The following is a 288358-nucleotide window of genomic DNA, read 5'->3' as shown; positions in this document are numbered from 1 at the left end:
TTAAGGTGACTGCTAAACAAGGCTACAATCCTACACCACACCTGCCAGTCAGCTATACCACTGGAAAGATCATGCAAGTAATGCTGATGAGCCCACAGGATGTACAACGTGCCTACAAGAGAGATTTGGGTTTCCTTCCAAGTCCTAGGAAGATCATTCTCCCGAGAAGAGAATTCCGCGGCACTTTGATTTAGCCGGCGGAAAATGTAGTGGCGAGTTGCTTGCAGCAAGCACATACCATCTTCTGCACAGCTGCTTCTTAGACAGATTTTCCGGTTTTGACTATGGCTTGATCAATGGATCATGTTTCTATACTGCCGCCTGCCCTGACCTCTGCTTGTTTAAAGTTATGCATCTACACTGCCGCCTGCCCTAACCTTTGCTTGCTCAATGGATTATGTTTTTGAACTGCCGCCTGCCTTGACCTCTGCTTGCTCAATGGATTATGTTTTTGAACTGCCGCCTACCCTGACCTCTGCTTGCTCAATGGATTATGTTTCTGCACTGCCGCCTGCCTTGACCTCTGCTTGCTCAGTGGATTATGTTTTTGAACTGCCGCCTGCCCTGACCTCTGCTTGCTCAATGGATTATGTTTTTGAACTGACGCCTGCCCTGACCTCTGCTTGCTCAATGGATTATGTTTCTGCACTGCCGCCTGCCTGACCTCTGCTTGCTCAATGGATTATGTTTTTGAACTGCCGCCTGCCCTGACCTCAGCTTGCTCAATGGATTATGTTTCTGCACTGCCGCCTGCCCTGACCTCAGCTTGCTCAATGGATTATGCTTCTGCACTGCCGCCTGCCCTGACCTCTGCTTGTTTCCGGTTATTAATCTGTGATACTAATAAAAATGTATATTATTCTGCACTATATGGACTGTGGGTCGTTTTTTTTCTTTGGTTTTATGGTTGTTTCCGGTTATGTTTTTGCACTGCTGCCTGCCCTGACCTCTGCTTGTTTCCGGTTATGTTTCTGCACTGCTGCCTGCCCTGACCTTTGCTTGTTTCTGACTACTCATTTGCCTGCTGATTTTGTACTTCTTCCTCAATGCCTGCACTTTTAAGACCCCAGTAGAGCTAATTTATATAAATCCTGCATCCTAACAATGAAGCCGGGTTATAGGGCTTCTGATCACAATGGTAGGATGATGCCTCAATGTGAAGAAGGGTAGCACCAGTTCTTCACCTAACAGTATGGAATGCTTATCTAAAAAAATGAAAAAGGAACAGTACAGTATAGACAAAGGTCCCATAAACTCAACAAGAACAAACCATTAAGAACTTTAAGCATAAACATGTGAGACAACAAACCAAGTGGCTCAGAATACCACATCCGACCCAACCAGCAGTTTTGTTGAAGGTATTTTCCTCTGATCTTTCGTTAAGAGGGTACAACATCTCAAATACATTAGACTGGTGTGGGTCTCCAACCATTTAGGAACCCTCAAATCAATAGTACAGGGGTCTTGAATCAGCCACAAAATTGCTTCAGGAAGAATTGGGTGGAGCACTGGTTTCATATGTACCCTGCCGCTCATGTCAAGGTCTATGAAAATAACCAAACACAAGGCTGAGTACTCAGATCTTATAGGAACCTCCCCAATAGTGAATGGCCATCTGTACATTCATAGTTCCCCAGGTCTGTAGACAGATGCGGGTTTCACGTCCGGGACCTCTGCCTATCAGACATTTATAGAATATTTTATGGATAACACATAAATGTATGGGAAAACTCCTCTTGTAAATAGTGCGCCTCAAGTTTCTTCTGCTGTTTGCAGTGGAATGTAGTCATCATAGCTAATATGAGGGAAGGATTCCTGAGAGGGGGTATACATCTACTATATCCATATTCTGTGGATATCTACCCTAATAAAGCTTATGGACGGTGAGTGCAGTGATGAGACCGACCCTTTATCAACATGTTCTGTCCCACAAACTAATGTAGTACACTGCACTGACCGCCGATAGACTTTATTCTCCAAAGACAATTTAAGTTTGTTATATGTATTAAAATACTTTTTTTCCCAGAATTATCTAAGAATTATCGACAAGGAAAATGGACTCAAGATAAAGCTTAGAAACATATATTTCTTTACAGCTCCTGATATAGGTATTGCGGTCTTTAAAAACAGTAGTCCCCAACTTCTGCCTCCTCAGCAAGTTATCCCCTAGCCATTGGTAGATCATAACTTGCTGATTACGGGTGTTTCACTGCCAGGACCCCCACCAATCCTAAGAACAGGGTGTCTGGAACAAGCGGCTGTTAAGAATGCGCAACAACACTTCTTTCATTATGGGACAATGATGGGGCTGATATGCTGATGATGGACTATGATGGGGCTGATGTGCTGATGATGGACTATGATGGGGCTGATGTGCTGATGATGGACTATGATGGGGTTGATGTGCTGATGATGGACTATGATGGGGCTGATGTGCTGATGATGAACTATGATTGGGATGATGAAGTCTGCAATAACAGAGCATAGCAGTACAACCCCTTAGCCTGGAGTGCCCTAACAAATAGCTGGGGAGGGTCCGAGCTCACAGTCAGACCTTAGAAGAAGAGTTAATAGTTTTGTTTCTTCTGTCTTAATGGACAAAAAAGGCTTACAGTATATACTCGCGTATAAGTCGAGATTTTCAGCCCATTTTTTGGGGCTGAAAGTCCCCCTCTCGGCTTATACGCGAGTCATATACCGGGGGTCGGCCAGGGAGGGGGAGCGGGGGGGGGTGTCGGAGATCATACTCACCTCTCCTGGCATGTTTCTGCAGCCCCCCGTGCTTATTCCATCTTCTCGGCGCTGTTCTTCCTGCTTTCAGCGGTCACGTGGTACGCTCATTACCCTCATTAATATGCACATATGTAATGAGCGGCACCACGTGACCGCAGAAAGCAGGAAGAACAGCACTGAGAAGATGGAACAAGCACGGGGGGCTGCAGAGACATGCCAGGAGAGGTGAGTATAACGGGGGGAGCCATATTCACCTGTGCCCCATTCCACCGCTGCGCATCGCTCTGCTGTCTTGCTTCCTCTGGCAGTGACGTTAAGGTCAGAGGGTGCCATGACGTAGTTAGCAGGCGCCCTCTGCCTGAACAGTCACTGCAGAGCCAGCAACGCTGAGGAGCAGCAGCTGCAGCAGTGACAAGGTGAGTATATAGTTTTTTTTTTCATTTTTTTAATTGAGGCTGCGGCAGCAGCATTGTAAGGGGCCACTAATCACTGTGCAGCAATACAAGGGGCCACTCATCACTGTGCAGCATTATAAGGGGCCACTCATCACTGTGCAGCATTATAAGGGGCCACTCATCACTGTGCAGCATTATAAGGGGCCACTCATCACTGTGCAGCATTATAAGGGGCCACTCATCACCTTGCAGCATTATAAGGGGCCACTCATCACCGTGCAGCATAATAAGGGGCCACTAATCACCGTGCAGCATAATAAGGAGCCACTAATCACTGCAGCATTTCAAGGGGCCACTAATCACTGTGCAGCATTATAAGGGGCCACTCATCACTGTGCAGCATTACAAGGGGCCACTCATCACTGTGCAGCATTACAAGGGGCCACTAATAACTGTGCAGCATTACAAGGGGCCACTAATCACTGTGCAGCATTACAAGGGGCCACTAATCACTGTGCAGCATTACAAGGGGCCACTAATCACTGTGCAGCATTATATGGGGCCAGTAATCACTGTGCAGCATTATATAGGGCCAGTAATCACTGTGCAGCATTATATGGGGCCACTCATCACTGTGCTGCATTATAAGAGGCCACTCATCACTGTGCAGCATTATAAGGGGGCCTCTCATCACTGTGCAGCATTATACGGGGCCACTAATCACTGTGCAGCATTACAAAGGGCCACTAATCACCGTGCAGCATAAGGGGCCACTAATCACTGCATTTCAAGGGGCCACTAATCACTGTGCAGCATTATAAGTGGCCACTAATCACCGTGCAGCATTGTAAGGGGCCACTAATCAATGTGCAGCATTATAAGGGGCCACTAATCACTGTGCAGCATTATAAGGGGCCACTAATCACTGTGCAGCATTATAAGGGGCCACTAATCACTGTGCAGCATTATAAGGGGCCACTAATCATTGTGCAGCATTATAAGGGTCCACTCTCCATGCAGCATTATAAGGGGCCACCAATCACTGTGCAGCATTATATGGGGCATATGTTATTATGGACCATGTTATAGGGCTACCATTATTCACTGTGCAGCATTATTAGGCATATTTTTGTATGGAGCATCTTATGGAACCCATCATGAACTTTATGGAGCATTATATGGGGCCATCATGAACTTTATGGAGCATCTTATGGGGCCCATTTTATTTTTGAAATTTACCAGTAGCTTCGGCATTTTCCACCCTAGGTTTATAGGCGAGTCAATAAGTTTTCCCAGTTTTTTGTGACAAAATTAGGGTGGTCGGCTTATACATGGGTCGGCTTATACACGAGTATATACGGACTTCTAAAGAAAATTGCCCCCAAGTTATTTTGAGCGACCCCGCCTGCTGTACCATCCTTGTGATTTACGAGAACGTTTCTCACTTCCTGCTAGGACAGCGGAAACCCAAGGAGTAAAGAGAGAAGGTCCTTATGGCTGCATGGAGTAATGCTGGAAATCTCTAAGTCTGCGGGGACAACAGAGACTTTAGAAGAAGGCAAACCAAGGTTTAGTGCTAGCACTAGTGTGAGAGAAGGTTTATACTACAGGACAGAAGTGCTGTAACAGGAAAGAACCTAACAAATAAAAAAGATTGTAGACAAACCAGATTTTGCTATCTATTCATGTCATTGCCTTCCATATTACAGAGAAATTTCCCTAAATCCGGTATCTGATAATCCACAATGATGTATATTCAGGGTCGAACTGGGGTGTCTGGGGCCCACCAGGGGAATGGACTCTAGGGCCCCATCCTACAGCTATATGCTAATATCTGTCAGTCGTTATCCCCATTATAGTGGAGCATCGGCTGTAAAACACAGGCGGCTCCTGTACATCTACTGTGCATCCCCATAACTGGGATGTATAATTACGGTAGTTTACATTAATGTGGTTCTTTGGTTAAAACAATTTATCACCGATCCATGGGCTCTATAGGATAGCTGATCGCATACGTCCGACCATTAGAAACTGCACCGACCGGAAGAATGAGAAAGTTTTATCGTTGATAGGACACTTATCCCCATTTTAAAATGGAGCAGCAGGTTAGATATCTGACCGAAGCTTCATTCATTCTCTTTGGAGCTTCTATAAAAATACAAGTGCAGCCACTGAGGGAATGAATGGATCAGTGGTCAAGTCGGACATGCCACTCCAGTCTAATGGGGATAAAAAGTTCCACATTTTGCTGAATGGGTCCAAGTAGTTAGACCCCCCCAATCAATACGTTATCACTTGTCCTGTGAATAGGAGATTACGTTTTTCCACAGGAAACCCCTGTAAGTGCATCTCTGCCGCTGTTTACAAAGTATTTAATCTCTAATGGAAATAAAGAATATTCTCCTAATTAATATCAGAGAAGACTAATGACCGTCAAACACAACACAATCCACTGTACCAAGACCAATAATACCACATACAGGGGAGAAATACCACCACACCATGACCAGACCACATAGTACCCGCATCATATCACATAAAAGGCACAAATACAACCACACCATGACCAGACCACATATTACCACCACATAGTGACCGAATAATATGACATATTACCAGCATATAGGGACCAAATAATAATTCATACACGGAGAAATACTTCCACACTGTGAACAGTCCACAAATTACCACCACTTATTGATGGAATACTACAGTACTGATTATGAATACAAACCACAATAATAACAACACTGTTATTACCACCAGTGACATTATACACAGTACCTCTGTATATAGTGTCAGTGTACAGGTAATATAGTGATTACCAGTGACATTATACACAGGAGCTCAGTGATCACTGGCAACATTATTGTCAAGGTTTGCTCAGCTTGTGGGATTAGGTAGTTCAGAGGTTAATGTGGATGGCCTCACTCTGAGATTCTGGGAGGCTTTTTAAAGCCTCATTGTGGGCTCATTCCTCATCGTTTATACTCAGACCCTTGGCCGAGTGTGTGTGACCCTGGTGTGCTTTGTGACTGTAATACTTTATGCTTGTTTGGTTTTGATCTGGTTCTGTCCCTGTTACGAGTTCTGCCTGTCCCTCTTGTACTGCGTTGCTATCTCTGTGTATGACTCATTGCCTATGACCTGACTATTCTCTGATTGCCCCTCTTGTACTGTGCAGCTATCTCCATGTATGACTCATTGCTTACGTTCTGACTACTCTCTGCTCGCCCCTCTGGTATCGCGCCGCCCTCTCCATGTATGACCGCCCGTTTGTCTGACCTGAGTTCCCCTCGCCTCTACTCCAGGATTCCTGTAGTAGAGTCCTACAATCATCTTCAGAAGTGGGACACTAAGCCCCGCCCCCTGTGGTCACATGATCGTAGGTCCTTGTACTTCTTACTACCTTCAGCATCGCAGGTCCCGTCTGCCTCAACTTTCCCTGCAGTATCGGACCCCGGGCCCTCCCGCAGTAGGGGTGAGTCACGCTGCTCAGCCATGGCAGTTCGCCGACGCTGACAGGATCCTGATATTTATACACAGAAGATCTGCATACAGTGTCAGTGTAATACAGTGACCACCAGTGAAATTATACACAGGAGCTTTTGGAAGTGCATTGAGCAGCAGGGTGGTTTGCTGGTGAAGGGAAAAAAAATCTCTTTAAATCTTCTGCCTGAGCGAGTGTAAGCGAGCTGAGTGTGACCTGAGCGTCAGTGCGAACGGTGGTAAGTGTGTGACTTGTGATTCAGTGACTTTGGATTCAGGGAGTTTGCAAAGGAGGTATTACTGAATTGCTGTTATATTTTATTAATACTTTTTATTTATTTTTACTTAGCTTTTCTGTCTGGTGCAATCCCCATTAGGAATGTGCTCCACTATTGCCAATGCCATCCAGTGTACGTCTTGACGCATGTACGCAATCCTTGACCAGCCAGTCGAGGGTGCATACTGCTGTGCGAGATGTGAGCACATTGTGCATTTGGAAGCCCAGATACTGGATTTAAATGTGCAGCTGGCAACACTGAGATCAATAGACAATATGGAAAGGAGACTTCTACTCACTGAGCAGACGCTCAATGAGATAGATGAGGGGGGGATGCTAGGTTGGAGCTGCAGGACAGTGAAGCAGTAAGATGGGTGACAGTTAGAAGGTGGGGTAGACAGAAGAGTGCCAGGGAGGCTAGTCCTGATCTGGCACAACCCAATAAGTTTGCCAAGTTGGCAGATGAGGGGAGTGTCAGTGCAGGGGTAGCACTGCTGCAGCAAGGCATGTCCTCTGAAAGCCAGAGGAGTATATGCTCCAGTAAGGGGAGAAATAGGAGAGCAGGGCAGGCCAGACAGGTGCTGGTAGTGGGGGACTCAATTATTAGGGGAACAGATAGGGCAATCTGTCACAAAGAAAGGGATCGTCGAACGGTGTGCTGCCTATCTGGCGCGCAAGTCTGACACATCGCTGACCGGGTTGACAGATTACTGGGAGGGGCTGGTGAGGATCCAGCGGTCATGGTGCACATTGGTACAAATGACACAGAGGTAGGTGGAAGGTCCTTAAAGATGATTTCAGGGAATTAGGCTGCAATCTTAAGGCAAGGACTTCCAAGGTGGTATTTTTGGAAATATTTCCTGTACCACGTGCCACGCCAGAGAGGAGATTAGGGAAGTTAATAAGTGGTTCAAGAATTAGTGTAGGAAGGAGGGGTTTGGGTTCCTGGAGAACTGGGCCGACTTCTCAGTTGGCTACAGGTTCTACGCTAGGGACGGGCTGCACCTCAATGGGGAGGGTGCAGCTGTGCTGGGGAAAAAAATGGCTAGAAGGGTGGAGGAGTGTTTAAACTTGGAACTAGGGGAGGGTATTCATTTTATAAGAGGGGAAGACTGTGTAGATAGAGACCTGGGCACAAATAATGAAATTGGAGGTGGTAGTGGCATGGGGGGTGAGGTTAGAACAGTTAATAATTTAAGAAATAGAGGTACAGACATACATAAAGTGCATGTATACAAATGCCAGAAGCCTCGCCAACAAAATGGAGGACTTAGAATTAATTTTGTTGGAAGATAAGGTATATTGCACCCCCTCATAGGGTATAAGGCTGCCCCCTCATAGGGTATAATGCTTCTCCCCCCTCATAGGGTATAATGCACCCCCTCATAGGGTATAATGCTGCCCCCTCATAGGGTATAACACTAGATAGATAGATAGATATGTGATAATTAGATGTATAGATAGATAATAGATAGATAGATCTATGGATAGACAGATAGAAATAAAGATATAAAGATAATAGATAGTGAAAGATATAGGTAGCTATAGAGATAGATAGATAGACCTAGATAGATATAGATAGATAAATAGATAGATAGGGGATAAATAGATATATGGATAGATAGATAGATATAAAGATAATAGATAGTGATAGCTATAGATAGGTATATAGATAGATAGATAGGGGATAAATAGATAGATCTATGGATACATGATATATAGATGGATAGATATAAAGATAATAGATAGAGATAGATATAGATAGGTATAGAGATAGATGGATATAGACTATTTATATCTATCTATATCTACCTCTATATCTATCTATCTATCTATCTATCTATCTATCTATATCTATCTCTATATCTAAGATAGAGACAGATAGATATAGAGATAGAGATATAGATATACAGATAGAAATAGATAGATATAGAGATATATAGATATAGAGACAGATAGATATAGAGATAGATATAGATAGATATAGAGATATATAAAAAACAAACCACAATACTCACCTCTCCTCCTGCTCCCACGCTGATGACGGCTTCAGTGTCAGCAGCTGACCCGTCTGCCAGACACACAGCGGGTGCGCGATGAAGTGACGTCATCGCGCATCGGCTGTGAGTCAGGAGCAGAGGGGACTGATGGGAGAGAGATGCTCTCTATTCCACTGAAATTGAGCGCAGCGCCGGCTGCCTAGGTTGGGGAGCGGGGCCCCGGGGTGAGTGGAGGCCGAGAGTGAATGAATATTCATTTCTCTTTAGTAGTGGGGACAGTGGCTCCTGCCTCCTGACACCCGCTGCTGCTCCGCTGGCAGGGCCCCCATAGCAGCTGTGTGGCACTGGCTGGGGGCCCCTGGAGCAGTGGGGGCCCTAGGCAACTGCTGTCCCTGTATACCAGTAGAGGTGCCAGGGCCCACCAGATGCCAGGGCCCACCGGAGAATCAGTCCGACGCTACCTGTCTGTATATATAATGTCAGTGTACAAGTAATAGAATGATCACTGGAGACATACACAGGAGTTCTGTATATAGTGTATAGTGTACAGGTAATACAGTGACTCACCAGTAACATTATACACAGGAGCTCTGCATATAGTCAGCGTACAGGTAATACAAGGATCACCAGTGACATTATACACAGGAGCTCTGTATATACTATATAATGTAAGTGTCCAGGTAAATCACTGACTTACCAGTGACCTCTGTATTTGTAGCGATTCATCTTCGCTTTTCTTCCTCTTCCAGCCAGGACACGTTTGCTGCAGAAAATAACACACTATACTTGATCACTTCTAGACCACATTCCCCACTTTCCCCCCCGACTTCTACACTTTATGTGTAAAGGTCAGCCAGGGCAGTAGTCGTGGCTGAGTATTTCGGGTTCGGGCATTGTATACCCTGACCTCCCTCTACAGGAAAACGGTACCTCTTCTCTTGCATGGTACGGTGAATACTCACCGTGCCGTCAGCGTCCCCTTTGCTACGCCGACTTGATGCTGATCCTTGATCCCAATGAATAGAGACACAGTCCAGGGCAACTCTTAACTGAGCAAATTTATTTTCTTCAGGACACAGCACATCCACATAGTTTCCAGCATTTTCATCACAGTAAAGACAGCACATTACTTCATCTTTCCCTTCACTGTTCCTTGCAGTGTTTCCGTTTGACGAAGCGTCTCAGATGGCTCCTCAGTGTCCTCCCTGTATAGCGTCACCATGGTGAAGCGCTCTCCAGCATGTTTCGCCCCGGACATCAGAGATTCAGCCCACGTAGCTTTCCACCACATTCTGGAGTGACCTGCCCGTACCCTTTTACGGTAACCTTCAATCTTCCTCTGTTTACTTACACTCTTTTCCACTTTATTGCTGATTCTGCAGTACCGTGTTCTTCTCTAGATGGCTGGGCATCAGCTTTAACATCACGGGGTAGTTAGGCAGCTCAGGCATATAGCCCACCCGAGCACAAAGGGGTCAGGCCTCTGACTGCCTGAAACTGGAAGACCATCCTGGCTTATTCTCCAGCTATCCCCTCCTACAGTTAACTCCTATATGTCCTACAGCTACATCTACTGTGCAATGAGCTCAGTGCCCCATCTAGTGACCATAGCCCAGACTGCACTGTCCCTACCAAGTACAAGGTGCAGAAACATAGCTTATGCTATATAAATAATACAGCAACATGAAATATACGATAATGCGCAACAATGGTATAACATATATATAAATATATATACAAGTACAACAGCAACATGGGGGTTTAAAGGGGTAAGACTCTCAACCCCTTACACATGTCTACATATTGATATTAGTCATGTATTATACTACAGCACAGGCACCATTTTGATGAATGCAAACCTTTTTTTTGTAACCCCACAAACACCCGGAGCACCAGAATCTCAATAACTGAAATTTACAAATACAGATTACACAACAACCACAAGATGCATTTCATCACCCAGGTCACCTCATTTTAATCAGTATAACAGCGTAGACCTGACACTGTCTGTACTTTACTGTTCACAATCCTGCTGACAGGATCCCTTTAAATCTAAATTTTAATAAGTTTGTTCTTTTCTGCGCTAAACGTCCCCCAAACCCTGAGGACGGCGAGTATACCTTGGTTGTGTTTTGCTGTATGTGTATACAAAAGTAAAAGAAGAGCACCTATCAGGGGCTCAGAAAAGCTGGGTGGCATGTGTGCTAGTGTGTGACCCAGCGCAGGTGTCTCACTGGCCTATCAAAACAGTGACCGATAGCAGCAAACAGTGTGATGTGGATGTGAGAACTGTCTGCGGGGTGCGCTTAGGTGAGTGGACAAAAGAATATGGGAGGTTCACCTTTATAGTAACATCCCAGGGCAGGTGTGTCGTGAGCAAGTGGTGTTCAAGAAATATTGGTGGCAGTGGTTGTGACTTATCCTGACACACAATGTACAGGGAAATGGGAAAATTGTGAAAAAAAACGCAATTCTGACCTTAATTATGTTTACGGCGTACATTATGTGGTAAAAATGACCATGTAATATGATTCTCCTCATCAGTATGATTACAGAGATACTAAACGTGCCCAGATTTTTAAATTATTTTAGTGGTAGAAAAAAAATCAAGACTTTGAAATAAAAAATATGTTGGAATTTGTGTTGCCATTTTCCGAGACCCGTAGTTTTACTTTTTCGTTCAATAGAGCTATGAGAGGGATTATTTTTTCATAAGGCGAGACGTTATTATGGATATTACTTTGGGATAGATATGACATTTTAGTTGCTTGTTACGTATTTTAAGTGGTATTGCAGCGACCAAAAAATACCGCAATGTTGGCGTTTTTAAATTTTTTGTGTTTACCAATTGGGTTAATTATTTTTATATTTTGATAGCTCGGACTTTGCTGGATGTGGCGATATCACTTGACATTTTTTTTTATGTTCATTTTCAATGGAGGAAAATTGAACTTTTATGAGTTTTTTTTTCAGATTTGTTTAAATCTTTTTTTGTTGTTTTACTTTTCTTTTCACTTCATTTATCGCTCCCTAAGGCCCCTTTCACACTTCAGTTTTTTGCAATCAGTCACAATCCGTCAGGTTTTGACAAAAACGGATCCTCAGTTTTTTTTTGAGGATCCGTTTTTTCCCCATTGACTTGCATTAATGGCGGATTGTGACGGATGGCTGTCCGTTTCATCAGTTTTTTTTTTGAGGATCCGCCAAAAGTTGCTGTCCGTCACCATCCTCAAAGATTTCAAAACGGAGCTTGCAACAAAACTCTCTCTCTCTCTCCTTCCCGACCAGCGTTTCCTTTAAATTTCCTCATTTTCAGGATCCTGTGCCATCCGTTCACATCAGTTCAGAACGGATCCGCTTGTCTGCCTTTTTGGCGGATTTGAACTGATGCAAAAAACTGAAGTGTGAAAGAGGCCTAAGCTGTACTACATACAGGGGCTAATGGTGCAGCAGAAGTGTGAACTTTTTGATGCTTTTGTTTAATATTTTCCACTATAGTATATGGAGAGCATAAAAAACGCATGCAAAATTCCAATGAAGTCTCCAATTGTGGAACTGAAGCATTCCTCTACTAAAAAAAATGCATTCGAAAAAACTGCCACAAAAAAATACAATAAAAAGTTTTGATTGCTTTAGTGCGAATACCTATGGAAACAATGCAGCACTTCTGCACGTGTGAACATGGCCCAGGAGAGACTCTGGACAATTTGTACGTTCTACACCAGGTTCACACTTGGGGTTATTTATTTTTTTATCACTACTTAGAATTACAGACAAATTAAAAAAAGTGATCTGAGCCAATTATATGGAAAAAATACAATATTATTTAACATTTATTCTGAAGCTATATGAAATAATTCTGACTACAGCAATGGTCTGTGCCCATCACGGGTGATCCGTGTTACCGGGAAGAGAGGAGGAGACATTCCTGGAAGAAGCTGACAATAGATACATCACATTATCTCACGTATGAGGATACAGAATTATACAGGTTTGAAAATATCAAATAGAAAGATTTGCCTGTAAACAGGTAAAAAAGCAAAAACAGTAAATAAAGCAATGACTTGCGCTATTGTACCGGTAAGTTTTTATACATCTCATCCCAATCCAGCTAACCCCTATCCGTACAGTGGCAGCTGGTATTGGATGGTCTGCCATGGGTAACATAACTAGTTCTCCTATATTAGACCCATTGCCATGTTCGTCTTTATGACATCACAGAAGCGTTGTCCACGAGTCATGGAATGTTCCGCAAGAACGGTCAGTGCGAGGCAAGCAGAGATAGAGAGGAGAGCTGAACACTAACCCAGAGCGATTGTAAATCACTTTTTACTTGTTTTGTTTATTTTTTTTACTTTTATTTCTTTTTTTTGGGAGTGTTTTCTACCATCCGCACACACTTTTGTGTGTGTGGAGGGGAAGGCAGCCTAATGGCTGCACCCGTAGCTGGAGGAAAGTTCCAACCACGGAGACGTCTCCCACATGCCAGGACATCCCTATACAGTCAGAGGCCTGAACACCACCAAAGGCCAACTGGCTTCACGGGGTATGTGATGGCAGTGCTTTATTATATCGTGTCAATTATTAAATGCCTGTTCAAAACACCAGAAAAGGCAAAGGACCGATATTCCAGACTGAAAAGTCCACCACCATATCCTACAATGCCCGAAATAGGCCGATTCGTACAACCTGCAGCAAACATCAGCGCAGAGCCAGAGGGTATGAAGGAACGCCTGATACTCACCAGAACAGTAGATGAGGAAGAGACAACAGCCACATTGCCCAGGAGCCCATCCCCATGCACCTGGATGGAGCTAACTCCCTCTCAAGCACGTATACTCCTCAGTATGCCTTACGACCATCAACCGCGTATTAAGGTGACTGCTAAACAAGGCTACAATCCTACACCACACCTGCCAGTCAGCTATACCACTGGAAAGATCATGCAAGTAATGCTGATGAGCCCACAGGATGTACAACGTGCCTACAAGAGAGATTTGGGTTTCCTTCCAAGTCCTAGGAAGATCATTCTCCCGAGAAGAGAATTCCGCGGCACTTTGATTTAGCCGGCGGAAAATGTAGTGGCGAGTTGCTTGCAGCAAGCACATACCATCTTCTGCACAGCTGCTTCTTAGACAGATTTTCCGGTTTTGACTATGGCTTGATCAATGGATCATGTTTCTATACTGCCGCCTGCCCTGACCTCTGCTTGTTTAAAGTTATGCATCTACACTGCCGCCTGCCCTAACCTTTGCTTGCTCAATGGATTATGTTTTTGAACTGCCGCCTGCCTTGACCTCTGCTTGCTCAATGGATTATGTTTTTGAACTGCCGCCTACCCTGACCTCTGCTTGCTCAATGGATTATGTTTCTGCACTGCCGCCTGCCTTGACCTCTGCTTGCTCAGTGGATTATGTTTTTGAACTGCCGCCTGCCCTGACCTCTGCTTGCTCAATGGATTATGTTTTTGAACTGACGCCTGCCCTGACCTCTGCTTGCTCAATGGATTATGTTTCTGCACTGCCGCCTGCCTGACCTCTGCTTGCTCAATGGATTATGTTTTTGAACTGCCGCCTGCCCTGACCTCAGCTTGCTCAATGGATTATGTTTCTGCACTGCCGCCTGCCCTGACCTCAGCTTGCTCAATGGATTATGCTTCTGCACTGCCGCCTGCCCTGACCTCTGCTTGTTTCCGGTTATTAATCTGTGATACTAATAAAAATGTATATTATTCTGCACTATATGGACTGTGGGTCGTTTTTTTTCTTTGGTTTTATGGTTGTTTCCGGTTATGTTTTTGCACTGCTGCCTGCCCTGACCTCTGCTTGTTTCCGGTTATGTTTCTGCACTGCTGCCTGCCCTGACCTTTGCTTGTTTCTGACTACTCATTTGCCTGCTGATTTTGTACTTCTTCCTCAATGCCTGCACTTTTAAGACCCCAGTAGAGCTAATTTATATAAATCCTGCATCCTAACAATGAAGCCGGGTTATAGGGCTTCTGATCACAATGGTAGGATGATGCCTCAATGTGAAGAAGGGTAGCACCAGTTCTTCACCTAACAGTATGGAATGCTTATCTAAAAAAATGAAAAAGGAACAGTACAGTATAGACAAAGGTCCCATAAACTCAACAAGAACAAACCATTAAGAACTTTAAGCATAAACATGTGAGACAACAAACCAAGTGGCTCAGAATACCACATCCGACCCAACCAGCAGTTTTGTTGAAGGTATTTTCCTCTGATCTTTCGTTAAGAGGGTACAACATCTCAAATACATTAGACTGGTGTGGGTCTCCAACCATTTAGGAACCCTCAAATCAATAGTACAGGGGTCTTGAATCAGCCACAAAATTGCTTCAGGAAGAATTGGGTGGAGCACTGGTTTCATATGTACCCTGCCGCTCATGTCAAGGTCTATGAAAATAACCAAACACAAGGCTGAGTACTCAGATCTTATAGGAACCTCCCCAATAGTGAATGGCCATCTGTACATTCATAGTTCCCCAGGTCTGTAGACAGATGCGGGTTTCACGTCCGGGACCTCTGCCTATCAGACATTTATAGAATATTTTATGGATAACACATAAATGTATGGGAAAACTCCTCTTGTAAATAGTGCGCCTCAAGTTTCTTCTGCTGTTTGCAGTGGAATGTAGTCATCATAGCTAATATGAGGGAAGGATTCCTGAGAGGGGGTATACATCTACTATATCCATATTCTGTGGATATCTACCCTAATAAAGCTTATGGACGGTGAGTGCAGTGATGAGACCGACCCTTTATCAACATGTTCTGTCCCACAAACTAATGTAGTACACTGCACTGACCGCCGATAGACTTTATTCTCCAAAGACAATTTAAGTTTGTTATATGTATTAAAATACTTTTTTTCCCAGAATTATCTAAGAATTATCGACAAGGAAAATGGACTCAAGATAAAGCTTAGAAACATATATTTCTTTACAGCTCCTGATATAGGTATTGCGGTCTTTAAAAACAGTAGTCCCCAACTTCTGCCTCCTCAGCAAGTTATCCCCTAGCCATTGGTAGATCATAACTTGCTGATTACGGGTGTTTCACTGCCAGGACCCCCACCAATCCTAAGAACAGGGTGTCTGGAACAAGCGGCTGTTAAGAATGCGCAACAACACTTCTTTCATTATGGGACAATGATGGGGCTGATATGCTGATGATGGACTATGATGGGGCTGATGTGCTGATGATGGACTATGATGGGGCTGATGTGCTGATGATGGACTATGATGGGGTTGATGTGCTGATGATGGACTATGATGGGGCTGATGTGCTGATGATGAACTATGATTGGGATGATGAAGTCTGCAATAACAGAGCATAGCAGTACAACCCCTTAGCCTGGAGTGCCCTAACAAATAGCTGGGGAGGGTCCGAGCTCACAGTCAGACCTTAGAAGAAGAGTTAATAGTTTTGTTTCTTCTGTCTTAATGGACAAAAAAGGCTTACAGTATATACTCGCGTATAAGTCGAGATTTTCAGCCCATTTTTTGGGGCTGAAAGTCCCCCTCTCGGCTTATACGCGAGTCATATACCGGGGGTCGGCCAGGGAGGGGGAGCGGGGGGGGGTGTCGGAGATCATACTCACCTCTCCTGGCATGTTTCTGCAGCCCCCCGTGCTTATTCCATCTTCTCGGCGCTGTTCTTCCTGCTTTCAGCGGTCACGTGGTACGCTCATTACCCTCATTAATATGCACATATGTAATGAGCGGCACCACGTGACCGCAGAAAGCAGGAAGAACAGCACTGAGAAGATGGAACAAGCACGGGGGGCTGCAGAGACATGCCAGGAGAGGTGAGTATAACGGGGGGAGCCATATTCACCTGTGCCCCATTCCACCGCTGCGCATCGCTCTGCTGTCTTGCTTCCTCTGGCAGTGACGTTAAGGTCAGAGGGTGCCATGACGTAGTTAGCAGGCGCCCTCTGCCTGAACAGTCACTGCAGAGCCAGCAACGCTGAGGAGCAGCAGCTGCAGCAGTGACAAGGTGAGTATATAGTTTTTTTTTTCATTTTTTTAATTGAGGCTGCGGCAGCAGCATTGTAAGGGGCCACTAATCACTGTGCAGCAATACAAGGGGCCACTCATCACTGTGCAGCATTATAAGGGGCCACTCATCACTGTGCAGCATTATAAGGGGCCACTCATCACTGTGCAGCATTATAAGGGGCCACTCATCACTGTGCAGCATTATAAGGGGCCACTCATCACCTTGCAGCATTATAAGGGGCCACTCATCACCGTGCAGCATAATAAGGGGCCACTAATCACCGTGCAGCATAATAAGGAGCCACTAATCACTGCAGCATTTCAAGGGGCCACTAATCACTGTGCAGCATTATAAGGGGCCACTCATCACTGTGCAGCATTACAAGGGGCCACTCATCACTGTGCAGCATTACAAGGGGCCACTAATAACTGTGCAGCATTACAAGGGGCCACTAATCACTGTGCAGCATTACAAGGGGCCACTAATCACTGTGCAGCATTACAAGGGGCCACTAATCACTGTGCAGCATTATATGGGGCCAGTAATCACTGTGCAGCATTATATAGGGCCAGTAATCACTGTGCAGCATTATATGGGGCCACTCATCACTGTGCTGCATTATAAGAGGCCACTCATCACTGTGCAGCATTATAAGGGGGCCTCTCATCACTGTGCAGCATTATACGGGGCCACTAATCACTGTGCAGCATTACAAAGGGCCACTAATCACCGTGCAGCATAAGGGGCCACTAATCACTGCATTTCAAGGGGCCACTAATCACTGTGCAGCATTATAAGTGGCCACTAATCACCGTGCAGCATTGTAAGGGGCCACTAATCAATGTGCAGCATTATAAGGGGCCACTAATCACTGTGCAGCATTATAAGGGGCCACTAATCACTGTGCAGCATTATAAGGGGCCACTAATCACTGTGCAGCATTATAAGGGGCCACTAATCATTGTGCAGCATTATAAGGGTCCACTCTCCATGCAGCATTATAAGGGGCCACCAATCACTGTGCAGCATTATATGGGGCATATGTTATTATGGACCATGTTATAGGGCTACCATTATTCACTGTGCAGCATTATTAGGCATATTTTTGTATGGAGCATCTTATGGAACCCATCATGAACTTTATGGAGCATTATATGGGGCCATCATGAACTTTATGGAGCATCTTATGGGGCCCATTTTATTTTTGAAATTTACCAGTAGCTTCGGCATTTTCCACCCTAGGTTTATAGGCGAGTCAATAAGTTTTCCCAGTTTTTTGTGACAAAATTAGGGTGGTCGGCTTATACATGGGTCGGCTTATACACGAGTATATACGGACTTCTAAAGAAAATTGCCCCCAAGTTATTTTGAGCGACCCCGCCTGCTGTACCATCCTTGTGATTTACGAGAACGTTTCTCACTTCCTGCTAGGACAGCGGAAACCCAAGGAGTAAAGAGAGAAGGTCCTTATGGCTGCATGGAGTAATGCTGGAAATCTCTAAGTCTGCGGGGACAACAGAGACTTTAGAAGAAGGCAAACCAAGGTTTAGTGCTAGCACTAGTGTGAGAGAAGGTTTATACTACAGGACAGAAGTGCTGTAACAGGAAAGAACCTAACAAATAAAAAAGATTGTAGACAAACCAGATTTTGCTATCTATTCATGTCATTGCCTTCCATATTACAGAGAAATTTCCCTAAATCCGGTATCTGATAATCCACAATGATGTATATTCAGGGTCGAACTGGGGTGTCTGGGGCCCACCAGGGGAATGGACTCTAGGGCCCCATCCTACAGCTATATGCTAATATCTGTCAGTCGTTATCCCCATTATAGTGGAGCATCGGCTGTAAAACACAGGCGGCTCCTGTACATCTACTGTGCATCCCCATAACTGGGATGTATAATTACGGTAGTTTACATTAATGTGGTTCTTTGGTTAAAACAATTTATCACCGATCCATGGGCTCTATAGGATAGCTGATCGCATACGTCCGACCATTAGAAACTGCACCGACCGGAAGAATGAGAAAGTTTTATCGTTGATAGGACACTTATCCCCATTTTAAAATGGAGCAGCAGGTTAGATATCTGACCGAAGCTTCATTCATTCTCTTTGGAGCTTCTATAAAAATACAAGTGCAGCCACTGAGGGAATGAATGGATCAGTGGTCAAGTCGGACATGCCACTCCAGTCTAATGGGGATAAAAAGTTCCACATTTTGCTGAATGGGTCCAAGTAGTTAGACCCCCCCAATCAATACGTTATCACTTGTCCTGTGAATAGGAGATTACGTTTTTCCACAGGAAACCCCTGTAAGTGCATCTCTGCCGCTGTTTACAAAGTATTTAATCTCTAATGGAAATAAAGAATATTCTCCTAATTAATATCAGAGAAGACTAATGACCGTCAAACACAACACAATCCACTGTACCAAGACCAATAATACCACATACAGGGGAGAAATACCACCACACCATGACCAGACCACATAGTACCCGCATCATATCACATAAAAGGCACAAATACAACCACACCATGACCAGACCACATATTACCACCACATAGTGACCGAATAATATGACATATTACCAGCATATAGGGACCAAATAATAATTCATACACGGAGAAATACTTCCACACTGTGAACAGTCCACAAATTACCACCACTTATTGATGGAATACTACAGTACTGATTATGAATACAAACCACAATAATAACAACACTGTTATTACCACCAGTGACATTATACACAGTACCTCTGTATATAGTGTCAGTGTACAGGTAATATAGTGATTACCAGTGACATTATACACAGGAGCTCAGTGATCACTGGCAACATTATTGTCAAGGTTTGCTCAGCTTGTGGGATTAGGTAGTTCAGAGGTTAATGTGGATGGCCTCACTCTGAGATTCTGGGAGGCTTTTTAAAGCCTCATTGTGGGCTCATTCCTCATCGTTTATACTCAGACCCTTGGCCGAGTGTGTGTGACCCTGGTGTGCTTTGTGACTGTAATACTTTATGCTTGTTTGGTTTTGATCTGGTTCTGTCCCTGTTACGAGTTCTGCCTGTCCCTCTTGTACTGCGTTGCTATCTCTGTGTATGACTCATTGCCTATGACCTGACTATTCTCTGATTGCCCCTCTTGTACTGTGCAGCTATCTCCATGTATGACTCATTGCTTACGTTCTGACTACTCTCTGCTCGCCCCTCTGGTATCGCGCCGCCCTCTCCATGTATGACCGCCCGTTTGTCTGACCTGAGTTCCCCTCGCCTCTACTCCAGGATTCCTGTAGTAGAGTCCTACAATCATCTTCAGAAGTGGGACACTAAGCCCCGCCCCCTGTGGTCACATGATCGTAGGTCCTTGTACTTCTTACTACCTTCAGCATCGCAGGTCCCGTCTGCCTCAACTTTCCCTGCAGTATCGGACCCCGGGCCCTCCCGCAGTAGGGGTGAGTCACGCTGCTCAGCCATGGCAGTTCGCCGACGCTGACAGGATCCTGATATTTATACACAGAAGATCTGCATACAGTGTCAGTGTAATACAGTGACCACCAGTGAAATTATACACAGGAGCTTTTGGAAGTGCATTGAGCAGCAGGGTGGTTTGCTGGTGAAGGGAAAAAAAATCTCTTTAAATCTTCTGCCTGAGCGAGTGTAAGCGAGCTGAGTGTGACCTGAGCGTCAGTGCGAACGGTGGTAAGTGTGTGACTTGTGATTCAGTGACTTTGGATTCAGGGAGTTTGCAAAGGAGGTATTACTGAATTGCTGTTATATTTTATTAATACTTTTTATTTATTTTTACTTAGCTTTTCTGTCTGGTGCAATCCCCATTAGGAATGTGCTCCACTATTGCCAATGCCATCCAGTGTACGTCTTGACGCATGTACGCAATCCTTGACCAGCCAGTCGAGGGTGCATACTGCTGTGCGAGATGTGAGCACATTGTGCATTTGGAAGCCCAGATACTGGATTTAAATGTGCAGCTGGCAACACTGAGATCAATAGACAATATGGAAAGGAGACTTCTACTCACTGAGCAGACGCTCAATGAGATAGATGAGGGGGGGATGCTAGGTTGGAGCTGCAGGACAGTGAAGCAGTAAGATGGGTGACAGTTAGAAGGTGGGGTAGACAGAAGAGTGCCAGGGAGGCTAGTCCTGATCTGGCACAACCCAATAAGTTTGCCAAGTTGGCAGATGAGGGGAGTGTCAGTGCAGGGGTAGCACTGCTGCAGCAAGGCATGTCCTCTGAAAGCCAGAGGAGTATATGCTCCAGTAAGGGGAGAAATAGGAGAGCAGGGCAGGCCAGACAGGTGCTGGTAGTGGGGGACTCAATTATTAGGGGAACAGATAGGGCAATCTGTCACAAAGAAAGGGATCGTCGAACGGTGTGCTGCCTATCTGGCGCGCAAGTCTGACACATCGCTGACCGGGTTGACAGATTACTGGGAGGGGCTGGTGAGGATCCAGCGGTCATGGTGCACATTGGTACAAATGACACAGAGGTAGGTGGAAGGTCCTTAAAGATGATTTCAGGGAATTAGGCTGCAATCTTAAGGCAAGGACTTCCAAGGTGGTATTTTTGGAAATATTTCCTGTACCACGTGCCACGCCAGAGAGGAGATTAGGGAAGTTAATAAGTGGTTCAAGAATTAGTGTAGGAAGGAGGGGTTTGGGTTCCTGGAGAACTGGGCCGACTTCTCAGTTGGCTACAGGTTCTACGCTAGGGACGGGCTGCACCTCAATGGGGAGGGTGCAGCTGTGCTGGGGAAAAAAATGGCTAGAAGGGTGGAGGAGTGTTTAAACTTGGAACTAGGGGAGGGTATTCATTTTATAAGAGGGGAAGACTGTGTAGATAGAGACCTGGGCACAAATAATGAAATTGGAGGTGGTAGTGGCATGGGGGGTGAGGTTAGAACAGTTAATAATTTAAGAAATAGAGGTACAGACATACATAAAGTGCATGTATACAAATGCCAGAAGCCTCGCCAACAAAATGGAGGACTTAGAATTAATTTTGTTGGAAGATAAGGTATATTGCACCCCCTCATAGGGTATAAGGCTGCCCCCTCATAGGGTATAATGCTTCTCCCCCCTCATAGGGTATAATGCACCCCCTCATAGGGTATAATGCTGCCCCCTCATAGGGTATAACACTAGATAGATAGATAGATATGTGATAATTAGATGTATAGATAGATAATAGATAGATAGATCTATGGATAGACAGATAGAAATAAAGATATAAAGATAATAGATAGTGAAAGATATAGGTAGCTATAGAGATAGATAGATAGACCTAGATAGATATAGATAGATAAATAGATAGATAGGGGATAAATAGATATATGGATAGATAGATAGATATAAAGATAATAGATAGTGATAGCTATAGATAGGTATATAGATAGATAGATAGGGGATAAATAGATAGATCTATGGATACATGATATATAGATGGATAGATATAAAGATAATAGATAGAGATAGATATAGATAGGTATAGAGATAGATGGATATAGACTATTTATATCTATCTATATCTACCTCTATATCTATCTATCTATCTATCTATCTATCTATATCTATCTCTATATCTAAGATAGAGACAGATAGATATAGAGATAGAGATATAGATATACAGATAGAAATAGATAGATATAGAGATATATAGATATAGAGACAGATAGATATAGAGATAGATATAGATAGATATAGAGATATATAAAAAACAAACCACAATACTCACCTCTCCTCCTGCTCCCACGCTGATGACGGCTTCAGTGTCAGCAGCTGACCCGTCTGCCAGACACACAGCGGGTGCGCGATGAAGTGACGTCATCGCGCATCGGCTGTGAGTCAGGAGCAGAGGGGACTGATGGGAGAGAGATGCTCTCTATTCCACTGAAATTGAGCGCAGCGCCGGCTGCCTAGGTTGGGGAGCGGGGCCCCGGGGTGAGTGGAGGCCGAGAGTGAATGAATATTCATTTCTCTTTAGTAGTGGGGACAGTGGCTCCTGCCTCCTGACACCCGCTGCTGCTCCGCTGGCAGGGCCCCCATAGCAGCTGTGTGGCACTGGCTGGGGGCCCCTGGAGCAGTGGGGGCCCTAGGCAACTGCTGTCCCTGTATACCAGTAGAGGTGCCAGGGCCCACCAGATGCCAGGGCCCACCGGAGAATCAGTCCGACGCTACCTGTCTGTATATATAATGTCAGTGTACAAGTAATAGAATGATCACTGGAGACATACACAGGAGTTCTGTATATAGTGTATAGTGTACAGGTAATACAGTGACTCACCAGTAACATTATACACAGGAGCTCTGCATATAGTCAGCGTACAGGTAATACAAGGATCACCAGTGACATTATACACAGGAGCTCTGTATATACTATATAATGTAAGTGTCCAGGTAAATCACTGACTTACCAGTGACCTCTGTATTTGTAGCGATTCATCTTCGCTTTTCTTCCTCTTCCAGCCAGGACACGTTTGCTGCAGAAAATAACACACTATACTTGATCACTTCTAGACCACATTCCCCACTTTCCCCCCCGACTTCTACACTTTATGTGTAAAGGTCAGCCAGGGCAGTAGTCGTGGCTGAGTATTTCGGGTTCGGGCATTGTATACCCTGACCTCCCTCTACAGGAAAACGGTACCTCTTCTCTTGCATGGTACGGTGAATACTCACCGTGCCGTCAGCGTCCCCTTTGCTACGCCGACTTGATGCTGATCCTTGATCCCAATGAATAGAGACACAGTCCAGGGCAACTCTTAACTGAGCAAATTTATTTTCTTCAGGACACAGCACATCCACATAGTTTCCAGCATTTTCATCACAGTAAAGACAGCACATTACTTCATCTTTCCCTTCACTGTTCCTTGCAGTGTTTCCGTTTGACGAAGCGTCTCAGATGGCTCCTCAGTGTCCTCCCTGTATAGCGTCACCATGGTGAAGCGCTCTCCAGCATGTTTCGCCCCGGACATCAGAGATTCAGCCCACGTAGCTTTCCACCACATTCTGGAGTGACCTGCCCGTACCCTTTTACGGTAACCTTCAATCTTCCTCTGTTTACTTACACTCTTTTCCACTTTATTGCTGATTCTGCAGTACCGTGTTCTTCTCTAGATGGCTGGGCATCAGCTTTAACATCACGGGGTAGTTAGGCAGCTCAGGCATATAGCCCACCCGAGCACAAAGGGGTCAGGCCTCTGACTGCCTGAAACTGGAAGACCATCCTGGCTTATTCTCCAGCTATCCCCTCCTACAGTTAACTCCTATATGTCCTACAGCTACATCTACTGTGCAATGAGCTCAGTGCCCCATCTAGTGACCATAGCCCAGACTGCACTGTCCCTACCAAGTACAAGGTGCAGAAACATAGCTTATGCTATATAAATAATACAGCAACATGAAATATACGATAATGCGCAACAATGGTATAACATATATATAAATATATATACAAGTACAACAGCAACATGGGGGTTTAAAGGGGTAAGACTCTCAACCCCTTACACATGTCTACATATTGATATTAGTCATGTATTATACTACAGCACAGGCACCATTTTGATGAATGCAAACCTTTTTTTTGTAACCCCACAAACACCCGGAGCACCAGAATCTCAATAACTGAAATTTACAAATACAGATTACACAACAGCCACAAGATGCATTTCATCACCCAGGTCACCTCATTTTAATCAGTATAACAGCGTAGACCTGACACTGTCTGTACTTTACTGTTCACAATCCTGCTGACAGGATCCCTTTAAATCTAAATTTTAATAAGTTTGTTCTTTTCTGCGCTAAACGTCCCCCAAACCCTGAGGACGGCGAGTATACCTTGGTTGTGTTTTGCTGTATGTGTATACAAAAGTAAAAGAAGAGCACCTATCAGGGGCTCAGAAAAGCTGGGTGGCATGTGTGCTAGTGTGTGACCCAGCGCAGGTGTCTCACTGGCCTATCAAAACAGTGACCGATAGCAGCAAACAGTGTGATGTGGATGTGAGAACTGTCTGCGGGGTGCGCTTAGGTGAGTGGACAAAAGAATATGGGAGGTTCACCTTTATAGTAACATCCCAGGGCAGGTGTGTCGTGAGCAAGTGGTGTTCAAGAAATATTGGTGGCAGTGGTTGTGACTTATCCTGACACACAATGTACAGGGAAATGGGAAAATTGTGAAAAAAAACGCAATTCTGACCTTAATTATGTTTACGGCGTACATTATGTGGTAAAAATGACCATGTAATATGATTCTCCTCATCAGTATGATTACAGAGATACTAAACGTGCCCAGATTTTTAAATTATTTTAGTGGTAGAAAAAAAATCAAGACTTTGAAATAAAAAATATGTTGGAGTTTGTGTTGCCATTTTCCGAGACCCGTAGTTTTACTTTTTCGTTCAATAGAGCTATGAGAGGGATTATTTTTTTATAAGGCGAGACGTTATTATGGATATTACTTTGGGATACATATGACATTTTAGTTGCTTGTTACGTATTTTAAGTGGTATTGCAGCGACCAAAAAATACCGCAATGTTGGCGTTTTTAAATTTTTTGTGTTTACCAATTGGGTTAATTATTTTTATATTTTGATAGCTCGGACTTTGCTGGATGTGGCGATATCACTTGACATTTTTTTTTATGTTCATTTTCAATGGAGGAAAATTGAACTTTTATGAGTTTTTTTTTCAGATTTGTTTAAATCTTTTTTTGTTGTTTTACTTTTCTTTTCACTTCATTTATCGCTCCCTAAGGCCCCTTTCACACTTCAGTTTTTTGCAATCAGTCACAATCCGCCAGGTTTTGACAAAAACGGATCCTCAGTTTTTTTTTGAGGATCCGTTTTTTCCCCATTGACTTGCATTAATGGCGGATTGTGACGGATGGCTGTCCGTTTCATCAGTTTTTTTTTTGAGGATCCGCCAAAAGTTGCTGTCCGTCACCATCCTCAAAGATTTCAAAACGGAGCTTGCAACAAAACTCTCTCTCTCTCTCTCTCCTTCCCGACCAGCGTTTCCTTTAAATTTCCTCATTTTCAGGATCCTGTGCCATCCGTTCACATCAGTTCAGAACGGATCCGCTTGTCTGCCTTTTTGGCGGATTTGAACTGATGCAAAAAACTGAAGTGTGAAAGAGGCCTAAGCTGTACTACATACAGGGGCTAATGGTGCAGCAGAAGTGTGAACTTTTTGATGCTTTTGTTTAATATTTTCCACTATAGTATATGGAGAGCATAAAAAACGCATGCAAAATTCCAATGAAGTCTCCAATTGTGGAACTGAAGCATTCCTCTACTAAAAAAAATGCATTCGAAAAAACTGCCACAAAAAAATACAATAAAAAGTATTGATTGCTTTAGTGCGAATACCTATGGAAACAATGCAGCACTTCTGCACGTGTGAACATGGCCCAGGAGAGACTCTGGACAATTTGTACGTTCTACACCAGGTTCACACTTGGGGTTATTTATTTTTTTATCACTACTTAGAATTACAGACAAATTAAAAAAAGTGATCTGAGCCAATTATATGGAAAAAATACAATATTATTTAACATTTATTCTGAAGCTATATGAAATAATTCTGACTACAGCAATGGTCTGTGCCCATCACGGGTGATCCGTGTTACCGGGAAGAGAGGAGGAGACATTCCTGGAAGAAGCTGACAATAGATACATCACATTATCTCACGTATGAGGATACAGAATTATACAGGTTTGAAAATATCAAATAGAAAGATTTGCCTGTAAACAGGTAAAAAAGCAAAAACAGTAAATAAAGCAATGACTTGCGCTATTGTACCGGTAAGTTTTTATACATCTCATCCCAATCCAGCTAACCCCTATCCGTACAGTGGCAGCTGGTATTGGATGGTCTGCCATGGGTAACATAACTAGTTCTCCTATATTAGACCCATTGCCATGTTCGTCTTTATGACATCACAGAAGCGTTGTCCACGAGTCATGGAATGTTCCGCAAGAACGGTCAGTGCGAGGCAAGCAGAGATAGAGAGGAGAGCTGAACACTAACCCAGAGCGATTGTAAATCACTTTTTACTTGTTTTGTTTATTTTTTTTACTTTTATTTCTTTTTTTTGGGAGTGTTTTCTACCATCCGCACACACTTTTGTGTGTGTGGAGGGGAAGGCAGCCTAATGGCTGCACCCGTAGCTGGAGGAAAGTTCCAACCACGGAGACGTCTCCCACATGCCAGGACATCCCTATACAGTCAGAGGCCTGAACACCACCAAAGGCCAACTGGCTTCACGGGGTATGTGATGGCAGTGCTTTATTATATCGTGTCAATTATTAAATGCCTGTTCAAAACACCAGAAAAGGCAAAGGACCGATATTCCAGACTGAAAAGTCCACCACCATATCCTACAATGCCCGAAATAGGCCGATTCGTACAACCTGCAGCAAACATCAGCGCAGAGCCAGAGGGTATGAAGGAACGCCTGATACTCACCAGAACAGTAGATGAGGAAGAGACAACAGCCACATTGCCCAGGAGCCCATCCCCATGCACCTGGATGGAGCTAACTCCCTCTCAAGCACGTATACTCCTCAGTATGCCTTACGACCATCAACCGCGTATTAAGGTGACTGCTAAACAAGGCTACAATCCTACACCACACCTGCCAGTCAGCTATACCACTGGAAAGATCATGCAAGTAATGCTGATGAGCCCACAGGATGTACAACGTGCCTACAAGAGAGATTTGGGTTTCCTTCCAAGTCCTAGGAAGATCATTCTCCCGAGAAGAGAATTCCGCGGCACTTTGATTTAGCCGGCGGAAAATGTAGTGGCGAGTTGCTTGCAGCAAGCACATACCATCTTCTGCACAGCTGCTTCTTAGACAGATTTTCCGGTTTTGACTATGGCTTGATCAATGGATCATGTTTCTATACTGCCGCCTGCCCTGACCTCTGCTTGTTTAAAGTTATGCATCTACACTGCCGCCTGCCCTAACCTTTGCTTGCTCAATGGATTATGTTTTTGAACTGCCGCCTGCCTTGACCTCTGCTTGCTCAATGGATTATGTTTTTGAACTGCCGCCTACCCTGACCTCTGCTTGCTCAATGGATTATGTTTCTGCACTGCCGCCTGCCTTGACCTCTGCTTGCTCAGTGGATTATGTTTTTGAACTGCCGCCTGCCCTGACCTCTGCTTGCTCAATGGATTATGTTTTTGAACTGACGCCTGCCCTGACCTCTGCTTGCTCAATGGATTATGTTTCTGCACTGCCGCCTGCCTGACCTCTGCTTGCTCAATGGATTATGTTTTTGAACTGCCGCCTGCCCTGACCTCAGCTTGCTCAATGGATTATGTTTCTGCACTGCCGCCTGCCCTGACCTCAGCTTGCTCAATGGATTATGCTTCTGCACTGCCGCCTGCCCTGACCTCTGCTTGTTTCCGGTTATTAATCTGTGATACTAATAAAAATGTATATTATTCTGCACTATATGGACTGTGGGTCGTTTTTTTTCTTTGGTTTTATGGTTGTTTCCGGTTATGTTTTTGCACTGCTGCCTGCCCTGACCTCTGCTTGTTTCCGGTTATGTTTCTGCACTGCTGCCTGCCCTGACCTTTGCTTGTTTCTGACTACTCATTTGCCTGCTGATTTTGTACTTCTTCCTCAATGCCTGCACTTTTAAGACCCCAGTAGAGCTAATTTATATAAATCCTGCATCCTAACAATGAAGCCGGGTTATAGGGCTTCTGATCACAATGGTAGGATGATGCCTCAATGTGAAGAAGGGTAGCACCAGTTCTTCACCTAACAGTATGGAATGCTTATCTAAAAAAATGAAAAAGGAACAGTACAGTATAGACAAAGGTCCCATAAACTCAACAAGAACAAACCATTAAGAACTTTAAGCATAAACATGTGAGACAACAAACCAAGTGGCTCAGAATACCACATCCGACCCAACCAGCAGTTTTGTTGAAGGTATTTTCCTCTGATCTTTCGTTAAGAGGGTACAACATCTCAAATACATTAGACTGGTGTGGGTCTCCAACCATTTAGGAACCCTCAAATCAATAGTACAGGGGTCTTGAATCAGCCACAAAATTGCTTCAGGAAGAATTGGGTGGAGCACTGGTTTCATATGTACCCTGCCGCTCATGTCAAGGTCTATGAAAATAACCAAACACAAGGCTGAGTACTCAGATCTTATAGGAACCTCCCCAATAGTGAATGGCCATCTGTACATTCATAGTTCCCCAGGTCTGTAGACAGATGCGGGTTTCACGTCCGGGACCTCTGCCTATCAGACATTTATAGAATATTTTATGGATAACACATAAATGTATGGGAAAACTCCTCTTGTAAATAGTGCGCCTCAAGTTTCTTCTGCTGTTTGCAGTGGAATGTAGTCATCATAGCTAATATGAGGGAAGGATTCCTGAGAGGGGGTATACATCTACTATATCCATATTCTGTGGATATCTACCCTAATAAAGCTTATGGACGGTGAGTGCAGTGATGAGACCGACCCTTTATCAACATGTTCTGTCCCACAAACTAATGTAGTACACTGCACTGACCGCCGATAGACTTTATTCTCCAAAGACAATTTAAGTTTGTTATATGTATTAAAATACTTTTTTTCCCAGAATTATCTAAGAATTATCGACAAGGAAAATGGACTCAAGATAAAGCTTAGAAACATATATTTCTTTACAGCTCCTGATATAGGTATTGCGGTCTTTAAAAACAGTAGTCCCCAACTTCTGCCTCCTCAGCAAGTTATCCCCTAGCCATTGGTAGATCATAACTTGCTGATTACGGGTGTTTCACTGCCAGGACCCCCACCAATCCTAAGAACAGGGTGTCTGGAACAAGCGGCTGTTAAGAATGCGCAACAACACTTCTTTCATTATGGGACAATGATGGGGCTGATATGCTGATGATGGACTATGATGGGGCTGATGTGCTGATGATGGACTATGATGGGGCTGATGTGCTGATGATGGACTATGATGGGGTTGATGTGCTGATGATGGACTATGATGGGGCTGATGTGCTGATGATGAACTATGATTGGGATGATGAAGTCTGCAATAACAGAGCATAGCAGTACAACCCCTTAGCCTGGAGTGCCCTAACAAATAGCTGGGGAGGGTCCGAGCTCACAGTCAGACCTTAGAAGAAGAGTTAATAGTTTTGTTTCTTCTGTCTTAATGGACAAAAAAGGCTTACAGTATATACTCGCGTATAAGTCGAGATTTTCAGCCCATTTTTTGGGGCTGAAAGTCCCCCTCTCGGCTTATACGCGAGTCATATACCGGGGGTCGGCCAGGGAGGGGGAGCGGGGGGGGGTGTCGGAGATCATACTCACCTCTCCTGGCATGTTTCTGCAGCCCCCCGTGCTTATTCCATCTTCTCGGCGCTGTTCTTCCTGCTTTCAGCGGTCACGTGGTACGCTCATTACCCTCATTAATATGCACATATGTAATGAGCGGCACCACGTGACCGCAGAAAGCAGGAAGAACAGCACTGAGAAGATGGAACAAGCACGGGGGGCTGCAGAGACATGCCAGGAGAGGTGAGTATAACGGGGGGAGCCATATTCACCTGTGCCCCATTCCACCGCTGCGCATCGCTCTGCTGTCTTGCTTCCTCTGGCAGTGACGTTAAGGTCAGAGGGTGCCATGACGTAGTTAGCAGGCGCCCTCTGCCTGAACAGTCACTGCAGAGCCAGCAACGCTGAGGAGCAGCAGCTGCAGCAGTGACAAGGTGAGTATATAGTTTTTTTTTTCATTTTTTTAATTGAGGCTGCGGCAGCAGCATTGTAAGGGGCCACTAATCACTGTGCAGCAATACAAGGGGCCACTCATCACTGTGCAGCATTATAAGGGGCCACTCATCACTGTGCAGCATTATAAGGGGCCACTCATCACTGTGCAGCATTATAAGGGGCCACTCATCACTGTGCAGCATTATAAGGGGCCACTCATCACCTTGCAGCATTATAAGGGGCCACTCATCACCGTGCAGCATAATAAGGGGCCACTAATCACCGTGCAGCATAATAAGGAGCCACTAATCACTGCAGCATTTCAAGGGGCCACTAATCACTGTGCAGCATTATAAGGGGCCACTCATCACTGTGCAGCATTACAAGGGGCCACTCATCACTGTGCAGCATTACAAGGGGCCACTAATAACTGTGCAGCATTACAAGGGGCCACTAATCACTGTGCAGCATTACAAGGGGCCACTAATCACTGTGCAGCATTACAAGGGGCCACTAATCACTGTGCAGCATTATATGGGGCCAGTAATCACTGTGCAGCATTATATAGGGCCAGTAATCACTGTGCAGCATTATATGGGGCCACTCATCACTGTGCTGCATTATAAGAGGCCACTCATCACTGTGCAGCATTATAAGGGGGCCTCTCATCACTGTGCAGCATTATACGGGGCCACTAATCACTGTGCAGCATTACAAAGGGCCACTAATCACCGTGCAGCATAAGGGGCCACTAATCACTGCATTTCAAGGGGCCACTAATCACTGTGCAGCATTATAAGTGGCCACTAATCACCGTGCAGCATTGTAAGGGGCCACTAATCAATGTGCAGCATTATAAGGGGCCACTAATCACTGTGCAGCATTATAAGGGGCCACTAATCACTGTGCAGCATTATAAGGGGCCACTAATCACTGTGCAGCATTATAAGGGGCCACTAATCATTGTGCAGCATTATAAGGGTCCACTCTCCATGCAGCATTATAAGGGGCCACCAATCACTGTGCAGCATTATATGGGGCATATGTTATTATGGACCATGTTATAGGGCTACCATTATTCACTGTGCAGCATTATTAGGCATATTTTTGTATGGAGCATCTTATGGAACCCATCATGAACTTTATGGAGCATTATATGGGGCCATCATGAACTTTATGGAGCATCTTATGGGGCCCATTTTATTTTTGAAATTTACCAGTAGCTTCGGCATTTTCCACCCTAGGTTTATAGGCGAGTCAATAAGTTTTCCCAGTTTTTTGTGACAAAATTAGGGTGGTCGGCTTATACATGGGTCGGCTTATACACGAGTATATACGGACTTCTAAAGAAAATTGCCCCCAAGTTATTTTGAGCGACCCCGCCTGCTGTACCATCCTTGTGATTTACGAGAACGTTTCTCACTTCCTGCTAGGACAGCGGAAACCCAAGGAGTAAAGAGAGAAGGTCCTTATGGCTGCATGGAGTAATGCTGGAAATCTCTAAGTCTGCGGGGACAACAGAGACTTTAGAAGAAGGCAAACCAAGGTTTAGTGCTAGCACTAGTGTGAGAGAAGGTTTATACTACAGGACAGAAGTGCTGTAACAGGAAAGAACCTAACAAATAAAAAAGATTGTAGACAAACCAGATTTTGCTATCTATTCATGTCATTGCCTTCCATATTACAGAGAAATTTCCCTAAATCCGGTATCTGATAATCCACAATGATGTATATTCAGGGTCGAACTGGGGTGTCTGGGGCCCACCAGGGGAATGGACTCTAGGGCCCCATCCTACAGCTATATGCTAATATCTGTCAGTCGTTATCCCCATTATAGTGGAGCATCGGCTGTAAAACACAGGCGGCTCCTGTACATCTACTGTGCATCCCCATAACTGGGATGTATAATTACGGTAGTTTACATTAATGTGGTTCTTTGGTTAAAACAATTTATCACCGATCCATGGGCTCTATAGGATAGCTGATCGCATACGTCCGACCATTAGAAACTGCACCGACCGGAAGAATGAGAAAGTTTTATCGTTGATAGGACACTTATCCCCATTTTAAAATGGAGCAGCAGGTTAGATATCTGACCGAAGCTTCATTCATTCTCTTTGGAGCTTCTATAAAAATACAAGTGCAGCCACTGAGGGAATGAATGGATCAGTGGTCAAGTCGGACATGCCACTCCAGTCTAATGGGGATAAAAAGTTCCACATTTTGCTGAATGGGTCCAAGTAGTTAGACCCCCCCAATCAATACGTTATCACTTGTCCTGTGAATAGGAGATTACGTTTTTCCACAGGAAACCCCTGTAAGTGCATCTCTGCCGCTGTTTACAAAGTATTTAATCTCTAATGGAAATAAAGAATATTCTCCTAATTAATATCAGAGAAGACTAATGACCGTCAAACACAACACAATCCACTGTACCAAGACCAATAATACCACATACAGGGGAGAAATACCACCACACCATGACCAGACCACATAGTACCCGCATCATATCACATAAAAGGCACAAATACAACCACACCATGACCAGACCACATATTACCACCACATAGTGACCGAATAATATGACATATTACCAGCATATAGGGACCAAATAATAATTCATACACGGAGAAATACTTCCACACTGTGAACAGTCCACAAATTACCACCACTTATTGATGGAATACTACAGTACTGATTATGAATACAAACCACAATAATAACAACACTGTTATTACCACCAGTGACATTATACACAGTACCTCTGTATATAGTGTCAGTGTACAGGTAATATAGTGATTACCAGTGACATTATACACAGGAGCTCAGTGATCACTGGCAACATTATTGTCAAGGTTTGCTCAGCTTGTGGGATTAGGTAGTTCAGAGGTTAATGTGGATGGCCTCACTCTGAGATTCTGGGAGGCTTTTTAAAGCCTCATTGTGGGCTCATTCCTCATCGTTTATACTCAGACCCTTGGCCGAGTGTGTGTGACCCTGGTGTGCTTTGTGACTGTAATACTTTATGCTTGTTTGGTTTTGATCTGGTTCTGTCCCTGTTACGAGTTCTGCCTGTCCCTCTTGTACTGCGTTGCTATCTCTGTGTATGACTCATTGCCTATGACCTGACTATTCTCTGATTGCCCCTCTTGTACTGTGCAGCTATCTCCATGTATGACTCATTGCTTACGTTCTGACTACTCTCTGCTCGCCCCTCTGGTATCGCGCCGCCCTCTCCATGTATGACCGCCCGTTTGTCTGACCTGAGTTCCCCTCGCCTCTACTCCAGGATTCCTGTAGTAGAGTCCTACAATCATCTTCAGAAGTGGGACACTAAGCCCCGCCCCCTGTGGTCACATGATCGTAGGTCCTTGTACTTCTTACTACCTTCAGCATCGCAGGTCCCGTCTGCCTCAACTTTCCCTGCAGTATCGGACCCCGGGCCCTCCCGCAGTAGGGGTGAGTCACGCTGCTCAGCCATGGCAGTTCGCCGACGCTGACAGGATCCTGATATTTATACACAGAAGATCTGCATACAGTGTCAGTGTAATACAGTGACCACCAGTGAAATTATACACAGGAGCTTTTGGAAGTGCATTGAGCAGCAGGGTGGTTTGCTGGTGAAGGGAAAAAAAATCTCTTTAAATCTTCTGCCTGAGCGAGTGTAAGCGAGCTGAGTGTGACCTGAGCGTCAGTGCGAACGGTGGTAAGTGTGTGACTTGTGATTCAGTGACTTTGGATTCAGGGAGTTTGCAAAGGAGGTATTACTGAATTGCTGTTATATTTTATTAATACTTTTTATTTATTTTTACTTAGCTTTTCTGTCTGGTGCAATCCCCATTAGGAATGTGCTCCACTATTGCCAATGCCATCCAGTGTACGTCTTGACGCATGTACGCAATCCTTGACCAGCCAGTCGAGGGTGCATACTGCTGTGCGAGATGTGAGCACATTGTGCATTTGGAAGCCCAGATACTGGATTTAAATGTGCAGCTGGCAACACTGAGATCAATAGACAATATGGAAAGGAGACTTCTACTCACTGAGCAGACGCTCAATGAGATAGATGAGGGGGGGATGCTAGGTTGGAGCTGCAGGACAGTGAAGCAGTAAGATGGGTGACAGTTAGAAGGTGGGGTAGACAGAAGAGTGCCAGGGAGGCTAGTCCTGATCTGGCACAACCCAATAAGTTTGCCAAGTTGGCAGATGAGGGGAGTGTCAGTGCAGGGGTAGCACTGCTGCAGCAAGGCATGTCCTCTGAAAGCCAGAGGAGTATATGCTCCAGTAAGGGGAGAAATAGGAGAGCAGGGCAGGCCAGACAGGTGCTGGTAGTGGGGGACTCAATTATTAGGGGAACAGATAGGGCAATCTGTCACAAAGAAAGGGATCGTCGAACGGTGTGCTGCCTATCTGGCGCGCAAGTCTGACACATCGCTGACCGGGTTGACAGATTACTGGGAGGGGCTGGTGAGGATCCAGCGGTCATGGTGCACATTGGTACAAATGACACAGAGGTAGGTGGAAGGTCCTTAAAGATGATTTCAGGGAATTAGGCTGCAATCTTAAGGCAAGGACTTCCAAGGTGGTATTTTTGGAAATATTTCCTGTACCACGTGCCACGCCAGAGAGGAGATTAGGGAAGTTAATAAGTGGTTCAAGAATTAGTGTAGGAAGGAGGGGTTTGGGTTCCTGGAGAACTGGGCCGACTTCTCAGTTGGCTACAGGTTCTACGCTAGGGACGGGCTGCACCTCAATGGGGAGGGTGCAGCTGTGCTGGGGAAAAAAATGGCTAGAAGGGTGGAGGAGTGTTTAAACTTGGAACTAGGGGAGGGTATTCATTTTATAAGAGGGGAAGACTGTGTAGATAGAGACCTGGGCACAAATAATGAAATTGGAGGTGGTAGTGGCATGGGGGGTGAGGTTAGAACAGTTAATAATTTAAGAAATAGAGGTACAGACATACATAAAGTGCATGTATACAAATGCCAGAAGCCTCGCCAACAAAATGGAGGACTTAGAATTAATTTTGTTGGAAGATAAGGTATATTGCACCCCCTCATAGGGTATAAGGCTGCCCCCTCATAGGGTATAATGCTTCTCCCCCCTCATAGGGTATAATGCACCCCCTCATAGGGTATAATGCTGCCCCCTCATAGGGTATAACACTAGATAGATAGATAGATATGTGATAATTAGATGTATAGATAGATAATAGATAGATAGATCTATGGATAGACAGATAGAAATAAAGATATAAAGATAATAGATAGTGAAAGATATAGGTAGCTATAGAGATAGATAGATAGACCTAGATAGATATAGATAGATAAATAGATAGATAGGGGATAAATAGATATATGGATAGATAGATAGATATAAAGATAATAGATAGTGATAGCTATAGATAGGTATATAGATAGATAGATAGGGGATAAATAGATAGATCTATGGATACATGATATATAGATGGATAGATATAAAGATAATAGATAGAGATAGATATAGATAGGTATAGAGATAGATGGATATAGACTATTTATATCTATCTATATCTACCTCTATATCTATCTATCTATCTATCTATCTATCTATATCTATCTCTATATCTAAGATAGAGACAGATAGATATAGAGATAGAGATATAGATATACAGATAGAAATAGATAGATATAGAGATATATAGATATAGAGACAGATAGATATAGAGATAGATATAGATAGATATAGAGATATATAAAAAACAAACCACAATACTCACCTCTCCTCCTGCTCCCACGCTGATGACGGCTTCAGTGTCAGCAGCTGACCCGTCTGCCAGACACACAGCGGGTGCGCGATGAAGTGACGTCATCGCGCATCGGCTGTGAGTCAGGAGCAGAGGGGACTGATGGGAGAGAGATGCTCTCTATTCCACTGAAATTGAGCGCAGCGCCGGCTGCCTAGGTTGGGGAGCGGGGCCCCGGGGTGAGTGGAGGCCGAGAGTGAATGAATATTCATTTCTCTTTAGTAGTGGGGACAGTGGCTCCTGCCTCCTGACACCCGCTGCTGCTCCGCTGGCAGGGCCCCCATAGCAGCTGTGTGGCACTGGCTGGGGGCCCCTGGAGCAGTGGGGGCCCTAGGCAACTGCTGTCCCTGTATACCAGTAGAGGTGCCAGGGCCCACCAGATGCCAGGGCCCACCGGAGAATCAGTCCGACGCTACCTGTCTGTATATATAATGTCAGTGTACAAGTAATAGAATGATCACTGGAGACATACACAGGAGTTCTGTATATAGTGTATAGTGTACAGGTAATACAGTGACTCACCAGTAACATTATACACAGGAGCTCTGCATATAGTCAGCGTACAGGTAATACAAGGATCACCAGTGACATTATACACAGGAGCTCTGTATATACTATATAATGTAAGTGTCCAGGTAAATCACTGACTTACCAGTGACCTCTGTATTTGTAGCGATTCATCTTCGCTTTTCTTCCTCTTCCAGCCAGGACACGTTTGCTGCAGAAAATAACACACTATACTTGATCACTTCTAGACCACATTCCCCACTTTCCCCCCCGACTTCTACACTTTATGTGTAAAGGTCAGCCAGGGCAGTAGTCGTGGCTGAGTATTTCGGGTTCGGGCATTGTATACCCTGACCTCCCTCTACAGGAAAACGGTACCTCTTCTCTTGCATGGTACGGTGAATACTCACCGTGCCGTCAGCGTCCCCTTTGCTACGCCGACTTGATGCTGATCCTTGATCCCAATGAATAGAGACACAGTCCAGGGCAACTCTTAACTGAGCAAATTTATTTTCTTCAGGACACAGCACATCCACATAGTTTCCAGCATTTTCATCACAGTAAAGACAGCACATTACTTCATCTTTCCCTTCACTGTTCCTTGCAGTGTTTCCGTTTGACGAAGCGTCTCAGATGGCTCCTCAGTGTCCTCCCTGTATAGCGTCACCATGGTGAAGCGCTCTCCAGCATGTTTCGCCCCGGACATCAGAGATTCAGCCCACGTAGCTTTCCACCACATTCTGGAGTGACCTGCCCGTACCCTTTTACGGTAACCTTCAATCTTCCTCTGTTTACTTACACTCTTTTCCACTTTATTGCTGATTCTGCAGTACCGTGTTCTTCTCTAGATGGCTGGGCATCAGCTTTAACATCACGGGGTAGTTAGGCAGCTCAGGCATATAGCCCACCCGAGCACAAAGGGGTCAGGCCTCTGACTGCCTGAAACTGGAAGACCATCCTGGCTTATTCTCCAGCTATCCCCTCCTACAGTTAACTCCTATATGTCCTACAGCTACATCTACTGTGCAATGAGCTCAGTGCCCCATCTAGTGACCATAGCCCAGACTGCACTGTCCCTACCAAGTACAAGGTGCAGAAACATAGCTTATGCTATATAAATAATACAGCAACATGAAATATACGATAATGCGCAACAATGGTATAACATATATATAAATATATATACAAGTACAACAGCAACATGGGGGTTTAAAGGGGTAAGACTCTCAACCCCTTACACATGTCTACATATTGATATTAGTCATGTATTATACTACAGCACAGGCACCATTTTGATGAATGCAAACCTTTTTTTTGTAACCCCACAAACACCCGGAGCACCAGAATCTCAATAACTGAAATTTACAAATACAGATTACACAACAGCCACAAGATGCATTTCATCACCCAGGTCACCTCATTTTAATCAGTATAACAGCGTAGACCTGACACTGTCTGTACTTTACTGTTCACAATCCTGCTGACAGGATCCCTTTAAATCTAAATTTTAATAAGTTTGTTCTTTTCTGCGCTAAACGTCCCCCAAACCCTGAGGACGGCGAGTATACCTTGGTTGTGTTTTGCTGTATGTGTATACAAAAGTAAAAGAAGAGCACCTATCAGGGGCTCAGAAAAGCTGGGTGGCATGTGTGCTAGTGTGTGACCCAGCGCAGGTGTCTCACTGGCCTATCAAAACAGTGACCGATAGCAGCAAACAGTGTGATGTGGATGTGAGAACTGTCTGCGGGGTGCGCTTAGGTGAGTGGACAAAAGAATATGGGAGGTTCACCTTTATAGTAACATCCCAGGGCAGGTGTGTCGTGAGCAAGTGGTGTTCAAGAAATATTGGTGGCAGTGGTTGTGACTTATCCTGACACACAATGTACAGGGAAATGGGAAAATTGTGAAAAAAAACGCAATTCTGACCTTAATTATGTTTACGGCGTACATTATGTGGTAAAAATGACCATGTAATATGATTCTCCTCATCAGTATGATTACAGAGATACTAAACGTGCCCAGATTTTTAAATTATTTTAGTGGTAGAAAAAAAATCAAGACTTTGAAATAAAAAATATGTTGGAGTTTGTGTTGCCATTTTCCGAGACCCGTAGTTTTACTTTTTCGTTCAATAGAGCTATGAGAGGGATTATTTTTTTATAAGGCGAGACGTTATTATGGATATTACTTTGGGATACATATGACATTTTAGTTGCTTGTTACGTATTTTAAGTGGTATTGCAGCGACCAAAAAATACCGCAATGTTGGCGTTTTTAAATTTTTTGTGTTTACCAATTGGGTTAATTATTTTTATATTTTGATAGCTCGGACTTTGCTGGATGTGGCGATATCACTTGACATTTTTTTTTATGTTCATTTTCAATGGAGGAAAATTGAACTTTTATGAGTTTTTTTTTCAGATTTGTTTAAATCTTTTTTTGTTGTTTTACTTTTCTTTTCACTTCATTTATCGCTCCCTAAGGCCCCTTTCACACTTCAGTTTTTTGCAATCAGTCACAATCCGCCAGGTTTTGACAAAAACGGATCCTCAGTTTTTTTTTGAGGATCCGTTTTTTCCCCATTGACTTGCATTAATGGCGGATTGTGACGGATGGCTGTCCGTTTCATCAGTTTTTTTTTTGAGGATCCGCCAAAAGTTGCTGTCCGTCACCATCCTCAAAGATTTCAAAACGGAGCTTGCAACAAAACTCTCTCTCTCTCTCTCTCCTTCCCGACCAGCGTTTCCTTTAAATTTCCTCATTTTCAGGATCCTGTGCCATCCGTTCACATCAGTTCAGAACGGATCCGCTTGTCTGCCTTTTTGGCGGATTTGAACTGATGCAAAAAACTGAAGTGTGAAAGAGGCCTAAGCTGTACTACATACAGGGGCTAATGGTGCAGCAGAAGTGTGAACTTTTTGATGCTTTTGTTTAATATTTTCCACTATAGTATATGGAGAGCATAAAAAACGCATGCAAAATTCCAATGAAGTCTCCAATTGTGGAACTGAAGCATTCCTCTACTAAAAAAAATGCATTCGAAAAAACTGCCACAAAAAAATACAATAAAAAGTATTGATTGCTTTAGTGCGAATACCTATGGAAACAATGCAGCACTTCTGCACGTGTGAACATGGCCCAGGAGAGACTCTGGACAATTTGTACGTTCTACACCAGGTTCACACTTGGGGTTATTTATTTTTTTATCACTACTTAGAATTACAGACAAATTAAAAAAAGTGATCTGAGCCAATTATATGGAAAAAATACAATATTATTTAACATTTATTCTGAAGCTATATGAAATAATTCTGACTACAGCAATGGTCTGTGCCCATCACGGGTGATCCGTGTTACCGGGAAGAGAGGAGGAGACATTCCTGGAAGAAGCTGACAATAGATACATCACATTATCTCACGTATGAGGATACAGAATTATACAGGTTTGAAAATATCAAATAGAAAGATTTGCCTGTAAACAGGTAAAAAAGCAAAAACAGTAAATAAAGCAATGACTTGCGCTATTGTACCGGTAAGTTTTTATACATCTCATCCCAATCCAGCTAACCCCTATCCGTACAGTGGCAGCTGGTATTGGATGGTCTGCCATGGGTAACATAACTAGTTCTCCTATATTAGACCCATTGCCATGTTCGTCTTTATGACATCACAGAAGCGTTGTCCACGAGTCATGGAATGTTCCGCAAGAACGGTCAGTGCGAGGCAAGCAGAGATAGAGAGGAGAGCTGAACACTAACCCAGAGCGACTTGTAAATCACTTTTTACTTGTTTTGTTTATTTTTTTTACTTTTATTTCTTTTTTTTGGGAGTGTTTACTACCATCCGCACACACTTTTGTGTGTGTGGAGGGGAAGGCAGCCTAATGGCTGCACCCGTAGCTGGAGGAAAGTTCCAACCACGGAGACGTCTCCCACATGCCAGGACATCCCTATACAGTCAGAGGCCTGAACACCACCAAAGGCCAACTGGCTTCACGGGGTATGTGATGGCAGTGCTTTATTATATCGTGTCAATTATTAAATGCCTGTTCAAAACACCAGAAAAGGCAAAGGACCGATATTCCAGACTGAAAAGTCCACCACCATATCCTACAATGCCCGAAATAGGCCGATTCGTACAACCTGCAGCAAACATCAGCGCAGAGCCAGAGGGTATGAAGGAACGCCTGATACTCACCAGAACAGTAGATGAGGAAGAGACAACAGCCACATTGCCCAGGAGCCCATCCCCATGCACCTGGATGGAGCTAACTCCCTCTCAAGCACGTATACTCCTCAGTATGCCTTACGACCATCAACCGCGTATTAAGGTGACTGCTAAACAAGGCTACAATCCTACACCACACCTGCCAGTCAGCTATACCACTGGAAAGATCATGCAAGTAATGCTGATGAGCCCACAGGATGTACAACGTGCCTACAAGAGAGATTTGGGTTTCCTTCCAAGTCCTAGGAAGATCATTCTCCCGAGAAGAGAATTCCGCGGCACTTTGATTTAGCCGGCGGAAAATGTAGTGGCGAGTTGCTTGCAGCAAGCACATACCATCTTCTGCACAGCTGCTTCTTAGACAGATTTTCCGGTTTTGACTATGGCTTGATCAATGGATCATGTTTCTATACTGCCGCCTGCCCTGACCTCTGCTTGTTTAAAGTTATGCATCTACACTGCCGCCTGCCCTGACCTTTGCTTGCTCAATGGATTATGTTTTTGAACTGCCGCCTGCCTGACCTCTGCTTGCTCAATGGATTGTTTCTGCACTGCCGCCTGCCTTGACCTCTGCTTGCTCAGTGGATTATGTTTTTGAACTGCCGCCTGCCCTGACCTCTGCTTGCTCAATGGATTATGTTTTTGAACTGACGCCTGCCCTGACCTCTGCTTGCTCAATGGATTATGTTTCTGCACTGCCGCCTGCCTGACCTCTGCTTGCTCAATGGATTATGTTTTTGAACTGCCGCCTGCCCTGACCTCAGCTTGCTCAATGGATTATGTTTCTGCACTGCCGCCTGCCCTGACCTCAGCTTGCTCAATGGATTATGCTTCTGCACTGCCGCCTGCCCTGACCTCTGCTTGTTTCCGGTTATTAATCTGTGATACTAATAAAAATGTATATTATTCTGCACTATATGGACTGTGGGTCGTTTTTTTTCTTTGGTTTTATGGTTGTTTCCGGTTATGTTTTTGCACTGCTGCCTGCCCTGACCTCTGCTTGTTTCCGGTTATGTTTCTGCACTGCTGCCTGCCCTGACCTTTGCTTGTTTCTGACTACTCATTTGCCTGCTGATTTTGTACTTCTTCCTCAATGCCTGCACTTTTAAGACCCCAGTAGAGCTAATTTATATAAATCCTGCATCCTAACAATGAAGCCGGGTTATAGGGCTTCTGATCACAATGGTAGGATGATGCCTCAATGTGAAGAAGGGTAGCACCAGTTCTTCACCTAACAGTATGGAATGCTTATCTAAAAAAATGAAAAAGGAACAGTACAGTATAGACAAAGGTCCCATAAACTCAACAAGAACAAACCATTAAGAACTTTAAGCATAAACATATGAGACAACAAACCAAGTGGCTCAGAATACCACATCCGACCCAACCAGCAGTTTTGTTGAAGGTATTTTCCTCTGATCTTTCGTTAAGAGGGTACAACATCTCAAATACATTAGACTGGTGTGGGTCTCCAACCATTTAGGAACCCTCAAATCAATAGTACAGGGGTCTTGAATCAGCCACAAAATTGCTTCAGGAAGAATTGGGTGGAGCACTGGTTTCATATGTACCCTGCCGCTCATGTCAAGGTCTATGAAAATAACCAAACACAAGGCTGAGTACTCAGATCTTATAGGAACCTCCCCAATAGTGAATGGCCATCTGTATATTCATAGTTCCCCAGGTCTGTAGACAGATGCGGGTTTCACGTCCGGGACCTCTGCCTATCAGACATTTATAGAATATTTTATGGATAACACATAAATGTATGGGAAAACTCCTCTTGTAAATAGTGCGCCTCAAGTTTCTTCTGCTGTTTGCAGTGGAATGTAGTCATCATAGCTAATATGAGGGAAGGATTCCTGAGAGGGGGTATACATCTACTATATCCATATTCTGTGGATATCTACCCTAATAAAGCTTATGGACGGTGAGTGCAGTGATGAGACCGACCCTTTATCAACATGTTCTGTCCCACAAACTAATGTAGTACACTGCACTGACCGCCGATAGACTTTATTCTCCAAAGACAATTTAAGTTTGTTATATGTATTAAAATACTTTTTTTCCCAGAATTATCTAAGAATTATCGACAAGGAAAATGGACTCAAGATAAAGCTTAGAAACATATATTTCTTTACAGCTCCTGATATAGGTATTGCGGTCTTTAAAAACAGTAGTCCCCAACTTCTGCCTCCTCAGCAAGTTATCCCCTAGCCATTGGTAGATCATAACTTGCTGATTACGGGTGTTTCACTGCCAGGACCCCCACCAATCCTAAGAACAGGGTGTCTGGAACAAGCGGCTGTTAAGAATGCGCAACAACACTTCTTTCATTATGGGACAATGATGGGGCTGATATGCTGATGATGGACTATGATGGGGCTGATGTGCTGATGATGGACTATGATGGGGCTGATGTGCTGATGATGGACTATGATGGGGTTGATGTGCTGATGATGGACTATGATGGGGCTGATGTGCTGATGATGAACTATGATTGGGATGATGAAGTCTGCAATAACAGAGCATAGCAGTACAACCCCTTAGCCTGGAGTGCCCTAACAAATAGCTGGGGAGGGTCCGAGCTCACAGTCAGACCTTAGAAGAAGAGTTAATAGTTTTGTTTCTTCTGTCTTAAAGGACAAAAAAGGCTTACAGTATATACTCGCGTATAAGTCGAGATTTTCAGCCCATTTTTTGGGGCTAAAAGTCCCCCTCTCGGCTTATACGCGAGTCATATACCGGGGGTCGGCCAGGGAGGGGGAGCAGGGGGTGTCGGAGATCATACTCACCTCTCCTGACATGTTTCTGCAGCCCCCCGTGCTTATTCCATCTTCTCGGCGCTGTTCTTCCTGCTTTCAGCGGTCACGTGGTACGCTCATTACCCTCATTAATATGCACATATGTAATGAGCGGCACCACGTGACCGCAGAAAGCAGGAAGAACAGCACTGAGAAGATGGAACAAGCACGGGGGGCTGCAGAGACATGCCAGGAGAGGTGAGTATAACGGGGGGAGCCATATTCACCTGTGCCCCATTCCACCGCTGCGCATCGCTCTGCTGTCTTGCTTCCTCTGGCAGTGACGTTAAGGTCAGAGGGTGCCATGACGTAGTTAGCAGGCGCCCTCTGCCTGAACAGTCACTGCAGAGCCAGCAACGCTGAGGAGCAGCAGCTGCAGCAGTGACAAGGTGAGTATATAGTTTTTTTTTTCATTTTTTTAATTGAGGCTGCGGCAGCAGCATTGTAAGGGGCCACTAATCACTGTGCAGCAATACAAGGGGCCACTCATCACTGTGCAGCATTATAAGGGGCCACTCATCACTGTGCAGCATTATAAGGGGCCACTCATCACTGTGCAGCATTATAAGGGGCCACTCATCACTGTGCAGCATTATAAGGGGCCACTCATCACCTTGCAGCATTATAAGGGGCCACTCATCACCGTGCAGCATAATAAGGGGCCACTAATCACCGTGCAGCATAATAAGGAGCCACTAATCACTGCAGCATTTCAAGGGGCCACTAATCACTGTGCAGCATTATAAGGGGCCACTCATCACTGTGCAGCATTACAAGGGGCCACTCATCACTGTGCAGCATTACAAGGGGCCACTAATAACTGTGCAGCATTACAAGGGGCCACTAATCACTGTGCAGCATTACAAGGGGCCACTAATCACTGTGCAGCATTACAAGGGGCCACTAATCACTGTGCAGCATTATATGGGGCCAGTAATCACTGTGCAGCATTATATGGGGCCAGTAATCACTGTGCAGCATTATATGGGGCCACTCATCACTGTGCTGCATTATAAGAGGCCACTCATTACTGTGCAGCATTATAAGGGGGCCTCTCATTACTGTGCAGCATTATACGGGGCCACTAATCACTGTGCAGCATTACAAAGGGCCACTAATCACCGTGCAGCATAAGGGGCCACTAATCACTGCAGCATTTCAAGGGGCCACTAATCACTGTGCAGCATTATAAGTGGCCACTAATCACCGTGCAGCATTGTAAGGGGCCACTAATCAATGTGCAGCATTATAAGGGGCCACTAATCACTGTGCAGCATTATAAGGGGCCACTAATCACTGTGCAGCATTATAAGGGGCCACTAATCACTGTGCAGCATTATAAGGGGCCACTAATCATTGTGCAGCATTATAAGGGGCCACTCTCCATGCAGCATTATAAGGGGCCACCAATCACTGTGAAGCATTATATGGGGCATATGTTATTATGGACCATGTAATAGGGCTACCATTATTCACTGTGCAGCATTATTAGGCATATTTTTGTATGGAGCATCTTATGGAACCCATCATGAACTTTATGGAGCATTATATGGGGCCATCATGAACTTTATGGAGCATCTTATGGGGCCCATTTTATTTTTGAAATTTACCAGTAGCTTCGGCATTTTCCACCCTAGGTTTATAGGCGAGTCAATAAGTTTTCCCAGTTTTTTGTGACAAAATTAGGGTGGTCGGCTTATACATGGGTCGGCTTATACGCGAGTATATACGGACTTCTAAAGAAAATTGCCCCCAAGTTATTTTGAGCGACCCCGCCTGCTGTACCATCCTTGTGATTTACGAGAACGTTTCTCACTTCCTGCTAGGACAGCGGAAACCCAAGGAGTAAAGAGAGAAGGTCCTTATGGCTGCATGGAGTAATGCTGGAAATCTCTAAGTCTGCGGGGACAACAGAGACTTTAGAAGAAGGCAAACCAAGGTTTAGTGCTAGCACTAGTGTGAGAGAAGGTTTATACTACAGGAGAGAAGTGCTGTAACAGGAAAGAACCTAACAAATAAAAAAGATTGTAGACAAACCAGATTTTGCTATCTATTCATGTCATTGCCTTCCATATTACAGAGAAATTTCCCTAAATCCGGTATCTGATAATCCACAATGATGTATATTCAGGGTCGAACTGGGGTGTCTGGGGCCCACCAGGGGAATGGACTCTAGGGCCCCATCCTACAGCTATATGCTAATATCTGTCAGTCGTTATCCCCATTATAGTGGAGCATCGGCTGTAAAACACAGGCGGCTCCTGCACATCTACTGTGCACCCCCATAACTGGGATGTATAATTACGGTAGTTTACATTAATGTGGTTCTTTGGTTAAAACAATTTATCACCGATCCATGGGCTCTATAGGATAGCTGATCGCATACGTCCGACCATTAGAAACTGCACCGACCGGAAGAATGAGAAAGTTTTATCGTTGATAGGACACTTATCCCCATTTTAAAATGGAGCAGCAGGTTAGATATCTGACCGAAGCTTCATTCATTCTCTTTGGAGCTTCTATAAAAATACAAGTGCAGCCACTGAGGGAATGAATGGATCAGTTGTCAAGTCGGACATGCCACTCCAGTCTAATGGGGATAAAAAGTTCCACATTTTGCTGAATGGGTCCAAGTAGTTAGACCCCCCCAATCAATACGTTATCACTTGTCCTGTGAATAGGAGATTACGTTTTTCCACAGGAAACCCCTGTAAGTGCATCTCTGCCGCTGTTTACAAAGTATTTAATCTCTAATGGAAATAAAGAATATTCTCCTAATTAATATCAGAGAAGACTAATGACCGTCAAACACAACACAATCCACTGTACCAAGACCAATAATACCACATACAGGGGAGAAATACCACCACACCATGACCAGACCACATAGTACCCGCATCATATCACATAAAAGGCACAAATACAACCACACCATGACCAGACCACATATTACCACCACATAGTGACCGAATAATATGACATATTACCAGCATATAGGGACCAAATAATAATTCATACACGGAGAAATACTTCCACACTGTGAACAGTCCACAAATTACCACCACTTATTGATGGAATACTACAGTACTGATTATGAATACAAACCACAATAATAACAACACTGTTATTACCACCAGTGACATTATACACAGTACCTCTGTATATAGTGTCAGTGTACAGGTAATACAGTGATTACCAGTGACATTATACACAGGAGCTCAGTGATCACTGGCAACATTATTGTCAAGGTTTGCTCAGCTTGTGGGATTAGGTAGTTCAGAGGTTAATGTGGATGGCCTCACTCTGAGATTCTGGGAGGCTTTTTAAAGCCTCATTGTGGGCTCATTCCTCATCGTTTATACTCAGACCCTTGGCCGAGTGTGTGTGACCCTGGTGTGCTTTGTGACTGTAATACTTTATGCTTGTTTGGTTTTGATCTGGTTCTGTCCCTGTTACGAGTTCTGCCTGTCCCTCTTGTACTGCGTTGCTATCTCTGTGTATGACTCATTGCCTATGACCTGACTATTCTCTGATTGCCCCTCTTGTACTGTGCAGCTATCTCCATGTATGACTCATTGCTTACGTTCTGACTACTCTCTGCTCGCCCCTCTGGTATCGCGCCGCCCTCTCCATGTATGACCGCCCGTTTGTCTGACCTGAGTTCCCCTCGCCTCTACTCCAGGATTCCTGTAGTAGAGTCCTACAATCATCTTCAGAAGTGGGACACTAAGCCCCGCCCCCTGTGGTCACATGATCGTAGGTCCTTGTACTTCTTACTACCTTCAGCATCGCAGGTCCCGTCTGCCTCAACTTTCCCTGCAGTATCGGACCCCGGGCCCTCCCGCAGTAGGGGTGAGTCACGCTGCTCAGCCGTGGCAGTTCGCCGACGCTGACAGGATCCTGATATTTATACACAGAAGATCTGCATACAGTGTCAGTGTAATACAGTGACCACCAGTGAAATTATACACAGGAGCTTTTGGAAGTGCATTGAGCAGCAGGGTGGTTTGCTGGTGAAGGGAAAAAAAATCTCTTTAAATCTTCTGCCTGAGCGAGTGTAAACGAGCTGAGTGTGACCTGAGCGTAAGTGCGAACGGTGGTAAGTGTGTGACTTGTGATTCAGTGACTTTGGATTCAGGGAGTTTGCAAAGGAGGTATTACTGAATTGCTGTTATATTTTATTAATACTTTTTATTCATTTTTACTTATCTTTGCTGTCTGGTGCAATCCCCATTAGGAATGTGCTCCACTATTGCCAATGCCATCCAGTGTACGTCTTGCCGCATGTACGCAATCCTTGACCAGCCAGTCGAGGGTGCATACTGCTGTGCGAGATGTGAGCACATTGTGCATTTGGAAGCCCAGATACTGGATTTAAATGTGCAGCTGGCAACACTGAGATCAATAGACAATATGGAAAGGAGACTTCTACTCACTGAGCAGACGCTCAATGAGATAGATGAGGGGGGGATGCTAGGTTGGAGCTGCAGGACAGTGAAGCAGTAAGATGGGTGACAGTTAGAAGGTGGGGTAGACAGAAGAGTGCCAGGGAGGCTAGTCCTGATCTGGCACAACCCAATAAGTTTGCCAAGTTGGCAGATGAGGGGAGTGTCAGTGCAGGGGTAGCACTGCTGCAGCAAGGCATGTCCTCTGAAAGCCAGAGGAGTATATGCTCCAGTAAGGGGAGAAATAGGAGAGCAGGGCAGGCCAGACAGGTGCTGGTAGTGGGGGACTCAATTATTAGGGGAACAGATAGGGCAATCTGTCACAAAGAAAGGGATCGTCGAACGGTGTGCTGCCTATCTGGCGCGCAAGTCTGACACATCGCTGACCGGGTTGACAGATTACTGGGAGGGGCTGGTGAGGATCCAGCGGTCATGGTGCACATTGGTACAAATGACACAGAGGTAGGTGGAAGGTCCTTAAAGATGATTTCAGGGAATTAGGCTGCAATCTTAAGGCAAGGACCTCCAAGGTGGTATTTTTGGAAATATTTCCTGTACCACGTGCCACGCCAGAGAGGAGATTAGGGAAGTTAATAAGTGGTTCAAGAATTAGTGTAGGAAGGAGGGGTTTGGGTTCCTGGAGAACTGGGCCGACTTCTCAGTTGGCTACAGGTTCTACGCTAGGGACGGGCTGCACCTCAATGGGGAGGGTGCAGCTGTGCTGGGGAAAAAAATGGCTAGAAGGGTGGAGGAGTGTTTAAATTTGGAACTAGGGGAGGGTATTCATTTTATAAGAGGGGAAGACTGTGTAGATAGAGACCTGGGCACAAATAATGAAATTGGGGGTGGTAGTGGCATGGGGGGTGAGGTTAGAACAGTTAATAATTTAAGAAATAGAGGTACAGACATACATAAAGTGCATGTATACAAATGCCAGAAGCCTCGCCAACAAAATGGAGGACTTAGAATTAATTTTGTTGGAAGATAAGGTATATTGCACCCCCTCATAGGGTATAAGGCTGCCCCCTCATAGGGTATAATGCTTCTCCCCCCTCATAGGGTATAATGCACCCCCTCATAGGGTATAATGCTGCCCCCTCATAGGGTATAACACTAGATAGATAGATAGATAGATATGTGATAATTAGATGTATAGATAGATAATAGATAGATAGATCTATGGATAGACAGATAGATATAAAGATATAAAGATAATAGATAGTGAAAGATATAGGTAGCTATAGAGATAGATAGACCTAGATAGATATAGATAGATAAATAGATAGATAGGGGATAAATAGATATATGGATAGATAGATAGAAAGATAGATAGATAGATAGATAGATAGATATAAAGATAATAGATAGTGATAGCTATAGATAGGTATATAGATAGATAGATAGGGGATAAATAGATAGATCTATGGATAGATGATATATAGATGGATAGATATAAAGATAATAGATAGAGATAGATATAGATAGGTATAGAGATAGATGGATATAGACTATTTATATCTATCTATATCTACCTCTATATCTATCTATCTATCTATATCTATCTCTATATCTAAGATAGAGACAGATAGATATAGAGATAGAGATATAGATATACAGATAGAAATAGATAGATATAGAGATATATAGATATAGAGACAGATAGATATAGAGATAGATATAGATAGATATAGAGATATATAAAAAACAAACCACAATACTCACCTCTCCTCCTGCTCCCACGCTGATGACGGCTTCAGTGTCAGCAGCTGACCCGTCTGCCAGACACACAGCGGGTGCGCGATGAAGTGACGTCATCGCGCATCGGCTGTGAGTCAGGAGCAGAGGGGACTGATGGGAGAGAGATGCTCTCTCTTCCACTGCAATTGAGCGCGGCGCCGGCTGCCTAGGTTGGGGAGCGGGGCCCCGGGGTGAGTGAAGGCCGAGAGTGAATGAATATTCATTTCTCTTTAGTAGTGGGGACAGTGGCTCCTGCCTCCTGACACCCGCTGCTGCTCCGCTGGCAGGGCCCCCATAGCAGCTGTGTGGCACTGGCTGGGGGCCCCTGGAGCAGTGGGGGCCCTAGGCAACTGCTGTCCCTGTATACCAGTAGAGGTGCCAGGGCCCACCAGATGCCAGGGCCCACCGGAGAATCAGTTCGACGCTACCTGTCTGTATATATAATGTCAGTGTACAAGTAATAGAATGATCACTGGAGACATACACAGGAGTTCTGTATATAGTGTATAGTGTACAGGTAATACAGTGACTCACCAGTAACATTATACACAGGAGCTCTGCATATAGTCAGCGTACAGGTAATACAAGGATCACCAGTGACATTATACACAGGAGCTCTGTATATACTATATAATGTAAGTGTCCAGGTAAATCACTGACTTACCAGTGACCTCTGTATTTGTAGCGATTCATCTTCGCTTTTCTTCCTCTTCCAGCCAGGACACGTTTGCTGCAGAAAATAACACACTATACTTGATCACTTCTAGACCACATTCCCCACTTTCCCCCCCGACTTCTACACTTTATGTGTAAAGGTCAGCCAGGGCAGTAGTCGTGGCTGAGTATTTCGGGTTCGGGCATTGTATACCCTGACCTCCCTCTACAGGAAAACGGTACCTCTTCTCTTGCATGGTACGGTGAATACTCACCGTGCCGTCAGCGTCCCCTTTGCTACGCCGACTTGATGCTGATCCTTGATCCCAATGAATAGAGACACAGTCCAGGGCAACTCTTAACTGAGCAAATTTATTTTCTTCAGGACACAGCACATCCACATAGTTTCCAGCATTTTCATCACAGTAAAGACAGCACATTACTTCATCTTTCCCTTCACTGTTCCTTGCAGTGTTTCCGTTTGACGAAGCGTCTCAGATGGCTCCTCAGTGTCCTCCCTGTATAGCGTCACCACGGTGAAGCGCTCTCCAGCATGTTTCGCCCCGGACATCAGAGATTCAGCCCACGTAGCTTTCCACCACATTCTGGAGTGACCTGCCCGTACCCTTTTACGGTAACCTTCAATCTTCCTCTGTTTACTTACACTCTTTTCCACTTTATTGCTGATTCTGCAGTACCGTGTTCTTCTCTAGATGGCTGGGCATCAGCTTTAACATCACGGGGTAGTTAGGCAGCTCAGGCATATAGCCCACCCGAGCACAAAGGGGTCAGGCCTCTGACTGCCTGAAACTGGAAGACCATCCTGGCTTATTCTCCAGCTATCCCCTCCTACAGTTAACTCCTATATGTCCTACAGCTACATCTACTGTGCAATGAGCTCAGTGCCCCATCTAGTGACCATAGCCCAGACTGCACTGTCCCTACCAAGTACAAGGTGCAGAAACATAGCTTATGCTATATAAATAATACAGCAACATGAAATATACGATAATGCGCAACAATGGTATAACATATATATAAATATATATACAAGTACAACAGCAACATGGGGGTTTAAAGGGGTAAGACTCTCAACCCCTTACACATGTCTACATATTGATATTAGTCATGTATTATACTACAGCACAGGCACCATTTTGATGAATGCAAACCTTTTTTTTGTAACCCCACAAACACCCGGAGCACCAGAATCTCAATAACTGAAATTTACAAATACAGATTACACAACAACCACAAGATGCATTTCATCACCCAGGTCACCTCATTTTAATCAGTATAACAGCGTAGACCTGACACTGTCTGTACTTTACTGTTCACAATCCTGCTGACAGGATCCCTTTAAATCTAAATTTTAATAAGTTTGTTCTTTTCTGCGCTAAACGTCCCCCAAACCCTGAGGACGGCAAGTATACCTTGGTTGTGTTTTGCTGTATGTGTATACAAAAGTAAAAGAAGAGCACCTATCAGGGGCTCAGAAAAGCTGGGTGGCATGTGTGCTAGTGTGTGACCCAGCGCAGGTGTCTCACTGGCCTATCAAAACAGTGACCGATAGCAGCAAACAGTGTGATGTGGATGTGAGAACTGTCTGCGGGGTGCGCTTAGGTGAGTGGACAAAAGAATATGGGAGGTTCACCTTTATAGTAACATCCCAGGGCAGGTGTGTCGTGAGCAAGTGGTGTTCAAGAAATATTGGTGAAATGGGAAAATTGTGAAAAAAAACGCAATTCTGACCTTAATTATGTTTACGGCGTACATTATGTGGTAAAAATGACCATGTAATATGATTCTCCTCATCAGTATGATTACAGAGATACTAAACGTGCCCAGATTTTTCAATTATTTTAGTGGTAGAAAAAAAATCAAGACTTTGAAATAAAAAATATGTTGGAGTTTGTGTTGCCATTTTCCGAGACCCGTAGTTTTACTTTTTCGTTCAATAGAGCTATGAGAGGGATTATTTTTTCATAAGGCGAGACGTTATTATGGATATTACTTTGGGATACATATGACATTTTAGTTGCTTGTTACGTATTTTAAGTGGTATTGCAGCGACCAAAAAATACCGCAATGTTGGCGTTTTTAAATTTTTTGTGTTTACCAATTGGGTTAATTATTTTTATATTTTGATAGCTCGGACTTTGCTGGATGTGGCGATATCACTTGACATTTTTTTTTATGTTCATTTTCAATGGAGGAAAATTGAACTTTTATGAGTTTTTTTTCAGATTTGTTTAAATCTTTTTTTGTTGTTTTACTTTTCTTTTCACTTCATTTATCGCTCCCTAAGGCCCCTTTCACACTTCAGTTTTTTGCAATCAGTCACAATCCGTCAGGTTTTGACAAAAACGGATCCTCAATTTTTTTTGGAGGATCCGTTTTTTCCCCATTGACTTGCATTAATGGCGGATTGTGACGGATGGCTGTCCGTTTCATCCGTTTTTTTTTTGAGGATCCGCCAAAAGTTGCTGTCCGTCACCATCCTCAAAGATTTCAAAACGGAGCTTGCAACAAAACTCTCTCTCTCTCTCCTTCCCGACCAGCATTTCCTTTAAATTTCCTCATTTTCAGGATCCTGTGCCATCCGTTCACATCAGTTCAGAACGGATCCGCTTGTCTGCCTTTTTGGCGGATTTGAACTGATGCAAAAAACTGAAGTGTGAAAGAGGCCTAAGCTGTACTACATACAGGGGCTAATGGTGCAGCAGAAGTGTGAACTTTTTGATGCTTTTGTTTAATATTTTCCACTATATTATATGGAGAGCATAAAAAACGCATGCAAAATTCCAATGAAGTCTCCAATTGTGGAACTGAAGCATTCCTCTACTAAAAAAAATGCATTCGAAAAAACTGCCACAAAAAAATACAATAAAAAGTTTTGATTGCTTTAGTGCGAATACCTATGGAAACAATGCAGCACTTCTGCACGTGTGAACATGGCCCAGGAGAGACTCTGGACAATTTGTACGTTCTACACCAGGTTCACACTTGGGGTTATTTATTTTTTTATCACTACTTAGAATTACAGACAAATTAAAAAAAGTGATCTGAGCCAATTATATGGAAAAAATACAATATTATTTAACATTTATTCTGAAGCTATATGAAATAATTCCGACTACAGCAATGGTCTGTGCCCATCACGGGTGATCCGTGTTACCGGGAAGAGAGGAGGAGACATTCCTACAAGGAGCTGACAATAGATACATCACATTATCTCACGTATGAGGATACAGAATTATACAGGTTTGAAAATATCAAATAGAAAGATTTGCCTGTAAACAGGTAAAAAAGCAAAAACAGTAAATAAAGCAATGACTTGCGCTATTGTACCGGTAAGTTTTTATACATCTCATCCCAATCCAGCTAACCCCTATCCGTACAGTGGCAGCTGGTATTGGATGGTCTGCCATGGGTAACATAACTAGTTCTCCTATATTAGACCCATTGCCATGTTCGTCTTTATGACATCACAGAAGCGTTGTCCACGAGTCATGGAATGTTCCGCAAGAACGGTCAGTGCGAGGCAAGCAGAGATAGAGAGGAGAGCTGAACACTAACCCAGAGCGACTTGTAAATCACTTTTTACTTGTTTTGTTTATTTTTTTTACTTTTATTTCTTTTTTTTGGGAGTGTTTTCTACCATCCGCACACACTTTTGTGTGTGTGGAGGGGAAGGCAGCCTAATGGCTGCACCCGTAGCTGGAGGAAAGTTCCAACCACGGAGACGTCTCCCACATGCCAGGACATCCCTATACAGTCAGAGGCCTGAACACCACCAAAGGCCAACTGGCTTCACGGGGTATGTGATGGCAGTGCTTTATTATATCGTGTCAATTATTAAATGCCTGTTCAAAACACCAGAAAAGGCAAAGGACCGATATTCCAGACTGAAAAGTCCACCACCATATCCTACAATGCCCGAAATAGGCCGATTCGTACAACCTGCAGCAAACATCAGCGCAGAGCCAGAGGGTATGAAGGAACGCCTGATACTCACCAGAACAGTAGATGAGGAAGAGACAACAGCCACATTGCCCAGGAGCCCATCCCCATGCACCTGGATGGAGCTAACTCCCTCTCAAGCACGTATACTCCTCAGTATGCCTTACGACCATCAACCGCGTATTAAGGTGACTGCTAAACAAGGCTACAATCCTACACCACACCTGCCAGTCAGCTATACCACTGGAAAGATCATGCAAGTAATGCTGATGAGCCCACAGGATGTACAACGTGCCTACAAGAGAGATTTGGGTTTCCTTCCAAGTCCTAGGAAGATCATTCTCCCGAGAAGAGAATTCCGCGGCACTTTGATTTAGCCGGCGGAAAATGTAGTGGCGAGTTGCTTGCAGCAAGCACATACCATCTTCTGCACAGCTGCTTCTTAGACAGATTTTCCGGTTTTGACTATGGCTTGATCAATGGATCATGTTTCTATACTGCCGCCTGCCCTGACCTCTGCTTGTTTAAAGTTATGCATCTACACTGCCGCCTGCCCTGACCTTTGCTTGCTCAATGGATTATGTTTTTGAACTGCCGCCTGCCTGACCTCTGCTTGCTCAATGGATTGTTTCTGCACTGCCGCCTGCCTTCACCTCTGCTTGCTCAATGGATTATGTTTTTGAACTGCCGCCTACCCTGACCTCTGCTTGCTCAATGGATTATGTTTCTGCACTGCCGCCTGCCTTGACCTCTGCTTGCTCAGTGGATTATGTTTTTGAACTGCCGCCTGCCCTGACCTCTGCTTGCTCAATGGATTATGTTTTTGAACTGACGCCTGCCCTGACCTCTGCTTGCTCAATGGATTATGTTTCTGCACTGCCGCCTGCCTGACCTCTGCTTGCTCAATGGATTATGTTTTTGAACTGCCGCCTGCCCTGACCTCAGCTTGCTCAATGGATTATGTTTCTGCACTGCCGCCTGCCCTGACCTCAGCTTGCTCAATGGATTATGCTTCTGCACTGCCGCCTGCCCTGACCTCTGCTTGTTTCCGGTTATTAATCTGTGATACTAATAAAAATGTATATTATTCTGCACTATATGGACTGTGGGTCGTTTTTTTTCTTTGGTTTTATGGTTGTTTCCGGTTATGTTTTTGCACTGCTGCCTGCCCTGACCTCTGCTTGTTTCCGGTTATGTTTCTGCACTGCTGCCTGCCCTGACCTTTGCTTGTTTCTGACTACTCATTTGCCTGCTGATTTTGTACTTCTTCCTCAATGCCTGCACTTTTAAGACCCCAGTAGAGCTAATTTATATAAATCCTGCATCCTAACAATGAAGCCGGGTTATAGGGCTTCTGATCACAATGGTAGGATGATGCCTCAATGTGAAGAAGGGTAGCACCAGTTCTTCACCTAACAGTATGGAATGCTTATCTAAAAAAATGAAAAAGGAACAGTACAGTATAGACAAAGGTCCCATAAACTCAACAAGAACAAACCATTAAGAACTTTAAGCATAAACATGTGAGACAACAAACCAAGTGGCTCAGAATACCACATCCGACCCAACCAGCAGTTTTGTTGAAGGTATTTTCCTCTGATCTTTCGTTAAGAGGGTACAACATCTCAAATACATTAGACTGGTGTGGGTCTCCAACCATTTAGGAACCCTCAAATCAATAGTACAGGGGTCTTGAATCAGCCACAAAATTGCTTCAGGAAGAATTGGGTGGAGCACTGGTTTCATATGTACCCTGCCGCTCATGTCAAGGTCTATGAAAATAACCAAACACAAGGCTGAGTACTCAGATCTTATAGGAACCTCCCCAATAGTGAATGGCCATCTGTACATTCATAGTTCCCCAGGTCTGTAGACAGATGCGGGTTTCACGTCCGGGACCTCTGCCTATCAGACATTTATAGAATATTTTATGGATAACACATAAATGTATGGGAAAACTCCTCTTGTAAATAGTGCGCCTCAAGTTTCTTCTGCTGTTTGCAGTGGAATGTAGTCATCATAGCTAATATGAGGGAAGGATTCCTGAGAGGGGGTATACATCTACTATATCCATATTCTGTGGATATCTACCCTAATAAAGCTTATGGACGGTGAGTGCAGTGATGAGACCGACCCTTTATCAACATGTTCTGTCCCACAAACTAATGTAGTACACTGCACTGACCGCCGATAGACTTTATTCTCCAAAGACAATTTAAGTTTGTTATATGTATTAAAATACTTTTTTTCCCAGAATTATCTAAGAATTATCTACAAGGAAAATGGACTCAAGATAAAGCTTAGAAACATATATTTCTTTACAGCTCCTGATATAGGTATTGCGGTCTTTAAAAACAGTAGTCCCCAACTTCTGCCTCCTCAGCAAGTTATCCCCTAGCCATTGGTAGATCATAACTTGCTGATTACGGGTGTTTCACTGCCAGGACCCCCACCAATCCTAAGAACAGGGTGTCTGGAACAAGCGGCTGTTAAGAATGCGCAACAACACTTCTTTCATTATGGGACAATGATGGGGCTGATATGCTGATGATGGACTATGATGGGGCTGATGATGGACTATGATGGGGCTGATGTGCTGATGATGGACTATGATGGGGTTGATGTGCTGATGATGGACTATGATGGGGCTGATGTGCTGATGATGAACTATGATTGGGATGATGAAGTCTGCAATAACAGAGCATAGCAGTACAACCCCTTAGCCTGGAGTGCCCTAACAAATAGCTGGGGAGGGTCCGAGCTCACAGTCAGACCTTAGAAGAAGAGTTAATAGTTTTGTTTCTTCTGTCTTAAAGGACAAAAAAGGCTTACAGTATATACTCGCGTATAAGTCGAGATTTTCAGCCCATTTTTTGGGGCTGAAAGTCCCCCTCTCGGCTTATACGCGAGTCATATACCGGGGGTCGGCCAGGGAGGGGGAGCGGGGGGGGGTGTCGGAGATCATACTCACCTCTCCTGGCATGTTTCTGCAGCCCCCCGTGCTTATTCCATCTTCTCGGCGCTGTTCTTCCTGCTTTCAGCGGTCACGTGGTACGCTCATTACCCTCATTAATATGCACATATGTAATGAGCGGCACCACGTGACCGCAGAAAGCAGGAAGAACAGCACTGAGAAGATGGAACAAGCACGGGGGGCTGCAGAGACATGCCAGGAGAGGTGAGTATAACGGGGGGGAGCCATATTCACCTGTGCCCCATTCCACCGCTGCGCATCGCTCTGCTGTCTTGCTTCCTCTGGCAGTGACGTTAAGGTCAGAGGGTGCCATGACGTAGTTAGCAGGCGCCCTCTGCCTGAACAGTCACTGCAGAGCCAGCAACGCTGAGGAGCAGCAGCTGCAGCAGTGACAAGGTGAGTATATAGTTTTTTTTTTCATTTTTTTAATTGAGGCTGCGGCAGCAGCATTGTAAGGGGCCACTAATCACTGTGCAGCAATACAAGGGGCCACTCATCACTGTGCAGCATTATAAGGGGCCACTCATCACTGTGCAGCATTATAAGGGGCCACTCATCACTGTGCAGCATTATAAGGGGCCACTCATCACTGTGCAGCATTATAAGGGGCCACTCATCACCTTGCAGCATTATAAGGGGCCACTCATCACCGTGCAGCATAATAAGAGGCCACTAATCACCGTGCAGCATAATAAGGAGCCACTAATCACTGCAGCATTTCAAGGGGCCACTAATCACTGTGCAGCATTATAAGGGGCCACTCATCACTGTGCAGCATTACAAGGGGCCACTCATCACTGTGCAGCATTACAAGGGGCCACTAATAACTGTGCAGCATTACAAGGGGCCACTAATCACTGTGCAGCATTACAAGGGGCCACTAATCACTGTGCAGCATTACAAGGGGCCACTAATCACTGTGCAGCATTATATGGGGCCAGTAATCACTGTGCAGCATTATATAGGGCCAGTAATCACTGTGCAGCATTATATGGGGCCACTCATCACTGTGCTGCATTATAAGAGGCCACTCATCACTGTGCAGCATTATAAGGGGGCCTCTCATCACTGTGCAGCATTATACGGGGCCACTAATCACTGTGCAGCATTACAAAGGGCCACTAATCACCGTGCAGCATAAGGGGCCACTAATCACTGCATTTCAAGGGGCCACTAATCACTGTGCAGCATTATAAGTGGCCACTAATCACCGTGCAGCATTGTAAGGGGCCACTAATCAATGTGCAGCATTATAAGGGGCCACTAATCACTGTGCAGCATTATAAGGGGCCACTAATCACTGTGCAGCATTATAAGGGGCCACTAATCATTGTGCAGCATTATAAGGGTCCACTCTCCATGCAGCATTATAAGGGGCCACCAATCACTGTGCAGCATTATATGGGGCATATGTTATTATGGACCATGTTATAGGGCTACCATTATTCACTGTGCAGCATTATTAGGCATATTTTTGTATGGAGCATCTTATGGAACCCATCATGAACTTTATGGAGCATTATATGGGGCCATCATGAACTTTATGGAGCATCTTATGGGGCCCATTTTATTTTTGAAATTTACCAGTAGCTTCGGCATTTTCCACCCTAGGTTTATAGGCGAGTCAATAAGTTTTCCCAGTTTTTTGTGACAAAATTAGGGTGGTCGGCTTATACATGGGTCGGCTTATACACGAGTATATACGGACTTCTAAAGAAAATTGCCCCCAAGTTATTTTGAGCGACCCCGCCTGCTGTACCATCCTTGTGATTTACGAGAACGTTTCTCACTTCCTGCTAGGACAGCGGAAACCCAAGGAGTAAAGAGAGAAGGTCCTTATGGCTGCATGGAGTAATGCTGGAAATCTCTAAGTCTGCGGGGACAACAGAGACTTTAGAAGAAGGCAAACCAAGGTTTAGTGCTAGCACTAGTGTGACAGAAGGTTTATACTACAGGACAGAAGTGCTGTAACAGGAAAGAACCTAACAAATAAAAAAGATTGTAGACAAACCAGATTTTGCTATCTATTCATGTCATTGCCTTCCATATTACAGAGAAATTTCCCTAAATCCGGTATCTGATAATCCACAATGATGTATATTCAGGGTTGAACTGGGGTGTCTGGGGCCCACCAGGGGAATGGACTCTAGGGCCCCATCCTACAGCTATATGCTAATATCTGTCAGTCGTTATCCCCATTATAGTGGAGCATCGGCTGTAAAACACAGGCGGCTCCTGTACATCTACTGTGCATCCCCATAACTGGGATGTATAATTACGGTAGTTTACATTAATGTGGTTCTTTGGTTAAAACAATTTATCACCGATCCATGGGCTCTATAGGATAGCTGATCGCATACGTCCGACCATTAGAAACTGCACCGACCGGAAGAATGAGAAAGTTTTATCGTTGATAGGACACTTATCCCCATTTTAAAATGGAGCAGCAGGTTAGATATCTGACCGAAGCTTCATTCATTCTCTTTGGAGCTTCTATAAAAATACAAGTGCAGCCACTGAGGGAATGAATGGATCAGTGGTCAAGTCGGACATGCCACTCCAGTCTAATGGGGATAAAAAGTTCCACATTTTGCTGAATGGGTCCAAGTAGTTAGACCCCCCCAATCAATACGTTATCACTTGTCCTGTGAATAGGAGATTACGTTTTTCCACAGGAAACCCCTGTAAGTGCATCTCTGCCGCTGTTTACAAAGTATTTAATCTCTAATGGAAATAAAGAATATTCTCCTAATTAATATCAGAGAAGACTAATGACCGTCAAACACAACACAATCCACTGTACCAAGACCAATAATACCACATACAGGGGAGAAATACCACCACACCATGACCAGACCACATAGTACCCGCATCATATCACATAAAAGGCACAAATACAACCACACCATGACCAGACCACATATTACCACCACATAGTGACCGAATAATATGACATATTACCAGCATATAGGGACCAAATAATAATTCATACACGGAGAAATACTTCCACACTGTGAACAGTCCACAAATTACCACCACTTATTGATGGAATACTACAGTACTGATTATGAATACAAACCACAATAATAACAACACTGTTATTACCACCAGTGACATTATACACAGTACCTCTGTATATAGTGTCAGTGTACAGGTAATATAGTGATTACCAGTGACATTATACACAGGAGCTCAGTGATCACTGGCAACATTATTGTCAAGGTTTGCTCAGCTTGTGGGATTAGGTAGTTCAGAGGTTAATGTGGATGGCCTCACTCTGAGATTCTGGGAGGCTTTTTAAAGCCTCATTGTGGGCTCATTCCTCATCGTTTATACTCAGACCCTTGGCCGAGTGTGTGTGACCCTGGTGTGCTTTGTGACTGTAATACTTTATGCTTGTTTGGTTTTGATCTGGTTCTGTCCCTGTTACGAGTTCTGCCTGTCCCTCTTGTACTGCGTTGCTATCTCTGTGTATGACTCATTGCCTATGACCTGACTATTCTCTGATTGCCCCTCTTGTACTGTGCAGCTATCTCCATGTATGACTCATTGCTTACGTTCTGACTACTCTCTGCTCGCCCCTCTGGTATCGCGCCGACCTCTCCATGTATGACCGCCCGTTTGTCTGACCTGAGTTCCCCTCGCCTCTACTCCAGGATTCCTGTAGTAGAGTCCTACAATCATCTTCAGAAGTGGGACACTAAGCCCCGCCCCCTGTGGTCACATGATCGTAGGTCCTTGTACTTCTTACTACCTTCAGCATCGCAGGTCCCGTCTGCCTCAACTTTCCCTGCAGTATCGGACCCCGGGCCCTCCCGCAGTAGGGGTGAGTCACGCTGCTCAGCCATGGCAGTTCGCCGACGCTGACAGGATCCTGATATTTATACACAGAAGATCTGCATACAGTGTCAGTGTAATACAGTGACCACCAGTGAAATTATACACAGGAGCTTTTGGAAGTGCATTGAGCAGCAGGGTGGTTTGCTGGTGAAGGGAAAAAAAATCTCTTTAAATCTTCTGCCTGAGCGAGTGTAAGCGAGCTGAGTGTGACCTGAGCGTCAGTGCGAACGGTGGTAAGTGTGTGACTTGTGATTCAGTGACTTTGGATTCAGGGAGTTTGCAAAGGAGGTATTACTGAATTGCTGTTATATTTTATTTATTTTTACTTAGCTTTTCTGTCTGGTGCAATCCCCATTAGGAATGTGCTCCACTATTGCCAATGCCATCCAGTGTACGTCTTGACGCATGTACGCAATCCTTGACCAGCCAGTCGAGGGTGCATACTGCTGTGCGAGATGTGAGCACATTGTGCATTTGGAAGCCCAGATACTGGATTTAAATGTGCAGCTGGCAACACTGAGATCAATAGACAATATGGAAAGGAGACTTCTACTCACTGAGCAGACGCTCAATGAGATAGATGAGGGGGGGATGCTAGGTTGGAGCTGCAGGACAGTGAAGCAGTAAGATGGGTGACAGTTAGAAGGTGGGGTAGACAGAAGAGTGCCAGGGAGGCTAGTCCTGATCTGGCACAACCCAATAAGTTTGCCAAGTTGGCAGATGAGGGGAGTGTCAGTGCAGGGGTAGCACTGCTGCAGCAAGGCATGTCCTCTGAAAGCCAGAGGAGTATATGCTCCAGTAAGGGGAGAAATAGGAGAGCAGGGCAGGCCAGACAGGTGCTGGTAGTGGGGGACTCAATTATTAGGGGAACAGATAGGGCAATCTGTCACAAAGAAAGGGATCGTCGAACGGTGTGCTGCCTATCTGGCGCGCAAGTCTGACACATCGCTGACCGGGTTGACAGATTACTGGGAGGGGCTGGTGAGGATCCAGCGGTCATGGTGCACATTGGTACAAATGACACAGAGGTAGGTGGAAGGTCCTTAAAGATGATTTCAGGGAATTAGGCTGCAATCTTAAGGCAAGGACTTCCAAGGTGGTATTTTTGGAAATATTTCCTGTACCACGTGCCACGCCAGAGAGGAGATTAGGGAAGTTAATAAGTGGTTCAAGAATTAGTGTAGGAAGGAGGGGTTTGGGTTCCTGGAGAACTGGGCCGACTTCTCAGTTGGCTACAGGTTCTACGCTAGGGACGGGCTGCACCTCAATGGGGAGGGTGCAGCTGTGCTGGGGAAAAAAATGGCTAGAAGGGTGGAGGAGTGTTTAAACTTGGAACTAGGGGAGGGTATTCATTTTATAAGAGGGGAAGACTGTGTAGATAGAAACCTGGGCACAAATAATGAAATTGGAGGTGGTAGTGGCATGGGGGGTGAGGTTAGAACAGTTAATAATTTAAGAAATAGAGGTACAGACATACATAAAGTGCATGTATACAAATGCCAGAAGCCTCGCCAACAAAATGGAGGACTTAGAATTAATTTTGTTGGAAGATAAGGTATATTGCACCCCCTCATAGGGTATAAGGCTGCCCCCTCATAGGGTATAATGCTTCTCCCCCCTCATAGGGTATAATGCACCCCCTCATAGGGTATAATGCTGCCCCCTCATAGGGTATAACACTAGATAGATAGATAGATATGTGATAATTAGATGTATAGATAGATAATAGATAGATAGATCTATGGATAGACAGATAGAAATAAAGATATAAAGATAATAGATAGTGAAAGATATAGGTAGCTATAGAGATAGATAGATAGACCTAGATAGATATAGATAGATAAATAGATAGATAGGGGATAAATAGATATATGGATAGATAGATAGATAGATATAAAGATAATAGATAGTGATAGCTATAGATAGGTATATAGATAGATAGATAGGGGATAAATAGATAGATCTATGGATACATGATATATAGATGGATAGATATAAAGATAATAGATAGAGATAGATATAGATAGGTATAGAGATAGATGGATATAGACTATTTATATCTATCTATATCTACCTCTATATCTATCTATCTATCTATCTATCTATCTATATCTATCTCTATATCTAAGATAGAGACAGATAGATATAGAGATAGAGATATAGATATACAGATAGAAATAGATAGATATAGAGATATATAGATATAGAGACAGATAGATATAGAGATAGATATAGATAGATATAGAGATATATAAAAAACAAACCACAATACTCACCTCTCCTCCTGCTCCCACGCTGATGACGGCTTCAGTGTCAGCAGCTGACCCGTCTGCCAGACACACAGCGGGTGCGCGATGAAGTGACGTCATCGCGCATCGGCTGTGAGTCAGGAGCAGAGGGGACTGATGGGAGAGAGATGCTCTCTATTCCACTGAAATTGAGCGCAGCGCCGGCTGCCTAGGTTGGGGAGCGGGGCCCCGGGGTGAGTGGAGGCCGAGAGTGAATGAATATTCATTTCTCTTTAGTAGTGGGGACAGTGGCTCCTGCCTCCTGACACCCGCTGCTGCTCCGCTGGCAGGGCCCCCATAGCAGCTGTGTGGCACTGGCTGGGGGCCCCTGGAGCAGTGGGGGCCCTAGGCAACTGCTGTCCCTGTATACCAGTAGAGGTGCCAGGGCCCACCAGATGCCAGGGCCCACCGGAGAATCAGTCCGACGCTACCTGTCTGTATATATAATGTCAGTGTACAAGTAATAGAATGATCACTGGAGACATACACAGGAGTTCTGTATATAGTGTATAGTGTACAGGTAATACAGTGACTCACCAGTAACATTATACACAGGAGCTCTGCATATAGTCAGCGTACAGGTAATACAAGGATCACCAGTGACATTATACACAGGAGCTCTGTATATACTATATAATGTAAGTGTCCAGGTAAATCACTGACTTACCAGTGACCTCTGTATTTGTAGCGATTCATCTTCGCTTTTCTTCCTCTTCCAGCCAGGACACGTTTGCTGCAGAAAATAACACACTATACTTGATCACTTCTAGACCACATTCCCCACTTTCCCCCCCGACTTCTACACTTTATGTGTAAAGGTCAGCCAGGGCAGTAGTCGTGGCTGAGTATTTCGGGTTCGGGCATTGTATACCCTGACCTCCCTCTACAGGAAAACGGTACCTCTTCTCTTGCATGGTACGGTGAATACTCACCGTGCCGTCAGCGTCCCCTTTGCTACGCCGACTTGATGCTGATCCTTGATCCCAATGAATAGAGACACAGTCCAGGGCAACTCTTAACTGAGCAAATTTATTTTCTTCAGGACACAGCACATCCACATAGTTTCCAGCATTTTCATCACAGTAAAGACAGCACATTACTTCATCTTTCCCTTCACTGTTCCTTGCAGTGTTTCCGTTTGACGAAGCGTCTCAGATGGCTCCTCAGTGTCCTCCCTGTATAGCGTCACCATGGTGAAGCGCTCTCCAGCATGTTTCGCCCCGGACATCAGAGATTCAGCCCACGTAGCTTTCCACCACATTCTGGAGTGACCTGCCCGTACCCTTTTACGGTAACCTTCAATCTTCCTCTGTTTACTTACACTCTTTTCCACTTTATTGCTGATTCTGCAGTACCGTGTTCTTCTCTAGATGGCTGGGCATCAGCTTTAACATCACGGGGTAGTTAGGCAGCTCAGGCATATAGCCCACCCGAGCACAAAGGGGTCAGGCCTCTGACTGCCTGAAACTGGAAGACCATCCTGGCTTATTCTCCAGCTATCCCCTCCTACAGTTAACTCCTATATGTCCTACAGCTACATCTACTGTGCAATGAGCTCAGTGCCCCATCTAGTGACCATAGCCCAGACTGCACTGTCCCTACCAAGTACAAGGTGCAGAAACATAGCTTATGCTATATAAATAATACAGCAACATGAAATATACGATAATGCGCAACAATGGTATAACATATATATAAATATATATACAAGTACAACAGCAACATGGGGGTTTAAAGGGGTAAGACTCTCAACCCCTTACACATGTCTACATATTGATATTAGTCATGTATTATACTACAGCACAGGCACCATTTTGATGAATGCAAACCTTTTTTTTGTAACCCCACAAACACCCGGAGCACCAGAATCTCAATAACTGAAATTTACAAATACAGATTACACAACAACCACAAGATGCATTTCATCACCCAGGTCACCTCATTTTAATCAGTATAACAGCGTAGACCTGACACTGTCTGTACTTTACTGTTCACAATCCTGCTGACAGGATCCCTTTAAATCTAAATTTTAATAAGTTTGTTCTTTTCTGCGCTAAACGTCCCCCAAACCCTGAGGACGGCGAGTATACCTTGGTTGTGTTTTGCTGTATGTGTATACAAAAGTAAAAGAAGAGCACCTATCAGGGGCTCAGAAAAGCTGGGTGGCATGTGTGCTAGTGTGTGACCCAGCGCAGGTGTCTCACTGGCCTATCAAAACAGTGACCGATAGCAGCAAACAGTGTGATGTGGATGTGAGAACTGTCTGCGGGGTGCGCTTAGGTGAGTGGACAAAAGAATATGGGAGGTTCACCTTTATAGTAACATCCCAGGGCAGGTGTGTCGTGAGCAAGTGGTGTTCAAGAAATATTGGTGGCAGTGGTTGTGACTTATCCTGACACACAATGTACAGGGAAATGGGAAAATTGTGAAAAAAAACGCAATTCTGACCTTAATTATGTTTACGGCGTACATTATGTGGTAAAAATGACCATGTAATATGATTCTCCTCATCAGTATGATTACAGAGATACTAAACGTGCCCAGATTTTTACATTATTTTAGTGGTAGAAAAAAAATCAAGACTTTGAAATAAAAAATATGTTGGAGTTTGTGTTGCCATTTTCCGAGACCCGTAGTTTTACTTTTTCGTTCAATAGAGCTATGAGAGGGATTATTTTTTTATAAGGCGAGACGTTATTATGGATATTACTTTGGGATAGATATGACATTTTAGTTGCTTGTTACGTATTTTAAGTGGTATTGCAGCGACCAAAAAATACCGCAATGTTGGCGTTTTTAAATTTTTTGTGTTTACCAATTGGGTTAATTATTTTTATATTTTGATAGCTCGGACTTTGCTGGATGTGGCGATATCACTTGACATTTTTTTTTATGTTCATTTTCAATGGAGGAAAATTGAACTTTTATGAGTTTTTTTTTCAGATTTGTTTAAATCTTTTTTTGTTGTTTTACTTTTCTTTTCACTTCATTTATCGCTCCCTAAGGCCCCTTTCACACTTCAGTTTTTGGCAATCAGTCACAATCCGTCAGGTTTTGACAAAAACGGATCCTCAGTTTTTTTTTGAGGATCCGTTTTTTCCCCATTGACTTGCATTAATGGCGGATTGTGACGGATGGCTGTCCGTTTCATCAGTTTTTTTTTTGAGGATCCGCCAAAAGTTGCTGTCCGTCACCATCCTCAAAGATTTCAAAACGGAGCTTGCAACAAAACTCTCTCTCTCTCTCTCTCCTTCCCGACCAGCGTTTCCTTTAAATTTCCTCATTTTCAGGATCCTGTGCCATCCGTTCACATCAGTTCAGAACGGATCCGCTTGTCTGCCTTTTTGGCGGATTTGAACTGATGCAAAAAACTGAAGTGTGAAAGAGGCCTAAGCTGTACTACATACAGGGGCTAATGGTGCAGCAGAAGTGTGAACTTTTTGATGCTTTTGTTTAATATTTTCCACTATAGTATATGGAGAGCATAAAAAACGCATGCAAAATTCCAATGAAGTCTCCAATTGTGGAACTGAAGCATTCCTCTACTAAAAAAAATGCATTCGAAAAAACTGCCACAAAAAAATACAATAAAAAGTTTTGATTGCTTTAGTGCGAATACCTATGGAAACAATGCAGCACTTCTGCACGTGTGAACATGGCCCAGGAGAGACTCTGGACAATTTGTACGTTCTACACCAGGTTCACACTTGGGGTTATTTATTTTTTTATCACTACTTAGAATTACAGACAAATTAAAAAAAGTGATCTGAGCCAATTATATGGAAAAAATACAATATTATTTAACATTTATTCTGAAGCTATATGAAATAATTCTGACTACAGCAATGGTCTGTGCCCATCACGGGTGATCCGTGTTACCGGGAAGAGAGGAGGAGACATTCCTGGAAGAAGCTGACAATAGATACATCACGTTATCTCACGTATGAGGATACAGAATTATACAGGTTTGAAAATATCAAATAGAAAGATTTGCCTGTAAACAGGTAAAAAAGCAAAAACAGTAAATAAAGCAATGACTTGCGCTATTGTACCGGTAAGTTTTTATACATCTCATCCCAATCCAGCTAACCCCTATCCGTACAGTGGCAGCTGGTATTGGATGGTCTGCCATGGGTAACATAACTAGTTCTCCTATATTAGACCCATTGCCATGTTCGTCTTTATGACATCACAGAAGCGTTGTCCACGAGTCATGGAATGTTCCGCAAGAACGGTCAGTGCGAGGCAAGCAGAGATAGAGAGGAGAGCTGAACACTAACCCAGAGCGACTTGTAAATCACTTTTTACTTGTTTTGTTTATTTTTTTTACTTTTATTTCTTTTTTTTGGGAGTGTTTTCTACCATCCGCACACACTTTTGTGTGTGTGGAGGGGAAGGCAGCCTAATGGCTGCACCCGTAGCTGGAGGAAAGTTCCAACCACGGAGACGTCTCCCACATGCCAGGACATCCCTATACAGTCAGAGGCCTGAACACCACCAAAGGCCAACTGGCTTCACGGGGTATGTGATGGCAGTGCTTTATTATATCGTGTCAATTATTAAATGCCTGTTCAAAACACCAGAAAAGGCAAAGGACCGATATTCCAGACTGAAAAGTCCACCACCATATCCTACAATGCCCGAAATAGGCCGATTCGTACAACCTGCAGCAAACATCAGCGCAGAGCCAGAGGGTATGAAGGAACGCCTGATACTCACCAGAACAGTAGATGAGGAAGAGACAACAGCCACATTGCCCAGGAGCCCATCCCCATGCACCTGGATGGAGCTAACTCCCTCTCAAGCACGTATACTCCTCAGTATGCCTTACGACCATCAACCGCGTATTAAGGTGACTGCTAAACAAGGCTACAATCCTACACCACACCTGCCAGTCAGCTATACCACTGGAAAGATCATGCAAGTAATGCTGATGAGCCCACAGGATGTACAACGTGCCTACAAGAGAGATTTGGGTTTCCTTCCAAGTCCTAGGAAGATCATTCTCCCGAGAAGAGAATTCCGCGGCACTTTGATTTAGCCGGCGGAAAATGTAGTGGCGAGTTGCTTGCAGCAAGCACATACCATCTTCTGCACAGCTGCTTCTTAGACAGATTTTCCGGTTTTGACTATGGCTTGATCAATGGATCATGTTTCTATACTGCCTCCTGCCCTGACCTCTGCTTGTTTAAAGTTATGCATCTACACTGCCGCCTGCCCTGACCTTTGCTTGCTCAATGGATTATGTTTTTGAACTGCCGCCTGCCTGACCTCTGCTTGCTCAATGGATTGTTTCTGCACTGCCGCCTGCCTTGACCTCTGCTTGCTCAGTGGATTATGTTTTTGAACTGCCGCCTGCCCTGACCTCTGCTTGCTCAATGGATTATGTTTTTGAACTGACGCCTGCCCTGACCTCTGCTTGCTCAATGGATTATGTTTCTGCACTGCCGCCTGCCTGACCTCTGCTTGCTCAATGGATTATGTTTTTGAACTGCCGCCTGCCCTGACCTCAGCTTGCTCAATGGATTATGTTTCTGCACTGCCGCCTGCCCTGACCTCAGCTTGCTCAATGGATTATGCTTCTGCACTGCCGCCTGCCCTGACCTCTGCTTGTTTCCGGTTATTAATCTGTGATACTAATAAAAATGTATATTATTCTGCACTATATGGACTGTGGGTCGTTTTTTTTCTTTGGTTTTATGGTTGTTTCCGGTTATGTTTTTGCACTGCTGCCTGCCCTGACCTCTGCTTGTTTCCGGTTATGTTTCTGCACTGCTGCCTGCCCTGACCTTTGCTTGTTTCTGACTACTCATTTGCCTGCTGATTTTGTACTTCTTCCTCAATGCCTGCACTTTTAAGACCCCAGTAGAGCTAATTTATATAAATCCTGCATCCTAACAATGAAGCCGGGTTATAGGGCTTCTGATCACAATGGTAGGATGATGCCTCAATGTGAAGAAGGGTAGCACCAGTTCTTCACCTAACAGTATGGAATGCTTATCTAAAAAAATGAAAAAGGAACAGTACAGTATAGACAAAGGTCCCATAAACTCAACAAGAACAAACCATTAAGAACTTTAAGCATAAACATATGAGACAACAAACCAAGTGGCTCAGAATACCACATCCGACCCAACCAGCAGTTTTGTTGAAGGTATTTTCCTCTGATCTTTCGTTAAGAGGGTACAACATCTCAAATACATTAGACTGGTGTGGGTCTCCAACCATTTAGGAACCCTCAAATCAATAGTACAGGGGTCTTGAATCAGCCACAAAATTGCTTCAGGAAGAATTGGGTGGAGCACTGGTTTCATATGTACCCTGCCGCTCATGTCAAGGTCTATGAAAATAACCAAACACAAGGCTGAGTACTCAGATCTTATAGGAACCTCCCCAATAGTGAATGGCCATCTGTATATTCATAGTTCCCCAGGTCTGTAGACAGATGCGGGTTTCACGTCCGGGACCTCTGCCTATCAGACATTTATAGAATATTTTATGGATAACACATAAATGTATGGGAAAACTCCTCTTGTAAATAGTGCGCCTCAAGTTTCTTCTGCTGTTTGCAGTGGAATGTAGTCATCATAGCTAATATGAGGGAAGGATTCCTGAGAGGGGGTATACATCTACTATATCCATATTCTGCGGATATCTACCCTAATAAAGCTTATGGACGGTGAGTGCAGTGATGAGACCGACCCTTTATCAACATGTTCTGTCCCACAAACTAATGTAGTACACTGCACTGACCGCCGATAGACTTTATTCTCCAAAGACAATTTAAGTTTGTTATATGTATTAAAATACTTTTTTTCCCAGAATTATCTAAGAATTATCGACAAGGAAAATGGACTCAAGATAAAGCTTAGAAACATATATTTCTTTACAGCTCCTGATATAGGTATTGCGGTCTTTAAAAACAGTAGTCCCCAACTTCTGCCTCCTCAGCAAGTTATCCCCTAGCCATTGGTAGATCATAACTTGCTGATTACGGGTGTTTCACTGCCAGGACCCCCACCAATCCTAAGAACAGGGTGTCTGGAACAAGCGGCTGTTAAGAATGCGCAACAACACTTCTTTCATTATGGGACAATGATGGGGCTGATATGCTGATGATGGACTATGATGGGGCTGATGTGCTGATGATGGACTATGATGGGGCTGATGTGCTGATGATGGACTATGATGGGGTTGATGTGCTGATGATGGACTATGATGGGGCTGATGTGCTGATGATGAACTATGATTGGGATGATGAAGTCTGCAATAACAGAGCATAGCAGTACAACCCCTTAGCCTGGAGTGCCCTAACAAATAGCTGGGGAGGGTCCGAGTTCACAGTCAGACCTTAGAAGAAGAGTTAATAGTTTTGTTTCTTCTGTCTTAAAGGACAAAAAAGGCTTACAGTATATACTCGCGTATAAGTCGAGATTTTCAGCCCATTTTTTGGGGCTGAAAGTCCCCCTCTCGGCTTATACGCGAGTCATATACCGGGGGTCGGCCAGGGAGGGGGAGCGGGGGGTGTCGGAGATCATACTCACCTCTCCTGGCATGTTTCTGCAGCCCCCCGTGCTTATTCCATCTTCTCGGCGCTGTTCTTCCTGCTTTCAGCGGTCACGTGGTACGCTCATTACCCTCATTAATATGCACATATGTAATGAGCGGCACCACGTGACCGCAGAAAGCAGGAAGAACAGCACTGAGAAGATGGAACAAGCACGGGGGGCTGCAGAGACATGCCAGGAGAGGTGAGTATAACGGGGGGAGCCATATTCACCTGTGCCCCATTCCACCGCTGCGCATCGCTCTGCTGTCTTGCTTCCTCTGGCAGTGACGTTAAGGTCAGAGGGTGCCATGACGTAGTTAGCAGGCGCCCTCTGCCTGAACAGTCACTGCAGAGCCAGCAACGCTGAGGAGCAGCAGCTGCAGCAGTGACAAGGTGAGTATATAGTTTTTTTTTTCATTTTTTTAATTGAGGCTGCGGCAGCAGCATTGTAAGGGGCCACTAATCACTGTGCAGCAATACAAGGGGCCACTCATCACTGTGCAGCATTATAAGGGGCCACTCATCACTGTGCAGCATTATAAGGGGCCACTCATCACTGTGCAGCATTATAAGGGGCCACTCATTACTGTGCAGCATTATAAGGGGCCACTCATCACCTTGCAGCATTATAAGGGGCCACTCATCACCGTGCAGCATAATAAGGGGCCACTAATCACCGTGCAGCATAATAAGGAGCCACTAATCACTGCAGCATTTCAAGGGGCCACTAATCACTGTGCAGCATTATAAGGGGCCACTCATCACTGTGCAGCATTACAAGGGGCCACTCATCACTGTGCAGCATTACAAGGGGCCACTAATAACTGTGCAGCATTACAAGGGGCCACTAATCACTGTGCAGCATTACAAGGGGCCACTAATCACTGTGCAGCATTACAAGGGGCCACTAATCACTGTGCAGCATTATATGGGGCCAGTAATCACTGTGCAGCATTATATGGGGCCAGTAATCACTGTGCAGCATTATATGGGGCCACTCATCACTGTGCTGCATTATAAGAGGCCACTCATTACTGTGCAGCATTATAAGGGGGCCTCTCATTACTGTGCAGCATTATACGGGGCCACTAATCACTGTGCAGCATTACAAAGGGCCACTAATCACCGTGCAGCATAAGGGGCCACTAATCACTGCAGCATTTCAAGGGGCCACTAATCACTGTGCAGCATTATAAGTGGCCACTAATCACCGTGCAGCATTGTAAGGGGCCACTAATCAATGTGCAGCATTATAAGGGGCCACTAATCACTGTGCAGCATTATAAGGGGCCACTAATCACTGTGCAGCATTATAAGGGGCCACTAATCACTGTGCAGCATTATAAGGGGCCACTAATCATTGTGCAGCATTATAAGGGGCCACTCTCCATGCAGCATTATAAGGGGCCACCAATCACTGTGAAGCATTATATGGGGCATATGTTATTATGGACCATGTAATAGGGCTACCATTATTCACTGTGCAGCATTATTAGGCATATTTTTGTATGGAGCATCTTATGGAACCCATCATGAACTTTATGGAGCATTATATGGGGCCATCATGAACTTTATGGAGCATCTTATGGGGCCCATTTTATTTTTGAAATTTACCAGTAGCTTCGGCATTTTCCACCCTAGGTTTATAGGCGAGTCAATAAGTTTTCCCAGTTTTTTGTGACAAAATTAGGGTGGTCGGCTTATACATGGGTCGGCTTATACGCGAGTATATACGGACTTCTAAAGAAAATTGCCCCCAAGTTATTTTGAGCGACCCCGCCTGCTGTACCATCCTTGTGATTTACGAGAACGTTTCTCACTTCCTGCTAGGACAGCGGAAACCCAAGGAGTAAAGAGAGAAGGTCCTTATGGCTGCATGGAGTAATGCTGGAAATCTCTAAGTCTGCGGGGACAACAGAGACTTTAGAAGAAGGCAAACCAAGGTTTAGTGCTAGCACTAGTGTGAGAGAAGGTTTATACTACAGGAGAGAAGTGCTGTAACAGGAAAGAACCTAACAAATAAAAAAGATTGTAGACAAACCAGATTTTGCTATCTATTCATGTCATTGCCTTCCATATTACAGAGAAATTTCCCTAAATCCGGTATCTGATAATCCACAATGATGTATATTCAGGGTCGAACTGGGGTGTCTGGGGCCCACCAGGGGAATGGACTCTAGGGCCCCATCCTACAGCTATATGCTAATATCTGTCAGTCGTTATCCCCATTATAGTGGAGCATCGGCTGTAAAACACAGGCGGCTCCTGCACATCTACTGTGCACCCCCATAACTGGGATGTATAATTACGGTAGTTTACATTAATGTGGTTCTTTGGTTAAAACAATTTATCACCGATCCATGGGCTCTATAGGATAGCTGATCGCATACGTCCGACCATTAGAAACTGCACCGACCGGAAGAATGAGAAAGTTTTATCGTTGATAGGACACTTATCCCCATTTTAAAATGGAGCAGCAGGTTAGATATCTGACCGAAGCTTCATTCATTCTCTTTGGAGCTTCTATAAAAATACAAGTGCAGCCACTGAGGGAATGAATGGATCAGTTGTCAAGTCGGACATGCCACTCCAGTCTAATGGGGATAAAAAGTTCCACATTTTGCTGAATGGGTCCAAGTAGTTAGACCCCCCCAATCAATACGTTATCACTTGTCCTGTGAATAGGAGATTACGTTTTTCCACAGGAAACCCCTGTAAGTGCATCTCTGCCGCTGTTTACAAAGTATTTAATCTCTAATGGAAATAAAGAATATTCTCCTAATTAATATCAGAGAAGACTAATGACCGTCAAACACAACACAATCCACTGTACCAAGACCAATAATACCACATACAGGGGAGAAATACCACCACACCATGACCAGACCACATAGTACCCGCATCATATCACATAAAAGGCACAAATACAACCACACCATGACCAGACCACATATTACCACCACATAGTGACCGAATAATATGACATATTACCAGCATATAGGGACCAAATAATAATTCATACACGGAGAAATACTTCCACACTGTGAACAGTCCACAAATTACCACCACTTATTGATGGAATACTACAGTACTGATTATGAATACAAACCACAATAATAACAACACTGTTATTACCACCAGTGACATTATACACAGTACCTCTGTATATAGTGTCAGTGTACAGGTAATACAGTGATTACCAGTGACATTATACACAGGAGCTCAGTGATCACTGGCAACATTATTGTCAAGGTTTGCTCAGCTTGTGGGATTAGGTAGTTCAGAGGTTAATGTGGATGGCCTCACTCTGAGATTCTGGGAGGCTTTTTAAAGCCTCATTGTGGGCTCATTCCTCATCGTTTATACTCAGACCCTTGGCCGAGTGTGTGTGACCCTGGTGTGCTTTGTGACTGTAATACTTTATGCTTGTTTGGTTTTGATCTGGTTCTGTCCCTGTTACGAGTTCTGCCTGTCCCTCTTGTACTGCGTTGCTATCTCTGTGTATGACTCATTGCCTATGACCTGACTATTCTCTGATTGCCCCTCTTGTACTGTGCAGCTATCTCCATGTATGACTCATTGCTTACGTTCTGACTACTCTCTGCTCGCCCCTCTGGTATCGCGCCGCCCTCTCCATGTATGACCGCCCGTTTGTCTGACCTGAGTTCCCCTCGCCTCTACTCCAGGATTCCTGTAGTAGAGTCCTACAATCATCTTCAGAAGTGGGACACTAAGCCCCGCCCCCTGTGGTCACATGATCGTAGGTCCTTGTACTTCTTACTACCTTCAGCATCGCAGGTCCCGTCTGCCTCAACTTTCCCTGCAGTATCGGACCCCGGGCCCTCCCGCAGTAGGGGTGAGTCACGCTGCTCAGCCGTGGCAGTTCGCCGACGCTGACAGGATCCTGATATTTATACACAGAAGATCTGCATACAGTGTCAGTGTAATACAGTGACCACCAGTGAAATTATACACAGGAGCTTTTGGAAGTGCATTGAGCAGCAGGGTGGTTTGCTGGTGAAGGGAAAAAAAATCTCTTTAAATCTTCTGCCTGAGCGAGTGTAAACGAGCTGAGTGTGACCTGAGCGTAAGTGCGAACGGTGGTAAGTGTGTGACTTGTGATTCAGTGACTTTGGATTCAGGGAGTTTGCAAAGGAGGTATTACTGAATTGCTGTTATATTTTATTAATACTTTTTATTTATTTTTACTTATCTTTTCTGTCTGGTGCAATCCCCATTAGGAATGTGCTCCACTATTGCCAATGCCATCCAGTGTACGTCTTGCCGCATGTACGCAATCCTTGACCAGCCAGTCGAGGGTGCATACTGCTGTGCGAGATGTGAGCACATTGTGCATTTGGAAGCCCAGATACTGGATTTAAATGTGCAGCTGGCAACACTGAGATCAATAGACAATATGGAAAGGAGGCTTCTACTCACTGAGCAGACGCTCAATGAGATAGATGAGGGGGGGATGCTAGGTTGGAGCTGCAGGACAGTGAAGCAGTAAGATGGGTGACAGTTAGAAGGTGGGGTAGACAGAAGAGTGCCAGGGAGGCTAGTCCTGATCTGGCACAACCCAATAAGTTTGCCAAGTTGGCAGATGAGGGGAGTGTCAGTGCAGGGGTAGCACTGCTGCAGCAAGGCATGTCCTCTGAAAGCCAGAGGAGTATATGCTCCAGTAAGGGGAGAAATAGGAGAGCAGGGCAGGCCAGACAGGTGCTGGTAGTGGGGGACTCAATTATTAGGGGAACAGATAGGGCAATCTGTCACAAAGAAAGGGATCGTCGAACGGTGTGCTGCCTATCTGGCGCGCAAGTCTGACACATCGCTGACCGGGTTGACAGATTACTGGGAGGGGCTGGTGAGGATCCAGCGGTCATGGTGCACATTGGTACAAATGACACAGAGGTAGGTGGAAGGTCCTTAAAGATGATTTCAGGGAATTAGGCTGCAATCTTAAGGCAAGGACCTCCAAGGTGGTATTTTTGGAAATATTTCCTGTACCACGTGCCACGCCAGAGAGGAGATTAGGGAAGTTAATAAGTGGTTCAAGAATTAGTGTAGGAAGGAGGGGTTTGGGTTCCTGGAGAACTGGGCCGACTTCTCAGTTGGCTACAGGTTCTACGCTAGGGACGGGCTGCACCTCAATGGGGAGGGTGCAGCTGTGCTGGGGAAAAAAATGGCTAGAAGGGTGGAGGAGTGTTTAAATTTGGAACTAGGGGAGGGTATTCATTTTATAAGAGGGGAAGACTGTGTAGATAGAGACCTGGGCACAAATAATGAAATTGGGGGTGGTAGTGGCATGGGGGGTGAGGTTAGAACAGTTAATAATTTAAGAAATAGAGGTACAGACATACATAAAGTGCATGTATACAAATGCCAGAAGCCTCGCCAACAAAATGGAGGACTTAGAATTAATTTTGTTGGAAGATAAGGTATATTGCACCCCCTCATAGGGTATAAGGCTGCCCCCTCATAGGGTATAATGCTTCTCCCCCCTCATAGGGTATAATGCACCCCCTCATAGGGTATAATGCTGCCCCCTCATAGGGTATAACACTAGATAGATAGATAGATAGATATGTGATAATTAGATGTATAGATAGATAATAGATAGATAGATCTATGGATAGACAGATAGATATAAAGATATAAAGATAATAGATAGTGAAAGATATAGGTAGCTATAGAGATAGATAGACCTAGATAGATATAGATAGATAAATAGATAGATAGGGGATAAATAGATATATGGATAGATAGATAGAAAGATAGATAGATAGATAGATATAAAGATAATAGATAGTGATAGCTATAGATAGGTATATAGATAGATAGATAGGGGATAAATAGATAGATCTATGGATAGATGATATATAGATGGATAGATATAAAGATAATAGATAGAGATAGATATAGATAGGTATAGAGATAGATGGATATAGACTATTTATATCTATCTATATCTACCTCTATATCTATCTATCTATCTATATCTATCTCTATATCTAAGATAGAGACAGATAGATATAGAGATAGAGATATAGATATACAGATAGAAATAGATAGATATAGAGATATATAGATATAGAGACAGATAGATATAGAGATAGATATAGATAGATATAGAGATATATAAAAAACAAACCACAATACTCACCTCTCCTCCTGCTCCCACGCTGATGACGGCTTCAGTGTCAGCAGCTGACCCGTCTGCCAGATACACAGCGGGTGCGCGATGAAGTGACGTCATCGCGCATCGGCTGTGAGTCAGGAGCAGAGGGGACTGATGGGAGAGAGATGCTCTCTCTTCCACTGCAATTGAGCGCAGCGCCGGCTGCCTAGGTTGGGGAGCGGGGCCCCGGGGTGAGTGAAGGCCGAGAGTGAATGAATATTCATTTCTCTTTAGTAGTGGGGACAGTGGCTCCTGCCTCCTGACACCCGCTGCTGCTCCGCTGGCAGGGCCCCCATAGCAGCTGTGTGGCACTGGCTGGGGGCCCCTGGAGCAGTGGGGGCCCTAGGCAACTGCTGTCCCTGTATACCAGTAGAGGTGCCAGGGCCCACCAGATGCCAGGGCCCACCGGAGAATCAGTCCGACGCTACCTGTCTGTATATATAATGTCAGTGTACAAGTAATAGAATGATCACTGGAGACATACACAGGAGTTCTGTATATAGTGTATAGTGTACAGGTAATACAGTGACTCACCAGTAACATTATACACAGGAGCTCTGCATATAGTCAGCGTACAGGTAATACAAGGATCACCAGTGACATTATACACAGGAGCTCTGTATATACTATATAATGTAAGTGTCCAGGTAAATCACTGACTTACCAGTGACCTCTGTATTTGTAGCGATTCATCTTCGCTTTTCTTCCTCTTCCAGCCAGGACACGTTTGCTGCAGAAAATAACACACAATACTTGATCACTTCTAGACCACATTCCCCACTTTCCCCCCCGACTTCTACACTTTATGTGTAAAGGTCAGCCAGGGCAGTAGTCGTGGCTGAGTATTTCGGGTTCGGGCATTGTATACCCTGACCTCCCTCTACAGGAAAACGGTACCTCTTCTCTTGCATGGTACGGTGAATACTCACCGTGCCGTCAGCGTCCCCTTTGCTACGCCGACTTGATGCTGATCCTTGATCCCAATGAATAGAGACACAGTCCAGGGCAACTCTTAACTGAGCAAATTTATTTTCTTCAGGACACAGCACATCCACATAGTTTCCAGCATTTTCATCACAGTAAAGACAGCACATTACTTCATCTTTCCCTTCACTGTTCCTTGCAGTGTTTCCGTTTGACGAAGCGTCTCAGATGGCTCCTCAGTGTCCTCCCTGTATAGCGTCACCACGGTGAAGCGCTCTCCAGCATGTTTCGCCCCGGACATCAGAGATTCAGCCCACGTAGCTTTCCACCACATTCTGGAGTGACCTGCCCGTACCCTTTTACGGTAACCTTCAATCTTCCTCTGTTTACTTACACTCTTTTCCACTTTATTGCTGATTCTGCAGTACCGTGTTCTTCTCTAGATGGCTGGGCATCAGCTTTAACATCACGGGGTAGTTAGGCAGCTCAGGCATATAGCCCACCCGAGCACAAAGGGGTCAGGCCTCTGACTGCCTGAAACTGGAAGACCATCCTGGCTTATTCTCCAGCTATCCCCTCCTACAGTTAACTCCTATATGTCCTACAGCTACATCTACTGTGCAATGAGCTCAGTGCCCCATCTAGTGACCATAGCCCAGACTGCACTGTCCCTACCAAGTACAAGGTGCAGAAACATAGCTTATGCTATATAAATAATACAGCAACATGAAATATACGATAATGCGCAACAATGGTATAACATATATATAAATATATATACAAGTACAACAGCAACATGGGGGTTTAAAGGGGTAAGACTCTCAACCCCTTACACATGTCTACATATTGATATTAGTCATGTATTATACTACAGCACAGGCACCATTTTGATGAATGCAAACCTTTTTTTTGTAACCCCACAAACACCCGGAGCACCAGAATCTCAATAACTGAAATTTACAAATACAGATTACACAACAACCACAAGATGCATTTCATCACCCAGGTCACCTCATTTTAATCAGTATAACAGCGTAGACCTGACACTGTCTGTACTTTACTGTTCACAATCCTGCTGACAGGATCCCTTTAAATCTAAATTTTAATAAGTTTGTTCTTTTCTGCGCTAAACGTCCCCCAAACCCTGAGGACGGCGAGTATACCTTGGTTGTGTTTTGCTGTATGTGTATACAAAAGTAAAAGAAGAGCACCTATCAGGGGCTCAGAAAAGCTGGGTGGCATGTGTGCTAGTGTGTGACCCAGCGCAGGTGTCTCACTGGCCTATCAAAACAGTGACCGATAGCAGCAAACAGTGTGATGTGGATGTGAGAACTGTCTGCGGGGTGCGCTTAGGTGAGTGGACAAAAGAATATGGGAGGTTCACCTTTATAGTAACATCCCAGGGCAGGTGTGTCGTGAGCAAGTGGTGTTCAAGAAATATTGGTGGCAGTGGTTGTGACTTATCCTGACACACAATGTACAGGGAAATGGGAAAATTGTGAAAAAAAACGCAATTCTGACCTTAATTATGTTTACGGCGTACATTATGTGGTAAAAATGACCATGTAATATGATTCTCCTCATCAGTATGATTACAGAGATACTAAACGTGCCCAGATTTTTAAATTATTTTAGTGGTAGAAAAAAAATCAAGACTTTGAAATAAAAAATATGTTGGAGTTTGTGTTGCCATTTTCCGAGACCCGTAGTTTTACTTTTTCGTTCAATAGAGCTATGAGAGGGATTATTTTTTCATAAGGCGAGACGTTATTATGGATATTACTTTGGGATACATATGACATTTTAGTTGCTTGTTACGTATTTTAAGTGGTATTGCAGCGACCAAAAAATACCGCAATGTTGGCGTTTTTAAATTTTTTGTGTTTACCAATTGGGTTAATTATTTTTATATTTTGATAGCTCGGACTTTGCTGGATGTGGCGATATCACTTGACATTTTTTTTTATGTTCATTTTCAATGGAGGAAAATTGAACTTTTATGAGTTTTTTTTCAGATTTGTTTAAATCTTTTTTTGTTGTTTTACTTTTCTTTTCACTTCATTTATCGCTCCCTAAGGCCCCTTTCACACTTCAGTTTTTTGCAATCAGTCACAATCCGTCAGGTTTTGACAAAAACGGATCCTCAATTTTTTTTGGAGGATCCGTTTTTTCCCCATTGACTTGCATTAATGGCGGATTGTGACGGATGGCTGTCCGTTTCATCCGTTTTTTTTTGAGGATCCGCCAAAAGTTGCTGTCCGTCACCATCCTCAAAGATTTCAAAACGGAGCTTGCAACAAAACTCTCTCTCTCTCTCCTTCCCGACCAGCGTTTCCTTTAAATTTCCTCATTTTCAGGATCCTGTGCCATCCGTTCACATCAGTTCAGAACGGATCCGCTTGTCTGCCTTTTTGGCGGATTTGAACTGATGCAAAAAACTGAAGTGTGAAAGAGGCCTAAGCTGTACTACATACAGGGGCTAATGGTGCAGCAGAAGTGTGAACTTTTTGATGCTTTTGTTTAATATTTTCCACTATATTATATGGAGAGCATAAAAAACGCATGCAAAATTCCAATGAAGTCTCCAATTGTGGAACTGAAGCATTCCTCTACTAAAAAAAATGCATTCGAAAAAACTGCCACAAAAAAATACAATAAAAAGTTTTGATTGCTTTAGTGCGAATACCTATGGAAACAATGCAGCACTTCTGCACGTGTGAACATGGCCCAGGAGAGACTCTGGACAATTTGTACGTTCTACACCAGGTTCACACTTGGGGTTATTTATTTTTTTATCACTACTTAGAATTACAGACAAATTAAAAAAAGTGATCTGAGCCAATTATATGGAAAAAATACAATATTATTTAACATTTATTCTGAAGCTATATGAAATAATTCCGACTACAGCAATGGTCTGTGCCCATCACGGGTGATCCGTGTTACCGGGAAGAGAGGAGGAGACATTCCTACAAGGAGCTGACAATAGATACATCACATTATCTCACATATGAGGATACAGAATTATACAGGTTTGAAAATATCAAATAGAAAGATTTGCCTGTAAACAGGTAAAAAAGCAAAAACAGTAAATAAAGCAATGACTTGCGCTATTGTACCGGTAAGTTTTTATACATCTCATCCCAATCCAGCTAACCCCTATCCGTACAGTGGCAGCTGGTATTGGATGGTCTGCCATGGGTAACATAACTAGTTCTCCTATATTAGACCCATTGCCATGTTCGTCTTTATGACATCACAGAAGCGTTGTCCACGAGTCATGGAATGTTCCGCAAGAACGGTCAGTGCGAGGCAAGCAGAGATAGAGAGGAGAGCTGAACACTAACCCAGAGCGACTTGTAAATCACTTTTTACTTGTTTTGTTTATTTTTTTTACTTTTATTTCTTTTTTTTGGGAGTGTTTTCTACCATCCGCACACACTTTTGTGTGTGTGGAGGGGAAGGCAGCCTAATGGCTGCACCCGTAGCTGGAGGAAAGTTCCAACCACGGAGACGTCTCCCACATGCCAGGACATCCCTATACAGTCAGAGGCCTGAACACCACCAAAGGCCAACTGGCTTCACGGGGTATGTGATGGCAGTGCTTTATTATATCGTGTCAATTATTAAATGCCTGTTCAAAACACCAGAAAAGGCAAAGGACCGATATTCCAGACTGAAAAGTCCACCACCATATCCTACAATGCCCGAAATAGGCCGATTCGTACAACCTGCAGCAAACATCAGCGCAGAGCCAGAGGGTATGAAGGAACGCCTGATACTCACCAGAACAGTAGATGAGGAAGAGACAACAGCCACATTGCCCAGGAGCCCATCCCCATGCACCTGGATGGAGCTAACTCCCTCTCAAGCACGTATACTCCTCAGTATGCCTTACGACCATCAACCGCGTATTAAGGTGACTGCTAAACAAGGCTACAATCCTACACCACACCTGCCAGTCAGCTATACCACTGGAAAGATCATGCAAGTAATGCTGATGAGCCCACAGGATGTACAACGTGCCTACAAGAGAGATTTGGGTTTCCTTCCAAGTCCTAGGAAGATCATTCTCCCGAGAAGAGAATTCCGCGGCACTTTGATTTAGCCGGCGGAAAATGTAGTGGCGAGTTGCTTGCAGCAAGCACATACCATCTTCTGCACAGCTGCTTCTTAGACAGATTTTCCGGTTTTGACTATGGCTTGATCAATGGATCATGTTTCTATACTGCCGCCTGCCCTGACCTCTGCTTGTTTAAAGTTATGCATCTACACTGCCGCCTGCCCTGACCTTTGCTTGCTCAATGGATTATGTTTTTGAACTGCCGCCTGCCTGACCTCTGCTTGCTCAATGGATTGTTTCTGCACTGCCGCCTGCCTTGACCTCTGCTTGCTCAATGGATTATGTTTTTGAACTGCCGCCTACCCTGACCTCTGCTTGCTCAATGGATTATGTTTCTGCACTGCCGCCTGCCTTGACCTCTGCTTGCTCAGTGGATTATGTTTTTAAACTGCCGCCTGCCCTGACCTCTGCTTGCTCAATGGATTATGTTTTTGAACTGACGCCTGCCCTGACCTCTGCTTGCTCAATGGATTATGTTTCTGCACTGCCGCCTGCCTGACCTCTGCTTGCTCAATGGATTATGTTTTTGAACTGCCGCCTGCCCTGACCTCAGCTTGCTCAATGGATTATGTTTCTGCACTGCCGCCTGCCCTGACCTCAGCTTGCTCAATGGATTATGCTTCTGCACTGCCGCCTGCCCTGACCTCTGGTTGTTTCCGGTTATTAATCTGTGATACTAATAAAAATGTATATTATTCTGCACTATATGGAATGTGGGTCGTTTTTTTTCTTTGGTTTTATGGTTGTTTCCGGTTATGTTTTTGCACTGCTGCCTGCCCTGACCTCTGCTTGTTTCCGGTTATGTTTCTGCACTGCTGCCTGCCCTGACCTTTGCTTGTTTCTGACTACTCATTTGCCTGCTGATTTTGTACTTCTTCCTCAATGCCTGCACTTTTAAGACCCCAGTAGAGCTAATTTATATAAATCCTGCATCCTAACAATGAAGCCGGGTTATAGGGCTTCTGATCACAATGGTAGGATGATGCCTCAATGTGAAGAAGGGTAGCACCAGTTCTTCACCTAACAGTATGGAATGCTTATCTAAAAAAATGAAAAAGGAACAGTACAGTATAGACAAAGGTCCCATAAACTCAACAAGAACAAACCATTAAGAACTTTAAGCATAAACATGTGAGACAACAAACCAAGTGGCTCAGAATACCACATCCGACCCAACCAGCAGTTTTGTTGAAGGTATTTTCCTCTGATCTTTCGTTAAGAGGGTACAACATCTCAAATACATTAGACTGGTGTGGGTCTCCAACCATTTAGGAACCCTCAAATCAATAGTACAGGGGTCTTGAATCAGCCACAAAATTGCTTCAGGAAGAATTGGGTGGAGCACTGGTTTCATATGTACCCTGCCGCTCATGTCAAGGTCTATGAAAATAACCAAACACAAGGCTGAGTACTCAGATCTTATAGGAACCTCCCCAATAGTGAATGGCCATCTGTACATTCATAGTTCCCCAGGTCTGTAGACAGATGCGGGTTTCACGTCCGGGACCTCTGCCTATCAGACATTTATAGAATATTTTATGGATAACACATAAATGTATGGGAAAACTCCTCTTGTAAATAGTGCGCCTCAAGTTTCTTCTGCTGTTTGCAGTGGAATGTAGTCATCATAGCTAATATGAGGGAAGGATTCCTGAGAGGGGGTATACATCTACTATATCCATATTCTGTGGATATCTACCCTAATAAAGCTTATGGACGGTGAGTGCAGTGATGAGACCGACCCTTTATCAACATGTTCTGTCCCACAAACTAATGTAGTACACTGCACTGACCGCCGATAGACTTTATTCTCCAAAGACAATTTAAGTTTGTTATATGTATTAAAATACTTTTTTTCCCAGAATTATCTAAGAATTATCGACAAGGAAAATGGACTCAAGATAAAGCTTAGAAACATATATTTCTTTACAGCTCCTGATATAGGTATTGCGGTCTTTAAAAACAGTAGTCCCCAACTTCTGCCTCCTCAGCAAGTTATCCCCTAGCCATTGGTAGATCATAACTTGCTGATTACGGGTGTTTCACTGCCAGGACCCCCACCAATCCTAAGAACAGGGTGTCTGGAACAAGCGGCTGTTAAGAATGCGCAACAACACTTCTTTCATTATGGGACAATGATGGGGCTGATATGCTGATGATGGACTATGATGGGGCTGATGTGCTGATGATGGACTATGATGGGGCTGATGTGCTGATGATGGACTATGATGGGGTTGATGTGCTGATGATGGACTATGATGGGGCTGATGTGCTGATGATGAACTATGATTGGGATGATGAAGTCTGCAATAACAGAGCATAGCAGTACAACCCCTTAGCCTGGAGTGCCCTAACAAATAGCTGGGGAGGGTCCGAGCTCACAGTCAGACCTTAGAAGAAGAGTTAATAGTTTTGTTTCTTCTGTCTTAAAGGACAAAAAAGGCTTACAGTATATACTCGCGTATAAGTCGAGATTTTCAGCCCATTTTTTGGGGCTGAAAGTCCCCCTCTCGGCTTATACGCGAGTCATATACCGGGGGTCGGCCAGGGAGGGGGAGCGGGGGGGGGTGACGGAGATCATACTCACCTCTCCTGGCATGTTTCTGCAGCCCCCCGTGCTTATTCCATCTTCTCGGCGCTGTTCTTCCTGCTTTCAGCGGTCACGTGGTACGCTCATTACCCTCATTAATATGCACATATGTAATGAGCGGCACCACGTGACCGCAGAAAGCAGGAAGAACAGCACTGAGAAGATGGAACAAGCACGGGGGGCTGCAGAGACATGCCAGGAGAGGTGAGTATAACGGGGGGGAGCCATATTCACCTGTGCCCCATTCCACCGCTGCGCATCGCTCTGCTGTCTTGCTTCCTCTGGCAGTGACGTTAAGGTCAGAGGGTGCCATGACGTAGTTAGCAGGCGCCCTCTGCCTGAACAGTCACTGCAGAGCCAGCAACGCTGAGGAGCAGCAGCTGCAGCAGTGACAAGGTGAGTATATAGTTTTTTTTTTCATTTTTTTAATTGAGGCTGCGGCAGCAGCATTGTAAGGGGCCACTAATCACTGTGCAGCAATACAAGGGGCCACTCATCACTGTGCAGCATTATAAGGGGCCACTCATCACTGTGCAGCATTATAAGGGGCCACTCATCACTGTGCAGCATTATAAGGGGCCACTCATCACTGTGCAGCATTATAAGGGGCCACTCATCACCTTGCAGCATTATAAGGGGCCACTCATCACCGTGCAGCATAATAAGGGGCCACTAATCACCGTGCAGCATAATAAGGAGCCACTAATCACTGCAGCATTTCAAGGGGCCACTAATCACTGTGCAGCATTATAAGGGGCCACTCATCACTGTGCAGCATTACAAGGGGCCACTCATCACTGTGCAGCATTACAAGGGGCCACTAATAACTGTGCAGCATTACAAGGGGCCACTAATCACTGTGCAGCATTACAAGGGGCCACTAATCACTGTGCAGCATTACAAGGGGCCACTAATCACTGTGCAGCATTATATGGGGCCAGTAATCACTGTGCAGCATTATATAGGGCCAGTAATCACTGTGCAGCATTATATGGGGCCACTCATCACTGTGCTGCATTATAAGAGGCCACTCATCACTGTGCAGCATTATAAGGGGGCCTCTCATCACTGTGCAGCATTATACGGGGCCACTAATCACTGTGCAGCATTACAAAGGGCCACTAATCACCGTGCAGCATAAGGGGCCACTAATCACTGCATTTCAAGGGGCCACTAATCACTGTGCAGCATTATAAGTGGCCACTAATCACCGTGCAGCATTGTAAGGGGCCAGTAATCAATGTGCAGCATTATAAGGGGCCACTAATCACTGTGCAGCATTATAAGGGGCCACTAATCACTGTGCAGCATTATAAGGGGCCACTAATCATTGTGCAGCATTATAAGGGTCCACTCTCCATGCAGCATTATAAGGGGCCACCAATCACTGTGCAGCATTATATGGGGCATATGTTATTATGGACCATGTTATAGGGCTACCATTATTCACTGTGCAGCATTATTAGGCATATTTTTGTATGGAGCATCTTATGGAACCCATCATGAACTTTATGGAGCATTATATGGGGCCATCATGAACTTTATGGAGCATCTTATGGGGCCCATTTTATTTTTGAAATTTACCAGTAGCTTCGGCATTTTCCACCCTAGGTTTATAGGCGAGTCAATAAGTTTTCCCAGTTTTTTGTGACAAAATTAGGGTGGTCGACTTATACATGGGTCGGCTTATACACGAGTATATACGGACTTCTAAAGAAAATTGCCCCCAAGTTATTTTGAGCGACCCCGCCTGCTGTACCATCCTTGTGATTTACGAGAACGTTTCTCACTTCCTGCTAGGACAGCGGAAACCCAAGGAGTAAAGAGAGAAGGTCCTTATGGCTGCATGGAGTAATGCTGGAAATCTCTAAGTCTGCGGGGACAACAGAGACTTTAGAAGAAGGCAAACCAAGGTTTAGTGCTAGCACTAGTGTGAGAGAAGGTTTATACTACAGGACAGAAGTGCTGTAACAGGAAAGAACCTAACAAATAAAAAAGATTGTAGACAAACCAGATTTTGTTATCTATTCATGTCATTGCCTTCCATATTACAGAGAAATTTCCCTAAATCCGGTATCTGATAATCCACAATGATGTATATTCAGGGTCGAACTGGGGTGTCTGGGGCCCACCAGGGGAATGGACTCTAGGGCCCCATCCTACAGCTATATGCTAATATCTGTCAGTCGTTATCCCCATTATAGTGGAGCATCGGCTGTAAAACACAGGCGGCTCCTGTACATCTACTGTGCATCCCCATAACTGGGATGTATAATTACGGTAGTTTACATTAATGTGGTTCTTTGGTTAAAACAATTTATCACCGATCCATGGGCTCTATAGGATAGCTGATCGCATACGTCCGACCATTAGAAACTGCACCGACCGGAAGAATGAGAAAGTTTTATCGTTGATAGGACACTTATCCCCATTTTAAAATGGAGCAGCAGGTTAGATATCTGACCGAAGCTTCATTCATTCTCTTTGGAGCTTCTATAAAAATACAAGTGCAGCCACTGAGGGAATGAATGGATCAGTGGTCAAGTCGGACATGCCACTCCAGTCTAATGGGGATAAAAAGTTCCACATTTTGCTGAATGGGTCCAAGTAGTTAGACCCCCCCAATCAATACGTTATCACTTGTCCTGTGAATAGGAGATTACGTTTTTCCACAGGAAACCCCTGTAAGTGCATCTCTGCCGCTGTTTACAAAGTATTTAATCTCTAATGGAAATAAAGAATATTCTCCTAATTAATATCAGAGAAGACTAATGACCGTCAAATACAACACAATCCACTGTACCAAGACCAATAATACCACATACAGGGGAGAAATACCACCACACCATGACCAGACCACATAGTACCCGCATCATATCACATAAAAGGCACAAATACAACCACACCATGACCAGACCACATATTACCACCACATAGTGACCGAATAATATGACATATTACCAGCATATAGGGACCAAATAATAATTCATACACGGAGAAATACTTCCACACTGTGAACAGTCCACAAATTACCACCACTTATTGATGGAATACTACAGTACTGATTATGAATACAAACCACAATAATAACAACACTGTTATTACCACCAGTGACATTATACACAGTACCTCTGTATATAGTGTCAGTGTACAGGTAATATAGTGATTACCAGTGACATTATACACAGGAGCTCAGTGATCACTGGCAACATTATTGTCAAGGTTTGCTCAGCTTGTGGGATTAGGTAGTTCAGAGGTTAATGTGGATGGCCTCACTCTGAGATTCCGGGAGGCTTTTTAAAGCCTCATTGTGGGCTCATTCCTCATCGTTTATACTCAGACCCTTGGCCGAGTGTGTGTGACCCTGGTGTGCTTTGTGACTGTAATACTTTATGCTTGTTTGGTTTTGATCTGGTTCTGTCCCTGTTACGAGTTCTGCCTGTCCCTCTTGTACTGCGTTGCTATCTCTGTGTATGACTCATTGCCTATGACCTGACTATTCTCTGATTGCCCCTCTTGTACTGTGCAGCTATCTCCATGTATGACTCATTGCTTACGTTCTGACTACTCTCTGCTCGCCCCTCTGGTATCGCGCCGCCCTCTCCATGTATGACCGCCCGTTTGTCTGACCTGAGTTCCCCTCGCCTCTACTCCAGGATTCCTGTAGTAGAGTCCTACAATCATCTTCAGAAGTGGGACACTAAGCCCCGCCCCCTGTGGTCACATGATCGTAGGTCCTTGTACTTCTTACTACCTTCAGCATCGCAGGTCCCGTCTGTCTCAACTTTCCCTGCAGTATCGGACCCCGGGTCCTCCCGCAGTAGGGGTGAGTCACGCTGCTCAGCCATGGCAGTTCGCCGACGCTGACAGGATCCTGATATTTATACACAGAAGATCTGCATACAGTGTCAGTGTAATACAGTGACCACCAGTGAAATTATACACAGGAGCTTTTGGAAGTGCATTGAGCAGCAGGGTGGTTTGCTGGTGAAGGGAAAAAAAATCTCTTTAAATCTTCTGCCTGAGCGAGTGTAAGCGAGCTGAGTGTGACCTGAGCGTCAGTGCGAACGGTGGTAAGTGTGTGACTTGTGATTCAGTGACTTTGGATTCAGGGAGTTTGCAAAGGAGGTATTACTGAATTGCTGTTATATTTTATTAATACTTTTTATTTATTTTTACTTAGCTTTTCTGTCTGGTGCAATCCCCATTAGGAATGTGCTCCACTATTGCCAATGCCATCCAGTGTACGTCTTGACGCATGTACGCAATCCTTGACCAGCCAGTCGAGGGTGCATACTGCTGTACGAGATGTGAGCACATTGTGCATTTGGAAGCCCAGATACTGGATTTAAATGTGCAGCTGGCAACACTGAGATCAATAGACAATATGGAAAGGAGACTTCTACTCACTGAGCAGACGCTCAATGAGATAGATGAGGGGGGGATGCTAGGTTGGAGCTGCAGGACAGTGAAGCAGTAAGATGGGTGACAGTTAGAAGGTGGGGTAGACAGAAGAGTGCCAGGGAGGCTAGTCCTGATCTGGCACAACCCAATAAGTTTGCCAAGTTGGCAGATGAGGGGAGTGTCAGTGCAGGGGTAGCACTGCTGCAGCAAGGCATGTCCTCTGAAAGCCAGAGGAGTATATGCTCCAGTAAGGGGAGAAATAGGAGAGCAGGGCAGGCCAGACAGGTGCTGGTAGTGGGGGACTCAATTATTAGGGGAACAGATAGGGCAATCTGTCACAAAGAAAGGGATCGTCGAACGGTGTGCTGCCTATCTGGCGCGCAAGTCTGACACATCGCTGACCGGGTTGACAGATTACTGGGAGGGGCTGGTGAGGATCCAGCGGTCATGGTGCACATTGGTACAAATGACACAGAGGTAGGTGGAAGGTCCTTAAAGATGATTTCAGGGAATTAGGCTGCAATCTTAAGGCAAGGACTTCCAAGGTGGTATTTTTGGAAATATTTCCTGTACCACGTGCCACGCCAGAGAGGAGATTAGGGAAGTTAATAAGTGGTTCAAGAATTAGTGTAGGAAGGAGGGGTTTGGGTTCCTGGAGAACTGGGCCGACTTCTCAGTTGGCTACAGGTTCTACGCTAGGGACGGGCTGCACCTCAATGGGGAGGGTGCAGCTGTGCTGGGGAAAAAAATGGCTAGAAGGGTGGAGGAGTGTTTAAACTTGGAACTAGGGGAGGGTATTCATTTTATAAGAGGGGAAGACTGTGTAGATAGAGACCTGGGCACAAATAATGAAATTGGAGGTGGTAGTGGCATGGGGGGTGAGGTTAGAACAGTTAATAATTTAAGAAATAGAGGTACAGACATACATAAAGTGCATGTATACAAATGCCAGAAGCCTCGCCAACAAAATGGAGGACTTAGAATTAATTTTGTTGGAAGATAAGGTATATTGCACCCCCTCATAGGGTATAAGGCTGCCCCCTCATAGGGTATAATGCTTCTCCCCCCTCATAGGGTATAATGCACCCCCTCATAGGGTATAATGCTGCCCCCTCATAGGGTATAACACTAGATAGATAGATAGATATGTGATAATTAGATGTATAGATAGATAATAGATAGATAGATCTATGGATAGACAGATAGAAATAAAGATATAAAGATAATAGATAGTGAAAGATATAGGTAGCTATAGAGATAGATAGATAGACCTAGATAGATATAGATAGATAAATAGATAGATAGGGGATAAATAGATATATGGATAGATAGATAGATAGATATAAAGATAATAGATAGTGATAGCTATAGATAGGTATATAGATAGATAGATAGGGGATAAATAGATAGATCTATGGATACATGATATATAGATGGATAGATATAAAGATAATAGATAGAGATAGATATAGATAGGTATAGAGATAGATGGATATAGACTATTTATATCTATCTATATCTACCTCTATATCTATCTATCTATCTATCTATATCTATCTCTATATCTAAGATAGAGACAGATAGATATAGAGATAGAGATATAGATATACAGATAGAAATAGATAGATATAGAGATATATAGATATAGAGACAGATAGATATAGAGATAGATATAGATAGATATAGAGATATATAAAAAACAAACCACAATACTCACCTCTCCTCCTGCTCCCACGCTGATGACGGCTTCAGTGTCAGCAGCTGACCCGTCTGCCAGATACACAGCGGGTGCGCGATGAAGTGACGTCATCGCGCATCGGCTGTGAGTCAGGAGCAGAGGGGACTGATGGGAGAGAGATGCTCTCTATTCCACTGAAATTGAGCGCAGCGCCGGCTGCCTAGGTTGGGGAGCGGGGCCCCGGGGTGAGTGGAGGCCGAGAGTGAATGAATATTCATTTCTCTTTAGTAGTGGGGACAGTGGCTCCTGCCTCCTGACACCCGCTGCTGCTCCGCTGGCAGGGCCCCCATAGCAGCTGTGTGGCACTGGCTGGGGGCCCCTGGAGCAGTGGGGGCCCTAGGAAACTGCTGTCCCTGTATACCAGTAGAGGTGCCAGGGCCCACCAGATGCCAGGGCCCACCGGAGAATCAGTCCGACGCTACCTGTCTGTATATATAATGTCAGTGTACAAGTAATAGAATGATCACTGGAGACATACACAGGAGTTCTGTATATAGTGTATAGTGTACAGGTAATACAGTGACTCACCAGTAACATTATACACAGGAGCTCTGCATATAGTCAGCGTACAGGTAATACAAGGATCACCAGTGACATTATACACAGGAGCTCTGTATATACTATATAATGTAAGTGTCCAGGTAAATCACTGACTTACCAGTGACCTCTGTATTTGTAGCGATTCATCTTCGCTTTTCTTCCTCTTCCAGCCAGGACACGTTTGCTGCAGAAAATAACACACTATACTTGATCACTTCTAGACCACATTCCCCACTTTCCCCCCCGACTTCTACACTTTATGTGTAAAGGTCAGCCAGGGCAGTAGTCGTGGCTGAGTATTTCGGGTTCGGGCATTGTATACCCTGACCTCCCTCTACAGGAAAACGGTACCTCTTCTCTTGCATGGTACGGTGAATACTCACCGTGCCGTCAGCGTCCCCTTTGCTACGCCGACTTGATGCTGATCCTTGATCCCAATGAATAGAGACACAGTCCAGGGCAACTATTAACTGAGCAAATTTATTTTCTTCAGGACACAGCACATCCACATAGTTTCCAGCATTTTCATCACAGTAAAGACAGCACATTACTTCATCTTTCCCTTCACTGTTCCTTGCAGTGTTTCCGTTTGACGAAGCGTCTCAGATGGCTCCTCAGTGTCCTCCCTGTATAGCGTCACCATGGTGAAGCGCTCTCCAGCATGTTTCGCCCCGGACATCAGAGATTCAGCCCACGTAGCTTTCCACCACATTCTGGAGTGACCTGCCCGTACCCTTTTACGGTAACCTTCAATCTTCCTCTGTTTACTTACACTCTTTTCCACTTTATTGCTGATTCTGCAGTACCGTGTTCTTCTCTAGATGGCTGGGCATCAGCTTTAACATCACGGGGTAGTTAGGCAGCTCAGGCATATAGCCCACCCGAGCACAAAGGGGTCAGGCCTCTGACTGCCTGAAACTGGAAGACCATCCTGGCTTATTCTCCAGCTATCCCCTCCTACAGTTAACTCCTATATATCCTACAGCTACATCTACTGTGCAATGAGCTCAGTGCCCCATCTAGTGACCATAGCCCAGACTGCACTGTCCCTACCAAGTACAAGGTGCAGAAACATAGCTTATGCTATATAAATAATACAGCAACATGAAATATACGATAATGCGCAACAATGGTATAACATATATATAAATATATATACAAGTACAACAGCAACATGGGGGTTTAAAGGGGTAAGACTCTCAACCCCTTACACATGTCTACATATTGATATTAGTCATGTATTATACTACAGCACAGGCACCATTTTGATGAATGCAAACCTTTTTTTTGTAACCCCACAAACACCCGGAGCACCAGAATCTCAATAACTGAAATTTACAAATACAGATTACACAACAACCACAAGATGCATTTCATCACCCAGGTCACCTCATTTTAATCAGTATAACAGCGTAGACCTGACACTGTCTGTACTTTACTCTTCACAATCCTGCTGACAGGATCCCTTTAAATCTAAATTTTAATAAGTTTGTTCTTTTCTGCGCTAAACGTCCCCCAAACCCTGAGGACGGCGAGTATACCTTGGTTGTGTTTTGCTGTATGTGTATACAAAAGTAAAAGAAGAGCACCTATCAGGGGCTCAGAAAAGCTGGGTGGCATGTGTGCTAGTGTGTGACCCAGCGCAGGTGTCTCACTGGCCTATCAAAACAGTGACCGATAGCAGCAAACAGTGTGATGTGGATGTGAGAACTGTCTGCGGGGTGCGCTTAGGTGAGTGGACAAAAGAATATGGGAGGTTCACCTTTATAGTAACATCCCAGGGCAGGTGTGTCGTGAGCAAGTGGTGTTCAAGAAATATTGGTGGCAGTGGTTGTGACTTATCCTGACACACAATGTACAGGGAAATGGGAAAATTGTGAAAAAAAACGCAATTCTGACCTTAATTATGTTTACGGCGTACATTATGTGGTAAAAATGACCATGTAATATGATTCTCCTCATCAGTATGATTACAGAGATACTAAACGTGCCCAGATTTTTAAATTATTTTAGTGGTAGAAAAAAAATCAAGACTTTGAAATAAAAAATATGTTGGAGTTTGTGTTGCCATTTTCCGAGACCCGTAGTTTTACTTTTTCGTTCAATAGAGCTATGAGAGGGATTATTTTTTTATAAGGCGAGACGTTATTATGGATATTACTTTGGGATAGATATGACATTTTAGTTGCTTGTTACGTATTTTAAGTGGTATTGCAGCGACCAAAAAATACCGCAATGTTGGCGTTTTTAAATTTTTTGTGTTTACCAATTGGGTTAATTATTTTTATATTTTGATAGCTCGGACTTTGCTGGATGTGGCGATATCACTTGACATTTTTTTTTATGTTCATTTTCAATGGAGGAAAATTGAACTTTTATGAGTTTTTTTTTCAGATTTGTTTAAATCTTTTTTTGTTGTTTTACTTTTCTTTTCACTTCATTTATCGCTCCCTAAGGCCCCTTTCACACTTCAGTTTTTTGCAATCAGTCACAATCCGTCAGGTTTTGACAAAAACGGATCCTCAGTTTTTTTTTGAGGATCCGTTTTTTCCCCATTGACTTGCATTAATGGCGGATTGTGACGGATGGCTGTCCGTTTCATCAGTTTTTTTTTTGAGGATCCGCCAAAAGTTGCTGTCCGTCACCATCCTCAAAGATTTCAAAACGGAGCTTGCAACAAAACTCTCTCTCTCTCTCTCTCCTTCCCGACCAGCGTTTCCTTTAAATTTCCTCATTTTCAGGATCCTGTGCCATCCGTTCACATCAGTTCAGAACGGATCCGCTTGTCTGCCTTTTTGGCGGATTTGAACTGATGCAAAAAACTGAAGTGTGAAAGAGGCCTAAGCTGTACTACATACAGGGGCTAATGGTGCAGCAGAAGTGTGAACTTTTTGATGCTTTTGTTTAATATTTTCCACTATAGTATATGGAGAGCATAAAAAACGCATGCAAAATTCCAATGAAGTCTCCAATTGTGGAACTGAAGCATTCCTCTACTAAAAAAAATGCATTCGAAAAAACTGCCACAAAAAAATACAATAAAAAGTTTTGATTGCTTTAGTGCGAATACCTATGGAAACAATGCAGCACTTCTGCACGTGTGAACATGGCCCAGGAGAGACTCTGGACAATTTGTACGTTCTACACCAGGTTCACACTTGGGGTTATTTATTTTTTTATCACTACTTAGAATTACAGACAAATTAAAAAAAGTGATCTGAGCCAATTATATGGAAAAAATACAATATTATTTAACATTTATTCTGAAGCTATATGAAATAATTCTGACTACAGCAATGGTCTGTGCCCATCACGGGTGATCCGTGTTACCGGGAAGAGAGGAGGAGACATTCCTGGAAGAAGCTGACAATAGATACATCACATTATCTCACGTATGAGGATACAGAATTATACAGGTTTGAAAATATCAAATAGAAAGATTTGCCTGTAAACAGGTAAAAAAGCAAAAACAGTAAATAAAGCAATGACTTGCGCTATTGTACCGGTAAGTTTTTATACATCTCATCCCAATCCAGCTAACCCCTATCCGTACAGTGGCAGCTGGTATTGGATGGTCTGCCATGGGTAACATAACTAGTTCTCCTATATTAGACCCATTGCCATGTTCGTCTTTATGACATCACAGAAGCGTTGTCCACGAGTCATGGAATGTTCCGCAAGAACGGTCAGTGCGAGGCAAGCAGAGATAGAGAGGAGAGCTGAACACTAACCCAGAGCGATTGTAAATCACTTTTTACTTGTTTTGTTTATTTTTTTTACTTTTATTTCTTTTTTTTGGGAGTGTTTTCTACCATCCGCACACACTTTTGTGTGTGTGGAGGGGAAGGCAGCCTAATGGCTGCACCCGTAGCTGGAGGAAAGTTCCAACCACGGAGACGTCTCCCACATGCCAGGACATCCCTATACAGTCAGAGGCCTGAACACCACCAAAGGCCAACTGGCTTCACGGGGTATGTGATGGCAGTGCTTTATTATATCGTGTCAATTATTAAATGCCTGTTCAAAACACCAGAAAAGGCAAAGGACCGATATTCCAGACTGAAAAGTCCACCACCATATCCTACAATGCCCGAAATAGGCCGATTCGTACAACCTGCAGCAAACATCAGCGCAGAGCCAGAGGGTATGAAGGAACGCCTGATACTCACCAGAACAGTAGATGAGGAAGAGACAACAGCCACATTGCCCAGGAGCCCATCCCCATGCACCTGGATGGAGCTAACTCCCTCTCAAGCACGTATACTCCTCAGTATGCCTTACGACCATCAACCGCGTATTAAGGTGACTGCTAAACAAGGCTACAATCCTACACCACACCTGCCAGTCAGCTATACCACTGGAAAGATCATGCAAGTAATGCTGATGAGCCCACAGGATGTACAACGTGCCTACAAGAGAGATTTGGGTTTCCTTCCAAGTCCTAGGAAGATCATTCTCCCGAGAAGAGAATTCCGCGGCACTTTGATTTAGCCGGCGGAAAATGTAGTGGCGAGTTGCTTGCAGCAAGCACATACCATCTTCTGCACAGCTGCTTCTTAGACAGATTTTCCGGTTTTGACTATGGCTTGATCAATGGATCATGTTTCTATACTGCCGCCTGCCCTGACCTCTGCTTGTTTAAAGTTATGCATCTACACTGCCGCCTGCCCTGACCTTTGCTTGCTCAATGGATTATGTTTTTGAACTGCCGCCTGCCTGACCTCTGCTTGCTCAATGGATTGTTTCTGCACTGCCGCCTGCCTTGACCTCTGCTTGCTCAATGGATTATGTTTTTGAACTGCCGCCTACCCTGACCTCTGCTTGCTCAATGGATTATGTTTCTGCACTGCCGCCTGCCTTGACCTCTGCTTGCTCAGTGGATTATGTTTTTGAACTGCCGCCTGCCCTGACCTCTGCTTGCTCAATGGATTATGTTTTTGAACTGACGCCTGCCCTGACCTCTGCTTGCTCAATGGATTATGTTTCTGCACTGCCGCCTGCCTGACCTCTGCTTGCTCAATGGATTATGTTTTTGAACTGCCGCCTGCCCTGACCTCAGCTTGCTCAATGGATTATGTTTCTGCACTGCCGCCTGCCCTGACCTCAGCTTGCTCAATGGATTATGCTTCTGCACTGCCGCCTGCCCTGACCTCTGCTTGTTTCCGGTTATTAATCTGTGATACTAATAAAAATGTATATTATTCTGCACTATATGGACTGTGGGTCGTTTTTTTTCTTTGGTTTTATGGTTGTTTCCGGTTATGTTTTTGCACTGCTGCCTGCCCTGACCTCTGCTTGTTTCCGGTTATGTTTCTGCACTGCTGCCTGCCCTGACCTTTGCTTGTTTCTGACTACTCATTTGCCTGCTGATTTTGTACTTCTTCCTCAATGCCTGCACTTTTAAGACCCCAGTAGAGCTAATTTATATAAATCCTGCATCCTAACAATGAAGCCGGGTTATAGGGCTTCTGATCACAATGGTAGGATGATGCCTCAATGTGAAGAAGGGTAGCACCAGTTCTTCACCTAACAGTATGGAATGCTTATCTAAAAAAATGAAAAAGGAACAGTACAGTATAGACAAAGGTCCCATAAACTCAACAAGAACAAACCATTAAGAACTTTAAGCATAAACATATGAGACAACAAACCAAGTGGCTCAGAATACCACATCCGACCCAACCAGCAGTTTTGTTGAAGGTATTTTCCTCTGATCTTTCGTTAAGAGGGTACAACATCTCAAATACATTAGACTGGTGTGGGTCTCCAACCATTTAGGAACCCTCAAATCAATAGTACAGGGGTCTTGAATCAGCCACAAAATTGCTTCAGGAAGAATTGGGTGGAGCACTGGTTTCATATGTACCCTGCCGCTCATGTCAAGGTCTATGAAAATAACCAAACACAAGGCTGAGTACTCAGATCTTATAGGAACCTCCCCAATAGTGAATGGCCATCTGTATATTCATAGTTCCCCAGGTCTGTAGACAGATGCGGGTTTCACGTCCGGGACCTCTGCCTATCAGACATTTATAGAATATTTTATGGATAACACATAAATGTATGGGAAAACTCCTCTTGTAAATAGTGCGCCTCAAGTTTCTTCTGCTGTTTGCAGTGGAATGTAGTCATCATAGCTAATATGAGGGAAGGATTCCTGAGAGGGGGTATACATCTACTATATCCATATTCTGTGGATATCTACCCTAATAAAGCTTATGGACGGTGAGTGCAGTGATGAGACCGACCCTTTATCAACATGTTCTGTCCCACAAACTAATGTAGTACACTGCACTGACCGCCGATAGACTTTATTCTCCAAAGACAATTTAAGTTTGTTATATGTATTAAAATACTTTTTTTCCCAGAATTATCTAAGAATTATCGACAAGGAAAATGGACTCAAGATAAAGCTTAGAAACATATATTTCTTTACAGCTCCTGATATAGGTATTGCGGTCTTTAAAAACAGTAGTCCCCAACTTCTGCCTCCTCAGCAAGTTATCCCCTAGCCATTGGTAGATCATAACTTGCTGATTACGGGTGTTTCACTGCCAGGACCCCCACCAATCCTAAGAACAGGGTGTCTGGAACAAGCGGCTGTTAAGAATGCGCAACAACACTTCTTTCATTATGGGACAATGATGGGGCTGATATGCTGATGATGGACTATGATGGGGCTGATGTGCTGATGATGGACTATGATGGGGCTGATGTGCTGATGATGGACTATGATGGGGTTGATGTGCTGATGATGGACTATGATGGGGCTGATGTGCTGATGATGAACTATGATTGGGATGATGAAGTCTGCAATAACAGAGCATAGCAGTACAACCCCTTAGCCTGGAGTGCCCTAACAAATAGCTGGGGAGGGTCCGAGCTCACAGTCAGACCTTAGAAGAAGAGTTAATAGTTTTGTTTCTTCTGTCTTAAAGGACAAAAAAGGCTTACAGTATATACTCGCGTATAAGTCGAGATTTTCAGCCCATTTTTTGGGGCTGAAAGTCCCCCTCTCGGCTTATACGCGAGTCATATACCGGGGGTCGGCCAGGGAGGGGGAGCGGGGGGTGTCGGAGATCATACTCACCTCTCCTGGCATGTTTCTGCAGCCCCCCGTGCTTATTCCATCTTCTCGGCGCTGTTCTTCCTGCTTTCAGCGGTCACGTGGTACGCTCATTACCCTCATTAATATGCACATATGTAATGAGCGGCACCACGTGACCACAGAAAGCAGGAAGAACAGCACTGAGAAGATGGAACAAGCACGGGGGGCTGCAGAGACATGCCAGGAGAGGTGAGTATAACGGGGGGAGCCATATTCACCTGTGCCCCATTCCACCGCTGCGCATCGCTCTGCTGTCTTGCTTCCTCTGGCAGTGACGTTAAGGTCAGAGGGTGCCATGACGTAGTTAGCAGGCGCCCTCTGCCTGAACAGTCACTGCAGAGCCAGCAACGCTGAGGAGCAGCAGCTGCAGCAGTGACAAGGTGAGTATATAGTTTTTTTTTTCATTTTTTTAATTGAGGCTGCGGCAGCAGCATTGTAAGGGGCCACTAATCACTGTGCAGCAATACAAGGGGCCACTCATCACTGTGCAGCATTATAAGGGGCCACTCATCACTGTGCAGCATTATAAGGGGCCACTCATCACTGTGCAGCATTATAAGGGGCCACTCATCACTGTGCAGCATTATAAGGGGCCACTCATCACCTTGCAGCATTATAAGGGGCCACTCATCACCGTGCAGCATAATAAGGGGCCACTAATCACCGTGCAGCATAATAAGGAGCCACTAATCACTGCAGCATTTCAAGGGGCCACTAATCACTGTGCAGCATTATAAGGGGCCACTCATCACTGTGCAGCATTACAAGGGGCCACTCATCACTGTGCAGCATTACAAGGGGCCACTAATAACTGTGCAGCATTACAAGGGGCCACTAATCACTGTGCAGCATTACAAGGGGCCACTAATCACTGTGCAGCATTACAAGGGGCCACTAATCACTGTGCAGCATTATATGGGGCCAGTAATCACTGTGCAGCATTATATGGGGCCAGTAATCACTGTGCAGCATTATATGGGGCCACTCATCACTGTGCTGCATTATAAGAGGCCACTCATTACTGTGCAGCATTATAAGGGGGCCTCTCATTACTGTGCAGCATTATACGGGGCCACTAATCACTGTGCAGCATTACAAAGGGCCACTAATCACCGTGCAGCATAAGGGGCCACTAATCACTGCAGCATTTCAAGGGGCCACTAATCACTGTGCAGCATTATAAGTGGCCACTAATCACCGTGCAGCATTGTAAGGGGCCACTAATCAATGTGCAGCATTATAAGGGGCCACTAATCACTGTGCAGCATTATAAGGGGCCACTAATCACTGTGCAGCATTATAAGGGGCCACTAATCACTGTGCAGCATTATAAGGGGCCACTAATCATTGTGCAGCATTATAAGGGGCCACTCTCCATGCAGCATTATAAGGGGCCACCAATCACTGTGAAGCATTATATGGGGCATATGTTATTATGGACCATGTAATAGGGCTACCATTATTCACTGTGCAGCATTATTAGGCATATTTTTGTATGGAGCATCTTATGGAACCCATCATGAACTTTATGGAGCATTATATGGGGCCATCATGAACTTTATGGAGCATCTTATGGGGCCCATTTTATTTTTGAAATTTACCAGTAGCTTCGGCATTTTCCACCCTAGGTTTATAGGCGAGTCAATAAGTTTTCCCAGTTTTTTGTGACAAAATTAGGGTGGTCGGCTTATACATGGGTCGGCTTATACGCGAGTATATACGGACTTCTAAAGAAAATTGCCCCCAAGTTATTTTGAGCGACCCCGCCTGCTGTACCATCCTTGTGATTTACGAGAACGTTTCTCACTTCCTGCTAGGACAGCGGAAACCCAAGGAGTAAAGAGAGAAGGTCCTTATGGCTGCATGGAGTAATGCTGGAAATCTCTAAGTCTGCGGGGACAACAGAGACTTTAGAAGAAGGCAAACCAAGGTTTAGTGCTAGCACTAGTGTGAGAGAAGGTTTATACTACAGGAGAGAAGTGCTGTAACAGGAAAGAACCTAACAAATAAAAAAGATTGTAGACAAACCAGATTTTGCTATCTATTCATGTCATTGCCTTCCATATTACAGAGAAATTTCCCTAAATCCGGTATCTGATAATCCACAATGATGTATATTCAGGGTCGAACTGGGGTGTCTGGGGCCCACCAGGGGAATGGACTCTAGGGCCCCATCCTACAGCTATATGCTAATATCTGTCAGTCGTTATCCCCATTATAGTGGAGCATCGGCTGTAAAACACAGGCGGCTCCTGCACATCTACTGTGCACCCCCATAACTGGGATGTATAATTACGGTAGTTTACATTAATGTGGTTCTTTGGTTAAAACAATTTATCACCGATCCATGGGCTCTATAGGATAGCTGATCGCATACGTCCGACCATTAGAAACTGCACCGACCGGAAGAATGAGAAAGTTTTATCGTTGATAGGACACTTATCCCCATTTTAAAATGGAGCAGCAGGTTAGATATCTGACCGAAGCTTCATTCATTCTCTTTGGAGCTTCTATAAAAATACAAGTGCAGCCACTGAGGGAATGAATGGATCAGTTGTCAAGTCGGACATGCCACTCCAGTCTAATGGGGATAAAAAGTTCCACATTTTGCTGAATGGGTCCAAGTAGTTAGACCCCCCCAATCAATACGTTATCACTTGTCCTGTGAATAGGAGATTACGTTTTTCCACAGGAAACCCCTGTAAGTGCATCTCTGCCACTGTTTACAAAGTATTTAATCTCTAATGGAAATAAAGAATATTCTCCTAATTAATATCAGAGAAGACTAATGACCGTCAAACACAACACAATCCACTGTACCAAGACCAATAATACCACATACAGGGGAGAAATACCACCACACCATGACCAGACCACATAGTACCCGCATCATATCACATAAAAGGCACAAATACAACCACACCATGACCAGACCACATATTACCACCACATAGTGACCGAATAATATGACATATTACCAGCATATAGGGACCAAATAATAATTCATACACGGAGAAATACTTCCACACTGTGAACAGTCCACAAATTACCACCACTTATTGATGGAATACTACAGTACTGATTATGAATACAAACCACAATAATAACAACACTGTTATTACCACCAGTGACATTATACACAGTACCTCTGTATATAGTGTCAGTGTACAGGTAATACAGTGATTACCAGTGACATTATACACAGGAGCTCAGTGATCACTGGCAACATTATTGTCAAGGTTTGCTCAGCTTGTGGGATTAGGTAGTTCAGAGGTTAATGTGGATGGCCTCACTCTGAGATTCTGGGAGGCTTTTTAAAGCCTCATTGTGGGCTCATTCCTCATCGTTTATACTCAGACCCTTGGCCGAGTGTGTGTGACCCTGGTGTGCTTTGTGACTGTAATACTTTATGCTTGTTTGGTTTTGATCTGGTTCTGTCCCTGTTACGAGTTCTGCCTGTCCCTCTTGTACTGCGTTGCTATCTCTGTGTATGACTCATTGCCTATGACCTGACTATTCTCTGATTGCCCCTCTTGTACTGTGCAGCTATCTCCATGTATGACTCATTGCTTACGTTCTGACTACTCTCTGCTCGCCCCTCTGGTATCGCGCCGCCCTCTCCATGTATGACCGCCCGTTTGTCTGACCTGAGTTCCCCTCGCCTCTACTCCAGGATTCCTGTAGTAGAGTCCTACAATCATCTTCAGAAGTGGGACACTAAGCCCCGCCCCCTGTGGTCACATGATCGTAGGTCCTTGTACTTCTTACTACCTTCAGCATCGCAGGTCCCGTCTGCCTCAACTTTCCCTGCAGTATCGGACCCCGGGCCCTCCCGCAGTAGGGGTGAGTCACGCTGCTCAGCCGTGGCAGTTCGCCGACGCTGACAGGATCCTGATATTTATACACAGAAGATCTGCATACAGTGTCAGTGTAATACAGTGACCACCAGTGAAATTATACACAGGAGCTTTTGGAAGTGCATTGAGCAGCAGGGTGGTTTGCTGGTGAAGGGAAAAAAAATCTCTTTAAATCTTCTGCCTGAGCGAGTGTAAACGAGCTGAGTGTGACCTGAGCGTAAGTGCGAACGGTGGTAAGTGTGTGACTTGTGATTCAGTGACTTTGGATTCAGGGAGTTTGCAAAGGAGGTATTACTGAATTGCTGTTATATTTTATTAATACTTTTTATTTATTTTTACTTATCTTTTCTGTCTGGTGCAATCCCCATTAGGAATGTGCTCCACTATTGCCAATGCCATCCAGTGTACGTCTTGCCGCATGTACGCAATCCTTGACCAGCCAGTCGAGGGTGCATACTGCTGTGCGAGATGTGAGCACATTGTGCATTTGGAAGCCCAGATACTGGATTTAAATGTGCAGCTGGCAACACTGAGATCAATAGACAATATGGAAAGGAGACTTCTACTCACTGAGCAGACGCTCAATGAGATAGATGAGGGGGGGATGCTAGGTTGGAGCTGCAGGACAGTGAAGCAGTAAGATGGGTGACAGTTAGAAGGTGGGGTAGACAGAAGAGTGCCAGGGAGGCTAGTCCTGATCTGGCACAACCCAATAAGTTTGCCAAGTTGGCAGATGAGGGGAGTGTCAGTGCAGGGGTAGCACTGCTGCAGCAAGGCATGTCCTCTGAAAGCCAGAGGAGTATATGCTCCAGTAAGGGGAGAAATAGGAGAGCAGGGCAGGCCAGACAGGTGCTGGTAGTGGGGGACTCAATTATTAGGGGAACAGATAGGGCAATCTGTCACAAAGAAAGGGATCGTCGAACGGTGTGCTGCCTATCTGGCGCGCAAGTCTGACACATCGCTGACCGGGTTGACAGATTACTGGGAGGGGCTGGTGAGGATCCAGCGGTCATGGTGCACATTGGTACAAATGACACAGAGGTAGGTGGAAGGTCCTTAAAGATGATTTCAGGGAATTAGGCTGCAATCTTAAGGCAAGGACCTCCAAGGTGGTATTTTTGGAAATATTTCCTGTACCACGTGCCACGCCAGAGAGGAGATTAGGGAAGTTAATAAGTGGTTCAAGAATTAGTGTAGGAAGGAGGGGTTTGGGTTCCTGGAGAACTGGGCCGACTTCTCAGTTGGCTACAGGTTCTACGCTAGGGACGGGCTGCACCTCAATGGGGAGGGTGCAGCTGTGCTGGGGAAAAAAATGGCTAGAAGGGTGGAGGAGTGTTTAAATTTGGAACTAGGGGAGGGTATTCATTTTATAAGAGGGGAAGACTGTGTAGATAGAGACCTGGGCACAAATAATGAAATTGGGGGTGGTAGTGGCATGGGGGGTGAGGTTAGAACAGTTAATAATTTAAGAAATAGAGGTACAGACATACATAAAGTGCATGTATACAAATGCCAGAAGCCTCGCCAACAAAATGGAGGACTTAGAATTAATTTTGTTGGAAGATAAGGTATATTGCACCCCCTCATAGGGTATAAGGCTGCCCCCTCATAGGGTATAATGCTTCTCCCCCCTCATAGGGTATAATGCACCCCCTCATAGGGTATAATGCTGCCCCCTCATAGGGTATAACACTAGATAGATAGATAGATAGATAGATATGTGATAATTAGATGTATAGATAGATAATAGATAGATAGATCTATGGATAGACAGATAGATATAAAGATATAAAGATAATAGATAGTGAAAGATATAGGTAGCTATAGAGATAGATAGACCTAGATAGATATAGATAGATAAATAGATAGATAGGGGATAAATAGATATATGGATAGATAGATAGATAGATAGATAGATAGATAGATATAAAGATAATAGATAGTGATAGCTATAGATAGGTATATAGATAGATAGATAGGGGATAAATAGATAGATCTATGGATAGATGATATATAGATGGATAGATATAAAGATAATAGATAGAGATAGATATAGATAGGTATAGAGATAGATGGATATAGACTATTTATATCTATCTATATCTACCTCTATATCTATCTATCTATCTATCTATCTATCTATATCTATCTCTATATCTAAGATAGAGACAGATAGATATAGAGATAGAGATATAGATATACAGATAGAAATAGATAGATATAGAGATATATAGATATAGAGACAGATAGATATAGAGATAGATATAGATAGATATAGAGATATATAAAAAACAAACCACAATACTCACCTCTCCTCCTGCTCCCACGCTGATGACGGCTTCAGTGTCAGCAGCTGACCCGTCTGCCAGACACACAGCGGGTGCGCGATGAAGTGACGTCATCGCGCATCGGCTGTGAGTCAGGAGCAGAGGGGACTGATGGGAGAGAGATGCTCTCTCTTCCACTGCAATTGAGCGCGGCGCCGGCTGCCTAGGTTGGGGAGCGGGGCCCCGGGGTGAGTGAAGGCCGAGAGTGAATGAATATTCATTTCTCTTTAGTAGTGGGGACAGTGGCTCCTGCCTCCTGACACCCGCTGCTGCTCCGCTGGCAGGGCCCCCATAGCAGCTGTGTGGCACTGGCTGGGGGCCCCTGGAGCAGTGGGGGCCCTAGGCAACTGCTGTCCCTGTATACCAGTAGAGGTGCCAGGGCCCACCAGATGCCAGGGCCCACCGGAGAATCAGTCCGACGCTACCTGTCTGTATATATAATGTCAGTGTACAAGTAATAGAATGATCACTGGAGACATACACAGGAGTTCTGTATATAGTGTATAGTGTACAGGTAATACAGTGACTCACCAGTAACATTATACACAGGAGCTCTGCATATAGTCAGCGTACAGGTAATACAAGGATCACCAGTGACATTATACACAGGAGCTCTGTATATACTATATAATGTAAGTGTCCAGGTAAATCACTGACTTACCAGTGACCTCTGTATTTGTAGCGATTCATCTTCGCTTTTCTTCCTCTTCCAGCCAGGACACGTTTGCTGCAGAAAATAACACACTATACTTGATCACTTCTAGACCACATTCCCCACTTTCCCCCCCGACTTCTACACTTTATGTGTAAAGGTCAGCCAGGGCAGTAGTCGTGGCTGAGTATTTCGGGTTCGGGCATTGTATACCCTGACCTCCCTCTACAGGAAAACGGTACCTCTTCTCTTGCATGGTACGGTGAATACTCACCGTGCCGTCAGCGTCCCCTTTGCTACGCCGACTTGATGCTGATCCTTGATCCCAATGAATAGAGACACAGTCCAGGGCAACTCTTAACTGAGCAAATTTATTTTCTTCAGGACACAGCACATCCACATAGTTTCCAGCATTTTCATCACAGTAAAGACAGCACATTACTTCATCTTTCCCTTCACTGTTCCTTGCAGTGTTTCCGTTTGACGAAGCGTCTCAGATGGCTCCTCAGTGTCCTCCCTGTATAGCGTCACCACGGTGAAGCGCTCTCCAGCATGTTTCGCCCCGGACATCAGAGATTCAGCCCACGTAGCTTTCCACCACATTCTGGAGTGACCTGCCCGTACCCTTTTACGGTAACCTTCAATCTTCCTCTGTTTACTTACACTCTTTTCCACTTTATTGCTGATTCTGCAGTACCGTGTTCTTCTCTAGATGGCTGGGCATCAGCTTTAACATCACGGGGTAGTTAGGCAGCTCAGGCATATAGCCCACCCGAGCACAAAGGGGTCAGGCCTCTGACTGCCTGAAACTGGAAGACCATCCTGGCTTATTCTCCAGCTATCCCCTCCTACAGTTAACTCCTATATGTCCTACAGCTACATCTACTGTGCAATGAGCTCAGTGCCCCATCTAGTGACCATAGCCCAGACTGCACTGTCCCTACCAAGTACAAGGTGCAGAAACATAGCTTATGCTATATAAATAATACAGCAACATGAAATATACGATAATGCGCAACAATGGTATAACATATATATAAATATATATACAAGTACAACAGCAACATGGGGGTTTAAAGGGGTAAGACTCTCAACCCCTTACACATGTCTACATATTGATATTAGTCATGTATTATACTACAGCACAGGCACCATTTTGATGAATGCAAACCTTTTTTTTGTAACCCCACAAACACCCGGAGCACCAGAATCTCAATAACTGAAATTTACAAATACAGATTACACAACAACCACAAGATGCATTTCATCACCCAGGTCACCTCATTTTAATCAGTATAACAGCGTAGACCTGACACTGTCTGTACTTTACTGTTCACAATCCTGCTGACAGGATCCCTTTAAATCTAAATTTTAATAAGTTTGTTCTTTTCTGCGCTAAACGTCCCCCAAACCCTGAGGACGGCGAGTATACCTTGGTTGTGTTTTGCTGTATGTGTATACAAAAGTAAAAGAAGAGCACCTATCAGGGGCTCAGAAAAGCTGGGTGGCATGTGTGCTAGTGTGTGACCCAGCGCAGGTGTCTCACTGGCCTATCAAAACAGTGACCGATAGCAGCAAACAGTGTGATGTGGATGTGAGAACTGTCTGCGGGGTGCGCTTAGGTGAGTGGACAAAAGAATATGGGAGGTTCACCTTTATAGTAACATCCCAGGGCAGGTGTGTCGTGAGCAAGTGGTGTTCAAGAAATATTGGTGGCAGTGGTTGTGACTTATCCTGACACACAATGTACAGGGAAATGGGAAAATTGTGAAAAAAAACGCAATTCTGACCTTAATTATGTTTACGGCGTACATTATGTGGTAAAAATGACCATGTAATATGATTCTCCTCATCAGTATGATTACAGAGATACTAAACGTGCCCAGATTTTTAAATTATTTTAGTGGTAGAAAAAAAATCAAGACTTTGAAATAAAAAATATGTTGGAGTTTGTGTTGCCATTTTCCGAGACCCGTAGTTTTACTTTTTCGTTCAATAGAGCTATGAGAGGGATTATTTTTTCATAAGGCGAGACGTTATTATGGATATTACTTTGGGATACATATGACATTTTAGTTGCTTGTTACGTATTTTAAGTGGTATTGCAGCGACCAAAAAATACCGCAATGTTGGCGTTTTTAAATTTTTTGTGTTTACCAATTGGGTTAATTATTTTTATATTTTGATAGCTCGGACTTTGCTGGATGTGGCGATATCACTTGACATTTTTTTTTATGTTCATTTTCAATGGAGGAAAATTGAACTTTTATGAGTTTTTTTTCAGATTTGTTTAAATCTTTTTTTGTTGTTTTACTTTTCTTTTCACTTCATTTATCGCTCCCTAAGGCCCCTTTCACACTTCAGTTTTTTGCAATCAGTCACAATCCGTCAGGTTTTGACAAAAACGGATCCTCAATTTTTTTTGGAGGATCCGTTTTTTCCCCATTGACTTGCATTAATGGCGGATTGTGACGGATGGCTGTCCGTTTCATCCGTTTTTTTTTTGAGGATCCGCCAAAAGTTGCTGTCCGTCACCATCCTCAAAGATTTCAAAACGGAGCTTGCAACAAAACTCTCTCTCTCTCTCCTTCCCGACCAGCATTTCCTTTAAATTTCCTCATTTTCAGGATCCTGTGCCATCCGTTCACATCAGTTCAGAACGGATCCGCTTGTCTGCCTTTTTGGCGGATTTGAACTGATGCAAAAAACTGAAGTGTGAAAGAGGCCTAAGCTGTACTACATACAGGGGCTAATGGTGCAGCAGAAGTGTGAACTTTTTGATGCTTTTGTTTAATATTTTCCACTATAGTATATGGAGAGCATAAAAAACGCATGCAAAATTCCAATGAAGTCTCCAATTGTGGAACTGAAGCATTCCTCTACTAAAAAAAATGCATTCGAAAAAACTGCCACAAAAAAATACAATAAAAAGTTTTGATTGCTTTAGTGCGAATACCTATGGAAACAATGCAGCACTTCTGCACGTGTGAACATGGCCCAGGAGAGACTCTGGACAATTTGTACGTTCTACACCAGGTTCACACTTGGGGTTATTTATTTTTTTATCACTACTTAGAATTACAGACAAATTAAAAAAAGTGATCTGAGCCAATTATATGGAAAAAATACAATATTATTTAACATTTATTCTGAAGCTATATGAAATAATTCTGACTACAGCAATGGTCTGTGCCCATCACGGGTGATCCGTGTTACCGGGAAGAGAGGAGGAGACATTCCTACAAGGAGCTGACAATAGATACATCACATTATCTCACATATGAGGATACAGAATTATACAGGTTTGAAAATATCAAATAGAAAGATTTGCCTGTAAACAGGTAAAAAAGCAAAAACAGTAAATAAAGCAATGACTTGCGCTATTGTACCGGTAAGTTTTTATACATCTCATCCCAATCCAGCTAACCCCTATCCGTACAGTGGCAGCTGGTATTGGATGGTCTGCCATGGGTAACATAACTAGTTCTCCTATATTAGACCCATTGCCATGTTCGTCTTTATGACATCACAGAAGCGTTGTCCACGAGTCATGGAATGTTCCGCAAGAACGGTCAGTGCGAGGCAAGCAGAGATAGAGAGGAGAGCTGAACACTAACCCAGAGCGACTTGTAAATCACTTTTTACTTGTTTTGTTTATTTTTTTTACTTTTATTTCTTTTTTTTGGGAGTGTTTTCTACCATCCGCACACACTTTTGTGTGTGTGGAGGGGAAGGCAGCCTAATGGCTGCACCCGTAGCTGGAGGAAAGTTCCAACCACGGAGACGTCTCCCACATGCCAGGACATCCCTATACAGTCAGAGGCCTGAACACCACCAAAGGCCAACTGGCTTCACGGGGTATGTGATGGCAGTGCTTTATTATATCGTGTCAATTATTAAATGCCTGTTCAAAACACCAGAAAAGGCAAAGGACCGATATTCCAGACTGAAAAGTCCACCACCATATCCTACAATGCCCGAAATAGGCCGATTCGTACAACCTGCAGCAAACATCAGCGCAGAGCCAGAGGGTATGAAGGAACGCCTGATACTCACCAGAACAGTAGATGAGGAAGAGACAACAGCCACATTGCCCAGGAGCCCATCCCCATGCACCTGGATGGAGCTAACTCCCTCTCAAGCACGTATACTCCTCAGTATGCCTTACGACCATCAACCGCGTATTAAGGTGACTGCTAAACAAGGCTACAATCCTACACCACACCTGCCAGTCAGCTATACCACTGGAAAGATCATGCAAGTAATGCTGATGAGCCCACAGGATGTACAACGTGCCTACAAGAGAGATTTGGGTTTCCTTCCAAGTCCTAGGAAGATCATTCTCCCGAGAAGAGAATTCCGCGGCACTTTGATTTAGCCGGCGGAAAATGTAGTGGCGAGTTGCTTGCAGCAAGCACATACCATCTTCTGCACAGCTGCTTCTTAGACAGATTTTCCGGTTTTGACTATGGCTTGATCAATGGATCATGTTTCTATACTGCCGCCTGCCCTGACCTCTGCTTGTTTAAAGTTATGCATCTACACTGCCGCCTGCCCTGACCTTTGCTTGCTCAATGGATTATGTTTTTGAACTGCCGCCTGCCTGACCTCTGCTTGCTCAATGGATTGTTTCTGCACTGCCGCCTGCCTTCACCTCTGCTTGCTCAATGGATTATGTTTTTGAACTGCCGCCTACCCTGACCTCTGCTTGCTCAATGGATTATGTTTCTGCACTGCCGCCTGCCTTGACCTCTGCTTGCTCAGTGGATTATGTTTTTGAACTGCCGCCTGCCCTGACCTCTGCTTGCTCAATGGATTATGTTTTTGAACTGACGCCTGCCCTGACCTCTGCTTGCTCAATGGATTATGTTTCTGCACTGCCGCCTGCCTGACCTCTGCTTGCTCAATGGATTATGTTTTTGAACTGCCGCCTGCCCTGACCTCAGCTTGCTCAATGGATTATGTTTCTGCACTGCCGCCTGCCCTGACCTCAGCTTGCTCAATGGATTATGCTTCTGCACTGCCGCCTGCCCTGACCTCTGCTTGTTTCCGGTTATTAATCTGTGATACTAATAAAAATGTATATTATTCTGCACTATATGGACTGTGGGTCGTTTTTTTTCTTTGGTTTTATGGTTGTTTCCGGTTATGTTTTTGCACTGCTGCCTGCCCTGACCTCTGCTTGTTTCCGGTTATGTTTCTGCACTGCTGCCTGCCCTGACCTTTGCTTGTTTCTGACTACTCATTTGCCTGCTGATTTTGTACTTCTTCCTCAATGCCTGCACTTTTAAGACCCCAGTAGAGCTAATTTATATAAATCCTGCATCCTAACAATGAAGCCGGGTTATAGGGCTTCTGATCACAATGGTAGGATGATGCCTCAATGTGAAGAAGGGTAGCACCAGTTCTTCACCTAACAGTATGGAATGCTTATCTAAAAAAATGAAAAAGGAACAGTACAGTATAGACAAAGGTCCCATAAACTCAACAAGAACAAACCATTAAGAACTTTAAGCATAAACATGTGAGACAACAAACCAAGTGGCTCAGAATACCACATCCGACCCAACCAGCAGTTTTGTTGAAGGTATTTTCCTCTGATCTTTCGTTAAGAGGGTACAACATCTCAAATACATTAGACTGGTGTGGGTCTCCAACCATTTAGGAACCCTCAAATCAATAGTACAGGGGTCTTGAATCAGCCACAAAATTGCTTCAGGAAGAATTGGGTGGAGCACTGGTTTCATATGTACCCTGCCGCTCATGTCAAGGTCTATGAAAATAACCAAACACAAGGCTGAGTACTCAGATCTTATAGGAACCTCCCCAATAGTGAATGGCCATCTGTACATTCATAGTTCCCCAGGTCTGTAGACAGATGCGGGTTTCACGTCCGGGACCTCTGCCTATCAGACATTTATAGAATATTTTATGGATAACACATAAATGTATGGGAAAACTCCTCTTGTAAATAGTGCGCCTCAAGTTTCTTCTGCTGTTTGCAGTGGAATGTAGTCATCATAGCTAATATGAGGGAAGGATTCCTGAGAGGGGGTATACATCTACTATATCCATATTCTGTGGATATCTACCCTAATAAAGCTTATGGACGGTGAGTGCAGTGATGAGACCGACCCTTTATCAACATGTTCTGTCCCACAAACTAATGTAGTACACTGCACTGACCGCCGATAGACTTTATTCTCCAAAGACAATTTAAGTTTGTTATATGTATTAAAATACTTTTTTTCCCAGAATTATCTAAGAATTATCGACAAGGAAAATGGACTCAAGATAAAGCTTAGAAACATATATTTCTTTACAGCTCCTGATATAGGTATTGCGGTCTTTAAAAACAGTAGTCCCCAACTTCTGCCTCCTCAGCAAGTTATCCCCTAGCCATTGGTAGATCATAACTTGCTGATTACGGGTGTTTCACTGCCAGGACCCCCACCAATCCTAAGAACAGGGTGTCTGGAACAAGCGGCTGTTAAGAATGCGCAACAACACTTCTTTCATTATGGGACAATGATGGGGCTGATATGCTGATGATGGACTATGATGGGGCTGATGTGCTGATGATGGACTATGATGGGGCTGATGTGCTGATGATGGACTATGATGGGGTTGATGTGCTGATGATGGACTATGATGGGGCTGATGTGCTGATGATGAACTATGATTGGGATGATGAAGTCTGCAATAACAGAGCATAGCAGTACAACCCCTTAGCCTGGAGTGCCCTAACAAATAGCTGGGGAGGGTCCGAGCTCACAGTCAGACCTTAGAAGAAGAGTTAATAGTTTTGTTTCTTCTGTCTTAAAGGACAAAAAAGGCTTACAGTATATACTCGCGTATAAGTCGAGATTTTCAGCCCATTTTTTGGGGCTGAAAGTCCCCCTCTCGGCTTATACGCGAGTCATATACCGGGGGTCGGCCAGGGAGGGGGAGCGGGGGGGGGTGTCGGAGATCATACTCACCTCTCCTGGCATGTTTCTGCAGCCCCCCGTGCTTATTCCATCTTCTCGGCGCTGTTCTTCCTGCTTTCAGCGGTCACGTGGTACGCTCATTACCCTCATTAATATGCACATATGTAATGAGCGGCACCACGTGACCGCAGAAAGCAGGAAGAACAGCACTGAGAAGATGGAACAAGCACGGGGGGCTGCAGAGACATGCCAGGAGAGGTGAGTATAACGGGGGGAGCCATATTCACCTGTGCCCCATTCCACCGCTGCGCATCGCTCTGCTGTCTTGCTTCCTCTGGCAGTGACGTTAAGGTCAGAGGGTGCCATGACGTAGTTAGCAGGCGCCCTCTGCCTGAACAGTCACTGCAGAGCCAGCAACGCTGAGGAGCAGCAGCTGCAGCAGTGACAAGGTGAGTATATAGTTTTTTTTTTCATTTTTTTAATTGAGGCTGCGGCAGCAGCATTGTAAGGGGCCACTAATCACTGTGCAGCAATACAAGGGGCCACTCATCACTGTGCAGCATTATAAGGGGCCACTCATCACTGTGCAGCATTATAAGGGGCCACTCATCACTGTGCAGCATTATAAGGGGCCACTCATCACTGTGCAGCATTATAAGGGGCCACTCATCACCTTGCAGCATTATAAGGGGCCACTCATCACCGTGCAGCATAATAAGGGGCCACTAATCACCGTGCAGCATAATAAGGAGCCACTAATCACTGCAGCATTTCAAGGGGCCACTAATCACTGTGCAGCATTATAAGGGGCCACTCATCACTGTGCAGCATTACAAGGGGCCACTCATCACTGTGCAGCATTACAAGGGGCCACTAATAACTGTGCAGCATTACAAGGGGCCACTAATCACTGTGCAGCATTACAAGGGGCCACTAATCACTGTGCAGCATTACAAGGGGCCACTAATCACTGTGCAGCATTATATGGGGCCAGTAATCACTGTGCAGCATTATATAGGGCCAGTAATCACTGTGCAGCATTATATGGGGCCACTCATCACTGTGCTGCATTATAAGAGGCCACTCATCACTGTGCAGCATTATAAGGGGGCCTCTCATCACTGTGCAGCATTATACGGGGCCACTAATCACTGTGCAGCATTACAAAGGGCCACTAATCACCGTGCAGCATAAGGGGCCACTAATCACTGCATTTCAAGGGGCCACTAATCACTGTGCAGCATTATAAGTGGCCACTAATCACCGTGCAGCATTGTAAGGGGCCACTAATCAATGTGCAGCATTATAAGGGGCCACTAATCACTGTGCAGCATTATAAGGGGCCACTAATCACTGTGCAGCATTATAAGGGGCCACTAATCATTGTGCAGCATTATAAGGGTCCACTCTCCATGCAGCATTATAAGGGGCCACCAATCACTGTGCAGCATTATATGGGGCATATGTTATTATGGACCATGTTATAGGGCTACCATTATTCACTGTGCAGCATTATTAGGCATATTTTTGTATGGAGCATCTTATGGAACCCATCATGAACTTTATGGAGCATTATATGGGGCCATCATGAACTTTATGGAGCATCTTATGGGGCCCATTTTATTTTTGAAATTTACCAGTAGCTTCGGCATTTTCCACCCTAGGTTTATAGGCGAGTCAATAAGTTTTCCCAGTTTTTTGTGACAAAATTAGGGTGGTCGGCTTATACATGGGTCGGCTTATACGCGAGTATATACGGACTTCTAAAGAAAATTGCCCCCAAGTTATTTTGAGCGACCCCGCCTGCTGTACCATCCTTGTGATTTACGAGAACGTTTCTCACTTCCTGCTAGGACAGCGGAAACCCAAGGAGTAAAGAGAGAAGGTCCTTATGGCTGCATGGAGTAATGCTGGAAATCTCTAAGTCTGCGGGGACAACAGAGACTTTAGAAGAAGGCAAACCAAGGTTTAGTGCTAGCACTAGTGTGAGAGAAGGTTTATACTACAGGACAGAAGTGCTGTAACAGGAAAGAACCTAACAAATAAAAAAGATTGTAGACAAACCAGATTTTGCTATCTATTCATGTCATTGCCTTCCATATTACAGAGAAATTTCCCTAAATCCGGTATCTGATAATCCACAATGATGTATATTCAGGGTCGAACTGGGGTGTCTGGGGCCCACCAGGGGAATGGACTCTAGGGCCCCATCCTACAGCTATATGCTAATATCTGTCAGTCGTTATCCCCATTATAGTGGAGCATCGGCTGTAAAACACAGGCGGCTCCTGTACATCTACTGTGCACCCCCATAACTGGGATGTATAATTACGGTAGTTTACATTAATGTGGTTCTTTGGTTAAAACAATTTATCACCGATCCATGGGCTCTATAGGATAGCTGATCGCATACGTCCGACCATTAGAAACTGCACCGACCGGAAGAATGAGAAAGTTTTATCGTTGATAGGACACTTATCCCCATTTTAAAATGGAGCAGCAGGTTAGATATCTGACCGAAGCTTCATTCATTCTCTTTGGAGCTTCTATAAAAATACAAGTGCAGCCACTGAGGGAATGAATGGATCAGTGGTCAAGTCGGACATGCCACTCCAGTCTAATGGGGATAAAAAGTTCCACATTTTGCTGAATGGGTCCAAGTAGTTAGACCCCCCCAATCAATACGTTATCACTTGTCCTGTGAATAGGAGATTACGTTTTTCCACAGGAAACCCCTGTAAGTGCATCTCTGCCGCTGTTTACAAAGTATTTAATCTCTAATGGAAATAAAGAATATTCTCCTAATTAATATCAGAGAAGACTAATGACCGTCAAATACAACACAATCCACTGTACCAAGACCAATAATACCACATACAGGGGAGAAATACCACCACACCATGACCAGACCACATAGTACCCGCATCATATCACATAAAAGGCACAAATACAACCACACCATGACCAGACCACATATTACCACCACATAGTGACCGAATAATATGACATATTACCAGCATATAGGGACCAAATAATAATTCATACACGGAGAAATACTTCCACACTGTGAACAGTCCACAAATTACCACCACTTATTGATGGAATACTACAGTACTGATTATGAATACAAACCACAATAATAACAACACTGTTATTACCACCAGTGACATTATACACAGTACCTCTGTATATAGTGTCAGTGTACAGGTAATATAGTGATTACCAGTGACATTATACACAGGAGCTCAGTGATCACTGGCAACATTATTGTCAAGGTTTGCTCAGCTTGTGGGATTAGGTAGTTCAGAGGTTAATGTGGATGGCCTCACTCTGAGATTCCGGGAGGCTTTTTAAAGCCTCATTGTGGGCTCATTCCTCATCGTTTATACTCAGACCCTTGGCCGAGTGTGTGTGACCCTGGTGTGCTTTGTGACTGTAATACTTTATGCTTGTTTGGTTTTGATCTGGTTCTGTCCCTGTTACGAGTTCTGCCTGTCCCTCTTGTACTGCGTTGCTATCTCTGTGTATGACTCATTGCCTATGACCTGACTATTCTCTGATTGCCCCTCTTGTACTGTGCAGCTATCTCCATGTATGACTCATTGCTTACGTTCTGACTACTCTCTGCTCGCCCCTCTGGTATCGCGCCGCCCTCTCCATGTATGACCGCCCGTTTGTCTGACCTGAGTTCCCCTCGCCTCTACTCCAGGATTCCTGTAGTAGAGTCCTACAATCATCTTCAGAAGTGGGACACTAAGCCCCGCCCCCTGTGGTCACATGATCGTAGGTCCTTGTACTTCTTACTACCTTCAGCATCGCAGGTCCCGTCTGTCTCAACTTTCCCTGCAGTATCGGACCCCGGGTCCTCCCGCAGTAGGGGTGAGTCACGCTGCTCAGCCATGGCAGTTCGCCGACGCTGACAGGATCCTGATATTTATACACAGAAGATCTGCATACAGTGTCAGTGTAATACAGTGACCACCAGTGAAATTATACACAGGAGCTTTTGGAAGTGCATTGAGCAGCAGGGTGGTTTGCTGGTGAAGGGAAAAAAAATCTCTTTAAATCTTCTGCCTGAGCGAGTGTAAGCGAGCTGAGTGTGACCTGAGCGTCAGTGCGAACGGTGGTAAGTGTGTGACTTGTGATTCAGTGACTTTGGATTCAGGGAGTTTGCAAAGGAGGTATTACTGAATTGCTGTTATATTTTATTAATACTTTTTATTTATTTTTACTTAGCTTTTCTGTCTGGTGCAATCCCCATTAGGAATGTGCTCCACTATTGCCAATGCCATCCAGTGTACGTCTTGACGCATGTACGCAATCCTTGACCAGCCAGTCGAGGGTGCATACTGCTGTACGAGATGTGAGCACATTGTGCATTTGGAAGCCCAGATACTGGATTTAAATGTGCAGCTGGCAACACTGAGATCAATAGACAATATGGAAAGGAGACTTCTACTCACTGAGCAGACGCTCAATGAGATAGATGAGGGGGGGATGCTAGGTTGGAGCTGCAGGACAGTGAAGCAGTAAGATGGGTGACAGTTAGAAGGTGGGGTAGACAGAAGAGTGCCAGGGAGGCTAGTCCTGATCTGGCACAACCCAATAAGTTTGCCAAGTTGGCAGATGAGGGGAGTGTCAGTGCAGGGGTAGCACTGCTGCAGCAAGGCATGTCCTCTGAAAGCCAGAGGAGTATATGCTCCAGTAAGGGGAGAAATAGGAGAGCAGGGCAGGCCAGACAGGTGCTGGTAGTGGGGGACTCAATTATTAGGGGAACAGATAGGGCAATCTGTCACAAAGAAAGGGATCGTCGAACGGTGTGCTGCCTATCTGGCGCGCAAGTCTGACACATCGCTGACCGGGTTGACAGATTACTGGGAGGGGCTGGTGAGGATCCAGCGGTCATGGTGCACATTGGTACAAATGACACAGAGGTAGGTGGAAGGTCCTTAAAGATGATTTCAGGGAATTAGGCTGCAATCTTAAGGCAAGGACTTCCAAGGTGGTATTTTTGGAAATATTTCCTGTACCACGTGCCACGCCAGAGAGGAGATTAGGGAAGTTAATAAGTGGTTCAAGAATTAGTGTAGGAAGGAGGGGTTTGGGTTCCTGGAGAACTGGGCCGACTTCTCAGTTGGCTACAGGTTCTACGCTAGGGACGGGCTGCACCTCAATGGGGAGGGTGCAGCTGTGCTGGGGAAAAAAATGGCTAGAAGGGTGGAGGAGTGTTTAAACTTGGAACTAGGGGAGGGTATTCATTTTATAAGAGGGGAAGACTGTGTAGATAGAGACCTGGGCACAAATAATGAAATTGGAGGTGGTAGTGGCATGGGGGGTGAGGTTAGAACAGTTAATAATTTAAGAAATAGAGGTACAGACATACATAAAGTGCATGTATACAAATGCCAGAAGCCTCGCCAACAAAATGGAGGACTTAGAATTAATTTTGTTGGAAGATAAGGTATATTGCACCCCCTCATAGGGTATAAGGCTGCCCCCTCATAGGGTATAATGCTTCTCCCCCCTCATAGGGTATAATGCACCCCCTCATAGGGTATAATGCTGCCCCCTCATAGGGTATAACACTAGATAGATAGATAGATATGTGATAATTAGATGTATAGATAGATAATAGATAGATAGATCTATGGATAGACAGATAGAAATAAAGATATAAAGATAATAGATAGTGAAAGATATAGGTAGCTATAGAGATAGATAGATAGACCTAGATAGATATAGATAGATAAATAGATAGATAGGGGATAAATAGATATATGGATAGATAGATAGATAGATATAAAGATAATAGATAGTGATAGCTATAGATAGGTATATAGATAGATAGATAGGGGATAAATAGATAGATCTATGGATACATGATATATAGATGGATAGATATAAAGATAATAGATAGAGATAGATATAGATAGGTATAGAGATAGATGGATATAGACTATTTATATCTATCTATATCTACCTCTATATCTATCTATCTATCTATCTATATCTATCTCTATATCTAAGATAGAGACAGATAGATATAGAGATAGAGATATAGATATACAGATAGAAATAGATAGATATAGAGATATATAGATATAGAGACAGATAGATATAGAGATAGATATAGATAGATATAGAGATATATAAAAAACAAACCACAATACTCACCTCTCCTCCTGCTCCCACGCTGATGACGGCTTCAGTGTCAGCAGCTGACCCGTCTGCCAGATACACAGCGGGTGCGCGATGAAGTGACGTCATCGCGCATCGGCTGTGAGTCAGGAGCAGAGGGGACTGATGGGAGAGAGATGCTCTCTATTCCACTGAAATTGAGCGCAGCGCCGGCTGCCTAGGTTGGGGAGCGGGGCCCCGGGGTGAGTGGAGGCCGAGAGTGAATGAATATTCATTTCTCTTTAGTAGTGGGGACAGTGGCTCCTGCCTCCTGACACCCGCTGCTGCTCCGCTGGCAGGGCCCCCATAGCAGCTGTGTGGCACTGGCTGGGGGCCCCTGGAGCAGTGGGGGCCCTAGGAAACTGCTGTCCCTGTATACCAGTAGAGGTGCCAGGGCCCACCAGATGCCAGGGCCCACCGGAGAATCAGTCCGACGCTACCTGTCTGTATATATAATGTCAGTGTACAAGTAATAGAATGATCACTGGAGACATACACAGGAGTTCTGTATATAGTGTATAGTGTACAGGTAATACAGTGACTCACCAGTAACATTATACACAGGAGCTCTGCATATAGTCAGCGTACAGGTAATACAAGGATCACCAGTGACATTATACACAGGAGCTCTGTATATACTATATAATGTAAGTGTCCAGGTAAATCACTGACTTACCAGTGACCTCTGTATTTGTAGCGATTCATCTTCGCTTTTCTTCCTCTTCCAGCCAGGACACGTTTGCTGCAGAAAATAACACACTATACTTGATCACTTCTAGACCACATTCCCCACTTTCCCCCCCGACTTCTACACTTTATGTGTAAAGGTCAGCCAGGGCAGTAGTCGTGGCTGAGTATTTCGGGTTCGGGCATTGTATACCCTGACCTCCCTCTACAGGAAAACGGTACCTCTTCTCTTGCATGGTACGGTGAATACTCACCGTGCCGTCAGCGTCCCCTTTGCTACGCCGACTTGATGCTGATCCTTGATCCCAATGAATAGAGACACAGTCCAGGGCAACTATTAACTGAGCAAATTTATTTTCTTCAGGACACAGCACATCCACATAGTTTCCAGCATTTTCATCACAGTAAAGACAGCACATTACTTCATCTTTCCCTTCACTGTTCCTTGCAGTGTTTCCGTTTGACGAAGCGTCTCAGATGGCTCCTCAGTGTCCTCCCTGTATAGCGTCACCATGGTGAAGCGCTCTCCAGCATGTTTCGCCCCGGACATCAGAGATTCAGCCCACGTAGCTTTCCACCACATTCTGGAGTGACCTGCCCGTACCCTTTTACGGTAACCTTCAATCTTCCTCTGTTTACTTACACTCTTTTCCACTTTATTGCTGATTCTGCAGTACCGTGTTCTTCTCTAGATGGCTGGGCATCAGCTTTAACATCACGGGGTAGTTAGGCAGCTCAGGCATATAGCCCACCCGAGCACAAAGGGGTCAGGCCTCTGACTGCCTGAAACTGGAAGACCATCCTGGCTTATTCTCCAGCTATCCCCTCCTACAGTTAACTCCTATATATCCTACAGCTACATCTACTGTGCAATGAGCTCAGTGCCCCATCTAGTGACCATAGCCCAGACTGCACTGTCCCTACCAAGTACAAGGTGCAGAAACATAGCTTATGCTATATAAATAATACAGCAACATGAAATATACGATAATGCGCAACAATGGTATAACATATATATAAATATATATACAAGTACAACAGCAACATGGGGGTTTAAAGGGGTAAGACTCTCAACCCCTTACACATGTCTACATATTGATATTAGTCATGTATTATACTACAGCACAGGCACCATTTTGATGAATGCAAACCTTTTTTTTGTAACCCCACAAACACCCGGAGCACCAGAATCTCAATAACTGAAATTTACAAATACAGATTACACAACAACCACAAGATGCATTTCATCACCCAGGTCACCTCATTTTAATCAGTATAACAGCGTAGACCTGACACTGTCTGTACTTTACTCTTCACAATCCTGCTGACAGGATCCCTTTAAATCTAAATTTTAATAAGTTTGTTCTTTTCTGCGCTAAACGTCCCCCAAACCCTGAGGACGGCGAGTATACCTTGGTTGTGTTTTGCTGTATGTGTATACAAAAGTAAAAGAAGAGCACCTATCAGGGGCTCAGAAAAGCTGGGTGGCATGTGTGCTAGTGTGTGACCCAGCGCAGGTGTCTCACTGGCCTATCAAAACAGTGACCGATAGCAGCAAACAGTGTGATGTGGATGTGAGAACTGTCTGCGGGGTGCGCTTAGGTGAGTGGACAAAAGAATATGGGAGGTTCACCTTTATAGTAACATCCCAGGGCAGGTGTGTCGTGAGCAAGTGGTGTTCAAGAAATATTGGTGGCAGTGGTTGTGACTTATCCTGACACACAATGTACAGGGAAATGGGAAAATTGTGAAAAAAAACGCAATTCTGACCTTAATTATGTTTACGGCGTACATTATGTGGTAAAAATGACCATGTAATATGATTCTCCTCATCAGTATGATTACAGAGATACTAAACGTGCCCAGATTTTTAAATTATTTTAGTGGTAGAAAAAAAATCAAGACTTTGAAATAAAAAATATGTTGGAGTTTGTGTTGCCATTTTCCGAGACCCGTAGTTTTACTTTTTCGTTCAATAGAGCTATGAGAGGGATTATTTTTTTATAAGGCGAGACGTTATTATGGATATTACTTTGGGATAGATATGACATTTTAGTTGCTTGTTACGTATTTTAAGTGGTATTGCAGCGACCAAAAAATACCGCAATGTTGGCGTTTTTAAATTTTTTGTGTTTACCAATTGGGTTAATTATTTTTATATTTTGATAGCTCGGACTTTGCTGGATGTGGCGATATCACTTGACATTTTTTTTTATGTTCATTTTCAATGGAGGAAAATTGAACTTTTATGAGTTTTTTTTTCAGATTTGTTTAAATCTTTTTTTGTTGTTTTACTTTTCTTTTCACTTCATTTATCGCTCCCTAAGGCCCCTTTCACACTTCAGTTTTTTGCAATCAGTCAAATCCGCCTAAAGGTAGACAAACGGATCCTTCTGATCTTATGTGAACGGATGCACAGGTTCCTTACAATGACTTGAAATTAACTGGACGGATTGTGAAGGATAGAGATGTAGAGTTTTTCAAGCTCCGTTTTGAAATTCTTTGAGGATCGTCACCATCCTCAAAGATTTCAAAACGGAGCTTGCAACAAAACTCTCTCTCTCTCTCTCTCCTTCCCGACCAGCGTTTCCTTTAAATTTCCTCATTTTCAGGATCCTGTGCCATCCGTTCACATCAGTTCAGAACGGATCCGCTTGTCTGCCTTTTTGGCGGATTTGAACTGATGCAAAAAACTGAAGTGTGAAAGAGGCCTAAGCTGTACTACATACAGGGGCTAATGGTGCAGCAGAAGTGTGAACTTTTTGATGCTTTTGTTTAATATTTTCCACTATAGTATATGGAGAGCATAAAAAACGCATGCAAAATTCCAATGAAGTCTCCAATTGTGGAACTGAAGCATTCCTCTACTAAAAAAAATGCATTCGAAAAAACTGCCACAAAAAAATACAATAAAAAGTTTTGATTGCTTTAGTGCGAATACCTATGGAAACAATGCAGCACTTCTGCACGTGTGAACATGGCCCAGGAGAGACTCTGGACAATTTGTACGTTCTACACCAGGTTCACACTTGGGGTTATTTATTTTTTTATCACTACTTAGAATTACAGACAAATTAAAAAAAGTGATCTGAGCCAATTATATGGAAAAAATACAATATTATTTAACATTTATTCTGAAGCTATATGAAATAATTCTGACTACAGCAATGGTCTGTGCCCATCACGGGTGATCCGTGTTACCGGGAAGAGAGGAGGAGACATTCCTGGAAGAAGCTGACAATAGATACATCACATTATCTCACGTATGAGGATACAGAATTATACAGGTTTGAAAATATCAAATAGAAAGATTTGCCTGTAAACAGGTAAAAAAGCAAAAACAGTAAATAAAGCAATGACTTGCGCTATTGTACCGGTAAGTTTTTATACATCTCATCCCAATCCAGCTAACCCCTATCCGTACAGTGGCAGCTGGTATTGGATGGTCTGCCATGGGTAACATAACTAGTTCTCCTATATTAGACCCATTGCCATGTTCGTCTTTATGACATCACAGAAGCGTTGTCCACGAGTCATGGAATGTTCCGCAAGAACGGTCAGTGCGAGGCAAGCAGAGATAGAGAGGAGAGCTGAACACTAACCCAGAGCGATTGTAAATCACTTTTTACTTGTTTTGTTTATTTTTTTTACTTTTATTTCTTTTTTTTGGGAGTGTTTTCTACCATCCGCACACACTTTTGTGTGTGTGGAGGGGAAGGCAGCCTAATGGCTGCACCCGTAGCTGGAGGAAAGTTCCAACCACGGAGACGTCTCCCACATGCCAGGACATCCCTATACAGTCAGAGGCCTGAACACCACCAAAGGCCAACTGGCTTCACGGGGTATGTGATGGCAGTGCTTTATTATATCGTGTCAATTATTAAATGCCTGTTCAAAACACCAGAAAAGGCAAAGGACCGATATTCCAGACTGAAAAGTCCACCACCATATCCTACAATGCCCGAAATAGGCCGATTCGTACAACCTGCAGCAAACATCAGCGCAGAGCCAGAGGGTATGAAGGAACGCCTGATACTCACCAGAACAGTAGATGAGGAAGAGACAACAGCCACATTGCCCAGGAGCCCATCCCCATGCACCTGGATGGAGCTAACTCCCTCTCAAGCACGTATACTCCTCAGTATGCCTTACGACCATCAACCGCGTATTAAGGTGACTGCTAAACAAGGCTACAATCCTACACCACACCTGCCAGTCAGCTATACCACTGGAAAGATCATGCAAGTAATGCTGATGAGCCCACAGGATGTACAACGTGCCTACAAGAGAGATTTGGGTTTCCTTCCAAGTCCTAGGAAGATCATTCTCCCGAGAAGAGAATTCCGCGGCACTTTGATTTAGCCGGCGGAAAATGTAGTGGCGAGTTGCTTGCAGCAAGCACATACCATCTTCTGCACAGCTGCTTCTTAGACAGATTTTCCGGTTTTGACTATGGCTTGATCAATGGATCATGTTTCTATACTGCCGCCTGCCCTGACCTCTGCTTGTTTAAAGTTATGCATCTACACTGCCGCCTGCCCTGACCTTTGCTTGCTCAATGGATTATGTTTTTGAACTGCCGCCTGCCTGACCTCTGCTTGCTCAATGGATTGTTTCTGCACTGCCGCCTGCCTTGACCTCTGCTTGCTCAATGGATTATGTTTTTGAACTGCCGCCTACCCTGACCTCTGCTTGCTCAATGGATTATGTTTCTGCACTGCCGCCTGCCTTGACCTCTGCTTGCTCAGTGGATTATGTTTTTGAACTGCCGCCTGCCCTGACCTCTGCTTGCTCAATGGATTATGTTTTTGAACTGACGCCTGCCCTGACCTCTGCTTGCTCAATGGATTATGTTTCTGCACTGCCGCCTGCCTGACCTCTGCTTGCTCAATGGATTATGTTTTTGAACTGCCGCCTGCCCTGACCTCAGCTTGCTCAATGGATTATGTTTCTGCACTGCCGCCTGCCCTGACCTCAGCTTGCTCAATGGATTATGCTTCTGCACTGCCGCCTGCCCTGACCTCTGCTTGTTTCCGGTTATTAATCTGTGATACTAATAAAAATGTATATTATTCTGCACTATATGGACTGTGGGTCGTTTTTTTTCTTTGGTTTTATGGTTGTTTCCGGTTATGTTTTTGCACTGCTGCCTGCCCTGACCTCTGCTTGTTTCCGGTTATGTTTCTGCACTGCTGCCTGCCCTGACCTTTGCTTGTTTCTGACTACTCATTTGCCTGCTGATTTTGTACTTCTTCCTCAATGCCTGCACTTTTAAGACCCCAGTAGAGCTAATTTATATAAATCCTGCATCCTAACAATGAAGCCGGGTTATAGGGCTTCTGATCACAATGGTAGGATGATGCCTCAATGTGAAGAAGGGTAGCACCAGTTCTTCACCTAACAGTATGGAATGCTTATCTAAAAAAATGAAAAAGGAACAGTACAGTATAGACAAAGGTCCCATAAACTCAACAAGAACAAACCATTAAGAACTTTAAGCATAAACATATGAGACAACAAACCAAGTGGCTCAGAATACCACATCCGACCCAACCAGCAGTTTTGTTGAAGGTATTTTCCTCTGATCTTTCGTTAAGAGGGTACAACATCTCAAATACATTAGACTGGTGTGGGTCTCCAACCATTTAGGAACCCTCAAATCAATAGTACAGGGGTCTTGAATCAGCCACAAAATTGCTTCAGGAAGAATTGGGTGGAGCACTGGTTTCATATGTACCCTGCCGCTCATGTCAAGGTCTATGAAAATAACCAAACACAAGGCTGAGTACTCAGATCTTATAGGAACCTCCCCAATAGTGAATGGCCATCTGTATATTCATAGTTCCCCAGGTCTGTAGACAGATGCGGGTTTCACGTCCGGGACCTCTGCCTATCAGACATTTATAGAATATTTTATGGATAACACATAAATGTATGGGAAAACTCCTCTTGTAAATAGTGCGCCTCAAGTTTCTTCTGCTGTTTGCAGTGGAATGTAGTCATCATAGCTAATATGAGGGAAGGATTCCTGAGAGGGGGTATACATCTACTATATCCATATTCTGTGGATATCTACCCTAATAAAGCTTATGGACGGTGAGTGCAGTGATGAGACCGACCCTTTATCAACATGTTCTGTCCCACAAACTAATGTAGTACACTGCACTGACCGCCGATAGACTTTATTCTCCAAAGACAATTTAAGTTTGTTATATGTATTAAAATACTTTTTTTCCCAGAATTATCTAAGAATTATCGACAAGGAAAATGGACTCAAGATAAAGCTTAGAAACATATATTTCTTTACAGCTCCTGATATAGGTATTGCGGTCTTTAAAAACAGTAGTCCCCAACTTCTGCCTCCTCAGCAAGTTATCCCCTAGCCATTGGTAGATCATAACTTGCTGATTACGGGTGTTTCACTGCCAGGACCCCCACCAATCCTAAGAACAGGGTGTCTGGAACAAGCGGCTGTTAAGAATGCGCAACAACACTTCTTTCATTATGGGACAATGATGGGGCTGATATGCTGATGATGGACTATGATGGGGCTGATGTGCTGATGATGGACTATGATGGGGCTGATGTGCTGATGATGGACTATGATGGGGTTGATGTGCTGATGATGGACTATGATGGGGCTGATGTGCTGATGATGAACTATGATTGGGATGATGAAGTCTGCAATAACAGAGCATAGCAGTACAACCCCTTAGCCTGGAGTGCCCTAACAAATAGCTGGGGAGGGTCCGAGCTCACAGTCAGACCTTAGAAGAAGAGTTAATAGTTTTGTTTCTTCTGTCTTAAAGGACAAAAAAGGCTTACAGTATATACTCGCGTATAAGTCGAGATTTTCAGCCCATTTTTTGGGGCTGAAAGTCCCCCTCTCGGCTTATACGCGAGTCATATACCGGGGGTCGGCCAGGGAGGGGGAGCGGGGGGTGTCGGAGATCATACTCACCTCTCCTGGCATGTTTCTGCAGCCCCCCGTGCTTATTCCATCTTCTCGGCGCTGTTCTTCCTGCTTTCAGCGGTCACGTGGTACGCTCATTACCCTCATTAATATGCACATATGTAATGAGCGGCACCACGTGACCACAGAAAGCAGGAAGAACAGCACTGAGAAGATGGAACAAGCACGGGGGGCTGCAGAGACATGCCAGGAGAGGTGAGTATAACGGGGGGAGCCATATTCACCTGTGCCCCATTCCACCGCTGCGCATCGCTCTGCTGTCTTGCTTCCTCTGGCAGTGACGTTAAGGTCAGAGGGTGCCATGACGTAGTTAGCAGGCGCCCTCTGCCTGAACAGTCACTGCAGAGCCAGCAACGCTGAGGAGCAGCAGCTGCAGCAGTGACAAGGTGAGTATATAGTTTTTTTTTTCATTTTTTTAATTGAGGCTGCGGCAGCAGCATTGTAAGGGGCCACTAATCACTGTGCAGCAATACAAGGGGCCACTCATCACTGTGCAGCATTATAAGGGGCCACTCATCACTGTGCAGCATTATAAGGGGCCACTCATCACTGTGCAGCATTATAAGGGGCCACTCATCACTGTGCAGCATTATAAGGGGCCACTCATCACCTTGCAGCATTATAAGGGGCCACTCATCACCGTGCAGCATAATAAGGGGCCACTAATCACCGTGCAGCATAATAAGGAGCCACTAATCACTGCAGCATTTCAAGGGGCCACTAATCACTGTGCAGCATTATAAGGGGCCACTCATCACTGTGCAGCATTACAAGGGGCCACTCATCACTGTGCAGCATTACAAGGGGCCACTAATAACTGTGCAGCATTACAAGGGGCCACTAATCACTGTGCAGCATTACAAGGGGCCACTAATCACTGTGCAGCATTACAAGGGGCCACTAATCACTGTGCAGCATTATATGGGGCCAGTAATCACTGTGCAGCATTATATGGGGCCAGTAATCACTGTGCAGCATTATATGGGGCCACTCATCACTGTGCTGCATTATAAGAGGCCACTCATTACTGTGCAGCATTATAAGGGGGCCTCTCATTACTGTGCAGCATTATACGGGGCCACTAATCACTGTGCAGCATTACAAAGGGCCACTAATCACCGTGCAGCATAAGGGGCCACTAATCACTGCAGCATTTCAAGGGGCCACTAATCACTGTGCAGCATTATAAGTGGCCACTAATCACCGTGCAGCATTGTAAGGGGCCACTAATCAATGTGCAGCATTATAAGGGGCCACTAATCACTGTGCAGCATTATAAGGGGCCACTAATCACTGTGCAGCATTATAAGGGGCCACTAATCACTGTGCAGCATTATAAGGGGCCACTAATCATTGTGCAGCATTATAAGGGGCCACTCTCCATGCAGCATTATAAGGGGCCACCAATCACTGTGAAGCATTATATGGGGCATATGTTATTATGGACCATGTAATAGGGCTACCATTATTCACTGTGCAGCATTATTAGGCATATTTTTGTATGGAGCATCTTATGGAACCCATCATGAACTTTATGGAGCATTATATGGGGCCATCATGAACTTTATGGAGCATCTTATGGGGCCCATTTTATTTTTGAAATTTACCAGTAGCTTCGGCATTTTCCACCCTAGGTTTATAGGCGAGTCAATAAGTTTTCCCAGTTTTTTGTGACAAAATTAGGGTGGTCGGCTTATACATGGGTCGGCTTATACGCGAGTATATACGGACTTCTAAAGAAAATTGCCCCCAAGTTATTTTGAGCGACCCCGCCTGCTGTACCATCCTTGTGATTTACGAGAACGTTTCTCACTTCCTGCTAGGACAGCGGAAACCCAAGGAGTAAAGAGAGAAGGTCCTTATGGCTGCATGGAGTAATGCTGGAAATCTCTAAGTCTGCGGGGACAACAGAGACTTTAGAAGAAGGCAAACCAAGGTTTAGTGCTAGCACTAGTGTGAGAGAAGGTTTATACTACAGGAGAGAAGTGCTGTAACAGGAAAGAACCTAACAAATAAAAAAGATTGTAGACAAACCAGATTTTGCTATCTATTCATGTCATTGCCTTCCATATTACAGAGAAATTTCCCTAAATCCGGTATCTGATAATCCACAATGATGTATATTCAGGGTCGAACTGGGGTGTCTGGGGCCCACCAGGGGAATGGACTCTAGGGCCCCATCCTACAGCTATATGCTAATATCTGTCAGTCGTTATCCCCATTATAGTGGAGCATCGGCTGTAAAACACAGGCGGCTCCTGCACATCTACTGTGCACCCCCATAACTGGGATGTATAATTACGGTAGTTTACATTAATGTGGTTCTTTGGTTAAAACAATTTATCACCGATCCATGGGCTCTATAGGATAGCTGATCGCATACGTCCGACCATTAGAAACTGCACCGACCGGAAGAATGAGAAAGTTTTATCGTTGATAGGACACTTATCCCCATTTTAAAATGGAGCAGCAGGTTAGATATCTGACCGAAGCTTCATTCATTCTCTTTGGAGCTTCTATAAAAATACAAGTGCAGCCACTGAGGGAATGAATGGATCAGTTGTCAAGTCGGACATGCCACTCCAGTCTAATGGGGATAAAAAGTTCCACATTTTGCTGAATGGGTCCAAGTAGTTAGACCCCCCCAATCAATACGTTATCACTTGTCCTGTGAATAGGAGATTACGTTTTTCCACAGGAAACCCCTGTAAGTGCATCTCTGCCACTGTTTACAAAGTATTTAATCTCTAATGGAAATAAAGAATATTCTCCTAATTAATATCAGAGAAGACTAATGACCGTCAAACACAACACAATCCACTGTACCAAGACCAATAATACCACATACAGGGGAGAAATACCACCACACCATGACCAGACCACATAGTACCCGCATCATATCACATAAAAGGCACAAATACAACCACACCATGACCAGACCACATATTACCACCACATAGTGACCGAATAATATGACATATTACCAGCATATAGGGACCAAATAATAATTCATACACGGAGAAATACTTCCACACTGTGAACAGTCCACAAATTACCACCACTTATTGATGGAATACTACAGTACTGATTATGAATACAAACCACAATAATAACAACACTGTTATTACCACCAGTGACATTATACACAGTACCTCTGTATATAGTGTCAGTGTACAGGTAATACAGTGATTACCAGTGACATTATACACAGGAGCTCAGTGATCACTGGCAACATTATTGTCAAGGTTTGCTCAGCTTGTGGGATTAGGTAGTTCAGAGGTTAATGTGGATGGCCTCACTCTGAGATTCTGGGAGGCTTTTTAAAGCCTCATTGTGGGCTCATTCCTCATCGTTTATACTCAGACCCTTGGCCGAGTGTGTGTGACCCTGGTGTGCTTTGTGACTGTAATACTTTATGCTTGTTTGGTTTTGATCTGGTTCTGTCCCTGTTACGAGTTCTGCCTGTCCCTCTTGTACTGCGTTGCTATCTCTGTGTATGACTCATTGCCTATGACCTGACTATTCTCTGATTGCCCCTCTTGTACTGTGCAGCTATCTCCATGTATGACTCATTGCTTACGTTCTGACTACTCTCTGCTCGCCCCTCTGGTATCGCGCCGCCCTCTCCATGTATGACCGCCCGTTTGTCTGACCTGAGTTCCCCTCGCCTCTACTCCAGGATTCCTGTAGTAGAGTCCTACAATCATCTTCAGAAGTGGGACACTAAGCCCCGCCCCCTGTGGTCACATGATCGTAGGTCCTTGTACTTCTTACTACCTTCAGCATCGCAGGTCCCGTCTGCCTCAACTTTCCCTGCAGTATCGGACCCCGGGCCCTCCCGCAGTAGGGGTGAGTCACGCTGCTCAGCCGTGGCAGTTCGCCGACGCTGACAGGATCCTGATATTTATACACAGAAGATCTGCATACAGTGTCAGTGTAATACAGTGACCACCAGTGAAATTATACACAGGAGCTTTTGGAAGTGCATTGAGCAGCAGGGTGGTTTGCTGGTGAAGGGAAAAAAAATCTCTTTAAATCTTCTGCCTGAGCGAGTGTAAACGAGCTGAGTGTGACCTGAGCGTAAGTGCGAACGGTGGTAAGTGTGTGACTTGTGATTCAGTGACTTTGGATTCAGGGAGTTTGCAAAGGAGGTATTACTGAATTGCTGTTATATTTTATTAATACTTTTTATTTATTTTTACTTATCTTTTCTGTCTGGTGCAATCCCCATTAGGAATGTGCTCCACTATTGCCAATGCCATCCAGTGTACGTCTTGCCGCATGTACGCAATCCTTGACCAGCCAGTCGAGGGTGCATACTGCTGTGCGAGATGTGAGCACATTGTGCATTTGGAAGCCCAGATACTGGATTTAAATGTGCAGCTGGCAACACTGAGATCAATAGACAATATGGAAAGGAGACTTCTACTCACTGAGCAGACGCTCAATGAGATAGATGAGGGGGGGATGCTAGGTTGGAGCTGCAGGACAGTGAAGCAGTAAGATGGGTGACAGTTAGAAGGTGGGGTAGACAGAAGAGTGCCAGGGAGGCTAGTCCTGATCTGGCACAACCCAATAAGTTTGCCAAGTTGGCAGATGAGGGGAGTGTCAGTGCAGGGGTAGCACTGCTGCAGCAAGGCATGTCCTCTGAAAGCCAGAGGAGTATATGCTCCAGTAAGGGGAGAAATAGGAGAGCAGGGCAGGCCAGACAGGTGCTGGTAGTGGGGGACTCAATTATTAGGGGAACAGATAGGGCAATCTGTCACAAAGAAAGGGATCGTCGAACGGTGTGCTGCCTATCTGGCGCGCAAGTCTGACACATCGCTGACCGGGTTGACAGATTACTGGGAGGGGCTGGTGAGGATCCAGCGGTCATGGTGCACATTGGTACAAATGACACAGAGGTAGGTGGAAGGTCCTTAAAGATGATTTCAGGGAATTAGGCTGCAATCTTAAGGCAAGGACCTCCAAGGTGGTATTTTTGGAAATATTTCCTGTACCACGTGCCACGCCAGAGAGGAGATTAGGGAAGTTAATAAGTGGTTCAAGAATTAGTGTAGGAAGGAGGGGTTTGGGTTCCTGGAGAACTGGGCCGACTTCTCAGTTGGCTACAGGTTCTACGCTAGGGACGGGCTGCACCTCAATGGGGAGGGTGCAGCTGTGCTGGGGAAAAAAATGGCTAGAAGGGTGGAGGAGTGTTTAAATTTGGAACTAGGGGAGGGTATTCATTTTATAAGAGGGGAAGACTGTGTAGATAGAGACCTGGGCACAAATAATGAAATTGGGGGTGGTAGTGGCATGGGGGGTGAGGTTAGAACAGTTAATAATTTAAGAAATAGAGGTACAGACATACATAAAGTGCATGTATACAAATGCCAGAAGCCTCGCCAACAAAATGGAGGACTTAGAATTAATTTTGTTGGAAGATAAGGTATATTGCACCCCCTCATAGGGTATAAGGCTGCCCCCTCATAGGGTATAATGCTTCTCCCCCCTCATAGGGTATAATGCACCCCCTCATAGGGTATAATGCTGCCCCCTCATAGGGTATAACACTAGATAGATAGATAGATAGATAGATATGTGATAATTAGATGTATAGATAGATAATAGATAGATAGATCTATGGATAGACAGATAGATATAAAGATATAAAGATAATAGATAGTGAAAGATATAGGTAGCTATAGAGATAGATAGACCTAGATAGATATAGATAGATAAATAGATAGATAGGGGATAAATAGATATATGGATAGATAGATAGATAGATAGATAGATAGATAGATATAAAGATAATAGATAGTGATAGCTATAGATAGGTATATAGATAGATAGATAGGGGATAAATAGATAGATCTATGGATAGATGATATATAGATGGATAGATATAAAGATAATAGATAGAGATAGATATAGATAGGTATAGAGATAGATGGATATAGACTATTTATATCTATCTATATCTACCTCTATATCTATCTATCTATCTATCTATCTATCTATATCTATCTCTATATCTAAGATAGAGACAGATAGATATAGAGATAGAGATATAGATATACAGATAGAAATAGATAGATATAGAGATATATAGATATAGAGACAGATAGATATAGAGATAGATATAGATAGATATAGAGATATATAAAAAACAAACCACAATACTCACCTCTCCTCCTGCTCCCACGCTGATGACGGCTTCAGTGTCAGCAGCTGACCCGTCTGCCAGACACACAGCGGGTGCGCGATGAAGTGACGTCATCGCGCATCGGCTGTGAGTCAGGAGCAGAGGGGACTGATGGGAGAGAGATGCTCTCTCTTCCACTGCAATTGAGCGCGGCGCCGGCTGCCTAGGTTGGGGAGCGGGGCCCCGGGGTGAGTGAAGGCCGAGAGTGAATGAATATTCATTTCTCTTTAGTAGTGGGGACAGTGGCTCCTGCCTCCTGACACCCGCTGCTGCTCCGCTGGCAGGGCCCCCATAGCAGCTGTGTGGCACTGGCTGGGGGCCCCTGGAGCAGTGGGGGCCCTAGGCAACTGCTGTCCCTGTATACCAGTAGAGGTGCCAGGGCCCACCAGATGCCAGGGCCCACCGGAGAATCAGTCCGACGCTACCTGTCTGTATATATAATGTCAGTGTACAAGTAATAGAATGATCACTGGAGACATACACAGGAGTTCTGTATATAGTGTATAGTGTACAGGTAATACAGTGACTCACCAGTAACATTATACACAGGAGCTCTGCATATAGTCAGCGTACAGGTAATACAAGGATCACCAGTGACATTATACACAGGAGCTCTGTATATACTATATAATGTAAGTGTCCAGGTAAATCACTGACTTACCAGTGACCTCTGTATTTGTAGCGATTCATCTTCGCTTTTCTTCCTCTTCCAGCCAGGACACGTTTGCTGCAGAAAATAACACACTATACTTGATCACTTCTAGACCACATTCCCCACTTTCCCCCCCGACTTCTACACTTTATGTGTAAAGGTCAGCCAGGGCAGTAGTCGTGGCTGAGTATTTCGGGTTCGGGCATTGTATACCCTGACCTCCCTCTACAGGAAAACGGTACCTCTTCTCTTGCATGGTACGGTGAATACTCACCGTGCCGTCAGCGTCCCCTTTGCTACGCCGACTTGATGCTGATCCTTGATCCCAATGAATAGAGACACAGTCCAGGGCAACTCTTAACTGAGCAAATTTATTTTCTTCAGGACACAGCACATCCACATAGTTTCCAGCATTTTCATCACAGTAAAGACAGCACATTACTTCATCTTTCCCTTCACTGTTCCTTGCAGTGTTTCCGTTTGACGAAGCGTCTCAGATGGCTCCTCAGTGTCCTCCCTGTATAGCGTCACCACGGTGAAGCGCTCTCCAGCATGTTTCGCCCCGGACATCAGAGATTCAGCCCACGTAGCTTTCCACCACATTCTGGAGTGACCTGCCCGTACCCTTTTACGGTAACCTTCAATCTTCCTCTGTTTACTTACACTCTTTTCCACTTTATTGCTGATTCTGCAGTACCGTGTTCTTCTCTAGATGGCTGGGCATCAGCTTTAACATCACGGGGTAGTTAGGCAGCTCAGGCATATAGCCCACCCGAGCACAAAGGGGTCAGGCCTCTGACTGCCTGAAACTGGAAGACCATCCTGGCTTATTCTCCAGCTATCCCCTCCTACAGTTAACTCCTATATGTCCTACAGCTACATCTACTGTGCAATGAGCTCAGTGCCCCATCTAGTGACCATAGCCCAGACTGCACTGTCCCTACCAAGTACAAGGTGCAGAAACATAGCTTATGCTATATAAATAATACAGCAACATGAAATATACGATAATGCGCAACAATGGTATAACATATATATAAATATATATACAAGTACAACAGCAACATGGGGGTTTAAAGGGGTAAGACTCTCAACCCCTTACACATGTCTACATATTGATATTAGTCATGTATTATACTACAGCACAGGCACCATTTTGATGAATGCAAACCTTTTTTTTGTAACCCCACAAACACCCGGAGCACCAGAATCTCAATAACTGAAATTTACAAATACAGATTACACAACAACCACAAGATGCATTTCATCACCCAGGTCACCTCATTTTAATCAGTATAACAGCGTAGACCTGACACTGTCTGTACTTTACTGTTCACAATCCTGCTGACAGGATCCCTTTAAATCTAAATTTTAATAAGTTTGTTCTTTTCTGCGCTAAACGTCCCCCAAACCCTGAGGACGGCGAGTATACCTTGGTTGTGTTTTGCTGTATGTGTATACAAAAGTAAAAGAAGAGCACCTATCAGGGGCTCAGAAAAGCTGGGTGGCATGTGTGCTAGTGTGTGACCCAGCGCAGGTGTCTCACTGGCCTATCAAAACAGTGACCGATAGCAGCAAACAGTGTGATGTGGATGTGAGAACTGTCTGCGGGGTGCGCTTAGGTGAGTGGACAAAAGAATATGGGAGGTTCACCTTTATAGTAACATCCCAGGGCAGGTGTGTCGTGAGCAAGTGGTGTTCAAGAAATATTGGTGGCAGTGGTTGTGACTTATCCTGACACACAATGTACAGGGAAATGGGAAAATTGTGAAAAAAAACGCAATTCTGACCTTAATTATGTTTACGGCGTACATTATGTGGTAAAAATGACCATGTAATATGATTCTCCTCATCAGTATGATTACAGAGATACTAAACGTGCCCAGATTTTTAAATTATTTTAGTGGTAGAAAAAAAATCAAGACTTTGAAATAAAAAATATGTTGGAGTTTGTGTTGCCATTTTCCGAGACCCGTAGTTTTACTTTTTCGTTCAATAGAGCTATGAGAGGGATTATTTTTTCATAAGGCGAGACGTTATTATGGATATTACTTTGGGATACATATGACATTTTAGTTGCTTGTTACGTATTTTAAGTGGTATTGCAGCGACCAAAAAATACCGCAATGTTGGCGTTTTTAAATTTTTTGTGTTTACCAATTGGGTTAATTATTTTTATATTTTGATAGCTCGGACTTTGCTGGATGTGGCGATATCACTTGACATTTTTTTTTATGTTCATTTTCAATGGAGGAAAATTGAACTTTTATGAGTTTTTTTTCAGATTTGTTTAAATCTTTTTTTGTTGTTTTACTTTTCTTTTCACTTCATTTATCGCTCCCTAAGGCCCCTTTCACACTTCAGTTTTTTGCAATCAGTCACAATCCGTCAGGTTTTGACAAAAACGGATCCTCAATTTTTTTTGGAGGATCCGTTTTTTCCCCATTGACTTGCATTAATGGCGGATTGTGACGGATGGCTGTCCGTTTCATCCGTTTTTTTTTTGAGGATCCGCCAAAAGTTGCTGTCCGTCACCATCCTCAAAGATTTCAAAACGGAGCTTGCAACAAAACTCTCTCTCTCTCTCCTTCCCGACCAGCATTTCCTTTAAATTTCCTCATTTTCAGGATCCTGTGCCATCCGTTCACATCAGTTCAGAACGGATCCGCTTGTCTGCCTTTTTGGCGGATTTGAACTGATGCAAAAAACTGAAGTGTGAAAGAGGCCTAAGCTGTACTACATACAGGGGCTAATGGTGCAGCAGAAGTGTGAACTTTTTGATGCTTTTGTTTAATATTTTCCACTATAGTATATGGAGAGCATAAAAAACGCATGCAAAATTCCAATGAAGTCTCCAATTGTGGAACTGAAGCATTCCTCTACTAAAAAAAATGCATTCGAAAAAACTGCCACAAAAAAATACAATAAAAAGTTTTGATTGCTTTAGTGCGAATACCTATGGAAACAATGCAGCACTTCTGCACGTGTGAACATGGCCCAGGAGAGACTCTGGACAATTTGTACGTTCTACACCAGGTTCACACTTGGGGTTATTTATTTTTTTATCACTACTTAGAATTACAGACAAATTAAAAAAAGTGATCTGAGCCAATTATATGGAAAAAATACAATATTATTTAACATTTATTCTGAAGCTATATGAAATAATTCTGACTACAGCAATGGTCTGTGCCCATCACGGGTGATCCGTGTTACCGGGAAGAGAGGAGGAGACATTCCTACAAGGAGCTGACAATAGATACATCACATTATCTCACATATGAGGATACAGAATTATACAGGTTTGAAAATATCAAATAGAAAGATTTGCCTGTAAACAGGTAAAAAAGCAAAAACAGTAAATAAAGCAATGACTTGCGCTATTGTACCGGTAAGTTTTTATACATCTCATCCCAATCCAGCTAACCCCTATCCGTACAGTGGCAGCTGGTATTGGATGGTCTGCCATGGGTAACATAACTAGTTCTCCTATATTAGACCCATTGCCATGTTCGTCTTTATGACATCACAGAAGCGTTGTCCACGAGTCATGGAATGTTCCGCAAGAACGGTCAGTGCGAGGCAAGCAGAGATAGAGAGGAGAGCTGAACACTAACCCAGAGCGACTTGTAAATCACTTTTTACTTGTTTTGTTTATTTTTTTTACTTTTATTTCTTTTTTTTGGGAGTGTTTTCTACCATCCGCACACACTTTTGTGTGTGTGGAGGGGAAGGCAGCCTAATGGCTGCACCCGTAGCTGGAGGAAAGTTCCAACCACGGAGACGTCTCCCACATGCCAGGACATCCCTATACAGTCAGAGGCCTGAACACCACCAAAGGCCAACTGGCTTCACGGGGTATGTGATGGCAGTGCTTTATTATATCGTGTCAATTATTAAATGCCTGTTCAAAACACCAGAAAAGGCAAAGGACCGATATTCCAGACTGAAAAGTCCACCACCATATCCTACAATGCCCGAAATAGGCCGATTCGTACAACCTGCAGCAAACATCAGCGCAGAGCCAGAGGGTATGAAGGAACGCCTGATACTCACCAGAACAGTAGATGAGGAAGAGACAACAGCCACATTGCCCAGGAGCCCATCCCCATGCACCTGGATGGAGCTAACTCCCTCTCAAGCACGTATACTCCTCAGTATGCCTTACGACCATCAACCGCGTATTAAGGTGACTGCTAAACAAGGCTACAATCCTACACCACACCTGCCAGTCAGCTATACCACTGGAAAGATCATGCAAGTAATGCTGATGAGCCCACAGGATGTACAACGTGCCTACAAGAGAGATTTGGGTTTCCTTCCAAGTCCTAGGAAGATCATTCTCCCGAGAAGAGAATTCCGCGGCACTTTGATTTAGCCGGCGGAAAATGTAGTGGCGAGTTGCTTGCAGCAAGCACATACCATCTTCTGCACAGCTGCTTCTTAGACAGATTTTCCGGTTTTGACTATGGCTTGATCAATGGATCATGTTTCTATACTGCCGCCTGCCCTGACCTCTGCTTGTTTAAAGTTATGCATCTACACTGCCGCCTGCCCTGACCTTTGCTTGCTCAATGGATTATGTTTTTGAACTGCCGCCTGCCTGACCTCTGCTTGCTCAATGGATTGTTTCTGCACTGCCGCCTGCCTTCACCTCTGCTTGCTCAATGGATTATGTTTTTGAACTGCCGCCTACCCTGACCTCTGCTTGCTCAATGGATTATGTTTCTGCACTGCCGCCTGCCTTGACCTCTGCTTGCTCAGTGGATTATGTTTTTGAACTGCCGCCTGCCCTGACCTCTGCTTGCTCAATGGATTATGTTTTTGAACTGACGCCTGCCCTGACCTCTGCTTGCTCAATGGATTATGTTTCTGCACTGCCGCCTGCCTGACCTCTGCTTGCTCAATGGATTATGTTTTTGAACTGCCGCCTGCCCTGACCTCAGCTTGCTCAATGGATTATGTTTCTGCACTGCCGCCTGCCCTGACCTCAGCTTGCTCAATGGATTATGCTTCTGCACTGCCGCCTGCCCTGACCTCTGCTTGTTTCCGGTTATTAATCTGTGATACTAATAAAAATGTATATTATTCTGCACTATATGGACTGTGGGTCGTTTTTTTTCTTTGGTTTTATGGTTGTTTCCGGTTATGTTTTTGCACTGCTGCCTGCCCTGACCTCTGCTTGTTTCCGGTTATGTTTCTGCACTGCTGCCTGCCCTGACCTTTGCTTGTTTCTGACTACTCATTTGCCTGCTGATTTTGTACTTCTTCCTCAATGCCTGCACTTTTAAGACCCCAGTAGAGCTAATTTATATAAATCCTGCATCCTAACAATGAAGCCGGGTTATAGGGCTTCTGATCACAATGGTAGGATGATGCCTCAATGTGAAGAAGGGTAGCACCAGTTCTTCACCTAACAGTATGGAATGCTTATCTAAAAAAATGAAAAAGGAACAGTACAGTATAGACAAAGGTCCCATAAACTCAACAAGAACAAACCATTAAGAACTTTAAGCATAAACATGTGAGACAACAAACCAAGTGGCTCAGAATACCACATCCGACCCAACCAGCAGTTTTGTTGAAGGTATTTTCCTCTGATCTTTCGTTAAGAGGGTACAACATCTCAAATACATTAGACTGGTGTGGGTCTCCAACCATTTAGGAACCCTCAAATCAATAGTACAGGGGTCTTGAATCAGCCACAAAATTGCTTCAGGAAGAATTGGGTGGAGCACTGGTTTCATATGTACCCTGCCGCTCATGTCAAGGTCTATGAAAATAACCAAACACAAGGCTGAGTACTCAGATCTTATAGGAACCTCCCCAATAGTGAATGGCCATCTGTACATTCATAGTTCCCCAGGTCTGTAGACAGATGCGGGTTTCACGTCCGGGACCTCTGCCTATCAGACATTTATAGAATATTTTATGGATAACACATAAATGTATGGGAAAACTCCTCTTGTAAATAGTGCGCCTCAAGTTTCTTCTGCTGTTTGCAGTGGAATGTAGTCATCATAGCTAATATGAGGGAAGGATTCCTGAGAGGGGGTATACATCTACTATATCCATATTCTGTGGATATCTACCCTAATAAAGCTTATGGACGGTGAGTGCAGTGATGAGACCGACCCTTTATCAACATGTTCTGTCCCACAAACTAATGTAGTACACTGCACTGACCGCCGATAGACTTTATTCTCCAAAGACAATTTAAGTTTGTTATATGTATTAAAATACTTTTTTTCCCAGAATTATCTAAGAATTATCGACAAGGAAAATGGACTCAAGATAAAGCTTAGAAACATATATTTCTTTACAGCTCCTGATATAGGTATTGCGGTCTTTAAAAACAGTAGTCCCCAACTTCTGCCTCCTCAGCAAGTTATCCCCTAGCCATTGGTAGATCATAACTTGCTGATTACGGGTGTTTCACTGCCAGGACCCCCACCAATCCTAAGAACAGGGTGTCTGGAACAAGCGGCTGTTAAGAATGCGCAACAACACTTCTTTCATTATGGGACAATGATGGGGCTGATATGCTGATGATGGACTATGATGGGGCTGATGTGCTGATGATGGACTATGATGGGGCTGATGTGCTGATGATGGACTATGATGGGGTTGATGTGCTGATGATGGACTATGATGGGGCTGATGTGCTGATGATGAACTATGATTGGGATGATGAAGTCTGCAATAACAGAGCATAGCAGTACAACCCCTTAGCCTGGAGTGCCCTAACAAATAGCTGGGGAGGGTCCGAGCTCACAGTCAGACCTTAGAAGAAGAGTTAATAGTTTTGTTTCTTCTGTCTTAAAGGACAAAAAAGGCTTACAGTATATACTCGCGTATAAGTCGAGATTTTCAGCCCATTTTTTGGGGCTGAAAGTCCCCCTCTCGGCTTATACGCGAGTCATATACCGGGGGTCGGCCAGGGAGGGGGAGCGGGGGGGGGTGTCGGAGATCATACTCACCTCTCCTGGCATGTTTCTGCAGCCCCCCGTGCTTATTCCATCTTCTCGGCGCTGTTCTTCCTGCTTTCAGCGGTCACGTGGTACGCTCATTACCCTCATTAATATGCACATATGTAATGAGCGGCACCACGTGACCGCAGAAAGCAGGAAGAACAGCACTGAGAAGATGGAACAAGCACGGGGGGCTGCAGAGACATGCCAGGAGAGGTGAGTATAACGGGGGGAGCCATATTCACCTGTGCCCCATTCCACCGCTGCGCATCGCTCTGCTGTCTTGCTTCCTCTGGCAGTGACGTTAAGGTCAGAGGGTGCCATGACGTAGTTAGCAGGCGCCCTCTGCCTGAACAGTCACTGCAGAGCCAGCAACGCTGAGGAGCAGCAGCTGCAGCAGTGACAAGGTGAGTATATAGTTTTTTTTTTCATTTTTTTAATTGAGGCTGCGGCAGCAGCATTGTAAGGGGCCACTAATCACTGTGCAGCAATACAAGGGGCCACTCATCACTGTGCAGCATTATAAGGGGCCACTCATCACTGTGCAGCATTATAAGGGGCCACTCATCACTGTGCAGCATTATAAGGGGCCACTCATCACTGTGCAGCATTATAAGGGGCCACTCATCACCTTGCAGCATTATAAGGGGCCACTCATCACCGTGCAGCATAATAAGGGGCCACTAATCACCGTGCAGCATAATAAGGAGCCACTAATCACTGCAGCATTTCAAGGGGCCACTAATCACTGTGCAGCATTATAAGGGGCCACTCATCACTGTGCAGCATTACAAGGGGCCACTCATCACTGTGCAGCATTACAAGGGGCCACTAATAACTGTGCAGCATTACAAGGGGCCACTAATCACTGTGCAGCATTACAAGGGGCCACTAATCACTGTGCAGCATTACAAGGGGCCACTAATCACTGTGCAGCATTATATGGGGCCAGTAATCACTGTGCAGCATTATATAGGGCCAGTAATCACTGTGCAGCATTATATGGGGCCACTCATCACTGTGCTGCATTATAAGAGGCCACTCATCACTGTGCAGCATTATAAGGGGGCCTCTCATCACTGTGCAGCATTATACGGGGCCACTAATCACTGTGCAGCATTACAAAGGGCCACTAATCACCGTGCAGCATAAGGGGCCACTAATCACTGCATTTCAAGGGGCCACTAATCACTGTGCAGCATTATAAGTGGCCACTAATCACCGTGCAGCATTGTAAGGGGCCACTAATCAATGTGCAGCATTATAAGGGGCCACTAATCACTGTGCAGCATTATAAGGGGCCACTAATCACTGTGCAGCATTATAAGGGGCCACTAATCATTGTGCAGCATTATAAGGGTCCACTCTCCATGCAGCATTATAAGGGGCCACCAATCACTGTGCAGCATTATATGGGGCATATGTTATTATGGACCATGTTATAGGGCTACCATTATTCACTGTGCAGCATTATTAGGCATATTTTTGTATGGAGCATCTTATGGAACCCATCATGAACTTTATGGAGCATTATATGGGGCCATCATGAACTTTATGGAGCATCTTATGGGGCCCATTTTATTTTTGAAATTTACCAGTAGCTTCGGCATTTTCCACCCTAGGTTTATAGGCGAGTCAATAAGTTTTCCCAGTTTTTTGTGACAAAATTAGGGTGGTCGGCTTATACATGGGTCGGCTTATACGCGAGTATATACGGACTTCTAAAGAAAATTGCCCCCAAGTTATTTTGAGCGACCCCGCCTGCTGTACCATCCTTGTGATTTACGAGAACGTTTCTCACTTCCTGCTAGGACAGCGGAAACCCAAGGAGTAAAGAGAGAAGGTCCTTATGGCTGCATGGAGTAATGCTGGAAATCTCTAAGTCTGCGGGGACAACAGAGACTTTAGAAGAAGGCAAACCAAGGTTTAGTGCTAGCACTAGTGTGAGAGAAGGTTTATACTACAGGACAGAAGTGCTGTAACAGGAAAGAACCTAACAAATAAAAAAGATTGTAGACAAACCAGATTTTGCTATCTATTCATGTCATTGCCTTCCATATTACAGAGAAATTTCCCTAAATCCGGTATCTGATAATCCACAATGATGTATATTCAGGGTCGAACTGGGGTGTCTGGGGCCCACCAGGGGAATGGACTCTAGGGCCCCATCCTACAGCTATATGCTAATATCTGTCAGTCGTTATCCCCATTATAGTGGAGCATCGGCTGTAAAACACAGGCGGCTCCTGTACATCTACTGTGCACCCCCATAACTGGGATGTATAATTACGGTAGTTTACATTAATGTGGTTCTTTGGTTAAAACAATTTATCACCGATCCATGGGCTCTATAGGATAGCTGATCGCATACGTCCGACCATTAGAAACTGCACCGACCGGAAGAATGAGAAAGTTTTATCGTTGATAGGACACTTATCCCCATTTTAAAATGGAGCAGCAGGTTAGATATCTGACCGAAGCTTCATTCATTCTCTTTGGAGCTTCTATAAAAATACAAGTGCAGCCACTGAGGGAATGAATGGATCAGTGGTCAAGTCGGACATGCCACTCCAGTCTAATGGGGATAAAAAGTTCCACATTTTGCTGAATGGGTCCAAGTAGTTAGACCCCCCCAATCAATACGTTATCACTTGTCCTGTGAATAGGAGATTACGTTTTTCCACAGGAAACCCCTGTAAGTGCATCTCTGCCGCTGTTTACAAAGTATTTAATCTCTAATGGAAATAAAGAATATTCTCCTAATTAATATCAGAGAAGACTAATGACCGTCAAACACAACACAATCCACTGTACCAAGACCAATAATACCACATACAGGGGAGAAATACCACCACACCATGACCAGACCACATAGTACCCGCATCATATCACATAAAAGGCACAAATACAACCACACCATGACCAGACCACATATTACCACCACATAGTGACCGAATAATATGACATATTACCAGCATATAGGGACCAAATAATAATTCATACACAGAGAAATACTTCCACACTGTGAACAGTCCACAAATTACCACCACTTATTGATGGAATACTACAGTACTGATTATGAATACAAACCACAATAATAACAACACTGTTATTACCACCAGTGACATTATACACAGTACCTCTGTATATAGTGTCAGTGTACAGGTAATATAGTGATTACCAGTGACATTATACACAGGAGCTCAGTGATCACTGGCAACATTATTGTCAAGGTTTGCTCAGCTTGTGGGATTAGGTAGTTCAGAGGTTAATGTGGATGGCCTCACTCTGAGATTCTGGGAGGCTTTTTAAAGCCTCATTGTGGGCTCATTCCTCATCGTTTATACTCAGACCCTTGGCCGAGTGTGTGTGACCCTGGTGTGCTTTGTGACTGTAATACTTTATGCTTGTTTGGTTTTGATCTGGTTCTGTCCCTGTTACGAGTTCTGCCTGTCCCTCTTGTACTGCGTTGCTATCTCTGTGTATGACTCATTGCCTATGACCTGACTATTCTCTGATTGCCCCTCTTGTACTGTGCAGCTATCTCCATGTATGACTCATTGCTTACGTTCTGACTACTCTCTGCTCGCCCCTCTGGTATCGCGCCGCCCTCTCCATGTATGACCGCCCGTTTGTCTGACCTGAGTTCCCCTCGCCTCTACTCCAGGATTCCTGTAGTAGAGTCCTACAATCATCTTCAGAAGTGGGACACTAAGCCCCGCCCCCTGTGGTCACATGATCGTAGGTCCTTGTACTTCTTACTACCTTCAGCATCGCAGGTCCCGTCTGCCTCAACTTTCCCTGCAGTATCGGACCCCGGGCCCTCCCGCAGTAGGGGTGAGTCACGCTGCTCAGCCATGGCAGTTCGCCGACGCTGACAGGATCCTGATATTTATACACAGAAGATCTGCATACAGTGTCAGTGTAATACAGTGACCACCAGTGAAATTATACACAGGAGCTTTTGGAAGTGCATTGAGCAGCAGGGTGGTTTGCTGGTGAAGGGAAAAAAAATCTCTTTAAATCTTCTGCCTGAGCGAGTGTAAGCGAGCTGAGTGTGACCTGAGCGTCAGTGCGAACGGTGGTAAGTGTGTGACTTGTGATTCAGTGACTTTGGATTCAGGGAGTTTGCAAAGGAGGTATTACTGAATTGCTGTTATATTTTATTAATACTTTTTATTTATTTTTACTTAGCTTTTCTGTCTGGTGCAATCCCCATTAGGAATGTGCTCCACTATTGCCAATGCCATCCAGTGTACGTCTTGACGCATGTACGCAATCCTTGACCAGCCAGTCGAGGGTGCATACTGCTGTGCGAGATGTGAGCACATTGTGCATTTGGAAGCCCAGATACTGAATTTAAATGTGCAGCTGGCAACACTGAGATCAATAGACAATATGGAAAGGAGACTTCTACTCACTGAGCAGACGCTCAATGAGATAGATGAGGGGGGGATGCTAGGTTGGAGCTGCAGGACAGTGAAGCAGTAAGATGGGTGACAGTTAGAAGGTGGGGTAGACAGAAGAGTGCCAGGGAGGCTAGTCCTGATCTGGCACAACCCAATAAGTTTGCCAAGTTGGCAGATGAGGGGAGTGTCAGTGCAGGGGTAGCACTGCTGCAGCAAGGCATGTCCTCTGAAAGCCAGAGGAGTATATGCTCCAGTAAGGGGAGAAATAGGAGAGCAGGGCAGGCCAGACAGGTGCTGGTAGTGGGGGACTCAATTATTAGGGGAACAGATAGGGCAATCTGTCACAAAGAAAGGGATCGTCGAACGGTGTGCTGCCTATCTGGCGCGCAAGTCTGACACATCGCTGACCGGGTTGACAGATTACTGGGAGGGGCTGGTGAGGATCCAGCGGTCATGGTGCACATTGGTACAAATGACACAGAGGTAGGTGGAAGGTCCTTAAAGATGATTTCAGGGAATTAGGCTGCAATCTTAAGGCAAGGACTTCCAAGGTGGTATTTTTGGAAATATTTCCTGTACCACGTGCCACGCCAGAGAGGAGATTAGGGAAGTTAATAAGTGGTTCAAGAATTAGTGTAGGAAGGAGGGGTTTGGGTTCCTGGAGAACTGGGCCGACTTCTCAGTTGGCTACAGGTTCTACGCTAGGGACGGGCTGCACCTCAATGGGGAGGGTGCAGCTGTGCTGGGGAAAAAAATGGCTAGAAGGGTGGAGGAGTGTTTAAACTTGGAACTAGGGGAGGGTATTCATTTTATAAGAGGGGAAGACTGTGTAGATAGAGACCTGGGCACAAATAATGAAATTGGAGGTGGTAGTGGCATGGGGGGTGAGGTTAGAACAGTTAATAATTTAAGAAATAGAGGTACAGACATACATAAAGTGCATGTATACAAATGCCAGAAGCCTCGCCAACAAAATGGAGGACTTAGAATTAATTTTGTTGGAAGATAAGGTATATTGCACCCCCTCATAGGGTATAAGGCTGCCCCCTCATAGGGTATAATGCTTCTCCCCCCTCATAGGGTATAATGCACCCCCTCATAGGGTATAATGCTGCCCCCTCATAGGGTATAACACTAGATAGATAGATAGATATGTGATAATTAGATGTATAGATAGATAATAGATAGATAGATCTATGGATAGACAGATAGAAATAAAGATATAAAGATAATAGATAGTGAAAGATATAGGTAGCTATAGAGATAGATAGATAGACCTAGATAGATATAGATAGATAAATAGATAGATAGGGGATAAATAGATATATGGATAGATAGATAGATAGATATAAAGATAATAGATAGTGATAGCTATAGATAGGTATATAGATAGATAGATAGGGGATAAATAGATAGATCTATGGATACATGATATATAGATGGATAGATATAAAGATAATAGATAGAGATAGATATAGATAGGTATAGAGATAGATGGATATAGACTATTTATATCTATCTATATCTACCTCTATATCTATCTATCTATCTATCTATCTATATCTATCTCTATATCTAAGATAGAGACAGATAGATATAGAGATAGAGATATAGATATACAGATAGAAATAGATAGATATAGAGATATATAGATATAGAGACAGATAGATATAGAGATAGATATAGATAGATATAGAGATATATAAAAAACAAACCACAATACTCACCTCTCCTCCTGCTCCCACGCTGATGACGGCTTCAGTGTCAGCAGCTGACCCGTCTGCCAGACACACAGCGGGTGCGCGATGAAGTGACGTCATCGCGCATCGGCTGTGAGTCAGGAGCAGAGGGGACTGATGGGAGAGAGATGCTCTCTATTCCACTGAAATTGAGCGCAGCGCCGGCTGCCTAGGTTGGGGAGCGGGGCCCCGGGGTGAGTGGAGGCCGAGAGTGAATGAATATTCATTTCTCTTTAGTAGTGGGGACAGTGGCTCCTGCCTTCTGACACCCGCTGCTGCTCCGCTGGCAGGGCCCCCATAGCAGCTGTGTGGCACTGGCTGGGGGCCCCTGGAGCAGTGGGGGCCCTAGGCAACTGCTGTCCCTGTATACCAGTAGAGGTGCCAGGGCCCACCAGATGCCAGGGCCCACCGGAGAATCAGTCCGACGCTACCTGTCTGTATATATAATGTCAGTGTACAAGTAATAGAATGATCACTGGAGACATACACAGGAGTTCTGTATATAGTGTATAGTGTACAGGTAATACAGTGACTCACCAGTAACATTATACACAGGAGCTCTGCATATAGTCAGCGTACAGGTAATACAAGGATCACCAGTGACATTATACACAGGAGCTCTGTATATACTATATAATGTAAGTGTCCAGGTAAATCACTGACTTACCAGTGACCTCTGTATTTGTAGCGATTCATCTTCGCTTTTCTTCCTCTTCCAGCCAGGACACGTTTGCTGCAGAAAATAACACACTATACTTGATCACTTCTAGACCACATTCCCCACTTTCCCCCCCGACTTCTACACTTTATGTGTAAAGGTCAGCCAGGGCAGTAGTCGTGGCTGAGTATTTCGGGTTCGGGCATTGTATACCCTGACCTCCCTCTACAGGAAAACGGTACCTCTTCTCTTGCATGGTACGGTGAATACTCACCGTGCCGTCAGCGTCCCCTTTGCTACGCCGACTTGATGCTGATCCTTGATCCCAATGAATAGAGACACAGTCCAGGGCAACTCTTAACTGAGCAAATTTATTTTCTTCAGGACACAGCACATCCACATAGTTTCCAGCATTTTCATCACAGTAAAGACAGCACATTACTTCATCTTTCCCTTCACTGTTCCTTGCAGTGTTTCCGTTTGACGAAGCGTCTCAGATGGCTCCTCAGTGTCCTCCCTGTATAGCGTCACCATGGTGAAGCGCTCTCCAGCATGTTTCGCCCCGGACATCAGAGATTCAGCCCACGTAGCTTTCCACCACATTCTGGAGTGACCTGCCCGTACCCTTTTACGGTAACCTTCAATCTTCCTCTGTTTACTTACACTCTTTTCCACTTTATTGCTGATTCTGCAGTACCGTGTTCTTCTCTAGATGGCTGGGCATCAGCTTTAACATCACGGGGTAGTTAGGCAGCTCAGGCATATAGCCCACCCGAGCACAAAGGGGTCAGGCCTCTGACTGCCTGAAACTGGAAGACCATCCTGGCTTATTCTCCAGCTATCCCCTCCTACAGTTAACTCCTATATATCCTACAGCTACATCTACTGTGCAATGAGCTCAGTGCCCCATCTAGTGACCATAGCCCAGACTGCACTGTCCCTACCAAGTACAAGGTGCAGAAACATAGCTTATGCTATATAAATAATACAGCAACATGAAATATACGATAATGCGCAACAATGGTATAACATATATATAAATATATATACAAGTACAACAGCAACATGGGGGTTTAAAGGGGTAAGACTCTCAACCCCTTACACATGTCTACATATTGATATTAGTCATGTATTATACTACAGCACAGGCACCATTTTGATGAATGCAAACCTTTTTTTTGTAACCCCACAAACACCCGGAGCACCAGAATCTCAATAACTGAAATTTACAAATACAGATTACACAACAACCACAAGATGCATTTCATCACCCAGGTCACCTCATTTTAATCAGTATAACAGCGTAGACCTGACACTGTCTGTACTTTACTGTTCACAATCCTGCTGACAGGATCCCTTTAAATCTAAATTTTAATAAGTTTGTTCTTTTCTGCGCTAAACGTCCCCCAAACCCTGAGGACGGCGAGTATACCTTGGTTGTGTTTTGCTGTATGTGTATACAAAAGTAAAAGAGCACCTATCAGGGGCTCAGAAAAGCTGGGTGGCATGTGTGCTAGTGTGTGACCCAGCGCAGGTGTCTCACTGGCCTATCAAAACAGTGACCGATAGCAGCAAACAGTGTGATGTGGATGTGAGAACTGTCTGCGGGGTGCGCTTAGGTGAGTGGACAAAAGAATATGGGAGGTTCACCTTTATAGTAACATCCCAGGGCAGGTGTGTCGTGAGCAAGTGGTGTTCAAGAAATATTGGTGGCAGTGGTTGTGACTTATCCTGACACACAATGTACAGGGAAATGGGAAAATTGTGAAAAAAAACGCAATTCTGACCTTAATTATGTTTACGGCGTACATTATGTGGTAAAAATGACCATGTAATATGATTCTCCTCATCAGTATGATTACAGAGATACTAAACGTGCCCAGATTTTTAAATTATTTTAGTGGTAGAAAAAAAATCAAGACTTTGAAATAAAAAATATGTTGGAGTTTGTGTTGCCATTTTCCGAGACCCGTAGTTTTACTTTTTCGTTCAATAGAGCTATGAGAGGGATTATTTTTTCATAAGGCGAGACGTTATTATGGATATTACTTTGGGGTAGATATGACATTTTAGTTGCTTGTTACGTATTTTAAGTGGTATTGCAGCGACCAAAAAATACCGCAATGTTGGCGTTTTTAAATTTTTTGTGTTTACCAATTGGGTTAATTATTTTTATATTTTGATAGCTCGGACTTTGCTGGATGTGGCGATATCACTTGACATTTTTTTTTATGTTCATTTTCAATGGAGGAAAATTGAACTTTTATGAGTTTTTTTTTCAGATTTGTTTAAATCTTTTTTTGTTGTTTTACTTTTCTTTTCACTTCATTTATCGCTCCCTAAGGCCCCTTTCACACTTCAGTTTTTTGCAATCAGTCACAATCCGTCAGGTTTTGACAAAAACGGATCCTCAGTTTTTTTTTGAGGATCCGTTTTTTCCCCATTGACTTGCATTAATGGCGGATTGTGACGGATGGCTGTCCGTTTCATCAGTTTTTTTTTTGAGGATCCGCCAAAAGTTGCTGTCCGTCACCATCCTCAAAGATTTCAAAACGGAGCTTGCAACAAAACTCTCTCTCTCTCTCTCTCCTTCCCGACCAGCGTTTCCTTTAAATTTCCTCATTTTCAGGATCCTGTGCCATCCGTTCACATCAGTTCAGAACGGATCCGCTTGTCTGCCTTTTTGGCGGATTTGAACTGATGCAAAAAACTGAAGTGTGAAAGAGGCCTAAGCTGTACTACATACAGGGGCTAATGGTGCAGCAGAAGTGTGAACTTTTTGATGCTTTTGTTTAATATTTTCCACTATAGTATATGGAGAGCATAAAAAACGCATGCAAAATTCCAATGAAGTCTCCAATTGTGGAACTGAAGCATTCCTCTACTAAAAAAAATGCATTCGAAAAAACTGCCACAAAAAAATACAATAAAAAGTTTTGATTGCTTTAGTGCGAATACCTATGGAAACAATGCAGCATTTCTGCACGTGTGAACATGGCCCAGGAGAGACTCTGGACAATTTGTACGTTCTACACCAGGTTCACACTTGGGGTTATTTATTTTTTTATCACTACTTAGAATTACAGACAAATTAAAAAAAGTGATCTGAGCCAATTATATGGAAAAAATACAATATTATTTAACATTTATTCTGAAGCTATATGAAATAATTCCGACTACAGCAATGGTCTGTGCCCATCACGGGTGATCCGTGTTACCGGGAAGAGAGGAGGAGACATTCCTACAAGGAGCTGACAATAGATACATCACATTATCTCACGTATGAGGATACAGAATTATACAGGTTTGAAAATATCAAATAGAAAGATTTGCCTGTAAACAGGTAAAAAAGCAAAAACAGTAAATAAAGCAATGACTTGCGCTATTGTACCGGTAAGTTTTTATACATCTCATCCCAATCCAGCTAACCCCTATCCGTACAGTGGCAGCTGGTATTGGATGGTCTGCCATGGGTAACATAACTAGTTCTCCTATATTAGACCCATTGCCATGTTCGTCTTTATGACATCACAGAAGCGTTGTCCACGAGTCATGGAATGTTCCGCAAGAACGGTCAGTGCGAGGCAAGCAGAGATAGAGAGGAGAGCTGAACACTAACCCAGAGCGATTGTAAATCACTTTTTACTTGTTTTGTTTATTTTTTTTACTTTTATTTCTTTTTTTTGGGAGTGTTTTCTACCATCCGCACACACTTTTGTGTGTGTGGAGGGGAAGGCAGCCTAATGGCTGCACCCGTAGCTGGAGGAAAGTTCCAACCACGGAGACGTCTCCCACATGCCAGGACATCCCTATACAGTCAGAGGCCTGAACACCACCAAAGGCCAACTGGCTTCACGGGGTATGTGATGGCAGTGCTTTATTATATCGTGTCAATTATTAAATGCCTGTTCAAAACACCAGAAAAGGCAAAGGACCGATATTCCAGACTGAAAAGTCCACCACCATATCCTACAATGCCCGAAATAGGCCGATTCGTACAACCTGCAGCAAACATCAGCGCAGAGCCAGAGGGTATGAAGGAACGCCTGATACTCACCAGAACAGTAGATGAGGAAGAGACAACAGCCACATTGCCCAGGAGCCCATCCCCATGCACCTGGATGGAGCTAACTCCCTCTCAAGCACGTATACTCCTCAGTATGCCTTACGACCATCAACCGCGTATTAAGGTGACTGCTAAACAAGGCTACAATCCTACACCACACCTGCCAGTCAGCTATACCACTGGAAAGATCATGCAAGTAATGCTGATGAGCCCACAGGATGTACAACGTGCCTACAAGAGAGATTTGGGTTTCCTTCCAAGTCCTAGGAAGATCATTCTCCCGAGAAGAGAATTCCGCGGCACTTTGATTTAGCCGGCGGAAAATGTAGTGGCGAGTTGCTTGCAGCAAGCACATACCATCTTCTGCACAGCTGCTTCTTAGACAGATTTTCCGGTTTTGACTATGGCTTGATCAATGGATCATGTTTCTATACTGCCGCCTGCCCTGACCTCTGCTTGTTTAAAGTTATGCATCTACACTGCCGCCTGCCCTGACCTTTGCTTGCTCAATGGATTATGTTTTTGAACTGCCGCCTGCCTGACCTCTGCTTGCTCAATGGATTGTTTCTGCACTGCCGCCTGCCTTGACCTCTGCTTGCTCAATGGATTATGTTTTTGAACTGCCGCCTACCCTGACCTCTGCTTGCTCAATGGATTATGTTTCTGCACTGCCGCCTGCCTTGACCTCTGCTTGCTCAGTGGATTATGTTTTTGAACTGCCGCCTGCCCTGACCTCTGCTTGCTCAATGGATTATGTTTTTGAACTGACGCCTGCCCTGACCTCTGCTTGCTCAATGGATTATGTTTCTGCACTGCCGCCTGCCTGACCTCTGCTTGCTCAATGGATTATGTTTTTGAACTGCCGCCTGCCCTGACCTCAGCTTGCTCAATGGATTATGTTTCTGCACTGCCGCCTGCCCTGACCTCAGCTTGCTCAATGGATTATGCTTCTGCACTGCCGCCTGCCCTGACCTCTGCTTGTTTCCGGTTATTAATCTGTGATACTAATAAAAATGTATATTATTCTGCACTATATGGACTGTGGGTCGTTTTTTTTCTTTGGTTTTATGGTTGTTTCCGGTTATGTTTTTGCACTGCTGCCTGCCCTGACCTCTGCTTGTTTCCGGTTATGTTTCTGCACTGCTGCCTGCCCTGACCTTTGCTTGTTTCTGACTACTCATTTGCCTGCTGATTTTGTACTTCTTCCTCAATGCCTGCACTTTTAAGACCCCAGTAGAGCTAATTTATATAAATCCTGCATCCTAACAATGAAGCCGGGTTATAGGGCTTCTGATCACAATGGTAGGATGATGCCTCAATGTGAAGAAGGGTAGCACCAGTTCTTCACCTAACAGTATGGAATGCTTATCTAAAAAAATGAAAAAGGAACAGTACAGTATAGACAAAGGTCCCATAAACTCAACAAGAACAAACCATTAAGAACTTTAAGCATAAACATATGAGACAACAAACCAAGTGGCTCAGAATACCACATCCGACCCAACCAGCAGTTTTGTTGAAGGTATTTTCCTCTGATCTTTCGTTAAGAGGGTACAACATCTCAAATACATTAGACTGGTGTGGGTCTCCAACCATTTAGGAACCCTCAAATCAATAGTACAGGGGTCTTGAATCAGCCACAAAATTGCTTCAGGAAGAATTGGGTGGAGCACTGGTTTCATATGTACCCTGCCGCTCATGTCAAGGTCTATGAAAATAACCAAACACAAGGCTGAGTACTCAGATCTTATAGGAACCTCCCCAATAGTGAATGGCCATCTGTATATTCATAGTTCCCCAGGTCTGTAGACAGATGCGGGTTTCACGTCCGGGACCTCTGCCTATCAGACATTTATAGAATATTTTATGGATAACACATAAATGTATGGGAAAACTCCTCTTGTAAATAGTGCGCCTCAAGTTTCTTCTGCTGTTTGCAGTGGAATGTAGTCATCATAGCTAATATGAGGGAAGGATTCCTGAGAGGGGGTATACATCTACTATATCCATATTCTGTGGATATCTACCCTAATAAAGCTTATGGACGGTGAGTGCAGTGATGAGACCGACCCTTTATCAACATGTTCTGTCCCACAAACTAATGTAGTACACTGCACTGACCGCCGATAGACTTTATTCTCCAAAGACAATTTAAGTTTGTTATATGTATTAAAATACTTTTTTTCCCAGAATTATCTAAGAATTATCGACAAGGAAAATGGACTCAAGATAAAGCTTAGAAACATATATTTCTTTACAGCTCCTGATATAGGTATTGCGGTCTTTAAAAACAGTAGTCCCCAACTTCTGCCTCCTCAGCAAGTTATCCCCTAGCCATTGGTAGATCATAACTTGCTGATTACGGGTGTTTCACTGCCAGGACCCCCACCAATCCTAAGAACAGGGTGTCTGGAACAAGCGGCTGTTAAGAATGCGCAACAACACTTCTTTCATTATGGGACAATGATGGGGCTGATATGCTGATGATGGACTATGATGGGGCTGATGTGCTGATGATGGACTATGATGGGGCTGATGTGCTGATGATGGACTATGATGGGGTTGATGTGCTGATGATGGACTATGATGGGGCTGATGTGCTGATGATGAACTATGATTGGGATGATGAAGTCTGCAATAACAGAGCATAGCAGTACAACCCCTTAGCCTGGAGTGCCCTAACAAATAGCTGGGGAGGGTCCGAGCTCACAGTCAGACCTTAGAAGAAGAGTTAATAGTTTTGTTTCTTCTGTCTTAAAGGACAAAAAAGGCTTACAGTATATACTCGCGTATAAGTCGAGATTTTCAGCCCATTTTTTGGGGCTGAAAGTCCCCCTCTCGGCTTATACGCGAGTCATATACCGGGGGTCGGCCAGGGAGGGGGAGCGGGGGGGGTGTCGGAGATCATACTCACCTCTCCTGGCATGTTTCTGCAGCCCCCCGTGCTTATTCCATCTTCTCGGCGCTGTTCTTCCTGCTTTCAGCGGTCACGTGGTACGCTCATTACCCTCATTAATATGCACATATGTAATGAGCGGCACCACGTGACCGCAGAAAGCAGGAAGAACAGCACTGAGAAGATGGAACAAGCACGGGGGGCTGCAGAGACATGCCAGGAGAGGTGAGTATAACGGGGGGAGCCATATTCACCTGTGCCCCATTCCACCGCTGCGCATCGCTCTGCTGTCTTGCTTCCTCTGGCAGTGACGTTAAGGTCAGAGGGTGCCATGACGTAGTTAGCAGGCGCCCTCTGCCTGAACAGTCACTGCAGAGCCAGCAACGCTGAGGAGCAGCAGCTGCAGCAGTGACAAGGTGAGTATATAGTTTTTTTTTTCATTTTTTTAATTGAGGCTGCGGCAGCAGCATTGTAAGGGGCCACTAATCACTGTGCAGCAATACAAGGGGCCACTCATCACTGTGCAGCATTATAAGGGGCCACTCATCACTGTGCAGCATTATAAGGGGCCACTCATCACTGTGCAGCATTATAAGGGGCCACTCATCACTGTGCAGCATTATAAGGGGCCACTCATCACCTTGCAGCATTATAAGGGGCCACTCATCACCGTGCAGCATAATAAGGGGCCACTAATCACCATGCAGCATAATAAGGAGCCACTAATCACTGCAGCATTTCAAGGGGCCACTAATCACTGTGCAGCATTATAAGGGGCCACTCATCACTGTGCAGCATTACAAGGGGCCACTCATCACTGTGCAGCATTACAAGGGGCCACTAATAACTGTGCAGCATTACAAGGGGCCACTAATCACTGTGCAGCATTACAAGGGGCCACTAATCACTGTGCAGCATTACAAGGGGCCACTAATCACTGTGCAGCATTATATGGGGCCAGTAATCACTGTGCAGCATTATATGGGGCCAGTAATCACTGTGCAGCATTATATGGGGCCACTCATCACTGTGCTGCATTATAAGAGGCCACTCATTACTGTGCAGCATTATAAGGGGGCCTCTCATTACTGTGCAGCATTATACGGGGCCACTAATCACTGTGCAGCATTACAAAGGGCCACTAATCACCGTGCAGCATAAGGGGCCACTAATCACTGCAGCATTTCAAGGGGCCACTAATCACTGTGCAGCATTATAAGTGGCCACTAATCACCGTGCAGCATTGTAAGGGGCCACTAATCAATGTGCAGCATTATAAGGGGCCACTAATCACTGTGCAGCATTATAAGGGGCCACTAATCACTGTGCAGCATTATAAGGGGCCACTAATCACTGTGCAGCATTATAAGGGGCCACTAATCATTGTGCAGCATTATAAGGGGCCACTCTCCATGCAGCATTATAAGGGGCCACCAATCACTGTGAAGCATTATATGGGGCATATGTTATTATGGACCATGTAATAGGGCTACCATTATTCACTGTGCAGCATTATTAGGCATATTTTTGTATGGAGCATCTTATGGAACCCATCATGAACTTTATGGAGCATTATATGGGGCCATCATGAACTTTATGGAGCATCTTATGGGGCCCATTTTATTTTTGAAATTTACCAGTAGCTTCGGCATTTTCCACCCTAGGTTTATAGGCGAGTCAATAAGTTTTCCCAGTTTTTTGTGACAAAATTAGGGTGGTCGGCTTATACATGGGTCGGCTTATACGCGAGTATATACGGACTTCTAAAGAAAATTGCCCCCAAGTTATTTTGAGCGACCCCGCCTGCTGTACCATCCTTGTGATTTACGAGAACGTTTCTCACTTCCTGCTAGGACAGCGGAAACCCAAGGAGTAAAGAGAGAAGGTCCTTATGGCTGCATGGAGTAATGCTGGAAATCTCTAAGTCTGCGGGGACAACAGAGACTTTAGAAGAAGGCAAACCAAGGTTTAGTGCTAGCACTAGTGTGAGAGAAGGTTTATACTACAGGAGAGAAGTGCTGTAACAGGAAAGAACCTAACAAATAAAAAAGATTGTAGACAAACCAGATTTTGCTATCTATTCATGTCATTGCCTTCCATATTACAGAGAAATTTCCCTAAATCCGGTATCTGATAATCCACAATGATGTATATTCAGGGTCGAACTGGGGTGTCTGGGGCCCACCAGGGGAATGGACTCTAGGGCCCCATCCTACAGCTATATGCTAATATCTGTCAGTCGTTATCCCCATTATAGTGGAGCATCGGCTGTAAAACACAGGCGGCTCCTGCACATCTACTGTGCACCCCCATAACTGGGATGTATAATTACGGTAGTTTACATTAATGTGGTTCTTTGGTTAAAACAATTTATCACCGATCCATGGGCTCTATAGGATAGCTGATCGCATACGTCCGACCATTAGAAACTGCACCGACCGGAAGAATGAGAAAGTTTTATCGTTGATAGGACACTTATCCCCATTTTAAAATGGAGCAGCAGGTTAGATATCTGACCGAAGCTTCATTCATTCTCTTTGGAGCTTCTATAAAAATACAAGTGCAGCCACTGAGGGAATGAATGGATCAGTTGTCAAGTCGGACATGCCACTCCAGTCTAATGGGGATAAAAAGTTCCACATTTTGCTGAATGGGTCCAAGTAGTTAGACCCCCCCAATCAATACGTTATCACTTGTCCTGTGAATAGGAGATTACGTTTTTCCACAGGAAACCCCTGTAAGTGCATCTCTGCCGCTGTTTACAAAGTATTTAATCTCTAATGGAAATAAAGAATATTCTCCTAATTAATATCAGAGAAGACTAATGACCGTCAAACACAACACAATCCACTGTACCAAGACCAATAATACCACATACAGGGGAGAAATACCACCACACCATGACCAGACCACATAGTACCCGCATCATATCACATAAAAGGCACAAATACAACCACACCATGACCAGACCACATATTACCACCACATAGTGACCGAATAATATGACATATTACCAGCATATAGGGACCAAATAATAATTCATACACGGAGAAATACTTCCACACTGTGAACAGTCCACAAATTACCACCACTTATTGATGGAATACTACAGTACTGATTATGAATACAAACCACAATAATAACAACACTGTTATTACCACCAGTGACATTATACACAGTACCTCTGTATATAGTGTCAGTGTACAGGTAATACAGTGATTACCAGTGACATTATACACAGGAGCTCAGTGATCACTGGCAACATTATTGTCAAGGTTTGCTCAGCTTGTGGGATTAGGTAGTTCAGAGGTTAATGTGGATGGCCTCACTCTGAGATTCTGGGAGGCTTTTTAAAGCCTCATTGTGGGCTCATTCCTCATCGTTTATACTCAGACCCTTGGCCGAGTGTGTGTGACCCTGGTGTGCTTTGTGACTGTAATACTTTATGCTTGTTTGGTTTTGATCTGGTTCTGTCCCTGTTACGAGTTCTGCCTGTCCCTCTTGTACTGCGTTGCTATCTCTGTGTATGACTCATTGCCTATGACCTGACTATTCTCTGATTGCCCCTCTTGTACTGTGCAGCTATCTCCATGTATGACTCATTGCTTACGTTCTGACTACTCTCTGCTCGCCCCTCTGGTATCGCGCCGCCCTCTCCATGTATGACCGCCCGTTTGTCTGACCTGAGTTCCCCTCGCCTCTACTCCAGGATTCCTGTAGTAGAGTCCTACAATCATCTTCAGAAGTGGGACACTAAGCCCCGCCCCCTGTGGTCACATGATCGTAGGTCCTTGTACTTCTTACTACCTTCAGCATCGCAGGTCCCGTCTGCCTCAACTTTCCCTGCAGTATCGGACCCCGGGCCCTCCCGCAGTAGGGGTGAGTCACGCTGCTCAGCCGTGGCAGTTCGCCGACGCTGACAGGATCCTGATATTTATACACAGAAGATCTGCATACAGTGTCAGTGTAATACAGTGACCACCAGTGAAATTATACACAGGAGCTTTTGGAAGTGCATTGAGCAGCAGGGTGGTTTGCTGGTGAAGGGAAAAAAAATCTCTTTAAATCTTCTGCCTGAGCGAGTGTAAACGAGCTGAGTGTGACCTGAGCGTAAGTGCGAACGGTGGTAAGTGTGTGACTTGTGATTCAGTGACTTTGGATTCAGGGAGTTTGCAAAGGAGGTATTACTGAATTGCTGTTATATTTTATTAATACTTTTTATTTATTTTTACTTATCTTTTCTGTCTGGTGCAATCCCCATTAGGAATGTGCTCCACTATTGCCAATGCCATCCAGTGTACGTCTTGCCGCATGTACGCAATCCTTGACCAGCCAGTCGAGGGTGCATACTGCTGTGCGAGATGTGAGCACATTGTGCATTTGGAAGCCCAGATACTGGATTTAAATGTGCAGCTGGCAACACTGAGATCAATAGACAATATGGAAAGGAGACTTCTACTCACTGAGCAGACGCTCAATGAGATAGATGAGGGGGGGATGCTAGGTTGGAGCTGCAGGACAGTGAAGCAGTAAGATGGGTGACAGTTAGAAGGTGGGGTAGACAGAAGAGTGCCAGGGAGGCTAGTCCTGATCTGGCACAACCCAATAAGTTTGCCAAGTTGGCAGATGAGGGGAGTGTCAGTGCAGGGGTAGCACTGCTGCAGCAAGGCATGTCCTCTGAAAGCCAGAGGAGTATATGCTCCAGTAAGGGGAGAAATAGGAGAGCAGGGCAGGCCAGACAGGTGCTGGTAGTGGGGGACTCAATTATTAGGGGAACAGATAGGGCAATCTGTCACAAAGAAAGGGATCGTCGAACGGTGTGCTGCCTATCTGGCGCGCAAGTCTGACACATCGCTGACCGGGTTGACAGATTACTGGGAGGGGCTGGTGAGGATCCAGCGGTCATGGTGCACATTGGTACAAATGACACAGAGGTAGGTGGAAGGTCCTTAAAGATGATTTCAGGGAATTAGGCTGCAATCTTAAGGCAAGGACTTCCAAGGTGGTATTTTTGGAAATATTTCCTGTACCACGTGCCACGCCAGAGAGGAGATTAGGGAAGTTAATAAGTGGTTCAAGAATTAGTGTAGGAAGGAGGGGTTTGGGTTCCTGGAGAACTGGGCCGACTTCTCAGTTGGCTACAGGTTCTACGCTAGGGACGGGCTGCACCTCAATGGGGAGGGTGCAGCTGTGCTGGGGAAAAAAATGGCTAGAAGGGTGGAGGAGTGTTTAAATTTGGAACTAGGGGAGGGTATTCATTTTATAAGAGGGGAAGACTGTGTAGATAGAGACCTGGGCACAAATAATGAAATTGGGGGTGGTAGTGGCATGGGGGGTGAGGTTAGAACAGTTAATAATTTAAGAAATAGAGGTACAGACATACATAAAGTGCATGTATACAAATGCCAGAAGCCTCGCCAACAAAATGGAGGACTTAGAATTAATTTTGTTGGAAGATAAGGTATATTGCACCCCCTCATAGGGTATAAGGCTGCCCCCTCATAGGGTATAATGCTTCTCCCCCCTCATAGGGTATAATGCACCCCCTCATAGGGTATAATGCTGCCCCCTCATAGGGTATAACACTAGATAGATAGATAGATATGTGATAATTAGATGTATAGATAGATAATAGATAGATAGATCTATGGATAGACAGATAGAAATAAAGATATAAAGATAATAGATAGTGAAAGATATAGGTAGCTATAGAGATAGATAGATAGACCTAGATAGATATAGATAGATAAATAGATAGATAGGGGATAAATAGATATATGGATAGATAGATAGATAGATATAAAGATAATAGATAGTGATAGCTATAGATAGGTATATAGATAGATAGATAGGGGATAAATAGATAGATCTATGGATACATGATATATAGATGGATAGATATAAAGATAATAGATAGAGATAGATATAGATAGGTATAGAGATAGATGGATATAGACTATTTATATCTATCTATATCTACCTCTATATCTATCTATCTATCTATCTATCTATCTATATCTATCTCTATATCTAAGATAGAGACAGATAGATATAGAGATAGAGATATAGATATACAGATAGAAATAGATAGATATAGAGATATATAGATATAGAGACAGATAGATATAGAGATAGATATAGATAGATATAGAGATATATAAAAAACAAACCACAATACTCACCTCTCCTCCTGCTCCCACGCTGATGACGGCTTCAGTGTCAGCAGCTGACCCGTCTGCCAGACACACAGCGGGTGCGCGATGAAGTGACGTCATCGCGCATCGGCTGTGAGTCAGGAGCAGAGGGGACTGATGGGAGAGAGATGCTCTCTATTCCACTGAAATTGAGCGCAGCGCCGGCTGCCTAGGTTGGGGAGCGGGGCCCCGGGGTGAGTGGAGGCCGAGAGTGAATGAATATTCATTTCTCTTTAGTAGTGGGGACAGTGGCTCCTGCCTCCTGACACCCGCTGCTGCTCCGCTGGCAGGGCCCCCATAGCAGCTGTGTGGCACTGGCTGGGGGCCCCTGGAGCAGTGGGGGCCCTAGGCAACTGCTGTCCCTGTATACCAGTAGAGGTGCCAGGGCCCACCAGATGCCAGGGCCCACCGGAGAATCAGTCCGACGCTACCTGTCTGTATATATAATGTCAGTGTACAAGTAATAGAATGATCACTGGAGACATACACAGGAGTTCTGTATATAGTGTATAGTGTACAGGTAATACAGTGACTCACCAGTAACATTATACACAGGAGCTCTGCATATAGTCAGCGTACAGGTAATACAAGGATCACCAGTGACATTATACACAGGAGCTCTGTATATACTATATAATGTAAGTGTCCAGGTAAATCACTGACTTACCAGTGACCTCTGTATTTGTAGCGATTCATCTTCGCTTTTCTTCCTCTTCCAGCCAGGACACGTTTGCTGCAGAAAATAACACACTATACTTGATCACTTCTAGACCACATTCCCCACTTTCCCCCCCGACTTCTACACTTTATGTGTAAAGGTCAGCCAGGGCAGTAGTCGTGGCTGAGTATTTCGGGTTCGGGCATTGTATACCCTGACCTCCCTCTACAGGAAAACGGTACCTCTTCTCTTGCATGGTACGGTGAATACTCACCGTGCCGTCAGCGTCCCCTTTGCTACGCCGACTTGATGCTGATCCTTGATCCCAATGAATAGAGACACAGTCCAGGGCAACTCTTAACTGAGCAAATTTATTTTCTTCAGGACACAGCACATCCACATAGTTTCCAGCATTTTCATCACAGTAAAGACAGCACATTACTTCATCTTTCCCTTCACTGTTCCTTGCAGTGTTTCCGTTTGACGAAGCGTCTCAGATGGCTCCTCAGTGTCCTCCCTGTATAGCGTCACCATGGTGAAGCGCTCTCCAGCATGTTTCGCCCCGGACATCAGAGATTCAGCCCACGTAGCTTTCCACCACATTCTGGAGTGACCTGCCCGTACCCTTTTACGGTAACCTTCAATCTTCCTCTGTTTACTTACACTCTTTTCCACTTTATTGCTGATTCTGCAGTACCGTGTTCTTCTCTAGATGGCTGGGCATCAGCTTTAACATCACGGGGTAGTTAGGCAGCTCAGGCATATAGCCCACCCGAGCACAAAGGGGTCAGGCCTCTGACTGCCTGAAACTGGAAGACCATCCTGGCTTATTCTCCAGCTATCCCCTCCTACAGTTAACTCCTATATGTCCTACAGCTACATCTACTGTGCAATGAGCTCAGTGCCCCATCTAGTGACCATAGCCCAGACTGCACTGTCCCTACCAAGTACAAGGTGCAGAAACATAGCTTATGCTATATAAATAATACAGCAACATGAAATATACGATAATGCGCAACAATGGTATAACATATATATAAATATATATACAAGTACAACAGCAACATGGGGGTTTAAAGGGGTAAGACTCTCAACCCCTTACACATGTCTACATATTGATATTAGTCATGTATTATACTACAGCACAGGCACCATTTTGATGAATGCAAACCTTTTTTTTGTAACCCCACAAACACCCGGAGCACCAGAATCTCAATAACTGAAATTTACAAATACAGATTACACAACAACCACAAGATGCATTTCATCACCCAGGTCACCTCATTTTAATCAGTATAACAGCGTAGACCTGACACTGTCTGTACTTTACTGTTCACAATCCTGCTGACAGGATCCCTTTAAATCTAAATTTTAATAAGTTTGTTCTTTTCTGCGCTAAACGTCCCCCAAACCCTGAGGACGGCGAGTATACCTTGGTTGTGTTTTGCAGTATGTGTATACAAAAGTAAAAGAAGAGCACCTATCAGGGGCTCAGAAAAGCTGGGTGGCATGTGTGCTAGTGTGTGACCCAGCGCAGGTGTCTCACTGGCCTATCAAAACAGTGACCGATAGCAGCAAACAGTGTGATGTGGATGTGAGAACTGTCTGCGGGGTGCGCTTAGGTGAGTGGACAAAAGAATATGGGAGGTTCACCTTTATAGTAACATCCCAGGGCAGGTGTGTCGTGAGCAAGTGGTGTTCAAGAAATATTGGTGGCAGTGGTTGTGACTTATCCTGACACACAATGTACAGGGAAATGGGAAAATTGTGAAAAAAAACGCAATTCTGACCTTAATTATGTTTACGGCGTACATTATGTGGTAAAAATGACCATGTAATATGATTCTCCTCATCAGTATGATTACAGAGATACTAAACGTGCCCAGATTTTTAAATTATTTTAGTGGTAGAAAAAAAATCAAGACTTTGAAATAAAAAATATGTTGGAGTTTGTGTTGCCATTTTCCGAGACCCGTAGTTTTACTTTTTCGTTCAATAGAGCTATGAGAGGGATTATTTTTTTATAAGGCGAGACGTTATTATGGATATTACTTTGGGATACATATGACATTTTAGTTGCTTGTTACGTATTTTAAGTGGTATTGCAGCGACCAAAAAATACCGCAATGTTGGCGTTTTTAAATTTTTTGTGTTTACCAATTGGGTTAATTATTTTTATATTTTGATAGCTCGGACTTTGCTGGATGTGGCGATATCACTTGACATTTTTTTTTATGTTCATTTTCAATGGAGGAAAATTGAACTTTTATGAGTTTTTTTTTCAGATTTGTTTAAATCTTTTTTTGTTGTTTTACTTTTCTTTTCACTTCATTTATCGCTCCCTAAGGCCCCTTTCACACTTCAGTTTTTTGCAATCAGTCACAATCCGTCAGGTTTTGACAAAAACGGATCCTCAGTTTTTTTTTGAGGATCCGTTTTTTCCCCATTGACTTGCATTAATGGCGGATTGTGACGGATGGCTGTCCGTTTCATCAGTTTTTTTTTTGAGGATCCGCCAAAAGTTGCTGTCCGTCACCATCCTCAAAGATTTCAAAACGGAGCTTGCAACAAAACTCTCTCTCTCTCTCTCTCCTTCCCGACCAGCGTTTCCTTTAAATTTCCTCATTTTCAGGATCCTGTGCCATCCGTTCACATCAGTTCAGAACGGATCCGCTTGTCTGCCTTTTTGGCGGATTTGAACTGATGCAAAAAACTGAAGTGTGAAAGAGGCCTAAGCTGTACTACATACAGGGGCTAATGGTGCAGCAGAAGTGTGAACTTTTTGATGCTTTTGTTTAATATTTTCCACTATAGTATATGGAGAGCATAAAAAACGCATGCAAAATTCCAATGAAGTCTCCAATTGTGGAACTGAAGCATTCCTCTACTAAAAAAAATGCATTCGAAAAAACTGCCACAAAAAAATACAATAAAAAGTTTTGATTGCTTTAGTGCGAATACCTATGGAAACAATGCAGCACTTCTGCACGTGTGAACATGGCCCAGGAGAGACTCTGGACAATTTGTACGTTCTACACCAGGTTCACACTTGGGGTTATTTATTTTTTTATCACTACTTAGAATTACAGACAAATTAAAACAAGTGATCTGAGCCAATTATATGGAAAAAATACAATATTATTTAACATTTATTCTGAAGCTATATGAAATAATTCTGACTACAGCAATGGTCTGTGCCCATCACGGGTGATCCGTGTTACCGGGAAGAGAGGAGGAGACATTCCTGGAAGAAGCTGACAATAGATACATCACATTATCTCACGTATGAGGATACAGAATTATACAGGTTTGAAAATATCAAATAGAAAGATTTGCCTGTAAACAGGTAAAAAAGCAAAAACAGTAAATAAAGCAATGACTTGCGCTATTGTACCGGTAAGTTTTTATACATCTCATCCCAATCCAGCTAACCCCTATCCGTACAGTGGCAGCTGGTATTGGATGGTCTGCCATGGGTAACATAACTAGTTCTCCTATATTAGACCCATTGCCATGTTCGTCTTTATGACATCACAGAAGCGTTGTCCACGAGTCATGGAATGTTCCGCAAGAACGGTCAGTGCGAGGCAAGCAGAGATAGAGAGGAGAGCTGAACACTAACCCAGAGCGATTGTAAATCACTTTTTACTTGTTTTGTTTATTTTTTTTACTTTTATTTCTTTTTTTTGGGAGTGTTTTCTACCATCCGCACACACTTTTGTGTGTGTGGAGGGGAAGGCAGCCTAATGGCTGCACCCGTAGCTGGAGGAAAGTTCCAACCACGGAGACGTCTCCCACATGCCAGGACATCCCTATACAGTCAGAGGCCTGAACACCACCAAAGGCCAACTGGCTTCACGGGGTATGTGATGGCAGTGCTTTATTATATCGTGTCAATTATTAAATGCCTGTTCAAAACACCAGAAAAGGCAAAGGACCGATATTCCAGACTGAAAAGTCCACCACCATATCCTACAATGCCCGAAATAGGCCGATTCGTACAACCTGCAGCAAACATCAGCGCAGAGCCAGAGGGTATGAAGGAACGCCTGATACTCACCAGAACAGTAGATGAGGAAGAGACAACAGCCACATTGCCCAGGAGCCCATCCCCATGCACCTGGATGGAGCTAACTCCCTCTCAAGCACGTATACTCCTCAGTATGCCTTACGACCATCAACCGCGTATTAAGGTGACTGCTAAACAAGGCTACAATCCTACACCACACCTGCCAGTCAGCTATACCACTGGAAAGATCATGCAAGTAATGCTGATGAGCCCACAGGATGTACAACGTGCCTACAAGAGAGATTTGGGTTTCCTTCCAAGTCCTAGGAAGATCATTCTCCCGAGAAGAGAATTCCGCGGCACTTTGATTTAGCCGGCGGAAAATGTAGTGGCGAGTTGCTTGCAGCAAGCACATACCATCTTCTGCACAGCTGCTTCTTAGACAGATTTTCCGGTTTTGACTATGGCTTGATCAATGGATCATGTTTCTATACTGCCGCCTGCCCTGACCTCTGCTTGTTTAAAGTTATGCATCTACACTGCCGCCTGCCCTGACCTTTGCTTGCTCAATGGATTATGTTTTTGAACTGCCGCCTGCCTGACCTCTGCTTGCTCAATGGATTGTTTCTGCACTGCCGCCTGCCTTGACCTCTGCTTGCTCAATGGATTATGTTTTTGAACTGCCGCCTACCCTGACCTCTGCTTGCTCAATGGATTATGTTTCTGCACTGCCGCCTGCCTTGACCTCTGCTTGCTCAGTGGATTATGTTTTTGAACTGCCGCCTGCCCTGACCTCTGCTTGCTCAATGGATTATGTTTTTGAACTGACGCCTGCCCTGACCTCTGCTTGCTCAATGGATTATGTTTCTGCACTGCCGCCTGCCTGACCTCTGCTTGCTCAATGGATTATGTTTTTGAACTGCCGCCTGCCCTGACCTCAGCTTGCTCAATGGATTATGTTTCTGCACTGCCGCCTGCCCTGACCTCAGCTTGCTCAATGGATTATGCTTCTGCACTGCCGCCTGCCCTGACCTCTGCTTGTTTCCGGTTATTAATCTGAGATACTAATAAAAATGTATATTATTCTGCACTATATGGACTGTGGGTCGTTTTTTTTCTTTGGTTTTATGGTTGTTTCCGGTTATGTTTTTGCACTGCTGCCTGCCCTGACCTCTGCTTGTTTCCGGTTATGTTTCTGCACTGCTGCCTGCCCTGACCTTTGCTTGTTTCTGACTACTCATTTGCCTGCTGATTTTGTACTTCTTCCTCAATGCCTGCACTTTTAAGACCCCAGTAGAGCTAATTTATATAAATCCTGCATCCTAACAATGAAGCGGGGTTATAGGGCTTCTGATCACAATGGTAGGATGATGCCTCAATGTGAAGAAGGGTAGCACCAGTTCTTCACCTAACAGTATGGAATGCTTATCTAAAAAAATGAAAAAGGAACAGTACAGTATAGACAAAGGTCCCATAAACTCAACAAGAACAAACCATTAAGAACTTTAAGCATAAACATGTGAGACAACAAACCAAGTGGCTCAGAATACCACATCCGACCCAACCAGCAGTTTTGTTGAAGGTATTTTCCTCTGATCTTTCGTTAAGAGGGTACAACATCTCAAATACATTAGACTGGTGTGGGTCTCCAACCATTTAGGAACCCTCAAATCAATAGTACAGGGGTCTTGAATCAGCCACAAAATTGCTTCAGGAAGAATTGGGTGGAGCACTGGTTTCATATGTACCCTGCCGCTCATGTCAAGGTCTATGAAAATAACCAAACACAAGGCTGAGTACTCAGATCTTATAGGAACCTCCCCAATAGTGAATGGCCATCTGTACATTCATAGTTCCCCAGGTCTGTAGACAGATGCGGGTTTCACGTCCGGGACCTCTGCCTATCAGACATTTATAGAATATTTTATGGATAACACATAAATGTATGGGAAAACTCCTCTTGTAAATAGTGCGCCTCAAGTTTCTTCTGCTGTTTGCAGTGGAATGTAGTCATCATAGCTAATATGAGGGAAGGATTCCTGAGAGGGGGTATACATCTACTATATCCATATTCTGTGGATATCTACCCTAATAAAGCTTATGGACGGTGAGTGCAGTGATGAGACCGACCCTTTATCAACATGTTCTGTCCCACAAACTAATGTAGTACACTGCACTGACCGCCGATAGACTTTATTCTCCAAAGACAATTTAAGTTTGTTACATGTATTAAAATACTTTTTTTCCCAGAATTATCTAAGAATTATCGACAAGGAAAATGGACTCAAGATAAAGCTTAGAAACATATATTTCTTTACAGCTCCTGATATAGGTATTGCGGTCTTTAAAAACAGTAGTCCCCAACTTCTGCCTCCTCAGCAAGTTATCCCCTAGCCATTGGTAGATCATAACTTGCTGATTACGGGTGTTTCACTGCCAGGACCCCCACCAATCCTAAGAACAGGGTGTCTGGAACAAGCGGCTGTTAAGAATGCGCAACAACACTTCTTTCATTATGGGACAATGATGGGGCTGATATGCTGATGATGGACTATGATGGGGCTGATGTGCTGATGATGGACTATGATGGGGCTGATGTGCTGATGATGGACTATGATGGGGTTGATGTGCTGATGATGGACTATGATGGGGTTGATGTGCTGATGATGAACTATGATTGGGATGATGAAGTCTGCAATAACAGAGCATAGCAGTACAACCCCTTAGCCTGGAGTGCCCTAACAAATAGCTGGGGAGGGTCCGAGCTCACAGTCAGACCTTAGAAGAAGAGTTAATAGTTTTGTTTCTTCTGTCTTAATGGACAAAAAAGGCTTACAGTATATACTCGCGTATAAGTCGAGATTTTCAGCCCATTTTTTGGGGCTGAAAGTCCCCCTCTCGGCTTATACGCGAGTCATATACCGGGGGTCGGCCAGGGAGGGGGAGCGGGGGGGGTGTCGGAGATCATACTCACCTCTCCTGGCATGTTTCTGCAGCCCCCCGTGCTTATTCCATCTTCTCGGCGCTGTTCTTCCTGCTTTCAGCGGTCACGTGGTACGCTCATTACCCTCATTAATATGCACATATGTAATGAGCGGCACCACGTGACCGCAGAAAGCAGGAAGAACAGCACTGAGAAGATGGAACAAGCACGGGGGGCTGCAGAGACATGCCAGGAGAGGTGAGTATAACGGGGGGAGCCATATTCACCTGTGCCCCATTCCACCGCTGCGCATCGCTCTGCTGTCTTGCTTCCTCTGGCAGTGACGTTAAGGTCAGAGGGTGCCATGACGTAGTTAGCAGGCGCCCTCTGCCTGAACAGTCACTGCAGAGCCAGCAACGCTGAGGAGCAGCAGCTGCAGCAGTGACAAGGTGAGTATATAGTTTTTTTTTTCATTTTTTTAATTGAGGCTGCGGCAGCAGCATTGTAAGGGGCCACTAATCACTGTGCAGCAATACAAGGGGCCACTCATCACTGTGCAGCATTATAAGGGGCCACTCATCACTGTGCAGCATTATAAGGGGCCACTCATCACTGTGCAGCATTATAAGGGGCCACTCATCACTGTGCAGCATTATAAGGGGCCACTCATCACCTTGCAGCATTATAAGGGGCCACTCATCACCGTGCAGCATAATAAGGGGCCACTAATCACCGTGCAGCATAATAAGGAGCCACTAATCACTGCAGCATTTCAAGGGGCCACTAATCACTGTGCAGCATTATAAGGGGCCACTCATCACTGTGCAGCATTACAAGGGGCCACTCATCACTGTGCAGCATTACAAGGGGCCACTAATAACTGTGCAGCATTACAAGGGGCCACTAATCACTGTGCAGCATTACAAGGGGCCACTAATCACTGTGCAGCATTACAAGGGGCCACTAATCACTGTGCAGCATTATATGGGGCCAGTAATCACTGTGCAGCATTATATAGGGCCAGTAATCACTGTGCAGCATTATATGGGGCCACTCATCACTGTGCTGCATTATAAGAGGCCACTCATCACTGTGCAGCATTATAAGGGGGCCTCTCATCACTGTGCAGCATTATACGGGGCCACTAATCACTGTGCAGCATTACAAAGGGCCACTAATCACCGTGCAGCATAAGGGGCCACTAATCACTGCATTTCAAGGGGCCACTAATCACTGTGCAGCATTATAAGTGGCCACTAATCACCGTGCAGCATTGTAAGGGGCCACTAATCAATGTGCAGCATTATAAGGGGCCACTAATCACTGTGCAGCATTATAAGGGGCCACTAATCACTGTGCAGCATTATAAGGGGCCACTAATCACTGTGCAGCATTATAAGGGGCCACTAATCATTGTGCAGCATTATAAGGGTCCACTCTCCATGCAGCATTATAAGGGGCCACCAATCACTGTGCAGCATTATATGGGGCATATGTTATTATGGACCATGTTATAGGGCTACCATTATTCACTGTGCAGCATTATTAGGCATATTTTTGTATGGAGCATCTTATGGAACCCATCATGAACTTTATGGAGCATTATATGGGGCCATCATGAACTTTATGGAGCATCTTATGGGGCCCATTTTATTTTTGAAATTTACCAGTAGCTTCGGCATTTTCCACCCTAGGTTTATAGGCGAGTCAATAAGTTTTCCCAGTTTTTTGTGACAAAATTAGGGTGGTCGGCTCATACATGGGTCGGCTTATACACGAGTATATACGGACTTCTAAAGAAAATTGCCCCCAAGTTATTTTGAGCGACCCCGCCTGCTGTACCATCCTTGTGATTTACAAGAACGTTTCTCACTTCCTGCTAGGACAGCGGAAACCCAAGGAGTAAAGAGAGAAGGTCCTTATGGCTGCATGGAGTAATGCTGGAAATCTCTAAGTCTGCGGGGACAACAGAGACTTTAGAAGAAGGCAAACCAAGGTTTAGTGCTAGCACTAGTGTGAGAGAAGGTTTATACTACAGGACAGAAGTGCTGTAACAGGAAAGAACCTAACAAATAAAAAAGATTGTAGACAAACCAGATTTTGCTATCTATTCATGTCATTGCCTTCCATATTACAGAGAAATTTCCCTAAATCCGGTATCTGATAATCCACAATGATGTATATTCAGGGTCGAACTGGGGTGTCTGGGGCCCACCAGGGGAATGGACTCTAGGGCCCCATCCTACAGCTATATGCTAATATCTGTCAGTCGTTATCCCCATTATAGTGGAGCATCGGCTGTAAAACACAGGCGGCTCCTGTACATCTACTGTGCATCCCCATAACTGGGATGTATAATTACGGTAGTTTACATTAATGTGGTTCTTTGGTTAAAACAATTTATCACCGATCCATGGGCTCTATAGGATAGCTGATCGCATACGTCCGACCATTAGAAACTGCACCGACCGGAAGAATGAGAAAGTTTTATCGTTGATAGGACACTTATCCCCATTTTAAAATGGAGCAGCAGGTTAGATATCTGACCGAAGCTTCATTCATTCTCTTTGGAGCTTCTATAAAAATACAAGTGCAGCCACTGAGGGAATGAATGGATCAGTGGTCAAGTCGGACATGCCACTCCAGTCTAATGGGGATAAAAAGTTCCACATTTTGCTGAATGGGTCCAAGTAGTTAGACCCCCCCAATCAATACGTTATCACTTGTCCTGTGAATAGGAGATTACGTTTTTCCACAGGAAACCCCTGTAAGTGCATCTCTGCCGCTGTTTACAAAGTATTTAATCTCTAATGGAAATAAAGAATATTCTCCTAATTAATATCAGAGAAGACTAATGACCGTCAAACACAACACAATCCACTGTACCAAGACCAATAATACCACATACAGGGGAGAAATACCACCACACCATGACCAGACCACATAGTACCCGCATCATATCACATAAAAGGCACAAATACAACCACACCATGACCAGACCACATATTACCACCACATAGTGACCGAATAATATGACATATTACCAGCATATAGGGACCAAATAATAATTCATACACGGAGAAATACTTCCACACTGTGAACAGTCCACAAATTACCACCACTTATTGATGGAATACTACAGTACTGATTATGAATACAAACCACAATAATAACAACACTGTTATTACCACCAGTGACATTATACACAGTACCTCTGTATATAGTGTCAGTGTACAGGTAATATAGTGATTACCAGTGACATTATACACAGGAGCTCAGTGATCACTGGCAACATTATTGTCAAGGTTTGCTCAGCTTGTGGGATTAGGTAGTTCAGAGGTTAATGTGGATGGCCTCACTCTGAGATTCTGGGAGGCTTTTTAAAGCCTCATTGTGGGCTCATTCCTCATCGTTTATACTCAGACCCTTGGCCGAGTGTGTGTGACCCTGGTGTGCTTTGTGACTGTAATACTTTATGCTTGTTTGGTTTTGATCTGGTTCTGTCCCTGTTACGAGTTCTGCCTGTCCCTCTTGTACTGCGTTGCTATCTCTGTGTATGACTCATTGCCTATGACCTGACTATTCTCTGATTGCCCCTCTTGTACTGTGCAGCTATCTCCATGTATGACTCATTGCTTACGTTCTGACTACTCTCTGCTCGCCCCTCTGGTATCGCGCCGCCCTCTCCATGTATGACCGCCCGTTTGTCTGACCTGAGTTCCCCTCGCCTCTACTCCAGGATTCCTGTAGTAGAGTCCTACAATCATCTTCAGAAGTGGGACACTAAGCCCCGCCCCCTGTGGTCACATGATCGTAGGTCCTTGTACTTCTTACTACCTTCAGCATCGCAGGTCCCGTCTGCCTCAACTTTCCCTGCAGTATCGGACCCCGGGCCCTCCCGCAGTAGGGGTGAGTCACGCTGCTCAGCCATGGCAGTTCGCCGACGCTGACAGGATCCTGATATTTATACACAGAAGATCTGCATACAGTGTCAGTGTAATACAGTGACCACCAGTGAAATTATACACAGGAGCTTTTGGAAGTGCATTGAGCAGCAGGGTGGTTTGCTGGTGAAGGGAAAAAAAATCTCTTTAAATCTTCTGCCTGAGCGAGTGTAAGCGAGCTGAGTGTGACCTGAGCGTCAGTGCGAACGGTGGTAAGTGTGTGACTTGTGATTCAGTGACTTTGGATTCAGGGAGTTTGCAAAGGAGGTATTACTGAATTGCTGTTATATTTTATTAATACTTTTTATTTATTTTTACTTAGCTTTTCTGTCTGGTGCAATCCCCATTAGGAATGTGCTCCACTATTGCCAATGCCATCCAGTGTACGTCTTGACGCATGTACGCAATCCTTGACCAGCCAGTCGAGGGTGCATACTGCTGTGCGAGATGTGAGCACATTGTGCATTTGGAAGCCCAGATACTGGATTTAAATGTGCAGCTGGCAACACTGAGATCAATAGACAATATGGAAAGGAGACTTCTACTCACTGAGCAGACGCTCAATGAGATAGATGAGGGGGGGATGCTAGGTTGGAGCTGCAGGACAGTGAAGCAGTAAGATGGGTGACAGTTAGAAGGTGGGGTAGACAGAAGAGTGCCAGGGAGGCTAGTCCTGATCTGGCACAACCCAATAAGTTTGCCAAGTTGGCAGATGAGGGGAGTGTCAGTGCAGGGGTAGCACTGCTGCAGCAAGGCATGTCCTCTGAAAGCCAGAGGAGTATATGCTCCAGTAAGGGGAGAAATAGGAGAGCAGGGCAGGCCAGACAGGTGCTGGTAGTGGGGGACTCAATTATTAGGGGAACAGATAGGGCAATCTGTCACAAAGAAAGGGATCGTCGAACGGTGTGCTGCCTATCTGGCGCGCAAGTCTGACACATCGCTGACCGGGTTGACAGATTACTGGGAGGGGCTGGTGAGGATCCAGCGGTCATGGTGCACATTGGTACAAATGACACAGAGGTAGGTGGAAGGTCCTTAAAGATGATTTCAGGGAATTAGGCTGCAATCTTAAGGCAAGGACTTCCAAGGTGGTATTTTTGGAAATATTTCCTGTACCACGTGCCACGCCAGAGAGGAGATTAGGGAAGTTAATAAGTGGTTCAAGAATTAGTGTAGGAAGGAGGGGTTTGGGTTCCTGGAGAACTGGGCCGACTTCTCAGTTGGCTACAGGTTCTACGCTAGGGACGGGCTGCACCTCAATGGGGAGGGTGCAGCTGTGCTGGGGAAAAAAATGGCTAGAAGGGTGGAGGAGTGTTTAAACTTGGAACTAGGGGAGGGTATTCATTTTATAAGAGGGGAAGACTGTGTAGATAGAGACCTGGGCACAAATAATGAAATTGGAGGTGGTAGTGGCATGGGGGGTGAGGTTAGAACAGTTAATAATTTAAGAAATAGAGGTACAGACATACATAAAGTGCATGTATACAAATGCCAGAAGCCTCGCCAACAAAATGGAGGACTTAGAATTAATTTTGTTGGAAGATAAGGTATATTGCACCCCCTCATAGGGTATAAGGCTGCCCCCTCATAGGGTATAATGCTTCTCCCCCCTCATAGGGTATAATGCACCCCCTCATAGGGTATAATGCTGCCCCCTCATAGGGTATAACACTAGATAGATAGATAGATATGTGATAATTAGATGTATAGATAGATAATAGATAGATAGATCTATGGATAGACAGATAGAAATAAAGATATAAAGATAATAGATAGTGAAAGATATAGGTAGCTATAGAGATAGATAGATAGACCTAGATAGATATAGATAGATAAATAGATAGATAGGGGATAAATAGATATATGGATAGATAGATAGATAGATATAAAGATAATAGATAGTGATAGCTATAGATAGGTATATAGATAGATAGATAGATAGGGGATAAATAGATAGATCTATGGATACATGATATATAGATGGATAGATATAAAGATAATAGATAGAGATAGATATAGATAGGTATAGAGATAGATGGATATAGACTATTTATATCTATCTATATCTACCTCTATATCTATCTATCTATCTATCTATATCTATCTCTATATCTAAGATAGAGACAGATAGATATAGAGATAGAGATATAGATATACAGATAGAAATAGATAGATATAGAGATATATAGATATAGAGACAGATAGATATAGAGATAGATATAGATAGATATAGAGATATATAAAAAACAAACCACAATACTCACCTCTCCTCCTGCTCCCACGCTGATGACGGCTTCAGTGTCAGCAGCTGACCCGTCTGCCAGACACACAGCGGGTGCGCGATGAAGTGACGTCATCGCGCATCGGCTGTGAGTCAGGAGCAGAGGGGACTGATGGGAGAGAGATGCTCTCTATTCCACTGAAATTGAGCGCAGCGCCGGCTGCCTAGGTTGGAGAGCGGGGCCCCGGGGTGAGTGGAGGCCGAGAGTGAATGAATATTCATTTCTCTTTAGTAGTGGGGACAGTGGCTCCTGCCTCCTGACACCCGCTGCTGCTCCGCTGGCAGGGCCCCCATAGCAGCTGTGTGGCACTGGCTGGGGGCCCCTGGAGCAGTGGGGGCCCTAGGCAACTGCTGTCCCTGTATACCAGTAGAGGTGCCAGGGCCCACCAGATGCCAGGGCCCACCGGAGAATCAGTCCGACGCTACCTGTCTGTATATATAATGTCAGTGTACAAGTAATAGAATGATCACTGGAGACATACACAGGAGTTCTGTATATAGTGTATAGTGTACAGGTAATACAGTGACTCACCAGTAACATTATACACAGGAGCTCTGCATATAGTCAGCGTACAGGTAATACAAGGATCACCAGTGACATTATACACAGGAGCTCTGTATATACTATATAATGTAAGTGTCCAGGTAAATCACTGACTTACCAGTGACCTCTGTATTTGTAGCGATTCATCTTCGCTTTTCTTCCTCTTCCAGCCAGGACACGTTTGCTGCAGAAAATAACACACTATACTTGATCACTTCTAGACCACATTCCCCACTTTCCCCTCCGACTTCTACACTTTATGTGTAAAGGTCAGCCAGGGCAGTAGTCGTGGCTGAGTATTTCGGGTTCGGGCATTGTATACCCTGACCTCCCTCTACAGGAAAACGGTACCTCTTCTCTTGCATGGTACGGTGAATACTCACCGTGCCGTCAGCGTCCCCTTTGCTACGCCGACTTGATGCTGATCCTTGATCCCAATGAATAGAGACACAGTCCAGGGCAACTCTTAACTGAGCAAATTTATTTTCTTCAGGACACAGCACATCCACATAGTTTCCAGCATTTTCATCACAGTAAAGACAGCACATTACTTCATCTTTCCCTTCACTGTTCCTTGCAGTGTTTCCGTTTGACGAAGCGTCTCAGATGGCTCCTCAGTGTCCTCCCTGTATAGCGTCACCATGGTGAAGCGCTCTCCAGCATGTTTCGCCCCGGACATCAGAGATTCAGCCCACGTAGCTTTCCACCACATTCTGGAGTGACCTGCCCGTACCCTTTTACGGTAACCTTCAATCTTCCTCTGTTTACTTACACTCTTTTCCACTTTATTGCTGATTCTGCAGTACCGTGTTCTTCTCTAGATGGCTGGGCATCAGCTTTAACATCACGGGGTAGTTAGGCAGCTCAGGCATATAGCCCACCCGAGCACAAAGGGGTCAGGCCTCTGACTGCCTGAAACTGGAAGACCATCCTGGCTTATTCTCCAGCTATCCCCTCCTACAGTTAACTCCTATATGTCCTACAGCTACATCTACTGTGCAATGAGCTCAGTGCCCCATCTAGTGACCATAGCCCAGACTGCACTGTCCCTACCAAGTACAAGGTGCAGAAACATAGCTTATGCTATATAAATAATACAGCAACATGAAATATACGATAATGCGCAACAATGGTATAACATATATATAAATATATATACAAGTACAACAGCAACATGGGGGTTTAAAGGGGTAAGACTCTCAACCCCTTACACATGTCTACATATTGATATTAGTCATGTATTATACTACAGCACAGGCACCATTTTGATGAATGCAAACCTTTTTTTTGTAACCCCACAAACACCCGGAGCACCAGAATCTCAATAACTGAAATTTACAAATACAGATTACACAACAACCACAAGATGCATTTCATCACCCAGGTCACCTCATTTTAATCAGTATAACAGCGTAGACCTGACACTGTCTGTACTTTACTGTTCACAATCCTGCTGACAGGATCCCTTTAAATCTAAATTTTAATAAGTTTGTTCTTTTCTGCGCTAAACGTCCCCCAAACCCTGAGGACGGCGAGTATACCTTGGTTGTGTTTTGCTGTATATGTATACAAAAGTAAAAGAAGAGCACCTATCAGGGGCTCAGAAAAGCTGGGTGGCATGTGTGCTAGTGTGTGACCCAGCGCAGGTGTCTCACTGGCCTATCAAAACAGTGACCGATAGCAGCAAACAGTGTGATGTGGATGTGAGAACTGTCTGCGGGGTGCGCTTAGGTGAGTGGACAAAAGAATATGGGAGGTTCACCTTTATAGTAACATCCCAGGGCAGGTGTGTCGTGAGCAAGTGGTGTTCAAGAAATATTGGTGGCAGTGGTTGTGACTTATCCTGACACACAATGTACAGGGAAATGGGAAAATTGTGAAAAAAAACGCAATTCTGACCTTAATTATGTTTACGGCGTACATTATGTGGTAAAAATGACCATGTAATATGATTCTCCTCATCAGTATGATTACAGAGATACTAAACGTGCCCAGATTTTTAAATTATTTTAGTGGTAGAAAAAAAATCAAGACTTTGAAATAAAAAATATGTTGGAGTTTGTGTTGCCATTTTCCGAGACCCGTAGTTTTACTTTTTCGTTCAATAGAGCTATGAGAGGGATTATTTTTTCATAAGGCGAGACGTTATTATGGATATTACTTTGGGATACATATGACATTTTAGTTGCTTGTTACGTATTTTAAGTGGTATTGCAGCGACCAAAAAATACCGCAATGTTGGCGTTTTTAAATTTTTTGTGTTTACCAATTGGGTTAATTATTTTTATATTTTGATAGCTCGGACTTTGCTGGATGTGGCGATATCACTTGACATTTTTTTTTATGTTCATTTTCAATGGAGGAAAATTGAACTTTTATGAGTTTTTTTTTCAGATTTGTTTAAATCTTTTTTTGTTGTTTTACTTTTCTTTTCACTTCATTTATCGCTCCCTAAGGCCCCTTTCACACTTCAGTTTTTTGCAATCAGTCACAATCCGTCAGGTTTTGACAAAAACGGATCCTCAGTTTTTTTTTGAGGATCCGTTTTTTCCCCATTGACTTGCATTAATGGCGGATTGTGACGGATGGCTGTCCGTTTCATCAGTTTTTTTTTTGAGGATCCGCCAAAAGTTGCTGTCCGTCACCATCCTCAAAGATTTCAAAACGGAGCTTGCAACAAAACTCTCTCTCTCTCTCTCTCCTTCCCGACCAGCGTTTCCTTTAAATTTCCTCATTTTCAGGATCCTGTGCCATCCGTTCACATCAGTTCAGAACGGATCCGCTTGTCTGCCTTTTTGGCGGATTTGAACTGATGCAAAAAACTGAAGTGTGAAAGAGGCCTAAGCTGTACTACATACAGGGGCTAATGGTGCAGCAGAAGTGTGAACTTTTTGATGCTTTTGTTTAATATTTTCCACTATAGTATATGGAGAGCATAAAAAACGCATGCAAAATTCCAATGAAGTCTCCAATTGTGGAACTGAAGCATTCCTCTACTAAAAAAAATGCATTCGAAAAAACTGCCACAAAAAAATACAATAAAAAGTTTTGATTGCTTTAGTGCGAATACCTATGGAAACAATGCAGCACTTCTGCACGTGTGAACATGGCCCAGGAGAGACTCTGGACAATTTGTACGTTCTACACCAGGTTCACCCTTGGGGTTATTTATTTTTTTATCACTACTTAGAATTACAGACAAATTAAAAAAAGTGATCTGAGCCAATTATATGGAAAAAATACAATATTATTTAACATTTATTCTGAAGCTATATGAAATAATTCCGACTACAGCAATGGTCTGTGCCCATCACGGGTGATCCGTGTTACCGGGAAGAGAGGAGGAGACATTCCTGGAAGAAGCTGACAATAGATACATCACATTATCTCACGTATGAGGATACAGAATTATACAGGTTTGAAAATATCAAATAGAAAGATTTGCCTGTAAACAGGTAAAAAAGCAAAAACAGTAAATAAAGCAATGACTTGCGCTATTGTACCGGTAAGTTTTTATACATCTCATCCCAATCCAGCTAACCCCTATCCGTACAGTGGCAGCTGGTATTGGATGGTCTGCCATGGGTAACATAACTAGTTCTCCTATATTAGACCCATTGCCATGTTCGTCTTTATGACATCACAGAAGCGTTGTCCACGAGTCATGGAATGTTCCGCAAGAACGGTCAGTGCGAGGCAAGCAGAGATAGAGAGGAGAGCTGAACACTAACCCAGAGCGACTTGTAAATCACTTTTTACTTGTTTTGTTTATTTTTTTTACTTTTATTTCTTTTTTTTGGGAGTGTTTTCTACCATCCGCACACACTTTTGTGTGTGTGGAGGGGAAGGCAGCCTAATGGCTGCACCCGTAGCTGGAGGAAAGTTCCAACCACGGAGACGTCTCCCACATGCCAGGACATCCCTATACAGTCAGAGGCCTGAACACCACCAAAGGCCAACTGGCTTCACGGGGTATGTGATGGCAGTGCTTTATTATATCGTGTCAATTATTAAATGCCTGTTCAAAACACCAGAAAAGGCAAAGGACCGATATTCCAGACTGAAAAGTCCACCACCATATCCTACAATGCCCGAAATAGGCCGATTCGTACAACCTGCAGCAAACATCAGCGCAGAGCCAGAGGGTATGAAGGAACGCCTGATACTCACCAGAACAGTAGATGAGGAAGAGACAACAGCCACATTGCCCAGGAGCCCATCCCCATGCACCTGGATGGAGCTAACTCCCTCTCAAGCACGTATACTCCTCAGTATGCCTTACGACCATCAACCGCGTATTAAGGTGACTGCTAAACAAGGCTACAATCCTACACCACACCTGCCAGTCAGCTATACCACTGGAAAGATCATGCAAGTAATGCTGATGAGCCCACAGGATGTACAACGTGCCTACAAGAGAGATTTGGGTTTCCTTCCAAGTCCTAGGAAGATCATTCTCCCGAGAAGAGAATTCCGCGGCACTTTGATTTAGCCGGCGGAAAATGTAGTGGCGAGTTGCTTGCAGCAAGCACATACCATCTTCTGCACAGCTGCTTCTTAGACAGATTTTCCGGTTTTGACTATGGCTTGATCAATGGATCATGTTTCTATACTGCCGCCTGCCCTGACCTCTGCTTGTTTAAAGTTATGCATCTACACTGCCGCCTGCCCTGACCTTTGCTTGCTCAATGGATTATGTTTTTGAACTGCCGCCTGCCTGACCTCTGCTTGCTCAATGGATTGTTTCTGCACTGCCGCCTGCCTTGACCTCTGCTTGCTCAATGGATTATGTTTTTGAACTGCCGCCTACCCTGACCTCTGCTTGCTCAATGGATTATGTTTCTGCACTGCCGCCTGCCTTGACCTCTGCTTGCTCAGTGGATTATGTTTTTGAACTGCCGCCTGCCCTGACCTCTGCTTGCTCAATGGATTATGTTTTTGAACTGACGCCTGCCCTGACCTCTGCTTGCTCAATGGATTATGTTTCTGCACTGCCGCCTGCCTGACCTCTGCTTGCTCAATGGATTATGTTTTTGAACTGCCGCCTGCCCTGACCTCAGCTTGCTCAATGGATTATGTTTCTGCACTGCCGCCTGCCCTGACCTCAGCTTGCACAATGGATTATGCTTCTGCACTGCCGCCTGCCCTGACCTCTGCTTGTTTCCGGTTATTAATCTGTGATACTAATAAAAATGTATATTATTCTGCACTATATGGACTGTGGGTCGTTTTTTTTCTTTGGTTTTATGGTTGTTTCCGGTTATGTTTTTGCACTGCTGCCTGCGCTGACCTCTGCTTGTTTCCGGTTATGTTTCTGCACTGCTGCCTGCCCTGACCTTTGCTTGTTTCTGACTACTCATTTGCCTGCTGATTTTGTACTTCTTCCTCAATGCCTGCACTTTTAAGACCCCAGTAGAGCTAATTTATATAAATCCTGCATCCTAACAATGAAGCCGGGTTATAGGGCTTCTGATCACAATGGTAGGATGATGCCTCAATGTGAAGAAGGGTAGCACCAGTTCTTCACCTAACAGTATGGAATGCTTATCTAAAAAAATGAAAAAGGAACAGTACAGTATAGACAAAGGTCCCATAAACTCAACAAGAACAAACCATTAAGAACTTTAAGCATAAACATATGAGACAACAAACCAAGTGGCTCAGAATACCACATCCGACCCAACCAGCAGTTTTGTTGAAGGTATTTTCCTCTGATCTTTCGTTAAGAGGGTACAACATCTCAAATACATTAGACTGGTGTGGGTCTCCAACCATTTAGGAACCCTCAAATCAATAGTACAGGGGTCTTGAATCAGCCACAAAATTGCTTCAGGAAGAATTGGGTGGAGCACTGGTTTCATATGTACCCTGCCGCTCATGTCAAGGTCTATGAAAATAACCAAACACAAGGCTGAGTACTCAGATCTTATAGGAACCTCCCCAATAGTGAATGGCCATCTGTATATTCATAGTTCCCCAGGTCTGTAGACAGATGCGGGTTTCACGTCCGGGACCTCTGCCTATCAGACATTTATAGAATATTTTATGGATAACACATAAATGTATGGGAAAACTCCTCTTGTAAATAGTGCGCCTCAAGTTTCTTCTGCTGTTTGCAGTGGAATGTAGTCATCATAGCTAATATGAGGGAAGGATTCCTGAGAGGGGGTATACATCTACTATATCCATATTCTGTGGATATCTACCCTAATAAAGCTTATGGACGGTGAGTGCAGTGATGAGACCGACCCTTTATCAACATGTTCTGTCCCACAAACTAATGTAGTACACTGCACTGACCGCCGATAGACTTTATTCTCCAAAGACAATTTAAGTTTGTTATATGTATTAAAATACTTTTTTTCCCAGAATTATCTAAGAATTATCGACAAGGAAAATGGACTCAAGATAAAGCTTAGAAACATATATTTCTTTACAGCTCCTGATATAGGTATTGCGGTCTTTAAAAACAGTAGTCCCCAACTTCTGCCTCCTCAGCAAGTTATCCCCTAGCCATTGGTAGATCATAACTTGCTGATTACGGGTGTTTCACTGCCAGGACCCCCACCAATCCTAAGAACAGGGTGTCTGGAACAAGCGGCTGTTAAGAATGCGCAACAACACTTCTTTCATTATGGGACAATGATGGGGCTGATATGCTGATGATGGACTATGATGGGGCTGATGTGCTGATGATGGACTATGATGGGGCTGATGTGCTGATGATGGACTATGATGGGGTTGATGTGCTGATGATGGACTATGATGGGGCTGATGTGCTGATGATGGACTATGATGGGGCTGATATGCTGATGATGGACTATGATGGGGTTGATGTGCTGATGATGGACTATGATGGGGCTGATGTGCTGATGATGGACTATGATGGGGCTGATATGCTGATGATGGACTATGATGGGGTTGATGTGCTGATGATGGACTATGATGGGGCTGATGTGCTGATGATGAACTATGATTGGGATGATGAAGTCTGCAATAACAGAGCATAGCAGTACAACCCCTTAGCCTGGAGTGCCCTAACAAATAGCTGGGGAGGGTCCGAGCTCACAGTCAGACCTTAGAAGAAGAGTTAATAGTTTTGTTTCTTCTGTCTTAAAGGACAAAAAAGGCTTACAGTATATACTCGCGTATAAGTCGAGATTTTCAGCCCATTTTTTGGGGCTGAAAGTCCCCCTCTCGGCTTATACGCGAGTCATATACCGGGGGTCGGCCAGGGAGGGGGAGCGGGGGGGGGTGTCGGAGATCATACTCACCTCTCCTGGCATGTTTCTGCAGCCCCCCGTGCTTATTCCATCTTCTCGGCGCTGTTCTTCCTGCTTTCAGCGGTCACGTGGTACGCTCATTACCCTCATTAATATGCACATATGTAATGAGCGGCACCACGTGACCGCAGAAAGCAGGAAGAACAGCACTGAGAAGATGGAACAAGCACGGGGGGCTGCAGAGACATGCCAGGAGAGGTGAGTATAACGGGGGGAGCCATATTCACCTGTGCCCCATTCCACCGCTGCGCATCGCTCTGCTGTCTTGCATCCTCTGGCAGTGACGTTAAGGTCAGAGGGTGCCATGACGTAGTTAGCAGGCGCCCTCTGCCTGAACAGTCACTGCAGAGCCAGCAACGCTGAGGAGCAGCAGCTGCAGCAGTGACAAGGTGAGTATATAGTTTTTTTTTTCATTTTTTTAATTGAGGCTGCGGCAGCAGCATTGTAAGGGGCCACTAATCACTGTGCAGCAATACAAGGGGCCACTCATCACTGTGCAGCATTATAAGGGGCCACTCATCACTGTGCAGCATTATAAGGGGCCACTCATCACTGTGCAGCATTATAAGGGGCCACTCATCACTGTGCAGCATTATAAGGGGCCACTCATCACCTTGCAGCATTATAAGGGGCCACTCATCACCGTGCAGCATAATAAGGGGCCACTAATCACCGTGCAGCATAATAAGGAGCCACTAATCACTGCAGCATTTCAAGGGGCCACTAATCACTGTGCAGCATTATAAGGGGCCACTCATCACTGTGCAGCATTACAAGGGGCCACTCATCACTGTGCAGCATTACAAGGGGCCACTAATAACTGTGCAGCATTACAAGGGGCCACTAATCACTGTGCAGCATTACAAGGGGCCACTAATCACTGTGCAGCATTACAAGGGGCCACTAATCACTGTGCAGCATTATATGGGGCCAGTAATCACTGTGCAGCATTATATGGGGCCAGTAATCACTGTGCAGCATTATATGGGGCCACTCATCACTGTGCTGCATTATAAGAGGCCACTCATTACTGTGCAGCATTATAAGGGGGCCTCTCATTACTGTGCAGCATTATACGGGGCCACTAATCACTGTGCAGCATTACAAAGGGCCACTAATCACCGTGCAGCATAAGGGGCCACTAATCACTGCAGCATTTCAAGGGGCCACTAATCACTGTGCAGCATTATAAGTGGCCACTAATCACCGTGCAGCATTGTAAGGGGCCACTAATCAATGTGCAGCATTATAAGGGGCCACTAATCACTGTGCAGCATTATAAGGGGCCACTAATCACTGTGCAGCATTATAAGGGGCCACTAATCACTGTGCAGCATTATAAGGGGCCACTAATCATTGTGCAGCATTATAAGGGGCCACTCTCCATGCAGCATTATAAGGGGCCACCAATCACTGTGAAGCATTATATGGGGCATATGTTATTATGGACCATGTAATAGGGCTACCATTATTCACTGTGCAGCATTATTAGGCATATTTTTGTATGGAGCATCTTATGGAACCCATCATGAACTTTATGGAGCATTATATGGGGCCATCATGAACTTTATGGAGCATCTTATGGGGCCCATTTTATTTTTGAAATTTACCAGTAGCTTCGGCATTTTCCACCCTAGGTTTATAGGCGAGTCAATAAGTTTTCCCAGTTTTTTGTGACAAAATTAGGGTGGTCGGCTTATACATGGGTCGGCTTATACGCGAGTATATACGGACTTCTAAAGAAAATTGCCCCCAAGTTATTTTGAGCGACCCCGCCTGCTGTACCATCCTTGTGATTTACGAGAACGTTTCTCACTTCCTGCTAGGACAGCGGAAACCCAAGGAGTAAAGAGAGAAGGTCCTTATGGCTGCATGGAGTAATGCTGGAAATCTCTAAGTCTGCGGGGACAACAGAGACTTTAGAAGAAGGCAAACCAAGGTTTAGTGCTAGCACTAGTGTGAGAGAAGGTTTATACTACAGGAGAGAAGTGCTGTAACAGGAAAGAACCTAACAAATAAAAAAGATTGTAGACAAACCAGATTTTGCTATCTATTCATGTCATTGCCTTCCATATTACAGAGAAATTTCCCTAAATCCGGTATCTGATAATCCACAATGATGTATATTCAGGGTCGAACTGGGGTGTCTGGGGCCCACCAGGGGAATGGACTCTAGGGCCCCATCCTACAGCTATATGCTAATATCTGTCAGTCGTTATCCCCATTATAGTGGAGCATCGGCTGTAAAACACAGGCGGCTCCTGCACATCTACTGTGCACCCCCATAACTGGGATGTATAATTACGGTAGTTTACATTAATGTGGTTCTTTGGTTAAAACAATTTATCACCGATCCATGGGCTCTATAGGATAGCTGATCGCATACGTCCGACCATTAGAAACTGCACCGACCGGAAGAATGAGAAAGTTTTATCGTTGATAGGACACTTATCCCCATTTTAAAATGGAGCAGCAGGTTAGATATCTGACCGAAGCTTCATTCATTCTCTTTGGAGCTTCTATAAAAATACAAGTGCAGCCACTGAGGGAATGAATGGATCAGTTGTCAAGTCGGACATGCCACTCCAGTCTAATGGGGATAAAAAGTTCCACATTTTGCTGAATGGGTCCAAGTAGTTAGACCCCCCCAATCAATACGTTATCACTTGTCCTGTGAATAGGAGATTACGTTTTTCCACAGGAAACCCCTGTAAGTGCATCTCTGCCGCTGTTTACAAAGTATTTAATCTCTAATGGAAATAAAGAATATTCTCCTAATTAATATCAGAGAAGACTAATGACCGTCAAACACAACACAATCCACTGTACCAAGACCAATAATACCACATACAGGGGAGAAATACCACCACACCATGACCAGACCACATAGTACCCGCATCATATCACATAAAAGGCACAAATACAACCACACCATGACCAGACCACATATTACCACCACATAGTGACCGAATAATATGACATATTACCAGCATATAGGGACCAAATAATAATTCATACACGGAGAAATACTTCCACACTGTGAACAGTCCACAAATTACCACCACTTATTGATGGAATACTACAGTACTGATTATGAATACAAACCACAATAATAACAACACTGTTATTACCACCAGTGACATTATACACAGTACCTCTGTATATAGTGTCAGTGTACAGGTAATACAGTGATTACCAGTGACATTATACACAGGAGCTCAGTGATCACTGGCAACATTATTGTCAAGGTTTGCTCAGCTTGTGGGATTAGGTAGTTCAGAGGTTAATGTGGATGGCCTCACTCTGAGATTCTGGGAGGCTTTTTAAAGCCTCATTGTGGGCTCATTCCTCATCGTTTATACTCAGACCCTTGACCGAGTGTGTGTGACCCTGGTGTGCTTTGTGACTGTAATACTTTATGCTTGTTTGGTTTTGATCTGGTTCTGTCCCTGTTACGAGTTCTGCCTGTCCCTCTTGTACTGCGTTGCTATCTCTGTGTATGACTCATTGCCTATGACCTGACTATTCTCTGATTGCCCCTCTTGTACTGTGCAGCTATCTCCATGTATGACTCATTGCTTACGTTCTGACTACTCTCTGCTCGCCCCTCTGGTATCGCGCCGCCCTCTCCATGTATGACCGCCCGTTTGTCTGACCTGAGTTCCCCTCGCCTCTACTCCAGGATTCCTGTAGTAGAGTCCTACAATCATCTTCAGAAGTGGGACACTAAGCCCCGCCCCCTGTGGTCACATGATCGTAGGTCCTTGTACTTCTTACTACCTTCAGCATCGCAGGTCCCGTCTGCCTCAACTTTCCCTGCAGTATCGGACCCCGGGCCCTCCCGCAGTAGGGGTGAGTCACGCTGCTCAGCCGTGGCAGTTCGCCGACGCTGACAGGATCCTGATATTTATACACAGAAGATCTGCATACAGTGTCAGTGTAATACAGTGACCACCAGTGAAATTATACACAGGAGCTTTTGGAAGTGCATTGAGCAGCAGGGTGGTTTGCTGGTGAAGGGAAAAAAAATCTCTTTAAATCTTCTGCCTGAGCGAGTGTAAACGAGCTGAGTGTGACCTGAGCGTAAGTGCGAACGGTGGTAAGTGTGTGACTTGTGATTCAGTGACTTTGGATTCAGGGAGTTTGCAAAGGAGGTATTACTGAATTGCTGTTATATTTTATTAATACTTTTTATTTATTTTTACTTATCTTTTCTGTCTGGTGCAATCCCCATTAGGAATGTGCTCCACTATTGCCAATGCCATCCAGTGTACGTCTTGCCGCATGTACGCAATCCTTGACCAGCCAGTCGAGGGTGCATACTGCTGTGCGAGATGTGAGCACATTGTGCATTTGGAAGCCCAGATACTGGATTTAAATGTGCAGCTGGCAACACTGAGATCAATAGACAATATGGAAAGGAGACTTCTACTCACTGAGCAGACGCTCAATGAGATAGATGAGGGGGGGGATGCTAGGTTGGAGCTGCAGGACAGTGAAGCAGTAAGATGGGTGACAGTTAGAAGGTGGGGTAGACAGAAGAGTGCCAGGGAGGCTAGTCCTGATCTGGCACAACCCAATAAGTTTGCCAAGTTGGCAGATGAGGGGAGTGTCAGTGCAGGGGTAGCACTGCTGCAGCAAGGCATGTCCTCTGAAAGCCAGAGGAGTATATGCTCCAGTAAGGGGAGAAATAGGAGAGCAGGGCAGGCCAGACAGGTGCTGGTAGTGGGGGACTCAATTATTAGGGGAACAGATAGGGCAATCTGTCACAAAGAAAGGGATCGTCGAACGGTGTGCTGCCTATCTGGCGCGCAAGTCTGACACATCGCTGACCGGGTTGACAGATTAGTGGGAGGGGCTGGTGAGGATCCAGCGGTCATGGTGCACATTGGTACAAATGACACAGAGGTAGGTGGAAGGTCCTTAAAGATGATTTCAGGGAATTAGGCTGCAATCTTAAGGCAAGGACCTCCAAGGTGGTATTTTTGGAAATATTTCCTGTACCACGTGCCACGCCAGAGAGGAGATTAGGGAAGTTAATAAGTGGTTCAAGAATTAGTGTAGGAAGGAGGGGTTTGGGTTCCTGGAGAACTGGGCCGACTTCTCAGTTGGCTACAGGTTCTACGCTAGGGACGGGCTGCACCTCAATGGGGAGGGTGCAGCTGTGCTGGGGAAAAAAATGGCTAGAAGGGTGGAGGAGTGTTTAAACTTGGAACTAGGGGAGGGTATTCATTTTATAAGAGGGGAAGACTGTGTAGATAGAGACCTGGGCACAAATAATGAAATTGGGGGTGGTAGTGGCATGGGGGGTGAGGTTAGAACAGTTAATAATTTAAGAAATAGAGGTACAGACATACATAAAGTGCATGTATACAAATGCCAGAAGCCTCGCCAACAAAATGGAGGACTTAGAATTAATTTTGTTGGAAGATAAGGTATATTGCACCCCCTCATAGGGTATAAGGCTGCCCCCTCATAGGGTATAATGCTTCTCCCCCCTCATAGGGTATAATGCACCCCCTCATAGGGTATAATGCTGCCCCCTCATAGGGTATAACACTAGATAGATAGATAGATAGATATGTGATAATTAGATGTATAGATAGATAATAGATAGATAGATCTATGGATAGACAGATAGATATAAAGATATAAAGATAATAGATAGTGAAAGATATAGGTAGCTATAGAGATAGATAGACCTAGATAGATATAGATAGATAAATAGATAGATAGGGGATAAATAGATATATGGATAGATAGATAGAAAGATAGATAGATAGATAGATAGATAGATAGATATAAAGATAATAGATAGTGATAGCTATAGATAGGTATATAGATAGATAGATAGGGGATAAATAGATAGATCTATGGATAGATGATATATAGATGGATAGATATAAAGATAATAGATAGAGATAGATATAGATAGGTATAGAGATAGATGGATATAGACTATTTATATCTATCTATATCTACCTCTATATCTATCTATATCTATCTCTATATCTAAGATAGAGACAGATAGATATAGAGATAGAGATAGAGATATACAGATAGAAATAGATAGATATAGAGATATATAGATATAGAGACAGATAGATATAGAGATAGATATAGATAGATATAGAGATATATAAAAAACAAACCACAATACTCACCTCTCCTCCTGCTCCCACGCTGATGACGGCTTCAGTGTCAGCAGCTGACCCGTCTGCCAGACACACAGCGGGTGCGCGATGAAGTGACGTCATCGCGCATCGGCTGTGAGTCAGGAGCAGAGGGGACTGATGGGAGAGAGATGCTCTCTCTTCCACTGCAATTGAGCGCGGCGCCGGCTGCCTAGGTTGGGGAGCGGGGCCCCGGGGTGAGTGAAGGCCGAGAGTGAATGAATATTCATTTCTCTTTAGTAGTGGGGACAGTGGCTCCTGCCTCCTGACACCCGCTGCTGCTCCGCTGGCAGGGCCCCCATAGCAGCTGTGTGGCACTGGCTGGGGGCCCCTGGAGCAGTGGGGGCCCTAGGCAACTGCTGTCCCTGTATACCAGTAGAGGTGCCAGGGCCCACCAGATGCCAGGGCCCACCGGAGAATCAGTCCGACGCTACCTGTCTGTATATATAATGTCAGTGTACAAGTAATAGAATGATCACTGGAGACATACACAGGAGTTCTGTATATAGTGTATAGTGTACAGGTAATACAGTGACTCACCAGTAACATTATACACAGGAGCTCTGCATATAGTCAGCGTACAGGTAATACAAGGATCACCAGTGACATTATACACAGGAGCTCTGTATATACTATATAATGTAAGTGTCCAGGTAAATCACTGACTTACCAGTGACCTCTGTATTTGTAGCGATTCATCTTCGCTTTTCTTCCTCTTCCAGCCAGGACACGTTTGCTGCAGAAAATAACACACTATACTTGATCACTTCTAGACCACATTCCCCACTTTCCCCCCCGACTTCTACACTTTATGTGTAAAGGTCAGCCAGGGCAGTAGTCGTGGCTGAGTATTTCGGGTTCGGGCATTGTATACCCTGACCTCCCTCTACAGGAAAACGGTACCTCTTCTCTTGCATGGTACGGTGAATACTCACCGTGCCGTCAGCGTCCCCTTTGCTACGCCGACTTGATGCTGATCCTTGATCCCAATGAATAGAGACACAGTCCAGGGCAACTCTTAACTGAGCAAATTTATTTTCTTCAGGACACAGCACATCCACATAGTTTCCAGCATTTTCATCACAGTAAAGACAGCACATTACTTCATCTTTCCCTTCACTGTTCCTTGCAGTGTTTCCGTTTGACGAAGCGTCTCAGATGGCTCCTCAGTGTCCTCCCTGTATAGCGTCACCACGGTGAAGCGCTCTCCAGCATGTTTCGCCCCGGACATCAGAGATTCAGCCCACGTAGCTTTCCACCACATTCTGGAGTGACCTGCCCGTACCCTTTTACGGTAACCTTCAATCTTCCTCTGTTTACTTACACTCTTTTCCACTTTATTGCTGATTCTGCAGTACCGTGTTCTTCTCTAGATGGCTGGGCATCAGCTTTAACATCACGGGGTAGTTAGGCAGCTCAGGCATATAGCCCACCCGAGCACAAAGGGGTCAGGCCTCTGACTGCCTGAAACTGGAAGACCATCCTGGCTTATTCTCCAGCTATCCCCTCCTACAGTTAACTCCTATATGTCCTACAGCTACATCTACTGTGCAATGAGCTCAGTGCCCCATCTAGTGACCATAGCCCAGACTGCACTGTCCCTACCAAGTACAAGGTGCAGAAACATAGCTTATGCTATATAAATAATACAGCAACATGAAATATACGATAATGCGCAACAATGGTATAACATATATATAAATATATATACAAGTACAACAGCAACATGGGGGTTTAAAGGGGTAAGACTCTCAACCCCTTACACATGTCTACATATTGATATTAGTCATGTATTATACTACAGCACAGGCACCATTTTGATGAATGCAAACCTTTTTTTTGTAACCCCACAAACACCCGGAGCACCAGAATCTCAATAACTGAAATTTACAAATACAGATTACACAACAACCACAAGATGCATTTCATCACCCAGGTCACCTCATTTTAATCAGTATAACAGCGTAGACCTGACACTGTCTGTACTTTACTGTTCACAATCCTGCTGACAGGATCCCTTTAAATCTAAATTTTAATAAGTTTGTTCTTTTCTGCGCTAAACGTCCCCCAAACCCTGAGGACGGCGAGTATACCTTGGTTGTGTTTTGCTGTATGTGTATACAAAAGTAAAAGAAGAGCACCTATCAGGGGCTCAGAAAAGCTGGGTGGCATGTGTGCTAGTGTGTGACCCAGCGCAGGTGTCTCACTGGCCTATCAAAACAGTGACCGATAGCAGCAAACAGTGTGATGTGGATGTGAGAACTGTCTGCGGGGTGCGCTTAGGTGAGTGGACAAAAGAATATGGGAGGTTCACCTTTATAGTAACATCCCAGGGCAGGTGTGTCGTGAGCAAGTGGTGTTCAAGAAATATTGGTGGCAGTGGTTGTGACTTATCCTGACACACAATGTACAGGGAAATGGGAAAATTGTGAAAAAAAACGCAATTCTGACCTTAATTATGTTTACGGCGTACATTATGTGGTAAAAATGACCATGTAATATGATTCTCCTCATCAGTATGATTACAGAGATACTAAACGTGCCCAGATTTTTAAATTATTTTAGTGGTAGAAAAAAAATCAAGACTTTGAAATAAAAAATATGTTGGAGTTTGTGTTGCCATTTTCCGAGACCCGTAGTTTTACTTTTTCGTTCAATAGAGCTATGAGAGGGATTATTTTTTTATAAGGCGAGACGTTATTATGGATATTACTTTGGGATAGATATGACATTTTAGTTGCTTGTTACGTATTTTAAGTGGTATTGCAGCGACCAAAAAATACCGCAATGTTGGCGTTTTTAAATTTTTTGTGTTTACCAATTGGGTTAATTATTTTTATATTTTGATAGCTCGGACTTTGCTGGATGTGGCGATATCACTTGACATTTTTTTTTATGTTCATTTTCAATGGAGGAAAATTGAACTTTTATGAGTTTTTTTTTCAGATTTGTTTAAATCTTTTTTTGTTGTTTTACTTTTCTTTTCACTTCATTTATCGCTCCCTAAGGCCCCTTTCACACTTCAGTTTTTTGCAATCAGTCACAATCCGTCAGGTTTTGACAAAAACGGATCCTCAGTTTTTTTTTGAGGATCCGTTTTTTCCCCATTGACTTGCATTAATGGCGGATTGTGACGGATGGCTGTCCGTTTCATCAGTTTTTTTTTTGAGGATCCGCCAAAAGTTGCTGTCCGTCACCATCCTCAAAGATTTCAAAACGGAGCTTGCAACAAAACTCTCTCTCTCTCTCCTTCCCGACCAGCGTTTCCTTTAAATTTCCTCATTTTCAGGATCCTGTGCCATCCGTTCACATCAGTTCAGAACGGATCCGCTTGTCTGCCTTTTTGGCGGATTTGAACTGATGCAAAAAACTGAAGTGTGAAAGAGGCCTAAGCTGTACTACATACAGGGGCTAATGGTGCAGCAGAAGTGTGAACTTTTTGATGCTTTTGTTTAATATTTTCCACTATATTATATGGAGAGCATAAAAAACGCATGCAAAATTCCAATGAAGTCTCCAATTGTGGAACTGAAGCATTCCTCTACTAAAAAAAATGCATTCGAAAAAACTGCCACAAAAAAATACAATAAAAAGTTTTGATTGCTTTAGTGCGAATACCTATGGAAACAATGCAGCACTTCTGCACGTGTGAACATGGCCCAGGAGAGACTCTGGACAATTTGTATGTTCTACACCAGGTTCACACTTGGGGTTATTTATTTTTTTATCACTACTTAGAATTACAGACAAATTAAAAAAAGTGATCTGAGCCAATTATATGGAAAAAATACAATATTATTTAACATTTATTCTGAAGCTATATGAAATAATTCCGACTACAGCAATGGTCTGTGCCCATCACGGGTGATCCGTGTTACCGGGAAGAGAGGAGGAGACATTCCTGGAAGAAGCTGACAATAGATACATCACATTATCTCACATATGAGGATACAGAATTATACAGGTTTGAAAATATCAAATAGAAAGATTTGCCTGTAAACAGGTAAAAAAGCAAAAACAGTAAATAAAGCAATGACTTGCGCTATTGTACCGGTAAGTTTTTATACATCTCATCCCAATCCAGCTAACCCCTATCCGTACAGTGGCAGCTGGTATTGGATGGTCTGCCATGGGTAACATAACTAGTTCTCCTATATTAGACCCATTGCCATGTTCGTCTTTATGACATCACAGAAGCGTTGTCCACGAGTCATGGAATGTTCCGCAAGAACGGTCAGTGCGAGGCAAGCAGAGATAGAGAGGAGAGCTGAACACTAACCCAGAGCGACTTGTAAATCACTTTTTACTTGTTTTGTTTATTTTTTTTACTTTTATTTCTTTTTTTTGGGAGTGTTTTCTACCATCCGCACACACTTTTGTGTGTGTGGAGGGGAAGGCAGCCTAATGGCTGCACCCGTAGCTGGAGGAAAGTTCCAACCACGGAGACGTCTCCCACATGCCAGGACATCCCTATACAGTCAGAGGCCTGAACACCACCAAAGGCCAACTGGCTTCACGGGGTATGTGATGGCAGTGCTTTATTATATCGTGTCAATTATTAAATGCCTGTTCAAAACACCAGAAAAGGCAAAGGACCGATATTCCAGACTGAAAAGTCCACCACCATATCCTACAATGCCCGAAATAGGCCGATTCGTACAACCTGCAGCAAACATCAGCGCAGAGCCAGAGGGTATGAAGGAACGCCTGATACTCACCAGAACAGTAGATGAGGAAGAGACAACAGCCACATTGCCCAGGAGCCCATCCCCATGCACCTGGATGGAGCTAACTCCCTCTCAAGCACGTATACTCCTCAGTATGCCTTACGACCATCAACCGCGTATTAAGGTGACTGCTAAACAAGGCTACAATCCTACACCACACCTGCCAGTCAGCTATACCACTGGAAAGATCATGCAAGTAATGCTGATGAGCCCACAGGATGTACAACGTGCCTACAAGAGAGATTTGGGTTTCCTTCCAAGTCCTAGGAAGATCATTCTCCCGAGAAGAGAATTCCGCGGCACTTTGATTTAGCCGGCGGAAAATGTAGTGGCGAGTTGCTTGCAGCAAGCACATACCATCTTCTGCACAGCTGCTTCTTAGACAGATTTTCCGGTTTTGACTATGGCTTGATCAATGGATCATGTTTCTATACTGCCGCCTGCCCTGACCTCTGCTTGTTTAAAGTTATGCATCTACACTGCCGCCTGCCCTGACCTTTGCTTGCTCAATGGATTATGTTTTTGAACTGCCGCCTGCCTGACCTCTGCTTGCTCAATGGATTGTTTCTGCACTGCCGCCTGCCTTCACCTCTGCTTGCTCAATGGATTATGTTTTTGAACTGCCGCCTACCCTGACCTCTGCTTGCTCAATGGATTATGTTTCTGCACTGCCGCCTGCCTTGACCTCTGCTTGCTCAGTGGATTATGTTTTTGAACTGCCGCCTGCCCTGACCTCTGCTTGCTCAATGGATTATGTTTTTGAACTGACGCCTGCCCTGACCTCTGCTTGCTCAATGGATTATGTTTCTGCACTGCCGCCTGCCTGACCTCTGCTTGCTCAATGGATTATGTTTTTGAACTGCCGCCTGCCCTGACCTCAGCTTGCTCAATGGATTATGTTTCTGCACTGCCGCCTGCCCTGACCTCAGCTTGCTCAATGGATTATGCTTCTGCACTGCCGCCTGCCCTGACCTCTGCTTGTTTCCGGTTATTAATCTGTGATACTAATAAAAATGTATATTATTCTGCACTATATGGACTGTGGGTCGTTTTTTTTCTTTGGTTTTATGGTTGTTTCCGGTTATGTTTTTGCACTGCTGCCTGCCCTGACCTCTGCTTGTTTCCGGTTATGTTTCTGCACTGCTGCCTGCCCTGACCTTTGCTTGTTTCTGACTACTCATTTGCCTGCTGATTTTGTACTTCTTCCTCAATGCCTGCACTTTTAAGACCCCAGTAGAGCTAATTTATATAAATCCTGCATCCTAACAATGAAGCCGGGTTATAGGGCTTCTGATCACAATGGTAGGATGATGCCTCAATGTGAAGAAGGGTAGCACCAGTTCTTCACCTAACAGTATGGAATGCTTATCTAAAAAAATGAAAAAGGAACAGTACAGTATAGACAAAGGTCCCATAAACTCAACAAGAACAAACCATTAAGAACTTTAAGCATAAACATATGAGACAACAAACCAAGTGGCTCAGAATACCACATCCGACCCAACCAGCAGTTTTGTTGAAGGTATTTTCCTCTGATCTTTCGTTAAGAGGGTACAACATCTCAAATACATTAGACTGGTGTGGGTCTCCAACCATTTAGGAACCCTCAAATCAATAATACAGGGGTCTTGAATCAGCCACAAAATTGCTTCAGGAAGAATTGGGTGGAGCACTGGTTTCATATGTACCCTGCCGCTCATGTCAAGGTCTATGAAAATAACCAAACACAAGGCTGAGTACTCAGATCTTATAGGAACCTCCCCAATAGTGAATGGCCATCTGTACATTCATAGTTCCCCAGGTCTGTAGACAGATGCGGGTTTCACGTCCGGGACCTCTGCCTATCAGACATTTATAGAATATTTTATGGATAACACATAAATGTATGGGAAAACTCCTCTTGTAAATAGTGCGCCTCAAGTTTCTTCTGCTGTTTGCAGTGGAATGTAGTCATCATAGCTAATATGAGGGAAGGATTCCTGAGAGGGGGTATACATCTACTATATCCATATTCTGTGGATATCTACCCTAATAAAGCTTATGGACGGTGAGTGCAGTGATGAGACCGACCCTTTATCAACATGTTCTGTCCCACAAACTAATGTAGTACACTGCACTGACCGCCGATAGACTTTATTCTCCAAAGACAATTTAAGTTTGTTATATGTATTAAAATACTTTTTTTCCCAGAATTATCTAAGAATTATCGACAAGGAAAATGGACTCAAGATAAAGCTTAGAAACATATATTTCTTTACAGCTCCTGATATAGGTATTGCGGTCTTTAAAAACAGTAGTCCCCAACTTCTGCCTCCTCAGCAAGTTATCCCCTAGCCATTGGTAGATCATAACTTGCTGATTACGGGTGTTTCACTGCCAGGACCCCCACCAATCCTAAGAACAGGGTGTCTGGAACAAGCGGCTGTTAAGAATGCGCAACAACACTTCTTTCATTATGGGACAATGATGGGGCTGATATGCTGATGATGGACTATGATGGGGCTGATGTGCTGATGATGGACTATGATGGGGCTGATGTGCTGATGATGGACTATGATGGGGTTGATGTGCTGATGATGGACTATGATGGGGCTGATGTGCTGATGATGAACTATGATTGGGATGATGAAGTCTGCAATAACAGAGCATAGCAGTACAACCCCTTAGCCTGGAGTGCCCTAACAAATAGCTGGGGAGGGTCCGAGCTCACAGTCAGACCTTAGAAGAAGAGTTAATAGTTTTGTTTCTTCTGTCTTAAAGGACAAAAAAGGCTTACAGTATATACTCGCGTATAAGTCGAGATTTTCAGCCCATTTTTTGGGGCTGAAAGTCCCCCTCTCGGCTTATACGCGAGTCATATACCGGGGGTCGGCCAGGGAGGGGGAGCGGGGGGTGTCGGAGATCATACTCACCTCTCCTGGCATGTTTCTGCAGCCCCCCGTGCTTATTCCATCTTCTCGGCGCTGTTCTTCCTGCTTTCAGCGGTCACGTGGTACGCTCATTACCCTCATTAATATGCACATATGTAATGAGCGGCACCACGTGACCGCAGAAAGCAGGAAGAACAGCACTGAGAAGATGGAACAAGCACGGGGGGCTGCAGAGACATGCCAGGAGAGGTGAGTATAACGGGGGGAGCCATATTCACCTGTGCCCCATTCCACCGCTGCGCATCGCTCTGCTGTCTTGCTTCCTCTGGCAGTGACGTTAAGGTCAGAGGGTGCCATGACGTAGTTAGCAGGCGCCCTCTGCCTGAACAGTCACTGCAGAGCCAGCAACGCTGAGGAGCAGCAGCTGCAGCAGTGACAAGGTGAGTATATAGTTTTTTTTTCATTTTTTTAATTGAGGCTGCGGCAGCAGCATTGTAAGGGGCCACTAATCACTGTGCAGCAATACAAGGGGCCACTCATCACTGTGCAGCATTATAAGGGGCCACTCATCACTGTGCAGCATTATAAGGGGCCACTCATCACTGTGCAGCATTATAAGGGGCCACTCATCACTGTGCAGCATTATAAGGGGCCACTCATCACCTTGCAGCATTATAAGGGGCCACTCATCACCGTGCAGCATAATAAGGGGCCACTAATCACCGTGCAGCATAATAAGGAGCCACTAATCACTGCAGCATTTCAAGGGGCCACTAATCACTGTGCAGCATTATAAGGGGCCACTCATCACTGTGCAGCATTACAAGGGGCCACTCATCACTGTGCAGCATTACAAGGGGCCACTAATAACTGTGCAGCATTACAAGGGGCCACTAATCACTGTGCAGCATTACAAGGGGCCACTAATCACTGTGCAGCATTACAAGGGGCCACTAATCACTGTGCAGCATTATATGGGGCCAGTAATCACTGTGCAGCATTATATGGGGCCAGTAATCACTGTGCAGCATTATATGGGGCCACTCATCACTGTGCTGCATTATAAGAGGCCACTCATTACTGTGCAGCATTATAAGGGGGCCTCTCATTACTGTGCAGCATTATACGGGGCCACTAATCACTGTGCAGCATTACAAAGGGCCACTAATCACCGTGCAGCATAAGGGGCCACTAATCACTGCAGCATTTCAAGGGGCCACTAATCACTGTGCAGCATTATAAGTGGCCACTAATCACCGTGCAGCATTGTAAGGGGCCACTAATCAATGTGCAGCATTATAAGGGGCCACTAATCACTGTGCAGCATTATAAGGGGCCACTAATCATTGTGCAGCATTATAAGGGGCCACTCTCCATGCAGCATTATAAGGGGCCACCAATCACTGTGAAGCATTATATGGGGCATATGTTATTATGGACCATGTAATAGGGCTACCATTATTCACTGTGCAGCATTATTAGGCATATTTTTGTATGGAGCATCTTATGGAACCCATCATGAACTTTATGGAGCATTATATGGGGCCATTATGAACTTTATGGAGCATCTTATGGGGCCCATTTTATTTTTGAAATTTACCAGTAGCTTCGGCATTTTCCACCCTAGGTTTATAGGCGAGTCAATAAGTTTTCCCAGTTTTTTGTGACAAAATTAGGGTGGTCGGCTTATACATGGGTCGGCTTATACGCGAGTATATACGGACTTCTAAAGAAAATTGCCCCCAAGTTATTTTGAGCGACCCCGCCTGCTGTACCATCCTTGTGATTTACGAGAACGTTTCTCACTTCCTGCTAGGACAGCGGAAACCCAAGGAGTAAAGAGAGAAGGTCCTTATGGCTGCATGGAGTAATGCTGGAGTAATTGCGGGGACAACAGAGACTTTAGAAGAAGGCAAACCAAGGTTTAGTGCTAGCACTAGTGTGAGAGAAGGTTTATACTACAGGAGAGAAGTGCTGTAACAGGAAAGAACCTAACAAATAAAAAAGATTGTAGACAAACCAGATTTTGCTATCTATTCATGTCATTGCCTTCCATATTACAGAGAAATTTCCCTAAATCCGGTATCTGATAATCCACAATGATGTATATTCAGGGTCGAACTGGGGTGTCTGGGGCCCACCAGGGGAATGGACTCTAGGGCCCCATCCTACAGCTATATGCTAATATCTGTCAGTCGTTATCCCCATTATAGTGGAGCATCGGCTGTAAAACACAGGCGGCTCCTGCACATCTACTGTGCACCCCCATAACTGGGATGTATAATTACGGTAGTTTACATTAATGTGGTTCTTTGGTTAAAACAATTTATCACCGATCCATGGGCTCTATAGGATAGCTGATCGCATACGTCCGACCATTAGAAACTGCACCGACCGGAAGAATGAGAAAGTTTTATCGTTGATAGGACACTTATCCCCATTTTAAAATGGAGCAGCAGGTTAGATATCTGACCGAAGCTTCATTCATTCTCTTTGGAGCTTCTATAAAAATACAAGTGCAGCCACTGAGGGAATGAATGGATCAGTTGTCAAGTCGGACATGCCACTCCAGTCTAATGGGGATAAAAAGTTCCACATTTTGCTGAATGGGTCCAAGTAGTTAGACCCCCCCAATCAATACGTTATCACTTGTCCTGTGAATAGGAGATTACGTTTTTCCACAGGAAACCCCTGTAAGTGCATCTCTGCCGCTGTTTACAAAGTATTTAATCTCTAATGGAAATAAAGAATATTCTCCTAATTAATATCAGAGAAGACTAATGACCGTCAAACACAACACAATCCACTGTACCAAGACCAATAATACCACATACAGGGGAGAAATACCACCACACCATGACCAGACCACATAGTACCCGCATCATATCACATAAAAGGCACAAATACAACCACACCATGACCAGACCACATATTACCACCACATAGTGACCGAATAATATGACATATTACCAGCATATAGGGACCAAATAATAATTCATACACGGAGAAATACTTCCACACTGTGAACAGTCCACAAATTACCACCACTTATTGATGGAATACTACAGTACTGATTATGAATACAAACCACAATAATAACAACACTGTTATTACCACCAGTGACATTATACACAGTACCTCTGTATATAGTGTCAGTGTACAGGTAATACAGTGATTACCAGTGACATTATACACAGGAGCTCAGTGATCACTGGCAACATTATTGTCAAGGTTTGCTCAGCTTGTGGGATTAGGTAGTTCAGAGGTTAATGTGGATGGCCTCACTCTGAGATTCTGGGAGGCTTTTTAAAGCCTCATTGTGGGCTCATTCCTCATCGTTTATACTCAGACCCTTGGCCGAGTGTGTGTGACCCTGGTGTGCTTTGTGACTGTAATACTTTATGCTTGTTTGGTTTTGATCTGGTTCTGTCCCTGTTACGAGTTCTGCCTGTCCCTCTTGTACTGCGTTGCTATCTCTGTGTATGACTCATTGCCTATGACCTGACTATTCTCTGATTGCCCCTCTTGTACTGTGCAGCTATCTCCATGTATGACTCATTGCTTACGTTCTGACTACTCTCTGCTCGCCCCTCTGGTATCGCGCCGCCCTCTCCATGTATGACCGCCCGTTTGTCTGACCTGAGTTCCCCTCGCCTCTACTCCAGGATTCCTGTAGTAGAGTCCTACAATCATCTTCAGAAGTGGGACACTAAGCCCCGCCCCCTGTGGTCACATGATCGTAGGTCCTTGTACTTCTTACTACCTTCAGCATCGCAGGTCCCGTCTGCCTCAACTTTCCCTGCAGTATCGGACCCCGGGCCCTCCCGCAGTAGGGGTGAGTCACGCTGCTCAGCCGTGGCAGTTCGCCGACGCTGACAGGATCCTGATATTTATACACAGAAGATCTGCATACAGTGTCAGTGTAATACAGTGACCACCAGTGAAATTATACACAGGAGCTTTTGGAAGTGCATTGAGCAGCAGGGTGGTTTGCTGGTGAAGGGAAAAAAAATCTCTTTAAATCTTCTGCCTGAGCGAGTGTAAACGAGCTGAGTGTGACCTGAGCGTAAGTGCGAACGGTGGTAAGTGTGTGACTTGTGATTCAGTGACTTTGGATTCAGGGAGTTTGCAAAGGAGGTATTACTGAATTGCTGTTATATTTTATTAATACTTTTTATTTATTTTTACTTATCTTTTCTGTCTGGTGCAATCCCCATTAGGAATGTGCTCCACTATTGCCAATGCCATCCAGTGTACGTCTTGCCGCATGTACGCAATCCTTGACCAGCCAGTCGAGGGTGCATACTGCTGTGCGAGATGTGAGCACATTGTGCATTTGGAAGCCCAGATACTGGATTTAAATGTGCAGCTGGCAACACTGAGATCAATAGACAATATGGAAAGGAGACTTCTACTCACTGAGCAGACGCTCAATGAGATAGATGAGGGGGGGATGCTAGGTTGGAGCTGCAGGACAGTGAAGCAGTAAGATGGGTGACAGTTAGAAGGTGGGGTAGACAGAAGAGTGCCAGGGAGGCTAGTCCTGATCTGGCACAACCCAATAAGTTTGCCAAGTTGGCAGATGAGGGGAGTGTCAGTGCAGGGGTAGCACTGCTGCAGCAAGGCATGTCCTCTGAAAGCCAGAGGAGTATATGCTCCAGTAAGGGGAGAAATAGGAGAGCAGGGCAGGCCAGACAGGTGCTGGTAGTGGGGGACTCAATTATTAGGGGAACAGATAGGGCAATCTGTCACAAAGAAAGGGATCGTCGAACGGTGTGCTGCCTATCTGGCGCCCAAGTCTGACACATCGCTGACCGGGTTGACAGATTACTGGGAGGGGCTGGTGAGGATCCAGCGGTCATGGTGCACATTGGTACAAATGACACAGAGGTAGGTGGAAGGTCCTTAAAGATGATTTCAGGGAATTAGGCTGCAATCTTAAGGCAAGGACCTCCAAGGTGGTATTTTTGGAAATATTTCCTGTACCACGTGCCACGCCAGAGAGGAGATTAGGGAAGTTAATAAGTGGTTCAAGAATTAGTGTAGGAAGGAGGGGTTTGGGTTCCTGGAGAACTGGGCCGACTTCTCAGTTGGCTACAGGTTCTACGCTAGGGACGGGCTGCACCTCAATGGGGAGGGTGCAGCTGTGCTGGGGAAAAAAATGGCTAGAAGGGTGGAGGAGTGTTTAAACTTGGAACTAGGGGAGGGTATTCATTTTATAAGAGGGGAAGACTGTGTAGATAGAGACCTGGGCACAAATAATGAAATTGGGGGTGGTAGTGGCATGGGGGGTGAGGTTAGAACAGTTAATAATTTAAGAAATAGAGGTACAGACATACATAAAGTGCATGTATACAAATGCCAGAAGCCTCGCCAACAAAATGGAGGACTTAGAATTAATTTTGTTGGAAGATAAGGTATATTGCACCCCCTCATAGGGTATAAGGCTGCCCCCTCATAGGGTATAATGCTTCTCCCCCCTCATAGGGTATAATGCACCCCCTCATAGGGTATAATGCTGCCCCCTCATAGGGTATAACACTAGATAGATAGATAGATAGATATGTGATAATTAGATGTATAGATAGATAATAGATAGATAGATCTATGGATAGACAGATAGATATAAAGATATAAAGATAATAGATAGTGAAAGATATAGGTAGCTATAGAGATAGATAGACCTAGATAGATATAGATAGATAAATAGATAGATAGGGGATAAATAGATATATGGATAGATAGATAGAAAGATAGATAGATAGATAGATATAAAGATAATAGATAGTGATAGCTATAGATAGGTATATAGATAGATAGATAGGGGATAAATAGATAGATCTATGGATAGATGATATATAGATGGATAGATATAAAGATAATAGATAGAGATAGATATAGATAGGTATAGAGATAGATGGATATAGACTATTTATATCTATCTATATCTACCTCTATATCTATCTATCTATCTATATCTATCTCTATATCTAAGATAGAGACAGATAGATATAGAGATAGAGATATAGATATACAGATAGAAATAGATAGATATAGAGATATATAGATATAGAGACAGATAGATATAGAGATAGATATAGATAGATATAGAGATATATAAAAAACAAACCACAATACTCACCTCTCCTCCTGCTCCCACGCTGATGACGGCTTCAGTGTCAGCAGCTGACCCGTCTGCCAGACACACAGCGGGTGCGCGATGAAGTGACGTCATCGCGCATCGGCTGTGAGTCAGGAGCAGAGGGGACTGATGGGAGAGAGATGCTCTCTCTTCCACTGCAATTGAGCGCGGCGCCGGCTGCCTAGGTTGGGGAGCGGGGCCCCGGGGTGAGTGAAGGCCGAGAGTGAATGAATATTCATTTCTCTTTAGTAGTGGGGACAGTGGCTCCTGCCTCCTGACACCCGCTGCTGCTCCGCTGGCAGGGCCCCCATAGCAGCTGTGTGGCACTGGCTGGGGGCCCCTGGAGCAGTGGGGGCCCTAGGCAACTGCTGTCCCTGTATACCAGTAGAGGTGCCAGGGCCCACCAGATGCCAGGGCCCACCGGAGAATCAGTCCGACGCTACCTGTCTGTATATATAATGTCAGTGTACAAGTAATAGAATGATCACTGGAGACATACACAGGAGTTCTGTATATAGTGTATAGTGTACAGGTAATACAGTGACTCACCAGTAACATTATACACAGGAGCTCTGCATATAGTCAGCGTACAGGTAATACAAGGATCACCAGTGACATTATACACAGGAGCTCTGTATATACTATATAATGTAAGTGTCCAGGTAAATCACTGACTTACCAGTGACCTCTGTATTTGTAGCGATTCATCTTCGCTTTTCTTCCTCTTCCAGCCAGGACACGTTTGCTGCAGAAAATAACACACTATACTTGATCACTTCTAGACCACATTCCCCACTTTCCCCCCCGACTTCTACACTTTATGTGTAAAGGTCAGCCAGGGCAGTAGTCGTGGCTGAGTATTTCGGGTTCGGGCATTGTATACCCTGACCTCCCTCTACAGGAAAACGGTACCTCTTCTCTTGCATGGTACGGTGAATACTCACCGTGCCGTCAGCGTCCCCTTTGCTACGCCGACTTGATGCTGATCCTTGATCCCAATGAATAGAGACACAGTCCAGGGCAACTCTTAACTGAGCAAATTTATTTTCTTCAGGACACAGCACATCCACATAGTTTCCAGCATTTTCATCACAGTAAAGACAGCACATTACTTCATCTTTCCCTTCACTGTTCCTTGCAGTGTTTCCGTTTGACGAAGCGTCTCAGATGGCTCCTCAGTGTCCTCCCTGTATAGCGTCACCACGGTGAAGCGCTCTCCAGCATGTTTCGCCCCGGACATCAGAGATTCAGCCCACGTAGCTTTCCACCACATTCTGGAGTGACCTGCCCGTACCCTTTTACGGTAACCTTCAATCTTCCTCTGTTTACTTACACTCTTTTCCACTTTATTGCTGATTCTGCAGTACCGTGTTCTTCTCTAGATGGCTGGGCATCAGCTTTAACATCACGGGGTAGTTAGGCAGCTCAGGCATATAGCCCACCCGAGCACAAAGGGGTCAGGCCTCTGACTGCCTGAAACTGGAAGACCATCCTGGCTTATTCTCCAGCTATCCCCTCCTACAGTTAACTCCTATATGTCCTACAGCTACATCTACTGTGCAATGAGCTCAGTGCCCCATCTAGTGACCATAGCCCAGACTGCACTGTCCCTACCAAGTACAAGGTGCAGAAACATAGCTTATGCTATATAAATAATACAGCAACATGAAATATACGATAATGCGCAACAATGGTATAACATATATATAAATATATATACAAGTACAACAGCAACATGGGGGTTTAAAGGGGTAAGACTCTCAACCCCTTACACATGTCTACATATTGATATTAGTCATGTATTATACTACAGCACAGGCACCATTTTGATGAATGCAAACCTTTTTTTTGTAACCCCACAAACACCCGGAGCACCAGAATCTCAATAACTGAAATTTACAAATACAGATTACACAACAACCACAAGATGCATTTCATCACCCAGGTCACCTCATTTTAATCAGTATAACAGCGTAGACCTGACACTGTCTGTACTTTACTGTTCACAATCCTGCTGACAGGATCCCTTTAAATCTAAATTTTAATAAGTTTGTTCTTTTCTGCGCTAAACGTCCCCCAAACCCTGAGGACGGCGAGTATACCTTGGTTGTGTTTTGCTGTATGTGTATACAAAAGTAAAAGAAGAGCACCTATCAGGGGCTCAGAAAAGCTGGGTGGCATGTGTGCTAGTGTGTGACCCAGCGCAGGTGTCTCACTGGCCTATCAAAACAGTGACCGATAGCAGCAAACAGTGTGATGTGGATGTGAGAACTGTCTGCGGGGTGCGCTTAGGTGAGTGGACAAAAGAATATGGGAGGTTCACCTTTATAGTAACATCCCAGGGCAGGTGTGTCGTGAGCAAGTGGTGTTCAAGAAATATTGGTGGCAGTGGTTGTGACTTATCCTGACACACAATGTACAGGGAAATGGGAAAATTGTGAAAAAAAACGCAATTCTGACCTTAATTATGTTTACGGCGTACATTATGTGGTAAAAATGACCATGTAATATGATTCTCCTCATCAGTATGATTACAGAGATACTAAACGTGCCCAGATTTTTAAATTATTTTAGTGGTAGAAAAAAAATCAAGACTTTGAAATAAAAAATATGTTGGAGTTTGTGTTGCCATTTTCCGAGACCCGTAGTTTTACTTTTTCGTTCAATAGAGCTATGAGAGGGATTATTTTTTCATAAGGCGAGACGTTATTATGGATATTACTTTGGGATAGATATGACATTTTAGTTGCTTGTTACGTATTTTAAGTGGTATTGCAGCGACCAAAAAATACCGCAATGTTGGCGTTTTTAAATTTTTTGTGTTTACCAATTGGGTTAATTATTTTTATATTTTGATAGCTCGGACTTTGCTGGATGTGGCGATATCACTTGACATTTTTTTTTATGTTCATTTTCAATGGAGGAAAATTGAACTTTTATGAGTTTTTTTTCAGATTTGTTTAAATCTTTTTTTGTTGTTTTACTTTTCTTTTCACTTCATTTATCGCTCCCTAAGGCCCCTTTCACACTTCAGTTTTTTGCAATCAGTCACAATCCGTCAGGTTTTGACAAAAACGGATCCTCAATTTTTTTTGGAGGATCCGTTTTTTCCCCATTGACTTGCATTAATGGCGGATTGTGACGGATGGCTGTCCGTTTCATCCGTTTTTTTTTTGAGGATCCGCCAAAAGTTGCTGTCCGTCACCATCCTCAAAGATTTCAAAACGGAGCTTGCAACAAAACTCTCTCTCTCTCTCCTTCCCGACCAGCATTTCCTTTAAATTTCCTCATTTTCAGGATCCTGTGCCATCCGTTCACATCAGTTCAGAACGGATCCGCTTGTCTGCCTTTTTGGCGGATTTGAACTGATGCAAAAAACTGAAGTGTGAAAGAGGCCTAAGCTGTACTACATACAGGGGCTAATGGTGCAGCAGAAGTGTGAACTTTTTGATGCTTTTGTTTAATATTTTCCACTATATTATATGGAGAGCATAAAAAACGCATGCAAAATTCCAATGAAGTCTCCAATTGTGGAACTGAAGCATTCCTCTACTAAAAAAAATGCATTCGAAAAAACTGCCACAAAAAAATACAATAAAAAGTTTTGATTGCTTTAGTGCGAATACCTATGGAAACAATGCAGCACTTCTGCACGTGTGAACATGGCCCAGGAGAGACTCTGGACAATTTGTACGTTCTACACCAGGTTCACACTTGGGGTTATTTATTTTTTTATCACTACTTAGAATTACAGACAAATTAAAAAAAGTGATCTGAGCCAATTATATGGAAAAAATACAATATTATTTAACATTTATTCTGAAGCTATATGAAATAATTCCGACTACAGCAATGGTCTGTGCCCATCACGGGTGATCCGTGTTACCGGGAAGAGAGGAGGAGACATTCCTGGAAGAAGCTGACAATAGATACATCACATTATCTCACGTATGAGGATACAGAATTATACAGGTTTGAAAATATCAAATAGAAAGATTTGCCTGTAAACAGGTAAAAAAGCAAAAACAGTAAATAAAGCAATGACTTGCGCTATTGTACCGGTAAGTTTTTATACATCTCATCCCAATCCAGCTAACCCCTATCCGTACAGTGGCAGCTGGTATTGGATGGTCTGCCATGGGTAACATAACTAGTTCTCCTATATTAGACCCATTGCCATGTTCGTCTTTATGACATCACAGAAGCGTTGTCCACGAGTCATGGAATGTTCCGCAAGAACGGTCAGTGCGAGGCAAGCAGAGATAGAGAGGAGAGCTGAACACTAACCCAGAGCGACTTGTAAATCACTTTTTACTTGTTTTGTTTATTTTTTTTACTTTTATTTCTTTTTTTTGGGAGTGTTTTCTACCATCCGCACACACTTTTGTGTGTGTGGAGGGGAAGGCAGCCTAATGGCTGCACCCGTAGCTGGAGGAAAGTTCCAACCACGGAGACGTCTCCCACATGCCAGGACATCCCTATACAGTCAGAGGCCTGAACACCACCAAAGGCCAACTGGCTTCACGGGGTATGTGATGGCAGTGCTTTATTATATCGTGTCAATTATTAAATGCCTGTTCAAAACACCAGAAAAGGCAAAGGACCGATATTCCAGACTGAAAAGTCCACCACCATATCCTACAATGCCCGAAATAGGCCGATTCGTACAACCTGCAGCAAACATCAGCGCAGAGCCAGAGGGTATGAAGGAACGCCTGATACTCACCAGAACAGTAGATGAGGAAGAGACAACAGCCACATTGCCCAGGAGCCCATCCCCATGCACCTGGATGGAGCTAACTCCCTCTCAAGCACGTATACTCCTCAGTATGCCTTACGACCATCAACCGCGTATTAAGGTGACTGCTAAACAAGGCTACAATCCTACACCACACCTGCCAGTCAGCTATACCACTGGAAAGATCATGCAAGTAATGCTGATGAGCCCACAGGATGTACAACGTGCCTACAAGAGAGATTTGGGTTTCCTTCCAAGTCCTAGGAAGATCATTCTCCCGAGAAGAGAATTCCGCGGCACTTTGATTTAGCCGGCGGAAAATGTAGTGGCGAGTTGCTTGCAGCAAGCACATACCATCTTCTGCACAGCTGCTTCTTAGACAGATTTTCCGGTTTTGACTATGGCTTGATCAATGGATCATGTTTCTATACTGCCGCCTGCCCTGACCTCTGCTTGTTTAAAGTTATGCATCTACACTGCCGCCTGCCCTGACCTTTGCTTGCTCAATGGATTATGTTTTTGAACTGCCGCCTGCCTGACCTCTGCTTGCTCAATGGATTGTTTCTGCACTGCCGCCTGCCTTCACCTCTGCTTGCTCAATGGATTATGTTTTTGAACTGCCGCCTACCCTGACCTCTGCTTGCTCAATGGATTATGTTTCTGCACTGCCGCCTGCCTTGACCTCTGCTTGCTCAGTGGATTATGTTTTTGAACTGCCGCCTGCCCTGACCTCTGCTTGCTCAATGGATTATGTTTTTGAACTGACGCCTGCCCTGACCTCTGCTTGCTCAATGGATTATGTTTCTGCACTGCCGCCTGCCTGACCTCTGCTTGCTCAATGGATTATGTTTTTGAACTGCCGCCTGCCCTGACCTCAGCTTGCTCAATGGATTATGTTTCTGCACTGCCGCCTGCCCTGACCTCAGCTTGCTCAATGGATTATGCTTCTGCACTGCCGCATGCCCTGACCTCTGCTTGTTTCCGGTTATTAATCTGTGATACTAATAAAAATGTATATTATTCTGCACTATATGGACTGTGGGTCATTTTTTTTCTTTGGTTTTATGGTTGTTTCCGGTTATGTTTTTGCACTGCTGCCTGCCCTGACCTCTGCTTGTTTCCGGTTATGTTTCTGCACTGCTGCCTGCCCTGACCTTTGCTTGTTTCTGACTACTCATTTGCCTGCTGATTTTGTACTTCTTCCTCAATGCCTGCACTTTTAAGACCCCAGTAGAGCTAATTTATATAAATCCTGCATCCTAACAATGAAGCCGGGTTATAGGGCTTCTGATCACAATGGTAGGATGATGCCTCAATGTGAAGAAGGGTAGCACCAGTTCTTCACCTAACAGTATGGAATGCTTATCTAAAAAAATGAAAAAGGAACAGTACAGTATAGACAAAGGTCCCATAAACTCAACAAGAACAAACCATTAAGAACTTTAAGCATAAACATGTGAGACAACAAACCAAGTGGCTCAGAATACCACATCCGACCCAACCAGCAGTTTTGTTGAAGGTATTTTCCTCTGATCTTTCGTTAAGAGGGTACAACATCTCAAATACATTAGACTGGTGTGGGTCTCCAACCATTTAGGAACCCTCAAATCAATAGTACAGGGGTCTTGAATCAGCCACAAAATTGCTTCAGGAAGAATTGGGTGGAGCACTGGTTTCATATGTACCCTGCCGCTCATGTCAAGGTCTATGAAAATAACCAAACACAAGGCTGAGTACTCAGATCTTATAGGAACCTCCCCAATAGTGAATGGCCATCTGTATATTCATAGTTCCCCAGGTCTGTAGACAGATGCGGGTTTCACGTCCGGGACCTCTGCCTATCAGACATTTATAGAATATTTTATGGATAACACATAAATGTATGGGAAAACTCCTCTTGTAAATAGTGCGCCTCAAGTTTCTTCTGCTGTTTGCAGTGGAATGTAGTCATCATAGCTAATATGAGGGAAGGATTCCTGAGAGGGGGTATACATCTACTATATCCATATTCTGTGGATATCTACCCTAATAAAGCTTATGGACGGTGAGTGCAGTGATGAGACCGACCCTTTATCAACATGTTCTGTCCCACAAACTAATGTAGTACACTGCACTGACCGCCGATAGACTTTATTCTCCAAAGACAATTTAAGTTTGTTATATGTATTAAAATACTTTTTTTCCCAGAATTATCTAAGAATTATCGACAAGGAAAATGGACTCAAGATAAAGCTTAGAAACATATATTTCTTTACAGCTCCTGATATAGGTATTGCGGTCTTTAAAAACAGTAGTCCCCAACTTCTGCCTCCTCAGCAAGTTATCCCCTAGCCATTGGTAGATCATAACTTGCTGATTACGGGTGTTTCACTGCCAGGACCCCCACCAATCCTAAGAACAGGGTGTCTGGAACAAGCGGCTGTTAAGAATGCGCAACAACACTTCTTTCATTATGGGACAATGATGGGGCTGATATGCTGATGATGGACTATGATGGGGCTGATGTGCTGATGATGGACTATGATGGGGCTGATGTGCTGATGATGGACTATGATGGGGTTGATGTGCTGATGATGGACTATGATGGGGCTGATGTGCTGATGATGAACTATGATTGGGATGATGAAGTCTGCAATAACAGAGCATAGCAGTACAACCCCTTAGCCTGGAGTGCCCTAACAAATAGCTGGGGAGGGTCCGAGCTCACAGTCAGACCTTAGAAGAAGAGTTAATAGTTTTGTTTCTTCTGTCTTAAAGGACAAAAAAGGCTTACAGTATATACTCGCGTATAAGTCGAGATTTTCAGCCCATTTTTTGGGGCTGAAAGTCCCCCTCTCGGCTTATACGCGAGTCATATACCGGGGGTCGGCCAGGGAGGGGGAGCGGGGGGTGTCGGAGATCATACTCACCTCTCCTGGCATGTTTCTGCAGCCCCCCGTGCTTATTCCATCTTCTCGGCGCTGTTCTTCCTGCTTTCAGCGGTCACGTGGTACGCTCATTACCCTCATTAATATGCACATATGTAATGAGCGGCACCACGTGACCGCAGAAAGCAGGAAGAACAGCACTGAGAAGATGGAACAAGCACGGGGGGCTGCAGAGACATGCCAGGAGAGGTGAGTATAACGGGGGGAGCCATATTCACCTGTGCCCCATTCCACCGCTGCGCATCACTCTGCTGTCTTGCTTCCTCTGGCAGTGACGTTAAGGTCAGAGGGTGCCATGACGTAGTTAGCAGGCGCCCTCTGCCTGAACAGTCACTGCAGAGCCAGCAACGCTGAGGAGCAGCAGCTGCAGCAGTGACAAGGTGAGTATATAGTTTTTTTTTTCATTTTTTTAATTGAGGCTGCGGCAGCAGCATTGTAAGGGGCCACTAATCACTGTGCAGCAATACAAGGGGCCACTCATCACTGTGCAGCATTATAAGGGGCCACTCATCACTGTGCAGCATTATAAGGGGCCACTCATCACTGTGCAGCATTATAAGGGGCCACTCATCACTGTGCAGCATTATAAGGGGCCACTCATCACCTTGCAGCATTATAAGGGGCCACTCATCACCGTGCAGCATAATAAGGGGCCACTAATCACCGTGCAGCATAATAAGGAGCCACTAATCACTGCAGCATTTCAAGGGGCCACTAATCACTGTGCAGCATTATAAGGGGCCACTCATCACTGTGCAGCATTACAAGGGGCCACTCATCACTGTGCAGCATTACAAGGGGCCACTAATAACTGTGCAGCATTACAAGGGGCCACTAATCACTGTGCAGCATTACAAGGGGCCACTAATCACTGTGCAGCATTACAAGGGGCCACTAATCACTGTGCAGCATTATATGGGGCCAGTAATCACTGTGCAGCATTATATGGGGCCAGTAATCACTGTGCAGCATTATATGGGGCCACTCATCACTGTGCTGCATTATAAGAGGCCACTCATTACTGTGCAGCATTATAAGGGGGCCTCTCATTACTGTGCAGCATTATACGGGGCCACTAATCACTGTGCAGCATTACAAAGGGCCACTAATCACCGTGCAGCATAAGGGGCCACTAATCACTGCAGCATTTCAAGGGGCCACTAATCACTGTGCAGCATTATAAGTGGCCACTAATCACCGTGCAGCATTGTAAGGGGCCACTAATCAATGTGCAGCATTATAAGGGGCCACTAATCACTGTGCAGCATTATAAGGGGCCACTAATCACTGTGCAGCATTATAAGGGGCCACTAATCACTGTGCAGCATTATAAGGGGCCACTAATCATTGTGCAGCATTATAAGGGGCCACTCTCCATGCAGCATTATAAGGGGCCACCAATCACTGTGAAGCATTATATGGGGCATATGTTATTATGGACCATGTAATAGGGCTACCATTATTCACTGTGCAGCATTATTAGGCATATTTTTGTATGGAGCATCTTATGGAACCCATCATGAACTTTATGGAGCATTATATGGGGCCATCATGAACTTTATGGAGCATCTTATGGGGCCCATTTTATTTTTGAAATTTACCAGTAGCTTCGGCATTTTCCACCCTAGGTTTATAGGCGAGTCAATAAGTTTTCCCAGTTTTTTGTGACAAAATTAGGGTGGTCGGCTTATACATGGGTCGGCTTATACGCGAGTATATACGGACTTCTAAAGAAAATTGCCCCCAAGTTATTTTGAGCGACCCCGCCTGCTGTACCATCCTTGTGATTTACGAGAACGTTTCTCACTTCCTGCTAGGACAGCGGAAACCCAAGGAGTAAAGAGTAGAGTTGAGCGATACCATCCGATACTTCAAAGTCTATGGGACTATGGGACTTCCGGTATCGGAATAAGAAAAACCCTTTCCTGCCCTTGTACAGCCTCTCTGGGGTCTGTACGGGCCTTTCGGGGGGCTGTGCCGGCCTGCCAGGGGGTCTGTGCAGGCTCCGGTGGTCTGTGCCGGCCTGCCGGTGGTCTGTGCAGGCTCCGGGGGGCTGTGCCGGCCTGCCGGGGGGCTGTGCCGGCCTGCCGGGGGGCTGTGCCGGCCTGCCGGGGGACTGTGCAGGCTCCGGGGGGCTGTGCCGGCCTGCCGGGGGGCTGTGCCGGCCTGCCGGTGGTCTGTGCAGGCTCCGGGGGTCTGTGCAGGCATCGTCCGATGGGACTACAAGTCCCATCGGGCGATGCCTGCTACCATGACAGTGATTGACACATTAGCCAATGATGGGACAGTAGTAGTCCCATCATCCGGCTAATGTGTTAAATGTAAAAAAAAAAAAAAAATTACATGCTACATACATACAACATGCATACTACATACATGCTACATTCATACTACATACTACATACATGCTACATTCATACTACATGCAACATACATACTACATATATACTACATGCATGCTACATACATACTGCATACTACATGCTACATACATACTACATATATACTACATGCATGCTACATACATACTACATGCTACATACATACCACATACATACTACATGCTACATACATACTACATATATACTACATGCATGCTACATACATGCTACATACATACTACATACATATATACTACATACATGCTACATACATACTACATGCATGCTACATACATACTACATGCTACATACATACCACATACATGCTACATATATACTACATGCATGCTACATACATACTACATATATACTACATGCATGCTACATACATACTGCATGCTACATACATACTGCATGCTACATGCATGCTACATACATACTACATACATACTACATGCTACATACATATCACATATATACTACATACATACAATACATTCATACAATACATACATAGACATACAGTACATATAACATAGAGTAACATACTTACCAATACTTGTCACATTGTTCCCCGAAGCCATTGTCGTCTACGGAATAAATATTAACATAACAAACCACAAAAATACTCACCCACGATCCGAAGCAGTCCACGAGTGTGTCCCACGACGATCTTGGGTAGAGAACGGCAGCATCAGCTGTTGCTGCCGTTCTCTACGGGCTGCAGGAATCCAATGACGGAAGGTAGGTATCCTTCCGCACTGTATTCCTCCGCCACTTAAAAAAAAAAAAAGTCCCTAGTCTCACTTTATGCCATTGCTGTGTGGGAATTTCCCACACAGCAATGGCATAAAGTGAGACTAGGGACTTTTTTTTTTTTAAGTGGCGGAGGAATACAGTGCGGAAGGATACCTACCTTCCGTCATTGGATTCCTGCAGCCCGTAGAGAACGGCAGCAACAGCTGATGCTGCCGTTCTCTACCCAAGATCGTCGTGGGACACACTCGTGGACTGCTTCGGATCGTGGGTGAGTATTTTTGTGGTTTGTTATGTTAATATTTATTCCGGAAAGACAATGGCTTCGGGGAACAATGTGACAAGTATTGGTAAGTATGTTACTCTATGTTATATGTACTGTATGTCTATGTATGTATTGTATGAATGTATTGTATGTATGTAGTATATATGTGGTATGTATGTAGCATGTAGTATGTATGTAGTATGTATGTAGCATGCATGTAGCATGTAGTATGTATGTAGCATGCATGTAGTATATATGTAGTATGTATGTAGCATGCATGTAGTATATATGTAGCATGTATGTAGTATGTATGTGGTATGTATGTAGCATGTAGTATGTATGTAGCATGCATGTAGTATGTATGTAGTATATATGTGGTATGTATGTAGTATGTATGTAGTATATATGTAGTATGTATGTAGTATATATGTAGTATGTATGTAGCATGTAGTATGTATGTAGCATGTATGTAGCATGCATGTAGTATGTATGTAGCATGCATGTAGTATGTATGTAGTATGTATGTAGCATGCATGTAGTATGTATGTAGTATGTATGTAGCATGTATGTAGTATGTATGTGGTATGTATGTAGCATGTAGTATATATGTAGCATGTATGTAGTATGTATGTGGTATGTATGTAGCATGTAGTATATATGTAGCATGTATGTAGTATGTATGTGGTATGTATGTAGCATGTAGTATATATGTAGCATGCATGTAGTATGTATGTGGTATGTATGTAGCATGTAGTATATATGTAGCATGCATGTAGTATGTATGTAGTATGTATGTAGTATGTATGTAGCATGCAGTATGTATGTAGTATGTATGTAGTATATATGTAGTATGTATGTAGCATGCATGTAGTATGTATGTAGCATGTATGTAGTATGTATGTAGTATATATGTAGTATGTATGTAGCATGTAGTATGTATGTAGTATTTTTTTTTTTTTTTTTTTTTAACATTTAACACATTAGCCGGATGATGGGACTACTACTGTCCCATCATTGGCTAATGTGTCAATCACTGTCATGGTAGCAGGCATCGCCCGATGGGACTTGTAGTCCCATCGGACGATGCTTGCACAGACCCCCGGACATCAGCACAGCCCCCCGGCAGGCCGGCACAGCCCCCCGGCAGGCCGGTACAGACCCCCACAGGGTGCACAGACCACCGGCAGGCCGGCACAGCCCCCCGGCAGGCCGGTACAGACCCCGGGCAGTCCACACAGCCCCCCGGCAGGCCGGCACAGCCCCCCGGCAGGCCGGCAGAGACCCCCGGAAGGCCCGAAATGACGGCGCATCATGATGCGCACACACCGCGCATCATGATGACGTCAGGCCGTCAATCAACTGAACTTCCGATTCCGATGCCGAATTCCGATATTGAAAAAATATCGGAAGTCGGTATCGGAATTCCGATACAGCAAGTATCGGCCGATACCCGATACTTGCGGTATCGGAATGCTCAACACTAGTAAAGAGAGAAGGTCCTTATGGCTGCATGGAGTAATGCTGGAAATCTCTAAGTCTGCGGGGACAACAGAGACTTTAGAAGAAGGCAAACCAAGGTTTAGTGCTAGCACTAGTGTGAGAGAAGGTTTATACTACAGGACAGAAGTGCTGTAACAGGAAAGAACCTAACAAATAAAAAAGATTGTAGACAAACCAGATTTTGCTATCTATTCATGTCATTGCCTTCCATATTACAGAGAAATTTCCCTAAATCCGGTATCTGATAATCCACAATGATGTATATTCAGGGTCGAACTGGGGTGTCTGGGGCCCACCAGGGGAATGGACTCTAGGGCCCCATCCTACAGCTATATGCTAATATCTGTCAGTCGTTATCCCCATTATAGTGGAGCATCGGCTGTAAAACACAGGCGGCTCCTGTACATCTACTGTGCATCCCCATAACTGGGATGTATAATTACGGTAGTTTACATTAATGTGGTTCTTTGGTTAAAACAATTTATCACCGATCCATGGGCTCTATAGGATAGCTGATCGCATACGTCCGACCATTAGAAACTGCACCGACCGGAAGAATGAGAAAGTTTTATCGTTGATAGGACACTTATCCCCATTTTAAAATGGAGCAGCAGGTTAGATATCTGACCGAAGCTTCATTCATTCTCTTTGGAGCTTCTATAAAAATACAAGTGCAGCCACTGAGGGAATGAATGGATCAGTGGTCAAGTCGGACATGCCACTCCAGTCTAATGGGGATAAAAAGTTCCACATTTTGCTGAATGGGTCCAAGTAGTTAGACCCCCCCAATCAATACGTTATCACTTGTCCTGTGAATAGGAGATTACGTTTTTCCACAGGAAACCCCTGTAAGTGCATCTCTGCCGCTGTTTACAAAGTATTTAATCTCTAATGGAAATAAAGAATATTCTCCTAATTAATATCAGAGAAGACTAATGACCGTCAAACACAACACAATCCACTGTACCAAGACCAATAATACCACATACAGGGGAGAAATACCACCACACCATGACCAGACCACATAGTACCCGCATCATATCACATAAAAGGCACAAATACAACCACACCATGACCAGACCACATATTACCACCACATAGTGACCGAATAATATGACATATTACCAGCATATAGGGACCAAATAATAATTCATACACGGAGAAATACTTCCACACTGTGAACAGTCCACAAATTACCACCACTTATTGATGGAATACTACAGTACTGATTATGAATACAAACCACAATAATAACAACACTGTTATTACCACCAGTGACATTATACACAGTACCTCTGTATATAGTGTCAGTGTACAGGTAATATAGTGATTACCAGTGACATTATACACAGGAGCTCAGTGATCACTGGCAACATTATTGTCAAGGTTTGCTCAGCTTGTGGGATTAGGTAGTTCAGAGGTTAATGTGGATGGCCTCACTCTGAGATTCTGGGAGGCTTTTTAAAGCCTCATTGTGGGCTCATTCCTCATCGTTTATACTCAGACCCTTGGCCGAGTGTGTGTGACCCTGGTGTGCTTTGTGACTGTAATACTTTATGCTTGTTTGGTTTTGATCTGGTTCTGTCCCTGTTACGAGTTCTGCCTGTCCCTCTTGTACTGCGTTGCTATCTCTGTGTATGACTCATTGCCTATGACCTGACTATTCTCTGATTGCCCCTCTTGTACTGTGCAGCTATCTCCATGTATGACTCATTGCTTACGTTCTGACTACTCTCTGCTCGCCCCTCTGGTATCGCGCCGCCCTCTCCATGTATGACCGCCCGTTTGTCTGACCTGAGTTCCCCTCGCCTCTACTCCAGGATTCCTGTAGTAGAGTCCTACAATCATCTTCAGAAGTGGGACACTAAGCCCCGCCCCCTGTGGTCACATGATCGTAGGTCCTTGTACTTCTTACTACCTTCAGCATCGCAGGTCCCGTCTGCCTCAACTTTCCCTGCAGTATCGGACCCCGGGCCCTCCCGCAGTAGGGGTGAGTCACGCTGCTCAGCCATGGCAGTTCGCCGACGCTGACAGGATCCTGATATTTATACACAGAAGATCTGCATACAGTGTCAGTGTAATACAGTGACCACCAGTGAAATTATACACAGGAGCTTTTGGAAGTGCATTGAGCAGCAGGGTGGTTTGCTGGTGAAGGGAAAAAAAATCTCTTTAAATCTTCTGCCTGAGCGAGTGTAAGCGAGCTGAGTGTGACCTGAGCGTCAGTGCGAACGGTGGTAAGTGTGTGACTTGTGATTCAGTGACTTTGGATTCAGGGAGTTTGCAAAGGAGGTATTACTGAATTGCTGTTATATTTTATTAATACTTTTTATTTATTTTTACTTAGCTTTTCTGTCTGGTGCAATCCCCATTAGGAATGTGCTCCACTATTGCCAATGCCATCCAGTGTACGTCTTGACGCATGTACGCAATCCTTGACCAGCCAGTCGAGGGTGCATACTGCTGTGCGAGATGTGAGCACATTGTGCATTTGGAAGCCCAGATACTGGATTTAAATGTGCAGCTGGCAACACTGAGATCAATAGACAATATGGAAAGGAGACTTCTACTCACTGAGCAGACGCTCAATGAGATAGATGAGGGGGGGATGCTAGGTTGGAGCTGCAGGACAGTGAAGCAGTAAGATGGGTGACAGTTAGAAGGTGGGGTAGACAGAAGAGTGCCAGGGAGGCTAGTCCTGATCTGGCACAACCCAATAAGTTTGCCAAGTTGGCAGATGAGGGGAGTGTCAGTGCAGGGGTAGCACTGCTGCAGCAAGGCATGTCCTCTGAAAGCCAGAGGAGTATATGCTCCAGTAAGGGGAGAAATAGGAGAGCAGGGCAGGCCAGACAGGTGCTGGTAGTGGGGGACTCAATTATTAGGGGAACAGATAGGGCAATCTGTCACAAAGAAAGGGATCGTCGAACGGTGTGCTGCCTATCTGGCGCGCAAGTCTGACACATCGCTGACCGGGTTGACAGATTACTGGGAGGGGCTGGTGAGGATCCAGCGGTCATGGTGCACATTGGTACAAATGACACAGAGGTAGGTGGAAGGTCCTTAAAGATGATTTCAGGGAATTAGGCTGCAATCTTAAGGCAAGGACTTCCAAGGTGGTATTTTTGGAAATATTTCCTGTACCACGTGCCACGCCAGAGAGGAGATTAGGGAAGTTAATAAGTGGTTCAAGAATTAGTGTAGGAAGGAGGGGTTTGGGTTCCTGGAGAACTGGGCCGACTTCTCAGTTGGCTACAGGTTCTACGCTAGGGACGGGCTGCACCTCAATGGGGAGGGTGCAGCTGTGCTGGGGAAAAAAATGGCTAGAAGGGTGGAGGAGTGTTTAAACTTGGAACTAGGGGAGGGTATTCATTTTATAAGAGGGGAAGACTGTGTAGATAGAGACCTGGGCACAAATAATGAAATTGGAGGTGGTAGTGGCATGGGGGGTGAGGTTAGAACAGTTAATAATTTAAGAAATAGAGGTACAGACATACATAAAGTGCATGTATACAAATGCCAGAAGCCTCGCCAACAAAATGGAGGACTTAGAATTAATTTTGTTGGAAGATAAGGTATATTGCACCCCCTCATAGGGTATAAGGCTGCCCCCTCATAGGGTATAATGCTTCTCCCCCCTCATAGGGTATAATGCACCCCCTCATAGGGTATAATGCTGCCCCCTCATAGGGTATAACACTAGATAGATAGATAGATATGTGATAATTAGATGTATAGATAGATAATAGATAGATAGATCTATGGATAGACAGATAGAAATAAAGATATAAAGATAATAGATAGTGAAAGATATAGGTAGCTATAGAGATAGATAGATAGACCTAGATAGATATAGATAGATAAATAGATAGATAGGGGATAAATAGATATATGGATAGATAGATAGATAGATATAAAGATAATAGATAGTGATAGCTATAGATAGGTATATAGATAGATAGATAGATAGGGGATAAATAGATAGATCTATGGATACATGATATATAGATGGATAGATATAAAGATAATAGATAGAGATAGATATAGATAGGTATAGAGATAGATGGATATAGACTATTTATATCTATCTATATCTACCTCTATATCTATCTATCTATCTATCTATCTATATCTATCTCTATATCTAAGATAGAGACAGATAGATATAGAGATAGAGATATAGATATACAGATAGAAATAGATAGATATAGAGATATATAGATATAGAGACAGATAGATATAGAGATAGATATAGATAGATATAGAGATATATAAAAAACAAACCACAATACTCACCTCTCCTCCTGCTCCCACGCTGATGACGGCTTCAGTGTCAGCAGCTGACCCGTCTGCCAGACACACAGCGGGTGCGCGATGAAGTGACGTCATCGCGCATCGGCTGTGAGTCAGGAGCAGAGGGGACTGATGGGAGAGAGATGCTCTCTATTCCACTGAAATTGAGCGCAGCGCCGGCTGCCTAGGTTGGGGAGCGGGGCCCCGGGGTGAGTGGAGGCCGAGAGTGAATGAATATTCATTTCTCTTTAGTAGTGGGGACAGTGGCTCCTGCCTCCTGACACCCGCTGCTGCTCCGCTGGCAGGGCCCCCATAGCAGCTGTGTGGCACTGGCTGGGGGCCCCTGGAGCAGTGGGGGCCCTAGGCAACTGCTGTCCCTGTATACCAGTAGAGGTGCCAGGGCCCACCAGATGCCAGGGCCCACCGGAGAATCAGTCCGACGCTACCTGTCTGTATATATAATGTCAGTGTACAAGTAATAGAATGATCACTGGAGACATACACAGGAGTTCTGTATATAGTGTATAGTGTACAGGTAATACAGTGACTCACCAGTAACATTATACACAGGAGCTCTGCATATAGTCAGCGTACAGGTAATACAAGGATCACCAGTGACATTATACACAGGAGCTCTGTATATACTATATAATGTAAGTGTCCAGGTAAATCACTGACTTACCAGTGACCTCTGTATTTGTAGCGATTCATCTTCGCTTTTCTTCCTCTTCCAGCCAGGACACGTTTGCTGCAGAAAATAACACACTATACTTGATCACTTCTAGACCACATTCCCCACTTTCCCCCCCGACTTCTACACTTTATGTGTAAAGGTCAGCCAGGGCAGTAGTCGTGGCTGAGTATTTCGGGTTCGGGCATTGTATACCCTGACCTCCCTCTACAGGAAAACGGTACCTCTTCTCTTGCATGGTACGGTGAATACTCACCGTGCCGTCAGCGTCCCCTTTGCTACGCCGACTTGATGCTGATCCTTGATCCCAATGAATAGAGACACAGTCCAGGGCAACTCTTAACTGAGCAAATTTATTTTCTTCAGGACACAGCACATCCACATAGTTTCCAGCATTTTCATCACAGTAAAGACAGCACATTACTTCATCTTTCCCTTCACTGTTCCTTGCAGTGTTTCCGTTTGACGAAGCGTCTCAGATGGCTCCTCAGTGTCCTCCCTGTATAGCGTCACCATGGTGAAGCGCTCTCCAGCATGTTTCGCCCCGGACATCAGAGATTCAGCCCACGTAGCTTTCCACCACATTCTGGAGTGACCTGCCCGTACCCTTTTACGGTAACCTTCAATCTTCCTCTGTTTACTTACACTCTTTTCCACTTTATTGCTGATTCTGCAGTACCGTGTTCTTCTCTAGATGGCTGGGCATCAGCTTTAACATCACGGGGTAGTTAGGCAGCTCAGGCATATAGCCCACCCGAGCACAAAGGGGTCAGGCCTCTGACTGCCTGAAACTGGAAGACCATCCTGGCTTATTCTCCAGCTATCCCCTCCTACAGTTAACTCCTATATGTCCTACAGCTACATCTACTGTGCAATGAGCTCAGTGCCCCATCTAGTGACCATAGCCCAGACTGCACTGTCCCTACCAAGTACAAGGTGCAGAAACATAGCTTATGCTATATAAATAATACAGCAACATGAAATATACGATAATGCGCAACAATGGTATAACATATATATAAATATATATACAAGTACAACAGCAACATGGGGGTTTAAAGGGGTAAGACTCTCAACCCCTTACACATGTCTACATATTGATATTAGTCATGTATTATACTACAGCACAGGCACCATTTTGATGAATGCAAACCTTTTTTTTGTAACCCCACAAACACCCGGAGCACCAGAATCTCAATAACTGAAATTTACAAATACAGATTACACAACAACCACAAGATGCATTTCATCACCCAGGTCACCTCATTTTAATCAGTATAACAGCGTAGACCTGACACTGTCTGTACTTTACTGTTCACAATCCTGCTGACAGGATCCCTTTAAATCTAAATTTTAATAAGTTTGTTCTTTTCTGCGCTAAACGTCCCCCAAACCCTGAGGACGGCGAGTATACCTTGGTTGTGTTTTGCTGTATGTGTATACAAAAGTAAAAGAAGAGCACCTATCAGGGGCTCAGAAAAGCTGGGTGGCATGTGTGCTAGTGTGTGACCCAGCGCAGGTGTCTCACTGGCCTATCAAAACAGTGACCGATAGCAGCAAACAGTGTGATGTGGATGTGAGAACTGTCTGCGGGGTGCGCTTAGGTGAGTGGACAAAAGAATATGGGAGGTTCACCTTTATAGTAACATCCCAGGGCAGGTGTGTCGTGAGCAAGTGGTGTTCAAGAAATATTGGTGGCAGTGGTTGTGACTTATCCTGACACACAATGTACAGGGAAATGGGAAAATTGTGAAAAAAAACGCAATTCTGACCTTAATTATGTTTACGGCGTACATTATGTGGTAAAAATGACCATGTAATATGATTCTCCTCATCAGTATGATTACAGAGATACTAAACGTGCCCAGATTTTTAAATTATTTTAGTGGTAGAAAAAAAATCAAGACTTTGAAATAAAAAATATGTTGGAGTTTGTGTTGCCATTTTCCGAGACCCGTAGTTTTACTTTTTCGTTCAATAGAGCTATGAGAGGGATTATTTTTTTATAAGGCGAGACGTTATTATGGATATTACTTTGGGATACATATGACATTTTAGTTGCTTGTTACGTATTTTAAGTGGTATTGCAGCGACCAAAAAATACCGCAATGTTGGCGTTTTTAAATTTTTTGTGTTTACCAATTGGGTTAATTATTTTTATATTTTGATAGCTCGGACTTTGCTGGATGTGGCGATATCACTTGACATTTTTTTTTATGTTCATTTTCAATGGAGGAAAATTGAACTTTTATGAGTTTTTTTTTCAGATTTGTTTAAATCTTTTTTTGTTGTTTTACTTTTCTTTTCACTTCATTTACCGCTCCCTAAGGCCCCTTTCACACTTCAGTTTTTTGCAATCAGTCACAATCCGTCAGGTTTTGACAAAAACGGATCCTCAGTTTTTTTTTGAGGATCCGTTTTTTCCCCATTGACTTGCATTAATGGCGGATTGTGACGGATGGCTGTCCGTTTCATCAGTTTTTTTTTTGAGGATCCGCCAAAAGTTGCTGTCCGTCACCATCCTCAAAGATTTCAAAACGGAGCTTGCAACAAAACTCTCTCTCTCTCTCTCTCCTTCCCGACCAGCGTTTCCTTTAAATTTCCTCATTTTCAGGATCCTGTGCCATCCGTTCACATCAGTTCAGAACGGATCCGCTTGTCTGCCTTTTTGGCGGATTTGAACTGATGCAAAAAACTGAAGTGTGAAAGAGGCCTAAGCTGTACTACATACAGGGGCTAATGGTGCAGCAGAAGTGTGAACTTTTTGATGCTTTTGTTTAATATTTTCCACTATAGTATATGGAGAGCATAAAAAACGCATGCAAAATTCCAATGAAGTCTCCAATTGTGGAACTGAAGCATTCCTCTACTAAAAAAAATGCATTCGAAAAAACTGCCACAAAAAAATACAATAAAAAGTTTTGATTGCTTTAGTGCGAATACCTATGGAAACAATGCAGCACTTCTGCACGTGTGAACATGGCCCAGGAGAGACTCTGGACAATTTGTACGTTCTACACCAGGTTCACACTTGGGGTTATTTATTTTTTTATCACTACTTAGAATTACAGACAAATTAAAAAAAGTGATCTGAGCCAATTATATGGAAAAAATACAATATTATTTAACATTTATTCTGAAGCTATATGAAATAATTCTGACTACAGCAATGGTCTGTGCCCATCACGGGTGATCCGTGTTACCGGGAAGAGAGGAGGAGACATTCCTACAAGGAGCTGACAATAGATACATCACATTATCTCACATATGAGGATACAGAATTATACAGGTTTGAAAATATCAAATAGAAAGATTTGCCTGTAAACAGGTAAAAAAGCAAAAACAGTAAATAAAGCAATGACTTGCGCTATTGTACCGGTAAGTTTTTATACATCTCATCCCAATCCAGCTAACCCCTATCCGTACAGTGGCAGCTGGTATTGGATGGTCTGCCATGGGTAACATAACTAGTTCTCCTATATTAGACCCATTGCCATGTTCGTCTTTATGACATCACAGAAGCGTTGTCCACGAGTCATGGAATGTTCCGCAAGAACGGTCAGTGCGAGGCAAGCAGAGATAGAGAGGAGAGCTGAACACTAACCCAGAGCGATTGTAAATCACTTTTTACTTGTTTTGTTTATTTTTTTTACTTTTATTTCTTTTTTTTGGGAGTGTTTTCTACCATCCGCACACACTTTTGTGTGTGTGGAGGGGAAGGCAGCCTAATGGCTGCACCCGTAGCTGGAGGAAATTTCCAACCACGGAGACGTCTCCCACATGCCAGGACATCCCTATACAGTCAGAGGCCTGAACACCACCAAAGGCCAACTGGCTTCACGGGGTATGTGATGGCAGTGCTTTATTATATCGTGTCAATTATTAAATGCCTGTTCAAAACACCAGAAAAGGCAAAGGACCGATATTCCAGACTGAAAAGTCCACCACCATATCCTACAATGCCCGAAATAGGCCGATTCGTACAACCTGCAGCAAACATCAGCGCAGAGCCAGAGGGTATGAAGGAACGCCTGATACTCACCAGAACAGTAGATGAGGAAGAGACAACAGCCACATTGCCCAGGAGCCCATCCCCATGCACCTGGATGGAGCTAACTCCCTCTCAAGCACGTATACTCCTCAGTATGCCTTACGACCATCAACCGCGTATTAAGGTGACTGCTAAACAAGGCTACAATCCTACACCACACCTGCCAGTCAGCTATACCACTGGAAAGATCATGCAAGTAATGCTGATGAGCCCACAGGATGTACAACGTGCCTACAAGAGAGATTTGGGTTTCCTTCCAAGTCCTAGGAAGATCATTCTCCCGAGAAGAGAATTCCGCGGCACTTTGATTTAGCCGGCGGAAAATGTAGTGGCGAGTTGCTTGCAGCAAGCACATACCATCTTCTGCACAGCTGCTTCTTAGACAGATTTTCCGGTTTTGACTATGGCTTGATCAATGGATCATGTTTCTATACTGCCGCCTGCCCTGACCTCTGCTTGTTTAAAGTTATGCATCTACACTGCCGCCTGCCCTGACCTTTGCTTGCTCAATGGATTATGTTTTTGAACTGCCGCCTGCCTGACCTCTGCTTGCTCAATGGATTGTTTCTGCACTGCCGCCTGCCTTCACCTCTGCTTGCTCAATGGATTATGTTTTTGAACTGCCGCCTACCCTGACCTCTGCTTGCTCAATGGATTATGTTTCTGCACTGCCGCCTGCCTTGACCTCTGCTTGCTCAGTGGATTATGTTTTTGAACTGCCGCCTGCCCTGACCTCTGCTTGCTCAATGGATTATGTTTTTGAACTGACGCCTGCCCTGACCTCTGCTTGCTCAATGGATTATGTTTCTGCACTGCCGCCTGCCTGACCTCTGCTTGCTCAATGGATTATGTTTTTGAACTGCCGCCTGCCCTGACCTCAGCTTGCTCAATGGATTATGTTTCTGCACTGCCGCCTGCCCTGACCTCAGCTTGCTCAATGGATTATGCTTCTGCACTGCCGCCTGCCCTGACCTCTGCTTGTTTCCGGTTATTAATCTGTGATACTAATAAAAATGTATATTATTCTGCACTATATGGACTGTGGGTCGTTTTTTTTCTTTGGTTTTATGGTTGTTTCCGGTTATGTTTTTGCACTGCTGCCTGCCCTGACCTCTGCTTGTTTCCGGTTATGTTTCTGCACTGCTGCCTGCCCTGACCACTCATTTGCCTGCTGATTTTGTACTTCTTCCTCAATGCCTGCACTTTTAAGACCCCAGTAGAGCTAATTTATATAAATCCTGCATCCTAACAATGAAGCCGGGTTATAGGGCTTCTGATCACAATGGTAGGATGATGCCTCAATGTGAAGAAGGGTAGCACCAGTTCTTCACCTAACAGTATGGAATGCTTATCTAAAAAAATGAAAAAGGAACAGTACAGTATAGACAAAGGTCCCATAAACTCAACAAGAACAAACCATTAAGAACTTTAAGCATAAACATATGAGACAACAAACCAAGTGGCTCAGAATACCACATCCGACCCAACCAGCAGTTTTGTTGAAGGTATTTTCCTCTGATCTTTCGTTAAGAGGGTACAACATCTCAAATACATTAGACTGGTGTGGGTCTCCAACCATTTAGGAACCCTCAAATCAATAGTACAGGGGTCTTGAATCAGCCACAAAATTGCTTCAGGAAGAATTGGGTGGAGCACTGGTTTCATATGTACCCTGCCGCTCATGTCAAGGTCTATGAAAATAACCAAACACAAGGCTGAGTACTCAGATCTTATAGGAACCTCCCCAATAGTGAATGGCCATCTGTATATTCATAGTTCCCCAGGTCTGTAGACAGATGCGGGTTTCACGTCCGGGACCTCTGCCTATCAGACATTTATAGAATATTTTATGGATAACACATAAATGTATGGGAAAACTCCTCTTGTAAATAGTGCGCCTCAAGTTTCTTCTGCTGTTTGCAGTGGAATGTAGTCATCATAGCTAATATGAGGGAAGGATTCCTGAGAGGGGGTATACATCTACTATATCCATATTCTGTGGATATCTACCCTAATAAAGCTTATGGACGGTGAGTGCAGTGATGAGACCGACCCTTTATCAACATGTTCTGTCCCACAAACTAATGTAGTACACTGCACTGACCGCCGATAGACTTTATTCTCCAAAGACAATTTAAGTTTGTTATATGTATTAAAATACTTTTTTTCCCAGAATTATCTAAGAATTATCGACAAGGAAAATGGACTCAAGATAAAGCTTAGAAACATATATTTCTTTACAGCTCCTGATATAGGTATTGCGGTCTTTAAAAACAGTAGTCCCCAACTTCTGCCTCCTCAGCAAGTTATCCCCTAGCCATTGGTAGATCATAACTTGCTGATTACGGGTGTTTCACTGCCAGGACCCCCACCAATCCTAAGAACAGGGTGTCTGGAACAAGCGGCTGTTAAGAATGCGCAACAACACTTCTTTCATTATGGGACAATGATGGGGCTGATATGCTGATGATGGACTATGATGGGGCTGATGTGCTGATGATGGACTATGATGGGGCTGATGTGCTGATGATGGACTATGATGGGGTTGATGTGCTGATGATGGACTATGATGGGGCTGATGTGCTGATGATGAACTATGATTGGGATGATGAAGTCTGCAATAACAGAGCATAGCAGTACAACCCCTTAGCCTGGAGTGCCCTAACAAATAGCTGGGGAGGGTCCGAGCTCACAGTCAGACCTTAGAAGAAGAGTTAATAGTTTTGTTTCTTCTGTCTTAAAGGACAAAAAAGGCTTACAGTATATACTCGCGTATAAGTCGAGATTTTCAGCCCATTTTTTGGGGCTGAAAGTCCCCCTCTCGGCTTATACGCGAGTCATATACCGGGGGTCGGCCAGGGAGGGGGAGCGGGGGGGGGTGTCGGAGATCATACTCACCTCTCCTGGCATGTTTCTGCAGCCCCCCGTGCTTATTCCATCTTCTCGGCGCTGTTCTTCCTGCTTTCAGCGGTCACGTGGTATGCTCATTACCCTCATTAATATGCACATATGTAATGAGCGGCACCACGTGACCGCAGAAAGCAGGAAGAACAGCACTGAGAAGATGGAACAAGCACGGGGGGCTGCAGAGACATGCCAGGAGAGGTGAGTATAACGGGGGGAGCCATATTCACCTGTGCCCCATTCCACCGCTGCGCATCGCTCTGCTGTCTTGCTTCCTCTGGCAGTGACGTTAAGGTCAGAGGGTGCCATGACGTAGTTAGCAGGCGCCCTCTGCCTGAACAGTCACTGCAGAGCCAGCAACGCTGAGGAGCAGCAGCTGCAGCAGTGACAAGGTGAGTATATAGTTTTTTTTTTCATTTTTTTAATTGAGGCTGCGGCAGCAGCATTGTAAGGGGCCACTAATCACTGTGCAGCAATACAAGGGGCCACTCATCACTGTGCAGCATTATAAGGGGCCACTCATCACTGTGCAGCATTATAAGGGGCCACTCATCACTGTGCAGCATTATAAGGGGCCACTCATCACTGTGCAGCATTATAAGGGGCCACTCATCACCTTGCAGCATTATAAGGGGCCACTCATCACCGTGCAGCATAATAAGGGGCCACTAATCACCGTGCAGCATAATAAGGAGCCACTAATCACTGCAGCATTTCAAGGGGCCACTAATCACTGTGCAGCATTATAAGGGGCCACTCATCACTGTGCAGCATTACAAGGGGCCACTCATCACTGTGCAGCATTACAAGGGGCCACTAATAACTGTGCAGCATTACAAGGGGCCACTAATCACTGTGCAGCATTACAAGGGGCCACTAATCACTGTGCAGCATTACAAGGGGCCACTAATCACTGTGCAGCATTATATGGGGCCAGTAATCACTGTGCAGCATTATATGGGGCCAGTAATCACTGTGCAGCATTATATGGGGCCACTCATCACTGTGCTGCATTATAAGAGGCCACTCATTACTGTGCAGCATTATAAGGGGGCCTCTCATTACTGTGCAGCATTATACGGGGCCACTAATCACTGTGCAGCATTACAAAGGGCCACTAATCACCGTGCAGCATAAGGGGCCACTAATCACTGCAGCATTTCAAGGGGCCACTAATCACTGTGCAGCATTATAAGTGGCCACTAATCACCGTGCAGCATTGTAAGGGGCCACTAATCAATGTGCAGCATTATAAGGGGCCACTAATCACTGTGCAGCATTATAAGGGGCCACTAATCACTGTGCAGCATTATAAGGGGCCACTAATCACTGTGCAGCATTATAAGGGGCCACTAATCATTGTGCAGCATTATAAGGGGCCACTCTCCGTGCAGCATTATAAGGGGCCACCAATCACTGTGAAGCATTATATGGGGCATATGTTATTATGGACCATGTAATAGGGCTACCATTATTCACTGTGCAGCATTATTAGGCATATTTTTGTATGGAGCATCTTATGGAACCCATCATGAACTTTATGGAGCATTATATGGGGCCATCATGAACTTTATGGAGCATCTTATGGGGCCCATTTTATTTTTGAAATTTACCAGTAGCTTCGGCATTTTCCACCCTAGGTTTATAGGCGAGTCAATAAGTTTTCCCAGTTTTTTGTGACAAAATTAGGGTGGTCGGCTTATACATGGGTCGGCTTATACGCGAGTATATACGGACTTCTAAAGAAAATTGCCCCCAAGTTATTTTGAGCGACCCCGCCTGCTGTACCATCCTTGTGATTTACGAGAACGTTTCTCACTTCCTGCTAGGACAGCGGAAACCCAAGGAGTAAAGAGAGAAGGTCCTTATGGCTGCATGGAGTAATGCTGGAAATCTCTAAGTCTGCGGGGACAACAGAGACTTTAGAAGAAGGCAAACCAAGGTTTAGTGCTAGCACTAGTGTGAGAGAAGGTTTATACTACAGGAGAGAAGTGCTGTAACAGGAAAGAACCTAACAAATAAAAAAGATTGTAGACAAACCAGATTTTGCTATCTATTCATGTCATTGCCTTCCATATTACAGAGAAATTTCCCTAAATCCGGTATCTGATAATCCACAATGATGTATATTCAGGGTCGAACTGGGGTGTCTGGGGCCCACCAGGGGAATGGACTCTAGGGCCCCATCCTACAGCTATATGCTAATATCTGTCAGTCGTTATCCCCATTATAGTGGAGCATCGGCTGTAAAACACAGGCGGCTCCTGCACATCTACTGTGCACCCCCATAACTGGGATGTATAATTACGGTAGTTTACATTAATGTGGTTCTTTGGTTAAAACAATTTATCACCGATCCATGGGCTCTATAGGATAGCTGATCGCATACGTCCGACCATTAGAAACTGCACCGACCGGAAGAATGAGAAAGTTTTATCGTTGATAGGACACTTATCCCCATTTTAAAATGGAGCAGCAGGTTAGATATCTGACAGAAGCTTCATTCATTCTCTTTGGAGCTTCTATAAAAATACAAGTGCAGCCACTGAGGGAATGAATGGATCAGTTGTCAAGTCGGACATGCCACTCCAGTCTAATGGGGATAAAAAGTTCCACATTTTGCTGAATGGGTCCAAGTAGTTAGACCCCCCCAATCAATACGTTATCACTTGTCCTGTGAATAGGAGATTACGTTTTTCCACAGGAAACCCCTGTAAGTGCATCTCTGCCGCTGTTTACAAAGTATTTAATCTCTAATGGAAATAAAGAATATTCTCCTAATTAATATCAGAGAAGACTAATGACCGTCAAACACAACACAATCCACTGTACCAAGACCAATAATACCACATACAGGGGAGAAATACCACCACACCATGACCAGACCACATAGTACCCGCATCATATCACATAAAAGGCACAAATACAACCACACCATGACCAGACCACATATTACCACCACATAGTGACCGAATAATATGACATATTACCAGCATATAGGGACCAAATAATAATTCATACACGGAGAAATACTTCCACACTGTGAACAGTCCACAAATTACCACCACTTATTGATGGAATACTACAGTACTGATTATGAATACAAACCACAATAATAACAACACTGTTATTACCACCAGTGACATTATACACAGTACCTCTGTATATAGTGTCAGTGTACAGGTAATACAGTGATTACCAGTGACATTATACACAGGAGCTCAGTGATCACTGGCAACATTATTGTCAAGGTTTGCTCAGCTTGTGGGATTAGGTAGTTCAGAGGTTAATGTGGATGGCCTCACTCTGAGATTCTGGGAGGCTTTTTAAAGCCTCATTGTGGGCTCATTCCTCATCGTTTATACTCAGACCCTTGGCCGAGTGTGTGTGACCCTGGTGTGCTTTGTGACTGTAATACTTTATGCTTGTTTGGTTTTGATCTGGTTCTGTCCCTGTTACGAGTTCTGCCTGTCCCTCTTGTACTGCGTTGCTATCTCTGTGTATGACTCATTGCCTATGACCTGACTATTCTCTGATTGCCCCTCTTGTACTGTGCAGCTATCTCCATGTATGACTCATTGCTTACGTTCTGACTACTCTCTGCTCGCCCCTCTGGTATCGCGCCGCCCTCTCCATGTATGACCGCCCGTTTGTCTGACCTGAGTTCCCCTCGCCTCTACTCCAGGATTCCTGTAGTAGAGTCCTACAATCATCTTCAGAAGTGGGACACTAAGCCCCGCCCCCTGTGGTCACATGATCGTAGGTCCTTGTACTTCTTACTACCTTCAGCATCGCAGGTCCCGTCTGCCTCAACTTTCCCTGCAGTATCGGACCCCGGGCCCTCCCGCAGTAGGGGTGAGTCACGCTGCTCAGCCGTGGCAGTTCGCCGACGCTGACAGGATCCTGATATTTATACACAGAAGATCTGCATACAGTGTCAGTGTAATACAGTGACCACCAGTGAAATTATACACAGGAGCTTTTGGAAGTGCATTGAGCAGCAGGGTGGTTTGCTGGTGAAGGGAAAAAAAATCTCTTTAAATCTTCTGCCTGAGCGAGTGTAAACGAGCTGAGTGTGACCTGAGCGTAAGTGCGAACGGTGGTAAGTGTGTGACTTGTGATTCAGTGACTTTGGATTCAGGGAGTTTGCAAAGGAGGTATTACTGAATTGCTGTTATATTTTATTAATACTTTTTATTTATTTTTACTTATCTTTTCTGTCTGGTGCAATCCCCATTAGGAATGTGCTCCACTATTGCCAATGCCATCCAGTGTACGTCTTGCCGCATGTACGCAATCCTTGACCAGCCAGTCGAGGGTGCATACTGCTGTGCGAGATGTGAGCACATTGTGCATTTGGAAGCCCAGATACTGGATTTAAATGTGCAGCTGGCAACACTGAGATCAATAGACAATATGGAAAGGAGACTTCTACTCACTGAGCAGACGCTCAATGAGATAGATGAGGGGGGGATGCTAGGTTGGAGCTGCAGGACAGTGAAGCAGTAAGATGGGTGACAGTTAGAAGGTGGGGTAGACAGAAGAGTGCCAGGGAGGCTAGTCCTGATCTGGCACAACCCAATAAGTTTGCCAAGTTGGCAGATGAGGGGAGTGTCAGTGCAGGGGTAGCACTGCTGCAGCAAGGCATGTCCTCTGAAAGCCAGAGGAGTATATGCTCCAGTAAGGGGAGAAATAGGAGAGCAGGGCAGGCCAGACAGGTGCTGGTAGTGGGGGACTCAATTATTAGGGGAACAGATAGGGCAATCTGTCACAAAGAAAGGGATCGTCGAACGGTGTGCTGCCTATCTGGCGCGCAAGTCTGACACATCGCTGACCGGGTTGACAGATTACTGGGAGGGGCTGGTGAGGATCCAGCGGTCATGGTGCACATTGGTACAAATGACACAGAGGTAGGTGGAAGGTCCTTAAAGATGATTTCAGGGAATTAGGCTGCAATCTTAAGGCAAGGACCTCCAAGGTGGTATTTTTGGAAATATTTCCTGTACCACGTGCCACGCCAGAGAGGAGATTAGGGAAGTTAATAAGTGGTTCAAGAATTAGTGTAGGAAGGAGGGGTTTGGGTTCCTGGAGAACTGGGCCGACTTCTCAGTTGGCTACAGGTTCTACGCTAGGGACGGGCTGCACCTCAATGGGGAGGGTGCAGCTGTGCTGGGGAAAAAAATGGCTAGAAGGGTGGAGGAGTGTTTAAATTTGGAACTAGGGGAGGGTATTCATTTTATAAGAGGGGAAGACTGTGTAGATAGAGACCTGGGCACAAATAATGAAATTGGGGGTGGTAGTGGCATGGGGGGTGAGGTTAGAACAGTTAATAATTTAAGAAATAGAGGTACAGACATACATAAAGTGCATGTATACAAATGCCAGAAGCCTCGCCAACAAAATGGAGGACTTAGAATTAATTTTGTTGGAAGATAAGGTATATTGCACCCCCTCATAGGGTATAAGGCTGCCCCCTCATAGGGTATAATGCTTCTCCCCCCTCATAGGGTATAATGCACCCCCTCATAGGGTATAATGCTGCCCCCTCATAGGGTATAACACTAGATAGATAGATAGATATGTGATAATTAGATGTATAGATAGATAATAGATAGATAGATCTATGGATAGACAGATAGATATAAAGATATAAAGATAATAGATAGTGAAAGATATAGGTAGCTATAGAGATAGATAGACCTAGATAGATATAGATAGATAAATAGATAGATAGGGGATAAATAGATATATGGATAGATAGATAGAAAGATAGATAGATAGATAGATAGATATAAAGATAATAGATAGTGATAGCTATAGATAGGTATATAGATAGATAGATAGGGGATAAATAGATAGATCTATGGATAGATGATATATAGATGGATAGATATAAAGATAATAGATATAGATATAGATAGGTATAGAGATAGATGGATATAGACTATTTATATCTATCTATATCTACCTCTATATCTATCTATCTATCTATATCTATCTCTATATCTAAGATAGAGACAGATAGATATAGAGATAGAGATATAGATATACAGATAGAAATAGATAGATATAGAGATATATAGATATAGAGACAGATAGATATAGAGATAGATATAGATAGATATAGAGATATATAAAAAACAAACCACAATACTCACCTCTCCTCCTGCTCCCACGCTGATGACGGCTTCAGTGTCAGCAGCTGACCCGTCTGCCAGACACACAGCGGGTGCGCGATGAAGTGACGTCATCGCGCATCGGCTGTGAGTCAGGAGCAGAGGGGACTGATGGGAGAGAGATGCTCTCTCCTCCACTGCAATTGAGCGCGGCGCCGGCTGCCTAGGTTGGGGAGCGGGGCCCCGGGGTGAGTGAAGGCCGAGAGTGAATGAATATTCATTTCTCTTTAGTAGTGGGGACAGTGGCTCCTGCCTCCTGACACCCGCTGCTGCTCCGCTGGCAGGGCCCCCATAGCAGCTGTGTGGCACTGGCTGGGGGCCCCTGGAGCAGTGGGGGCCCTAGGCAACTGCTGTCCCTGTATACCAGTAGAGGTGCCAGGGCCCACCAGATGCCAGGGCCCACCGGAGAATCAGTCCGACGCTACCTGTCTGTATATATAATGTCAGTGTACAAGTAATAGAATGATCACTGGAGACATACACAGGAGTTCTGTATATAGTGTATAGTGTACAGGTAATACAGTGACTCACCAGTAACATTATACACAGGAGCTCTGCATATAGTCAGCGTACAGGTAATACAAGGATCACCAGTGACATTATACACAGGAGCTCTGTATATACTATATAATGTAAGTGTCCAGGTAAATCACTGACTTACCAGTGACCTCTGTATTTGTAGCGATTCATCTTCGCTTTTCTTCCTCTTCCAGCCAGGACACGTTTGCTGCAGAAAATAACACACTATACTTGATCACTTCTAGACCACATTCCCCACTTTCCCCCCCGACTTCTACACTTTATGTGTAAAGGTCAGCCAGGGCAGTAGTCGTGGCTGAGTATTTCGGGTTCGGGCATTGTATACCCTGACCTCCCTCTACAGGAAAACGGTACCTCTTCTCTTGCATGGTACGGTGAATACTCACCGTGCCGTCAGCGTCCCCTTTGCTACGCCGACTTGATGCTGATCCTTGATCCCAATGAATAGAGACACAGTCCAGGGCAACTCTTAACTGAGCAAATTTATTTTCTTCAGGACACAGCACATCCACATAGTTTCCAGCATTTTCATCACAGTAAAGACAGCACATTACTTCATCTTTCCCTTCACTGTTCCTTGCAGTGTTTCCGTTTGACGAAGCGTCTCAGATGGCTCCTCAGTGTCCTCCCTGTATAGCGTCACCACGGTGAAGCGCTCTCCAGCATGTTTCGCCCCGGACATCAGAGATTCAGCCCACGTAGCTTTCCACCACATTCTGGAGTGACCTGCCCGTACCCTTTTACGGTAACCTTCAATCTTCCTCTGTTTACTTACACTCTTTTCCACTTTATTGCTGATTCTGCAGTACCGTGTTCTTCTCTAGATGGCTGGGCATCAGCTTTAACATCACGGGGTAGTTAGGCAGCTCAGGCATATAGCCCACCCGAGCACAAAGGGGTCAGGCCTCTGACTGCCTGAAACTGGAAGACCATCCTGGCTTATTCTCCAGCTATCCCCTCCTACAGTTAACTCCTATATGTCCTACAGCTACATCTACTGTGCAATGAGCTCAGTGCCCCATCTAGTGACCATAGCCCAGACTGCACTGTCCCTACCAAGTACAAGGTGCAGAAACATAGCTTATGCTATATAAATAATACAGCAACATGAAATATACGATAATGCGCAACAATGGTATAACATATATATAAATATATATACAAGTACAACAGCAACATGGGGGTTTAAAGGGGTAAGACTCTCAACCCCTTACACATGTCTACATATTGATATTAGTCATGTATTATACTACAGCACAGGCACCATTTTGATGAATGCAAACCTTTTTTTTGTAACCCCACAAACACCCGGAGCACCAGAATCTCAATAACTGAAATTTACAAATACAGATTACACAACAACCACAAGATGCATTTCATCACCCAGGTCACCTCATTTTAATCAGTATAACAGCGTAGACCTGACACTGTCTGTACTTTACTGTTCACAATCCTGCTGACAGGATCCCTTTAAATCTAAATTTTAATAAGTTTGTTCTTTTCTGCGCTAAACGTCCCCCAAACCCTGAGGACGGCGAGTATACCTTGGTTGTGTTTTGCTGTATGTGTATACAAAAGTAAAAGAAGAGCACCTATCAGGGGCTCAGAAAAGCTGGGTGGCATGTGTGCTAGTGTGTGACCCAGCGCAGGTGTCTCACTGGCCTATCAAAACAGTGACCGATAGCAGCAAACAGTGTGATGTGGATGTGAGAACTGTCTGCGGGGTGCGCTTAGGTGAGTGGACAAAAGAATATGGGAGGTTCACCTTTATAGTAACATCCCAGGGCAGGTGTGTCGTGAGCAAGTGGTGTTCAAGAAATATTGGTGGCAGTGGTTGTGACTTATCCTGACACACAATGTACAGGGAAATGGGAAAATTGTGAAAAAAAACGCAATTCTGACCTTAATTATGTTTACGGCGTACATTATGTGGTAAAAATGACCATGTAATATGATTCTCCTCATCAGTATGATTACAGAGATACTAAACGTGCCCAGATTTTTAAATTATTTTAGTGGTAGAAAAAAAATCAAGACTTTGAAATAAAAAATATGTTGGAGTTTGTGTTGCCATTTTCCGAGACCCGTAGTTTTACTTTTTCGTTCAATAGAGCTATGAGAGGGATTATTTTTTCATAAGGCGAGACGTTATTATGGATATTACTTTGGGATACATATGACATTTTAGTTGCTTGTTACGTATTTTAAGTGGTATTGCAGCGACCAAAAAATACCGCAATGTTGGCGTTTTTAAATTTTTTGTGTTTACCAATTGGGTTAATTATTTTTATATTTTGATAGCTCGGACTTTGCTGGATGTGGCGATATCACTTGACATTTTTTTTTATGTTCATTTTCAATGGAGGAAAATTGAACTTTTATGAGTTTTTTTTCAGATTTGTTTAAATCTTTTTTTGTTGTTTTACTTTTCTTTTCACTTCATTTATCGCTCCCTAAGGCCCCTTTCACACTTCAGTTTTTTGCAATCAGTCACAATCCGTCAGGTTTTGACAAAAACGGATCCTCAATTTTTTTTGGAGGATCCGTTTTTTCCCCATTGACTTGCATTAATGGCGGATTGTGACGGATGGCTGTCCGTTTCATCCGTTTTTTTTTTGAGGATCCGCCAAAAGTTGCTGTCCGTCACCATCCTCAAAGATTTCAAAACGGAGCTTGCAACAAAACTCTCTCTCTCTCTCCTTCCCGACCAGCATTTCCTTTAAATTTCCTCATTTTCAGGATCCTGTGCCATCCGTTCACATCAGTTCAGAACGGATCCGCTTGTCTGCCTTTTTGGCGGATTTGAACTGATGCAAAAAACTGAAGTGTGAAAGAGGCCTAAGCTGTACTACATACAGGGGCTAATGGTGCAGCAGAAGTGTGAACTTTTTGATGCTTTTGTTTAATATTTTCCACTATATTATATGGAGAGCATAAAAAACGCATGCAAAATTCCAATGAAGTCTCCAATTGTGGAACTGAAGCATTCCTCTACTAAAAAAATGCATTCGAAAAAACTGCCACAAAAAAATACAATAAAAAGTTTTGATTGCTTTAGTGCGAATACCTATGGAAACAATGCAGCACTTCTGCACGTGTGAACATGGCCCAGGAGAGACTCTGGACAATTTGTACGTTCTACACCAGGTTCACACTTGGGGTTATTTATTTTTTTATCACTACTTAGAATTACAGACAAATTAAAAAAAGTGATCTGAGCCAATTATATGGAAAAAATACAATATTATTTAACATTTATTCTGAAGCTATATGAAATAATTCCGACTACAGCAATGGTCTGTGCCCATCACGGGTGATCCGTGTTACCGGGAAGAGAGGAGGAGACATTCCTACAAGGAGCTGACAATAGATACATCACATTATCTCACGTATGAGGATACAGAATTATACAGGTTTGAAAATATCAAATAGAAAGATTTGCCTGTAAACAGGTAAAAAAGCAAAAACAGTAAATAAAGCAATGACTTGCGCTATTGTACCAGTAAGTTTTTATACATCTCATCCCAATCCAGCTAACCCCTATCCGTACAGTGGCAGCTGGTATTGGATGGTCTGCCATGGGTAACATAACTAGTTCTCCTATATTAGACCCATTGCCATGTTCGTCTTTATGACATCACAGAAGCGTTGTCCACGAGTCATGGAATGTTCCGCAAGAACGGTCAGTGCGAGGCAAGCAGAGATAGAGAGGAGAGCTGAACACTAACCCAGAGCGACTTGTAAATCACTTTTTACTTGTTTTGTTTATTTTTTTTACTTTTATTTCTTTTTTTTGGGAGTGTTTTCTACCATCCGCACACACTTTTGTGTGTGTGGAGGGGAAGGCAGCCTAATGGCTGCACCCGTAGCTGGAGGAAAGTTCCAACCACGGAGACGTCTCCCACATGCCAGGACATCCCTATACAGTCAGAGGCCTGAACACCACCAAAGGCCAACTGGCTTCACGGGGTATGTGATGGCAGTGCTTTATTATATCGTGTCAATTATTAAATGCCTGTTCAAAACACCAGAAAAGGCAAAGGACCGATATTCCAGACTGAAAAGTCCACCACCATATCCTACAATGCCCGAAATAGGCCGATTCGTACAACCTGCAGCAAACATCAGCGCAGAGCCAGAGGGTATGAAGGAACGCCTGATACTCACCAGAACAGTAGATGAGGAAGAGACAACAGCCACATTGCCCAGGAGCCCATCCCCATGCACCTGGATGGAGCTAACTCCCTCTCAAGCACGTATACTCCTCAGTATGCCTTACGACCATCAACCGCGTATTAAGGTGACTGCTAAACAAGGCTACAATCCTACACCACACCTGCCAGTCAGCTATACCACTGGAAAGATCATGCAAGTAATGCTGATGAGCCCACAGGATGTACAACGTGCCTACAAGAGAGATTTGGGTTTCCTTCCAAGTCCTAGGAAGATCATTCTCCCGAGAAGAGAATTCCGCGGCACTTTGATTTAGCCGGCGGAAAATGTAGTGGCGAGTTGCTTGCAGCAAGCACATACCATCTTCTGCACAGCTGCTTCTTAGACAGATTTTCCGGTTTTGACTATGGCTTGATCAATGGATCATGTTTCTATACTGCCGCCTGCCCTGACCTCTGCTTGTTTAAAGTTATGCATCTACACTGCCGCCTGCCCTGACCTTTGCTTGCTCAATGGATTATGTTTTTGAACTGCCGCCTGCCTGACCTCTGCTTGCTCAATGGATTGTTTCTGCACTGCCACCTGCCTTCACCTCTGCTTGCTCAATGGATTATGTTTTTGAACTGCCGCCTACCCTGACCTCTGCTTGCTCAATGGATTATGTTTCTGCACTGCCGCCTGCCTTGACCTCTGCTTGCTCAGTGGATTATGTTTTTGAACTGCCGCCTGCCCTGACCTCTGCTTGCTCAATGGATTATGTTTTTGAACTGACGCCTGCCCTGACCTCTGCTTGCTCAATGGATTATGTTTCTGCACTGCCGCCTGCCTGACCTCTGCTTGCTCAATGGATTATGTTTTTGAACTGCCGCCTGCCCTGACCTCAGCTTGCTCAATGGATTATGTTTCTGCACTGCCGCCTGCCCTGACCTCAGCTTGCTCAATGGATTATGCTTCTGCACTGCCGCCTGCCCTGACCTCTGCTTGTTTCCGGTTATTAATCTGTGATACTAATAAAAATGTATATTATTCTGCACTATATGGACTGTGGGTCGTTTTTTTTCTTTGGTTTTATGGTTGTTTCCGGTTATGTTTTTGCACTGCTGCCTGCCCTGACCTCTGCTTGTTTCCGGTTATGTTTCTGCACTGCTGCCTGCCCTGACCTTTGCTTGTTTCTGACTACTCATTTGCCTGCTGATTTTGTACTTCTTCCTCAATGCCTGCACTTTTAAGACCCCAGTAGAGCTAATTTATATAAATCCTGCATCCTAACAATGAAGCCGGGTTATAGGGCTTCTGATCACAATGGTAGGATGATGCCTCAATGTGAAGAAGGGTAGCACCAGTTCTTCACCTAACAGTATGGAATGCTTATCTAAAAAAATGAAAAAGGAACAGTACAGTATAGACAAAGGTCCCATAAACTCAACAAGAACAAACCATTAAGAACTTTAAGCATAAACATGTGAGACAACAAACCAAGTGGCTCAGAATACCACATCCGACCCAACCAGCAGTTTTGTTGAAGGTATTTTCCTCTGATCTTTCGTTAAGAGGGTACAACATCTCAAATACATTAGACTGGTGTGGGTCTCCAACCATTTAGGAACCCTCAAATCAATAGTACAGGGGTCTTGAATCAGCCACAAAATTGCTTCAGGAAGAATTGGGTGGAGCACTGGTTTCATATGTACCCTGCCGCTCATGTCAAGGTCTATGAAAATAACCAAACACAAGGCTGAGTACTCAGATCTTATAGGAACCTCCCCAATAGTGAATGGCCATCTGTACATTCATAGTTCCCCAGGTCTGTAGACAGATGCGGGTTTCACGTCCGGGACCTCTGCCTATCAGACATTTATAGAATATTTTATGGATAACACATAAATGTATGGGAAAACTCCTCTTGTAAATAGTGCGCCTCAAGTTTCTTCTGCTGTTTGCAGTGGAATGTAGTCATCATAGCTAATATGAGGGAAGGATTCCTGAGAGGGGGTATACATCTACTATATCCATATTCTGTGGATATCTACCCTAATAAAGCTTATGGACGGTGAGTGCAGTGATGAGACCGACCCTTTATCAACATGTTCTGTCCCACAAACTAATGTAGTACACTGCACTGACCGCCGATAGACTTTATTCTCCAAAGACAATTTAAGTTTGTTATATGTATTAAAATACTTTTTTTCCCAGAATTATCTAAGAATTATCGACAAGGAAAATGGACTCAAGATAAAGCTTAGAAACATATATTTCTTTACAGCTCCTGATATAGGTATTGCGGTCTTTAAAAACAGTAGTCCCCAACTTCTGCCTCCTCAGCAAGTTATCCCCTAGCCATTGGTAGATCATAACTTGCTGATTACGGGTGTTTCACTGCCAGGACCCCCACCAATCCTAAGAACAGGGTGTCTGGAACAAGCGGCTGTTAAGAATGCGCAACAACACTTCTTTCATTATGGGACAATGATGGGGCTGATATGCTGATGATGGACTATGATGGGGCTGATGTGCTGATGATGGACTATGATGGGGCTGATGTGCTGATGATGGACTATGATGGGGTTGATGTGCTGATGATGGACTATGATGGGGCTGATGTGCTGATGATGAACTATGATTGGGATGATGAAGTCTGCAATAACAGAGCATAGCAGTACAACCCCTTAGCCTGGAGTGCCCTAACAAATAGCTGGGGAGGGTCCGAGCTCACAGTCAGACCTTAGAAGAAGAGTTAATAGTTTTGTTTCTTCTGTCTTAAAGGACAAAAAAGGCTTACAGTATATACTCGCGTATAAGTCGAGATTTTCAGCCCATTTTTTGGGGCTGAAAGTCCCCCTCTCGGCTTATACGCGAGTCATATACCGGGGGTCGGCCAGGGAGGGGGAGCGGGGGGGGTGTCGGAGATCATACTCACCTCTCCTGGCATGTTTCTGCAGCCCCCCGTGCTTATTCCATCTTCTCGGCGCTGTTCTTCCTGCTTTCAGCGGTCACGTGGTACGCTCATTACCCTCATTAATATGCACATATGTAATGAGCGGCACCACGTGACCGCAGAAAGCAGGAAGAACAGCACTGAGAAGATGGAACAAGCACGGGGGGCTGCAGAGACATGCCAGGAGAGGTGAGTATAACGGGGGGAGCCATATTCACCTGTGCCCCATTCCACCGCTGCGCATCGCTCTGCTGTCTTGCTTCCTCTGGCAGTGACGTTAAGGTCAGAGGGTGCCATGACGTAGTTAGCAGGCGCCCTCTGCCTGAACAGTCACTGCAGAGCCAGCAACGCTGAGGAGCAGCAGCTGCAGCAGTGACAAGGTGAGTATATAGTTTTTTTTTTCATTTTTTTAATTGAGGCTGCGGCAGCAGCATTGTAAGGGGCCACTAATCACTGTGCAGCAATACAAGGGGCCACTCATCACTGTGCAGCATTATAAGGGGCCACTCATCACTGTGCAGCATTATAAGGGGCCACTCATCACTGTGCAGCATTATAAGGGGCCACTCATCACTGTGCAGCATTATAAGGGGCCACTCATCACCTTGCAGCATTATAAGGGGCCACTCATCACCGTGCAGCATAATAAGGGGCCACTAATCACCGTGCAGCATAATAAGGAGCCACTAATCACTGCAGCATTTCAAGGGGCCACTAATCACTGTGCAGCATTATAAGGGGCCACTCATCACTGTGCAGCATTACAAGGGGCCACTCATCACTGTGCAGCATTACAAGGGGCCACTAATAACTGTGCAGCATTACAAGGGGCCACTAATCACTGTGCAGCATTACAAGGGGCCACTAATCACTGTGCAGCATTACAAGGGGCCACTAATCACTGTGCAGCATTATATGGGGCCAGTAATCACTGTGCAGCATTATATGGGGCCAGTAATCACTGTGCAGCATTATATGGGGCCACTCATCACTGTGCTGCATTATAAGAGGCCACTCATTACTGTGCAGCATTATAAGGGGGCCTCTCATTACTGTGCAGCATTATACGGGGCCACTAATCACTGTGCAGCATTACAAAGGGCCACTAATCACCGTGCAGCATAAGGGGCCACTAATCACTGCAGCATTTCAAGGGGCCACTAATCACTGTGCAGCATTATAAGTGGCCACTAATCACCGTGCAGCATTGTAAGGGGCCACTAATCAATGTGCAGCATTATAAGGGGCCACTAATCACTGTGCAGCATTATAAGGGGCCACTAATCACTGTGCAGCATTATAAGGGGCCACTAATCACTGTGCAGCATTATAAGGGGCCACTAATCATTGTGCAGCATTATAAGGGGCCACTCTCCATGCAGCATTATAAGGGGCCACCAATCACTGTGAAGCATTATATGGGGCATATGTTATTATGGACCATGTAATAGGGCTACCATTATTCACTGTGCAGCATTATTAGGCATATTTTTGTATGGAGCATCTTATGGAACCCATCATGAACTTTATGGAGCATTATATGGGGCCATCATGAACTTTATGGAGCATCTTATGGGGCCCATTTTATTTTTGAAATTTACCAGTAGCTTCGGCATTTTCCACCCTAGGTTTATAGGCGAGTCAATAAGTTTTCCCAGTTTTTTGTGACAAAATTAGGGTGGTCGGCTTATACATGGGTCGGCTTATACGCGAGTATATACGGACTTCTAAAGAAAATTGCCCCCAAGTTATTTTGAGCGACCCCGCCTGCTGTACCATCCTTGTGATTTACGAGAACGTTTCTCACTTCCTGCTAGGACAGCGGAAACCCAAGGAGTAAAGAGAGAAGGTCCTTATGGCTGCATGGAGTAATGCTGGAAATCTCTAAGTCTGCGGGGACAACAGAGACTTTAGAAGAAGGCAAACCAAGGTTTAGTGCTAGCACTAGTGTGAGAGAAGGTTTATACTACAGGAGAGAAGTGCTGTAACAGGAAAGAACCTAACAAATAAAAAAGATTGTAGACAAACCAGATTTTGCTATCTATTCATGTCATTGCCTTCCATATTACAGAGAAATTTCCCTAAATCCGGTATCTGATAATCCACAATGATGTATATTCAGGGTCGAACTGGGGTGTCTGGGGCCCACCAGGGGAATGGACTCTAGGGCCCCATCCTACAGCTATATGCTAATATCTGTCAGTCGTTATCCCCATTATAGTGGAGCATCGGCTGTAAAACACAGGCGGCTCCTGCACATCTACTGTGCACCCCCATAACTGGGATGTATAATTACGGTAGTTTACATTAATGTGGTTCTTTGGTTAAAACAATTTATCACCGATCCATGGGCTCTATAGGATAGCTGATCGCATACGTCCGACCATTAGAAACTGCACCGACCGGAAGAATGAGAAAGTTTTATCGTTGATAGGACACTTATCCCCATTTTAAAATGGAGCAGCAGGTTAGATATCTGACCGAAGCTTCATTCATTCTCTTTGGAGCTTCTATAAAAATACAAGTGCAGCCACTGAGGGAATGAATGGATCAGTTGTCAAGTCGGACATGCCACTCCAGTCTAATGGGGATAAAAAGTTCCACATTTTGCTGAATGGGTCCAAGTAGTTAGACCCCCCCAATCAATACGTTATCACTTGTCCTGTGAATAGGAGATTACGTTTTTCCACAGGAAACCCCTGTAAGTGCATCTCTGCCGCTGTTTACAAAGTATTTAATCTCTAATGGAAATAAAGAATATTCTCCTAATTAATATCAGAGAAGACTAATGACCGTCAAACACAACACAATCCACTGTACCAAGACCAATAATACCACATACAGGGGAGAAATACCACCACACCATGACCAGACCACATAGTACCCGCATCATATCACATAAAAGGCACAAATACAACCACACCATGACCAGACCACATATTACCACCACATAGTGACCGAATAATATGACATATTACCAGCATATAGGGACCAAATAATAATTCATACACGGAGAAATACTTCCACACTGTGAACAGTCCACAAATTACCACCACTTATTGATGGAATACTACAGTACTGATTATGAATACAAACCACAATAATAACAACACTGTTATTACCACCAGTGACATTATACACAGTACCTCTGTATATAGTGTCAGTGTACAGGTAATACAGTGATTACCAGTGACATTATACACAGGAGCTCAGTGATCACTGGCAACATTATTGTCAAGGTTTGCTCAGCTTGTGGGATTAGGTAGTTCAGAGGTTAATGTGGATGGCCTCACTCTGAGATTCTGGGAGGCTTTTTAAAGCCTCATTGTGGGCTCATTCCTCATCGTTTATACTCAGACCCTTGGCCGAGTGTGTGTGACCCTGGTGTGCTTTGTGACTGTAATACTTTATGCTTGTTTGGTTTTGATCTGGTTCTGTCCCTGTTACGAGTTCTGCCTGTCCCTCTTGTACTGCGTTGCTATCTCTGTGTATGACTCATTGCCTATGACCTGACTATTCTCTGATTGCCCCTCTTGTACTGTGCAGCTATCTCCATGTATGACTCATTGCTTACGTTCTGACTACTCTCTGCTCGCCCCTCTGGTATCGCGCCGCCCTCTCCATGTATGACCGCCCGTTTGTCTGACCTGAGTTCCCCTCGCCTCTACTCCAGGATTCCTGTAGTAGAGTCCTACAATCATCTTCAGAAGTGGGACACTAAGCCCCGCCCCCTGTGGTCACATGATCGTAGGTCCTTGTACTTCTTACTACCTTCAGCATCGCAGGTCCCGTCTGCCTCAACTTTCCCTGCAGTATCGGACCCCGGGCCCTCCCGCAGTAGGGGTGAGTCACGCTGCTCAGCCGTGGCAGTTCGCCGACGCTGACAGGATCCTGATATTTATACACAGAAGATCTGCATACAGTGTCAGTGTAATACAGTGACCACCAGTGAAATTATACACAGGAGCTTTTGGAAGTGCATTGAGCAGCAGGGTGGTTTGCTGGTGAAGGGAAAAAAAATCTCTTTAAATCTTCTGCCTGAGCGAGTGTAAACGAGCTGAGTGTGACCTGAGCGTAAGTGCGAACGGTGGTAAGTGTGTGACTTGTGATTCAGTGACTTTGGATTCAGGGAGTTTGCAAAGGAGGTATTACTGAATTGCTGTTATATTTTATTAATACTTTTTATTTATTTTTACTTATCTTTTCTGTCTGGTGCAATCCCCATTAGGAATGTGCTCCACTATTGCCAATGCCATCCAGTGTACGTCTTGCCGCATGTACGCAATCCTTGACCAGCCAGTCGAGGGTGCATACTGCTGTGCGAGATGTGAGCACATTGTGCATTTGGAAGCCCAGATACTGGATTTAAATGTGCAGCTGGCAACACTGAGATCAATAGACAATATGGAAAGGAGACTTCTACTCACTGAGCAGACGCTCAATGAGATAGATGAGGGGGGGATGCTAGGTTGGAGCTGCAGGACAGTGAAGCAGTAAGATGGGTGACAGTTAGAAGGTGGGGTAGACAGAAGAGTGCCAGGGAGGCTAGTCCTGATCTGGCACAACCCAATAAGTTTGCCAAGTTGGCAGATGAGGGGAGTGTCAGTGCAGGGGTAGCACTGCTGCAGCAAGGCATGTCCTCTGAAAGCCAGAGGAGTATATGCTCCAGTAAGGGGAGAAATAGGAGAGCAGGGCAGGCCAGACAGGTGCTGGTAGTGGGGGACTCAATTATTAGGGGAACAGATAGGGCAATCTGTCACAAAGAAAGGGATCGTCGAACGGTGTGCTGCCTATCTGGCGCGCAAGTCTGACACATCGCTGACCGGGTTGACAGATTACTGGGAGGGGCTGGTGAGGATCCAGCGGTCATGGTGCACATTGGTACAAATGACACAGAGGTAGGTGGAAGGTCCTTAAAGATGATTTCAGGGAATTAGGCTGCAATCTTAAGGCAAGGACCTCCAAGGTGGTATTTTTGGAAATATTTCCTGTACCACGTGCCACGCCAGAGAGGAGATTAGGGAAGTTAATAAGTGGTTCAAGAATTAGTGTAGGAAGGAGGGGTTTGGGTTCCTGGAGAACTGGGCCGACTTCTCAGTTGGCTACAGGTTCTACGCTAGGGACGGGCTGCACCTCAATGGGGAGGGTGCAGCTGTGCTGGGGAAAAAAATGGCTAGAAGGGTGGAGGAGTGTTTAAATTTGGAACTAGGGGAGGGTATTCATTTTATAAGAGGGGAAGACTGTGTAGATAGAGACCTGGGCACAAATAATGAAATTGGGGGTGGTAGTGGCATGGGGGGTGAGGTTAGAACAGTTAATAATTTAAGAAATAGAGGTACAGACATACATAAAGTGCATGTATACAAATGCCAGAAGCCTCGCCAACAAAATGGAGGACTTAGAATTAATTTTGTTGGAAGATAAGGTATATTGCACCCCCTCATAGGGTATAAGGCTGCCCCCTCATAGGGTATAATGCTTCTCCCCCCTCATAGGGTATAATGCACCCCCTCATAGGGTATAATGCTGCCCCCTCATAGGGTATAACACTAGATAGATAGATAGATAGATATGTGATAATTAGATGTATAGATAGATAATAGATAGATAGATCTATGGATAGACAGATAGATATAAAGATATAAAGATAATAGATAGTGAAAGATATAGGTAGCTATAGAGATAGATAGACCTAGATAGATATAGATAGATAAATAGATAGATAGGGGATAAATAGATATATGGATAGATAGATAGAAAGATAGATAGATAGATAGATAGATATAAAGATAATAGATAGTGATAGCTATAGATAGGTATATAGATAGATAGATAGGGGATAAATAGATAGATCTATGGATAGATGATATATAGATGGATAGATATAAAGATAATAGATAGAGATAGATATAGATAGGTATAGAGATAGATGGATATAGACTATTTATATCTATCTATATCTACCTCTATATCTATCTATCTATCTATATCTATCTCTATATCTAAGATAGAGACAGATAGATATAGAGATAGAGATATAGATATACAGATAGAAATAGATAGATATAGAGATATATAGATATAGAGACAGATAGATATAGAGATAGATATAGATAGATATAGAGATATATAAAAAACAAACCACAATACTCACCTCTCCTCCTGCTCCCACGCTGATGACGGCTTCAGTGTCAGCAGCTGACCCGTCTGCCAGACACACAGCGGGTGCGCGATGAAGTGACGTCATCGCGCATCGGCTGTGAGTCAGGAGCAGAGGGGACTGATGGGAGAGAGATGCTCTCTCTTCCACTGCAATTGAGCGCGGCGCCGGCTGCCTAGGTTGGGGAGCGGGGCCCCGGGGTGAGTGAAGGCCGAGAGTGAATGAATATTCATTTCTCTTTAGTAGTGGGGACAGTGGCTCCTGCCTCCTGACACCCGCTGCTGCTCCACTGGCAGGGCCCCCATAGCAGCTGTGTGGCACTGGCTGGGGGCCCCTGGAGCAGTGGGGGCCCTAGGCAACTGCTGTCCCTGTATACCAGTAGAGGTGCCAGGGCCCACCAGATGCCAGGGCCCACCGGAGAATCAGTCCGACGCTACCTGTCTGTATATATAATGTCAGTGTACAAGTAATAGAATGATCACTGGAGACATACACAGGAGTTCTGTATATAGTGTATAGTGTACAGGTAATACAGTGACTCACCAGTAACATTATACACAGGAGCTCTGCATATAGTCAGCGTACAGGTAATACAAGGATCACCAGTGACATTATACACAGGAGCTCTGTATATACTATATAATGTAAGTGTCCAGGTAAATCACTGACTTACCAGTGACCTCTGTATTTGTAGCGATTCATCTTCGCTTTTCTTCCTCTTCCAGCCAGGACACGTTTGCTGCAGAAAATAACACACTATACTTGATCACTTCTAGACAACATTCCCCACTTTCCCCCCCGACTTCTACACTTTATGTGTAAAGGTCAGCCAGGGCAGTAGTCGTGGCTGAGTATTTCGGGTTCGGGCATTGTATACCCTGACCTCCCTCTACAGGAAAACGGTACCTCTTCTCTTGCATGGTACGGTGAATACTCACCGTGCCGTCAGCGTCCCCTTTGCTACGCCGACTTGATGCTGATCCTTGATCCCAATGAATAGAGACACAGTCCAGGGCAACTCTTAACTGAGCAAATTTATTTTCTTCAGGACACAGCACATCCACATAGTTTCCAGCATTTTCATCACAGTAAAGACAGCACATTACTTCATCTTTCCCTTCACTGTTCCTTGCAGTGTTTCCGTTTGACGAAGTGTCTCAGATGGCTCCTCAGTGTCCTCCCTGTATAGCGTCACCACGGTGAAGCGCTCTCCAGCATGTTTCGCCCCGGACATCAGAGATTCAGCCCACGTAGCTTTCCACCACATTCTGGAGTGACCTGCCCGTACCCTTTTACGGTAACCTTCAATCTTCCTCTGTTTACTTACACTCTTTTCCACTTTATTGCTGATTCTGCAGTACCGTGTTCTTCTCTAGATGGCTGGGCATCAGCTTTAACATCACGGGGTAGTTAGGCAGCTCAGGCATATAGCCCACCCGAGCACAAAGGGGTCAGGCCTCTGACTGCCTGAAACTGGAAGACCATCCTGGCTTATTCTCCAGCTATCCCCTCCTACAGTTAACTCCTATATGTCCTACAGCTACATCTACTGTGCAATGAGCTCAGTGCCCCATCTAGTGACCATAGCCCAGACTGCACTGTCCCTACCAAGTACAAGGTGCAGAAACATAGCTTATGCTATATAAATAATACAGCAACATGAAATATACGATAATGCGCAACAATGGTATAACATATATATAAATATATATACAAGTACAACAGCAACATGGGGGTTTAAAGGGGTAAGACTCTCAACCCCTTACACATGTCTACATATTGATATTAGTCATGTATTATACTACAGCACAGGCACCATTTTGATGAATGCAAACCTTTTTTTTGTAACCCCACAAACACCCGGAGCACCAGAATCTCAATAACTGAAATTTACAAATACAGATTACACAACAACCACAAGATGCATTTCATCACCCAGGTCACCTCATTTTAATCAGTATAACAGCGTAGACCTGACACTGTCTGTACTTTACTGTTCACAATCCTGCTGACAGGATCCCTTTAAATCTAAATTTTAATAAGTTTGTTCTTTTCTGCGCTAAACGTCCCCCAAACCCTGAGGACGGCGAGTATACCTTGGTTGTGTTTTGCTGTATGTGTATACAAAAGTAAAAGAAGAGCACCTATCAGGGGCTCAGAAAAGCTGGGTGGCATGTGTGCTAGTGTGTGACCCAGCGCAGGTGTCTCACTGGCCTATCAAAACAGTGACCGATAGCAGCAAACAGTGTGATGTGGATGTGAGAACTGTCTGCGGGGTGCGCTTAGGTGAGTGGACAAAAGAATATGGGAGGTTCACCTTTATAGTAACATCCCAGGGCAGGTGTGTCGTGAGCAAGTGGTGTTCAAGAAATATTGGTGGCAGTGGTTGTGACTTATCCTGACACACAATGTACAGGGAAATGGGAAAATTGTGAAAAAAAACGCAATTCTGACCTTAATTATGTTTACGGCGTACATTATGTGGTAAAAATGACCATGTAATATGATTCTCCTCATCAGTATGATTACAGAGATACTAAACGTGCCCAGATTTTTAAATTATTTTAGTGGTAGAAAAAAAATCAAGACTTTGAAATAAAAAATATGTTGGAGTTTGTGTTGCCATTTTCCGAGACCCGTAGTTTTACTTTTTCGTTCAATAGAGCTATGAGAGGGATTATTTTTTCATAAGGCGAGACGTTATTATGGATATTACTTTGGGATACATATGACATTTTAGTTGCTTGTTACGTATTTTAAGTGGTATTGCAGCGACCAAAAAATACCGCAATGTTGGCGTTTTTAAATTTTTTGTGTTTACCAATTGGGTTAATTATTTTTATATTTTGATAGCTCGGACTTTGCTGGATGTGGCGATATCACTTGACATTTTTTTTTATGTTCATTTTCAATGGAGGAAAATTGAACTTTTATGAGTTTTTTTTCAGATTTGTTTAAATCTTTTTTTGTTGTTTTACTTTTCTTTTCACTTCATTTATCGCTCCCTAAGGCCCCTTTCACACTTCAGTTTTTTGCAATCAGTCACAATCCGTCAGGTTTTGACAAAAACGGATCCTCAATTTTTTTTGGAGGATCCGTTTTTTCCCCATTGACTTGCATTAATGGCGGATTGTGACGGATGGCTGTCCGTTTCATCCGTTTTTTTTTTGAGGATCCGCCAAAAGTTGCTGTCCGTCACCATCCTCAAAGATTTCAAAACGGAGCTTGCAACAAAACTCTCTCTCTCTCTCCTTCCCGACCAGCATTTCCTTTAAATTTCCTCATTTTCAGGATCCTGTGCCATCCGTTCACATCAGTTCAGAACGGATCCGCTTGTCTGCCTTTTTGGCGGATTTGAACTGATGCAAAAAACTGAAGTGTGAAAGAGGCCTAAGCTGTACTACATACAGGGGCTAATGGTGCAGCAGAAGTGTGAACTTTTTGATGCTTTTGTTTAATATTTTCCACTATATTATATGGAGAGCATAAAAAACGCATGCAAAATTCCAATGAAGTCTCCAATTGTGGAACTGAAGCATTCCTCTACTAAAAAAAATGCATTCGAAAAAACTGCCACAAAAAAATACAATAAAAAGTTTTGATTGCTTTAGTGCGAATACCTATGGAAACAATGCAGCACTTCTGCACGTGTGAACATGGCCCAGGAGAGACTCTGGACAATTTGTATGTTCTACACCAGGTTCACACTTGGGGTTATTTATTTTTTTATCACTACTTAGAATTACAGACAAATTAAAAAAAGTGATCTGAGCCAATTATATGGAAAAAATACAATATTATTTAACATTTATTCTGAAGCTATATGAAATAATTCCGACTACAGCAATGGTCTGTGCCCATCACGGGTGATCCGTGTTACCGGGAAGAGAGGAGGAGACATTCCTACAAGGAGCTGACAATAGATACATCACATTATCTCACATATGAGGATACAGAATTATACAGGTTTGAAAATATCAAATAGAAAGATTTGCCTGTAAACAGGTAAAAAAGCAAAAACAGTAAATAAAGCAATGACTTGCGCTATTGTACCGGTAAGTTTTTATACTTCTCATCCCAATCCAGCTAACCCCTATCCGTACAGTGGCAGCTGGTATTGGATGGTCTGCCATGGGTAACATAACTAGTTCTCCTATATTAGACCCATTGCCATGTTCGTCTTTATGACATCACAGAAGCGTTGTCCACGAGTCATGGAATGTTCCGCAAGAACGGTCAGTGCGAGGCAAGCAGAGATAGAGAGGAGAGCTGAACACTAACCCAGAGCGACTTGTAAATCACTTTTTACTTGTTTTGTTTATTTTTTTTACTTTTATTTCTTTTTTTTGGGAGTGTTTTCTACCATCCGCACACACTTTTGTGTGTGTGGAGGGGAAGGCAGCCTAATGGCTGCACCCGTAGCTGGAGGAAAGTTCCAACCACGGAGACGTCTCCCACATGCCAGGACATCCCTATACAGTCAGAGGCCTGAACACCACCAAAGGCCAACTGGCTTCACGGGGTATGTGATGGCAGTGCTTTATTATATCGTGTCAATTATTAAATGCCTGTTCAAAACACCAGAAAAGGCAAAGGACCGATATTCCAGACTGAAAAGTCCACCACCATATCCTACAATGCCCGAAATAGGCCGATTCGTACAACCTGCAGCAAACATCAGCGCAGAGCCAGAGGGTATGAAGGAACGCCTGATACTCACCAGAACAGTAGATGAGGAAGAGACAACAGCCACATTGCCCAGGAGCCCATCCCCATGCACCTGGATGGAGCTAACTCCCTCTCAAGCACGTATACTCCTCAGTATGCCTTACGACCATCAACCGCGTATTAAGGTGACTGCTAAACAAGGCTACAATCCTACACCACACCTGCCAGTCAGCTATACCACTGGAAAGATCATGCAAGTAATGCTGATGAGCCCACAGGATGTACAACGTGCCTACAAGAGAGATTTGGGTTTCCTTCCAAGTCCTAGGAAGATCATTCTCCCGAGAAGAGAATTCCGCGGCACTTTGATTTAGCCGGCGGAAAATGTAGTGGCGAGTTGCTTGCAGCAAGCACATACCATCTTCTGCACAGCTGCTTCTTAGACAGATTTTCCGGTTTTGACTATGGCTTGATCAATGGATCATGTTTCTATACTGCCGCCTGCCCTGACCTCTGCTTGTTTAAAGTTATGCATCTACACTGCCGCCTGCCCTGACCTTTGCTTGCTCAATGGATTATGTTTTTGAACTGCCGCCTGCCTGACCTCTGCTTGCTCAATGGATTGTTTCTGCACTGCCGCCTGCCTTCACCTCTGCTTGCTCAATGGATTATGTTTTTGAACTGCCGCCTACCCTGACCTCTGCTTGCTCAATGGATTATGTTTCTGCACTGCCGCCTGCCTTGACCTCTGCTTGCTCAGTGGATTATGTTTTTGAACTGCCGCCTGCCCTGACCTCTGCTTGCTCAATGGATTATGTTTTTGAACTGACGCCTGCCCTGACCTCTGCTTGCTCAATGGATTATGTTTCTGCACTGCCGCCTGCCTGACCTCTGCTTGCTCAATGGATTATGTTTTTGAACTGCCGCCTGCCCTGACCTCAGCTTGCTCAATGGATTATGTTTCTGCACTGCCGCCTGCCCTGACCTCAGCTTGCTCAATGGATTATGCTTCTGCACTGCCGCCTGCCCTGACCTCTGCTTGTTTCCGGTTATTAATCTGTGATACTAATAAAAATGTATATTATTCTGCACTATATGGACTGTGGGTCGTTTTTTTTCTTTGGTTTTATGGTTGTTTCCGGTTATGTTTTTGCACTGCTGCCTGCCCTGACCTCTGCTTGTTTCCGGTTATGTTTCTGCACTGCTGCCTGCCCTGACCTTTGCTTGTTTCTGACTACTCATTTGCCTGCTGATTTTGTACTTCTTCCTCAATGCCTGCACTTTTAAGACCCCAGTAGAGCTAATTTATATAAATCCTGCATCCTAACAATGAAGCCGGGTTATAGGGCTTCTGATCACAATGGTAGGATGATGCCTCAATGTGAAGAAGGGTAGCACCAGTTCTTCACCTAACAGTATGGAATGCTTATCTAAAAAAATGAAAAAGGAACAGTACAGTATAGACAAAGGTCCCATAAACTCAACAAGAACAAACCATTAAGAACTTTAAGCATAAACATGTGAGACAACAAACCAAGTGGCTCAGAATACCACATCCGACCCAACCAGCAGTTTTGTTGAAGGTATTTTCCTCTGATCTTTCGTTAAGAGGGTACAACATCTCAAATACATTAGACTGGTGTGGGTCTCCAACCATTTAGGAACCCTCAAATCAATAGTACAGGGGTCTTGAATCAGTCACAAAATTGCTTCAGGAAGAATTGGGTGGAGCACTGGTTTCATATGTACCCTGCCGCTCATGTCAAGGTCTATGAAAATAACCAAACACAAGGCTGAGTACTCAGATCTTATAGGAACCTCCCCAATAGTGAATGGCCATCTGTACATTCATAGTTCCCCAGGTCTGTAGACAGATGCGGGTTTCACGTCCGGGACCTCTGCCTATCAGACATTTATAGAATATTTTATGGATAACACATAAATGTATGGGAAAACTCCTCTTGTAAATAGTGCGCCTCAAGTTTCTTCTGCTGTTTGCAGTGGAATGTAGTCATCATAGCTAATATGAGGGAAGGATTCCTGAGAGGGGGTATACATCTACTATATCCATATTCTGTGGATATCTACCCTAATAAAGCTTATGGACGGTGAGTGCAGTGATGAGACCGACCCTTTATCAACATGTTCTGTCCCATAAACTAATGTAGTACACTGCACTGACCGCCGATAGACTTTATTCTCCAAAGACAATTTAAGTTTGTTATATGTATTAAAATACTTTTTTTCCCAGAATTATCTAAGAATTATCGACAAGGAAAATGGACTCAAGATAAAGCTTAGAAACATATATTTCTTTACAGCTCCTGATATAGGTATTGCGGTCTTTAAAAACAGTAGTCCCCAACTTCTGCCTCCTCAGCAAGTTATCCCCTAGCCATTGGTAGATCATAACTTGCTGATTACGGGTGTTTCACTGCCAGGACCCCCACCAATCCTAAGAACAGGGTGTCTGGAACAAGCGGCTGTTAAGAATGCGCAACAACACTTCTTTCATTATGGGACAATGATGGGGCTGATATGCTGATGATGGACTATGATGGGGCTGATGTGCTGATGATGGACTATGATGGGGCTGATGTGCTGATGATGGACTATGATGGGGTTGATGTGCTGATGATGGACTATGATGGGGCTGATGTGCTGATGATGAACTATGATTGGGATGATGAAGTCTGCAATAACAGAGCATAGCAGTACAACCCCTTAGCCTGGAGTGCCCTAACAAATAGCTGGGGAGGGTCCGAGCTCACAGTCAGACCTTAGAAGAAGAGTTAATAGTTTTGTTTCTTCTGTCTTAAAGGACAAAAAAGGCTTACAGTATATACTCGCGTATAAGTCGAGATTTTCAGCCCATTTTTGGGGGCTGAAAGTCCCCCTCTCGGCTTATACGCGAGTCATATACCGGGGGTCGGCCAGGGAGGGGGAGCGGGGGGGGGTGTCGGAGATCATACTCACCTCTCCTGGCATGTTTCTGCAGCCCCCCGTGCTTATTCCATCTTCTCGGCGCTGTTCTTCCTGCTTTCAGCGGTCACGTGGTACGCTCATTACCCTCATTAATATGCACATATGTAATGAGCGGCACCACGTGACCGCAGAAAGCAGGAAGAACAGCACTGAGAAGATGGAACAAGCACGGGGGGCTGCAGAGACATGCCAGGAGAGGTGAGTATAACGGGGGGAGCCATATTCACCTGTGCCCCATTCCACCGCTGCGCATCGCTCTGCTGTCTTGCTTCCTCTGGCAGTGACGTTAAGGTCAGAGGGTGCCATGACGTAGTTAGCAGGCGCCCTCTGCCTGAACAGTCACTGCAGAGCCAGCAACGCTGAGGAGCAGCAGCTGCAGCAGTGACAAGGTGAGTATATAGTTTTTTTTTTCATTTTTTTAATTGAGGCTGCGGCAGCAGCATTGTAAGGGGCCACTAATCACTGTGCAGCAATACAAGGGGCCACTCATCACTGTGCAGCATTATAAGGGGCCACTCATCACTGTGCAGCATTATAATGGGCCACTCATCACTGTGCAGCATTATAAGGGGCCACTCATCACTGTGCAGCATTATAAGGGGCCACTCATCACCTTGCAGCATTATAAGGGGCCACTCATCACCGTGCAGCATAATAAGGGGCCACTAATCACCGTGCAGCATAATAAGGAGCCACTAATCACTGCAGCATTTCAAGGGGCCACTAATCACTGTGCAGCATTATAAGGGGCCACTCATCACTGTGCAGCATTACAAGGGGCCACTCATCACTGTGCAGCATTACAAGGGGCCACTAATAACTGTGCAGCATTACAAGGGGCCACTAATCACTGTGCAGCATTACAAGGGGCCACTAATCACTGTGCAGCATTACAAGGGGCCACTAATCACTGTGCAGCATTATATGGGGCCAGTAATCACTGTGCAGCATTATATAGGGCCAGTAATCACTGTGCAGCATTATATGGGGCCACTCATCACTGTGCTTCATTATAAGAGGCCACTCATCACTGTGCAGCATTATAAGGGGGCCTCTCATCACTGTGCAGCATTATACGGGGCCACTAATCACTGTGCAGCATTACAAAGGGCCACTAATCACCGTGCAGCATAAGGGGCCACTAATCACTGCATTTCAAGGGGCCACTAATCACTGTGCAGCATTATAAGTGGCCACTAATCACCGTGCAGCATTGTAAGGGGCCACTAATCAATGTGCAGCATTATAAGGGGCCACTAATCACTGTGCAGCATTATAAGGGGCCACTAATCACTGTGCAGCATTATAAGGGGCCACTAATCACTGTGCAGCATTATAAGGGGCCACTAATCATTGTGCAGCATTATAAGGGTCCACTCTCCATGCAGCATTATAAGGGGCCACCAATCACTGTGCAGCATTATATGGGGCATATGTTATTATGGACCATGTTATAGGGCTACCATTATTCACTGTGCAGCATTATTAGGCATATTTTTGTATGGAGCATCTTATGGAACCCATCATGAACTTTATGGAGCATTATATGGGGCCATCATGAACTTTATGGAGCATCTTATGGGGCCCATTTTATTTTTGAAATTTACCAGTAGCTTCGGCATTTTCCACCCTAGGTTTATAGGCGAGTCAATAAGTTTTCCCAGTTTTTTGTGACAAAATTAGGGTGGTCGGCTTATACATGGGTCGGCTTATACACGAGTATATACGGACTTCTAAAGAAAATTGCCGCCAAGTTATTTTGAGCGACCCCGCCTGCTGTACCATCCTTGTGATTTACGAGAACGTTTCTCACTTCCTGCTAGGACAGCGGAAACCCAAGGAGTAAAGAGAGAAGGTCCTTATGGCTGCATGGAGTAATGCTGGAAATCTCTAAGTCTGCGGGGACAACAGAGACTTTAGAAGAAGGCAAACCAAGGTTTAGTGCTAGCACTAGTGTGAGAGAAGGTTTATACTACAGGACAGAAGTGCTGTAACAGGAAAGAACCTAACAAATAAAAAAGATTGTAGACAAACCAGATTTTGCTATCTATTCATGTCATTGCCTTCCATATTACAGAGAAATTTCCCTAAATCCGGTATCTGATAATCCACAATGATGTATATTCAGGGTCGAACTGGGGTGTCTGGGGCCCACCAGGGGAATGGACTCTAGGGCCCCATCCTACAGCTATATGCTAATATCTGTCAGTCGTTATCCCCATTATAGTGGAGCATCGGCTGTAAAACACAGGCGGCTCCTGTACATCTACTGTGCATCCCCATAACTGGGATGTATAATTACGGTAGTTTACATTAATGTGGTTCTTTGGTTAAAACAATTTATCACCGATCCATGGGCTCTATAGGATAGCTGATCGCATACGTCCGACCATTAGAAACTGCACCGACCGGAAGAATGAGAAAGTTTTATCGTTGATAGGACACTTATCCCCATTTTAAAATGGAGCAGCAGGTTAGATATCTGACCGAAGCTTCATTCATTCTCTTTGGAGCTTCTATAAAAATACAAGTGCAGCCACTGAGGGAATGAATGGATCAGTGGTCAAGTCGGACATGCCACTCCAGTCTAATGGGGATAAAAAGTTCCACATTTTGCTGAATGGGTCCAAGTAGTTAGACCCCCCCAATCAATACGTTATCACTTGTCCTGTGAATAGGAGATTACGTTTTTCCACAGGAAACCCCTGTAAGTGCATCTCTGCCGCTGTTTACAAAGTATTTAATCTCTAATGGAAATAAAGAATATTCTCCTAATTAATATCAGAGAAGACTAATGACCGTCAAACACAACACAATCCACTGTACCAAGACCAATAATACCACATACAGGGGAGAAATACCACCACACCATGACCAGACCACATAGTACCCGCATCATATCACATAAAAGGCACAAATACAACCACACCATGACCAGACCACATATTACCACCACATAGTGACCGAATAATATGACATATTACCAGCATATAGGGACCAAATAATAATTCATACACGGAGAAATACTTCCACACTGTGAACAGTCCACAAATTACCACCACTTATTGATGGAATACTACAGTACTGATTATGAATACAAACCACAATAATAACAACACTGTTATTACCACCAGTGACATTATACACAGTACCTCTGTATATAGTGTCAGTGTACAGGTAATATAGTGATTACCAGTGACATTATACACAGGAGCTCAGTGATCACTGGCAACATTATTGTCAAGGTTTGCTCAGCTTGTGGGATTAGGTAGTTCAGAGGTTAATGTGGATGGCCTCACTCTGAGATTCTGGGAGGCTTTTTAAAGCCTCATTGTGGGCTCATTCCTCATCGTTTATACTCAGACCCTTGGCCGAGTGTGTGTGACCCTGGTGTGCTTTGTGACTGTAATACTTTATGCTTGTTTGGTTTTGATCTGGTTCTGTCCCTGTTACGAGTTCTGCCTGTCCCTCTTGTACTGCGTTGCTATCTCTGTGTATGACTCATTGCCTATGACCTGACTATTCTCTGATTGCCCCTCTTGTACTGTGCAGCTATCTCCATGTATGACTCATTGCTTACGTTCTGACTACTCTCTGCTCGCCCCTCTGGTATCGCGCCGCCCTCTCCATGTATGACCGCCCGTTTGTCTGACCTGAGTTCCCCTCGCCTCTACTCCAGGATTCCTGTAGTAGAGTCCTACAATCATCTTCAGAAGTGGGACACTAAGCCCCGCCCCCTGTGGTCACATGATCGTAGGTCCTTGTACTTCTTACTACCTTCAGCATCGCAGGTCCCGTCTGCCTCAACTTTCCCTGCAGTATCGGACCCCGGGCCCTCCCGCAGTAGGGGTGAGTCACGCTGCTCAGCCATGGCAGTTCGCCGACGCTGACAGGATCCTGATATTTATACACAGAAGATCTGCATACAGTGTCAGTGTAATACAGTGACCACCAGTGAAATTATACACAGGAGCTTTTGGAAGTGCATTGAGCAGCAGGGTGGTTTGCTGGTGAAGGGAAAAAAAATCTCTTTAAATCTTCTGCCTGAGCGAGTGTAAGCGAGCTGAGTGTGACCTGAGCGTCAGTGCGAACGGTGGTAAGTGTGTGACTTGTGATTCAGTGACTTTGGATTCAGGGAGTTTGCAAAGGAGGTATTACTGAATTGCTGTTATATTTTATTAATACTTTTTATTTATTTTTACTTAGCTTTTCTGTCTGGTGCAATCCCCATTAGGAATGTGCTCCACTATTGCCAATGCCATCCAGTGTACGTCTTGCCGCATGTACGCAATCCTTGACCAGCCAGTCGAGGGTGCATACTGCTGTGCGAGATGTGAGCACATTGTGCATTTGGAAGCCCAGATACTGGATTTAAATGTGCAGCTGGCAACACTGAGATCAATAGACAATATGGAAAGGAGACTTCTACTCACTGAGCAGACGCTCAATGAGATAGATGAGGGGGGATGCTAGGTTGGAGCTGCAGGACAGTGAAGCAGTAAGATGGGTGACAGTTAGAAGGTGGGGTAGACAGAAGAGTGCCAGGGAGGCTAGTCCTGATCTGGCACAACCCAATAAGTTTGCCAAGTTGGCAGATGAGGGGAGTGTCAGTGCAGGGGTAGCACTGCTGCAGCAAGGCATGTCCTCTGAAAGCCAGAGGAGTATATGCTCCAGTAAGGGGAGAAATAGGAGAGCAGGGCAGGCCAGACAGGTGCTGGTAGTGGGGGACTCAATTATTAGGGGAACAGATAGGGCAATCTGTCACAAAGAAAGGGATCGTCGAACGGTGTGCTGCCTATCTGGCGCGCAAGTCTGACACATCGCTGACCGGGTTGACAGATTAGGCTGGTTTCACATTAGCGCTTTTGTGCGCAGCGCATCGGGCGCACCAGTGCGCATGCGCACTGCGCACCTATATTTTACATGATGTGCGCATGGTCTTGCGCATATTTGCGCTTTCGTGCGCATGCGTTTTTTTGTCTTTTGCGCCAGGCGCGTCAGACGCAACATGTTGCATTTTTGGTTCCGCCCTGTCTCGTTAAAACAACGCATGCGCACGGAATGCGCACGGAATGCGCAAAAACACCACATTGGAGCCTATGGGAGCGCAATACTTGCGCATGGTCTTGCGTTTTTATGCGCATGCGTTTTTTACATAAACATGACTGAAATTTGGTCTAGACAGTAAAAAAAAAAAATTGAACCAAGGTGATAAAATGGTGTGGGCACTGGGATTCCACAATACTTTAAGGATTGCTCACTAGTGGACACACAGCACAAGCTGCACCAATGTAAGTATGAAAAACCTAATGTCTGGCTGAAATTTCAATACATTTCTATGTACTTATGTCTCTTTTTTTTTTTATTGCAGCATGTCTTCATCTGGTGAAGAATATGTCCCCGGGACAGGGCAAGAGGCAGAAGAAGTGAGTACTATGCTTCCGTATGGATTTGAAAAAATAAACACATGTGATTAATTTTTTTGGTTTAATTTTCAGAGCTCATCCTCCATCACGCCACCACCACCGGAGGAACGGCAGGAGCAGCAAGGCCAAGTGCGGGCGGGTAGACGTGATGTAAGTACAGACGGACTGTTTTTTTTTTTTTTTTACTTATTTTCTAGTCTGGTTTTTTTTTTTTTTTTTTTTTTGGTATTTTTTAGTTTTTTTTTTTAAATTTTCATGGTTGTTTTTTTCGATGTTTGTTGTTTTTTTTCCATTTATTTCCATTTAAAACAAATAATTTTTTCATGGATTGTTTATCAATATCTAGGGCTCAAAGTGTGTGTGTGTGTTTGTGTGTATGTTTGTTTGTTTGGGTATATGGGCACGGGACTATGGGATGGAGGATATATATGATGGGTATATGGGCATGGGATAGAGGATATGTATGATGGTATATGGGCACGGGACTATGGGATGGCGAACATGTATCATGTGTATATGGGCACAGGCATATGAGATGGCGAATATGTATGATGGGTATATGGGCACAGGACTATGGGATGGAGGATATGTATGATGGAATATGGGCACGGGACTATGGGATGGAGGATATATATGATGGGTATATGGGCATGGGATGGAGGATATGTATGATGGTATATGGGCACGGGACTATGGGATGGCGAACATGTATCATGTGTATATGGGCACAGGCATATGAGATGGCGAATATGTATGATGGGTATATGGGCACAGGACTATGGGATGGAGGATATGTATGATGGAATATGGGCACGGGACTATGGGATGGAGGATAATTTTAAATTTATATAACTAACCACAGTTAGTTACTATGCCCGGGCAGCGCTGGGCTCTTCAGCTAGTTATCGATATTTTTTTTTTTAAATTCTTTCAAAGATTAATGTTTGTCTTTCTTTTCTAGGCTCCACAGCGGGAGGAGGACCTCGCCCTGGACAACGACGAGCTCATCCGTCTAGTCCAGGAGCGAGTCCCGTTGTGGGACACCCGTCACCAACTGCACTCGGACAACGTGGTGATCCGGCGGCTCTGGAACGAGGTGGCCGCATCGCTGATGGATGGCTGGGACAACGCCTCTCCCCGGGTCCGCAAGGATTTTCGTAAGTATTTAAATGCAGTGTGATGCAGCAGTGATCTTGGCCGGGATCACCCAACTGTGTGTGATGCTATTAACTCCATGGAGTTTCTATCATCACACACAGTTGGATGATCACAGCCTCCAGTGCATAGTCTTACTTTTTTTCTTTTTTTTTTTTTTTTCATCACAGTGAACAAAGTCAGAACCCGTTGGCGCTCGATGAAGGACCGCTTCAACAGGGATATCCGTCAGGAGAATAAGGTTCGCAGTGGTGCTGCGGCAAGGACCGGCACGAAGTACCGATACCATCGTGCCTTGGCATTTTTAAGACCGGTCCTTGCCTCCCGAACGTAAGTATTTTCTAGTTGTATTGTGTTTTATTCTGTGCTTTTCTATTCCACAGGAGTTGGCGATTGTTAATTTATGGTAGTAATTTCTTTCTTTTCTTTTCACAGCACCTGGAGCAGCACCCTGCAACCTGGTCCCGAAGCGGTCCTTCATCAAGCTGCCCCGGACCCCTCCCAGCCATCCATCAGCGAGGAAGCACCTTGCAGGTCTGCACCACAGTCATCTGGAGACCAGGAAGCTGGTCGCTCAGGTGTTCCCCTGTCCCAGGTCTCTGCCACTGGTTTTGCGGGCACTTCCCGCCAGCAGCGGCAGAGGACCTTGGACAGGCCTCTCATGCCCGAGTTCGTTGAATTGAGCTCGGTCTTTCAGAGTAGCCTCAAGGCACTCTCCGATAGACTTGAGAGTGGTTTCCTCCTTTTGGACCAACGCTACAAGTCTATCGAGGGTCGCCTTGAGCGCCTGGAAGTCGACCTCGCCAGACCAGCGCATCATTTTTATACCCAAATAGCTCGGGACACGGCGGAACACCTTACCCCTGACCTCCAGTTGACTGTCATGCAGGCCTGCAACAATGCTTTTATGCAGGCTATGCAGCAGAGTAGGATTATGCAGCAGTCAGTGGTGGCATTTCCACCGGTGCCACCACTGACTCGTTTTACAGCATTACCTACTTCTGCTGCATATCACTGCACAGCCACCACACTTCCAAGCCTCGCCGGACACCAATATACCGCCCCAAGTCCGAGTGCAGCTGGACACTTACCCGCCAACACCATGCCAAGCGCTGCTCCTGCCTGGCCCACCACTGCTGCCGCCACCACCACTGGATGGCCCGTCGTCACCACCCCTGCCTTGAGCGCCGCAACCACCACCACCAGCGGGAGGACCACCCCGGTATGGACCGCCACAGCCACCACGCCTGCATGGACCGCCACCACCACCACCACCTCGGAGCAGCATCAGCTGGGGGACCCGCATTCAATATTTACGGCCCCTGCCAGGACATCCACCACCTCCAGCATGCCACAGCTGGAACAATATCCTGGCAGGCGGTCAACAAGTGCCAGGCGGTCCCCCAGCTCCAGCCAGTCCCCAGCCTCCAGGCGTTCCAGAGGCTCAAGGCAGTCCAGAGGCTCAAGGCGGTCCAGAGGCTCAAGGCGGTCCCCGGGGTCTAGCCAGTCCTCAGGCTCAAGCGAGGACAGCAGGAAGACGACGGGCCACCGTCCTAAAAAAACAAAGAGGAGGACTCTTACCCTCCCTCCTCCCTCACCTCCCACTTCACAACTTTCCTTGCCTCAGCTCCCTTCCCCCACTTCTTTGGTTCCTCCTTCCCCTAGAACCCCTTACTCCACCCAAAGCCGTTCCTCATCCCTCCACACCCCCCAGTTTCCAGCAACTAAAAAATAATTTAAATAAATGTTATATTTTTTTTTCAAAATAATGTTTGGTTATTGTGTCTTTCGCCGCCTGCACACACTGCGCCCTACACTATGGTTTCCCTTTCTTTACTTTATACCGGATGGTCAGCCATCCAACTCTGAAAGGGATACTATATTTCTTTTTTTTTTTTTTATATATATAATATATATATATATATATATATATATATAAATAAAACAAAAATGAAATATAGTATCCCTTTCAGAGTTGGATGGCTGACCATCCGGTAGAAAGTAAAGAAAGGGAAACCACCAAAAAAAAAAAAAAATTTATATATATATATATATATATATATAAATATATATATATAAATATATTTATATATATATATTTATATAAATATATTTATATATATATAAATATATTTATATATATATATTTATATATATATATATAAATTTTTTTTTTTTTTTGGTGGTTTCCCTTTCTTTACTTTCTATATATATATATATATATATATATATATATATATATATAAATATAAATATATATATAAATATATATATTTATATATATATTTATATATATATATATATAAATATATATATATATATATATATATATATATAAATAAAACAAAAATGAAATATAGTATCCCTTTCAGAGTTGGATGGCTGACCATCCGGTAGAAAGTAAAGAAAGGGAAACCACCAAAAAAAAAAAAAAAAATTATATATATATATATATATATATATATAAAAATAAATATATATATATATATATATATAAATATATATATATATAAATATAAATATATAAATATATATATATAAATATATATATAAATATATAAAATATATTTATATAAATATATATTTATATTTATATATATATATATTTATATAGATATATATTTATATAAATATATATATATATATATATTTATATATATATATATATTTATATATATATAAATATATTTATATATATATATTTATATAAATATATTTAAATATATATAAATATATATATATAAATATATATATATAAATATATTTATATAAATATATTTATATATATATATTTATATATATATATATATATATAAATTTTTTTTTTTTTTTGGTGGTTTCCCTTTCTTTACTTTCTATATATATATATATATATATAAATATAAATATATATATAAATATATATATATATATTTATATATATATATATATTTATATATATTTATATATATATATATATATATATATAAATATATATATATATATATTTATATATATTTATATATATATATATTTATATATATTTATATATATATATATATATATATTTATATATATATATATATTATTTTTTTTTATGGTGGTTTCCCTTTCTTCAATTTAACCTGGGCAGATGAGTAGTGGAGTTTATTAAGACACAGTACACTGGGTACAGGTATAAAAAACCATGTATTTTATTTTTAACAAACAACAAAACTATTAAACCATTTGATCCTGCCATGCTACACGACCAACATCGGATAAAAAGTAGTCCGCAAATTGGTCCCTCATTTGGGCAACTTCGACTGAGGACCGAAGAGGGTGCTGAGTAAAATCTGGCAAAGGGTTGGCAGCAGGCTCATCCATGTCAAAGTTCGGCCGCTCCTTTGCCATAACAAAATTGTGGAGAACCACGCATGCCTTCACGACCTCATCAACTGTTTCCATTTTGAGATTGATGGCGGTGCTGAGAATTCGCCATCTGGACACTAGAATGCCAAAGGCGCACTCTACAGTCCTGCGAGCCCTCGTAAGCCTGTAGTTGAAAATTTTCTTGCGGTGGTCCAAGTCACGGCTGGAGTACGGCTTCAGCAGGTTTGGGCACATCTGAAATGCCTCATCCCCAACCACTACAAATGGCAGTGGTGGAGTTTGGGTTTGGGGAAGAGGCCGTGCCAGTGGAAAATTGAAATGGTTGCCGTACAACCTCCAGCCCATATCAGAGTTCTTAAAAGTCTGTGAATCGTTGCCCCGTCCGAATGCCCCTATGTCCACCGCCACAAACCGGCAGTCTGCATCCGCAATGGCCATTAGGACTGTGGAAAAGTACTTCTTGTAGTTGTAGTACTCGGAGCCACTTCTTGCGGGTTTTGTGATGCGGATGTGCTTCCCGTCCACCGCTCCTAGGCAGTTCGGGAAATTGCAGACTGCCCAGAATTTCTCCGATATTTGAAGCCACTTTTCGGCAGTGGGCAATGGCAGAAACTCCGGACACAGAACATCCCACAGAGCCCTGCAGGTGTCGGCAACAATCCCAGATAAAGTTGAGATTCCCAGCCGGTACTGGAAATGCAGGGATGAAAGACTCTCTCCAGTTGCCAGGAACCTGCCAAACATAAAAAGAAAAAATAATTATATTTCTGTCTTGGGTATTACTAAAAACACTGAAAATAAAAAAGTACATGGCCTAACTATTTTGCATGTTTTTTTAATACAACATAGCAAAAAAACATTTTATAAAGGCTTGGGATTAATATATGCCAGAAGAAAAACCATTATGCAAAAAAGCAATTTCACAAAAATAATGTTAAAAATCAATAGCCAAAAAAAACCTAATTTTTTGGACCAAAAAAAAAAAAAAATAAAAAGCCAAAAAAATTATGCAAACATAACAACATACATACCGTAAGGTGACAAGGAGCCTTTCTTCGGGAGGAATGGCACGCCGGAGCTGAGTGTCCCTTCTCCGGATGTTTCCTTCAACCATACCCAGCAAGTCAAGGAAGCTTTCCTGGGACATCCGTGTATAGTCAGCAAATTTCTCCGGGTTTTCCTGTAGCTCGCTGTACAGCGTGTGATATGCTCCACGGCTTGGCCGGAGTTCGATGATTGGATGCCTCCAAAACCTACGCCGCTGCCGTCTCTGCTGTCTCTCCCTCTCCCTTTCTTGCTGGCAACAAAAGACATACGCCTGAGACAGCGCAATGTCAAGATCCAGCTTGAAGCGGAAATTATCCAGACGCAAGTCCATCTTGACACCGGAAACAGCAGCAAAATCTGATGAATTCAGCAGTACAGGGTCTATAAAACATTCCAATGAAACACGCCCACTGGTGACCCATTGGTGGTCAAAGATTTTGCTATTGTGAAATGTCACACCTAAAAACGCATGCGCATAAAAAACGCAACCGCATGCAAAAACGCATGTAAAACGCAAGTAACACTGCGTTATTTTGACGCATCAGCGTGCGCATGAAGAAAAAAAACGCACATTTGTTTTGCGTTTTTCTTTGCGTTTTTTATGCGCACGATGCGCTGCGCAAAAAAACGCTAATGTGAAACTAGCCTTACTGGGAGGGGCTGGTGAGGATCCAGCGGTCATGGTGCACATTGGTACAAATGACACAGAGGTAGGTGGAAGGTCCTTAAAGATGATTTCAGGGAATTAGGCTGCAATCTTAAGGCAAGGACTTCCAAGGTGGTATTTTTGGAAATATTTCCTGTACCACGTGCCACGCCAGAGAGGAGATTAGGGAAGTTAATAAGTGGTTCAAGAATTAGTGTAGGAAGGAGGGGTTTGGGTTCCTGGAGAACTGGGCCGACTTCTCAGTTGGCTACAGGTTCTACGCTAGGGACGGGCTGCACCTCAATGGGGAGGGTGCAGCTGTGCTGGGGAAAAAAATGGCTAGAAGGGTGGAGGAGTGTTTAAACTTGGAACTAGGGGAGGGTATTCATTTTATAAGAGGGGAAGACTGTGTAGATAGAGACCTGGGCACAAATAATGAAATTGGAGGTGGTAGTGGCATGGGGGGTGAGGTTAGAACAGTTAATAATTTAAGAAATAGAGGTACAGACATACATAAAGTGCATGTATACAAATGCCAGAAGCCTCGCCAACAAAATGGAGGACTTAGAATTAATTTTGTTGGAAGATAAGGTATATTGCACCCCCTCATAGGGTATAAGGCTGCCCCCTCATAGGGTATAATGCTTCTCCCCCCTCATAGGGTATAATGCACCCCCTCATAGGGTATAATGCTGCCCCCTCATAGGGTATAACACTAGATAGATAGATAGATATGTGATAATTAGATGTATAGATAGATAATAGATAGATAGATCTATGGATAGACAGATAGAAATAAAGATATAAAGATAATAGATAGTGAAAGATATAGGTAGCTATAGAGATAGATAGATAGACCTAGATAGATATAGATAGATAAATAGATAGATAGAGGATAAATAGATATATGGATAGATAGATAGATATAAAGATAATAGATAGTGATAGCTATAGATAGGTATATAGATAGATAGATAGATAGGGGATAAATAGATAGGTCTATGGATACATGATATATAGATGGATAGATATAAAGATAATAGATAGAGATAGATATAGATAGGTATAGAGATAGATGGATATAGACTATTTATATCTATCTATATCTACCTCTATATCTATCTATCTATCTATCTATCTATATCTATCTCTATATCTAAGATAGAGACAGATAGATATAGAGATAGAGATATAGATATACAGATAGAAATAGATAGATATAGAGATATATAGATATAGAGACAGATAGATATAGAGATAGATATAGATAGATATAGAGATATATAAAAAACAAACCACAATACTCACCTCTCCTCCTGCTCCCACGCTGATGACGGCTTCAGTGTCAGCAGCTGACCCGTCTGCCAGACACACAGCGGGTGCGCGATGAAGTGACGTCATCGCGCATCGGCTGTGAGTCAGGAGCAGAGGGGACTGATGGGAGAGAGATGCTCTCTATTCCACTGAAATTGAGCGCAGCGCCGGCTGCCTAGGTTGGGGAGCGGGGCCCCGGGGTGAGTGGAGGCCGAGAGTGAATGAATATTCATTTCTCTTTAGTAGTGGGGACAGTGGCTCCTGCCTCCTGACACCCGCTGCTGCTCCGCTGGCAGGGCCCCCATAGCAGCTGTGTGGCACTGGCTGGGGGCCCCTGGAGCAGTGGGGGCCCTAGGCAACTGCTGTCCCTGTATACCAGTAGAGGTGCCAGGGCCCACCAGATGCCAGGGCCCACCGGAGAATCAGTCCGACGCTACCTGTCTGTATATATAATGTCAGTGTACAAGTAATAGAATGATCACTGGAGACATACACAGGAGTTCTGTATATAGTGTATAGTGTACAGGTAATACAGTGACTCACCAGTAACATTATACACAGGAGCTCTGCATATAGTCAGCGTACAGGTAATACAAGGATCACCAGTGACATTATACACAGGAGCTCTGTATATACTATATAATGTAAGTGTCCAGGTAAATCACTGACTTACCAGTGACCTCTGTATTTGTAGCGATTCATCTTCGCTTTTCTTCCTCTTCCAGCCAGGACACGTTTGCTGCAGAAAATAACACACTATACTTGATCACTTCTAGACCACATTCCCCACTTTCCCCCCCGACTTCTACACTTTATGTGTAAAGGTCAGCCAGGGCAGTAGTCGTGGCTGAGTATTTCGGGTTCGGACATTGTATACCCTGACCTCCCTCTACAGGAAAACGGTACCTCTTCTCTTGCATGGTACGGTGAATACTCACCGTGCCGTCAGCGTCCCCTTTGCTACGCCGACTTGATGCTGATCCTTGATCCCAATGAATAGAGACACAGTCCAGGGCAACTCTTAACTGAGCAAATTTATTTACTTCAGGACACAGCACATCCACATAGTTTCCAGCATTTTCATCACAGTAAAGACAGCACATTACTTCATCTTTCCCTTCACTGTTCCTTGCAGTGTTTCCGTTTGACGAAGCGTCTCAGATGGCTCCTCAGTGTCCTCCCTGTATAGCGTCACCACGGTGAAGCGCTCTCCAGCATGTTTCGCCCCGGACATCAGAGATTCAGCCCACGTAGCTTTCCACCACATTCTGGAGTGACCTGCCAGTACCCTTTTACGGTAACCTTCAATCTTCCTCTGTTTACTTACACTCTTTTCCACTTTATTGCTGGTTCTGCTGTACCGTGTTCTTCTCTAGATGGCTGGGCATCAGCTTTAACATCACGGGGTAGTTAGGCAGCTCAGGCATATAGCCCACCCGAGCACAAAGGGGTCAGGCCTCTGACTGCCTGAAACTGGAAGACCATCCTGGCTTATTCTCCAGCTATCCCCTCCTACAGTTAACTCCTATATGTCCTACAGCTACATCTACTGTGCAATGAGCTCAGTGCCCCATCTAGTGACCATAGCCCAGACTGCACTGTCCCTACCAAGTACAAGGTGCAGAAACATAGCTTATGCTATATAAATAATACAGCAACATGAAATATACGATAATGCGCAACAATGGTATAACATATATATAAATATATATACAAGTACAACAGCAACATGGGGGTTTAAAGGGGTAAGACTCTCAACCCCTTACACATGTATACATATGATATTAGTCATGTATTATACCACAGCACAGGCACCATTTTGATGAATGCAAACCTTTTTTTTGTAACCCCACAAACACCCGGAGCACCAGAATCTCAATAACTGAAATTTACAAATACAGATTACACAACAACCACAAGATGCATTTCATCACCCAAGTCACCTCATTTTAATCAGTATAACAGTGTAGACCTGACACTGTCTGTACTTTACTGTTCACAATCCTGCTGACAGGATCCCTTTAAATCTAAATTTTAATAAGTTTGTTCTTTTCTGCGCTAAACGTCCCCCAAACCCTGAGGACGGCGAGTATACCTTGGTTGTGTTTTGCTGTATGTGTATACAAAAGTACAAGAAGAGCCCCTATCAGGGGCTCAGAAAAGCTGGGTGGCATGTGTGCTAGTGTGTGACCCAGCACAGGTGTCTCACTGGCCTATCAAAACAGTGACCGATAGCAGCAAACAGTGTGATGGTGATGTGAGAACTGTCTGCGGGGTAAGCTTAGGTGAGTGGACAAAAGAATATGGGAGGTTCACCTTTATAGTAACATCCCAGGGCAGGTGTGTCGTGAGCAAGTGGTGTTCAAGAAATATTGGTGACAGTGGTTGTGACTTATCCTGACACACAATGTACAGGGAAATGGGAAAATTGTGAAAAAAAAGGCAATTCTGACCTTAATTATGTTTATGGCGTACATTATGTGGTAAAAATGACCATGTAATATGATTCTCCTCATCAGTATGATTACAGAGATACTAAACGTGCCCAGATTTTTAAATTATTTTAGTGGTAGAAAAAAATCAAGACTTTGAAATAAAAAATATGTTGGAGTTTGTGTTGCCATTTTCCGAGACCCGTAGTTTTACTTTTTCGTTCAATAGAGCTATGAGAGGGATTATTTTTTCATAAGGCGAGACGTTATTATGGATATTACTTTGGGATAGATATGACATTTTAGTTGCTTGTTACGTATTTTAAGTGGTATTGCAGCGACCAAAAAATACCGCAATGTTGGCGTTTTTAAATTTTTTGTGTTTACCAATTGGGTTAATTATTTTTATATTTTGATAGCTCGGACTTTGCTGGATGAGGCGATATCACTTGACATTTTTTTTTATGTTCATTTTCAATGGAGGAAAATTGAACTTTTATGAGGGTTTTTTTTCATATTTGTTTAAATCTTTTTTTGTTGTTTTACTTTTCTTTTCACTTCATTTATCACTCCCTAAGGCCCCTTTCACACTTCAGTTTTTTTGCAATCAGTCACAATCCGTCAGGTTTTGACAAAAAACGGATCCTCAATTTTTTTTTGAGGATCCGTTTTTTCCCCATTGACTTGCATTAATGGCGGATTGTGACGGATGGCTGTCCGTTTCATCCGTTTTTTTTGAGGATCCGCTAAACGTTACTCTCTCTCTCTCTCCTTCCCGACCAGCGTTTTCTTTAAATTTCCTCATTTTCAGGATCCTGTGCCATCCGTTCACATCAGTTCAGAACGGATCCGCTTGTCTGCCTTTTTGGCGGATTTGAACTGATGCAAAAAACTGAAGTGTGAAAGAGGCCTAAGCTGTACTACATACAGGGGCTAATGGTGCAGCAGAAGTGTGAACTTTTTGATGCTTTTGTTTAATATTTTCCACTATAGTATATGGAGAGCATAAAAAACGCATGCAAAATTCCAATGAAGTCTCCAATTGTGGAACTGAAGCATTCCTCTACTAAAAAAAATGCATTCGAAAAAACTGCCACAAAAAAATACAATAAAAAGTTTTGATTGCTTTAGTGCGAATACCTATGGAAACAATGCAGCACTTCTGCACGTGTGAACATGGCCCAGGAGAGACTCTGGACAATTTGTATGTTCTACACCAGGTTCACACTTGGGGTTATTTATTTTTTTATCACTACTTAGAATTACAGACAAATTAAAAAAAGTGATCTGAGCCAATTATATGGAAAAAATACAATATTATTTAACATTTATTCTGAAGCTATATGAAATAATTCCGACTACAGCAATGGTCTGTGCCCATCACGGGTGATCCGTGTTACCGGGAAGAGAGGAGGAGACATTCCTGGAAGAAGCTGACAATAGATACATCACATTATCTCACGTATGAGGATACAGAATTATACAGGTTTGAAAATATCAAATAGAAAGATTTGCCTGTAAACAGGTAAAAAAGCAAAAACAGTAAATAAAGCAATGACTTGGGCTCTTGTACCGGTAAGTTTTTATACATCTCATCCCAATCCAGCTAACCCCTATCCGTACAGTGGCAGCTGGTATTGGATGGTCTGCCATGGGTAACATAACTAGTTCTCCTATATTAGACCCATTGCCATGTTCGTCTTTATGACATCACAGAAGCGTTGTCCACGAGTCATGGAATGTTCCGCAAGAACGGTCAGTGCGAGGCAAGCAGAGATAGAGAGGAGAGCTGAACACTAACCCAGAGCGACTTGTAAATCACTTTTTACTTGTTTTGTTTATTTTTTTTTAACTTTTCTTTTTTTTGGGAGTGTTTTCTACCATCCGCACACACTTTTGTGTGTGTGGAGGGGAAGGCAGCCTAATGGCTGCACCCGTAGCTGGAGGAAAGTTCCAACCACGGAGACGTCTCCCACATGCCAGGACATCCCTTTACAGTCAGAGGCCTGAACACCACCAAAGGCCAACTGGCTTCACGGGGTATGTGATGGCAGTGCTTTATTATATCGTGTCATTTATTAAATGCCTGTTCAAAACACCGGAAAAGGCAAAGGACCGATATTCCAGACTGAAAAGTCCACCACCATATCCTACAATGCCCGAAATAGGCCGATTCGTACAACCTGCAGCAAACATCAGCGCAGAGCCAGAGGGTATGAAGGAACGCCTGATACTCACCAGAACAGTAGATGAGGAAGAGACAACAGCCACATTGCCCAGGAGCCCATCCCCATGCACCTGGATGGAGTTAACTCCCTCTCAAGCACGTATACTCCTCAGTATGCCTTACGACCATCAACCGCGTATTAAGGTGACTGCTAAACAAGGCTACAATCCTACACCACACCTGCCAGTCAGCTATACCACTGGAAAGATCATGCAAGTAATGCTGATGAGCCCACAAGATGTACAACGTGCCTACAAGAGAGATTTGGGTTTCCTTCCAAGTCCTAGGAAGATCATTCTCCCGAGAAGAGAATTCCGCGGCACTTTGATTTAGCCGGTGGAAAATGTAGTGGCGAGCACATACCATCTTCTGCACAGCTGCTTCTCAGACAGATTTTCCGGTTTTGACTATGGCTTGATCAATGGATTATGTTTCTATACTGCCGCCTGCCCTGACCTCTGCTTGTTTAAAGTTATGCATCTACACTGCCGCCTGCCCTGACCTTTGCTTGCTCAATGGATTATGTTTTTGAACTGCCGCCTGCTTGACCTCTGCTTGCTCAATGGATTGTTTCTGCACTGTCGCCTGCCTTGACCTCTGCTTGCTCAATGGATTATGTTTTTGAACTGCCACCTGCCCTGACCTCTGCTTGCTCAATGGATTATGTTTTTGAACTGCCGCCTGCCCTGACCTCTGCTTGCTCAATGGATAATGTTTTTGAACTGCCGCCTGCCCTGACCTCTGCTTGCTCAATGGATAATGTTTTTGAACTGCCGCCTGCCCTGACCTCTGCTTGCTCAATGGATTATGTTTCTGCACTGCCGCCTGACCTCTGCTTGCTCAATGGATTATGTTTTTGAACTGCCGCCTGCCCTGACCTCAGCTTGCTCAATGGATTATGTTTCTGCACTGCCGCCTGCCCTGACCTCAGCTTGCTCAATGGATTATGTTTCTGCACTGCCGCCTGCCCTGACTTCTGCTTGTTTCCGGTTATTAATCTGTGATACTAATAAAAATGTATATTATTCTGCACTATATGGACTGTGGGTCGTTTTTTTTCTTTGGTTTTATGGTTGTTTCCGGTTATGTTTTTGCACTGCTGCCTGCCCTGACCTCTGCTTGTTTCCGGTAATGTTTCTGCACTGCTGCCTGCCCTGACCTTTGCTTGTTTCTGACTACTCATTTGCCTGCTGATTTTGTACTTCTTCCTCAATGCCTGCACTGGTAAGACCCCAGTAGAGCTAATTTATATAAATCCTGCATCCTAACAATGAAGCCGGGTTATAGGGCTTCTGATCACAATGGTAGGATGATGCCTCAATGTGAAGAAGGGTAGCACCAGTTCTTCACCTAACAGTATGGAATTCTTATCTAAAAAATTGATAAAGGAACAGTACAGTATAGACAAAGGTCCCATAAACTCAACAAGTACAAACCATAAAGAACTTTAAGCATAAACATATGAGACAACAAACCAAATGGCTCAGAATACCACATCCGACCCAACCAGCAGTTTTGTTGAAGGCATTTTCCTCTGAACTTTCGTTAAGAGGGTACAACATCTCAAATACAATAGACTGGTGTGGGTCTCCAACCATTTAGGAACCCTCAAATCAATAGTACAGGGGTCTTGAATCAGCCAAAAAATTGCTTCAGGAAGAATTGGGTGGAGCACTGGTTTCATATGTACCCTGCCGCTCATGTCAAGGTCTATGAAAATAACCAAACACAAGGCTGAGTACTCAGATCTTATAGGAACCTCCCCAATAGTGAATGGCCATCTCTCCATTCATAGTTCCCCCAGGTCTGTAGACAGATGCGGGTTTCACGTCCGGGACCTCTGCCTATCAGACATTTATAGAATATTTTATGGATAACACATAAATGTTTGGGAAAACTCCTCTTCTAAATAGTGCGCCTCAAGTTTCATCTGCTGTTTGCAGTGGTATGTAGTCATCATAGCTCATATGAGGGAAGGTTTCCTGAGAGGGGAGTATCCATCTACTATATCCATATTCTGCGGATATCTACCCTAATAACGCTTATGGACGGTGAGTGCCACTAATCACCGTGCAGTATTGTAAGGGTCCACTAATCAATGTGCAGCATTATAAGGTGCCACTAATCACTGTGCAGCATTATAAGGGGCCACTAATCACTGTGCAGCATTAAAATTGGCCACTCACCGTGCAGCATTACAAGGGGCCACTAATCACTGTGCAGCATTATAAGGGGCCACTAATCACTGCGCAGCATTATAAGGGGCCACCAATCACTGTGCAGCATTACAAGGGGCCACCAATCACTGTGCAGCATTATATGGGGCATATGTTATTATGGACCATGTTATAGGGCCACTATTATTCACTGTGCAGCATTATTAGGCAAATTTTTGTATGGAGCATCTTATGGAACCCATCATGAACTTTATGGAGCATTATATGGGGCCATCATAAACTTTATGGAGCATCTTATGGGGCCCATTTTTTTTTTTTAAATTTACCAGTAGCTTCGGCATTTTTCAACCTAGGCTTTTACGTGAGTCAATAAGTTTTCCCAGTTTTTTGTGGCAAAATTAGGGGGGTCGGCTTATACATGGGTCGGCTTATACACGAGTATATACAGACTTCTAAAGAAAATTGCCCCCAAGTTATTTTGAGCGACCCCGCTTGCTGTACCATCCTTGTGATTTACGAGAACGTTTCTCACTTCCTGCTAGGACAGCGTATACCCAAGGAGTAAAGAGAGAAGGTCCTAGTCTGCAGGGACAACAGAGACTTTAGAAGAAGGCAAACCAAGGTTTAGCGCTAGCACTAGTGTGAGAGAAGGTTTATACTACAGAACAGAAGTGCTGTAACAGGAAAGAACCTAACAAATAAAAAAGATTGTAGACAAACCTGATTTTGCTATCTATTCATGTCATTGCCTTCCATATTACAGTGAAATTTCCCTAAATTCGGTATCTGATAATCCACAATGACGTATATTCAGGGTCGAACTGGGGTGTCTGGGGCCCACCAGGGGAATGGACTCTAGGGCCCCATGCTACAGCTATATGCTAATATCTGTCAGTCGTTTTCCCCATTATAGTGGAGCCTCGGCTGTAAAACACAGGCGGCTCCTGCACATGTACTGTGCACCCCCATAACTGGAATGTATAATTACGGTAGTTTACATTAATGTGGTTCTTTGGTTAAAACAATTTGTCACCGATCCATGGGCTCTATAGGATAGCTGATCGCATACGTCCGACCATTAGAAACTGCACCGACCGGAAGAATGAGAAAGTTTTATCGTTGATAGGACACTTATCCCCATTTTAAAATGGAGCAGCATGTTAGATATCTGACCGAAGCTGCATTCATTCTCTTTGGGGCTTCTATAAAAATACACGTGCAGCCACTGAGGGAATGAATGGATCACTGGTCAAGTCGGACATGCCACTATAGTCTAATGGGGATAAAAAGTTCCACATTTTGCTGAATGGGTCCAAGTAGTTAGACCCCCCAATCAATACGTTATCACTTGTCCTGTGAATAGGAGATTACGTTTTTCCACAGGAAACCCCTGTAAGTGCATCTCTGCCGCTGTTTACAAAGTATTTAATCTCTAATGGAAATAAAGAATATTCTCCTAATTAATATCAGAGAGAACTAATGACCGTCATACACAACACAATCCACTGTACCAAGACCAATAATACCACATACAGGGGAGAAATACCACCACACCATGACCAGACCACATAGTACCCGCATCATATCACATAAAAGGCACAAATACAACCACACCATGACCAGACCACATATTACCACCACATAGTGACCGAATAATATGACATATTACCAGCATATAGGGACCAAATAATAACTCATACACAGAGAAATACTTCCACACTGTGAACAGTCCACAAATTACCACCACTTATTGATGGAATACTACAATACTGATTATGAATACAAACCACAATACTAAACACTGTTATTACCACCAGTGACATTATACACAGTACCTCTGTATATAGTGTCAGTGTACAGGTAATACAGTGATTACCAGTGACATTATACACAGGAGCTCAGTGATCACTGGCAACATTACTGTCAAGGTTTGCTCAGTTTGTGGGATTAGGTAGTTCAGAGGTTAATGTGGATGGCCTCACTCTGAGATTCTGGGAGGCTTTTTAAAGCCTCATTGTGGGCTCATTCCTCATCGCTTATACTCAGACCCTTGGCCGAGTGTGTGTGACCCTGGTGTGCTTTGTGACTGTGATACTTTATGCTTGTTTGGTTTTGATCTGGTTCTGTCCCTGTTACGAGTTCTGCCTGTCCCTCTTGTACTGCGTTGCTATCTCTGTGTATGACTCATTGCCTATGACCTGACTATTCTGATTTCCCCTCTTGTACTGTGCAGCTATCTCCATGTATGACTCATTGCTTACGTTCTGACTACTCTCTGCTCGCCCCTCTGTTATCGCGCCGCCCTCTCCAAGTATGACCGCCTGTTTGTCTGACCAGAGTTCCCCTCGCTTCTACTCCAGGATTCCTGTACTAGAGTCCTACAATCATCTCCAGCAGTGTGACACTAAGCCCCGCCCCCTGTAGTCACATGATCGTAGGTCCTTGTACTTCTTACTACCTTCAGCGTCGCAGGTCCCGTCTGCCTGAACTTTCCCTGCAGTATCGGACCCCGGGCCCTCCCGCTGTATTGGTGAGTCACCCTGCTCAGCCATGGCAGTTCGCCGGGGCTGACAGGATCCTGATATTTAACACAGAAGATCTGTATATAGTGTCAGTGTAATACAGTGACCACCAGTGACATTATACACAGGAGCTTTTGGAAGTGCATTGAGCAGCAGGGTGGTTTGCTGGTGAAGGGAAAAAATCTCTTTAAATCTTCTGCCTTAGCGAGTGTGAACGAGCTGAGTGTGACCTGAGCGTAAGTGCGAATGGTGGTGTGTGACTTGTGATTCAGTGACTTTGGATTCAGGGAGTTTGCAAAGGAGGTATTATTGAATTGCTGTTATATTTTATTAATACTTTTTATTTATTTTTACTTATCTTTCTGTCTGGTTCAATCCCCATTAGGAATGTGCTCCACTATTGCCAATGCCATCCAGTGTACGTCTTGCCGCATGTACGCAATCCTTGACCAGCCAGTCGAGGGTGCATACCGCTGTGCGAGATGTGAGCACATTGTGCATTTGGAAGCCCAGATACTGGATTTAAATATGCAGCTGACAACACTGAGCTCAATAGACAATATGGAAAGGAGACTTCTGCTCACTGAGCAGACGCTCAATGAGATAGATGAGGGGGGGATGCTAGGTTGGAGCTGCAGGACAGTGAAGCAGTAAGATGGGTGACAGTTAGAAGGTGGGGTAGATGGAAGAGTGCCAGGGAGGCTAGTCCTGATCTGGCACAACCCAATAAGTTTGCCAAGTTGGCAGATGAGGGGAGTGTCAGTGCAGGGGTAGCACTACTGCAGCAAGGCATGCCCTCTGAAAGCTGGAGGAGTGTCTGCTCCAGTAAGGGGAGAAATAGGAAAGCAGGGCAGGCCAGGAAGGTGATGGTAATGGGGGACTCAATTATTAGGGGAACAGATAGGGATCGTCGAACGGTGTGCTTCCTACCTGGCGCTCGAGTCCGACACATCGCTGATTGGGTTGACAGATTACTGGGAGGGGCTGGTGAGGATCCAGCGGTCATGGTGCACATTGGCACAAATGACAAAGCTAGAGGTAGGTGGAAGGTCCTTAAAGATGATTTCAGGGAATTAGGCTGTAAGCTTAAAGCAAGGACCTCCAAGGTGGTATTTTCGGAAATACTTCCTCTACCACGTGCCACACCAGAGAGGCAACGGGAGATTAGGGAGGTTAATAAGTGGCTCAGGAATTGGTGTAGGAAGGAGGGGTTTGGGTTCCTGCAGAACTGGGCCGACTTCTCAGTTGGCTACAGGTTCTACGCTAGGGACGGGCTGCACCTCAATGGGGAGGGTGCATCTGTGCTGGGGGAAAAAATGGCTAGAAGGGTGGAGGAGTGTTTAAACTAGGAAGTGGGAGGGAAGGGTATTCATTTTATAGGAGGGGAAGACTGTGCAGATAGAGACTTGGGCACAAATAATGAAAGTGGGGGTGGCATGGAGCTGGGGTTAGAACAGTTAATAATGAAATAGAGGTACAGACATACATAAAGTGCATATATACAAATGCCAGAAGCCTCGCCAACAAAATGGAGGAATTAGAATTTATTTTGTTGGAGCATAATTATGACATGGGGATATCTGAGACATGGCTGGATGAGAGCCATGACTGGGCGGTTAATTTACAGGGCTATAGTCTGTTCAGAAATGACCGTACAAATAAGCGAGGGGGGATGTGTGTTTATATGTAAAATCATCCTTAAAACACATCCTGCGTGATAATACATGTGAATCTAATGAAAATGTAGAGTCCCTGTGGGTGGATATAAGGGGAGGGGGGAAAAATAATAAATTACTGATAAGGGTTTGTTATAAGTCTCCAAAAATAATGGAAGCAATAGAGAATATCCTCATCAAGCAAATAGATGAAGCAGCGACTCAAGGAGAAGTCATTATTATGGGGGACTTCAACTACCCTGAAATACATTGGGGAACCGAAACCTGCAGTTCCAGCAAAGGTAATGGGGTTTTGAAAACTATGAGAGACAATTACCTTTCACAACTGGTTCAGGACCCAACAAGAGGGGGGGCACTGCTAGACCTAATATTAACCAACAGGCCAGACCGCATATCAAATGTAAGGGTTGGGGGTCACTTGGGTAATAGTGATCACCAGATAATAAGTTTTCATGTATCCTTTAATAAGATGTGTCGTAGAGGGGTTACAAGGACACTAAACTTCAGGAAAGGAAATTTCCAATGGATGAGAGATTCTCTTGGAGCAATTAACTGGGAAAATATCCAGAGACATAAAAATACACAAAGAAAATGGGAGACGTTTATTAGCATCCTGAATAGGACCTGTGCACAATATATACCGTATGGGAATAAACATGTGAGAAATAGGAGACCACTATGGCTAAATAGAGCTGTAAGGGGCGCAATAAGTGACAAAAAGAAAGAATTTAGAGAATTAAAGCAAGGAGGTAGTGATGAGGCATTAAATCAATACAGAAGACTAAATAAATTCTGTAAAACGCAAATCAAGGCAGCAAAGATTGAGCCAGGGAGACTCTTTGCCAGAGAAAGTAAAAATAATTATAAAATATTATTTAACTACATACTGTAAATAGTAAGAAACTAAAAAATGATAGTGTTGGCCCTTTCAAAAATAGTCTGGGTGAAATGGTGGATGAGGAAAAAGCCAATATGCTAAATGACTTTTTTTCAACAGTATTTACACAAGAAAATCCCATGACAGATAACATGATCAGGGATAAAAAAATTCTCCATTAAATGTCACCTGCTTAACCCAGCAGGAAGTACGGCGGCGTCTAAAAATCACTAAAATTGACAAATCCCCAGGCCCGGATGGGATACACCCCCGAGTACTGCAGGAATTAAGCACAGTCATAGATAGACCATTATTTTTAATCCTTAAGGCTGTGTGCCCACGTTGCGTTTTTTTAAGCGTTTTTGATGCGTTTTTCGGGGTCAAACCGCATAAAAAACGCCTAAAAGAAGCATCCCATTCATTTTAACACATTTTGGCCTTTTCGTGCCAATGGATGCGTTTTTTACCGCTAAGGAAACGCTTAGCGGTAAAAAACGCAGCATGTTCATTAATTTCCGCTTAGGTCCGCGTTTTTGGCTATTTCCTTTAGTCCAAAAGACGCGCGGGAAAAAAACGCATCAAAAATGCGCTGCAAAAACGTGCATTTTCTGGGAAGGAGACCCGTTTCCTGAGCGTTTAAAAACGCTAATGTGGGCACATAGCCTAAAGATTCCATAATAACAGGGTCTGTACCACAGGACTGGCATATAGCAAATGTGGTGCCAATATTCAAAAAGGGGACAAAAACTGAACTTGGAAATTATAGGCCAGTGAGCTTAACCTCAACTGTGGGTAAAATCCTGGAGGGTTTTGTAAGAGATTCTATACTGGAGTATCGGAAGAATAACCTCATGACCCAATATCAACATAGATTTACATGGACCGTTCCTGTCAGACTAATCTGATAAGCTTTTATGAAGAGGTAAGTTCTGGACTGGACCAAGGAAATGCAATGGGCGTGGTGTACATGGATTTTTCAAAAGCTTTTGATAGGGTGCCACACAAAAGGTTGATACATAAAATGAGAACAATAGGGGTAGGGGAAAATATGTGTAAGTGGGTTAAGAGCTGGCTCAGGGATAGGAAACAAAGGGTGGTTATTAATGGAGCACACTCAGACTGGGTCACGGTTAGCAGTGGGGTACCACAGGGGTCGGTATTGGGCCCGCTTCTTTTTAATATATTTATTAATGACCTTGTAGGGGGCATAGAGTAGAATTTCAATATTTGCAGATGACACTAAACTCTGCAGGGTAATCAATACAGAGGAAGACAATTTTATATTACAGGAGGATTTATGTAAACTAGAAGCTTGGGCTGATAAATAGCAAATGAGCTTCAATGGGGATAAATGTAAGGTCATGTGTTGTGAATTCTCTCTCTGGCTTCCCCCTGGTCATTACTGAAGATAGTGGAGCTGGTCAGATTGAGAGTTCTCTTTCTGGGCTCCCTCTGGTGGTTACTGGAGGTAGTGGAGCTGATTTGATTGACAGAAGCTTACCACCTGATATTGAGGTAGACAATTGGAGATCTGGGGTTTCTGATTGGGAGCTGACTCCTTCTATCCCTGCTATTGATTTTTTTCCTGAACCTCCTGAGGTCTGATGTCTCCTGCTCTTTCCCTGCATGTTCAGCTAAAAGGTTAATTTGCTATTCTTTTTGTATTTGATCTGGTTTTGTTTATCTCTGCTTTGTGTGGGTCAACTAGCTCCGGCTGGGGCTGTGCTGAATCACCGCCCATATGTTACTGCATGTGCCAAGTTTGTTTTGTCCCCTTTTATATTGATCTCTTTTTGCTTTGCTTTCAGAATATACCGGAGTGCTGATATAGTGGGGGGGCGAAGTCATGCGACTTCAGTGTTTTTGTGCATCAGACGTGTTGGACTTTTTGCAGGGTATTTTGAGTGATTGCAGACAGAGTCTTTCCTTTCCTGTCCTGTCTAGTCAGTGTGGGCCCCATCGTTTGCTCAGTCTATTTATCTGCCTGCGTTTGTGTTTTCATCTTGTCTCACCGACAATATATGTTTGGGGGCTATCTAATCCTTTGGGGGTCTGGTCCAGGGCAGTTTAGATTTACCCTTTCTTGCTTTAGGCTTAGTTAGCTCTCCGGCTGTGCCGAGGCGTCTAGGATCATCATAGGTACGCTCCACGGCTACTGCTAGTTGTGTGGACAGGATCAGGGGTCTGCATCCGCTTAGTTACCAACCTCTTTGGTTTTCTGTGGCTTAGCCTGGCCTTCTATCCTCCTCGGTGACCCATTCATAACAGTCATGCACTTGGGTAGAACAAACAAGATGTATAATTCTGCTTAATTGTAAAACACTGGGCAAAACTGTCACTGAAAAAGACCTGGTTGTGTGGTTGAAAGACAAACTCACATTTAGTGGCCAGTGTCAGGCAGCTGCTGCAAAGGCAAATAAAATAATGGGATGCATTAAAAGAGGCATAGATGCTCATGAGGAGAACATAATTTTATTTCTACATAAGTCACTAGTGCGACCACACTTAGAATACTGTGTACAGTTCCGGTCTCCGGTGTATAAGAAAGACACAGCTGAACTGGAGCGGGTGCAGAGAAGAGCGACAAAGGTTATTAGGGAACTGGGGGTCTGCAATACCAAGACAGGTTATTACACTTGGGGTTATTTAGTTTGGAAAATCGAAGGCTTAGGGGTGATGCGGGGACAGTACAAAGACATTTCTAGTGATCTTTTTACTCTTAGACCTGTGACAGGGCCAAGGGGGTATCCTCTACGTCTGGAGGAAAGAAGGTTTAAGCATAATCACAGATGCGGATTCTTTACTGTAAAGCGAGCAGGCTCGGACTGGCCCACCGGAGAACCGGAGTATTCTCCGGTGGGCCCGGGCACTGACAACTGCTGGCATACTGGCCAGCAAGTGCCTAGGGCCCCCACTGCTCCAAGGGCCCCCAAGTCAGTGGGTATGGGGCCCCTGAGTCAAGGGGGCCTGCCCTGTGCCAGCTAGCAGCAGCAGTAGACAAGTTTCTGTCCCCGCTGCTAAAGCGAAATGAATATTCACGCTTCTCCACGCCTCTATGGGTGTGGAGAGGCGTGAATACCATTCCTCTTTAATAGCGGGCAGCCCATCCCCAGCACCGCACCACACACACAGCACCGCATCACTCACACTCACACACAGCTCCACATACACACGCAGACACACAGTACACCTCACCTCCCCGCAGCCGCAGCACATCCCGGCTTCCTGCTTTCTGGGCGTTTCCTGTCTGACAGCCCAGCTGGATGACGTCATCATCCAGCGTGCTGTCTCAGAGAGAAAGCTGCAGGAGAGAAAGAGGCTTCCGGGATGTGCTGCGGCTGCGGGGAGGAGAGTTGTGCTGTGTGTCTGCGTGTGTATGTGGTGCTGTGTGTGTGAGAGATGTGATGCGGTGCTCTCTTGTGATGAGTTGCTATTTGAGTGAGAGATGATGTGGACCGGTGCTGTGTGTGTGTGTGTGTGTGAGGGGGTGGTGGGGAAGGACAATGATATTGGTGGTGGGAGGCAATGATGGATGTGATGGGCAATTATGGCAGTGGGGGAGGCAATGATGGAGGTGATGGGCAATGATATTGGTGGGGGAAGCAATGATGGAGGTGATGGGCAATGATGGCAGTGGGGGAGACAATGATGGAGGTGATGGCAATGTTATTGGTGGGGAAAGCAATGATGGTGATGGGCAATGATATTGGTGGGGGGAGGCAATGATGGTAGTGGGGAGACAATGATGGAGGTAATGGGCAATGATATTGGTGGGAGGAGGCAATAATGGAGGTGATGGGCAATGATGGTGGTGGGAGGCAATAATGGAGGTGATGGGCAATGATTGCAGTGGGAAGGCGATGGAGGTGATGGGCAATGATGGAGGTGATGGGTAATGATGGAGGTGATGGACAATGATGGAGGTAATGGGCAATGATGGAGGTGATGGACAATGATATTGGTGGTGATGCAATAATGGAGGTGATGGGCAATGATGGTGGTGGGCAATGATGGAGGTGATGGGTAATGATGGAGGTAACGGGCAATGATGGCAGTGGAGGAGACAATGATGGAGGTGGTGGGCAATATTGGTGGGGGAAGCAATGATGGAGGTAATGGGCAATATTGGTGGGGGGAGGCAATGATGGCAGTGGGGGAGACAATGATGGAGGTGATGGGCAATGATGGTGGTGGGCTGAGGCAATGATGGAGGTGATGAAATGGACAATGATGGTGGGGAGGAGGCAATGATTGAGGTGATGGAATTGGGAGTGATGGGGTGGTGGAGAATGATAGGGGTGGTTGGGGAGAAGGCATCGATGGAGGTGGTGAGGGGATGCATTATACTTTATGAGGGGGCTACATTATATTCTGATGGGGACTGCATTATTAGCGGACTACATTATATTCTGGGGGGCTACATCATACTATATGAGGGGGCTACAGTATACTCTATGGGGGGCTGCATTATATTCTTTGGTGGGGCAGCATTATTCTCTCAGGGGACAACATTATATTCTGGGGGGCTACATCATACTATATGAGGGGGCTACAGTATACTCTATGGGGGGCTGCATTACATTCTGTGGTGGGGCTGCATTATTCTCTCAGGGGACTACATTATATTCTGGGGGGGCTACATCATACTATATGAGGAGTCAGCATTATGCCCTATTAGGGGGCTACAGTATACTCTATGGGGAGGCTGCATTATATTCTGTGTTGGTGCTGTATTATACTATATGAGGGGGGCTGCATTATGCCCTATGAGGGTGCTACATTATATTCTATGGTGGGGACTGTGATATACCTTATGAGGGGGTTGCATTATATTTTGTGGGGTGCTGCATTATACCCTATGATTGAGGCTACATTATAATCTATGAGAGCGGCTACATTATATTCTATGAGGGGGCTACCCCTCTATGATTCTACCCCAACCCCTGCTACATAATTAAGACGTGTACTACCTTATATTATACCCTATTAGTGTGTTTTACCACACAATTGGTTGTCTTGTATTGTTGTCTTGCATCATACATCCACTACTTAAAAAACCATCCCTCGACTAAAACTGTGCCGCTAACTATAGACCTGTCTCTAATCTTCCCTTCATCTCTAAACTCCTGGAACGCCTGGTCCACTCCCGTCTTATCCGCTATCTCTTTTATAACTCTCTTCTCGACCCTTTCCAATCCGGTATCCGCTCTTTACACTCTACTGAAATTGCCCTCACTAAAGTCTCTAATGATCTACTAACAGCTAAATCAAATGGTCATTACTCCATGCTAATTCTCTTGGATCTCTCTGCAGCATTCGACATTGTGGATCATCAGCTCCTCCTCACTATGCTCCGTTCCATTGGCCTCAAGGACACGATTCTCTCCTGGTTCTCCTATCTCTCTGACCGCTCCTTTACTGTATCTTTTGCCGGTTCCTCCTCCTCTCACCTTCCCCTTACTCTTGGGGTTCCTCAAGGATCAGTCTTAGGCCCCTCCTCTTCCTCTTCTCTTTGTACACTGCCCCTATTGGTCAATCAGTAGATTTGGTTTCCAGTACCATCTCTATGCTGATGACTCCCAATTATACGCTTCTTCTCCTGACATCACACCAGCCTTTCTAGAAAACACCGGCGATTGTCTAAACGCTGTGTCTAACATCATGTCCTCACTATATCTGAAACTGAACCTGTCAAAGACTGAACTCCTTGTGTTTCCTCCCGCTACTAATGTACCTATACCCGACATTGCCATTTCCGTGTGTGGTTCCACTATTGCTCCCCAGCAACATGGACGCTGTCTTGGGGTCATACTTGACTCCGAGCTTTCCTTTGCCCCCCCACATTCGATCACTGGCTCGCTCTTGTCATCTGCACCTCAAAAACGTTTCTAGAATTCGACCTTTTCTTACTTTTGACTCTGCAAAAACTCTTACTGTTTCTCTTATTCATTCTCATCTCGACTATTGTAACTCTCTTCTAATCAGTCTCCTTCTTACCAAACTCTCCCCTCTCCAATCTGTCTTGAATGCTGCAGCCAGGATCATATTCCTCACCAATCGTTACACCGATGCCTCTACCTTGTGCCAGTCATTACACTGGCTACCCATCCACTCCAGAATTCAGTATAAACTTATTACCCTTATCCACAAAGCCCTCCATGGCTCAGCACCACCCTACATCTCCTCCCTTGTTTCAGTATACTACCCTACCCGCGCCCTCCGTTCTGCTGATGACCTGAGGTTAGCATCCTCAATAATCAGAACCTCCCACTCCCGTCTCCAAGACTTTACACGTGCTGCGCCAATTCTTTGGAATGCACTTCCCAGGTCAATACGATTAGTCCCCAATCCCCACAATTTTAAGCGTGCCCTGAACACGCATTTATTCAGACTGGCCTACCGCCTCAACACATTAACCTAATCTATCCCTGGGTGGCACAGTCAAAAGTTTTACCGTAACCAGGTTCCCCGCATCATGTTCCCACATGCTTTATGCATCCATTAGCCCTCTGTGTCTGTACTGTACACACTTTACATTATGGCTGGTCCAAACAATCAGGGCAATTGTTACCACCCACCTTTCGTGTCTACCTCTTTCCTCATAGACTGTAAGCTTGCGAGCAGGGCCCTCATTCCTCTTGGTATTTGTTATAATCTATGTGACTATTGTTATGCTGTAATGTCTATTGTCTGTACAAGTCCCCTCTGAAATGTAAAGTGCTGCGGAATATGTCAGCGCTATAGAAATAAAGCTTATTATAATTAAGTCTTCCTTCAATCATAAAAACTATGTTACTATATAGTGTCAGTGTACAGATAATAAACTGATCACTATAGTTTCATTATATAATAATAATAAAAATAATACATTTTATTTCTATAGCGCCGACATATTCCGCAGCACTTTACATTTCAGAGTGGATTTGTACAGACAATAGACATTACAGCATAACAATAATCACATAGATAATAACAAATACCAAGAGGAATGAGGGCCCTGCTCGCAAGCTTACAGTCTATGCGGAAAGAGGTAGACACGAAAGGTGGGTGGTAACAGTTGCCCTGATTGTTTAGACCAGCCATAATGTTAATTGTGTAACAGTACAGACACAGAGGGCTAATGGATGCATAAAGCATGTGGGAACATGATGCGGGGAACCTGATTATGGTAAAACTTTTGGCTGTGCCACCCAGGGATAGATTAGGTTAATGTGTTGAGGCGGTAGGCCATTCTGAACAAATGCGTTTTCAGGGCACGCTTAAAATTGTGGGGATTGGGGACTAATCGTATTGACCTGGGAAATCTTTCCAAAGAATTGGCACAGCACATGTAAAATCAAGGAGACGGGAGTGGGAGGTTCTGATTATTGAGGATGCTAACCTCAGGTCATCAGCAGAACGGAGGGCGCGGGTAGGGTAGTATACTGAAACAAGGGAGATGTAGGGTGGTGCTGAGCCATGGAGGGCTTTGTGGGTGAGGGTAATAAGTTTATACTGAATTCTGGAGTGGATGGGTAGCCAGTGTAATGACTGGCACAAGGTAGAGGCATCGGTGTAACGATTGGTGAGGAATATGATCCTGGCTGCAGCATTCAAGACAGATTGGAGAGGGGAGAGTTTGGTAAGAGGGAGACCGATTAGAAGAGAGTTACAATAGTCGAGACGAGAATGAATAAGAGAAACAGTAAGAGTTTTTGCAGAGTCAAAAGTAAGAAAAGGTCGAATTCTATAAATGTTTTTGAGGTGCAGATGACAAGAGCGAGCCAGTGATCGAATGTGGGGGCAAAGGAAAGCTCAGGGTCAAGTATGACCCCAAGACAGCGGGCATGTTGCTGGGGAGTAATGGTGGAACCACACACAGAAATGGCAATGTCGGGTATAGGTATAGGTATTTAGATATTAGAAAAAACTTTTTGACAGTTAGAGTGATCAATGAGTGGAACAGGCTGCCACGAGAAGTGGTGAGTTCTCCTTCAATGGAAGTCTTCAAACAGAGGCTGGACAGACATCTGACTGGGATGATTTAGCGAATCCTGCTTTGAGCAGGGGGTTGGACCAGATGGCCCAGGAGGTCCCTTCCAACTCTACGATTCTATGATTCTATGATTCTATGATTCTACATTTGTAGAGGGAGGAAACACAAGGAGTTCAGTCTTTGACAGGTTCAGTTTCAGATATAGTGAGGACATGATGTTAGACACAGCATTTAGACAATCGCTGGTGTTTTCTAGAAAGGCTGGCGTGATGTCAGGAGAAGAAGCATATAATTGGGTGTCATCAGCATAGAGATGGTACTGGAAACCAAATCTGATTGTTTGACCAATAGGTGTAGTGTACAAGGAGAAGAGGAGGGAGCCTAGAACCGATCCTTGAGGAACCCCAAGAGTAAGGGGAAGGTGAGAGGAGGAGGAACCGGCAAAAGATACAGTAAAGGAGCAGTCAGAGAGATAGGAGGAAAACCAGGAGAGAACGGTGTCCTTGAGGCCAATGGAACGGAGCATAGTGAGGAGCTGATGATCCACAGTGTAGAATGCTGCAGAGAGATCCAAGAGAATTAGCATGTAGTAATCACCATTTGATTTAGCTGTTAGTAGATCATTAGAGGCTTTAGTGAGGGCAGTTTCAGTAGAGTGTAAAGAGCGGAAACCGGATTGGAGAGGGTCGAGAAGAGAGTTATCAAAGATAGCGGATAAGGCGGGAGTGGACCAGGCGTTCCAGGAGTTTAGAGATGAAGGGAAGATTAGAGACAGGTCTATAGTTAGCGGCACAGTTTTGGTCGAGAGATGGTTTTTTAAGTAGTGGATGTATGATGGCATGCTTAAATGAGGAGGGAAAGATACCAGAAGAGAGAGAGAGGTTAAATATTTTAGTTAGGTGAGGGGTGACAGCAGGGCAAAGGGACTGGAGGAGATGTGAGGGAAATGGGTCACTGGTACAAGTTGTTGGGCGAGAAGATGCCAGGAGCCTGCTTATTATAAACAGGATCTCGGTATTTAGTATCAGTGTACAGGAAATACAGGGATCACCGGTGACATTACACACAGGAGATCTGTATATAGTGTCAGTGTACAGGTAATACAGGGATCACTAGTGATATTATACACAGAAGCTCTGTATATAGTGTCAGTGTATAGGTATCTTGGTATATAGTGTCAGTGTATAGGTAATACAGGGATCACCAGTGATATTATACACAGGAAACATGTATATAGTGTCAGGATATAGGTAATACAGTGATCACTAGTTTCATTATAAACAGGATCTCTGTATTTAGTGTCAGTGTACAGGTAATACAGTGTTCACTGGTGACATTATACACAGGAGCTCTGTATATGGTGTCAGTGTACAGGTAATACAGGGATCACCGGTGACATTAT

This window comes from Dendrobates tinctorius, unplaced genomic scaffold, assembly GCF_039654945.1.
Source record: "Dendrobates tinctorius isolate UK_male_01 unplaced genomic scaffold, ASM3965494v1 ptg000145l, whole genome shotgun sequence".
Lineage (NCBI taxonomy): Eukaryota > Metazoa > Chordata > Amphibia > Anura > Dendrobatidae > Dendrobates > Dendrobates tinctorius.
The sequence above is the reverse complement of the archived record's forward strand: the minus strand, read 5'-3'. Positions refer to the sequence as shown.